Below are 243,793 nucleotides of genomic sequence, written 5' to 3' on the forward strand. Positions count from 1 at the left end.
CAGCTGGACCCTCCTGCTTTACCCTGACCATCTCCAGCCCTGGGCTCCATAGGACTGCAGTCACTGATGCCTGGTGGCAAAAATGATCTGTCACTGACGTGTGATGCAAGTTGGTCCTGCAGGGAGAATTCCTTCTGCCTTTTCCTCTAATGTGCTGCAAGAAAAGAATCACTGATTCAGCTTAAATGGTGCTTAAGTGATATAATGGAGCTCTTGGCTGGCCTGCAGACAGAGGTAACAGCACTTGGATCTAGCACTGATTAAAATTCCACTAGCCTGGTCTTTGTTTACTATTTTAAAAAAATATTTTGCAACAAAAGAAAAGATGAAAAATATAATTTGACTATAAAAGCAAATCAGGGATAAGTGGAATAAGGACAAGTGTGCTGTTCTTTGACATTAATATTTATATTCAAGGATATCCTACATGCGTGCAAGGGACATCAAATTCCTTTTTATTTGCAGGATAGAAGAGAGTTTTGAAGCTTGCATTATGGGCCAAGAAAGGAGAGAGTCTTTGGCCTCTGCAACACAATAGAAACAAACTAGTGGATCTGTAATTTAACCACTTCCATTAGCACAGCTTTTAAGGATGGTTGCTTTTCCCAGTTTTCATAGATTTGATGTTGGGAGGATTGCCATACTATTGGCAAGCTGCTAAATAGGGTTTTTTTTGGTCTTTTTATCAAAAAGTAGCTTTTTGATACTTTGTGTTGAAGGTGTAACTCATTAGTACTACTTACATAGAAGTGGATCCAGATAATACCATTGTGTATGTTCCTGCTCTGTACTCTGCAAGCCACCTCCTCATCCTACCAGTGACCAGGAATATGTACCAAGAGCATCCACTAAGTGATTTCTTCCTGTACATGCCACATGGAGGAGAAGTCAATATTTATACCTCTCACTTGATAGAATTCATTAAATATATTTTGCTAAATAACACTCTATATTACATATTCCTTGTTTAATATTCGCCCACAGAAGTATTTGTTATGTGAGTTGAATGCCTAGTTAAGACCTAAATGAGTACAATGTATTTAATATTTATTTGCTAGCACAATACAATAGATACAGGGGAGATGAGAGAGAATGCAAATAGAGGAGGAAGAAAAAGTGATTCAAGGGCACAGAGCATGAAATATTTCTACATGACTGAAGTGATTCTGAAAAAAGTAAACGGCAAGAGAAGCTCAGTTCTTTAGGTTTTAGAATTTAAAAGTCAAAAAAATTTGAGAAAAAAATAACGTTTAAGGAGATTGTAAATTACTATTAACAGCAGTCCTGCTTTATCTAAAAATATGTTGCTTCAAGATAGCTCCAGAAATGAGCCACTTCTCATCAGATCTGGACCATCTGGGTTCTCCACATTTAGGGCACCTTTTATCTTCAATGACAGGTTCTTGGTATGAGAAATCTTTATTTTTACTTTTTTTATTGTTTTAGTCTGTGATGTTATGAATAAAACTCATACCACAGCAAAATCTAGTCACAACAAGGACAACAAAATCCCCATGTGGGTGAGAGCTGTTAAAACTCTGTTAAAGACTACTTACTAGAGAAATTGTATTGGCTAATGGGATTTTGTGAGAAATTACATTGTAGAATTTTGGCAAAGAAAGTGCTTTGGACAGTAATTTGTTTTTCTGAAAATAATGTTTTGTAATAAGAGTAGCATGCCCGGCTCTATTTTCTGAAATGCATTCCTTGAGAGCAAATGGAAATCACAACTGTGCAGGCAGAGGAAGGATTTTGGCCATTTATGTGATTTGAAGAAATCACAAATATAATCCACCACCAGCAAGATACTGTGACATGTTTAACATTGAACTTTTAATTTAGTAAAAGCAAGTGAATCATGAAGTAAATATATCTTTACTTGACGTGATACAAATGTAAGAAAAGCTGTACCAGACATTATAATGCCTTATTTAGCAGATATGTGTTTGCATTTGTAGCTGTGGGCCACATTTCAAAGCTGCCCTTTGGTAAATATAACCATGGAATAATCAAACCTATTTCTTTATATTGGTTTCTACCAATGTACTTTTTTTGCTGTACAGTTGTGATTATTCGATCCAGACTGGTCTTCCTAGGAATTACTTTTCTGTATCTGTATATACTGGAATTTTGAGGATGAGAATTCAATAGATTTTTTTTTAGTCACAATTAAGTGCATTTTTAAATTTAAAGGCGAATTTGAAGAATTTTAATAGGCTTTTTCTTAGAAGGACACTTGTACACATGCATTATATTAATGGTCTTCCTATATTTAGTTAGTTCTGCTGGTTTTGCACTGTGTGATTAGAGTATGACTACTTTGTTAATGCAATCCTGAAGTGTGAAAACTATCTTAACTTGAAATTTAACTTTATTTTATGAAGAAAATATTTTGAACATCCTGAACAAATTTCAAAGTATCATCCACAATTTTGAACAGGACAGCAATCTACCACCTAAAAATCCCTATGGCAGGGAAAGAGCAGTTTTGAGTAAATAGTGTATTCTATGTTCATCCATCACAGCTTTCAGTTTCCTCTCCAAATGGACTCAATCATTTTATTGAAAAGATATCCCACAAACCAAATGCTGTCCATGATTAATTCCTACATGAGTTTGCTATAACAGGCTCTTCTGTTACACTGTTGGCATGTTGTGCTGTTGGTTGCACAGTCTCTCTATGCATGGTCATACTAGTTAATTTTATGGTGGTTTTGGTTTTGGATTTACCTGATTCTCTTTCTTTTCTCCAATATTTTATGGTGCTAGCTCCTTTCTTGGGAAGGTTCCTAACAAATGTCACTAACATACATACCACATTAATAAATGGAAAATGAGTTTTATGTACTGACAAATGGCATTGTGTGATCTTCACAGAGAATTTCCAGGTGATTTAAAATGGTTTTTCCATTTGCAAAATCAAATTATATTTTTAATTATTCCTAACATCAGCTCATCTCTGGCAAAGTAACAAATAAGAGGGACCAAGCAGAAACAAAACAGCATTGACAGAATTGAGCAGGGAATTAAAATCAGCTAAAATTGAATGATTCTATGATTCTGTGATAAGTGTTATGATACCGTGTACAATGCTGAGTTGTTTGTTACCTGGTTTAATGCCTACATGGTTGACATTTCTTTCTGCACAAGACACAGCACCATGTGTTCCTGACAGAGGCACAGAATGTGCACAGAGCAGCGCTCACATCACAGCCATCTTGTAGCACCTCTTCTGGGCTTCCAGCTTGCTCTCTCTCTCAACAATTATCTTAACCTTAGAGCACTCAAAGTTGGCAAAAATGGTAAAGATGTCCCTCTGATGTATTTTTAGGTCTGCACACTTTTTTGTTTTTAATCACTTCTGCAATTACTGTGAAGTAGAAAAGGACCTTGAAAGGGTCACGCATCTATAAAACCAATAAAAAAACGTTCCCTCCAGCGAAATAGTTCTTTGCCCCCTGGTGGTGAATTAATTTTGAAAATATTACAAAACACTTTTAGGAAAATTTACTTGAAATGAAAAATAAATGCTAATTGCTTCATTGAATACAGGTAATAATACACTGCTAAGCAACACTTAATGTGTCAAACATAATTAGAAAAAATCCTATTATGAGCAAGCTCCATCAATCTTTGATAGTCACTGCAGAATAGATTTAAAATAGTTTGAAAACTGCATGAAACCTTCAATACTTTAAAATCATGTCTTTACTTTTTTGGGGGGTGGGGGGATGGTTAACATAAACATCTTAGGAATGTAATGTAGTCTTGAAAATACCTTATTTCCACCATTCTTACTGGAAATGAACAATGGAAATTATATTCATCCAAACAGCATCTTTACATTGCCCCTCTCTGTATGTTGTCCATACATTGAGAATTCCCATTCTGTGCCACTAGAATAACGTTCCCTGAATAGAACTTTTTAAATAGTGTTACATATTTCTCAAAGTTGTCTCGAGGTTTTCAGCTTGCATATGCTGAGCATCTCCATATGTGAATAAACTACCAGCATGTCATTCTTGGAATAGTAATAACAAAATTAACACTGGTAGTCACCCATTTGCAATTTTAGCTGCAGATAATTTTGAAAGGTGTCAAGAATACATTGTTTAAAAATATGCCATTAGCCCTCTAATCACTGATTTTGTTCTGTCTTTTAATTATTGTGTCTCCAAAACTTCTCTTTGAGAGTGCTTCCCCATGTTCTTCTTCAGAAAAATATATATTAAAATTTAATGACAGACTATTGTCATGTCACACAGCAAAACATTATACATTTATGCTGGGAAAAGGCCATTTATAATGATCAGGGCTTTCATATCTTGGCTTTACACTATTAGGATATGGCTCCTACAAAGATGATCTGAGTATATTACCATATCTTGTGTGATGGTAATGTGGCTTCAGGTAATTTTTGAGTTTGGAAAATAGCATCAAAGGTATGGCATGCCCAGCAGGCACTATTGGGTTTTGGCACTAATGATGTAACATGAAGAAAAAGAAAAAAACTAAGAGTAACCTAGCTTAAAGAGACAGCTGAGCTGCCCAGACCAGGCATTATGGGCTATTTCCTAAATAATATTCTTTCATGTCTGATGGACTGCAATAGCTTTCTGTTTTTAGCTCTGTTGCTTTTGCTTCTCTTCCCATTCCCACATTTCTTTCTCATTACTTTGACTTACGTCTGACCTAAGGTATCAGCTGGTGTACACAAACAGCATACTCCTTACAAATCTTTCCGTGGGCAGGGTTGCTATAAAGTGGTCCTGTCCCCACTGTCCTTCTTTTCCCACTGCCACACTGGATGTCATCTTCTCTCCGTCTCCGTTCCATTCGCCTGATCGCGTGGCTAAACGCTAAACTGCATCTGCAAAATGCTCTGACTTCAGAAAAAAAATCCTTAAAAAGGCAATAGCCAGGCCAGTCGCCTATGGGGACGGAGCGCTGCGGCACCGCTCGGAGCAGGGCTGCTGCTGCTGCTGCCCCGCCGCTGCGACAGCACAGCCTCCTTCCCTTCCGGGGCGAGTCCTGCGGCGTTCCTGCCAGCTGGGATGTGACAATTCCTGCCAGCTGGGATGTGACAATTCCTGCCAGCTGGGATGTGACAATTCCTGCCTGCGCTCTGCCCTGCCCTGCCCTGCCCTGCTGCCGGGGGAGCTGCTCCGGCTCCGGTTGTGCTGCGGGGTTTTGGCCAGTGGAAAAGCCACTTTAAGCGGGGCTTTTGCTGCCTGCTCTGCCCTCTCGTTCTGGCTCCCTCGTCGGGGCTCGCTGTCCCCGTGATCGTGCGAGTGCAGCTGTTCGTGGGTTGGGCTGTGAATTGGATCAGTGAAACATCTGAGTCTTTCTGTGCGTGTGTACGTACGTGTGCGCGAGCAATTTTGTGTTGTGTTTTTGGGGCTTTTTGTTCGTTTGATCGTTTGTTTTTTGGGTTTTTTGGTTTTGGTTTTTTTTTTTTTTTTTAAAGCTGGATCATCTCACCCATTTGACTTCTAACGTGGCCCACACGAGCTGAATGAGCGCGGCTGAGGAGGCAGCGAGCAGAGGCGCAGAGGTGGGAAGCAGCGCCTGGGCTGGGGGGAGGGCGCAGGGAACCCTTGAGCCAGCTTTGTGAGCAGAGAGAGGCTCCCTGTGCCCTGTGACTGCCCAAAACCGTGCACAAAACCACGCCGAGCACCTACACTAACCAGCCGGAAGAGAGAACTGGAACAGACCGCAGAGCAGTCAGGCTGTCCAATTGCTGGAGATAAGGCTTTATCTTTAGGAAGAAAAGGGGTGGTCCCTTAATAAGCTCTTTCCCCTGGACGTCTGCTATTCACTTGGGACACCGGGATCGCAGGCTCTTTAGCTATCCGCAATATGATCGTGTGAATCCTACTGGGCTCATGAGGAATGTTGGTCTTTCAGTGCTGTTAAAAATGCTAATAATAACTTGTTCACGCCTTGGGCCTTGGGTGCTGCTGTCAATTAGTGTCAGAATAGAGATTTATTTAAACAAATTATTTCTGTAAATGCTTCTTTCCCTTATGCTTTGTAAAGTAGAGCTTCATGACCAAGTGGACCTGTTTCAGTGACACCTGTCTGCATGTGCAGGCAAATTTGGGGCACAGAAAGGAAATGCTATCCTTGCCTTCACAGCTCTCTCTCTGCATCCTTCAGTGAAAGGAACTGCCCAGCTGCAGGGCCTACATACAGGATTAAAAACTCTTCTCTGATCTTCTAGCAATTTAAATGTCATGGCTGAGTCACAGGAAAAAATTACTAATGCTTCCCAACAGGAGTCATTTTAGACAATGATGAAAAAGCCATGTGTAATCTTTTCCTTTCCCCTCTACCTTTGTGTCAGAGTTTGAAATAGTGAGATTTAAATCTTCTTCACCAGTCTCCCAACTCAACTGCCTGTGATGTCTCACATGTAGTTGCAGGCTCATAGAGAGGCCAAGCATTGCTGAATTTTATTTTGTTTGTTTTATATTTTAAATATTTCTCTGAAGGCAAGAGAGAGAACTGACTTGTATTTTAACTGGTTTTTTTTGGGGGGGAGGCCTAATGTGACTTTAATTGAAGTGCTGGAGAAGGGGGAAGTACTCTTCATTACTCTTATGACTTTAAAGAAGAAAACTGAAGGAGATTTCATTATTATGGAAGCACTTCTAGCATTTTAATAGTATTTTCAGCATTTTCTTCCCAAAATTTCAGTATTTATGCTTGGAGTACAGAACCATTTTAATGGAAACATTTAAACTAATCTCATAGTGTAGAGTTTCTTAAAAATCCCTTTTGGAAATGTTCTGTGCAGGATTAGGCCTTCTGTTCCAATGGTTTAAGGAGCAGAATAAAAATGAGTTTCAAATTTCTCCCATTGTTAAAACCAATTGGAATAATTTAACTGTGCTAACTTAAATTAAGAGATCTCTTAAATATGTATTTTAGATAATCATAATCCCGTTAACATTAGCACATTTTTCCCTATTATTCTTTCCAAATTCACATTCCTCTTGACTAAAAAAGCCATAATTTATCTGAAGAATTCTCAGGTATTTCTTTCAAAATATGCATTATCTGCTGTGTTCTCAGAAGCACTGGTGCCACAAGCCACCTGCAATTTGTGATCAGTGTTAGGAGAGGTTTCCCTGGTCTCAGTAGTATGGAATAAGTGACTTGTTTTTATCAGGTTTTTTGAAGGCTTTTTAAACAGTTTCAGCAAGAGCAGCCAGAGGTGGGTTTTGAAAGGAGTGATTTTTCATAACACATTCCAAATGCCAAAACATAAGATCAAAATAACAAATGCTTCTCTTCAAGGTTCATCATCGCACTACATCAACTGAAGGAGGTTTAGAAGCTAATGAGGCAAGAGCAAGTAGATATGAAAAATACAGAACAAGTCAGAAGGAAAGGAGAATTTGGAAGTATCTGTTAAGGGGAATGAAATATCACTAATCTCACATTTTAAAAAATCTTCCACCTGGTATGGAAATAATGCTACCTTATTGAACTCTTTATTTGCCCCTGGTTTCTGAGGATACTTTGTATTTTTAAACTTTGTTCTACAACCTTATGAGTAGGTAATGTTTTGAATCCAAAGGTGGTATTTTTGTGCAATTAAGCTTGAGACTTGAAAGGAAGGATAATGTAAATATACAGGGCAACAAATTTATACTGTGGATACTGACAGGCAAAACAGAACAGATTAACAAATAAGGACATGGGAAGAAATTTTTCTATACCAGGTTCAGTTGCTCCAGCCAAACAAAGCAGCTGATAAATTAACAAACCAATGACTTTACTTTGTCATTCTCTAAAAAAGAACGTTTTTTGGCTTTGTGATCAAGTGGGAGGAACCTTTTTAAAGATTATAAGAATGAACAGTTAAATGTACGTTTTCATGAAGGGTAAGTTAAAAGGGTCTGTATAAGGCACTGTTGGCTAAATTATCATTTCCTGGCAAATGGGTTTAGGACTCTTCAGAAAGCAGAGCCGGAGGCAGAATTGTGATCCTAAAAGCCCAGTGGGCATACATATGGGATATGGAAACATGAGTTTAAATATCAATCTAATTAATATTTAAATAGTTTATACAAAAGGGAACAGTTTCAATAGTAGAGAATACTTAAGACTACTCTATACTTTATGAGTTGGAAAATTGATAATGGTTGTGTTGGTTCAGCTCCTTACTCAGAACTGAGCAGAGTGTATTATAAAGCCACATCCTGGTATTCCCATGGAGCATCCAAGGAAGCACTCTACTGTACAGTGGTTCTGTAAATGGTAGCATAGGTGAATTCAGGTGCAGATAAGATTGGTACTTGGGATTTTTTTTTTCTTAAATTGCAAACCCTATTTTTTAAAATTTAGTTCATTAATATTTTTCAGATGAGTGAATCTCTCTTTTCTTAAAAAGATTCCCAGAGTGAGTTATTAACCAAGCCTGGTTTCGAGAGAGACGAAACAGATGGGGTGTGCCGAGGAGTCTGCCTGTGCCCGAGAAAAGTGATTTAATGCTGATAATTTGTATTGTTCGGCCATTAAGTTCCCATCTAATTTCTCATCTAGCGTCCCAGGTGAAACATTTCACATTCATTTAAGCTAGGAAAGAACGAAAGGTTCGGGGACAACACCTTAAAAATCGGGTTGATACTAACAGCAGGGCGGAGCGATTTTAGGGTACAATAGGTTACAATAGGAATCACACACGCCCTTAAGGAGTTAACGAAGAGAGGAAATCGAAACAAGATTTAGCGCGCGGGGGCCTCGCGGGCACCGCTGGCTCCGCGGGCACCGCTGGCTCCACGGCGGCAGCCGCGAGGGACCGGAGCCCTCCCCGTGTGTGTTCCTGCGTCCCGGTGTGTGTTCCTGCGTCCCGGTGTGTGTTCCTGCGTCCCCGCGTGTGTTCCTGCGTCCCGGTGTGTGTCCCTGTCCCCGTGTCCGTCCTCGCTGTTCCCGGCGGGACGGGGGAAGGGCGGGGTGGGGCGGGGCGTCCACGCGCAGAGAGCTCGCGCCAGGAGCCGCTCGCGCCCTTCCCCCTCCGGCCTCTCCATTGCGCGAGCGCCGGCGGTTACCGGGGCGAGTGACGTCACGAGCCGCGGAGGCGGCGATTGGCCCGCCCGGGAGCACCCCCCCCTCACCCCTCCCCCGCCGTGGGACCGCCGCTGCTGGGGCCGGGCCGGGCCTCGCGCGTCCCCTCAGAGCGGAGCGGCCGCCGCGGCGAGCGCGGCCTCCCCGGAGCCCCCCGGGCACGTCCCCGCTTCGCCCGCGCTCCGGTGCCGCCACCGCAGGCGGGGGTCATGGCCCGCCTGCGGCCCACGCCGCGCCCTCGGCTGCTGCCGCTCCTGGCGCTGCTGGCGCTGCTTGCGCCCCGCGCCCGCGCCTGGGACAGCGGCGACCTGGAGCTCTTCGACCTGGTGGAGGAGGTGCCGCAGAACTTCTACGACTTCCTGGGGGTGCAGCAGGTGAGCGAGGGACCGAGCCCGCCCGCCGCCGCCCCCTGCCCTAGCCCGTTCCCCGTTCCCGCCGGTCACCGGTGCCCCTGAGCCAAGGGCAGCTGCCCGGCTCCCCCCGCCGGCCCTCGGCCCTCGCCTGGCGCTGTCACCCTCCTCTGCCCTGCCCCCGGGCAATGCGCTTGTCCCTTCCCAGCCTCTCCCCTCCCGCTGCGGGGGCTCTGCTCTGCTTCAGGTACTGCTCTGTTGCTTCTCCTTCCTGCCCCACCAGAAATCAGCCCTCTCTCTCCCACACCTTTGTGTGTTCCTACTGCCTGTTGCTTTTCTGAACATATCCCATTTTCTCCAAATGCATCTACAGCCAGACAAAAGTAGCTTCTGGGGTTTTCACACTTCCCATTCATATCGTCGGCATGGCAGTTTCTCACCTTTCCCTCCTTCTGCATAGCTGCTATGTCCTTATCTTAAGATTGTGAATCACCATGTGTTGCGGCTCATATTTCTCTCACCCATGCCGTGTGGTAGACTGTGACCCTTTGCTGTGTTAATGGCTTGTAGATGGTTATATTTGTTTACTTTCCATGTACCTTGGTCATTGTGTGTGGTTTTCACCTCTCTCTGATCAGTAACACCTAATATTATCTTAAAGAATTTGTTATGCACCTTCAGTTAATTTTTCATGCCAGTGTGGTCAAGACAGGAACTCCTGTTAGGAACGCTTTTATCCCATGGTTTGTGTGTACATTTTGGATGTGGTTGCTGGTTTCATTGCTGCTTGGTATCTTCAGCTTGTATCACTTGTCTGGGCTCCCTTATGATGCCCTTTCTTTTCTCTAGATGATTTGCTCTATGTGTGACCCTACTCGGTGTCTCTACATGCATCTTAACCACTTTTTTTACTTTCTTCCAATCAGTGTTCTTCTCCTCAATAATGAAATACGCAATTCTTTATATGCTGCTACTTCACCCAGAATCTCTAAAAGACATTTTGCTCTTTCTCTGTCTCCTAGTGCATTCTGTACCCCTAATGCCTTCTTTTTCCAGTGCTATATTCTGGGCATTGATCCTATTTAAATGGCTTCCCTGCCAACCTTGAAGTTTATTCTGATGTAGTTCTTGTAGATTTTGAGAGTAATGACTGTATTTTCAGGTGCATTTCACTAAGGCCATGTCTAAAAAGAGAGGGAAGATGTCTGCAACGTATAAGTGTCCAGTTTTGGGAACTACTGGCTGTGATTGCGCTGACTCTGTTTCATCTCTTTCTTTCCTTCAGTCCTTCTTAAGCATGCAGTGTTAAATACTATGGAATACCATCAACTATACAACCCAGCAAGCGCTGCTATTCATGTTTCATTTTCAAGACCCTAAAAATCTAAGTGTTAATTCTCAAAGAAAACTTTAGTGTTAGATAATATAGGTATGCAAAACTTAGTTTCTGTTAGTGATGTTCAGGTCTGATATGCAACTCTTTGTTAACATCTTCCACAGTCCTTTCTTCTAGGGCCAAATCTCTACCTTAGCCTGTATGCTTAGCAAAATATTTAGCAAATATTCTTCTAGTTCACATTTCTACTCTTAGTCATAATGGCAAATTTGCATCACTTGCAGTGTGGGAGCAAGGAAAAAGTTGATGGAAGTGCAACACAAATGAAACAGAGTTTTTTTAGGGTTTTTGTTTAAAGTGTACTTTTGTTTAAAGAGGTCACTCATCTCGTCATTATAGCCAAGACTGGAAATGCAGCAGAATAAACCTGTGAGTGGAATAATGGAGTATGCAGTGTTGGGAGTTGAGCTTCAATAGGAATCTGTAAGATTGGAAAATGCTGTGTGGATTTACAGGTTCTTTCACACTGTATCCTTTGTTCCTGCTGCTTGCTTCTCCAGCTCTGTATCTGAAACTTCCAACAGGATCCTTGTGTCATCCTGAAGGGATGTGGTCCTGCAGTGCCTTGCTCGGCAGCTGCTGCTGTTTAAATTACCTTATGAGAAGGGTAATGGGTCTTGTGACAGGATCAGGGGAAGTGCACAAATTCCAGGTGTGCTGTATCCTACCCTGGATGTCTCAACACAAAGCTGCCTTTTACCATAATATCTCAATGTGATGTTTGCACATTTCTTCAGGTCTTCTGCTATTTTTTAATACTTTTAATGGAGCTTATTTGTTTTGCATGTCATTATTGTGTTAGTTGGGATGCTTTTGACTGTAGTGCTGTAATTTCACTTTTTGTAGTTCTGGTACTAGAGATTTCCTCCCCTGAGTTCAGGTGGTTTTCTTGTCAACAAGAGTTGACTGTGTGTGGGACAATAGCCTTTATGCCCACTCCTTTGAACTCTTTAATTATCTTTCATTCATTAAGGCTTGCTCTTCCTGCCACCCATTCTTATTTCATTGCCTTGTATCATGTCCTGATAATACCTTCTTCCTTCATGAACTTCTGGGAGAGGGAGTACTTCTCCATTATGCAGGATGTAACTTCAATATCTGAGATATGGATGCTCAACTGTGTTTGTTAACAGTACTGTATCGGGGCTGCCAGATTTCTTCTAAACATGTCATCTTGTGTTTTGAAAAAATATAGGGAATGGCTCTAATGCTTCCTTAAGGCATTAAAGCAGCTTAGGTTTTGATGGGAGAATTGTGGCACTGATTGTTGAACTCATACATGATGTCAGAAGCTGATGCTGACCTCAACTGACAAGATGCAGAAGGCATTGTGGGAAGTGCTGTAGCTCTCAAACATGCTTTGGTGAAGCCTCTGCTGTGTGGATTTTTTCACTGAAATTGGAGAGAAATTATTAGGGTTTTGTTGCTGTTCTGTACTTGCAGGAATATGGGGTTTGTGTTTTGTCATTTTGAGGGCCTTGTGGAAGCCTCCTGGCATTGTCAGGTAACTCATCCAGCTCTGGTAAGGTGTTAAGTTTGAGCTGCTGCAGTTTTCTGATATCAATGGCAAAGATAGAGGGTGATCTAAACAAAGTGATTGTTGTGGTTCTGAATGTGGAACGACAAAGTAAGAATAAGATTGTGACTGTCTTGGCTGTTAAATAACTGACCTTTGTTCCTGATTTCAAAGAGGGATGGCTGAGCAATCTACAAGTGCTCATGGAATGGTTGAGGTTGGAAGGTCCCTTCTTGTCCAACCCCCAAATGTTAGGGGTGAGTACCTAGATTAAGAAGTATCTGATTTTTATACAAGGACACAATCTGTCTATTTGGGTTTTTATCAGATCTAATAGTACCATAGCATGAGGAGGTCTTGCACTGTTATGTTGTTACTATTGCTGTTCTGACCAACGTTGGAATTGCTCTACCTTCCCTTTCTTTGGTGGTTCTTAAATTGATGATGTAACTAACTTAAATGATTCATATAAAACATTGCTGGTTTCAAGAAGTTGGACCTAGCAGAATGGGGATGTAATCTTGGGCTTGAGAAAAGGTTGCATTTCCCTGTCCCCCAAGTGGTTACTGAAGAAAATAGAATCATAACCTCTTGACAAATCTGATGTAATAATAATTTCATTAATCACTTCAATATAGCCAGTTTCAAACCAACAAAGGAATCAGGACCAAATAGTATTCATCTAAAAACTCAGATGAAGCAGCAGAATTAAACCAGAGGCTATGCAGACTCAGTAATATGATGACCGGTTACCCAAGAATGAGAACACAGAAATGTAATGTTAACATCTTGGAAAAATTCCAGGAAGATCTGAGGAGCTACAAGCTTGTGTGGTGGACAAATGAATGGGTCAAGTTAATGTTATCATCTCTTACAGATTTTAATAGTTGATACCTTCATGAATGTGATATGCTTTGGATAAATCAACTTTGCATCAGTTGAACCTGTGGCTCTTCTTCCCAAAATATGCTTTTGATTATAGCTTGTTAATATGGCTTCAAAGGAATTATTTGTTCCTCCACTTTTTTTGACTTGCAGCCAGGAATGCACTGCAAGCCTCTGTATGTCTTTTGAAATTTGTGATACAGTTCTTGGATACAAAGGATCTGATAAAAAAAGTTTTAGGTAACAGTTATTTGTGAAGATGTATTGGAATGCATTCCAGCTGTATTGCTGGAATTGAGCTGTGTGGAGCTGTGTGTTGTACGTCAGGACAAGGAAGGGCTGCGTGAGGCTTTGGCTTCCACTGCTGGTTACATAAGGGAAGGGGTGGGGATGGAAGTTCTGCTAGGCCTGTGCATTGCAGGGAAACAAACACTCTGAGTGCTCCTTGGGGTAGTGGAAGAGGCCCTGGGAGTTCAGGTTCTTGGGGGAGAGTTAACAAGTAGGACTTGCTGGCCAGCATGGTGGATAAATATGTAACCTGAAAAATGCTGAGAGGGATATTTTCTTCAATATTGGCTTATGCCTTTCTTATGGCACACGAGCTTCGTATTGAACCAGGCTCTAATGTGTTTGTGTGCCTTTACTGCAGAGAACTAAGAGTGTTATATCCACTGCAAGATGATGAGTGTGGTAGATGATGCTGCAGCATAAAGTCAGAACTGTGGGTACAGAGCCTGATTTTGGTCTGAAGCCTATGAGACATGTTAGCAACTCCAAGAAAATGCATGACATGAAAACCAAGGAGTTGGATATCTATGGCTGTGGGAAACCACAATCTCTCCAGATGAGCTGGATGTGTTGGGCTAATAGGCTTCTTTCAAGAATGCTGGAACAGATGAGCTGTTGTGTACTGTGTTGAGTAGCTGGATCTGACAGGGTTATGTCTGTAGAATGCAATGTTTGCAATGTTTGGTACTGTGGAACTGATGTCCGTACTGTTTGCATTTTGGGGATTTTTTTTTCCTTGTTGTTGAACTAACTCCAGGCTGGCTGCATGGACTCAATGCCTGTTTGTGTTGAAGCATGCTGTTTGCACTCTTGTTTTCACACCTTGTGGTTCAGTTCTCTCTGAAAGGAATCCTGTTCATCCACTCCAGGACTGCTTCATGATATGCGGTCAGTAGGTACAATAAAGCAGTTTGATTTACACGCACACTCCTGGGCTGCACTAAAAGTGTGAGGTAGCTGCACCTTTAAGACTGTAGTTTCTAGTAAATTGCTGACACTGAATTGCACCTCTTGGCATTGCTCTGTAAGAAAAGGAATGAACACCACAACAAACTGTGTGGCTTTTATGGTATTATCAAGTGTTACTGGAGATGGAAGAAAACTCTCAGTAAGCTTTCTATGTGGTCTGTTTTATGCAAATGCATTGACCGAGGCATGCAATGCATACATCACCACAGTTCAAAAGTTGTGAATTTGTATGTTATATAAATGAAGTTCTTGGACATAGATTTAGTAACCTATTTTTCAGAAATAATGGCGATCTGGAAGTTACCAGTGTTGTTTTGTCTGATCCTGCTGTAGTTCTGGCTTTGAATGGGTTATTGTCCAGAAAAAAAATCTACATTAAACTATTTTTCTTATAGAACTTCTGGGGAGCTTTGAGTACATAGATTGGTCCCTTCTGTGTGGGAAGAGACAGCTCTCTCTCATGTGTGTCTGTCCAAGGAATACTCTTAAGTCCTCATCAAGAGCAGCCTATCTGTACCCATGCAGTTCTGTCTTTCTTGGCAGGCAAGGTGCACATAGCTAGAGCAAGGAAGGAGGGAAATAAGGAGGGGTAGCCCAGAAAGTCAGCAGTCTGTTTGTTCTTCCCCATGACAAGCTGGATCGCTCTCCATAGATGTATTTTGGTTGCTCTTCTACCACTTCAGGCTGTTCTCCTCCCTGCTGCTTTTTGAGGTTAGAGTATGTGGGTGCAGTGTTGCTAAAATCATGGAGTGTGCATCATCTGCAAACAATTTAGCAAAAATCTAGTAGTTCAGTCTTCCAAGCTTTGGAAGTATTTGATCAAGTAAGACAAAACTTCACTTGCATGTGATTATAACATCATTTCTTCAGATAATTTTGTCAAAACTATGAGCTGTAAGCTATTCTTGCTTTGTTTTGTAAGACTTTTTTATCTTGCATGACAAATAAGATATTCACTGTGACCTTCAAAAGTGTGCTGTGAAATGACATGGAGCCATGTAGCACCTTGGTGTCTCACTCATTTCTGACGAAGAAAAGTTGTTCAGCTGGTGATTAAATATCATGTCTAATGGTCTCAGCCTGTTCTGAGATTGCTTTCTGCTTCTTGTTCAAAGTATGTGTTAAGGAGATCTAAATTGGAAGGCATCAGATTGAAATGCACTGTCAATTGCAACATCAGAATTCTCAGTTAGATGAAATGTTTCCATTTTCTTGCTCCAAGCTTTCAAAAATAATTAACTTCCATAATACACAACTGGGTGATAGTAGTAGCAGACCTTTATTTGAATATTGAGGGATTTTAGTAATTTCTGAAATTGTATTTCTTTTAAGGCCATGAATGTGCTGTCAGCATTGAGGCATAATAGTAATAGTCCATTGCACTGGTTCAAACAAAAATATCATCAGAAAGTCCAGTTTTGTTTCTGGTGGATTTAGCTGTAATGTCAGTTCATTCCATAAAAGTAATTGTGTGGTTTTTCTTAGTATGTTACTGGGACACAGCTTTGCATCCCTTTATGGTTAAAAACTTCCTTTCTGAATATGTTACTTGTAAGTTACACATAGAACTGAGATTTTCAGCAGCTCTGGAAACTCTGCTTGTCCCAGAAGATGTAAATTATTAAGGTTGTGTGAAGTCATCATTGATATTATTCACTTGGATCCTGTAGAACAAAGTTGTTTCGATTTTGAGTAGTTTAATGGCTTGTAAGAGTCACCATAGAGAAGTGCTAATGATAAACTGCAGCATTTGTAGCTGGGGATGGTGCAGGGCACAGGTTTCTGTGTGTTTTGGGATTTTTTTTAAATTGCTGAATTTAGAGGTAAACTGCTGGTAATGTATTCTATTCTGTAAATGCCCTGCCTTTATCTTTTTGTTCAGTGTTGTTGCATATAAAAATGATTGAGACATCTAGACATGTAAAGCTTGTATTTTCCATAAAAATGGGTTTTCTGCATTGTTGTCTACTAAATTTCTACTTGGATGTTGTCCAAGAATTTTTTTTCTTTCAATGTTGTCTCCTTTTTTCAAGACACAAAAGTGCTTTGGAATCTACCAATTTAAGTAGTTTTAAAGACACTTACTCTTAACTTTCCCTGACAATTCATTCATGTAGTACTTTCCTGATTTCTTTCAGGTTATCTTTTTCTTCTTTCTTGCTGTTTAGAAGAACATACAGCAGTAGGAAATTATTATGTTTGGGAACCCAAGGGAGCTGACAGTACTCAAAGTGCAGTAAAAAGGATAAAACAAGCAGTCTTGAGTTGGTTTGGTTTTGGGTTTTTTTCTGTCTGCAGCATCAATAACGCTTCAGCTCTTTATCTCTATACTTCTTGTGTCACTAATTCTTTAAAGGATGTATCCATAATAGTTTGATCTTCAAATTGCAGAAGTAAAAAATGGTTTTGGTTGGTTTTTTTTCCCAAGTAGTTCTGTGTTTGATCTGTAATTCATTGAAGGGATTGACCAATTTCTTAGTGTAGAAGAGTGGGTAACCTGTGCTGGTGGCCTTTGGTGCTTACAAAAGCTCTACATTTTATGGTGGTTCAAAATTCATCTCCTTTGCTGAAGTTCTAGGTATGTGCCCATGGTGGTATCTGACACAGCTACGTAATTGATCTAACATGGGATTTTGTAAACAACTTCCCAGTGGGCCTTTTACTACTTGACTGCTGTGGATTGATGTGGATATGATGACTGTAGTCATCATATTTGTCTGTAAAGCTGTGTAAAAAAAATCATAGAGGCAGCCCTAATTTCATTCTGTTGAATGATAAAGCTTTTATGCTCCATCTACAGTCATTTTACAATTAAGATAAACAAGGTTTTCTAATCAGATCTAGAGAAAACTGTAGCTTCAAGGGAGATATTTGGAGGTATCTGTGGTGCTATTTTAACTTTAGGTATGTGGTAAAATTTAAAAAATAAAATGAGAATTCAGCATATAAGATGTTCCTTAATTGGTTTGGTGCTTCTTGTGCTCTCAGCAGAGCCGGCAACAAAGAGTCTGTGGTGCTGTTGCGCAGCTGAGCCAGTGAGAATGAGAGTATAAGTGATAACAGAGGGGTTTATTTTGTCTCTAAGAATGGGTCTGATACACATTAATTTCCTCCTTTTATTCATTTTAATATCTGAAATGTTTTGGTTTTCCACAGAATCCTAGTGGGCTAACAAAATTCATGCAGCATATGAAAATCTGCAAGTTTGCTTTTGATTTGCTTCTTAGTCTTTGTGCTTTTCCTTAGCTAGCTGCTGTGCAGGTTAGAAGTTTGCTTCTCTTTTGGTTTTTTTTTCCCTTGCAGTGTGAAATTGTTGGGTTTTGCTAAATTATGAGGAGATTTGGGGTTTCTGGGTTTCTTTTGTTTATTGTTTGTATGTCAGTCTTGTTTGGATGTTACTAACTCTGTGTAAAAGTGATTTGTAAACAGTCTCACATACCTGATAATGTGTTGTACACATGGTATATGTTATAGCTATGCAAACAGTAACAGTTTAAAGTGGAATTGTGTATTCCTGGGCTCTCATCTGAGGATTTGCTTAAGTGCAGATTTCCTAAATGACCTGGTTGCAGGCCTTGCAAACTGTTCTTACTGATGTCAAATGAACAGTGGGGTGAGAAGTGAAGAAGGTTCATATGCAGTCTCTGATAGATCTGAAACTCATCAGTATTAATCTGGAAAATTTGTGGAAGAAACCAGACGATGCATAGGAGCTGTTGAAATAAAGTTGCTTGGCAATGCTTGTATGACTGCAGAGAGAAGGAAGAACTAGAGGGGTCTTGCCACATGGGCTGTAATTATGAAATGCTGCTGTCTCCAATACTGTAAAGTACTTTCACTTGTTGAAGGAAGCATTCAGTACTGATGAGAACATGAGAAAGCTGTGAAATAGCCTTATTGCACTGATTTGGGTCGAATAGCTTCTCCTTTAAGGGACAATGATCGTTTATACCTACCCATAAAACTATTGGAAATGATTTTTTTTAGTGTGATTGATCAATGCTTTATTACGTTTTATTTATTTATTTAGCCTAAATTGGTTTTCTCAAACTGATTTAGGCTAGCTTTTATATTCAGTAATCACCATTTCAAACTCAGTGATTTCTGTAGTGTTCTTCTGTGGGATATAAATGCTGTGATGGGAGCGTAAAAGAGTTTGTATGCCATTTAACTTTGTGACAGTCTAAGTCATATTATGAATTGCTTTACTGGGTGTCTAGCAGTGGCTGCCAAAATGTTATACTACAAAAAAGTCTGTAAAATTTAATCCTACATGGAAGCCTCTTCCCATTTCCTATTAAGATTTAATAAAAATCTTATTCAATTCATGCATTTCTTTGAATTTATTTAAAACTTGAAATAGATGTGTTTTCCAGTCTGAGTCTACGTATCTATTGAATAAAAAGTATTTCTTCTGTCATGATGTAACTCGTGTGGCTTGTAGTTTCTGTTCTACTTCAGAATTTTCTATTTCTTCTTTAGTAGCCTTGCAGTTTCTGTTCTACTTCAGAATTTTCTATTTCTTCTTTAGAAGCCTTTCCACACTCCAAGCTAAGTCAGCAACATTCAAAACAAAGCAAAAAATTCAGATGTTGGCTTGTGTCTGTTGAGAATGGAGTTTTCATAGTTGAAGTACAGATTGAGGGGATCAGCCAATCAGTTGTTTTTTGCAGCTTATGATGCAAAATTTACAATAAATTGTGTACTCTATTTGGAAATTATTTGTAGCTGATTTATATTTATTCTCACTTACATGGTACAGAGTTCCCCTGCTGGAGGGCACTATTACTCCATGTAGTCAATATTTATGGTCTTTGTGTTTTCTGGTTGAGTAATACTAGGTGCTTAATTAGAAAGCAGTTGTGTGAGTTTTTGGTTTTGTTTTAAAGGAAATAAAAATTAAACTGATTGTCTGCTGGAGAGATAGAGACTTAACTTATTACTGACTTAAGAATTTCATCAATCATGATGAGTTTGGCCTTTCATACACTTACCTCTCTTACCTACAAACAGATATGATCTGTAGACACCTTAATTTTCTGGAGGAGATGCAGACCTCTGTTTAATGACCTTAGATTAAAGGACAATAGCTGCTGTATCAGTTAAAAAAAATAATGTGATTTTTAGTGCACTTGAGAGTACTAAACACCCTTGCCTTATCTGGCAACAGTCTGGAATTGTCTTGAGCAATGCATCCTGATGGTCAGTGAGGCCTGCTTCCATTGCATAGTATGGGCGTTTGTCTCCAGTTAGGGCATCCCTCCATGTCATCCATAAGCTCCTTGGATACCTTGGAGGAATGCTGTCAATGTACTGTCTGTTTCTACTCTTCTTTCTTATTGTTTATGCACTTCTGTATTATCCTTGCACTTCTTTCTTTAATAAAAGCAATTAAACCAGTGGCAATAGATGGTGTCACTGGGGAGCACATGTGAACATAACCATGTTTTGCAATCCATTTTCCCCCCGTACCTTTCAGCTGCCACAGTTTTTGATTAACAATGTTCAGAGGTGCATTCCTGGTGGTACCTTTCAGTCTGGTGCTGTACAGTGGATTTGTAGAACTGTCAGCAATGTCTTGGGTAACTTAGTGATTTATGCTTGCTAGCTGCAAGCTCTGCTTTGTGAGGAAAGGTGTAGTTTAAGGCAACAGTCTTAGCTACACTAAATCTTACCTCTCGCTTTTTTGCTAGATCACTTGGTTTGGTATTCCCTTGCTTGTGTCTGGTACCTACCCAAAACATTTAGCATCACTGCATGCTTGGCTCTTCATGTTGTCTTTGAAAATGCTGAATGAAGCCAGTCTCAGCACCAATCCCCCAGCAGGAGATCTTTCAGCTGCCTTTTCTCTGCCCTGAAGACTGGTCACTAGACCTTGCTTTTTGTACCCTGTTCATTAATTTTCTTTTTGTAAGACTTTTTCCTCCCATCTTGTGTTAAGTTAGTCACTTTAATAGCCTTTGGTATGAACCTTGTCAAAAGCTTTTTAAAAATTGTCAGGTCCCTGGTGGCATTTTCTTTGCAGCACTGGCTTATCTTCCTCACCTGAAGGTGTGCAGTTTTTAATATACATTTATTTCAACACTCTCAGGTGATAGTTATGGTCCTCACTTATTAGCATGTAGTTTGCCTGTTTGGGGTAATATGTCTCATACATATTTCAAGTTGAATTTTCTTCTCTTGACCTGCAAGGAACACAATTGGTGTGAGAATCTCTTGAACATCTCCAACAGAGAAGATTCATTAAGTGAATTATGAAATTACTTGTCTGTCTGTAGCTTTGTTCCTAAATGAAACTTTTCATATTTTTCATCAAGCAGTCTCTAACATTTTGATTTTGATTACATCTGAAGAAATAAAAGGGTTTTGAAAATAAAATAAATTGACACTCTAGTTTGCTTGGACAAGTACAAAAGTCCTCAGTAACATGCTGGAAAGAAGTAGCAATGTATTTTTTTGGCTCTGCATTCCATGAATTCTAATGGAACTGGCACAAAAATCCACCACGCTGCTGTTGTGGTTGTTTATTGTTAGAAGGAAGAATAGCTGCTGTTATGCCATTTTTCCTGTTTGATTAACTGCTCCACATGAGTGATTGAGCACATTTTCATAGGAACCCAGGCTTTTAACTGAGATATCCATAGGGAGTTCAGGAACATATAATCTGCTTCTGGTCCCTTTGCTTGGTTACTGGTCTCAACTCTGTAACATCAGTCATGGATAGTAGTTCTCTTTTCAGACAGCAAGACAGAGGGTTTGGGCTTGTATTACTACTTGAGTTAAGACTTGAGCAGAGTTGGTGTGTGTCCTGTCATCCCTCCCCTCCCTCCTTTTTGACTCACTGTTCCTTTATACCATAGTAAATCTGTGGATTTATTATTTCTGCAGCAAAGCTCTTACTGTGATGTACTTAAGTATATTGTTTTGGAAACAATAAGAATATTTTAATCCAGTTATTGTAATTCTGATGGTACCACTTACTTGCTATGTCTTTGCTTATTCCTACTGTCTTATGCAAGATTTTGGTATTGCATAAATCACAGTGAAGACTTCAATTTTGTGTTTTCTGTCAGGTGTTGGCATTGTGAGGAGAAACATGACAGGATTTTATGAAATACCCTCACTTCCAGAAGTTTTTAAAAGGTAGAGACTTGCTGAAATAACTTTTGCAGCAGGGAACTTGTTTGAAATAGAGGGGCTTTAATTGAACATACTAAAGCTAAAAGTTGTATCAGATAAAGGGTATTGAATTTCAAGTTTTCAGTACAGTTCTTTATTGTATAATCAATTTTCTTATTCTTCTAAATAGAGTTGATATGTTCATTGTTCAGGGACATAATAAAGTCATAGTTCTAGGTCCTATTTAAAGGAATTAAACTCTGTCTCTAATCCTGTGCGTTGCTTCCATGCTGTGCATGCACCTTCACTATCATCAAGAAATGTGAATTTATGGTAGACTGTGCTGTTTGCTAGCATCTGCATGTCTGATGTGGTACATTGAGAAGTCAAATTTGAAACACAAGGAAACAGTATCTAGAAAGAAGTGTGGGGTAATGAAAGATGAAATCAGACTGTTTTCTGGGAACAGTCATTTTGTAGGTACAATGTACTGGGTGCAGAGTTTAGATGGAGATTTTGTAGCAGAGGTGTTGGTGGTAAATACTTCCTGTTTTAAGTTCCATTTGGGATTGGCTCTTTAAGGCTGCAGTTTGTCTTAGTGTGACAGCAAATTGCAATGTATAGTTAGCTTTATTTTGATTTTTAGGTAAAACTAATATTTAATTCTCTCAGTCTCTGAAGGTGTATGTTTGAGTGGACTGTTTTTACATCCAAAATGTTTAGGTAATACTATATTCTCCAATAAAAAGGGATAGAGTTGGAGAGAAATACATTTGAATTGAAAATCATGCCCTAACAATAAAGTACTTTAATCTTGATATTTCCTATTTTAAATCTTGTTGTTTTAAAGTTTTCAGTACAAAACTTTTGTTAGCATTCATTTCATAATATCTGAAGTATAAAAAGTAAATTGGGACACCTGTTTAAAAAGTGCTCTTGCATAGGTTGCCATTGTGCATTGCAGAATGTTGACTTCCCTTGTAATGTATTTGTGAAAATAAACGCTGCTTAACATTGAATATGGATATCCACGTTTTCTTTCTAAGAAACATTCTTTCATTTGCCTTCTATGTGTTTGACTTCCTCAAAGTTCAGATTTTTAACACAAAAAACCTTTGTTTTGAAAAGAAAATATGACTGGTATTTAGACAACTGTTAGCAGGGGCATATATCCTTAAATTTCTGACCGAAAGGAAGCAGAAGGCTGTAAAATGTGTCTTCACTTCTGGAATATGTAAGATGCGTTCCTGTAGCTTCTGGGGTCTTTTCTAACAGATTAACTCAAAGACACTGTCATTGAATTAATGGTATCCCATTATTATCAGGGTATTGGTTATCCTGTCTGCTGTCATGAGATATGAGAGCCTTACATGACAGCTGGTTAGACGTGATTGGATTGATACTATGGCCAGGAAAGACAGTACTGGATGAGGTTGCTTTCTGAAATTGATTTCTCCGTCAAGATAGAATTGTATCTTGATCAAGTATTCAATATTTTGCAATTCAGCTAAGACAAATATACAAACTATTTCCCGTTCCAGTTACAAGTGTAGAACTTGTCATACAACCGAGCACCCACCCCACCCCCAATTTACACCGGGGTTGCTTGTGCAGTCTCAGTGTTTGGCTGCAAGGCTGAAAGGAGTGCATATATTGTAGTCATTGCCATGCTTCGCCTCAGTATGAGATTCACAGCATAGTTTAGTAAGATTTTTTTTTCTGTTCTTAAGGGGTAGCTTGCTGAACCAGAGGTTCCTCTTGGACTCTCCATTGGCTTTGGCAAAGGGTGGATGGATAAAAAGATTCACATATATAAAAACTAGCACTGTTCCCTCTGACATGCTCCCCCCCTCCCCAGTCTATTAGTGGATTTAGGCATGAAGGTGAGAATGCCTAAAAAGATGGAGTCTCGTATGAGTTGGCAGAGCTGAAAAATAACAAACTGTCACGATAAAAATCTATTGTTTGTCCAGTTAAATAGTGAAACCTGTATTGCCAGTTAAAGATGGGATGGTATGAAGTGGTGGTAGAAAGAAAAATTAAGACTCCATGAAGGACATTGATCTCTCAGATACTCTAAAAACATGGAAAAATCCAATGAAATGCAGAAATTAACAGATCTTTCCCCCTCCTTCCCTGCTTAACTATTGGGGTTTTTTTTGGTGTGGTTTTTTTTTTGTGTGCATGACAATTAATACAAAAGGTATTAGCTTGTGTGGTAGGCTATGGTAAGTGTAATGCAGGTAATTTTTCAATCTAGAAAAGGCTGTTCTGACTCTCAGCCCAAGGTGTGTGCTCTGGGATTTTGGTAGTAACAGATTCATATATGGGCAGTAGGTACCTTGGAAACAGGATTAGTTTTCCCAAGGATTCTGTCTTGCAATGACTTGGTTAAGGAAAAACATAATTGCAAGAGGTGAAATAATGCTCTAGATGAGCTGTACTAGTGTAAAATCTGTCAGTTACCCTGATGCACAGTGTAGGGTGGCACTTTGCTGAGGCCCAACGCTCTGGCAAGAGGAAGGAGAGCAGAAGAATAGAGTGAGCCAGCATGTGCTTGGAATAGCAAGCTACTCCAGGGAAGTTTCTTATGCTCAGTCTTGTTGGCTGCTTAACAGGCTTGAGGCCTTCTGTATTCAATTTTTAAGATAATTACCTAATTGGTGATTTTAGCAAGAATTATTGCATGTGCTCTAATATTGTGTTTCTTTTCAAGCATCAGGAAAAGTGCTGCAGTTTCTAATATAGCCCAAGGAAAGGAGATAATCTTCAAGAGATTCATTGCTGATCTTTTGATGACATTTTGAAGTTGCATCTTGCTTATTATGCTGTCCTTTGTTTTCTGTTTAAGTTGGACCTCGGTGGTTTTATTTGGATAAAGTGTGGACACCTATCCCATGTTCTGCCAAAGCCTGGTGCAGATGATATTTTGGATGAGTTGATTTTAAATTTCTAGGCCACAGCCTTTCTTCTAGAGTCCCAATGATAGTAGCATCTTGACAGAGAAGAGCAAAGGCAAGTTGTCTTCTGCTATCACTAGGATAACACCTGTAGCCCCAGAAAGGAAGATGATGCTTCCTTGTCGACTTCCTGTGTTTTGTTTTAGTTCAGCTTTGTTATGTTATTAACCCAGAAGAGATGCAAACAAAACTTCAAAATTACCTACACTTATAATTTTTCATTTCATCAGTCTCTTCCTTTCTCTCTAGACATCGTAACAGATCTGCCTACAAGGACTTGATGTGCTAGATTAATATTTGGCAACAGGTTTACAGTTTTTGCTGCCATTAGCTTGCTGGACTTCCTGGTGGTTTTGTTGTTTTGATTTTATCCTCTTTTTCATCATTTTCCCCCCAAATGAAATCCCTTTCTTCAAACTGTTAGTCCTAGAATAATGATGAAGTATGAGACAGTTAAGTAAATGGTTTCTTGTTCTTTGGTATGCCTAAAGCTGTTTTTCACCCAGCCAGTACTGAGGGTTTCATTAATGAGGGCGGTGTCCGGGGTCCCTGGTGGCCGCAGCTGAGAACTGCTGTGCCGTTCTGATGCTCCAGTGCTCTTACAGCTTTGTGAGTGCATCCCAGGAACCTTCTGCAATGCAGTTCTGGAGCCAATAATTGCTCTCTATTTTTTGAGGGCATTTTCCATGGCTTCTGTTCTAGTTGTTTTTTGGTTTTCTTTCACTCTAATTTTTAGTGGCTGCAAGAATGAGCAGTCTGAGTCCTCTCTGTTCTGCTTGGGTTATACTGTACTTTGCCTTCTGAATTCTTTTCCCTTTTTATTTGTTCTCTCATTAAGAACTAGAATTATCAATCAGGGATACTTTACAGGCATATCTGTAACTTTTAAAGCACCCTTTCTCTGGTTACTTTTCTTATCAATGTGTTTGATTCTTCTGAGATGTCTGCAGTCAGTTCAAACTACATGTAATCATGTTTGGGAGGAAAAACTAAGGGTTTTAAAATTTCTTGTTAATGACCAATGTCTTCTGTTTGTCACTCCTAATCTTAAAGGTCATCTATTTTCTTTATTGTGTGTTTGGTTGGTTTGCTTTTAAATGTATTCCTGCTGCTATCAGATTTTACTGTGGCTTTCACTGCTCATCATAAATTCAGTCTGCCCTTTTAGCTTGGGAGCTAAAGTGGTTGCATGCACCCTGGTTAACTTACATTTCAATTACTTCAGGAACACCCTCTTTGTCTAATCCCTATGCTTTCTGTAACTGACTGTCTAAAATTGGGTTTGGCTTTTCAGCTGGACCTGGAGATGAATTGCCAAGCAACAGGCACTTAGTGTTGCCTTGATATTAAAGCTACATGTGGCTTTGGGCTGCACTTTACAGTTGCCCTGTATATTCCCATTTCTATTTTAATCCTTACATAGTTTGGCATTGTTGGTAGTGCTTTTTTATTTATTTGGTTTTTGTCTTTGTCAGTTCACTGATTTCTGTTCAGTTTTTAGTCTCTTCTTATTCATGTAATTCCTGAAGATCCATTTTTACTTCTGCCTGCCAGAATCAGTTCTAGCCCTCCTTTTCCAACACTGTAGAAGAAATAATTATCTTAAGTTTCCCAATATATACTTTTATTATTTGTGGCTTTTAAAAGTTATTCTCAAATAAATACTTGATGTGTTCTAAATTTCAATATGTAGGTGTTATACCAATTATTATTCTGAAGGAGGATTTTTTACAACTGTGTTTGAAAATTTCTGGTCTAGAAATGAAGTGTCTTTGGATGAGCAGGCTGGGTTCCAGGGACAAGCAAACACAGAAGTCAGGTCTTTCAGACTGACCTCTTCCAGCTGGAAAGTTTGACTGTCTGGAGGTTGCTTTTTAAATGGCACAGATTTAGCAGACTGCCTTGTGTGAGCCTTCTTTTCAGCAGAGCTCGCTCTGCTCAGTTAGAGGTAGGTAAGTGGCCACCCAGTACTTACACAGATCAGGTTGAAACTGTGGACTGCTAGACAGAGGATTTGGTAGAAGTAAATCAATAGTTCTTTCTTTACCAATGAAGTAATGATAAGGCATAGAATATCTCTGCTATCAAAACTGTTGTTGGTTTTGGGGTTTTTTTCCTGTTCATTATTCCTTTTTCTGTTTTTAAATTTCTGTGACAGAAGTTGATTTCCTAAGCTCCATTGCATGTGCTGGTCACTATTCTGTCTAACAGGACAACATCAAGAAGTCTTTGTACTTTATATTATGCTGTGGGCAAAATACCCAATTGGAATAACTGCTGAAAAGAAAATGTTGTGAAATAAGATTGTGTGCCTGCAGGAGCACATAGGAGCTCTTAGTGCAGTGACACTGGGTGTGCACTGGGAGGTTTATTGCAGTGCTATTCCTTGGTATTCCACCAAGGTCATGGTGGAGACCTTGTGGGCTTTCTGTAACTCAGAGCACTCTATGTGGGAGTGATGGGCAGCCATGGGAGTAGTTCTACCATAACTCACTGAGGGTTGAAATTGAAATAATCAGTCTTGCAGCCTGGGTTCGTTCTGCTGTTACTTTGTTAGTACTTTTTCCTATTTATTTGATCTAGACAAACCCTCCCAGTTTTTTGGTGTGTTGTGTGCTTGTCTCCCAGTAGGTCACTTGTGATTGTAGAGCATTACATAATCTTCTCCTGACATAACAAATGTCCACAGTTGATTACAGCTGTGGAGCACAAAGAGACTGACATAGCTGCATACTTGCTGCATTAGACACTGCTGGAGAGATGAGCTGCTGTTTCACTCTTCTTTTGAGATACTGCCAATAGGCAACACAAAGTCTGAGGAGATATTTGTGCTGTTCCTGCTAATTATGTTATGAAATTCTTCCTAATTGCCAAATTAAATATTATTAGTGTCAAGCATTACGTATATTATTCCTTTTAAAGAAATAAATTCTTTTATTGTGATGCCTTTCTTTTTCAAAAGCGAGTGTTGGGGAATATGGATTTAGATTTTTATTCTGTGCAATTTGAAGTAAAAATAAAGCTTACAAAAAGAGATCTGAAACCATTGCTGAATTTATTGTGTGAGGCACTATAGTGCTCTGGAGTAGATATACCAGAACTTCAATGAGAAGAACCATAAAGATTGTCAATATTCAGTAATTATAGTTATCTCTCTACCATACTGATCATTTAATCTGATGATTGAGATTTTACATTTTTAAGTTCAGTTTGGGTTTCTTACCACTTGATGGCAGTGAAGGAGCTAGTGTTGCTGGGCAAAGGTTCAGGGCAAGAGCCATTATGAATAACAAAAGAGGAGGTACAAAGGAAGCCTCTGACATTTAATATTGTTCACATTTCTAGGTGATATTACATATACCACAAATGACGGTAGATGGAGAAAAGCCTCTAGATGGAGCTTCAGTACTTTCAATGGGGGAGAGATTTTTATACTCAAGTGGCTTCCTCCTATTTATAATAATTGTTTCTAACAACAACTTTTCCATTTAGACCTGGAATGATACCAGACATTATCAATAAGTAATGTCAGTGCTTCTGCTGTTATAAGCATGCTACTTGAAGAACATGCAATTCTGAAATTTTTCTCACACCTTCTGTTCAAATCCTACAACTTCTCAAGATTGTTAATAATTCCCAGGTATTGTTAGAAATGTGTTTTGTAGATTAAGGATCAACATAATTATTCAAGATTTTTTAAAAAGAAGGTAGTTGGATTTCACTGGTAACCAAAAAGAGAAACTTGAAAAATACTGTTCACTGGAAACTGCCCTGCAATATTTACTGTTGTGCATGGTCTAGTCCATTGAAGAGGTGTTTGTTGTAACATTAAATATTATAATGCACGGATGTGTGTTTGAGGCTCTTTATTAGTGAAGGTTCTTTTGCACTTCCTACACCCATGTACACCTCTTGCCAAGCTGGTATGGGGAAATGAACCATATAATGGCCCTGCTGTAGTAATTGGCTCCACATGGGTGGACTCTAGTCCACAGACAAAACCTTATTTGAAGTAATTGGTGCTTTGTGTAGGTACAAGGGTCTGTACACGCAGATTTATTTTGGATCCTGGGTCAAACCTTGGCATTAGTAAAGGTTTCAATTTCATGCAGTGTCTTTGACGTGTAAGTGATTTTGAATGAGTATCAAAAACATCCATGCAGATGCAACTTGACTGAACTTTTTTGTTAAAATACGCATAGCTAATATTTTGCAGTTATATTTTTGATTGGATGATAAGTAAAGAACTTGGTTTGTTAAGTTTTCTATGTGAGCAGCCTGTTACTAATTTAAGAGAATGTCAAAAAGCAAACTCTAAATTTGCATAATTATCAAATATTTTAATCATTATCAGCATTATTCTAGTTCTATAATAGTATTATATAAACTCACAGTTAAAAATAAGTTAAAATTGCCAGAGCTATCAAATGTTTATTTTGGTTTCAGATGCCATTCTTATTTTTAAAAGGCTTTAAAACATGTTGTTCTTCATAATTAGTATTATTCCTCATATTAATGTTAGCAATTCAAATTGATGGACTGCTGTGCTGCTTAAGTGTAATGGCAGCCAGAGCAAACTTACTGGGGAAAATTCCAATTTATTTTATCAAATAAATACCAAATAAAAATTCTGTCAAGTGGTAGAAAGAAAAGGTTAGAAGATGGAGTCAAAGTTAGTGAGTATTTAGAATGATGGTTTTAGTCAGGAGAGACTCATTTGCTGGAAATGCCCTTGTGAGACTGTAGCATTTCATCTCTGGCATTAGTTTGTTGTGTGGCATAAAATGGTGTTGGAATGGGTCTCTTCTCAATGCTGTTTTCAGTAAGATTTGTTAGAAAACAATGTAATTTTACTCCATTACATGGTACAGCTGCATCTATTTAATGTCATTGGAAAATCTTAGCTACTGTGGTGCAATACAATTTTATGATAAGGTGGTGCAAGCTTTTCTAGCTGCTACTGTTCAATTTGGGGGAATCTGAAATTTGAAAGATACAAGAAAATTATAGCAGCATTTGAAACATCAAATCTGTTTCATGAAGTTAATGTTAACCTTACTGTGTTTTGCTTGCCAGGATGAACAGCATAATTGCCAAAAGTCAGATATGGGAAGAATACATCTATTTGTGCAAAATAAATTTTATATTTCTAGGTGATTGTTAAGAATTTTAGCAAATGTAACTTATAAAAAAAATCTGGTTGGTTGGTTTGGGGTTTTTTGGTCCTAGAGATAAACTTATCTAGCTGATGGGCAACTTATTCAGGGGTGCATGTTATATGACTGTATACAGTTGTTAAATATTGTGTGGGATAAATCACATTTTATAAAAGGGGGAAAAAAGGCTGTGAGTATAATGCAACTCTCGTGCTTCCTAGAGGGTAACTAGTTTGTGCTAAATAGTTTCTATATTAATCAGTGCAGTAGTAGCAAGTCCCCAGAAGCAATGTGTTACTTTTATTTCTCCTTATCTGGTAAAGAGTTGCCAATAATAGTAAAGGTCTCAATTTCTAGGTTTTATCTCTGTGGAAGTCAGCAAATTCATATTGATCTTTTTAAAATCCTCTGGCCTTTTTCTTTTACTGTGCTAACACTTGGGATAATTTTTGCCCTGAAACTGTCTCTTGGTTATATCTTTATATTAACTTTATCATTAAAACTTTGAGGTTTGTTGATGGCATTTTTATTTATCCTTGACTGCTGAGCAAATCCCAAATGGTCACTTCCTGTGTGGGCAGAAGGAACAAGTCAGTTCTTGGAAAAGGCATAAAATGGAACAAATTACCAGCCAGTATCTGGAGTTAATAGCCTTGAATATTCCTATGTTTACTCTGATGTGTATTTTGAACAAAGAATGCCCTTTATGTAGGTAATACTTCACTTTGTAATTTAGAAATAAAAATGCCTTACCAGAACTGAAGACTATTGTGAAGTTCATTTTCACATTTACTTGCTTTTTAATAGTGATATAGGAGATTCATTATTCAAAGCTACTGAATTACTGAAAATAATCAGAAGTTTTCCTTCAATGAAGAGACCTTCTAAACAATTCTAATTTATATTAACAATTACAGAATTCAGTAACAATTCTTTGTTATAATTGTAGAATAATAGAAAAAATTATAAAACTGGTTATAGAAAACTGTAATGATTAACATTTATGGAAGTAATTAGTGAGAACAGAATAAATATGAATAATTGAAAATTGCTCATATAATTAACTCTATGTTTTATTTTGCCATAAGAGAGCCTTTCAGAATTTGAACTTCTGTTGCAATTTATTTATGTGGTGAACAGCAAGTTTTTTGTTTGTGTGCCCTTATTCAATACTCACTTATATTTCAGACTCAGCTAAAGATTTCTGTAGGCTCATTTCATAAAGAAAGCAAAATTTTTCAGTTTACAGATATGAGTCTGACTGGAGATCTGTAAATATTATCCAATTAAAGTTTAGCATGCTTGTCAGTTTGGGATTATAATTCCATCAGTATTTAGGCAGCAGTAGCATTTAACTCCCATGTAAGTATATGCATGAGTCCTAATATTCCTGAAAACTTGTGTAGTTGGAATTTCAGTATTTAAAACAATGTTGGTTTAATTGCATACAAGTTTTGATGGCCCCATGTGGGAATAGCATGGTTCTATATTTTAAGTTATTCTTTTATATAGTGCAGGGAAACTGCATCAATTATAAAATACAGGAAATATTTTATCAAAAATATTACTACAATACTTAGAGTGCTGTGGCTTTTTTAAGGAAAGGCTTGGATTAGTCATGTTTATTCAGCTAAATGGAATTTGTCTTCCAGGGTATATAAAGCTTTTCAACTCTTAGTCAAATGTTTTATGTTTAATGTGATAAATAGAGATAGAAGTGATATAAAGTATTGCAAGTATGTCTTGTATTGATACATGCTAACAATGCCATTCACATAAGTAAAATGGTTCTGGATTATTTATAACTTCTGAAAATGTGCCTCACAAATTATATTTCAGTAAGATTCCAAATAATTTGGTTAAAAAATTGTTGCAGTTATTTGTGATCTAAAAGTAGACATCTCCATTTGTTTTTCTGAGCACCCTCTCATGTAGGGAACGTCTCTTGAATTATTAAGGAAGAACTTCGTTGTACCATAAGAGAATTAGTAATTAAAACACTTTACCACTTTCTCATGTGGCTGCCATTATTTTTAGAATCTCATTACTTTCATTATACTTGAGAGATTTTGGAAGGTGCTGGGACTTGGGCTGCTTTGTCATAGGTGATAAAAATACATAAGCCTTGCAGAAAGTGCTTGGTAAATACTTCTGAGTCTTTTGAGACAAAAAGTACATTTTCCTGTAAGAGAATCATCAGTTGCAAGGACACTGTGTTTCAGACCTGTCCGTCTGCACCCAAGCTCATCTGCTTTAAATACATGCAGTCTCCTTTCCTTTCCTAATTGATGCACTTGCTTTACCAATTTCTCCAAACCCTTTTACAATGATATTCTATGTCTGTAAAGACACCAGTACTACTGTACATCTCACAGAAATGTTACACTTATAAGGAAAAATCCATTTATGTTCTATTTGTGTTAAGATCTGTAATTTGAAATAGGCAAGTTGTTAACTAGCCAGATTGTTCTGCAGTTTAGTGGAGCCTGTTAGAATCAAAATGATGCTTCAGAGAGCTGGGGTTTATTTGAAGGGAGGAGGGAAAACACTGCTTGTGAGTTAGTATTATAAAGCAAGTCTGCATTGGATATGCAAATTTTTATTCCTTTCTGAATCTGCTTGTTTCTCTGTCTTTTTGTACTGCAGCTATGTACCTTAATATCACTTTTAAAAGAACTAGGAACAAATTTCTGGGGCTGCATGCTCTAAAATTAGGGAATGTCAGTTTTCAGAATGTTTCAAATCTTAATTTGGTTTCTTTGTGCTTGTTCATTGTGATGATTTTTAATTCACTACATTATATTCTACAGGGTCTTTACTTATTCAGGCTCAGGGAGAGATCTGGCCCCAGTGCAGCTTCAGGCTTATGTATTGAAAGAGACTGTTGTCTGTAAAAACTGTTTAACCTGTAGATGTTGAGGGTATGTAGAGAGTGGGGGAGAAGATTGCGGGGGGAAATGGTTTCATGGGTAAGCTAGTCAGACGAAAAGTGCCCTTGAGGATTGAATTCTGTTCCTCTCTCTGCCACAGAATTCCTATGTGATGCTCGGCAAGTCGTTTAAACGAAACTTTTCCCAAGTGGTGACTAATTGATTTGAGTGCTCTGCAATTCTGGTTGCATAATTTGAGGTACTAGGGCCTTATATGCAGAAATGCTGAGGGTTTGCAGCTGCAGCTGAAGTCGATTAAAGTCTGTGCCCTGAATGTATGAAATGTTGTTTGATACCAAGCACTTGGAAAAATCATATCTGAGATAAAATTAGCACCTGAGATTACTGATGATTTTACCTTAACCTGTGCCTCATTTTATTATATAATAAAAAAGGTAAGTAATGTCCACTTGTCTCTTAAGAGACTACAGTGGTGAATAGTATTGATGAACTGTGATGCCATCAAGATGGGCTTCAAAACAAATAGCCACAGCTTCCAAACATGTCTGAACAGCATGCAGCTATGAGCAGATGAGGCCACACATGAATAAATGCGTGGAGAAAAATCCTGAATAGCTGCTCGCTGGATAAGCACTCATCTTCTGCGTGTGGCATAAAGACAGAGTGGCAGGAGTAACAACAGATTGTAGTTCCTTTTCAGGGAATCACTGAGTTCTTCCCAAATCCCCTTTACTTGTTCAGAATGTTCATTATTGTTTGTAGCATGTATTATCTTTATCATATTTCTGTTATCTACTAATTTTTAAATGTTAAGTTTACATTTTAGATGGAATTAAATTCAAATTAACCTCTTATCTTTTGGCAGTCTCATCATTTTCTTAACCATACATTCTCTTGCTACTTATAAAGTTTCATCCTTTCTCTTGATTCAAAGAACAAAACCAGAATTTGACCAAATATTTTTATCTTTTAGGTCTATTTGCTCTTTGTCGACATTGCCACAGGGTACTCAGCTTCCACTGCTGGCATCTGCTTAAAGTTGGCTCAGAGTCTGTGTGGTACTGATTGGAAGAGGGGAGCTAGATGAGGAAACAGATTAATTTTAGTACTTTCTTCCTTCTTCTTGGTTTCTTCACTTTGAAGTAAATATTTCTGTTATGTTGTCGAGTGGTACTTACTGGGATAGATTTTTTCAGAGCTAGTTTTGCAGTATTTCTGCCACCACTATTTTGTGCTTGGGTTTTCTTCCTTCCTAAAAAGACAAGTTATGAGAAGAAGAAATTGCATCTGTTGGGAAAAAATGTCTCCATGTATTAGATTCCATGGCTGGTATTATGATGCGGAGGGAAATGCAGCTTGGGTGTATTATTGTTACTTGCAGGATTGTCAGTAACAGAATGCTTATTTCTGTGTAGGAGCTGTGTACTTGCAGTCCTATCCCCTCCCCTGTGTGAAAAGTTACCTACTAATTATATTTTTACTTGTATGATGATTTTTCTTTTAGTCTTGACTTCATTACTTGAAAACTTGGATGAGAACCCATATTAAGATTTATCCTTGCTTCATTTAAATCTTATCTTATGCATTTGAAATATTCTACATTTCCCAGTGTTTCTACTTGAGGCAGCAGGACCACAGTTTTATCTCCCAACTTTCACTGTTATCTTTGATGCTGATAATCCTGTAATCCCATGTTGAGAGGCAAGTAATGAATTGGTAGTAGCCACTATCTTCTGCAGTCAGTTGGCTGAAACAGATTTCTGGTAGCACAGTTAATGGGATGCAACCTCTGCCAAGTTTTTATTGCTGCTCACTCAACTGCTGATTCTTCTTTTCCACAGGCATAGAAGAAGGCATACTTTTCCTCTTTATTTTGTTCTTTTTTGCCTTTTGCACTGTTTGTCTTGCTGCCAGCTCTGCTCACCCATCTTTGTAGATCCTGCAGTTGGCTCTCTTTCCTGCTCTGTAATCCTTCCAGTTTGAGGAGGTATCCTTGAAATACAGGTGTCAGAAGAAAATTCCTCCTGTTACTTCTGTTTATGATGGCAGGGAAATGAAAATGGAAATGGAAGAAGCAAGAGATTTCTTTAGTAGGTCAGTTTCAACTCTGCTTTTGTGATTTGAGGACAGGTCTCTATGGGTGGATGACCCATGATGGGAGGCAAATACAATCCACACAGCTGCCACCTGTGAATATCAGTGGCTGAAAAACTGACCTTACATTAGCTCCTTTACTTGTTTTTCTCTCAGGAAGCAGGGAGCATTTCCCAATCTGTTTCAGTCATGACTTCAGGGCGAGTATTGAGTATGGGCTGTTAGTGTGCCTTTCTCAGTGCTCTGAGGGTGGTGATGAACTATCCAGTTTATCAGCACAAAAGGCTTGTTTTTGCTGAATTATTTTTGTGCATAAGGAGAGAAACAGGCACGTCCATGTGGTTGATACCCACTGCCTTTTGTAGTGGTGAGGCTGTTGGGTGTTGCACTCAGCTGACTGAAGAACACTTGAAGCAGATCAGAAGTGTTTCCTTCACTCATCTTCTCTGCTTCTCTTCCCTGTGCAGACCTGTGCTCTGTCTGTTGTCTTGTCTCTGTTTCAGTGTCTGGTTTGGCTCTTGCAGACCAAAAGAGGAGGCAGTTTATGAATCAGCATGAATTACCCCCCTCCTTCCCTGATGCAGAAATGCCTCCAAAGTACTGGAAGACAAGAGCAATAACTGCTTGCAGTGAGTGGCTCTATGAAAAGCAGGGAAGGGATCTTTCTGCCCCTTGCTTGGACCTGTGTGGTTCAGTTAAAACATTTTGATTTGAAAAACACAGAGGGCAATTCAGGGAACAGCGTGCCACTGTGTGTAACAGTATCTGCCCACAGCTGCCATAAATCTTGAGAGGTAATTATCTTCCTTTAGGATTATTTGGCTCATTCTTGCTAGAAATAACGTCAGATAAGCATTTTTAGAGACCATAATACCAGTTTTCCTTACAGAATTGCTACTGAATGGGAAAGGCTTTCTTCAAGTCAGTCCCGTCGTAAGTCGTTGCATTTATGTGGCTTTTCACATATGTCCGCAATTTTTAAATTTTAACATTATTTAGGCTTCAGTTGCTTATAAATTAATTTTCTGTGTGAATTTTAATTGATGATTTCTAATGCTGAACTTGATTTCTTTATCTGTGTACCTTTGGACATCAGCTGCCTAATTTATGGCTATTTATTTTGCCAATAGCCCTTTGCGATGGTCGTTTCCCCTTCCTCCTACCCTGGCCCTTGATCAGATTTGCAGTATTTTATGCCACCAAACTGTGAGCTGAAGTGTTCAGACAATGCTCATGATTTCAGCTCCTTTCATTAGGAGGGTGAAAACATTTAGCAACGTGGTGGGCTACACTTACAGTAATCTGTTAAACTTATTGGAGTTTAACTGAGATGCTTTTAAAGTTTTAGGATGGGATGTGTCTTACATGCAAAAATCTTGCTGATGCTGGCATCTGAACTAAAGACAGTGATGGAGGGCATTCCTATATTCTTTCAAGGAGGCTATGTACTAACTCAGCAGTGAATTACTATATAGGTAGTGGCATGTTACAACCTCCCTGAGGTCTTCTGAGTCCCGAGGTAGTAATAGCTCATTAAAATGGTAGTTAATGAGTATAAAGGGATCATTATACGATCTCCTACATGACGAGTAGGGCTAAATCCTAACTAGCTCAGTAGAAAGTATTCTGAATAAAGAAGGAAAGAATTTGACAAATGCTGCTGGTAGTTCTTTATAAACCTAGCTATTTAAAACATGTTTTTGAGAAAAATACACATAGAAATAAAATTTTAATAAATTAATCCCTTTTTAGAAATGTATTTTAGGGCTTTAGAGGCATTAGTATCCTGTATAATCTCTAAGTTACCTTAACACAGTGTACTGAAGCATCTTTGATTAAAAATATGCAGCATTTTGCCACTTCTGATCAGTTGGGTTTGAAGTTAAAAAAAAGAGAAAAATTATTTTACCTTATGACCGCTTACATTTGATGTTTTTTTTAAGATCACAGAATATTCTGAGTTGGAAGGGACCCTCAAGGATCAAGTCCAACTCTTAAATGAATGGCCCATAGCTCGGGATGTGTAGACATTTTCTGTTTTATATGCCAAAAATAAAGAGTGAAACAATTTTGCCTTGTGGTAGGTGAGTGGCATTCCCCAAATATGGTTTTATTCATGGACAATATAACCACCTCACACATGAAGTGGTATCTTCTATTTTTTTCATTTAACAATGGTTATTTTCTGGAAAATGTGCTAAGAATTTATTCAAACTGGACAATGTGGATTTTGCAGCCATGAGATGAAAAACTACTCGATCTCAGTAAATGCTTCATGTCTTCTTTCAGACTCTAGGAGGATAGACAAACAGATGAAAGATTGTGGAGTCAGGTACACCTGGATCTCACAGCTCAGGTTCAGTGGACACACCTATTGCTAAGTGTCCTTAACCTATTACTGAGCCCTTCAGTAATATTATAGGAAAAGTAGGATGGAAGCAAATATGAAATGTATTAAGTAAAAAAAAAAAATTGTAAACATATATAATATATATAAATATATATTATATATAATAAATATTATATACATATAATATATATAAAATATATATTATATATTATATAATATATATAATATAATATATATCACATATATATAATATATATAATATTGGAAGAGAGGTGCTCTTGCTTTCTGTCTTAAATGAATAAATTATGCCTGCTCTGCATGGATGTCGTTTACTACAGTGGCTCTACCCTATCCTAATTTATGTGTTTTTGTTGCAGCATTTAAGGATGTATTTATAATAAACCAGATACAGAGCATTTTTAAAGGAACAGTTAAATTAATTTTTTTTTTTAAGTTTTACTTGTGGAAATTTCTGCTTGTTTTTCTTGTTCAGCTTAGTCCTTATTTTCATCTGACATTGTCAAGCAATCTTGCTTATCATATCTGTTCTGTATTACCATCTTTCAAGGTTAAAGCTGGTAATGGATGGAAAAGTATTCTAAACTCAAATTATATGGATGCCTTACTTGTGATCATCTGCTACAGGATGACTTTCTTAGTTTGGAGCAGCTGCTGTGTAACAGGACAAATAAGCCTAATGCCTAGTGGTGCAAATCATGGAGTGGGGTCCCATGGGTTTTCATAGCAAAGAAGTGTTTCCTGCCACCCCTTTTTATTTGCCACTCCTTTCGAAGCCCTTTTAGGTTCTGTGAAATTTCATGGACTCTTCCGGCATGAACATCTGTCATCTTCAGTGTGACAAGAATATTGTCTTTCAGCTAGGACCTTTTAAACTACATAAACAGATGCAGTAAAGCCAGTTGGAATATTTTCAGAGTAATTATTAAATTGATCATCAAAAGGGTATTTAAATGCTAAAATAGAAGACTGTTAGTGACTTACTGTACCCTGCTGTGACAGAGCTGGTTAAATCGAAGTCCCGCCTGATAAATGTATGCAAGACTTGCTTGTGAAGGAGACTTCAGCAGTCTGTTCCAGTGATATGCTGGTGTTGCTTATGAGATGTTTGCCTGGTACCTGACTTGAATCTTCCTGTGCTGCCAGCTGACTGATAGTGCTTAGCCCCGGGTAGATCAGACAAAGCAATAATTAAAGTTTTCCTTTAAAGCTACCTTTTGCATATTTAAATATGTTATTTTCTTGTGTCAGCTGCCTTTTCTGTAAGCTTAAGTCACTCTTGTTCTTTTTGTTTCTCTGAACAAGTCACTGTTCTATTCTTCTAGACCTCTTGTTAGTAAGATTTCTTTGTTTATCATCTGAACATGTTCCTGGCTGTCTTTAATTGTATTGTTTGAACTGGGTGCAGCAATCTGCTGAGGTCTTACAATTGCTGTGTGACACGGCACGGCTGCTTGTTGCCATACTGCTCGTGTCACAGTGCTGTGCGGCACAGAAAGGCAGCATCGTGCCTCTGACTCACCCTCAGCTTGTGATTTACTGATCATTTCTGCCTAACTGCTTTTTTCTATCCTATGTTTTTGTCGTTAATGAATTCCGTCCAGATGTAGACCATTAGTCTTTCATTCAGGAAATAATGTCATATCTTTTAACAGCAATTCTCCGATTTGTCCAGATCTTTTAAAACTCTAGTTCTCTTTGACTGCATCGTGTAGGTTTTTCGGGTTAGTGTTAACTACCTGATTAATCATGATTCTGTAATTCACCTACCAGTTAAAATACTGACTGTGAGCTTGGGACACAGGCTTCATAAAATCCTTTTTGATACACCTTTTCATTTTTTACTGTTGGGGCCTTTGAATATTTAAGGTATGATTTATTTTTATTTTCTTTCCATTTTGTTCTGCACTTGCAAGAGAAGCTGTATCAAAAACATGATACCCATGTTTTTGTTTAAAATAAGGTACATTAAAAGCATTACTAAAGTCAGTGTAGAGAAATGGTCACACTATTCTTTCCAAAATTATTTAACTCTGTTTTTAAAATGCTTCATGAAGTTGAGCAGCAATTACAAATATAAATTAGAGCATTGTATAAACATTAAGGGCTGCTGGGGATGTAAGGTTTTTACAGCTTTGTTTTTAAACTACTATGTGTATATATGTGAAAATATATATGATGGATGTATCTGGGTGTATGGGCATATAAATTGGTGTCCTTCACTGCTGATAAGCTGAAGAAGTTGCCAATAAATAGTTAATGTTTATTCTATAAATTATTGCCTGTGGGGATTATTCACCTTGTAAGTGTTGTTGATGCATAAGATAATGGGTATATTTTTGAAAACTTCTGTATTAAAGGTAATTGTGATTTGTTTGCTTCTTGTATGGCTTTATGTTTTCCTTCATACCTCCTATATCCTGTCCCTCAAATGCTCTTTCTTCATTTTTTGGCCATCAGAAGGAGGGTAATAAACTCCTTTCATAAAAATATGAAAAGTTTCAGCAATTGAAGTTGTAGACACAGAAGTGACAGTAACTGTTTAGGTGACACAGGAATTCAGTAATTAGAAGCTTAAACAATTTTAGGGGGGGTTATTATTTATTTTTTTAAATAGGTATTTAGTTGTCATTAAGATCTTAGTCTGTAGTTGTTAGAAATCTCCCTGCAGAAAACTACCCTTGAACTGAAATCAGGGAAGAGTTTTCTTGGAAAGATGTCTAGGTGTGTCAGAGTGTATGGGTCAGTTCTGGTGGAAGGGTGTCATGAGAACAGGAATAGCAAAAGGAGGAAGAGGTAAAGGTGTGGTATGGATGTAGCCTTGCTGATTTTCTAATTTTCTTTAATTCCTTACCCTAAGAAAAGAAGCTGGAAACGTTCTGAAGCAGAAATGTACCAAGAGGACTATATAAACAGTCAAATAGCAGCATATTTTTGGCATTACATCATGGGAAGGGTTGGAACTTGTCAGATGCAACACCCTAAAATCTTTGCTCATGCTCCACAGTGGTGAATGTGGACTGTGTGCAGCTGTCCTTGGGTCCAGTGTCACCTCTTGTCAATCAAGGGGCTGTGCTATCTGAGAGCAAAGGCATTGAGCATGAAATGCACTGCAGGAGACACAGACACCACATTTTGCTTTCCCTGCCAACCTGGGCTGCAAAAGTCTTTCTTTGTAGCAACTTAGTTCCTCTGAAAGTGTTGCAGGATAAGGAATTTTGTAGGTAATGTTTTTATGTGAGAGCTGTAGGCTGGAAATCTCAGGTGTAATAGGCAGATTTTTAAGACAACTCACTAGAAACAACTTCATTTAGTCTATAAGGTATGTGCACACACATATATATAAATATTTACATCTATCTATATTATAAAAATATGTAACACATGTAACTGTGTAAACAATAATTTCATGTCTCAAATAGAATAAAAATAAATACGTAATAGTGTTCCTGGAAAAGCATGTGAAATAAAGATTATCTACGAATTCCTTCATTTTGAGCTATCAGAATAGAAAACTAAACGGAAATAAAATACAGCAGTAGGAAGAATTTTTTATTAGTTAATACTGGCTTGAGTTTTCCTCAGTTGTTGTTTGTAGCCTCTATCCATTGTGAATTTGAAGAATAATTCTAAAGCTGTTGAGAGTTGATGAGTGTTCTCTGCATCTCAGAGACAAAGTCTGTATTAAAATATATGCTTATGGTTGTACATGACACTGTTCTCTTGGACAGTGTAATTTTTTCTAAGTAATCAGTTTCTGAAAAAATGCAGAAGGTAAAATAGTTGAAAGGAAGAAAAGAATTATATATAAATACTGTTGTTCTAGTAGGTGAAGAAAACCTAAGCCCATACAATTGTGCACATATGCTGAGGAGAGCACTTTTTTTGGTTTCTCAAGCATGAGGCAGCAGAATTTTCATTCATTTGGCATGCTAGGCTGAAAACAGAGTCTTCTTTCATTTGACACACTCCCCTGGAAACAAACATGCCAGTGAAGGGATTGTGCCAGTTATCAGAAGCTTACAGGAATACATTGTGCTGGTTTGTATTCATTTTCATTTCATGAATTGCTTTAAAACTTAGCAGAATAAAAAAGCATTAAAACACCTTTTTAGCATTATTTTTAGTTCCTATGTATTTCCCTGCTGTGCTGTCATTCAGTTTAAATCAATGGAATGTTGTGAGACACATGGCTGAGTTTGCAGCAGAGCACATCTCTCCTCCTCCCTGTGTATGCTCCGAGTATTCATCTGTAGACAAGCAGCAAATTTGAGTTTTACTCATTTTGCATCCTTGGAAAAGATGAGTGTCTTAGAAAGAAGTTGAGTAAAAATAAAGGGTAATTGAACAAAGGTTATGCAGTGAGAAATTTAAGCCAAAACTCAGCTGGTATCTATTAACTATGAAAGTTCACAGATAATGCTTGGTCTTCTGGGAGACACTTGTTTTCCTTTCCTAGAGTTATATTCTTCAGGATTGCCAGCAGGTCCTTCCCACCTCTGGAATTTTCTACAAGATTCTATTTCCCTCATAAATGTTTTTCCACATGCAGACTTGGCAAATTCAGGTGTACTTCTTGGAACTAATCTGGTCACGGGAGCTTAAATTAAGACCAGGTTGCAGTAAGTATGTGTGAAGTAAATCTGGGAGTGGTATTGAGGGTCTGTGTCAGCCTGTGCTAAAGCAAAGAGGGGGTAAAGAATAAGGAAAAAGGGTCTTAGCTATGTGGTTTCCAGCCTAAGAGTTACCTAGCGAGGGGTTGTGGAGTCTCAGCTGTCACTGTTCTGTCTCCGTATGTTAATGAGGCACTAAGGAGGCAATCACCCACCCCGAGTTCCTTGATGCTGCTTAAGGAATGAGGACAGTGGATATTTCATCGTTGACCTGCAGTCACGTTTGTTTGTTCTCTGACACTTAGGGATACTCGTTTTCTGTGGACTTCACATGAAGACGAACAAATAGATAGTATCAGTGTTGACACAACGTTTAATAGATGGTGGTAGCTTCTGTCCAGTTATCTATGCCTGCTTGTTTGTGAGTTTTGTGGGACAGGGTGTACATCCTGCAGTTTGAAATCATAGCTGAAAAACAGGTGATTGTAAATTTACAAAGCATACTTTGTTTCCTACTATTCTGCTTCAGCTTGTATGGCTGATGCTCACCGGAAGGAAAGTAGTGACTTACGCCCTCTCTTCTACACAGAAGTACTGAATGAAATATTTTTATCAAAGAAACCCAATACATTTGAATTGCTCTAGAATTAAAAAAAAAGGAAAATTAGAAAATCCAAACACCAAAGCTTCATAGGTTTGATTTATAGTTCGGGAAGGCTGAAAAAGGCCTCATGAAAGCTTGCCTGCACTGATGTTGCTAACAAGTTCAGACTTGAAATAGTCAGCTGGTGCTCTATACAGTTGTCACTTTTTGCCATATAGCTTCAGTAACATGGCTGTGGAAAATTCTACACAGTCATCCAGCAGCAGTGCAATGAAATAGATATACTGATGTCATTTTCCTTTCACCCATTAACTAGTGATTGGACAAACTGCAAGTGAATAGAAATGTGATTTCTATCTGCATAGTTGGTTCTGGGACCATGTGCCTTCCATTGCTAATAAAGATACTGCCACCTATTTGAAGACATTGGCAGACATATTTAAAACCCAAGATGAATTGAGCACATTTACTGCGTTAGAAGCAGTTGCTAAATTGTGAGTAACTAAGTCTTGTTGTATAACTGCATTGCACTCAAGGGAACAATTTAGGTTTTGAATTGTGTATGTTGGTAAGTGAAAACTATGTAGACATTGATTATTTTTTCCCCTTGACCTAATCACTGTTTGCCTATGGCAATATCTGATATGTCATGTGTTCACCAAGAATTGTCTTGGGAACACAATGAGGCTTTTTTTTTAGCTTCATTAGTAATCATAGTTACATTAGGAATGGAAAGCAATGGAGTAATATGCTTGTACTGTGTACTACGCCAGTTGTTTGATTTATTGTAAAGGTGGCCATGAACTCTGTGGGACTCTGAACTTGTATAGGCAGAGGAGGAGACCAGATTTAAAACTTTGTGCATCTTGAACAGGAATTTAATTTTAAAAGAATGGAAGGCAAATGTGCATTTATATTTTTTTTTTTTTTTTGTTGTGAAAAATTCCTTTCTGTGTTCCTACTTATATATTTGTATATGAGAGAACTTTCCTTGGTAATACTAGTGAATTTGGACATGATGCTGAGTAAAATGAAATTTAGTAATGTGTTTTTCATTGTCAGAATTCAACAAGTTGCCAAAAGTACATCATAAACAGGGAGAAGAATGTTTCTTCTGTCCCACTCTTTGAATCTGACATGTATTGCCCTTTAGACAAAAATGTGAAAGTCCAGCAGAAACCTTAAGAAATGTATTTGACTTTTGACATTCTGTTGATTTATTTAAATGTTAATTTTGTTTCTATGCTAACATACTTGTTTGAAATATAAGGGATTATAAAAAAAAAGTACAAGATTTAACTTTTAAGTTCTGCCTAGAGGTCATGTAACTAGGCATATGGACATTTGTTTGATGAAGTGTTGGGCATTAAAAGATGAACACTTGCATATTTCCATGCATAAGATGCCAGACTATGGCCTACCTAAGTGTAGACTTGCAGTTTTGTATTTCTGAGAACCAATTCTAGCACAAAACAAAGAGATGATCAACCTTGGAACTATGATGGGACAATATTGCTTTGAAAAGATATTTATCAGGAAATAGGGTGGTACTCATGATGTTTGTATCCACCTGAGGGTGACAGTGTGACAGGCTTCTTTGCAACAATTGGTGGCAAAACTTGCAAACCTGAAGCAGTGTTGGAGAAATCAGTGAATCAGCAGCACTTGCTGTCTGTGACATTACCAGCTCCTTCTGCTATTAACTGAGGTGCCTCTACAGGTTTTACTTTTCCCTCCTTAGATGTAACTGAGATTGAGATTTTGCTAGTAAACAAAGCAACCTAACATGTTGTTTCTTTTAAACAAGCAAAACCTTAGTGTGGTCATGGCTTTCTCTAGTCTCTAGACTTGTGTTGTAATATGTAAAATAATGTCTTAGTCTGCAGAAAACACCAACTCTTAACTCTTTGTTTAAAAGCTTTAGCTTTTATGGAAATGTTACTGAAGATGGCCAGCAGAGTTAGGTCTCTCAGAGCAGCTGACATCGATGTGGGGGGTGTTTCTTTATTGGTTGGAAAGAATCATTCTTTATAGCTTATTTAGAGTCACCCACTGGTAGGAAGGAAATTCTGCAGAGATGAGAGTCTTTTCTTAGAAACCAAAGACTTCTCTTCAGGGCGGGTTCTAGAGGATCTGGAACACTGCCTGAAGGTGCCTAACAGTACCTATAGGTAGCATTAATTGGCAAAATATTTCAAATATACAATGGCCCTCTGTGTTGTGTTTGGGGGTATTGTTGAGAATGGGTTAGCAGGCAGGCTTACTGCTTTAGAAATTAATATGTGCCAGGTGTAATGAAATAATTGACAATAATATCCCATTATTTAATTTTTTGTTGATATTATAATACGCTCTTCAACCTTTTAGAGACTTAATTACAATAAGCTGATATGTTGATAAAGATCACTTTCATGGTTTAGATAAAACCATGGCCAGTAAAATATTTCCTGTTTTTTATTTGCTATAGTAGTGTTTAAATAATTATATTTTGTTTGAAGACAAGCCCATGTTGTTTATGAAGTGGCTGACTGGGTTGGTAGATGAGGGGAAACAAAACAATCTCTCTCTCAATTATTTCTGGTAACTAAGATGAACCATCTGGTTTTGCAAGTTTCTAAATTTGTAAGTTTATGCATTTATTTCAACTTCTCAAGGTGAAACAACATAAATATTTAAGCAACTTTATCATTTCAGAGTTGTCTTGGGATCTTTTGCTTTGCTTAAGCATTGAACAGATAAAATACCTTTTATCTTGATCTCTTACACAAACAATCCTACTGCTCCCAAATAAAACTAAAATTTCAATTCTTCAGATACAACTGAAAACACTGTAACTTCTTTTTTGCTTGTTTGTTGTTTGAAATAATTGGAAGAATATTGCAGAACAGCCTTTAATATGTTTTATTAGGTTTTTAACTGATAAAGCATAATCATGAGCTGTTAATCATGGGTGCTCCAAAAGCAATACCCAGCATATCTAAATGTGTGGTAGAGAAGGAATAAGTTGTAGTTTATCCAAAATACAAATCTAGAGGTACTCATTTGTCAAGGTTATCATAGACTCAATCCCTAATTTTTAAAAGATATTTTTACATCTCATTTTCACATGTATTTCATATAATTCTATTAAGTCCATATCTCAAGGATTTAATATTTCTTTGAGCTTAGAATAGATATTTAGTCACTGTCTCTTCCTTCCCTTTAGCTGAGAGTTAAAAATAAACCTGTGAAACAATGGCAATATGAAGTAACTCATTGGCAGTAATCAAGCTGGAAGCAAGTTGCTGTTTGAGCAGAGGAATTCTGCTTTGGTGTGCACATGCCTTAGAAGTAGCCTTTGAAAATGGAAAAATTTAAAAATGGATGTGTGGTATTTTCAGGAGAAATCTTCTTTCAGTAGTAAAAACATTTTCCTTTGACAGAGAAGAGACTATGGAAACTTTGGTCTTTTATTAGGGGAAAATACGAACTTCCTTAAAGATAGTTTCCATGCTGTATTTTCACAATTTCTGCATTTTCCCCTGTTTTTCTCCTTCCCCTAGTTCAGTCTTTTTCTATTATTCACTCTGGGCCCAAACTTGTACACAGCATTTTAATAGCCTTATGTTATAAAACCAAAATTAAAGTAATGATATATAATAAAAAGCCTAGTAGACTAATTACAGTATTGAATTAATTATTATCTTATTTCACTTTGTTCTATACCTAATTCAGGTCTGGGTTTTTAATCCCTGTTTATACTGTAATTTTGAGAGAAAGAATCTACTTAGGAATAAGAGAGATACTTAGGAATAGTATATATAAAATCAAGAAATAAAAATTGTCAGATAAGCAGTTGATTTCTAAAGTGTTGCCTTGAACATGTTAGCAGTAAAATGCAAGTAGTTCTGTTTAAATGTTGTGCTTTGTGTATCTTCTGGTGGGGATTACACCTATATGACAGAATACAGCTCTTGGCATCTTCATTTCTGGATATCTTTGCAGCATGTACTAAATAGCAGTCATTATTCAGAAATTTGCATTTGTGCAGCTTAGTTGGTACATAATTTTGTGTTTAATTTTATTTTTTCTTCCAAAATGCGTGCAATTCCTGTAATGGTTAAGGTATAGATTGATGTCAGTGCTACAGTATAGCTCCAAGACTGCAATTTAAAGCTACTTTAGAAAAATACAATTCTTCAGACATGGTGAAGCTGAAGTTGAATGGAAGTCCTATTAGGAGTGAATTGCATGTAAATATTAATAAGGGAAGAGTTCCTAGCAAGTCCTGAGTTTGGGAAATTGAGCATGATAATTTGCTGAAATTATGTCTGTCTTGAAGATATGCAGATGCAATAATTTTCAGTTTTCAGTTGAACTTTTAAATGGTGCAGAAGGTGCCTGGGCTAGGTTTAAAGCAAGAAAGTGTTTGCAAGTATTGGCAAATGTCATTGTAATGGATGTATGGTAATGAAAGGAGTTAAGATGAAAGATGAATTGGACTGAATGGCTGTTAAGTCATTTAGGCTGGGCTGGTTGCAGGTTTGGTTGTTAGATGTCTCAAATTACATTGCCTTAGTTCCTACACTTGGTTGGCTGCCTACAGATCTTCAAAAAGTTCAGGGAATGGTTTCTCACGATTTGCTTTGTTTTCCTCTTTTTCAGGATGCTTCATCTGCAGACATTCGGAAAGCATATCGAAAGCTTTCTCTGGTTCTACACCCAGACAAGAATAAAGATGAAAATGCAGAAATACAGTTTAGGCAAGTAAGTAAAATGTGTGGCAATAAAACTTTTAGGGGAAAACAGAATTTTTATGTCGATGTTGTTTTAGTAAGAACAGTGGTACACCTTTGAAATTAGTAAGTTAAACATTGAATTACAGTTTTGCTGATGTAGACTAAAACCAAGTACACTTTTTTGGAATTAACTTTTTCAATAACTTGTATTTCATATTTACCTGTATATTAAAAATAATTTGAACATAATGCTTATACACTTAGGAGGTAAATATGTTTTGCACTTGCAAAAGCAGTGGGGAAAATTTTGGATCAGTTCTCAACACAAGTCCTAGATAGGCATAATTTAATGAAAATAATTCATTTTAGTTATTTTTGAATATTTGTAGAGTGAAATAACATGACTTTGTAATTAGCTCTACCTTTAAAAATATAGCTCAGGCTGAACTCAGCTTACTTGATTTTAGCAAGATCTTCAGGATTTTCTACCTGAGACAAGACTTGGTTTGACAGATGTGAGAATGGGAAGAAAGTCTTGTATAAGAGTTGCTTGTTTCTGTCTGATGACATTTGTATATTAATATATTACTGTTTCTTTTGCACACTGGGTTTGCCTCTTAGTGGTGTAGGGAAAAGTAAAAACTAGCAAAGGTCATTTGTTGGCAAATGTAAAAATGATACTACTGTTCAAAATTTATAAATTCAGTCATAAAGTAAAATTTTTCTGTGGTTTTTTTTGGTGTTTTGTTTATTTGTTTTAGTTGGTGGCCATCTATGAGGTTTTAAAGGATGAAGAAAGGAGGCAGAGGTGAGTTAAATTGCACAGGTTTTTAAATAAAGCATTCATACCAGTGCTATATTCAAGCTCTATTTGACTTAATTGTAACACTTCAGATTATTCTTTTGCATAATTTCAGTTTGTAAAATCTATGTAATTGTTTAATTAAAGATTGTATATGGCTTAAATGTCAAAGTGGTGTTTTTGCATGACATACTGTTTTTTCTCCTTTAAAATTATTACTTGAAAACTTTGAAAACTAGCTGTTATTTCAAGCAATTTTAAAAAATACTTAACAGCTATATCAGCTTTTTTGCTCAGTTGTCAATTTTTAAAAACTGCGATTAAAAAATATTGGCCATTTATTCAAATGTCAGTAATACCTCCCTGTATCAGTAAAAGGCTTGTTGCATGATATTTAGGGATTATTTCCTCTGTATGCTGTCTTCAGCATTGTTTTCTGTTGCTTAGTTCATAGGGGTTTTTTTTTTCTTTCAGATGTAATAGTGGAAGCTTTTAAATATTTTTTAATAAATGCCAGTTGTCCTTGCCGGTTCAGGAGCTGTTCCAGCAGTACCTGAAGGGTAGGATAAGGAACTGGAAACCTGGGGCTAATTTACTTTCTGGAAGATTATTTTGAACTTTTTTTCCTGTTTTTAAACAAATAGGAGTTTCAACCAATGATTATCAGAAAAACTGAGACACTGAAAGACTTTTGCTTTTGGGTTGGTGTTTTAGTAGATCATCTTTCAGCTTACAAGTCTTTAAACGGGGTTTTATGAGACATTTCTTGAAGGGATTTTGGCTTTGTAGATGTCTTGGCAGGAGTCCAGGGTTTATAGTACAGATTATCTACTTTTTTGATAATCCCCTTTTCAAGTGTCATGAAAATGTACTTCATGGAAGCACTTTTGGAAATTTGTGGGGTTTTTTATTTCATCCTTCTAAAGAGAATTTAATTGTGAAGTTACACTTAACAAAAGTTTAAAAAATGTTAGCTAAATGATTTCAGGCCACTTAAAGTGAATTATCCCCCAGATCTTCCCAACTTTTTGTTAGTAGCATTGTTTGCATGCACTTCAGAGTGTTGTTTCTCTGAAACTTAGTTCCATCGTGGAACTTGTAGGAATTTCCTTGCAACTGTAATAGAAGTTTTTTGCATGAAACTGTGATACAGTAGCTTGCAAAAACTGTGGTTTAAGCCTTGCATACATTACAAAGGTGACTAACTTACTCAAATATTGTTAATTACTGCATCAGTGATTCAATGAGAAGCTAAAGCAGGAGCAGATTGTTCTATCTTAGATCAGTGATTTAATTGTCACTAACTTATTTTTTACATAGGCAATGTCATATTTTTCTTGCACATTGTGGATGTATGTTTGATACTGATTTTATAGTTGAATTAATAGAAATGTGGTGGATTAAACAGTGTTTATTTTCGGAGGATTTTCTGGAAATAATATACAGAGTTTAGAAATAACCTGTAGAGCAGAGCTGTATGGTCTCATTGCTTGCAAAGCCCTGTATTGATCAGGTTTATTGCACAGTGTAATGATAATCTCTCAGCTGAGCTCGTAAATGGAGGGTGGCCTGTAAGGCGTTGTTGTAGCACGTGTCCAATACAGGTCTTCAGTAAGTGTGATAGGAGCTGCTCTCCCTGTTCTGTTGGTTCTGTTGTTAGGTAACTCGAGCCTTACTTGCAGCTGCACAGCAAAGGAAAGGGTGGGAGTTACTGCTTTTTGGAATCTTTCTACTTTACATGTTGATATTTGGTTTGAATTGCGTGAGGCAAGGGACAGAGTGAAATAGGCTCAAAGCTGACTCAGTGCCCCCCCTGCACTGGGCAGAAACCACTGCAGCCTCCTGCTGGCAGTTGGGTGGGAATCCCTTCCCAGCACCTGAATGCTTTGGGGCAGGGTTTGTACCACTGAGAGGAGAGCGAGCTGCAGGCTCCTGCTCTGTGCAGTGAAGGCAGCTGTACCTGGCTCTTACTGTTCCTCTCAAAAGTGATGTAATCATTCCTGGTATGTGTACAGAGAGTGGAGCCAGCAAGAGCAGGAATAAGGTCCTGCACTGTATGAGAGAGTGATGAACTCATTTTGAAACAATAAAATCCCTTCTCCGTGAATGTCATTCTTGGTGAATGTCAGAGGTGTTGTTCGTTTGTGTGAGTACAGAAACAGTGTTTAAAAAGGCAGATCTGTTGGCCAGCTACATGTAATTATTTTTCTAAAGCCTTTGCATTTTCTTATTTATCAGTGAATTTTTACTTTATCTGATGGCAGAAGCCTTTGTTAAAATATTACAGTTACTCTACTGACAGTGGTACAACTGGGCTTTAAAACATGGTTTTCATTTTTGAGAAAGTCATATAGTTGCTCATGCAGTATACCAGTATCATTAGTAGTACTGCAGAATATGGTAGTTACTACCATGTTAGGACTTCTCTCCTACACACTTTGGAGTGAAACATGATCAAAGCATTCAAATATTCTGACAATAAACATACATGCAGCATCATTTAATGTAGCACTGTTTAACATTAAATTATCAAATTAAACATTATTAAATTAAACATATATGCAACAGAACACAATATTTTATGCTTTTATACACTCTCCAGTGTGAAATTCTACAGAAAATTTTCTCTTTAGCTTATGTAGAGATGGGTGCATTTCCTGCCATACACTTCACCTTTAGGGCATTTGTTGGTAAATCAATTTGACAGTGATAAATTTTATTAGCCTTTGATTATCTCAGTTTATGAAAAATAATTTTATGCACTTTGGTTAATTGTAATTAGACATAAAAGAAATCTTAGGTCTTAATTTCATTGTTTGTTACCGTTATAAGGAGCTTTTTTTGCCTACCAGGCCTATCCTCTGTAACAATGTTGGCTTGATTACAGGAAACAAAACATTTGCAAAGGGATCAAAATACACTTGTGTAGAGTAAGAAAGGTGTCTATCTTAGTTCTCATTAATAATTAAATATCTGTATTTGTAGGTATAATTGTTCTGGCTGATGTTGTGCTGGAGGTCTTTGACAGCTTGAGGAAAATAGGCCTCCCAAAATAAAAACCACCAGGGCAATCTTTCTATAGTTCAGAATAGTCCTCATTAATTCAAGGTTATAGTATATAAACTATATCAGATCTCTGAAATTATTTGAAATATGAAATGCAGTGGCTCTCTTAAAGGGAAAAGTAAATTATAATTATATTAAGATGGATGATACTGTAATTAGTTACTACAGTTAATTGATTTTTTTACTTGCAATGTAATTGATTCACAAAGAACTCTAAAAAGTATTTTATGAAATAAAATAGTAAAAAAAGAAATGTTAATAATCTTGCAATTTGTTACTTTTAATACAGGACTACAAAGTCTTTTATAGACTGCTGAGTTTTAAAACAAATAGTCAGCATGGTTTTAAATGGGGAATGGTTTTGGCTTTCTATTTCTGTACCAGTGCTTTGGGGTTTTTGTAGCTTGTTGACTGCTACATTTCAGAGACAACTGGTAGGCATACTCATATGTGAAAAATTTGCTGTATTCTGTGCGTATATGTTTGTGGAAGAAATCCTGCAAATGTATCTTTTCTTTTCAGCTTGTTTTTTTTTCCTACATAGAGTTACAATTAATATAGGTGCCAAAAGAATGCTTTGTAATTAAATTCCAAATGTAGTTCTTGATGCACACAGATTAACTGTCTTTCATAGTTAATATAAGTGTCTATACAGGAAATCTTTTATGAGAAACTTACCTTTAATTGAATCACATTTGAAATTTGAAAAATTAAGATTTAAAATTATGGGAGCTACTGATTTTCAGTAGGATCATTTTCCAGTTGAAAACCTAAAAATCATTGATATCTTTATTTTTCAAATACAGAGCTTAATTACTATTGAAAGCAGTGATTTATCTTTTAACAGTATATATTCTAAAAAGTGGGTTATAATAGAAGTGATCTTTCCTTAAAATGGCCAGTCGTGTGAGCCATAATGCTCATTGATAGTAAAATCAATAGAGCATTGATTCCGAGCCTTAATCCGTGGGGGCTGTTGTTCAGAGCAGCGACGTAGCCTGGTAAATACCCAGGGCTGTTTAAAGCACTTAATGCAAGAGGCTCTGCTGTCTTCATTTATTTTTTTCTTAACAGATAATTTATAATAGAATATGCTTGCCAATGTTAGTTTGAAGCCTTGGTTTACATATTACTGCATTGTTACCATCAGTATATATGGACTTTATTTAATCGGTAGCCACTTTTTCAGCGCATCAATTAACAACCCTTAGTATATAAGAAGGCAACTGCTTAATAAATGTATATTAAATTAGGTTGTACGTGTATTTCTCTGAAGATTTCACAGGAAGAGCATCTTATGTAAAACCTTGTTATCAACCTAATTTGTTTTAAAGATGGTTCTGTTTCTAAAATATTCTCTTCTATTATCACTAAAATCTTGTAAATGTTGTAATATTTTTAAAGGCTAAAACATCTCCTTATTTCTTAAACAAAATTAGGTAGAAATTTTAATTTTAAAATAACATCATAAGCAATTTTTCTGAACAGAGTTTGTATTAAGGTGTCAGTAGTTAATTTGTTTTGACTTACTGGGAAAGGGAAGAAGTTATTAGTTCAAATTTTACAATAATAGATCTTAACTTTAGTATTCTCATAGTTTTAATGGAAGATAGAATTTTGTAATATGAATTTTACTTCTGGTATCATTCAGAACACAGCAGAATCCTGAGGTGTTAAATCTTTTATGCAGACATAATGGTGCCAACTTGAACAAATGTTTCATCAGAAGTTAGCTTTTCAGATATGCACTATAGTAAGGTATATTTTTTTAATTGAAAACCACTGCTTCTTTTTCTGCTTAAAATGAATTTGCTTCTGGAAATAAATTTTTTAGTACATCTCCAAGGTATCAATTTAATAACTATCAAAGTAGCTAGTGCAGTTGTTGCATTTAAATTGATTTACATGTCAAGACTGGCAGTTTAGCAGCTGCGCTATTATTCCTGGATTGGTCAATTTACTTGAGAAAAACCTACTACTGAGTTCTACTGACCTGCATGACAATATAGGCCCTATTTCTATTCCTGTAATTAGGCCTGCGACTAACTCAGAATATTTTTAATTAAAATATTTTGGTCAATGTGTTGCACCAAATTAGGCCTTTCAGTGCAGATTTAATTCTGGAAATGGTGTGATTAGAATATGTAATGAGTTGTGTTCAATTTAAGATTAACAGGTTGTGCATCTTGAACATACAGATTTATGAGTTTACTGTAGAGATTTTTTGTTTGAAACTTTACTCTGAAGAGTTAATTTAAAAAAAAATTTGGTTTGCATGTTTGTGGTTTGTTTATTTTTAAATTGTTAAAATACTGTAAATAAAAGACCTCAGACATTTTAAGATCCTTCAAGACATTTGTGTGAAGGAAAAGGGATTGTCATAAAATAGTTTCTGTGCAGTTGGTAGGGTTAGTAATTAAAAAGTTTTAAAATAGATTGATTTTCAAGACAGTGTTTCAAATAGAAAATCAAAAAGTGGTGAACTTCATTTTCAAACATCAATATCAAGCCTCTAATTTAAGCTCTTATCTTACAAAGAAGGTATGATAAGTCTGGCATGTTTTTATCTAATGGATTTTGTGGTACTGAAGGACAAAAACAAAAAGCAGAGATGCTTCTCCCCTCCCCCCAGCACTTGTGCATTTAATTTGTAAAAGAAAAAAGGGTTTCTAGTGTTTGAGACATTTGTTCTTGGCTACATATTTAGTTCTTCGTGGGTTGTTACTTACTTCGATCACGGAGACCTGCCCACTGATTACGGAGCACGTAGAACACATTTCTGGAAGTCTCTTACTTCAGAAGTGAATGAACTTGGGAGGGGAGGGGGGCAAGGGTTGCAGGAACATTTGAATTTTTTTTTCCCCCTGTGCCCCAGTGATTGGAGCCTGTTTGTTTCCACATGCAAGCCTATCTGCTGACAAAACAAGGCATTACTCTCTAAAAAAAATTACTAAATGATCTTTTGTGTGTGTATTATTCAAGCACTCTGTGGATTATCTTTTGTTTTATAATTGGATGGTTTGGCTTATTTCATTTTTAGCTCTCCATGAAAGCCTGTTATGTTTGCTACTGTAGGTATGATGATATTCTGATCAATGGACTACCAGATTGGCGACAGCCTGTGTTCTACTACAGGCGGGTGAGAAAAATGAGCAATGCTGAGCTGGCATTACTCTTGTTCATTATACTCACAGTGGGTCATTATGCTGTGGTTTGGTCAATCTACCTGGAAAAACAGCTGGTAAGTATTGGTAATAAATCAAACTTGCTTCAATTATTAGTACTGAATTTCCTGTAGAAGTTTGCGTATATAGATAGATAGATACCTCTGCCCCTGGTTTGAATTTGGGCTTTTCATATTTTAAAAATATTATATTTAAAATGATGATAATTACAGAAGGAGATATTCAGCATCTCAGAAATGGTAATCTAACAATGACTTAATTTTTCTAGAATTGGTAATAAATTGCAAGAGCTGGTCCTGGGTTTTTATCTGGAAGGAAGAAGAGAAAAAGTCTATCATTTGTTGATGAAGAATCATATGCTACTGTAGTCATATCTAAGGTTTAAAAATAAACAGGTTTTATTTGTTTAAAAGTGATACTTGATTTGCCTTTGTTCTAAGCTAAATGCTTTTTTGTTTTGTTTTGTTTTTTTTAACGGGGTGGGAATTGGTAAGCAGTATAAATCACATTATTTTTTGATAATTTTATACAAATCTGTTGCACTTAGTAGACTAAGAAAAAAAACTAACCATAACTTGAAAAATATTCATACATTAGCATCTATTTACTTTTTTATTTTCCACTGCATTATTGAAGTTGATGAATGAGAAAGGAGGCAAGTTGAATGCTTTCTCCTCTTAGAAAACTTTGATTGCTATGGAGATACACATGAGTGACAGAACTGGACTTCATGTGTGTTTAAAGACTGGATACCATGGCAACAGTTATTGTTAAGATAGATCATTTTACTTAATCATGTAGGACCCCAGATACATTTGCATAAATGCTACTCTAGTGTTTACCCTTCACAGTAGAGTCCCAGTAACATTTGTGGTTTACATGCTAATGATAACCTGTAACCGTAGTTCTTTCTACATCAAGGATGAACTGCTTAGCAGAAAAAAGAGGGAAAAGAAGAAAAAAACAGGCAGCAGGAGTACAGAGGAAGCCAAACTTGCTGCTCTAGACAAAAATGAAAGGTGGGAAAGAACTCTCTTGTTTTGTGCATTTTAAAATATTCTGTCAGCTACTGATTCAGTTATCTCGTTTTCTTTTTGCATCTTTGAAATATTCTGTGAGAAGAACAACTGTATTTGTAGTAAGAGCCATTGCTGATATAAAGTGTGCCAGTGTGTGTTTTCAGGTTTGGATTTGTAAATAAACACGTGGTGTTTATTCAGCAGATCAATAATCATTGAAAGATTAAGGCTGAATTTAAGGCTTCTGTCTTATAAAAGGATATTATTTTTACAAGTTGATTTTAGGAGATTTTAGAACTTTTTCCCTCTTTAAGGGTTTTTGCCTTTGATTACAATTAACAAATTTCAATTTATTTGAGCTTCAATTTATTCCTCTTCCAAGCAAGGAGTTCTTATGGGGTTTTAATGCTTGTCTGATTAAATGCTTTTTATCTGATTAACTTAAAAATGAGTGTGTTGGTGAAGGCTTCTAACACATTGTTTGTCAAGGAATACATAAGGAAATAGTGACTTTCAGGACACTCCAAAAGATACCACTATTTCTTCTATTGATTCATAGAAAGAAATAAAGGGTTTAAATAGTTCACACAGCAGGGGCATGAACTGGATCAATGAGGGATGGAGATCAGAGACCATTCTGCCTGTCGTCTTTCTTGATGACATCAGTGAGTAATGCTCCAGTGAACTGCAAATGACATTAATTTTTATGTATTGTTTTGTTTATGCTACAGTCTTCATATCTGGTTGTCAGCACTCGTGAACACTTGGTTGAAGCTTGAGTGGTTTTTTGGTTTGGTTTTTTATTTAAGCTAAAGTGATTATGTGGCTTATGAATTTATTTTCTTGAAGAAAAGTCCTTTTAGAAGATCAAAATACAGAAATGATTCGAAGTTAGCTGTTAGATATTTTGAATTAAATGTTTAAAATGTATCTTTATTATTATGTAGTCAGACATTTTTATGGGAGTTGACAAGTGCTAATCATCTTAAAGGATAATGGGAAAGTTCTGGCTTTGAGATTGTGTGGCAATAATGAAAAACCTACCATTTTATTTGACTGCAGGGTACTGGACAAACCACAATGGCATGACTTACTTCCGTGCAAGCTGGGAATATGGTTCTGTCTCACAGTGAAAGCTTTACCTCAGTTATTCCAGGTAACAGTAATGATGTTAAATTGTGTTACTTAATTTTTCTTGACGGTGCTATTATGCATAATCAGATGTGTAATGCTTGTTCTTAATTAATTTTTTGGCTCAAACACATAGCATATATATATATATATATATATATATATATATATATATATATATATATATATATATATAAAAATTACTCTTTGGAGGTAAATTTGATATCAAAAGTTCATGGAAATATGAATGTATTTTAAATGCATATTAATCTTAACGAGCTAGGGAAGCAGTTTCTGTTAGGCAAAACTACAGAATAAATGATGGGAGAGGGTTGAGGGGGAGATGGATGTATATCCATCTAATTAGGAATACCAATGTTTAAGTGATGTTAACAAAAGTACTTTAATCTCAAATCAGCAAATGCTGTACTTTCATAGCAAATTTTAATATGCCATTTAAATTTGGGATAGCAGTGAAATTACTTTTTTAAATGGAGTTTCTTTCTTTAATTCATTGGATAATGATACAAATTGATACCTGAAATTGCTGAAGTAAAATAACAAAGGTATGGTTGTAATTTAGAAACATCAATGTGGCAGCCTTGCTCATGGTTATTGTGTTTTAATCAAATACTATCAACAGTAAAACCTAGCTGGCATTCAACCAATGGAAGTATTGTCAAATTAGTTACCAGAATAACTTTTTTAATATCCCCTGCTCTTTCTTGGCATCTTCCTTAAATACAGTATTTTGTTTTTAATACCTTTGTCACTGGTAATATAGATCTGGCAATGTGAGATGGATTTTTCTTTGATTTACAGAAATATTGAGTATTCTTTTAAAAGTATAAGTAGTACAAATGGCATCAGTATTTGTGGTTTGTCTCTGTTCAAGCTAGAAAAAGACTATAGTTATAATTCCTACTCTCTTATTTAAACACTTGTAAAAGTTATAAATACAGTAATGCCTGGTCTTGCAGCATCCATTTTTATAGCTTTTAACTTTTCCTACAAACAGAGCCAAAGTTAATCTCTCTCTCTCTCTCTCTCTCTCTTAAAATTTTCATCGGAACATTGGGGCTGTTATATTAAAAAAACCTTTATTTTTACAAGTTTGTAAAGCAAGTTGATTATGCTTAATCAACTGTTGTGGCCAAATTAAGCTTTGATGTTCATTCCTCATCAAGGGGAGTCAGATAGAAAATAATTAGGATCAGCAAACTTTTTTTGCTGCATTTTTGAAACTTAATTCGTAATTATAGTACTTTCCATTTTGCTTTCATTGCAAAATTTTTAAAATCACACAATATAGTAAGATTAGTGAATAATTGAAAATTTGGACTTCTTATGGCTTCTTATAATTTTTATGATATTAAAATAGTGTTATGTCAGTATGGGAGGTTTCAGGTTTGTTGTTCAAAAAGCGGCTCCTATGCCTGTCAGAATTGGCAGAAAGAAATTACAAAATAATGATGTTTCATGCTTTGTTGAACTTAGCCCTTGTTTGGATTCCTATTCCATTAAATTAATAGTAGTGGAAAAAGACCTGTCCAGTAACTCCTGGAATATTGGAGACCATCAACCAGGGGTTTGGTGGCAGGGGAAGCATGTTGTGGTGGAATTCAGAGCAGGAAGGCTTTGAAGCAAAGAGGAAGGAAAGAGACAGGGATTCTAGAATAAATTGGCCCATATAGAAATGACACTACTGCTTAACTGCAGGGTTTGTTTTGTTGTTGTTTATTGTGACCTGCTAGTTACATGAGTTAAAATGTACCGAACTATAAATAATCTTCAATGTTAAAACTATTCAGGACTTCAGGTGACTAAAATAAATTATTCTGGCTTATTATTTATTAATTAGTTAACAATACTTAAAGAAGTATCACCCCTTCTGAAGAGCATAAGAGCAGTTGGAGCTGTGTTCTGAAATGACAGTTGAAAAGATACCTGGTGTGTTGTAACTACCTTGACAGAGAGACCTCTGGGTTCTTTTTGATTTTGATGTATATTTAACATTTTGGCAAGATCTGCCTTAATGACCAACATGGAGCAAAAAGTTATCTGTACTTGTATGATTATACCCTGGTACAGAGGTCCTGTTTTAAATCTGAGTGCTTTTTTCTTCAGTAATGCACAGGCTTGAGATTTCAGGATACTTAATGCTTTTAATAAAAGTGAAATCACTAAGGCAGAAGATGAAGGATCCTACAGATACTGAGTAGTGTCACGTGTCATATTGCAAGTGGTTGGCATCAGGATGGATGCCACAGATTTTAGTTGTTTATTTGTTTTAATTTAAATTATTTCTCCAGTCATTTAAGGGCCAACAAATCGTTTTCAAAATCAGTTGTTCAGTTGCAACTAATCCAATTGTAGCTGAACTTCTGGAAATGCATCCATGTTTAAAGGAACCATGATTGGGACAGGAAAGGGGAAAATTTAGCAGCGCTTTTAGGTGAATGTTGCTCTGCCACTGAGTTTTTCAAAGCCCTGCCAGTAAAACAGTTGAACTGTTCCCTCAAACTAACAAAACAGAAGCACATGCTTGTAACAGACACAAGTTCTTCCTCAGAGGAGACTTTATTAAAAAAATCCCCAAACTAATCAAACATAACAGCATAACAACAATAGCAACAAATAAAACTTTTTAGCCCTTCTTGTATTGATTTTTTTTTTTACCTAGCATCCATCTCTCCCCCTATTAGTTAATGTGAATATTCTTCTTGCAACAGCTGTGTCTGAGAATTCAGGTTGCTGAGCTTCTGCTCATGCCTGGCTCTCATTTATCCAATTGAGTGTCTTTCTCCTACTTCCCTTCCTCCTTCAAAATGTCAGATTTCAGAAGGAGGCACTTAAAATAATTAAGGTGGGCCTTCACTAAAGAAAAATGCTTTGTTTGCATGCCCTTGTGATGGCCTATGCCATTTTATTGTAGCCTGCATTTTATGTCAAGAAATTGGAAGAAAAATGTGTGAAGGGAGGATGAGAGAAACTAAGAAAAGAGCAGGTTTTTTAAACTGTTGACAATTGTATTTTGAGAGAAACTACATAGATTTTTATATCCACACACTGAGTTTAGTTACATTTAGGAGTGAAAACAGCATTTTAAAGTTTGTTTGAAGAACCAAAGGGAGAAAAATGCATAAAATGTATCATAAATCAAATATGTGTGCTGTGAGGGAAACATTAAGTGGAGTGTAAATTACATTGCCTATTACCAAGTTTAATTCTTATAATGTAGGATAAGAAAAAAATAGAAAAAGAATGAAAATTGTTTCTAAGGCCATTTTAGCTAATGCTTTCATGAGAATGACCTGGAAAAAGACAATGTATTTTAAAAAAAAGGAGATCAAAAACCTCCAAAAACTCAATTAAAATGCTTGTTGAAACAGAAATTTCTTCTTAGAATGAAATAAACCAGCTACATGTGGTGTGCAAGAATTTCAGTTCAAATTGTGTATGTAATACAGTTGTGTTAAGTGTACTTATGTTTTGAGGGAGAGCTGCCATAAGTAAATTGCAGTTTATTCCAAAAGCAGCTGACTAGAGGGTGGTTTTTTTGGATTTCTGGACATATAACTTAAGAAAAGTGGTCTTTTTGAAAAATGCTTTTAATTATTCTTCACAAAATTTTTCCTTCAGAAATCAGAAGATAGGCATGTTTCTTAGTGGTCCTGTCAACTTTACCTCCACACTGATGTGGTGAAGTTTAGCAGTGAATGTCTTTATTTTTACACCGACTGAATTGTGAGCCTGCTGTTGTCCTGAGGGTAATGGAGCAGAAAGCATTTTTGTTTGTTTCAACAGAAACGGTTTCTTGTTAAGAAAATAAAGTTTCCTTCTTCTATTGTAATCCTGTAGGTGTAGAGCACACACCCTCACAGTGAGCTGTTGGGAGAACTGGTGGCTCACCAATAATGAGATGCCAGTTTGAGCTCAGTACATAGTTGCACTGGATATTATAACCTAGTGAGATTATCAACAATGCTTTCAATTACAATTGAAACTTGTGTTTATAAAGACCTTTGTGTAGCACAAAGTGAATTAAAACAAAAAAGCCAGTAATTTATTTTTATGTAGACTACCAGATGGTAATTACTGTAGCAGATTTAGTAGTCTGGAATAGATTCAAACTAGTGACCCAGAGGTGTTTAATTTCTTGGCATTTTTTCCTCAGGTTTTCTTTTAATCCATGATCACAATTCAACACCTGTTTAGAGATGGTTCAGCTTTGGCCTTAAATGGATTGGCAGTGTGTCATTAAACTCAAGAAGCTTTGCCAGCAGGGCATCTCCTTTGGCAAGTTAGCTTCCAAGCAAGATTTGATTAGGTCAGCAAATGTATTTGTGAGTTGTTTCTGTCTTCACATGTGACTTTATATGAAATTGTGTGAGATTAAAACAAAATTTATTGCATTTAATAACATATGCCTTAAAAAAAAAAAGAATTATTCAAGTCAGTAAGGTTAAATATCTCTCTATTTCCCAGCTTTACAGGGTTTTGAGGGTTTTGACATGTTCCAATTTACTGTAGAGTACCAATGTTGGTATAATTTGTGGGGAGCGAGCAATTGCCGGATGTGTGGCACGAGTGATTGCCCATTTGCTCTGTTTCTTGCTATTTCACAGCTGTTGGGAGAACCAAAGTAAGGATGAAGCTCTTGACCCTGAGGTCAATTAGAAGCTTAGAAGCAGGTCAGAGGAGAGTGGATGATGAAACAAGTATTCTGGATGTATGCAAGTGAGCAAAAATAATTTGTGTCTAACAGGGTACTGCTTGAGGCTCTGGAGGAAGAATGTGCTGCAAAAATACTAAAAGTTTTAAATAAATGTAAGAGAGTGAAGAAATTTGCTTTTAATTGCCTGCTGTGCTGTGGCAGCTTCTTTGTATCACTGTAAGTCTACATATCCTACCACATGATCGTGAGTAGCTGGTGTGTAGGAGGCAATACTGGCTCTCAATTATTGCTGCTGGTCTGCTGTGGTATGAGGCTTCATGGGGTGTGAAATGGGTCCCAGAGAGGCCTTGCAGCACTGACCTCTGTTTCCCCTTCTGGCTGCCTTTGTCTCCCCACTGGGCACATGGCATTCCCAGCAGAGCCTGCAGTGGCACAGCCAGCTGCTGGTCACACGGTGCAGGGTTGGGAACCACACCACAACTGCCCACGGCTGTACACAGCTGAAGAGCCTCCCCACACCTGGGATTGTTCTACAGGCAAAGCATGATTTTTTGATTATAAAGGAGGAAGTAATGCAATTCCTATTTGTTTATTAGATTGCCTTTGGGCAAAAAGGTAAAAATGCCAAAGAAAAGTATAAATCATAATGTTCGACTCTTTTTAAAACATTATTTCTTACCATAACACATTGATATCACTAGTACAGAATCCTATCCAAAGAGTATTTTTGCTTTGGTGTAATGGCTGGAATTTTTATTGCTTAGAAATAGCAAATTGAAGGAGGGCTGGTGGAGTAAATTTAATTTAACTCTTTTTTTCTCTCTTTTCAATACAAATTGCTTATAATAATACTGTGCTCAAAAAGACAAAAAAAATTTGGTTCAATAGCTCCATGAAAGTATTTTTATGTAATAAAAATTAGTCCAAAGAAAATTATTTCAGTATACTGACTTTAAGTATGCTTGTGAGAAATTTTTTCAATTAAGTGTGCATTTTGTTTGTATCAGTCTCATATCCAAAGAACTAAAATGTGAACTATTTCTATCACAAAACCTGAAATTAAGATTCTCATACAGCAAATTGTTTCAAGTTGTTTGCTTTCTTTTTCCTAATCTCCAGTTTCTTTTGAGGTAGACCAGAAAGCCAGGAGGACTTAATATTTACTGGAGGGGAAAATACCCAAAGAACGAAAACCCAAAAACCACAAAGCAAACAAACAGCAAAGCCTCATCACCCTCCCCAAAAATCAAGGAGAAAACAAAATGGCTGAATCTTACTCATAATGGAAGTTTTTATTTATAGAATTAGTACAGTTTGAATAAACACTGTATCTCTTGATTTAAAAACAACAAACAAAAAAACACCTAAAACCCCAACCAAGACCTCAAACCCTAAAACAAACAAATGAAAGAAACCCTTGAATGTTCAGTATCAGGGATTTCTGTATTTCTGCATAACTCAGGGTCAGCTTTAGACAATCTCAATTTAATAACATGAGATGATACTGATATAAAGAGAGAAACTGTATTTTCAAGAATTTTTCAGTATTCTTTATTCTTATTTGTGATTAAATATGACGCTATTCACAGGATTTCCCATATATAACAGTTTAAATATAAATAGCAGAATTTTGCATTTCAAATACATTCTTTTTTTCATTCTGTTCCTTTTTGGAAAGTATATATCTGAACTTATAATAAATCAGCATATATCAGCCCTTTTCTTTATTCTTCATGCTTAACTAATTACATGTTATACTGCTTTAGTGGTGAGAAGAAATAATATATTTGTTTTGGTGTTTTTTTGAAAATGTCTTAAACTCCTGCAAATGAGAACGTATTTCTGATTAGGTAAGGTGGAGTTAGTTAGAACTGTTCAAAGCTTTGTATTTGTTTCTCTTTTCTCTGTATCTTTCCACCCAGAGGTATGAAAATATTACTTTTCTTACCTGTATTATGTCTTGAAGGTGAAGTATACATTAAGTATAGAATGTTGATGTTTTGAGATATAAAATTGTTACTGAATCATGGGGAAGGAACCTTAGATTGGAAGAGACTGTATCTGTCTTGTCAGTGTCTTTAGGGCCCTAAAATACTTGTATTGAGACAAAATGACTGCTTAAATTTATCACTTTGGAAAAGTAAAAAATCTGAGCATAAATCTATTTTTAAATACTTACACTACCAAAACAGAATATTCTTGAAAATGAAAATTCCTGTTTAGACTGATTGAAAGCTAATGAAGAATGAATTGAAAGGCGCTTATTTACATTAAGGCAGAACTTTTCTTCAAAGAACTTCCTATGTTAAATGTTTTTCCAGTGGTTTTTCATTTTGACCTATAACGTCTAATTCACATAAAATTTGTGTCTGTGATTAAAGTCTTTACTCAGGTATGCCTTTTAATTTTTCTTTACAACCTGTAGAGCCATTCTTATTTGTTTATGAGATGGATTTGATTTTAAAATGTTCAAAATCCATTTGGTGTTAAGCTTTTTGTTATTTTTTTTTCTTTGCTTTTCTTTATATGTATACATTTGTGTATGCTTCAAAGTGTGTCGTTTCCCCTTTTTTTTGTTATTATGGTCACAGCCATAATAATCTTACTGATAAGATAAAAGACTGATGCTGCCTTTATTACCTGCATATTACTCCATTTCTAGTGATAATCCATTCTATATCTATAAAGCAACAATTCTACCATATTTCATTTACGTGCTTCTGACTAGTTTTCTTTGTTGTTCAGCTATTGTGTCTCATTTTCATCTGAGCCACATTTCCAATTGTTCTGTGATTGACATGCTGGAGAGATTGACAGTTACCCCCTAGTGCCTGCTGTCTGGAGATCCCACAAGCAATAATGGATTTTACACCAGAATTTAGCATCAAATATTGGCTTTCAGTGTCAAATGGGTTAAATTCAAATGCCAGTTAATTGTAGCCATTTTGAAATCATAGCCTTAAACAGAAGTGGTTTTTGGATATCCATAAGTCTGAATCCTGTGTATGCCACACACCCAAACGTCTCAAACTCAGCAGAAATGAACTATTGCATTTATGGCTGTTTCTGTTTCTTAATTTTTCAAGTAGGCCAAACCTCGAGAGTATAAGGAAAGTTCCCAGTGTGGTAGGGAATTCTTATTTCAGGTAAACCAAAAAGAGAACCAGTGCTGATTCTAATTTTGTGATTCAAATATGTCTCCTCAAAGCCTACATATCTGCTGTTAATGCTAGTCCTGCTTTAACTACACTTTTTTTTAGCCACAACTCTACTTTAAAAAAACCCTTTTTCCCAATCCTAAAAGTATTAGCATGTGAAACGGTCTCTTCTGTTATGTTCCAGAAGCAAAAAGTTATGTAAACCCTTTGAAATTACTTTTGTGTGCAGAGATTTCCTACATAAAACTGGCAAAAAACTCCCCAAAACTTGCTATTTCCTATACCCAGAAAAAAAAAAAAAAGAAAAAAAGAGTAAGTGGTGTTTTGGAAGGAGGTGGAACTTTACTGATCTTTTGTGGGAATTTGTCAGAGTTGTTCTTCAAGCATCCTGACTTTATCAATGAGATGTCTCCAAACCACTACAAAGTTCTGCTCAGAGCTTGGTCATGATTCCTGTCATGTGCTCTCCAGCCTCCTTCAAGTAGCTTTAAAGGGTAGATACAAGTGTAACATGAAGAACAACTTTGCAGGGAGAGTGGGATGATTTCTACCATAAGCTAGATTAGCTCAGATTTTTCTTTTCAAGGTTTCTTAAGGTGTCTTGTTTCATGTTGATGATACCAGGTTTTGTTTAAAAATATTTACTACCATAAAAATATTTACTACCATTCTACAATACATTCTGCATTCAAATTTAAGTTACCCTTTATCTGTAAAAAGTGGTACTGTTAGTGTAATAATACCAAAAATTATTTTTGGGTAGGAAGATCTAAGATTAGCTCTATCAAATACTATAATTAATTTTTGTGTAATACAATAGACATTCTGCGTGCTTGATAAATAACAATTTCTCTATTTCAGCGTTTGTAGTATGGATTCCTTGTTTTTGAATGAGTATAGAAATCTCTTAAACTGGTGAGAGTAAGGAAACTTTTCAGCAATCTGGTTGTTCATATTGGAAAGCTTTCAACAGAAATCTATAATAACTTGTTCATCAGATTTTGTAAGGGTCTACATTATTGTGGTGTATGTGTGACAGGACTTCTAGTTTTATGTGTACATTTGCTTTATAGATCTCAGATTAGAATCTAATCCTTGGAGAAAAAAAAAGTGTATTTTCAACACTTTAATAGCAATGTAGAAGTTGGTTAAAAAAAAAAAGGGGAGGGGGGGAACAAGCTGGCACATGCAGTTAGTGTTACCTTAATGAGTTCACATTGAGGTGATTGCTGCCTAGCACTTGCCTTTGTTTGTCCCTGCACACACTACTCTAATTAAAAACATCTTTTTCTCCCTTGAACTTCCAGATTGCTGATTTGAGCAAAGTGGGTGCATGCTCTCTGCAAAGCTGAGGTAGTTTCTCCAACCATTTTGCTTTTCAGGTTGTCAATGAGCATCAGAGTCTATAATATCAACACTATTACATTTGAGTCTTTATTACACAAATTCTATGTTTTAGACTGAAAATTGCTGTAACTCAAGGAAACAAATATATCTTAATTATTTTTTTTGTGAGGTTAAGTGAGAACTTAAAACAGAGCCATTGCAATTACTTGTTTGTATAAGGATGCTAATGCCATTGCAACGTTTTCTTAAAGGATGCCAGACAATTATATGTAGAATATAAAGAAACAAAAATGAAGGAGAAAGAAGATGCCCTGGCTAAGGCTGAACTTGAAACACTTCAGAGTGAGTTTTTACCACTGTCTTAATAAACAAAGATGTAATACAATATACCTTCTACATTGGATGTATATGAACACTTTTCTAACCTTCTAAAATACATGCTTTATATATTTCTCTACTGCTGTTAAATTTAAATAAGCTTTTAATTTTGTGGCTAATTTTGTAGTAGGCTGCTGGTTTGCTCCTATAGAAACATACAACTCAGGTGATCAGTTAGATTATAGCAAGAAGAATATATCTTGCTAGAAATGTTGCTTTATGGGAGGGGAAGATCTCAAATGTACTGTAAATTTTCAGAAGTGGCCTCTTGGGTTTTTGAGCATTTTTGTATTCTCATTGTTTGTAATTTTTTTTAATAATATGTTTAATAATTCTTTTGTTCATTTTGAGTTGATTTTTGTGATAGAAAGTGACAATTATTTGAATTTCCAAAAGGATGGATGCAGACTTCAGAGGTGGATTTGTGCTGTTGTTCAAATAAATATTTAAAGTTTTTTTTATACTCTTATAAAATAAAAGACCAGAGAAGGCAATTAACATTTTCTTTAATAAAGCATTCAGAATAATTATAGGTGGCTTTTCCTTTCCTTCTTTCAGTTATTTGCTTTTGACAATTATTAAACTTACCCTCTTCTGAAGACAGTTTTAACAGTTTTTTGTCCATGTTTGTATGTGCATGCTTGCTTTATTTACTGTACTTAAGTATTTGTTTTAAGTATTATGTGCATGCTTTTAAGTTCCTTTATTCTGACAAGTGCATTGAGTGCTTTGTGATAATTTAGTAGCTTGGAGTAACCATCAGCCTTTAGGTACTTAAAATACAGCTGCATTATTTATATTTACAAAGTAGCTAAATTTTGTAAAATCAGCGAAGAGATCCAGTTCCAGCAATAATTCCCGACTTATCACTAGCTGAATCTATTTTGGGAAAATGGATAACATTCAGCATCTCAGTGAGCATCATGGACCCAGGCCAAATCTAGCAAAATAGTGCATATAATGCTTGTTAGGAAGGCCTGCCATTATGTTTGAGATACCAACCACAAAATGGGTCCTTGAAAAGGGTCTTGACTCGGGTTATTAAAAACTTGTTAAATTGTCAGATAGTAATGTATTACCATTGTTCAAAATAGCTGGCATGCATTCCTCATTGAAACCTGTGAACTGCTGTGAGTTTAAAAAGGACTAGTTTTTGAAAAAAGAAGGGCAAATGAAAGTGTAAAGTTATTAACATCATATTGTGCACGTTCCTGTGTGTCACTGAAAGGCCACATGTGAAGTTTTAAGTATTTCCCTGCTGCCAGGTGTATTGTGAGAGTCACTTTTTTATTGTTACCTCCATTAGCAGTGCCCATCCCTGAGAGGTGCAAGTTTGGCCTTCCAAGTCACCCCTGACCTCTCCTAGAAGCACCACCCTGTCCCCTGTCATGCTGCTGGGTGCCCCACGGTGTAACTGCCCTGTCTGCCAGGTGACCCAGTGTCACTCGTGTGACTGCCATGTCCAGGTGACCCAGTGTCACTCGTGTGAGCAGGGGCCAGGCCTTACCAGGCTCACTGGCATCCTGCCCTTCCCTCGTAGGCTTGCTGGCAGGGAGCAGGCAGGATTGAGAATCACCGCCTGTAATTAGCAGAGTTTGAGATTTGGCATGGAATTATTTGGTCAGCCATAGCAGTGCTATAGCCGGGCAGCAGAATGAGCTGTCAGTTACCTTTTTTTCTAATAAGTAAGACTCCCAAGAGAGAAACAAGAGATGCATCCATGTTACTGTAGGCAGAAAAAAATTATATCATTTTTAACTGAAGCTTGCATGCAAAGCATCTGCTAAATTTGCTTATTTCATTATGTTGCTCTGCATTGTCATATCACAATTAGCATAGAAAGGTTATAAATCACCAAATGTGCATTTTGTTTGTTTGTCCCCATTCTTCTTAATTTTAGACACTATCTCTGGGATGCAAGGTCATAATAAAGGTTCTGTCTATTTAATTGAGTAAACATATCTCTCATGCTGATTAGCAATAGCTGTTTTACAGTGCTTGTTTTTTTTCATGCCCTGACTGCTGGTTTGCCCCCTTGTCTGTCTGCTTTCCTGCTGAAACTGTGCAGTATTCTGTAGGCAGCTTGAACTAAAACCAGAGTAAGGTACTGAAGGAGGAAAATGTAGTTTGCTGAACAGGAAAGAGAGGACAATATTGAGATGTCAATAAAGTTCTATTTTTGGGAAGGAATGTGAAGAAATAATTTCTTGGTAAGTTAATATTATGCACTTTTGATTTATTTTTCTGGCACTTTTGCAGTGTTTCTTATCACTTCTCAATCCATCCAAAATTGTCATTACTACCTTAATAAAATATAGCAACTTTACCTTACAAAAATAGAGCAATTTATAATACAATCTTAGTTTTCTAGGAAATAGGGTTTTGTAGGAATTAAAGGGAGTTGTGTATTTTAGGCACAAAAGTAGAAATGGTTTGCATTACATTTTCTGATGCATTTTTCACATTTAGATGCAAGAACACAAAGTTTTATTTTTAAATGGAAGTGCTTTAATTAATAAACTTTCTTCCAACTTCTCCGTCTTCTGTCATGTCACATCTGTGATCCCCACATCATGGAGTGGTTCTTTCCCAATGAATAGCCCTGTTCCTCATAGTCATGGGATGCAAAGTACAGTAGGTGTTAGCTGCACTGAATAGGCATTATTAAACTGAGATGATATAGGCATACAATCTGGATAGATCACTCAGTTTTTAAATTTAAATTGCAAGGTTTGAGTAGTTATCAAGACAAATTCTAGCAGCTCTCAAGCTATTTTTGCATGGAGTACTTCTTTCAATGATGTCCATTTTGGGGGAAACACATCTATTTTTCTTGCTTTATACTAAGCCTTGGCAGTTACTTTCCATTCTTCTGAGTTTGTTTTCCCTGACATTCAGCAGGAAAACTTAAATTTGTTTTTAAAATATGTCTTTTTTAAAAAAAAGGTGCCTGCTAAGTATTGCAGGTGAACTATTCACTGGCATCCCAGTTAGGAAATATATTTGCATTGTAAATCCAGAATTCTTGCCATGATGTACAAGGCATCTGGAACAATCTATGGCAGGAAACCGGGTTTTTTTCTAGTTATAAACAATGTTGAATAGTATGTGGGGTTTTCTGCTTTTTCCTTACCCCCATCTGTCAAGCTTTAACTCAAGTACGAAATTACAAGCCCCATGGCTGCTTGATGAGCTGCCTATGTCAGGCTTTTATGATGTGGTAGTCTCTTCACAAGGTCTTACAGCACTCTTACCCAAGTGCCTGCCACCAAACATCCAGAGCTGTAATGAAACCTTTAATGCATTTGATCAGGTTTGGTTAGGCTTGGTTGGTCACCCTTTCCTCACAGCTTGGAATACAGCATGCTGCTTGCATAGCTTTTTGTATTGTTTCATGAAACCTAGGGATAGGAAACATCATTAGGTCATTTAGTACAGTGGGTCTATTTCAGACTCTTACAGGTGAAAATCAGTGGAAAATACTGATTCTCCTGACTTGTCTTACTTGACTTGTACCAGTGGTGCACTTCAGCATTGCACTTCCTTGTTACTCAAGATACAACACTGATCAATAAACCTTGAGATGCCTTCTGTTCTTCATGGTTTGTTCAGATAATTAATTTTGCTACTGTATAGTTATATCCTAATTTCAGTATGAATTTCTCCAGATTTGGCTTTCAGTTGTTCATTATTAACATGTCTGTGCCTAAAAAAAAATCTATTTATCTGCAGGTTTTCTTAACATAGAGCCTTTCTTGATCCCTTAATTTCTGTGGATCTTCTGTACTTGATTTAGTTTTGCAATGTATCTAGAAGTATTGGGCCTTGGGTTTGTATATAATGTTCTAAAGTTTGTTATCTTCTGATTATAAAATCATGTTTCTTCTGTGGTTCTGTGGTTACAGAATCACAAGTTATATTAGTTCCCGTTGCTCTGATAGCTCATTTTGGATTGCTTGTCCATCATAACTGCAAGCCCTGATATCAAAGGTTCCTTGACCCCTAAGTCCCTTCTAAGTGCAGATGTGGCATAAGGCCCTCAACTGTGTAATTTTCAAAAACACTTTTGATTTGATTGGTCCCAGACTACCAGCCAGTCCATGTTCCTACTTCTTCTTGTGCTTTCCTCTTCACTGTGAACCATTTGGAATAAATTTGTAGAATCTAGCACTTTGCTGAAGGTTACTCTCCGTCCAAATAATTGATAAATATATTGGATAATTGTGTTTAGTATTAATCTCTGCCAAAATGCAGTGTTGACATGGCTGCTGAGTAATGATTTGCTGACACGCAGGTTCAGAGAAAATTAATTTATGCAATGCACGCTTTTTTGGTTGGTGTGGGTGTGAATGTTTTCTGATCACTTAATTGTTACCTCTGAAGCCTAATTATGGCAAACTATGTCTCATCCATTTCACTGATTGTTTTGGCAGGCCTGCTGAAAGAATTTTGAACTTTCAAGCTTGTGTATTTCTCCCAGTTGTTTCAACTAGGCTTGTGTGATATACCTCTCCCCACAAAACTTGCTTTAGACTTTATTTTTGCGGAATATTTTCCATACAGTGCATGAGGCTCATTTGAGAGAGGCATGCATGCTTCATTATATGCATTTGTTGGACGGCAAACTAATGCTCAAATATTGGAGCCTTGTTTCTAATCCTTTTATATTTTGGGGGAATTGGAAGTTTTGGGAAGGGTAGATCTTCAGAAAAAAAGATGAAAGTTATCAAAAGCTGTAGCTTGGGAGTTTTTTGTAGCTGAGGATGCATTCATCCCTGAGCATGTCTTCAGTCAGTTTGCTCAAAAATAAACTAGCTTGTATGTCCCAGTACAGAAGATGTGTGTATCTGTCTCTAATTCTTGATATGTTCATGTAATCCCATTGACTTTGAGTATAGAAATGTGTACCTTTTTTTAAGCATATGTGTGTTTGCCCTGTATTTGCATTGATATTGAACATAATTTGCTCCATTTTCTCAGTAGACTGTCAAAACCTTAGTACAATTTTTTTCCAGACTTCTGGGTTCTTTGTGTTCTGTCTGACTGTGTTACTGTATGTGTAAGTGAATTTTTCTCTTGTCATGTTTTCAACAAATTTTAGTGCTACAAATGCTTTGGTTGTCTTTCATAGTTGCATAGGTAAGTGAACTGTGTTGAAAAAAGAGATCTCAGTGCAGTATCTTACTGATTTGCCCAAAAGATGTTTGCTGTCTACCTTTTTGTGTGGTCATATTTCTTGCTTACTAATGCATGAGATATCAGGCAGTTTGTCCCTTTAATTTTCAAGATATCACTGTCTTTTTTTGACTGTATTTTCTGTGAATTCTTTCTCATGCTTAAAGCTTAGAAGCTTTGCAGAGAGAGAGAGCTACAACTTGATGTGTCAAAATTTCTTTGCAGAAGTTCAGTGCTTAGTTTTGGTTTTATTTCTTCCTCTGTGAAGCAGTTGCTTTTTTTTTTTTGTGGAAAAATTCTCTGAGTTCTTTATTTTAAGATCAGCTAACATGTAAAATCAATATAATTTTTTCTGAAAACTTCAAAGTGCAGGACCTCTGATACTCGTTATGGAAAAAGCATCACTGTTTTACTACATGGCACTTGATCCATAAAGTCTAGCAGATTCCTTATCTGACAGTATCTTAATGCATGATGTATCTTAAAGCAAATAACCATTAGCTAGATACTATTAATTCTGCCAGTGATAAAATTGATGTAGTAACATGGTGGAAGAATTAATGAGGAAGTGTCTGATTATGTGCAAGTGATTCATTAGACTTCAAAACTCTGATCATGGCACCATAAACTAGTAAAATGTAGAGCCATTAGAAGAATAGTATTGGAGGCCTTTAGAAACATATAATTTTGTACTTTAGGGGAGTTAACTAATTGTTATCTGCAATGTCTGGGCATCCCAGTGATAGGTCTGTTTATATGCTGTTCAAACACAGGGGATGTAACTGCAGCTCTTTTTTTAACTCTTAGTTAACAACTACACATTCAATTTTATTCTTCTGATAAAGAATTTGATAGTTCTAAAGGTGAAAAATACTTGTAGAAAATTAGACTTTTTGCAGTATGAATTCAGGAAATTATAAAACAAAATCCCTTCAGCTAAAAAAGACGAGAACTCTGTAAAAGTTATGAGTTGTGTAAAATACTGATCAATTGACATTGGACTGGTAGATATCAAACAGTTTCCAGTGTGTTTATGATCTTGGATTCCATATGCACAAAAACGAAATTCCATTTGTTTTTAAAATTCTATTTAATAGACTAAAAAAGTTACTACACTGTAATTTGGCAATTAAAGTACATTATCTTCCCAAAAATAGTAATGAGAGTAAGTTTTTAATTTACCCTATTGAAGTCAGACTCTGTTTTACCAAGATTGTTTTCTCTCCCCTTTGTTTACTTGTATGAGTGCCAGTAACTCTGGTTATAGTGAAGATTTGCTGGATATTGGTGCCCGCTGTGGTCTGACTGTGTCTCCAGCAGATACTGAGCTCGCTGTCACAGAATTGAGAGGAATCTCCATTCTAGGAAATCTTTACTGTATGTTTCTCCTGCATTTTGGTTAGGTTTGTGTGCAACAATATTAAAACAATATTTGAGACCGGAGGAGAAAAATGTCTTTTTAAAGCCTGTTCTGTTATAGTAGATGGCCTAAAACCAGCAGCATTAGAAAATGACACTAAATATTAAGGGAACACTTGTGTTTCAAAACTCTGAATCACAGCTGCAGTTGTCACTGCTGTCAGCACAATCAAACACATCCTTACTTTAGGTCCTGGTGGTGGGCAGCTGCACCAACTTCCTGGCTGTCTGTCAAGCATCAGCAGATACAGGATTCAGCCGTCTAGGCATCATCCAGTATTTCGAAAACCTGATCCATATTCTCTTCAGGGCAAAGTGCCTGGTCAGGTCAGAAGTGTCTTTTAGGCTGCCAACTGAATTGCTGATAGTGAAGAGATAACATGAAGGAAGGAGGTTTTCTTCCTGAGTATCTCTTGTGGACTTCTGTTGTTTGGCTGAAATAGTTCCAGTGGTCTGTTTTGCTTTCTCAATATTCACCTGAAGGAGCGCCAGGGCTTGGCTGCCTTAATTTGAGGCTTCATACCACTAAACATAACTTCTGAAATTCCTCTGTCTAAAATACTTTAAGATATTACCATTAAACTGCTTTTATGTGCTTTCATGTTCTAAAAAGGGGCTTTGAAAATTCTGAGGTGAAACTGTTCTTGGTAGGTTATTGGAAGCCCTATGTCAAAGGTGCTGTGACTTCATTTTTATTTATTTATTTTTTTAATTTAATATGACAGCCATTGTGGTATCAAGAGATATGCTGAACTCCTTCATCTTTTTGTATATGCATGGGAGACAGTAGAGATAAGATTTTTTTTAATTCTGGTTGAGTGCTTGTTTGAGGTTGTACAGCCATCTTCTCTAGGTGGGATTTCTCGTTCTTTTGATAGTCAGCAAACAGCAGGGTGTCTTATCTGTGTTAGGTCTTCCTCTGTCACTTAACAGCCTGAAGAAAGCCTAGATACTGTCTTTGATACCTCATTTTAAAGTGGAGCACAGTGTTCTCTGGAAATAGTTACAGAATGACTTCCAAAACTACAGCAAGAGCGTAGATGACCTATTCCAGGCTATGCTCTTCATTTTTAAATGTTGGTCAGAAGATTTCAGGCTTTAACTATTTGCATATTTTGATGGGGAAAATTAATAAGCAATAGCTGATGGGGTGCAAGATTCAGGAAAAGCCAACTGTCATGGGGTGTCTCCACTGTTAAGTAATTCCAAGTGAACACACAGAGTGTGCTTGATTATTTTGAGGGATTGAAATAAAGTGGTGAAAATTGTCATTGAAGTTAACTTCCTAGAGTACTTTTGCTGGTATCAGTGTTTGCAATAAAGAGATGGTAAAGCTATTGTTACTTATCCATACAAATCTTAACAGATTCTAGAATCTGTTAAGTAAAATGAGAGTATATTGGATTAAAATTAATATATGTGATTTGATTATAAAATTTACCTTTTGAAATAAACAAAAAATTGTACCTGTGTTGTCTTTACTAATATCTGCATAGTGAGACAAATGCTGCTATTACACTTTTGGATTTTCACTTAATTTTGAGGAGTATCTGTCATTTCATTATATTTTCTACACATCCCTACAGAAGGATGCTAAAAAAATCCAAATCCAAATTTTAACTTAATATTTCATTTACTGAAATTTGACAGGCAAAGTTAAAGATTCTTTAGAAAAACAGGTCTCTGAAGAATGTACAGGGAAACTCTGAACAGTGAAAAGTTGAAAAGCTCATTCGTCATCCTGTTAACTTGCAAGATCTGTATGACTTTTCAGTTCATTTTGGGCTTGGAACAGTTCTCTATCCCTTTGTTATTTTCTTAAATACTCAGTTCCTAGGGTTTGTCAAATCTGTGGAGTCTTTTCACTGTACTGTTTCTGCACATATATACTATTAGGAAAAGAAATTCTGCTTCAGAGTCTGCAGGGTCCTCTGTCCTCTTTAGGAATTTTTTAAAGGTTTCCATGAAAAACAGATTTTTCTCCTCTGAAGAATTAGGGCATGGTTACAAAGGCAGATAAGCTGATCAGACAAGTGTGGTTCTTCTTTTCCTTACTCACCACCTTTAAATGACTTGGACCTTTTTCTATTTGTTTGAGTATTAAGAGCAGTTTTCTACTTGCTTAGTAAATTGAAGTAGCTTGCTGAGTGATTGGGTGATTGTAGAAACACAGTAGGAGGGAGAGGAGCACGAAGTTATGCAGTGGAGAGTGAAAAGGTGGAATCAAGTGTAGAACTTCCTTCTTGGTTGCAGTGGAGTATTAGATCAGCTCTTTCAGTTTAGGAACATTTAGTCATTGTGAATTCAGCATATTTTGAAAACAAGAGGAAAAAACAGAAGAGTCCCACTGGGTACACCTAAGGTTTCTGGACACTTTCTGAGTGTACAAGCATCTTTCTGCTCCTCATCTTGTTTTTCCTAAAGTTCTGCCAATTGTCCATTTTAAATCTTACTTTTGAGATCATCTTACATAGTGGAGGCATTTTTAGGTGCTGGGTTTAGGTTATTGTGGTCCTTCCTTTCTTTCCCATGAGTTTGCTGCTCCCATTTAATACCATTTGAAGGGCAGAGAGAGCAGAAAACAGTAATAATCAGTGTTAGAAATGAGGTCCAACATTTAAATCTTCTTAAATGTGTAAGTGCTAGAACAGAGCTATTTGTGGTTTGAGAAATCTGAGAATAGAGAAGCCATCTGTTGACTCAGAAGCTTCTACTTAGCATAGCTGACCATAAAGTAGTACAGAATTGTCTAAAATTCACCTTTCTAACTCTGCCAATTTCTCTGAAGCTGGCTGGACTTCAGAATCTTTTAACAGCTCCTGTGCTTTTGCTTGTACTAATCTTCTTTGCCAAGTGGTATAGCAGTAACGAGAGCTAACTCATCTGGCCCTTTCCAGCATAGTTCAGATGGAAGAGCAACTAAGTGGGTGCATTGCCATTTACTTCTAATAAAAATAAAATTATTATGCAAAACTCTGATTCTCTTTTTAACAAAGAAATTGAAGGCACTTCCTCAGTGGAAATTTTAAGATAGGATTAAGAAATGGGGAGCTAAACCTGCTTCTGAATTATGCATGCCTGCAGTACTAGTAGCATTACTTTTTCTTATTTTTTACTTTTGTATAGAAGAGAAGAAACCTAAAGTCAAGAAACCAAAATTGGAATTCCCTGTATACACAGCCCTGGAATCAAGTGGGTATATACCATCTTATGATCATGGAGCTTCAATCGAAGAGATTGAGGAGCAGATGGATGATTGGTTGGGAGGCAGAAACAGAACCCAAAAAAAGAAGGTAGGTTCAAAATCTTTCATGTTGTTATATATCTTAAAAGTTGATTTATTTGCTTTCCTCTCAGGAAAACAGAATATTGTGTGCATACCACCACAATATTCATATACCATTACAGTGTAGAGAGGTATTAATTGTCTGACAGAGAAATAACAGAAAAAATTATATTAATGTTCAGTGCAATTTGTGTAATGATACTGGAAATGTTGTTATAATAAGATGTCGTTGATTAAGCCATATGAAAGCTCTCTATGGTTTCTAATATAAATACTATTCTTGTTCACTAGAAATTAGTAGAACATAATGCTGTCAAGTTGCATGAGTCTTGGTTCTTTCTCTTAATTGCAGTTAATAACATTTTGCTTGCAAGAATAGATTTTTCTCTGTTAAAAGAAAAGCAAAGGAAAAAGAGGAAACCTCTTTGTAATATGCAGATGTATTGTCTTTTGATTGTAGAACTGATTGTGTACTTTGTGCATTTTATCTGATGCATGGAACAGTTCTAACAATTCAATTTAGGCCTATTGTTAAGGGTCTTTCTACTCAGAGATAAGGGTTCTTAGTGGCAGTTAGTATAATTGTGTTCTGGTAAATTTTATTGAATCATACTAGCTTGAAAATGTATAATCTTCACGTTGGAACTGAGAATAAACGTTGTAAATTAGTCTGCTGTCTTGAAAGTCTGCCTTCCTTGGAAAACAGGTGAGAAGGGTGTGTTTGAAGCAAAGTTGGGTTGGTTACATGCTTGATCATCTAGATCCCCAGACTCATCCCCCAGTTTCTCCTCTGACAGAAATTGAATCTGTCTTTGAATTTCCATGAAAATGCAGAAATTGAATAAGACTGGGCCTATTCCATCTATAAATTTGTACTTCCTCACAAAATATATAGAAGTTGTGTCTTCAGAGATGCTGCTAGGAGAACTGGTTGTAGGTCCTTCCAGGTGTCTTCCACAAAACTTGGTTTTCTACACTATAATCTGGATGTGCAGTATTGCATCTCATTGCTTTGATAAATTAGTGTCTTTTTTAAAGCATTCTGTTACAAAAGGGGGGTTAACCTTTTAGGGACAAGCAGGCAGTTTGTAGGTATGCTGTCTGGGTAAAGTGTTTGACCTGAACAAACTGTGATGAGTTCTGCTTCCTTTGCTTGACAGCTAATATGTTATCACAATGCAACATCAACATTTAATACAGTTGTGGAGGAAAACAGATTTATAAACTGCAAAAAGAAATGGAGAATATAAGTCACTGGCTCCAGAAACCTATAGGAGCCATTTGTATCTAACAGGAGAAGGGCTGTGTCATATGATTTGTAATAAGCTCACTGGGAAAATGATTGTACCACAAGTGAATTGTTCCTAACTGTCATTTGACACATTTTCCATTTCAGAAATACATATTGTTCATCACATCATGGATGTGAACTGGGTCAGCATCCCTTTTCTGCCTCTAGCATGGATGTGAAACCAAGTGGTCTGTAATGTCCCCCTCTCAGTTCTGCTTGCTTTAAGAAAGTTACTCTGTCATAAATCATTTTGCTATCAGACCTTTTCTTGTGTCATTCTTCACTCATAAGGAAGCCTGTTAGCTTCTTTTTTCCCTTGTCTTCTGTGGTAGCTCAGGGATGCGGACTGTGTACCAGACAACATCAAAGTAGCTTGATAAAGTAGTACATTACTTTGTCATCCTTCCAGGAGTAAGGAGTGGAATTGCTTTCCCTGCTTTTGGCATCCCAAATGTAGACAATTGCAGTAATTTAATATTGCTCATCAACTGCTCTGCACTGTTGATATTTGTACTTTAGAGGTGCCTATAATCCATGAACTAGTGTTTTGGAAATGCTGTACTAGGCAAAGTGCCTAATTTGATAGAAAGATTAGATTATGTTCAGTTTTTAGATTGATTTATTCTTTTTGAATACTTTGAGTTCTTTTTTTCTTTGTGATTTATTCATTTTGGTTACTGCTTCCATAGAATTTTAAGTATTGAAGTAAATAAAGAAAAGGCTATAGAGAAGAACAGCTTCCTTCTTAGCCATTGTAAAATGATCTACCAAGGGAAGGAGAAAGAGAAATGTTTTCCTGTTTTTTCCATAAAGTTACATAGCTGGATGAAGACATGCTTATAGCATTGTAAAGTTATTCTTCTGCCCAAATTTCAGAATGCGCTGAGCTTATGTCCATAAGGAGGTAATCTTGCCATGTTGTTACTCTTTAGTTAGAAACGAAAATTAAATGAAATAATAAAAGAAAGCAAGCTATTGAGAGATAGATAATATCAGTATTGCAGAACATAGAGGTAGTTTTTCTGTATTTCTGTGTAGCAGTGATCCATCCACCTTTAGTAACTTTTTTGTATGGTTTTAATTATACTTTTCAAAGAAAAAAAGAATACTTAACAGAAAGACTAGGTTAACAGTAAAAATAAATTTAGAAAATAATAAATATGAGGGAAGGTTAAATAGTTGGAATTTTAGATCACAGAAAAGGGGGGCTGTGTGGGAATAATGGGATACAATGCTTTTCCAGTCCATTCTAGTTTTGTTTTAGGTAAAATTATAATAATTTACTGTAACCTACTACCTTTCATAAATTCAGAGAGAAAGAAATACTCAATTTGCTTTGCAGCCAGGATGCTTAAATTCTGGCTGATTTGGGAACACATGTAGGTGGAGGCATATGCCAAGAGCATGTTACCTATATCATTTATGAAACCTTTCCATCTATCCTTTTCTTGAACTCAATCTGTTGGAAATAGTGGGAGCTGACTCAGTTGTATTTGAGAGCATGGAAATGAAGTAATGGGGCTCTAGAGAGGATTTTTTTTTTGCTATATAGGAAATCATATACTTGTCTAGGACTAAATTGCATATTCATATAATGCTGGCTATACTATTCATGCAAACTGCATATGACTAAGAACCTGGGAGGAATTGCTAAAAGCTCTTCTCATGCTTATCAACAAAAGTCTTCAAAGCAAAACAAGCGAAGTTTATTTCTAAGATTCTTTTTATTTTGTGACTGAATGTTGGTGCTCTGTTTCTGAGAAGGAGATCTGCAAGATCTGACAGGTTGTTGAGATCTTAGTTCACTTAGCAAAAGTTTCTGACTTTTTTTTCCTGTATCTCATTAAAAGGTGACTGGAAAACTTGTTCTATATATTATCTATATATATATTCTTATTAGTAATTAAGGGAAATTTAGAGGGAATGGATTTCCTTTGAGATGTACTATTTTGTAGCCTGAATAAGTTGTTAAGCCACTAGTTAGTAACCATTTAACCCTTTACTTCCCTGTTGAGCAACCTATTATGTGGAGCTGGAAGAAAGAAAAGGAACTTCTTAGAAGACAATATTTCATTACATCTGATCTTATTCAGTCATTTCTGCAAATATTCCTGCAAGAATATATGTCCTCACTGTTTTTGGAATCATGCTATTGATGAATCATTTCTCTCAGTGGGATTTCCCTCATACTTTGTTCTGATTTGATTTTATGTGATTCATAACACATGTTGTTTTCACGAGAGTTCATTGCTTATGTGAAGAATATTGTTGTTGCATGAAAATCTTGGCCCTTAAGAAATCATTGGGAGATTTATCATTGTCTTCAGTGGGACCAGGATTATAATTCCTTTTAGTTTACAGATTCCTCATAGTCTCCACTGGAATCTCCATTTCATATCATTATTTCACTCATTCATCTGTGAAGATAGAGTTCCAAGTTCTGTCTCAATGACTGGTGAATACTTTTGACCTTTTGATATTTGCTTGCTCTGTAAAGAGGAGATAAAGGTGGAGAAAGACAGTGCCTGATCCCTTCCAGCTGGACCAGATGTATGGATAGAAAATGATGTTTCTCATTATTTTTGTTTTTCATGTTATCTGCAGCACTTCTTGGCATTTGGGTGTTTTTGATACTGCAGGAGCACTTGGCTTGATTTTACTAAAGCAGGAGTAGTAAAAACTTTTTGTGCACAGAGCATACAACACTTTCATTTGATATACTGTTAACCTTTAAATTAAGATTATTAAAAATACTGTGAAATAAAGGTATACATAAGTATACTTTTATTAAGTATGCTTTTGTATAACTATACTTTTATACATAACCATTGTTTTTACACAGGTTATTGTAGATGCTGGAAACATGGTAGCTACCATTTTTTCTTAATTATTGAACTGTATACTCTGATCATTCTGGTGCTGAGCTCCTTTCTGGTTAAAATGCATTTTGTGCTTTTGTTTTTCTCAGCCTGGGCAATCAAAGCACTGTGTTTCAGATATAGGGTATTGATAACTGAGTGAGCTTTTTAATCATGAAGGTTTTATTTGAAAGCTGGCTGTGGAACAGTGATATAACTTTAAATGCACAGAAGAGATCTCTCTGCTTTCTAACATTAAAAGGCAAAATTCTATACAAATACTAAATTAATATTAATTAATATCTAAAATGTATAGATTTGACAATTAAGTCTTAGTCATTTTATAACCTTGTACATTTTGTAATTGCCAGCTAGCCTGCCACCTGCTCTCTTCTGCCTTGGATCTTCCCACATCTGTGCTGCTTTGAAATTTGAGTATGCTTTTTCATTAGTAGCAAATAATGTGGTTCTTGTTCTAATCAGATGTCATATGACAGATTACCTGAATACAGTTTCCAGGCTTTTAAAAAATGTTAATTTCTTAAGCAAGCGGTTTGTATCTTAGCAGGATTAAGGTGCTGTGTAAACCAGATGTTTTAATAAATTGGTCTTTGAGGGGAAGGGTTATTCTGTTCTGGTGTGCAGCCTGAGGTCATCTAGTTTTGAAATAATTTATTTTCTCTTTCTAAGCAGTGAAGCAAATATGCTACTTGAAAAGCGTGTCTGGGTTCCAATGTTCTTTTATTCTTGAGACAGGTACAAATAAGCAGCTAACAGTCTGAAATTCTTCAGAGTGCGAGCTACTGGGCCTTAATCCTGCCTCAGAAGGATTGCTGTAGGTCCAGAAAGTAAATCTCTCTGTGTTCCCAGTGAATTTAAGGCTCTGTGTTGAGACTGCCAGCAACCATACATGTTAGTGTCAGTTATGAAGCTATTCACTGGAGTAGTCTGAGTTCATAATACATTTTAACCTGAGCTCCAAATTCTCATCAAATGGTGATGACTTTGAGTTGCTATTGATCTGGGCCATATTGAATTTAGTCACCTTGAGGTGAAAATCTCAGTATTCTATCACCAAACTCTTAAAAATGTAGTGTTACTGAAAAAGTGCTTCATTAAAAAAAAAATAAAATCTGCATTAGAGTGTTACTGAAAGTGTTAAGAGTTCAGACTTTCCTGAGGTTTTTTATGCTTAGTGTCACTGCAAATATTGCAGACTCAGCCTGAGCAGAATATTGGGGTTTGCACGTTAAAAAAACTCTACAGTTTGTTACATGGGATACTCCTGCAGCTGGCGTATTTACATTAGCATTATTACTATTAATGAAAAATTATATACATGCTTTTAAAAATACTTGTTTAAATCTACCTATTTTCTTTTGGCTCTTTGACCTATCCAGGTCAGTGGACAGGTATGGATCAATGTATTTTTCTTCTGTGCAACAGAAAACTAGTGATGAAATATTGATAAGTTAGAATGATAGAATCATTTAAGTTTGAAAAGACCTCTCAAGATCATCAAGTCCATGTCAGCACCACCATGTTCACCACTAAGCCACATCTAAGTGCCACATCTGTGAGTCTTTAGAAAACTTTCAAGAACAGTGATTACACTGCTTTCCTGGGTAGCCTAATGCAATATTTGACCACTCTTTTAGTGAAGAAAGTTTTCCTAGTATCCAATCTAAAACTGTCCTGGTGCAATTTGAAGCCATTTTCTCTTGTCCTAGTGCTTGTTATCTCATCTACCCTGAGCCTCCTTTCTGCCAAGCTAAACATCCCCAGCTCCCTCAACTGTTTCTCATCAGACTTGTGCTTCAGACCCTTCTCCAGCTCCATTGCCCTTCTCTGGACTCTCTTCAGCACCTCAATGTCATTTTGGAATTAAGGGGCACAGAACTGAACCCAGAATTCAAGGTGTGGCCTCACCAGTGCTGAGTGAGGATGATCGGGGGATGATCACTGCCCTGGTCCTGCTGCCACTCCATTGCTGAGCCAGGCCAGGATGCCATTGGCCTCTTGGCCACCTGGGCACTCTGTGGCTCATGTTCAGCTGCTGTTGAGCAGCACCCCCAGCACCTTTCCCTCCAGGCATCTTTGCAGCCACTCTGCTCCAGGCTGTAGCTGCAGGGGTTGTTGTGAGCAAGGGCAGGAGCAGGCCCAGGCACTCGGCCTTGTTGGACCTCAGAGCTCTGGGCTCTCCCCATCAGTGCAGCCTGTGCAGATGCCCCTGCAGAGCCTTCCTGCCCTCCAGCAGCTCAACACTGCCACCCAGCTCGCTGTGTCTGCAGGCTGCCTGAGGGTGCCCTGGATCCCCTGATGTGGGTCATTGATAAAGACATTGAACAGAGCTGTGCCAGCACTGAGCCCTGGGCAGCACTGCTGGCTGCAATTCCATTCACCAGCAGCCTCTGGGCCCGGCCGTGCCAACAGCTTCACACCCATCCCACGGAGCCCCAGCCAAGCCATGAGCAGCCAGTTCCTGCAGGAGATGCTGTGGGCAGTGGTGGCCAAGGCTTTCCTGAAGTCCAGGTAGGCACATCCACAGCCTTTCACCCATCCACTAAGTGGTCATCTTATCACAGAAAAGGAGACCAGGTCAGGCAAGCAGGACCTGCCTTTCACAAACCTGTGCTGCCTGGGCCTGATCCCCTGGTTGTCCTTCACATATGATTGCACTCAAGAGGATCTGCTCCATGACCTTCCCTGGCACCCAGGGAGAGTGTGGAGAAGGCATCCTTTTGTTACACTTTATGTTGGTGATATAGAGAACAGGATATACCAATAAAATAGCTTGACACCTTGGTTATTCTAAAATGTTTATGTAATTACATATTAGTGATTCTATTCATCTTTCTTTTCCTCTTTGCTAGCCTCCAACTCAGTCAGCCTAATGAACAGAAGAAAACAACCAGAAAGATTTTTTCAATTTTTCAGGCATTATAAATGCCAGCCAAGTTGTTGTTGGTTTTCTGGGTAATTTGTTTGTTCCTTTATGTGACTGTTGAACCAGAGCAGTCTATTTCTAGGAAATTAGTGTATTTAGCATATTTCTATGCAGTTGGTGTAGTTTTTTTTTGTTTAGAAACAATAAATTTGTGTACTTTTATGTATTCCTTGAGTCATCTTTCCTTAAATGGGACACTAACCTTCTTTTCAGGCTTCTATCTTGAGTATTTAAGCCTCTAAGTACTTTACTTTGGACATGAAGAGCTTTAAGGAGAGAATAAGTGTGATTCTAAAAAAAATATAATTTTTAATTATTGAGCTTTCCTTGGAGAGGATGACCCATATATTTAAATCTAGAATAAGGCTTGTCTGCTTTTGAGCTGTGAATATCAAATCATTAGGGTCAGGAATCTAATTTAATCTGCAATATTAAATATTCAAGGCTTTTTAGTCTTCAGGTTTTCTTAAGGAAGAATAACATGATAGGATGATATATTCTTTAACTAGCATCTCAAGTTGTGATGTCAATGTTATGGCAAATATACATCAAAGAACAAATTATATTTGTAAAGAAATAATGAAGTAATTAATTTCTCCTAGCGTTGGATTCAGAGAAAATATTTTTTATGACTGAGACAAATGCGACAAGTAGTAAGCATTATACCAAGCGTTACAGAGTTTTGCCTGAAATAGGTCATTAATATGTAAAGACTATGAATAAACACAAACTGAATAGCTGCTGTGTAAGTATGTGTAATTTATGTATTGTCTTTTTTGCCTTTCTCTCTTTGACCTTTAGTTAGGTTAGGTTAACAAAGCACAGGAATCTTTATTTCTTTATTTATTCTTGTATGTATAGAAAGTAATGGTGTGTTGTTAGGCTGTACATAATTCTATAATATCCTGCTTTCAAATATACCATGCTCAGGCTAGCTGGAACTGCAAGCAAGAAAGTCATACTATGAACATTTAAAGATAATATTAAAATTTATCTAAATTATATAGAGAAATTCTTTTATATGACAGCCAGAAAAAGAAGGAGGTTTGGAAATTATATGTTTCACAGCACAACCAAAATTCAGTCTAGATTGCAAAGGAAACAGCCAAAATATATATTTCCCTAAGGACATTTCCTAAAGATAGTAACAATGTGTTATATAAACACTTATGCACTAGTTAAAACATAAATCAGCCATGCATATGTGTTGAATTAAGGCCATACAGTTGACATTTGCCTGATATTTCCTGATTTTGACTGAGTTTTTAAACTTTCCTTCTAATTAAATATAGTAGCATGGGTTCTTGTCTTGTACAGACAAGAAGAGTAATACACTGATTTCAACACCGTGCTATAGATGTTGTGGTGTCAAATTTTAGCTTTCAGTAGTTTTCCAACTGAATCTCTGTTCCAGAAGAAGTGATTGATGTGACTTGCTGCCATAATTCAATCTGACTAGTTTCACACATGTACTTTCCGTATGTAGTCCTCAGTTTTTTGAGTCTGTCAGTTGAAAACTACCAAAGAGCTCCAGTTAATTGTGCAAAGTATTAACCTGTGGGGGAAAAACACACAGTGTTTTTAAAATGCAACTCTGTTTCTGCACTGGGCAGTACTATAACCTCAGTTCAGGCACCTGCCTGGGTGAGGTTAGGGCTGTATAGCTTTTTACATTAACTTTTTTAGCTCTGGTTGAACTTATTAATCTGCCTCAGGTCTTGAATCCTGTTGCACTTCTGAAATTGATACGGTAGTTTTCTATCACAGAAAAACATGGTAATTGACACAAGAGAAGCCTCATTCCTGTGAAGAGAAACTGGAAATTGATCTTGCCCAGTCAATTCTTGAAGATCTGACTTTAGTCACTGTCAGTGTCTCTTCTGTCCTGAAGGTCATATCCATTTTACATACATTTGCAAGAAATTGTGTGGTGGTTTTGTAATGAATCCTTTTTTGTTTTGCTCTCAGCCTGGGAGAGATGTAGAAAAACATGTGATGGGATTGCTCTGATTTAGCCCAGTTGGAGTCAGGGGGTGCTGGGCATCCTAGTTTCCTAGGTAGCGTTCCCTCACTACTTCCCAAAACAAAGCCACTCCTATCTCAACTGCAAAAGGAAGAGTAAAGAAGCAGAAAGGAGTAACTGCACATATCAGGGGTAGGAGCTGGAAAAAGATGCGAAAGCTGGTTAATCACTGTAACCTTGCCCCATTTGCCTGCCCATCCAAGAGAAAGGAGAGAACAATTCAACAATCCCAGTATCCTCACAATTTTGGCAACAAATGAGAAGCAAGGATGTTAAATATCCCTGAAACGGGATTTCACAGGAACCACAACTTAGAGATCAGAAAGAATTTGCAGTTTTTATAGCACTGACTTCTGTAGTTCAATTCACTGCTACTCTTTTTGGCTTTTTAACATGAATTTGAAAAGTGCAAACTGTTGCAAAATGCTTACTTACTTTTCTTCATATGATTTTAGCTATCTTTAAGTTGGAGAAGGAAGTTAGCTTCAAATAAATCCGTAGTGATGTTTCTATATAATATTTTCCAGACAAACCAATTAAAATTTGGTTTGATTCAGCATCTTACCTTCTTTCACAGTGTATAGGCTGCTGCTTTCCTTTCCTTTTCTTCCTGGGGCCATGACTATAATGAGGTTTGGTCAAATTTATTTATAGAAATTACCTAGAAACTATAATCTATGGTAAACTCCAATTACTAAAAATAAACTGAACAGTGGGAGAGATTTGGCTTTTGTTGTTGTTGTAAAGATAAATATGTAATCCTGCCTTGCTAAGGAGCAATTTAATGCTTCTGACATAAGCTTTTTGTCATTTCAGAATTTTCAGAGAATCTCAATCCAGTTAATTAGCCATTTTCTGTATGGGTTTTGTCAGACAGGATGCAGTCTTGAAAAGATCACCTTTAGTCTTCAGACTCTCAGTTCAGCACACTTGAGCATGCAATTGCATTCCATTTAAAGGAATGGGAGTTGTGTTCATAACCATTCTTCTAAAATGCTACTGCATAATATATTACTTCCCCAAACCTGCAGAAGAGGAGAGCACTTTTAAACTTGGCACAGTATGAGAAATGGTACACTGTAGTGAGGTTATTATATTGATGGCATTTTCTGTCATTTCCAAAATGCAGATTTTTTTTCATTCAGTGACTTGAGATGCAAATTGTGAAGGAGTGATGTTCTTGCATCATTTGCAGTTGATTACTATGGAAAGCTTGTGGTTTTTTGCAGTCCTCAGACTTTCCCAAAGTAAGCATGCATTTACAATGTGCATTTACCTGATGTGTTGTATAGCATCAGATTTTTTTTACACAAACCTCTTTAGGGAACATCAGCAGTCTGACCATCCAAAGTTCTCTTAGTGGTCTTCTTTCTAAGCATAAAGTTAACTGTGTGCCTGGGTTTGGTTTTTTTTTTTTAAGAAACATACAAACAAGAACATTTAAAACATAATACTTCCATTTTTACTATTTACTCTGTGATATTTGTAATTCACATTGGAAATGTGGTTTGGAATAGGTTTAGAAAGAAAACATATCAGTAGAGGATCTAAGTTTGTAACTTCTAGTGTATGAGTGTGGTATGTATGAGGTTTTTTTAATGATGCTAGTCTCAATGACTGGATATATACCAGTACCTGCAATGTATCACTGCCTTGGACCTTTTTTTATTGTCCTTGGGTGGAAACCTTGCCTGGTCATGGGAAGGTGAGTGCAGGAAGAATGAGACTGACGTTAATGGTACGTTTTCAAGTGGCCACAAATTATGGGAAGGAAAATCTATCCATATGAAAAAAAGGCTACCTTTGATTTTTAATTAGCCCAAACATTGTGGTTATATTTGGGAATTTGACAGGCAGGTTCACTGTGTACATGTTTTAACTAGTTTTACTAGTGTTTCCCTTATTCTCAATTACATGTATTTCATGACAATTAACAATTTGGAATTTTGGGAGGTTTTTGGAAGTGCTCTGCTTGAGGTTGTTATCAAAGATCTTTGGATATCTTGTCCGTTTGTAGAAGGGTGCTGAATTTTTCCTTTGGGTTTTAGGATACCAATAGACTTGAGTCATATTTATATAGTACTGGATTCCACAGTATGTCTGTGGGGATGCAAGTACCTCCTTTATTTAAGTTAAAGATTAAGAGATCAGAATATTCAGGCTGCTTAGGGAATTAGAGCAAGATAGCACTGCTAGTAAAAGAATTTAGTTGCATTTTATGTGAAAGGAAGAACATTATTTAGACATTATGTGTGGTAGTGAAATACTTCAGAGGGAGACAGTTAAAACTATATTTGAAGGAAGTCAAGGGACACAAAACCCCCCTGATTTTGGATAAGCTATTTAAGATGAATGAAGGTAGGAGAAATATGTTGCCAGCAACAGACCAATGTAAAAAAACCCAGAAAACAAACAAATCCAAATGTTATTGAAGTAAGATCTTTATCTTTTGGTAAATTGTGCCAGGAAGCCTGACAGAAAAGCTGGACAAAGGATAGAAGAAGGAGAAGAGGACAGCACTGCAGAGCAGTCAGCAGGATTAGCTGTGTAATAGTATCTTGTTCATTATGACACCATCCCAGGACAGTTTAGTGTATTGAATGGTATTTCAATACCATATGGTAATGTTTTCAGAATACCCATAACATGCCATGTTGTACTGAAGTTGATAAAATAAGAGTATACAGCCTGATGCTGTAAAATATTTGACACTTTTGTGAGTCAGATAATAACCTTGCAAGGAAAAACAGTCTTTATTAGTAAGTACTAATCATATGCTTTAATGTATGTGCATCCCCTTGGGCTTGTCTTCTCCAGTGAATTTAGCATGGCTAAAGACTTTTAATGTGTCAAGTAACTATGAAATAAGTTGCCACATGTGATCTGTTGAGACTTATTACCCTATGAACTTATTGAAGTTTATGAAATTTGCAAAATTCTCCTGAAGAATTCATTGACCTATGTACTATAGAAGATTTTCAATTTCATGTTTTCTATCAAATGGAAATACTTTTCAAACTGCATTTAAGAATCCAAATAGAGTGGTGTTTGAGAGAGAATGAAATGAAAACATTCATTCCCTTTCTTTTGGAATTTGTCTCCACATTAATGTATCACAGGCCAAACCTAATTACCTATTCAACCTATATTTTATTTGATCTACATGCCTGAGTGTCCTACAATCAAATTTACTGAAGAGCTTCTCACTTTTTTCTGCATTAAAACAATTGCCTTGAAGCAGCTAACAATTAAAAAATAAATGAGTTAACACTTTCTGCGAAGTGCTACCATTTAAGTTGTAATATGCAATTAAAAACTACATTTTAATTTCTGTTCAATTACATTGACTTAAATAGTAATTTTAGTGTTATACTTATGAACCATTTAATTGTGACATTTTTCCTCTGGCATGCATGATGCAAAAGTAGATCTGATTTTGAGAATGTGGAAAGAAGTAACCTTTTCCCCCTCATGGTTGCTGTAATGACAAAAAGAAGACGACAGAATTACCCGGGCATTGTGTAAATATGATGGAACAATTTAATTTCAAAAGCCATAAAAATATGTTGGAATTCAAAATTATTTTTCATGTTTTTAAAAACTATCTATATAATAGAAGGAATACTCAGATTGCTTTATGGTAATATAGATGGGTATTTGAAACATCCATGCACGTACTTGGTCATGTTAACAGCTATGTTAGAGGAAGCTTTGTGTTAAGTCTAAACCCAAAGCCTGCAAAAATTAACCCTGTTCTAGCCAGAACCAGAACAGTCTTTGAGTTCCAGTCCCAACCTCATAACTTAGTGTCTTTAAACAGCAGTGTCATCATGACTGGTGGATCTGCTTTAGAAAGGAGAAAGAGTACAATGTAAGAAAACTGTGTTGAATTTTAAGTATAACTTTGAAAAATATTTTTCTTAACAATTTCCTAATTGATAAATAACTTGCACCTTCACCCAAATTCAACTGTTCTAAGGGCTTTGTGGCTCAGGATACAAGAGTGGTTGCAAATGTGAGTGTCTTTCTGAACATCAGGAATGCTCTCTTATTGTGAGAGTGGCGGACCACTGGCATAGGTGGCCCAGAGAGGTTGTGGAGTCTGCCTCCTTGGAGACAGATATTAAAAACTGTCTGGTCATGATCCATTGCAGCTGGCTCTAGTGGACCTGCTTGAGGCAAGTGTTGGACCAGATGATCCAGAGGTGCCTTCCAACCTCAGCTGCTTTGCAGTTCTGTACTGTATTAAGTGGTGTGTATTTACTCATGGACTTTAATCCTAGTCTCACACACTTCCAGGGTGATGCCAGTTTTAATTGACTGTAAGAAAGTATTTAGAGAGAAACATCTTATTCATCAGATATAAGTGATGTCTTGTATCTCCCTGATCAAGTAGAACTGAAATAGAAGTGATTCTTCCAAACACCTCTAGTAAAAGAAAACCAGGGGTAGAAAGTTCATTAGTTCGTTTAGGCTTCTGATACTATTTGAGGACTGTGTAGGGAGTAATTGTTCTCTAAATTAAGACATTTATAGTCTAGCAACTTCTTTTTTGGTTGTGTGTCCTTGTCATATGTGCTCATTTTATCTGCGTTTTATAGAATTGTAATTTTTATCTGTAATTTCTTTGAACCTTTGTGATCATGAAAGGGCTTCAGCATTGAAGTCAATTAGTATGTTCTACCACTTAAAAGGGGTGACAATAACATTTTTAGGATATAGACATCCATGGAAGATTTTCCTTTTTTATAAGGTAGTAAAAAAAAAAAAAGAGAAAAATATAGATAATTTTTTTTCAGAAGCACCTAAATCACTGAGGAATTAACTTTTTATTAAAAATATCATTAGTTGGTATAGGAAATTCAACCAGTTTGTTAGGCTATATCAATAAGTAATAATTTTTTTAATATTTATTTCTTGCAGAGGTAGTTTTATTGCTAGGAGAGATTTACTTTAAAATCTGGTGTTTGTTCTGTTGCTACTAACAGCAGCAATTGTAGATGCTAGTAATCTTCTGTAGTTTTCAGGGGATATCACCAAAACCTTCTTCCCCAGAACTTCTCCTAGATATAAACCATTTATTTTGGTACTTCATAATTCTTTAGTGGGTGTTCTGAGGCTGCTGCCAGGTCCTTACCCAGCCACTCTTTTACTCCTTATTCTCAACACAACTGGCTGAGAAAATAAGATGAAAAAGTTCATGGGTTGAGGTAAAGGTATGGAGATCAAGTAATCCATTGGTGCCACGGACAAAATAGACTTGGGAAAAATTCAACTTATCGCCAGAGTTGGATTGTGAGAAATCAAGACAAAACCTAGAACACCTTTCTCCCACTTCCCTTGAAGTCAGTGTCTCAACTTCACTCCTTTCCCAATTTTTCTCCCTCCTCCCTGCTCCCAGTGGCCCAGAGGGTTGGGGTAGGGAGCATTTGGTCAGTCTGTAGCAGTTCCTCTCTGTCACTCCTTCCTTCTCCCACTTTTTCCTGCTCAAGTGTGGGTCCTCCACAGTCAGCAGCATGGTGTATTCCACAGGCTGCCAGGGACTCTCTGCTCTCCTCTGACCTTGGTGCCTGGAGGGCTGTTCCTCACCCTTCCCCTCACTCTGCTGGGCAGCACTTTGCCCATTCCTGAATGTGGTGCCACCAGATGTTCCCAGAGGTGCCACCAGCTTGGCTCATGGGCTCAGCTCTGTCCTGCAGTGGGTCTGCAGTGCCCCAACACAGACCCACTGCTCACCTCCATTCAGAAATGCTGCCTCAACTATCAAAATTCTGCCCACAGTCAGCTGATAAAAAGGTCTCAATTTTTCTGTCATATTTCTAAAGATTTTTGCAATGAAATACAAAGTATTTTCATTCTTTTACTTCCTGTTTTTCGAAGGTGATGTAGCTTTAACCAGATTACTTCATATCAATAATTAGGCATTAACAAGTCGTTGTTTTTGAGCACTTTCAGCTCTATTGACAAGAAAATATTTTTATTAAAGTAATATAAAGTAGTTTTTGAGGTATTCTTGTTCTGCAAAACCTAAGAATTACTGCTTAGCTGTGCCTTCCTCTACAGATTATTGATGAAGAACTGGAGCATTTTTAAAGTCAGTATTAAAAACTCCTCTTGGCTCTGAATTCTTGAAGTAGGAATAAATAATGAGTAGGAAAGGGGAAGGAAAATCAGCTCTGAATGGTTTTTTGTCATTTAGAGATTTACATTAAAAAAAGGTGTAAAATAGATATAAAGAAAATCTAGGAATTACTGAAAGGTTGGAAATGGTGTCTACTGATACTTGGAGAGAGACCTTTATGGGAGAAAATACTTGTTATTAAAGGTTTGCTTGGTCTGGGCGGAAGACAGAGAAAGGCCAGTGACTAGAAGGGAAAGCCAAAGATGTTGGAATGAATGTAGAATAATAGCACTCATCTTCTGAGTGTGCAGCACATCTTGTGCTTCTTTTTCAAGTCTGTTCGCCACCTTTTTGTAAGATGTTGGATTAATACTGGTTTTCAAGTATCTGCAACTTTCTGCAATATGTCATAAATTTTAAAAAATTAATTCTCCTCCTCCTCCCCAGATTTTTGTCTCTCTTTTTGAAAACAAATTCTTCAGTCTTAAGGTATGGCTTATTCCAAATCTAGGAATATCCTGGCAGCACCAAATAATACTGCTGAAGGTGGTGGTGGGAGAATCTCTTATTCATTACAGCTTCCTGCTGAGGTTAAGTAAGATACATGTATCCACATATATATAGAGAGAGAGAGACAAATCTCAGGAATGAGAGCTGAATAGTAATTACTTTTTGACCTGCATTAGCTGTGAAGTGTACTTGAGAATAAATACTTTAGTTGTTGTTTCTGAATAGATGGCAACTGGTTTTGTTTTCCCAAAAATATATGGGATCTGTTGTATTGGCATTATGTGTTTATGGACATACTTGGTTTGTAGTATGCTTAAACTCTCAGAGTTGAATTTTGGTTTTGCTTTATTTTGGATGAGGGGGATTGGTTTTTTTGTTTTGCTTGTTTCAGTGCTTACAGATCATCTGTTGACGTGCAGTTAGGATGGGTTAACATATAGCTTGAAGGTAAAACAAAATTGTCAGAATTGTGAATAATTAATATAGTAGCCAGAGGAGGAATCACAAATACATTTTACTGGAATTAAGTTATTCTTGTCTCAGACAAAAAAGTGAAGATAGCTGCTTTGGGGGTCAGCGTGGTGAGGAACTTCAAAAAGGGAAAGGCTTATGTGAATCCAGAATAAGTTAAACCCAAGAACAAAAAATTACAGCTTTTTGTTTTCCCGAGAAACAGAGAAAGGAACACTATCAAGGACTTAGATGAAATATTGGATGATCAAAGTATAAAGCAGTTTCTAGAAGATGCTAGGGCCAGAAGTCCTTTTACCCCATGTTTACTCCAAGGGAGTTTTAGAGACTTTTGACATCATGTATTGAAGACAAGTGAGAAGGGAATGTTTTAGATTGAGGTGTTCATCTGAGGATGATAAATAACAAATTGCTTGGAACAATGGTCTTCACCATTTGTTGACCTGAAAATAACTCTAATATCAAATCCATTTAATACTGCTGTTAATATTTTAGCAATTACTTAAATGAGCCTTGAAATGAAAGATAGAAATAGGATACCAATTTTTGAGCTTGCTTGAGGATTCTGGGAAGTACAGACTGGTTAGCATGAATTCCATACTAGGTAATTTTTTGAAGTTACGAAATGAATTGTACTATTAGGAGTGCCAATATAAAAATAATAGTAAGAAGTCAGTGTGATTTTAAAGAAAATATATGCCTTACTGTTAGAGCTTTACAATGCACTTGGATTTTATAAAGGTTTTGACAGGTTCTGTCAGCAAGACTTCTTATAGTTACAAAGTAATGTTAAGATGGAAAGGAAAATCTTTAGAGTAATGCTTGTCAAGAACAGGAAACAGATACATTTTTGTTATTGCAAAGTGTCACTAGAGGAGTTTCATATAAATCTGCAAGATCTGTTCAGTGCTGGAAATTATCTATAGTGCAATGAATTGCAAGGGGTAACAGAGTTATTCAGGGCACCACTGATCGATATGTCTGTGAAATCCTCATTCTCAAACAGGCAAGGTCTAAAAAATCTCTCCTAGGAGTACTGTCTTTTCCTATGCACTCCCTTCAGCTGTGGGTTTAGAAAGTAAATGGCTTCCTCGTAGTGGGGGTTTTGGTGGGTTTTATTTTTTAATGTGAGGGGTTTTTTCCTTCTCCCTCCTATATTATATCTGAAGCAGAAATATATGGGACAGAGAAATGAAAAGGCAGCAGGGTATGGTAAGAAGTGAGAAACTGAATATATAGAAAGCCAGCTTATGATGTTGGTTTAGAGCAAATATGGGATGACAAAAGTGAACAACTTCATCATTGGCTTTGTTAGCAAAATGGATTCAACTTCATGCTTAGGAAATCGCTAATCCATGTTGGGGACAGCTGTGAGGAGGGAAAGAATCTCTGTCCTAAAACATTTGTTTCTGCATGTGGTAGAAGACCTGAGACTGAGGCAGATGAAACTTTGTGCTTCTGTTCTTAGATTCTTGCTCTTCTCTAAGAGATGTTGTCTACTTATGTATATTGTTTAATATTTTAATGCTTTTAATGCCAAAGGCAGTCTTGTTTGAGGAATAGTATAAACAAAAAAATGGTTATGATTAGGTTATTATTTTGACAACTTTATAAGAGAAGACAGTTACTTATATCTTCATGTTTACATGTAGTTGCTTTGAAAAATCCTAAAATTAATGTTCTTTTAAACGTCTGTAATATATTGTTTAAGATTAAATTATTTAAGTTACTGGGACCAGAGGATGTGCAACACGGACTTCAAAGAAAACTTAAGGATTAAATAATTCAAGTAACTGTTTATATTCGTGGATGCCCAGGGACTGAAATGGCAAATGTGTCATTCTGCGTATTTATTAAGTTGTCAGTGGAATTCAGGGACTTTTACAGGCCTGTACTTTCAACAACTCTTTAGAGAAAACTAACAAAAAACTGATAGAAAGAGAAGAATTCGTGAGCATCAAGTAAATATGACCTGCAGGGAGTCCTGAACATTGCTTCTGTCATGGGAAGTCCTGCCTTAAACCCTTTGTGCTTCATAGAAAGATTAACAAATATGCAGGGAGAAGGTGATCTGATTGATAGTCTCTGCTTGATTTTCCAGAAAGGTCTAACAAGGCTCGTAGGTTTCTAAGGAAAGAAAACAGTCATGGAATAAGAGAAAGGCTATTTCCCAAACAAATCATTAATTAAAAGATGGGAAGTGGAGGGTAGAAATAAATACCTCTTTCAATAGAGCAAGTTTAGCACTGTAGTTTGGCTGAATTTCTGCTAGGAGTTTTGCTGTTCAGTGTATTCATATGATGAAGATGGTAATATGGTAAAAAGATGATTCTTGAGGTGAGAAAATTTGTCAGTGGTAGTATTGTGTGGAACAGTGAACATGAGAGCAAACACTGAAGAACTGCAGAGTGATCTTAGGAGTTTGACTGCTTGGGCAATAAAGGAGCAGCAAAGTTTCCCAGTGTATAAATACAAAGTGATGCAAAGATTGATACAGTGGATGACTTCCAAACTTCATGTGCAAGATAATGAGCTCTGAGCTGACCTTGATCCTTAAGGAGTTATCAGTGCTGGCTTCATTGAGAATATCAGCTCAGGATCATGCCAAAAACCCATACAAATTGTTAGAAATTATTAAGAAAAGAATAGAGAGCAAAACAGACGAATCCTTATTTCAGTGTTAACTTATGATTAATCCTGCTCTGTGCAGTTTGATACCTCTTTTAAAGAGGTTGGTTACAATGGAATTCCAGGTGGTTTAGAAAAAGGCATCATGGGAACTATTATGTGTAACATGGCTTTACAGCTGAGTAGATCAGAGCTCTTGAGCCAGAAAGAGAAAACTTACAGAGAAATACTCTTGGGGGGTGTTTTGAACAAATTTGTAAGTGACATGGAAGTCAGTAGATGCAGACTATTTGGAGGTGACTCTCTGAAAGCCAAGAGCCAGATGTCATCAAAGCTGATGGGAGCCAGGTTCAAACACAAAATAAGCTGAATTCTTGTATAGTGAGTAGCAGATATGTGCAGCTCCTCATGAACATGATGTTGCAAGTCCAGAAAGTTTACATAGGTTCATGGGTAACTGGAAAAAATGGAAAAACAGATTAATTGAGATAAATAAATCTAAATAGATAAAATAAATCAGGCTAGAGAAGTTGCTTGAGATGAAAATAACTGGAGGTGGGAGAGAATATTAGGGGGATGGAAGGTAACCTATATGCTTGCCTTCATCTAACTCCTGTATGTGCATATGGTCCATGTTTTTTCAGAGCAGGGTGGACTGAAAAGAATGAATGATAAACATAATCTTTCTTGTTATCACAAAGTTTTTTGCTGCTGCACTCCCTGAGCACAAATGATGTGCTTACTGACCTGCTCTGACCATTGCTCTGAAACAGCATAGCTGTCTTTGTTTTTGTTGGCTCACCTAATAAAAACAGTACTAGTGAAAGTTGGATGTGAGTAAGAGCCTTGAAGGACCAAAGGGTTATATATGAACATGTGGCTTTGAATATGATGAGTTCAGATGATTAATACCCTTTAGCTGATCTTGAGAGTTTCACAAGAGATCTTTAGAACTGGAGCAAGACCCTTTGTGTTCAGCAACAGCAGGATCACAATGCCAAATGTGTATTAGACTAGATAAAACAAGACTGACTTCAGACTTCTTGTAGGTAAAGCAAGAGATTGTGACAATGTAGAAGATTATTGTAATAAAAATAAGACATTATGAGCAAAAAATTAAATCTGAAAACTTTCACGTTCTGTTCCTTAGTTACTGAACCTAAACACCACTGTCTTGTAGGTTAAATGTTTTCTGATTTGCAGAATTGTCCACAGTTTTACTAGGACCCTTGGTCTAAAAATATTTGTACAGGTATTTTTAAACAGATGCTGCCACACACTTTATTTGCAAGATCTGGGACTAGATGTGCTCAAAATCAGTGAATCACCAAAATTAAATGAATTGTAGCGCAAGGTTCTAAGTAGATTGAAACTTTAGCCAAACTTCCATACAACAGTGATTTTAATTATACAGTGTATATATTTTTTTAATTATACAGAATATACAGTATATTGATGACAGGAAGAAATTATTTAAAGCTAAAATTTCATGTAGAAAAATCAAATTATTTCAATGTCAAGGTACTGTAAATGACTCTGAAAGTTTCCTTTAAAACTCTCAAATACCAGCCACTTTCCCATTTTATCAATAAAAGCATATGTAGTTTTATACTTATTAAGAGGATTAAATGAGTCAGACTTATCTTGACAAGAAATGCTTTGTTGTCTAAAAACTTGCTTTTAATGTAATTGAAAATAGTGTTGCTCATATTTTAAAAAATCCTAATAGTGTTAAAGCTGTCATACTGAAAGAGGTGGGATGGAATTGCCAAGTGCAGATGCCCATGTAAGAGTGATGCTGAACAATAAACCACATTCATATTTCTTTTCTATAGAAAGTGCATGGCGGTTTGGGTGAACTAATCCCTCAATATTGCCAGCTATGAGCAATAAATCATGCTAAAGGATTATTATTTATGGGAATGCTATGAATTTTTTTGTATCTACACTTGTAGCTTATTTTCATTTTAAAGACTTTAGACCATAAGTCTGTACTTTTAATTTTGTATTCAGTATGGGGAATTAATCCCAGAATGGGGCTTTTTGGATGCAAAATCTGAATGCTTGTGTAGTAACAACAGCTGTCCCCTCACCATGTGGTGTCTTCCATTGCTTTACTGTAGAGATGAATTTTGGCCCAGTGTTTCAGTAATATTGGACACACATGGTTTTAGGTGACAAAGCAGTATGTTTATGCATTCATTTGACTCTTGCAGTTACAGTTGGCTACAGATTAGAACAGGGAGAATACATTCACACCATGACCACCCTCGTAGCTGCTTGTAGTACTTGGATCACAGTAGGCGCTGTTGCATCTAAAGACACAATTAACTGTTGCTGAGGAATTGCAAATTCACAAAAGCTCCTTTACAGCTTTTGCTGTTGAGAGTGGATTTTCTAAAAAAAAACAACAAACTTTTTCAGAGGTTTTCCAAATTTATAAATGTTTTAGATCTTCACATTCTAAAATTATTGTCAGCTTGAAATAAGATTAAGAAGTTGATATTTTAATGTAGCTAATGAATTCATGTGCCCTGAATTAGCTATGTAATTAACTACAGATCTGCCAAATGATTGTAGTTTTGTCCATTATTTAGGAAGATAACCTCAAGAGTTCTGTCATATTTACAAGTGGTTAGTAAAACTGTGAGCACAAATCAAAGCTTACAGAAAAGTCTGAAAATAAAACTTAGCAGAAAGCTTCCGACATCTGTATATCACTGAAAAGATCATCTTGATTTCCATGTGTAATTGTTTAGATATGCTTTGGATATGGTAAAAGAGACTAGCTGTGAATGTAGCTGTGAATCTATTATAAATACCCCACAAACAAACGAACCACCAAGTTTTAGTACAAATTAAATAGAAAATTACAGTAAAACCACATATTAACCCTAATTTTGAAGTATGAAATTTGATTTTTAAACAAAAGGCTTTTAACCAGAAATCTTTAGGAGAATTCATTATTTAGATTACAGTGATAAAATTTTTTATAAGTAGAACATTCAGCACTAGATATCTTTCTTTACAAAAATCCCTGAGAAATATTTTAATTTAAAATATCTATATGGAATATAATGTAATAAAGGTATATAGTATATTGACATGTTTAAACCAGTAAAAATAATAAGGCTATTTTGTAATGTGGAGATTTTTCCATGTATGTCATTTCTTCTGTAGGCTAGGGTGTAGTTGTATAGTGCAAGCAATGTATGTGTGAGATCTCTCACACACACACACGCACACACACACACACGTTACTTAAGCGTCTTGTGTTTGAATCATCAGAGATAATTCATTTTATTCTTGTATTAAAAACTATGAATGTTTGAGGCTTTCAGCATTGAATAAAGGACTACATGGATCCAAACCAGGACGATTGATAAAATCCTTGCTACTATTGGCTATTATTTACTGTCTTTTAAGTGGCAGGTTGTATTTATGCCAATTTATCTGCTTCAGGGAACACTCTTGATAGCAGAACAAAGTGAATAAAAGTAGTTTGCTTTGCAAATGAATGCAAATGGTGAAGCCTTTCGGGAAGCCCTTTAACGGGAGCAATGCACTTTGATTATGAGTGAAGCTGCCATTTGGACATGGTGAAAAGAGCACGCTTGAACCATTGATTGGGGGAGACAGTAAAAAGTCAGGAAGGGCCCCGTTAAGCTTGCAGTGCAGCGGGCGGATGTCAGTGTGGTTAGAGCACAGTGGGAGAATGACAGGCAGGATTAGTGTCAGGGAGAAGCTTTGCTGTAGTTGTGGAGATGGTCCCTGGGGTCACTCACCTCTGACTGTTGTTCTGTGCTGATGGCTCTGTAATGCAAACCACTTGATATGTGCCTGTTCATTATCAGAAATGGTGATTAGAAGAGGTATGTCATAAAGAATTCCTTAAAAATAAATAAAATAGCAAGCCACTGATGATAACAAAGATTTGGCTCTTGCAGTCGTTGCCAAAGATGCTGCAAACGTCAAAGACAGTTACTGCGTTTTGCCTTCTGAGGCAAACGCGATTTCATGCCTTAAACTGCTCTAATTGTGTGTTCCTTGCTTTGTTCACTTTTATTTGGCCGTTATGAAGACAGTCATTGTTAACAGCTTGGCATGTAGTTAGAGTAAAACATTTTTATATCTTTTGGTTATTGAGTAGGGGAAGCATCCGGTCTGGTTTTGTGGCATAACTGCATTTTAGGGAGGGGGGAGGGATGTTGTTTAATCGTCTTGATGGAACATTAGAGTCAACAGATTTCATTCCTGGTTCATGCTAGAGTGCAAAAAGACAGGATGGTAACAATGACAAGCTAAGATGACTGTTTCATTTAGAGGCATTTTTAATATGTCAAAATGGAGATACTCTTTGTGTCTGTACTGAAAAAATATTAGATAGGCAATTAAGTAAATGTTTAAAATCTTGTGTCTTAAACTGTGATTTAATCATGGAATCATTTAGGTTGGGAAAGGCTGTTCAGATCATTGACTCTAACCATTAATCCAGCCCTATGAAGCCCACCAAGTGTCGCATCCACACACGGTCTTTTAAATACCTGCAGGGATGGCAATTCCACCACTTCCCTGGGCAGCCTGTTGCAATGCTCAAAAACACTTTTGCTGAAGAAACTTTTCCTGATATGTAATCTAAAACTCCCCTGGCACTACTTGAGGCCATTTCCTCTTGTCCTAGATCTTATTAGCTGGGAAAGAGATCAGTCCCCCCCTCGCCACAGCTTCCTATCTCAGGGAGCTGTAGAGAGCAATAAGATCTCCTCTGAGCCTCCCTTTCTCCAGGCTAAACATCCCCAGCTCCCTCAACTGCTCCTCATCAGAGTTGTGCTGCAGACCCTTCCCCAGCTCCATTGCCCTTCCCTGGACTCTCTTCAGCACCTCAATGCCCTTCTTGTAGCGAGGGGCACAGAACTGAACCCAGAATTCAAGATGTGGCCTCACCAGTGCTGAGTGAGGATGATCAGGGGGATGATCTCTGCCCTGGTCCTGCTGACCACTCCATTGCTGAGCCAGGCCAGGATGCCATTGGCCTCTTGGCCACCTGGGCACTCTGTGGCTCATGTTCAGCTGCTGTTGAGCAGCACCCCCAGCACCTTTCCCTCCAGGCATCTTTGCAGCCACTCTGCCCCAGGCTGTAGCTGCAGGGGTTGTTGTGAGCAAGGGCAGGAGCAGGCCCAGGCACTCGGCCTTGTTGGACCTCAGAGCTCTGGGCTCTCCCCATCAGTGCAGTCTGTGCAGATGCCCCTGCAGAGCCTTCCTGCCCTCCAGCAGCTCAACACTGCCACCCAGCTCGCTGTGTCTGCAGGCTGCCTGAGGGTGCCCTGGATCCCCTGATGTGGGTCATTGATAAAGACATTGAACAGAGCTGTGCCAGCACTGAGCCCTGGGCAGCACTGCTGGCTGCAATTCCATTCACCAGCAGCCTCTGGGCCCGGCCGTGCCAACAGCTTCACACCCATCCCACGGAGCCCCAGCCAAGCCATGAGCAGCCAGTTCCTGCAGGAGATGCTGTGGGCAGTGGTGGCCAAGGCTTTCCTGAAGTCCAGGTAGGCACATCCACAGCCTTTCACCCATCCACTAAGTGGTCATCTTATCACAGAAAAGGAGATTAGGTCAGGCAAGCAGAACCTGCCTTTCACAAACCTGTGCTGCCTGGGCCTGATCCCCTGGTTGTCCTTCACGTATGATGGCACTCAAGAGGATCTGCTCCATGACCTTCCCTGGCACCAAGGTCAGACTGACAGACCTGTACTTCCCTGGATCTTCTTTCTAACTCCTCTTCTCAATGGGTATTGCATTTGGAAAGCTGTTGTGAACTGAGACCTCTCCAGTCAGCTGGGTTTGCTGGTAAATATTTGAAAGGGACTCAGTGAGCACTTTGTTCAGCTCCCTCAGTTCCTGTGGTTGAATCCCATCCAGCCCCATGGACTTGTGTGTGTCAGGTCACTGGCCATTTTTCCTTGGATTATGGGGGCTTCACTGTGCTCTGTCTTCCAGGGACTGGGTACATGGAGACCAGTGGATCTTTTCCTTAAAGGCTGAGGCAAAGGGGAAGTATCAAGTACCTCAACCTTTTCCTCATCCTGTGTCATTGTTTCTGCCTATGTCTAGTAAAAGATGGTGATTCTCCTTAGCTCTCCTTTTGTTGCTCATGGATTTGCAGAAACAGTTTTTTTCTTTTATGGCAGTAATGAGATTAAGTTCTTATTGGACTTGGGCTCATCTAATTTTTGCATAACCCCATAATCTAATAAAAGTATTGTTGAGTATTATCTTTACTACATTTTGTAGTGTTATGTTATGTATGTTGTATTAGATAATAGAAATTAAATGTGTTAGTCTACATAATAGACAAAGTGAAATTTTTGAGTGTTCAGAATTTTTAGTGTCTTACTGTTGATCAGTACTTACTTTTGTTTTTATCCATTTTCAGCAACAAGACACAGAGAAGATACCCAGATTTATTTTTTCTTTACCTTATTAGATTAATTTGTTTAAAGATTTTTTTTGTCCATATATTACCTTGCAAATAAATGTCCAATATTCCAGTGTAATGAATGTTTTACAAATGTTTTACAGGCACCTGAATGGACAGAGGAGGACCTGAGCCAGCTGACAAGAAGTATGGTTAAGTTCCCAGGGGGGACCCCCGGTCGATGGGAAAAGATTGCTCACGAATTGGGTCGATCAGTGGCAGATGTGAGTGCACTCCGATTTGCATTGTGTAGAGGATGACAAACCAGAACAAGACAGGCAGTGTAGAAGGCAGATATGGGGGCTGACATTGTCTTTTGAGAGAAGCTACAATCCTTTTAGGACCTGGAAGTGAACCATTAACTAACTATGCAAGAAGCAGATGTCAGCCAGTATCGCCCTCCACAATTAACAGCTGTAACTGATCAGCTGGATGGGGGATTCTGGTGCTTACAAACTTCAGCTACTGTAACCCAATAACAGAAAAACAATGAACTGCAGGTTTTGTAGTAACCTTCTTTCACTGCAAGTGAATGTTTGTGTGACTTGGTTAAAGATTACATCTCTGTTTCAAGCCAGTCCTTAAAAAATGCATATTAGCTAATGGTGTTTTGACAAGTGGTTTCCATTAATTAAGCAGAAATATCTTTACAAATTTTAAAACTATGTAATATGCCTGATACAATTTCAGTGCCTTTTTCAGTATTATAGCATGCTTTAAAATTATATTATGTAAAAGAATGTCTTTGTTAATCCATATTTTGTAGTATATACCAGATACCAAAGCTTGTACTTACGTTTTTTAAGCGTTATGATCTTAAAACCCTTAGGGGCTAGGCTGTAAAAGACTTTGCCTTTTCAAGCAATAGATCACTAGAACATGTTGTAGTGTCTACTTAGGACCATTTGAAAGCCCTTTCAGCTGACCCTGTTTTATAGATGAGAATAATATGTTCCTAAAATATTATCTACGAGGGAAGATTGTGAAGAAATTCATGTTGTTGAACTTAAAAAAAAAAAATTAACTGAGAATGTAAGTATTCAACTGCATAAAAAGAAAACCATAATGAGGAAGGGTCTTGTCCACTGTAGTAGTCTTACAGGGCAAGTTTTTGCCTCAAATTTAATCAGAGGCTGCAGTTAGACACTGAAGGACAAAGAATTACAATGGAGGTGATAAAACAGTGGAATAAGCTGCTCCATATTTGTAGAGTCTCCATATTTGTGCGCCTTTAAGAGCAGGTTACAGAAACCATCTGCAAGAAACAACATCAATGCAGTGGTTCTGCCTGAGGTTAGGTCCTTCTCTTCCTATGGTCTGTGATTACACTAGCAAGTGCAAGCTATCTGGGAGGAAAAGGGAGTAAAAAAAAAAACCTTCCCTACAATTGGAAGCATGTGTGAATTTGCTTTTAAAAATGTAGAATTAAAGCCAGATAGTCACCATAGTTGGCCAGTAATCACTGCATATACCTTAGCTTGACTTACTTAATTCAGTAATTCCTAATAGTGTTCCTTCAATGTTTTTCTTGTCTACTGCTATTCAGGTTAGTGTTTTGTAGACATTTAGTTTGTTAATTGTTATTTCCCAAAGCACAGCCCAAATAAGGATTACTGTAAGGCCCATTATAGGGCTATGTCTAACAGATTCCCTGTGCAAACAAGTACATCCACCCTACAAGTGATGCAGGCTGCTGGGAAAGTGCCAGCCAAACTCCAGCAATAAACAGCTACAGCCATGCTGTAGTGCCCCTGAGCTCATTCAGCTCTCCTGTTTCTGTTTATGCTGCCTCATGTGATACCAGAATAAATATCTTTGCAGCATATTCCTGTGCTTTTCACCTCAGAGCAAGGGCAGGCTTGAGGCTGTGGTACTGACATACTGGAGGAAGGGTTTCTACTTCACTTCTGGCATGGTAAATGTTTATCTTGTCTCTCTTTGGGAAGACATCTTTTAACAGCCAGTGAATGATCATCCCAAAATAGATGAGGTTAAGTTGTGCTCACTTTATCAGTATGTTTAATGATTTAAATTGCTAATTGTCACTTCAGTATGTGCATATAGGGAATTTAGCAATCTTTTCCTATAAAGATGGTTTTCAGCTGGCTTAGTATAATGAAATCTTATTGCTTTCACAACTGAAAGCTTCTGCAGCTTTTAAAGTCATTTTTATTGCAATTGACTGTTATTGTAAATTAGGTTTTCAAGTATTTTGATTATGAAAGGGAAATGGAGTTCAGTTAACTCTAATCAGGATTCCTGCCTGCTGACCTGGTTACCTGTACCACTGCTCTCTGTCATCCTCCAAACATCTGTTCTTTGACCCATTTTCCTTGCTGAATTTGTTGCCCCAGGGTTAGTTCTCATTCCTGTCTGCCAATACTTAAGGAAATAATTGACCTTTTAAAACAAAATAAAAAAGTTATGTTTGAATTTCCTAAGCACTGTGAACACTCTACAACATAGTATAAATAATGAATGGAGTGGAGTTGCAATACTATTATTTCTGCAAAAATGATATTGTTTAATTTGACAAATGCTAAGCCTTATGAAGATTTGTAGTAATGATTGTCAGCTTTTGCTGAATTTAAAAATTGAGGAAAAGCACTTAGATGTGAAATTATAGAAGTATATTGTACTTGACAATACCAACCTTTATAGATAAAAAGTTTAAAAAAAATATTTGCTGAAAGGCATAAATTAATTTCAGTAACTACAAAGGACGTTCAAATTGTAAAAATAATAGAGGAAGTAAAAGCTGTCTGGCATGCCAAACAGACTTTAATGTGATTATTAGGTACAGGTTTTTTGAATTAAAGGCAAAGAGATCTCAGATTTCATACTTGTGAAGTAATATCATTCAGTTGTCTTACAGGATTTAAACTGATTCTGTTTGCTCCTGCAGTCACTAATCTCATGCATTTGTGTTGCAAAAACAGACTGATTGGGATTTGCTGCTTGTATAGAAGAACACTGAGGTAGACAGCAAAACAATAGCCAGGTGGCAGACATTCTGAATTACCATGAAACCTGAAAGCATAAGATTTGGGGGGGTGGGTGCATATTTTGTGATATCTCTTGTATGCCCAAGCAACAGTTTCAGCCTGTAAGTCTGACTGTGTGAGTTCATACTCATTACACTTCATATGCCATTGTAAAGTAGATTTCTTATTTTTGACAAATGCAAGCTCATTACTTTGCTAACAAGAAAACATCTATATGAGAAGTGGTCCATATGTAAAAGCTCATGAATTTATTAGGTCTTTTGCTTCTGGAGATTAACTGTTTTCCTAAGACTGTTTTATATTTCATTTTGTGTACTGTGTCTGTGTTAACTCAGTTACAGTGCAATCCAGTTGTGGATATTTTGAAACACTCACCCTTAGCAGTTTGCATATATTTATGTAATCAGTAGTTCTCCCAGTTGCTTATTGAAGTATAAAGACCTAGATCGAGGTCCAAGAGAGGTTATGAATATCTGAGATGGGGTTTAGATAATACATAGGCCATGTAGACCCCTCAGTCTGAGAGTGAAGTCTTCAAACACCTGGCTAATCCCACAGACACACCAGAGTGATTCTCTTGATACTTGGAGGCAGGAAAAGGTGGTTGCTGTTCACAGAACTCTCACTGTACAGTTTTATTCTGTGCACGCCTACAGTTGTCCCTGCCATTTTTACAAGATTGGGCAGAGCAATGCCCCTTATAAACAAAATGGATTTTCATCTCATAAAACATGACCCGAGCATTCTTTCACTTAAAGGAAAAATTTTTTTTACAGAAGGCAGTGGGACAGCAATTTTGGTCCAAATAGATGGTTTGGGAAGGGGTTAAGCCAGTGATGCTGCAGGTTTTATAGAGTGGCGTAAATTAATGTAATGTCTCACAAAGCTCACAGCGAGCTGGGTTTGAATTTCTTTGCAGAATTCAAATTTCTGACAGTCAAGAAAGGTAATGCATTTTGCATCATCAGTAACAAAATAAGATGTCCAAGTACTTGTTGCAGTGGGAATTAGAGTCAAACTCCTCTCCTGCATGAGTGCCCATAGGGTTGAGCTAAAGACTCTCTCATGGATTTTAACTGACAAAAAACAAGCACAGTATAAAGTCTCCAGCATTATCACAAGTCTAATTGCAAAGTTCTTCCTCTTGTGTTCTGAAAAAAGGAACAATTCTTTTGCTGCTTTAAATTAACTGGGGACTTAAACTGGAGAAAGTTCTACATCTGCTGATTTAGATCAAATATGCCTTTTTCGCGGGCCACATTTTAAACTGCCTCATAATAAAACTTGTGGTTGTTTTGGGTATTTCTGTTGCTGTGGCAAAGTTCAGAATCACACATGGCTTCAAAGTCCATAAGCATAATAAAATTGCATTGTTGCTGGCAGCAACTCTTGGTTCTAAGCAAATTCATTTAAGTTCATAACATGTTTGTAGTTCTTTCAAGAATGTTATCCTTAAAATACTCATTTGCTGTGCTAGTATGAAATTTAACCTACACAGTGGCTAGAGATTAGTTGCATTACCAACTTTTGGGAAAGTTTGGAACACTCTACTAAGCTGTCTCAAGCGGTGCCAAAAAAAAAGGTACATCTGATTTGAAATACTTATTTCAAGTGGTCTTATAAGTAGCAAATGAGGATACTTGAAAAATAGAGAATGATTTGGCTCTATGTCTCAGGATTTGAAGTTTCCACAATCTGGTAAAACTGAAAGAGCATTTTAGAAGCTCTTTTAGTGTCTAAAAGGGAAGTCAGTGTATAAAGCAACAAATTTTGAGTCACATGGAAATAAAAGAATGAGTCATTATTGTTGTCTGACTTGTGTCAAACAGTACTTGATACAGTTGTGACTAATACGAGAAAAGCTGTTTAGATCTAGGCCGGAAGAAAATTCACACAGCAGGTAGTATTTTGATTTTAAGAGGAGAACTTTAAATTTGGCAAGTTACTCTGTGTGGTTCTGGAAGAACTGTAAAAACCTACTACTTTGACAAAGCCACAAAGGCATTAAAACCCTTCTGTATCTGGCTTTCCTTTGTTAAGAAAAAATGTGATTACAACTCAAATTAGCCTTAAAGATTCAAGAAATTTCTTATTGCTTTATAGTAACCTCAAGTACTCACAGGCTGTCTCCACAATAATTTTTTCCATAATTACACAGATCTTGGCATTTTTTTCATGACATAACTAGATGGGGAGCATGCAGGAAGATAACTGGGTGCAGAAGACTGCTACTGGGAGTGCAAATTTGTTAGTTAATGCTAAGAAACCATTGCATCTTTAGTAAATACTTAGAGAACTTCTGCTCAGGAAGATGCTGGGAGTAACAAAAAATGTTACCAGCCTCTCTGGTGTTCAGTAGCACCATAACACCATCCTTCTTTGCAAGAAGTTTATATACATTTGGAAAGCCAAGAGATGTAGATTTTCTTCCTCTACAAATCCCACATTACTTTCTTAAAATCTCATTAGAACACAAGAGGTTTGTACTTCTGTGAGTCTCTGCTGCAATCCTAATCAAAATACTCTCCTAGAGGACGATAGAAGGTGGGTTGTTGCCCAGGAGATTCCCAGGAGACAGAGAATGGTGAAGGTTCGGTGGCACATTGGTGTGTGCCCTGCAGAGCCGGGCTGGGGGCGGTGCTGGAGGGCTCAGCTGAGCTGGTGGGCCAGTGGCTGCTGCTGTGGGAATGGGGAATTGCTCTTCATCTTCTGCCAAAGGGTTCTGTGTGTCTGTTTAGCACCAGTAGGATCACTGTACCTGACTTTACATGGTTTTCCCTCTAAGTGTGTCATAGTTCTGTGCTTTTTTTATGTCTGCCTTCCCTGCAGGGCGAAAAGTACCCTCTCATTCATGTGATAGCAAAATTTGATTTTGCCTATGCATCTGAGAGTTTTTTAAGCTGATTCTGATTTTTTTCCCTATATATCTCTGAAGTATCAATTGTCCCATCTGAAAGAGGTGGCAGGTGTCCAGGGTAATAAGAGAGTTAACATCTGGATGGTCATGATGAGGAATGCTTTTACTGCTAGGTGTCTTGTTAAGTAGCAACTAGTCTTTGTGATCTGGACTAATTGTTAGCAGTACAGGAGGAAACCAGCTCTGTCTGGCTTTCATCACGTAAAATCATCCCACTAATCCCACTTGCTTTTGATAGAATCTTTTTATAGCTGAAGAGCTATTGAAACTGAGTTCAGAAGGGAGTTCTCAGAAGCAAATTGTTCCTGTGGTTTCTTTCTGTACATCCCATAGTAAGATAGTTTGATTTCTACTCCAGCAATTTGATTGCTTGCATCCAGTTTTTTTTTGTCATCTTTATCTGTCTAAGGAAATCTGTTTCACTGTGCATGATATTACCTGACTTTATTTGTGACTTCTGTTATCCCTGGTGGACTACAACATTTAAAGTTGATTCCTATAAAATAATGCAGTGTGTCTGTTCAGCAGTACAAATACTTACAGGAATATGAGATCTTCTGTCTTCTGTTTTAAATCAATTTCACAGTCTTGATCCTTATTATTTAAGGTGTCCCCAGATCCAGGATTTCTTAAGGGGGTTGGCTAATACTCTGGTGAAAGCTGTTGTCAGTAACAGCAGGCTAAAAGCACACCTTCTCACAGTCAGGATAAAACTCATAATTTATTATACACGAAAACTGTAATTTTAAAGCATTATGCAGGAACAAATAGCAGTAATAACTACAAGAGTATTCTGTAACTGCTTCATACTTTGAATAAGTTTTTCCAAGTGTGTTATCTGTTAACTAATGAAAGAGCAATAATATCATATAAGCAAGCTATGATAAGTAATTAAACAGAGAAAGAATGGAGCAACTTATGTTGCATAACTTAGTGAGTTTTTATGAATCAGCTAGGAACTAGCTAGTAAATAACACTAAATTCATCCCTGGAGAGGAAATTTAAATTGATATTAAGGATGTCAAAAAGCATGGAGGAATGAGCAACAGAAGAGTCTGCAGGTTTGAGTGGCAAGAACAATGATTAAACTCCAACAGATCAAATTGCAATACAATTTCAGATGTTCCATAGGCTGGATTCCTAATAATCCTCAGCAGTTTAATACTGACATGTTAACGATTCTTGCCCTGTGTCAGCATCTGGAATGCCAATGACAGCTTTGGCTGATGGACACAAATCTGAAGGCTAAATAAGTGATACCTGAACTCTCAGTGAAAAGAGATGGAGTAAACCTGAACTGTACATAGCACCTGGAAAAGGACTGCTGTGTGAAGAAGAAAGCTGACAAAAATAATAATAGACAAATAATCTTCCCCTGTAACCTGTAAATGATGATAGTAAAGCTGTGGGAAGCTTGATGAGTTGTCAAACTTACATCAACTCAAAGTGCTTGTTCAATGTTTGAAATGGTAGATTTTCAGTATCTAAAGCATGCACACAGTTGTTATTTCCAGCTTACCTGGTGAATGTTCAAATTGAAAGTCCATCAAAACATGAACAAATATTCTAAAGCCTTCAAAAGATAAAGTCTTGGAAATATTAGATGTGATGAATGGAGTAACTTAATGCTTGGTTGCACCAAGCTGTAATGAGTGAAGTTGGCCAACATAAGATAACCTGTGGGAAGACTCTTACTCCAGAATTTTCTGCATGTAAGGGGAAATATTAAATGCAATTGGGATCTGGGAATAAGCCAAAATCCTTCACTGGTCAAATGGAGAGGTATGGTTTAGATTTCAGTCCAAATAGATGTAATATGCAGCAAAATTTATATCTGTGATGGGATACATATACTAACTGAATCTGGGGACATCTGTCTTGTAAAGGAAACTGAAATTCAGTTGATTTGCACCTCTTCCAAAGCAAAGTTTGTGTTGCTTGTGTAGTCTCAGCTTGAAAGATAAAATGATAATTGCTGACCTCTGAAAACATCAGAGGTTCAGCAGAGAGAAAACTGAGCTCAGTTGGCACTGAGGCAGCAGCTCATGGTACTTGTCTTTGCTGGCAATTCATTCTGCTCTGTTTTATTCAGGGAATCTTTTCTGCTCTCTTTTCCCTGCTTTAAAGATAGCAAAATGGTTTAGAGACAGTTTTCTGCAATCCACAGAGATAGATAGGGCCTTGTCATATTTACAATGAATCTACTGCATCATTGCAGGAAGCTCTAAAAGCTACTTGTTTGCATGGCAAATTCTTCTCCCTCTTTTGAAAATAATCTGTTATAATCCAGTTTATATAACATGGTTTCTATTTAAGAGATGCATAGCAGGACACCACTAGGGATCCATTCTGTTCAGCAGTCAAGAATGGTTTCTGCTCCTCTCAGCCTTTTAAATTATTAGTACTGTAGAGACACTGCTAAAGATGGAACACAAACATTTTAATTTTATTATTTTAGATATTTTTTAGAATACAAATTTTTTTAAGGAAGGCAATTTCTGTTAATGGATCATATTTTTCAAGCAAGATCCCTTCTATTCTTTCAAAATTGGGATCACAGAGGTCCCAGAACTGTTAGTGCCACTTAAAATTATCTGTTCATATTACAGTATTCTGACATTTTTCTTTGAACAATTAAAACTTTATCGTACTGCAAGAGTAGAAACTGGAGTTTTCTGTGCCAGATGTCTGCCTCTGGATAAAGGTTTTGGTTAATTAGAGTTGGGATTTCATTGTTCAGAGTTTTCATTTGAACTTAATCATCCCAGAAAATGAGGCTTAATTTGTAGGGAAAATAGACCACTTTGCCTTGTTAAGTCTTGCTGTCATTTCCTTAAGGAGATCCAGCACCAGCCTATTTTTACAGCAAACTGCTGCAATTTCGTGGGCAGAAAGATGGGTGGGAGGAACCAAACAGACCAGACTAGAAGCAGATGGTACCAAGGTATTTTAACTATTGGGGTGCTCACTTATAAATCTTGTCATAGAACAAAAATCCTGAATCTTAATGTTTAATTCTTCTCACAGGAAATGGCTTTACAACCCTCTGGCAGGTTTGCTCTCTAGTGCTGCTCTGAGTAGGGAATAATTGTTATTGTTAACATTAGGTAGCTAAAACAGCAGAAGTCTGTGCTGTGGCTAAATGATTCCTATTGTGGCCAAATCCCACACAGAGGAATTCCTGACTTTGTAAGTTATGTATTTTTTATTTTTGGTCTGAGAAGCACACTGCCACACACCTTATACTAAAGGGATGTTAACATCTGAGGTCCCAGGTTCAGAGAGCAGGGAGCACAGGGAACCCATCCCATGTAGTAGCAAGTTTGATTCACTGCCTTGCCTGTTCTCATTTTAAGTTTCATTTGAGTGGCTCAGACTACTGGATTTCAATTTCTGGCTTTTTAATAAAGTCCTCACGATGAAAAAGAAAAATAAGGAATTTATATATAGTATTTATAAATCATTTTCAGCAATTGAAAAGATTGTATAATTCTTTGAGTACTACATTTTAAGATTTTTTTTTGTGATACCTGAATTTGAGGCTGTAGGTGCTACCTAAGAGGAGCTACAAGAGGGCTGGAGAGGGACTTTTTGCAAGTGCCTGTAGTGATAGGACAAGGGGCAATGGCTTTAAACTGACAGGAAGTAAGTTTAGATGAGATATTAGGAAGAGATTTTTTTCTGTGAGGGTGGTGGGGCACTGGAAAAGGTTCCCCAGAGAAAGTCATGGATGCCTGGAAGCTTTCAAGGTTTGGTTGGTCCAGTGGAAGGTGTCTTCATTGCAGGAGAGTTGGAACCACATGATCCTTAAGGTCCCTTTCAACCCAAGCCATTCTATAATTCTGTGGTCATTTTATAACAAAGATAATAATTAAAGAATCTTTCTTAATCTTAAGTGAAGCCTGGCTTGTTACCTGAAGTCTAGAAATTTGGGATGAGGAAGCTCCTTGTTCTGGATTGGGAGAAAGGCTGTTTGTTTGCTTACAAACAGAACAGAATTTGAAACAATCACTTTTTTACTCTAAAAAATCCAAAAATGCTAAAATGAGTGTTATTTTTCTCCCAGGACAGAGATTTCATTATACACGGAGAAGTTGAATCAAGCAGCTCTCTATCCTCTGGACTATCAGTAATAACTTTTGCTGCAGTACCAGGACTTAGGAGGTGTCTTTGCTGATCTTTGGCAGTCAAACTGTTTCCTTTCATTTGGGGACTGAATGCCTGTCCACTTGTGTGCTCCACCGTCTGGACCTGTGTGGGTCATTCTGTTCTTTTGTTGAGTATTGCAAAACTAACGTATAGAAGATAACTCATTTGGTTCTTTTCCTCCTATCCTTGTGGTATTTTTAGGCCAGAAAATTAGGGTTTAACAAGGAAAGAAAATAAAATTTAAGTATCAACTGTGGTGTTTTATGGTGATAGTAATAGAAATGTATAGCATTATTTATTTTATTTTAATGAGCCAGGAATGATTTAGAACAAAATCTGGAAGGTTACTTTAAGCCAGTTTGAACTCCACATATGAGCAAAGGCAGCTAAAGAGCAACAGCTTCACCATATTTATTGTGTCTTCAATGTAGGTGTTTTGTGGTAAGCTAAAAATGAATTCTTCAATAGCCCAAATATTAAATTTTTAATAGTCTTTCATTTTTGTTGTTTTCATGCAGGTTACCCTGAAAGCCAAACAGGTGAAGGATTCTGTTACATATACACCAGGTGTGTGCTTCTGAAAATGGCTGGGTTTGGGTGATAGCTGTGCCTTTCAGAGTCTGCTCTGCAGAGAGATTTTTGCAACCTTGCCTTGCTTTGAGAAAAATGAACTGCTGGGATTCTGAGGGAACATTTCCCTTTAGCTGCATCCTCCTGGATGTATTCCTTTCTTACTCCATTTATTGTGGGGTTTGGTCATTTGTTCAGCTTGCTCTCTTTGTTTCTATCAGTGTGGGAATTTAGTAGCACTTCCTGTAGATCAGATAAGCCCTAATTGGCAAAGTTCATCACCTTGATGATCAAGTGAATGCCTTGATTTCTCAGTTTTTCCTTAAGCTGTCAGTCCAGAAGAGCTTTTTGTCCATTCTGCACTATTCTGAGAACCTTTAATTTGTGGGCAGCTCCTTCTGGTTTGTGGGTTGTTTTGCTTTTTCAGAGTTGTAACAGCAGTGCTTCTAACAGGTATCATTCGGCTCTCGGAGCTTAAAACGCTGGCACACAATTCCAAAAATTACAAAGTCAACATGAATCTGCCAGATCACATAATCACCCAGAGAGAGAGGGAGGAGGAGGTGGAGGAGGGGAACTACAATCTTACATCAGAGCAAATGGATACCCAGGCAGATCCAAAGGAGACCCTAGCAAGTGAAACTAGACACCGAAGACGGAAAATTGTCAAAGCACCTGAAACGGCTCTGCTGGCAACAAAAGAGGTACAGGAAGAGAAGGGCAGAGGGAGACGCCAGAAAGATTTTGATAACACTGAGCAAGAGGGAGAGAGTGATGATGAAAGCAGAAGAAGGGAGAAAAGCCGTGCACCAGAAGAACCGTGGACTCAAAATCAACAGAAACTTCTTGAAATGGCCTTGCAGCAGTATTCAAAGGGAACATCAGATCGCTGGGATAAAATAGCAAAATGCGTTCCTGGAAAAAGCAAGGTATGACTTGTTTTGACAGAACTATAGTATAAACTAAGGGGAAGCACATTTGCTACCAATTTATAATTATCTTAAGAATGAGGGTCCATATAGAAAGGTGAGGCCTTTACGTGGTCTCAGTCCAGACTCAGGTGACCTAAAGAGTGTCACTGTCATGTTTGTTGCTTTATTTAAAATGTTTTTTTCATTTATGTCAGCTTGTTTGGTCTAACACAGAAAATGTTGAAATAACTCCTGTTTCATTTAAAATACCTACCTCTCCTCTGCCTTTCAGATCTTGAATTGCAGGACAAAATTAGATTTTAAAACTAATTTTGATTCAAAGTTAGTAACCAAACATTGATAAGCTGCTTTGCTTACATGTTCACAATGCCTTTCTCAACCCATCTTAATGAACAAACAAAATAAGTAATCCATCTGCAAGTGTTAAATGCTCAATAATCTATCTAATATTCTTTTTTTAAGTATAATTTTTAAAAATAGCATTAATTGTCATTGATATAGGTGGTGTGTACTAGATTTCCTAATAGTTGTGATAGCTTAGTTTGCTTGCTTCAGCCATTGTAGCTGCAGAAAAGCCCTGTAATATTTGTGGCAAGCACAGTGAGGGAGCTTCCCCAGTGCCTGGGGAAGGATTTGGGTGTCTCTGGCTTGGGAGCTGTTCTGCAGTTTCTGCTGTCAGCAGGTGCTGAGTTAGTGACCTTGGAGGCTCAGCTTAACCTGCCTGCAGTGTGGCTCACACCAGAGTAACTGTTCAAAGCAGACACTGCAGTACGGCTGATCCATAACTGCTCTTGCAGTCACTGTCAAGAAGTACTGGTAACTGTTTCTTGGGTTTGTGTGCTCTTCAAACAGATAAATGAGCCACTAAGAAATGTAAATTGCAAGTTCATTTTTCTAATCCCCACTTCGCTAGATGTTGAATCTCCTTCTCAAATTCAGTATGCAACTTTAAAACAACAAGAAAACAACCAACCAACCAAGAAAAAACCCAACAAAAACCCCACAACAAAAAAAAAAAAAAAACCACAAACAAAACCAGACCCAAACAAAAAAAACCTCTAGCCAACCCCCAGAACACAGCTCTTCTTCTAGAATGAAGTAGCATGTATAGAGTTAAAAGAGTACTAAAATACCAACCTTTGAATAACACTTTTGTGTTTCCTTTCAGGAGGAGTGTATAGCAAGATACAAGTTGCTTGTTGAACTGGTTCAAAAGAAAAAAATGGCTAAAAGCTGAATGTTGAGAGCAAGAAGAGATGTAGTTCATCTTTGTCAAAATGGGGTTTTAAATCTCATATGCAGGAAACCGCATTTTTGTACCTCAGTATTTCTATATGTCATGTGCCTTAGTAAAAGAAAATATTAATAAATCTTATACCATCTTACCTGGTTTGTGTGTTGAAGAATGAAGGTGCATTTGTATTGAAGAGCTGCTTATGCAGATGTGTGATCACAGTGTCTAAAAGTGAGCAGAGCTGCAGGAAAACCCCCTCTGATAATCACATACTGAATCTGGTAGGTTTGCATCCAGTGGATGTACAAATAACTTGCATTTGTTTTGAAAGATAGAATTGACCTGAAACTGTTAAGCAAGCACAAGAGTAATGAAACACTGTACTCAAAATATATATCTTTCTTTTCTTTCTTGCACCTCTAAATCCAAGACCATATGCTTATAAATACCTTATTCTTAGAAATATCTAGTAATATTTTGAAATAAGTAGTCTTTCTAATATTAACTTCCATATATATTTATATGTGTCTGCAATATAATACCTTATTTTGCCAACCCTGCAGTGGTATTTGATAGCATGGTTGATTCAGTAAAGTTGAAATGGGTGAAAACGCTAAAGGCCTTCAGTTTTAATTAGAAATTAAGAGATAAGGTACTTCAGGACTGCTTTTTAAGTACAGAATGGCTAACAGTCTTGGGCTAAGAGTTCTCATTTTGGGGTTGGCTGGTATACCCCGGATTCAATTTGAAGAATAGGTAATAAGGGTTATATTATTCCATACTTGTAATTTTGTTTTGTATAACTTTTCCAAAATTGTGAAAAGCCTAAAATGCTGGAACAAAGGGTACTTAATGGGCTGTAAATGACAGCAATAAATCAAAGCAGTGATCAGAGTCTGGTGCAAGAAACATTAAAGACTTGCATTTTTTAAAGCACAATTTACGATTCAAATTGTGATTTAATACCAGGATTCTAAAAATTGTTTTAGCTTTAATACAAAATCAAAATGAAAACTCAGAAAATCACGTATCTGAACTCAGAATTGAAACTTGGTAGCTGAAAGTCTCTGTTAAGTTCCTGCTATTCCCACTGCTGATTTCCCCAGAAACTGGCAATTGTGCTCCTTCTGTCAGATCAGCACTTCACAACATTTCATCCCATTCCCATAAAGCTTTAAAGGCTAAGTATTTAAGGAATATAACAGTGTTCCATATATGTTCCCCTTCCAGTTGAAGCTTTTTTTTTTTTTTTTGTCTCATATTAAAAAATCTTAGTTGGTAGAAATAATGATATTATGGAAACATAGCCAGATACAAAATAATGCATTGAATTATTATTTTTTTTCACAGAGAACTTCACAGCTTAACTGTACCGGAAGTTAAAGATACTCACAAGCTGTGATCTGGGTGCTAATCAGTGGAACAGGAATTCTGTGCTACTTTGAAGGAAGAATCTTAGTGAGATCAAGTGAGGTATTTTCAAGAGGTATCAGGAAAACTAAACTTTTAAAAGCTTTTAGTCATCCAGAACACTCAATGAGAGATGACTAGATGTGTAAAGCAAGGTAGTTGAAATGGCTGCAAAGAAAAGCTCCTAAAATGGTGAAATGAATTGGTGAAAATTAATGGGTGGAGCTGGGATAGAATAAGAGCAAATGGAGATGTACTGTTCATGAAAAAAATAGACTGGTAATGGGAATATTTCTGCAGTTTCTAAAAGAGAAAGCAAGTAATGGAAGAGTTTAGCCTGTGAGGAGGAGAGAATCGTCTTTTCTTTTCCACTCTGGATTTACAGGACTTTACCTGGGATGGTATGCCTGGTTCAGTGTGTCACACTTTTGAGATGCAGAGCATCCAGAAGAGAGCAGAGAGGATGATCCAGTGTTTGCACTGCCTGATTTTCTAGGAAGGTATTGTTGGTATTTGCTCTAGACTAGAGGGAAAGAAAAATCTTCCAGGTATGTAAAAGAGAGCTTTGCAGTTATGTGATCTGCTTCCCTGATGTGATCCATATGGAACTGTTACAAATCTGCTGTGGCTGTGAAGAATAACAATGGGCTCAGTTTGGAGTGAGAAATAGCTTAGGTGTCAGGGCAAAAAAATCCAGTAGCAAGTGTAACAAGGACTTAGGAGGACTCTTGACACCTTTATTGCTGGGGGTGAGCTCCGCTGGAGCCTGCCCACATCCCCAGAGGGTGAGGGGCAATAGTCACACCTCCCAACCCCTTCTGCTTCCCTCCACACAGCCTTTCTGCACAGGGTCAAAGGAAGAAGGACAAGCACTGCTCACTGGTAAGATTGTCTGTTTGTTTGTTTGTAAGACCATTCCCAGCCAGAAACATAAAACAATGCTCTTACAAATCCAGTTTACCTGAAGGAAGATGTTTAAGGATGAGCAAAGGTTGAACATGCCACACTGTCAGGTTGAGTACCTGAAGTGGTGCATGTCTGTCTAATCACAGGTGCTGCTTGTGCCTGGATGGAAGGGAATTGATGGGTTGCATCCTTACTGCTTGAAGGCTGAACCTTCCTGAAAGCAGGGGCAGGCTGGCTGTGTAGGAGAAATGCATTGGCCTCTTGCACAGGGGCACTGCACCAGGGATTGGTGACAGGGCCAGCTGTCTCAGTAGGAAGAACTGGAAGAACAGTGTAGCACTGGTGGGTCCTTTGGAACTGAAGGTCTGGGATGGGGAATGTGATTCAGTGCCCTACACCAGTGGATCCCATCCCAGATCCCAGCTGGGAGCCATTCCTCACAGAGCAGGGTAGTGAAGGCTTTGTCCAGGCTGCATCCAGTGAATGTTCATATTCAATTCAAGGGCCAGGGGAGCTGCCCACCCTTAGCTTTAGCTCTAGTGTTTGGCCATAGGGAGGAAGGAGGCCTCGGTAAGAGTCCAACACCTTCAGAGCCTCTCAGGGTCCTCTCTGGGTTGCCAAGTGTTTTGTGGATGATGACACAGCCCGTTTATCAGTTTATCAGTGCCTTTAGTCTGTGGTGACTGAGGTCAGACATGATGCTCATCAGAGAAGTGGAAGACTGTAGCCAGGCTTTGTTTTCTCATGGGTCTGTTACCCCCCACCAGAGCTTGTTTTTCTAAAACTTTGTCCATGAAACCCAAGGTCACCCAAGACTTGGGATTTAACCAACTTCTTCCAACTTTTGTTCTAGCACAGAATCTAGCAGATTTAAGTAAACATTTGCCTGCTAGCAAATTACATTTTCTTTCCTGGGCAGTTTTGAGCTGTAGCTCAGCAGTGCTTTTGCACTGTGTTCAGTCCTAGAAACAGTCTGTGCTGTACGTTCTACATCCTGACTTGCACCTAAATTTGCCCAATGTGAGCCCACTTTTAAGGTCTTTGCTCATCTCTGCTGATGGCATGGGCAGAACACTATGGAAAGGAGTTGTTTGGTGCAGATGAGACAAGAAGGGCAATATTCTCTTACCATGCTGAGGATAAAGTCCAATGCCAAGCTAGAGGATCCTGACATCCATACACAAGTAGAATATGCCTGAGTTGGTGGGAAGTGCTCTCATTTAGGCTGTTTAGTTCTAGAGGAAAGACCAGCAGATGCTCTTCTGCAGTGTCCTTTTGTAAATGTACATGTTTGGACTATATTACTCTCAACTTTATAGTTCTCAGTGTTTGAACTAATTAAAAAAAAGTTTCAGGAAAGATTTTGCAATGTGACTTTTTTGTGAGATGATGGGGCCTGAAAACAACAGGAATGGTGAAGAGTTCTCCTTTAGGCAGAGCCAACAGTAAGATTTCAGTGCAGCTTATGAAAAACAGGCATCAGAAAACTGATCAGTTTAAATGTCACAACAGTGCTACTGCTGAAGGAGTTGCTCCTGCTAACACAGCTTGAATGGATAAAATTGATAAAAGCAAGATTTCAGATGTAGGCTGTCCAGAATTTTAGCTGCCTTCTGTAAGCCATAAGGTTTGTTGTCATTGTTGTGAGTAAAGTGGGGTTTTGGTAAAAAATCATCTGAATACAGCAGGTTTAGTCTGTGCTTGCTTTCATACCACTGAGCCCAGGACAGTTCCCAACACTTGGAGAGCTCAGCAGCTTGGCTCCAGGGACCTGTGCAGGGGCCTGGGCTGCTTTGTCATCCAAGGCATTCCACAGGGACAGCACTGTGGGCTTTACTGAACTGGTGCCAAATCAGCCACAGACCATCATCTTTCATGTCAGGTCCTGAAAAGTCATTGAAACAAGGTTGGTTTTGACTGCATCTGGCCCTCATGTGAACTTGGCTTTGATGTGGTCTCGTTCTTTGAAGGGCTGGTGAATTCAATTTTTTGTTTGGATGTCAGAACTGTCCTTTTCATTATTTCCTTGCTGTTGCTGTTGGCACACCAAGACTGTGGTACTGTAAACCACCCACTGCTATTCTGGGTTTCTGGCACCAATCTCTTTTGAAAATTTTAAAAGTATTTCACACTTCTCTTAGCAGGAGATGGGTACCAGAGTTTATGCCATCTCTCCAATAGGAGAAATACACAAGGAAAGGCAGGACTTAGCAATTTTACTGATTCCTATGGTATGCTCCAATTGGAACAAGGTGACTTATATTGCCTAAGGGTTTTTGGCTTTGGTTTAGGTCCATGAATAAATCAGCAGGCCATGGCTCCAGGAGAGGTGGCACTCAGGATTCCCTGGAGCCTTTGTGCTGGAGCAGGGGCAGATTGGGCTTTTCTTCCCCCTCCTCTCCAGGTCTGGCAGTACCAAGTGTAACTTTGGGGCCCGGCCTTCCATGCTCTATAATCTCCTTCTCAGCACTGACCAACAGCCAGAGCTCAACAGGGCCAGAACACTGCCAGCTCCTGGCCCTTGTACAGGTTTCAGCAGTGAAAGTCTCCTGAACCTCTTCACTTTAAAGCATAAAACCCCCAAAATGTCAGGAGGTTTTTCTAGTTCTGGGGAGGGTGGGAGCAAGTGCTGCCCCTTTGCTGTGCCAGGTGATGTTTCACATTTCCCTACTGTAAGTTCTGAGCTTCTTCATTTACCAGTCTTCTTTCAGGACTTCAGTTGTCCCCATTGGAAAATAAAACAAATCTATTCAATACAGGAGGTTTGAGCAGATGGAACATTCAAATGGCACAGGCAATAGCAACCCCATCTTACTGCTGCTTTGTCCCAGAAGCTGCCCTGAGCCTCAGGCTGCCTCTGACTAGAGAGGGGCTAAAAACTGAGGAAGCCACAATGCAGCTCTTGTCTGTCACCCCCTGATGAGCACAACCCCTCACATTTTATCTTCAAGTGACTGTGCAGGAGGGGTCACGGTCTCTGCTTCCTGGGAAATAAAAACCAGGAGTTCAGCTCAGCTATTTACCAGCCTTCCTATGGACAGTGAACTAAATTCATGGAAAAAAGCACTGAGCTGGTTTTACAGAAAGTGCAGTTCAAAGTTTACAGCAACAACCTCAGGCTCCTCCCCTCACCCCAGGCACAGGGCAGGGAAGGAACCGTCCCCTCCCCACTGAGGGACAACAGCCGCTGCTCCTGTGGGGCCAGTCATTGCTCTTGGAGGGGTGAAAGCAAAATCTGACATCAGTCCCAGGGCTGCAACAGGCAGAAATACCCCTCAACAGTTTTTCAGCTATGTCACTGTCACTTGAAAGCAAAAACGTACATGAAAAATACTTTTTGAACCTTTATGTAATTAAATTTAGTAGCCATGTGCAAATCAAACCCTTCCTGTCATATGATGTTAACAGAAATATTCCTTTCTTCTACAAGATTCACATTCACACAAGTCATATACAATGATAAACATTATTAAAGTTTATTAACAAAAGCTTTGTACATATCTTTTCATACACTTGGAATTTTACATCTAGTCAAAATAACAGCACATTTCCATCTTACCTTTTGTACAAATTGTTACAGAATATCCACCAGTGGGGCGAGTAAGTAAAATAAACCACTGGTTTACTTTTGTAAAGTATCTACAAAAGTGATTTGTGACATTTTTAAAAATTCCCCAGAACATATAAAAATAAATTATTTTTTACTTTTTCAATTAAATCTACTAATTAGAAATATTACAAATCAAAATATCAATGTTTTCTTATGAATTCTTCACAATACAAAACAGATTCACAAAACTTTATTTACAGAAATGAGGTAAGAACTGTGCAATGTTTAACTAAGAAACATATTGCAGAATTAACATGTTCTTCCAAATAAGTACACAGTGGAGGTCTAATTACAGCTGGGTCTTTTCTGCTAATAATTCCCACCTCACTCTTGATTAGTGGTCATTACCCCCATTTAAACTGTCCTTCACCACCCTGCATAGACTCACCACGAGATCAGCAACTGCCCAAAGTGTTGGAACACAAGTTCACCCGTTTCACCCACTGGGAAATTTTAGTGGGAAATGGTAATTCACTTTTTTGGTAATTTATTAGTGAAAAGTGACCCAGGTAACAATCTGCCTGAGCTCTCTACAGTGGTATAAACACCTCTAGGAAAGGCAGAACAAGGCTGCTGGTGCAAGACAGAGAATTCCCGCTGCTAACAAGGACACGTCTAGTGCATGATCAGCTGTTTGCAGCCATTTCAACAAAATGGAGGTAGCAACAGGCACTTGGTTTAGGCCAAACACTACACAAACTTCTACCAGTGTGGCCTTCTCATCTGGTAAGAAAACTTTGTCACTAGAACCAATCTGGTTCCTTTAAAAACCTCAAAACTCTAAAACCTACACCAAAATTAATAAACTTTGGATTCCATATCATAATTCTTATTCAAGAAAAACTCCGACTGTACAACAATAGGAATTTAAAGGAATAAAAAGTTCAGAAGTCAATTCCCTTATGAGTCAGGTTCCAAAACAGGTGTGTAAAAAAAGAAACTACAAACAGCAAGTCCCAGCTGCCATTACAAGCTCAGTCTAAAAGGATCTATTCCAACTGCAGCAGCAGTTCAGATGGGCTGGGGTTGGACTGTTAAAACTACTGCTCTGAAACCAAAGCAATGCATCACTGCAAACAGTTTATAGCCTTTAAATCTGTGAGATCAGGACTGAAGAGTAAAGTCTATGTTCTTCCATTGTTGAATCTGTACTTAGTACCATCATATTGACAAAATAATTATGATTTGCAGAGTTTTATCTACGTCACAGTCTGAGACATTAAAAAGTATATCCATTTTAGTGCAACAAGAAAGCAAATGAAAGCCTACCAAAAATATCCTTATGAAAATTATTAACCTCTTGCTGTGCAGTAAGAGTTCCTTGTTGCTCTTTTTCAATCTGCAGAAAGGGAACCCAGGGTTTGCAGCCACATGAAGTGCTAGAACAGCAGGATGTGCAGGGCTCAAGTGTCATTCAAATGTCAACTCTTCTCTGACGCAACTGGTCCAGTTTTATCATTGAGCCTCTGTGTAAGAGAAAATACTTCTAAAAATCAGATTATAACATACAAAGCTAAGTAAAATTCAATTCATAAAGATGACAAAGTACATCTAAATAGTAACTAGCAGTTACATCTAAATAGTAACTGCTGCATTGTAAAAAATAACCATGTACTGCAGAATGGGAAGTGGGAAAGGAAAAAATAATTAAAGGAGCAGTCCTGTACTCAAGCAACTAATGCTAAGGTCATGAGAGGCAGCATTAGAAAACACCGACTCTCCTTCTACTTTCCTTCCAACAAGAGTGGCTGTTCCTGGCTGTGGGTCTCTCTGAAACTGCAAGATGGCCAAGAGAAACACCGGGTGACCTCTGGTACATGTGCCCACTGGAGAGGGCTGAAATCTACACTTCTCCATCAGAAGAAATACAATTTCCAATTTGCCCCATCACAATTCTTTCTTTCATATATATTGCTACAAAGACATTTCCTGCAAGTATTGAACAGGACTGAGCAAAAATCTCATCTCATTCACTGAGCATTCAGAAATTTCTGAAAACCTGTTTCAACTGCAAATGAGATTAAAACAGTTGAACTCTGGCAAATAGAGAAATTGTTAAGAACAGTTCAGCAATCTATGCAACTTGTCTCATTTCCAGCCTTAAAAAATACAAAATCAATTTCAAGAGAAGTTTTTGGTAAGGGCTTTTGTTCAAAAGATGTTCTGAGATTTCTTGGATTTATTTACATCTGTTAACATAAAAACTGTAATGGCATGTTTGTAAAAATACACCGCACTGTACAGACCTAGTAATGGCCATTTTAAAAAATCTAAGTAAGATCACACAGAATATTTTGCTTGGATGTACACCAAATATAGGGTCTCAATTCCATTCACTACTAATTTTTGGAAAATGAGGGGAGATCAGTTTTAAACATGAGAACAAACTGTGAACATTTCTGAATGGAGGCAAGGCCTGGAGGCAAGCCCTGTGTGACCATTCACAGCTCTGATGTCACAACTGCCCAAACCCCAAAGGACAAAGCTGAACAAAAGGAAGTGCTCACAATTTTGAATGGAAGGGAGCTGTTTCAGGAAAAATCATCTTGAAAACTCATCATTTATGTGGTTTGTGTCTGGAAGTGAGTACTGCCTGGAAGTAGCCCAAGCTACGCAGAAGCCCAGCCCGAGTCCTCCACCACAGTGCTCCTAAAGTAGCCAGAGGATTTGGGAGTGGGGACTCTTATTTAGCCCAAACTCTCCCTACCTGCTCTTGCAGACAAGCTGCTCTTTCTTCTCTACCACTATCACTTGCTGTCGTCTCCAAGGAATGCTGAAACTTTGTCTTCCTGCTCTATTCATCCTTTGTTTTTCCAAGTTTCATATGCTCCTTCCTTTATCCTTTTATCTTAATTGTAGGACCCTTAAAGAATGAAGCCTGTTCTCTGAATTCTTGAAATAAAGAATTCTTGTCTTGGGGATGGAGATTATGGGCAACTACTGAAGATAATGGAACATCTTTGCCAGAAAAATGTGTCTTGTTTCTTTATCTGTCCAGGAAAGGTTTTATTACTCGATAAAGCAGAAGAGCCTCTCAGCCCCCCAATGCACAGCCTCATTCTCCCAGGCCAGCAGCAGGATGTACAGAGCACATTCTCCTAGCACAGGATCCACCTTCCCAGCAATGGGCTCCTCAACGAATCCCCACAGCTCCACAGGGCCTGAGGCCTGGCCAAGGCAGTAAGGTGGTAAAAGGAATGATCCACAAACCAGTGGGCACAATACTGGGGAAGAAGTAGGGTGAGGAGGACTAGGGCTGCAGTTGTAATTACAAGAGGAAAGCAAGGGTCACTGGATTGGTGTTCTGATCCAGAGAAGCAACAATGTGCTGCAGACATGTTTGGTGTGACTACAAGTTCACACATTTCTGAGCCTCATTTAAGTGCAGTCCAAGGCTCAAGAAGAATAAAATAAAGAAAGACAAAAAAATCCACCACCTTTGATTTGTGAATACAGGCACAGAACCTATTTCTTATCTTTTAGTTACCTCCTGGAGGTACTGCATGGAAAGTGAGGTGAGAAGGATACTTACTGTCACCTTCTGAGCTGCATTATCTCCATGAATTGAAAGGAATGGGTTGGTACCAGCTGCATTCAGTGGTGAAGCCTGTGTGCCTGAAAGTAAGTTGTTTATGGGTATCTGTGCTCCTCCAGTAATCTGCAATTGCTGTACTTCAGACTGATGGTGTTGGTGATGGTGATGTTGTTGCTGTACTAATTGATACAAAAGGGCCTGATGCTGTTCCTTGAGTAATATGGGGAGAGGGAGGAGGAAGAAAAAAAAATCAGTAATTAGTTGCTGAAAAATAGCTCCTCCCTGGGTTCCTGCTTATCCAGATCTTCAGTTAGAGCAACCCTTAAACTAATCCCAGCTAATTTAGGTTACACTAATGAAGTTCCATGAGACTGTGGGAAAGAAAGTTCCTGTCAGACTTCCTGAAACCAGTAGCTCAGTAGAAGTTCAGCTAAGCCTGCTGGCTTCATCAGGCCTCTGTCAGAACAAACATACCTGGGAAGACTGTACTAAAACTATACAATTAACAATACAAATAGTTAAACCAGTTACCTACTGCCCTATATGAATACTGCAAGCAGAGCAAAGACAGCTCATGAGATGATATCCAAAATTCTTTTGCTGGTGTTCCAGTGGAATCAAAGACAGGTCACAGTCCTGTTAGAATCCACACATGCTCCCAAGCTCTGCTGCCCACAGCTGATGCTGAGAGAGACAAGCCTCCATGTCCACACAGGACAAAATGGAACTCAAGGCACAAGGGAATTATTATTCTAGCCATACACACAGCCCAATAATATCCTAACATTTTACATGACTATCATCCAAAAAGGCTGAAGCAACTGAAAGACTAAAATATTATCAAAGCCTTTAATATCAAATTTAATGCATTACTACTATTTATATTAAGCTGAGGAGTTTATCCATGTCTTAGAATACAATACAGTAATAAATCATAATTAACTGAAAAACTTACTGATGTGAGTTGCTGGGTGCTTAGTAACTGCTGAAATTGCTGGTGCTGTTGATGAAGTAATAGTTGTCTCTGTTGGTCAGAAAGCAATCCTAGTCCAGAGGCACTGTAGGGTTGACAGGGTAATACTGTGGTTTATATGGAAGTATGGGAACTTCTTATTTCAGCTTTCCATTAAAGAAAAGATGTATATAAACAGGCAGACCCTATTTAGCATTTGATTTCATACTGCAAATATTGTCCAACTGTCCAGTTGCAATTTCTGACACCATCCTCAAGTCTCATTTATGCTGAGCAACAGCAACGTCTTGCCTGTAACATGTCTACACCATGGACGTTATTTGAAACTCAGATAATAATTATCAATCCTAAAGTACTTTTCAAATTCTTTATACCAACAGGCCAGATCTTCTATTACAAGACAGCTCTTACCAAACTTTAACACCTAATTACCAAGCATTTACTTCATCCTGGTTTCCTTCTAATTCCCATCTTTTGTGCCATTCAAACCACTCATATTGCCCACACCTTTCTGTAATTCAGCAAACACCTTCAGCCTTGCAAGGGGCCAAGGGATGCTGCCGTGGAATGAAGCTGCCTCTGCTTTTGCCAACTACTTCACTCCCAGTCTCTATTTTCATACCTACATAAAACTGTCTGCAATATTTAGGAAACTGGGCAGGAACAGATCCAGCTGACAAGTAGGCTGTAAATAAAGGGTTTCTTCAGCTATACCAGTTTACTGCAAGACCAACAAACAGCACGAACAAGGGTGTGTTGGGAATAGCAGACCAGGAAGACAGCTGGATTTACTCTTTCAGTACAGTCTTAGCTTTTACTAGTTTTAAACACCCATTAAAATATTAAGGTGTTGTTTCATGATAGGTTTATCCTGCTGTTGAAAAATTAAGTATTTCCCTTTCAGCTGTACAACTTCTGTCCCCTCCCCTCATACTGGGTCTTGCACAATGGGCTGCAACCTGTGGGAACTGAGCTGAAACTTCAACCGATACAGAACACACGGACAGATTCTCTGTTAATGTAGATGAGGTCGCTGTGTGATGCAGAAGTTCTAGTAAGAAGGTGTGCACAGGATGAAAGGATTGCTTGTTGGGATTGGTAGTAAGGAATTATTCACCTACATCAGTCACAAATCCATACCATTAGGCTACAATCATGTAGCTCCTCAGGGCATAATATTTATCTTGTGTTTTTACAGCAGCCAGCAATCTGTAGCCCAACTCTGCTGTAATTTGACTTTGTCCTAACTAGCCAGTATGCAAATACCCAAAGCACCACCATTCTCTCCTTGGGACAGGGCAAGCCATGTATGAACTTTGTCTCATACTTTGTTGCATGGTCTCAGCACTACAGGACACACCTCCTGGGCTGCAGTTAGGATTTCCTATGGGGAAAGGGAAGCCTGTGTCAATTGAAGTTTATGGGGCTGGATGGAATCCACCCAAGAATACTGAGGGAGCTGATGGAAGTGCACACTATCAACCAAATTCCAGCAGCCCTGGCTGACTGGGATCTCAAGATCCCAGCTGACTCCAAGATAGCAAATGTAATGCCTGTCTAGAAGAAGGGCTGGAAGGAGGATCTCAGCATCAGGCCTTGTCAGTCTGACCTTGGTGCCAGGGAAGGTCATGGAGCAGATCCTCTTGAGCGCCATCACACAGCACACACAGGACAGCCAGGGGATCAGGCCCAGGCAGCACAGGTTTGTGAAAGGCAGGTCCTGCTTGCCTGACCTGATGTCCTGTGACAAGATGACCTGTTTGGTGGGTGAGGGAAAGGCTGAGAATGCTTCTACCTGGACTTAGGTAAAGCCTTTCACACTATTTCCCACAGTATTCTGACTAACATTACCATTATTTCCTTCTTCTCTTTTTACCTCACTTTTTCTGTATTCTTCTATACTGGAATGAATCTTCTCCGCTGTTTTTGTTCATTCTTTTATCCCATTCTTTCTTTTTCCCAGATCATGTTTTACCTTTGCACTTCTTTTTTCTGCTGTGTTCTCCCTTCTCTTTAATCGCTCTGCCTGCCTCTCTTGCTCTGCATTGGCACTTGAAAGAAAATACCCTCAGTCAGCAGCTGAGATCTCAGTGTCTAGAAACAAAACCGAACTGCAGAGGACAAAATGCTGTGGCTCCCAAGCTTCCCAGAAGAGACAGTTCACTAAATTTCACCACAGAGCTTTCTTTACACCAGATCAGCCTGGAATGTAAATTTAATCCTTTCTAGCTTCTCATTAAAAGGTACATGATCAGTCTGAAACTCTCCATCCTACACTCCTCTCTGGTTGTGAGAATGTAAAGAAACAATCCTATCTCTTTCCTCCAATCACTTAATCTCCCACTTGCTGGCAATCTGTACTAAGCCATCTTTTTTCCCAGAAAAGGATCAAGTATTTTTTCTCCGTCGAATGAATGTGGGTTCTTTTACCTACAACTTGAAACTCTCTCCAACAACAGTGTGCAAATCAGTGTTTTCTCACCTCCTTGTGTGCCACAGTTAGAGAGTTCATATAAGGACAATATGCATACAGAAGTCTTCATGTACTGGTGAATACTTTGCCTATTTTTCACATTAAACTGTTGGAACAGATTCTGAAGTCTGTGAAGTTACTGTAACAAGCAACTTCCAGCAACATCTGGCAAGTCTTTTAAAATTACAGAACAATACCCTGAAGTTAGAAAGCAGGGCTGAATTCTCATGTAGCTTTCCAACACCTTGCCAATACTGATTTAAACTACCTCCAACCTTGACCCCAGCCCACAATCTAACCAGGGTCAGAGAGCTCACATCACCACAGCACCAAACCTTTGAGCTTGCCTGTGCTTGGTACCATTCAACCTTCCCACCAGGGCCCTTCAAAGCAGAGGGGTACCCTGGGAAATTTAACATTAAAGAAACAGTCAACCAATTGTCACTGAAGCAGCATCAAACTCCAGCCTGGCAGGTGCCCCATTCTAGAGTTCCAGAACCAAAAATTTCAATCAGTAGAAAGTATTTTTTGTCTATTTTTTTTCCTTCCTTCAAAATCATCCCAGAGCCTCTTTTTGCAACTTAGTTCCCATAACAAAACTTAGTTCCCATATATTTTTTCATATATTTCACTAAAGCATTTCTGATGGGACAAAGAGGAACGAGGAATGCACATGTCATTACCAGAATCATATTAGCACTTACTGAACTTTTCCCTTCTAAACATACAGCCAGAAATACTGAAAAGTCACAGAAAATGAGGTTAATTGTGAAATACCTCAAAAGGAAGAGGGCCTGGGAAATAGTATGGACATGCCCAAATAAACCAGAGAATTGTGTGAAAAGTGCACTTTTAAATTGAATATAAACATTAATTTTAAATTAGTATTATTGAGGGAGCAGTGCAGAAAGAGATCATGCCATAATAAAAGCAGAGAAGTGGAAGTGCTGACAGACTTGTACAGCAAAGGCTTGTTGTAGCAGAAAATAGGGAGTCATGGGAGTATTCCAGACTCTGCTAACAGTTAGAATGAAGGCTTAAAAACAGGATACTGGCTGCAGTATTTTGCATGAATTGGAACATTCTGCTACTGGGCTACACAATGAAGAGTTTCAGCACTTAAAATGGATATTAAAAAAGAAACAAAAGAACTTCTGCAATACAAAGAGAAAGAAATCATCCGTGTATAAACAAAATCATTTGAGAAAACAGTGGCATGACTGGTGTTTAGCATAACTGATGTATTATGGCAGTACCTAAAGTGGAAAGCAGCATGAAACTGGTTAATATGATTGATCGATCTTCTCTAGTATTTCTCACTCTTTCTCACACTTTTGGGGAGAGAATGCAAAATTTTTGTGGTTTTCACAAACCTCTGATGCTCAAGAAAGACAAAAACTTTTCACTAACAGAACGCCTTTGGTTATCCTATGAAACCTCAAGTTTACAAAGGATATAAACTACAAAAAATACAGGCTCCTCAGGAAAAACCTAATGACACATCCAAACAACAGGATACACTTGAAAGTATCAGATTTTATGAGCAGTACCTACTGAAGCAGTACCAGACAATGATACAGTACACAAATATTCAGGAGCTGCCAAACCAACAGGAAGTGAAGAAACTGGAAATTAGGGATCCCTTGCATCATTACAATCTCAGATGTCTTTTTTTGATGGATAATCCACCAAAATCTCCAAAAATAAACTCTATTTAAAGACAAGTAATTTGCTCCCTATTTACAGGCACTTCTACACAGAACTGTTGTTCTCCTTCCTAAGGGAAGGACAGGACAAGGGGTGTGGGGAAGGGGAGCAGTGAGAAAGAGTTGGCCCTGCCTCTGCTCTATCTAAAAACACTTCCAGACCAAGAAGTCCATTCCTCCTCCTGGAAAGCAGCTGTCTCCTTTTGTTACCCATTTGCCTTGCAGCTCAAGCAGCAGCAGTTTATGCTACTGAGAGTACCTGGCTTTGGTGAAAGGCTGCTAGGAATACTCACAAATGAATCTTTTTATGCATTTAGAAATCCGTAAGAACACTGCTTGAAGAGCTAATTTTGTTGGAGTCAGTGCAGGCAACTGAAAACCATGCGACTGTATTACAGCTCTGGTTAGTTATGCCTATTACATCTTGAATTACACGACCATACACCCTTCTCCCCCTCCCCCCTCCTTACTGCAACAAATGGTAGTTTTTCCAGTGCTCCTTTAATCCTGGAAGAAAAACTGGCAGGACAAGGAATATTGTTTTCTGAACTGAAAAAAGGAGCTGAAGCACATTTACATAATTATATTTGTTTGGGAATGTGACTTGATTAAAAAACAGGAATTCACTAGGATTCCCAAAAGCTCCAGAGAAAACTTCTTTAACTTGACTATTTGTGCTTCCATTAAATGCCTCCTAACTTTCATTCACAGAGCAGGAGCAGAAGTTGTTTTGACAATTATAGGTGAAGGAATAAACAGTATATTTGGAGTAAGACAAAAAAAACCCAGCTAAGCTGAAGAACAGCAGGCACTATGAGGAAAAACATAAAATCAACAAATTCTTACCTGTTATTTAGCGTGGTTGGCAGAGGATGTGTTGCATTGGGTGGCACGGTTGCATGAGTGAGAGAAGGGTTCTGTGATATTGTTGCTGGGGTCTGAATTACCCCATTTAAAGCCCCTACAATTCCATTGATTGCCAGCTGGCTGGCTGGCAGTGCTCCAATTATTCCACCCACAGCCGGCACTGCAGGAATGGTGGAGGTTACAGTCTGCATACCACTGGCCAGTGCCCCCACTGTCACACCATTGACCTGCTGAACTCCGGGCACTCCCGAGCCTGGCTGGGCCGGACTCTGCCCGGCAGGGGGTGGAGTGGAAAGCGCTGATGAACTGCTGGTGCTTTGTCCGCTGGAGGTTATCTCCTGGTGTCAAAACAAACAACAAAGCCCCCTCAGCTGCATAAAATTTCACCTAACACCACAATGCAAGGACTGGGATGAGTTAACTTGTAACAAGTTTAGGTTTAGAAGAATGAAATAAAAATTACCTGATTTAATACAGGAAGAGAATTGTCCGGTAAAAAACTGTTTCCCAGATGAGGGCTTTTACTGCTGTTCAAGGAATCAGTGCTAGGTGCTAAAGTAATTATTTCAAAAAACACACAGTGGTTAAATTTCTGGAACATGTAAAAAGATTCAGAATAATTATTTCAAAACTATGACAAAGCTAAACATAGAAAATGTAAAGTCAACTTTAAAATCATTGCTGAATAGTAAAATATTAACTAAGTAATTGGTGAATCAATAGATTCCAACAGATGTGCTCCAAACTGAAGTAAAAGAGAAACTGCACTGAAACAAGTAGTAACAGTTCAGAAAAATAAACCTATTGATGTTTAAACATTTAACACATCAGCAAATACTTGGTCTATATTCATCCTACATTTATATTCATCTCCCATCAACAGCATGCGGGGATGAAATAGATATTTCATATAAATACATGTTCAAATTACTCTGACACTTTAATAATCCCCTCTACTTACGTGCTTGTACTGGAAAGGCATGTACTTGATGAGAAGGGCTGGGGTTTGAAGTTATTGTTGGAAAGGGCACTGAAAGCTGTGCATTGAGAAGCTGCAGTCGCTCCTTCTTGGCAGTCAGATTCTTTATCTGTTCTTCCAACCGCCTATTTTCAACTTGAAGCTGGTGTAATGATTTCAGCATTCCTAAAACTAAGGCAAAAATGCACACATTCTATTCCACAGCCACATTCAATGAACAAATAACACCTTCATTCAGTTTTAAATTCTGCACTGCATTAAGACCAGCATATATGTGAAAATATAAAATTATTAGATGTCTGAATTTTAGTGGAAAGATTTAAGATTAATTTTGAGTCATTTAAATTGCAGAAAAAAGTTCACAGTGTTTTGTGGTAGTAATTTTGGAATACCTCTACACCCTGGCTTCAGTACTGACAGAGTAGCATCATTAGGGCCAGCATACATTTTAAGCAAACAGTAGTATGTGATAACTTAGCCCCAAATCAGAATATGAAAGTAGTAGTATTTTAGTAGCACAGGTTAACTGCACAGCTGGGATAAATCCAGTTCAGCTGCAGTATTAGGAATTGCAAACCTTATAAAACAGAGAAGTTTGACAAGAATATGCTCATATTCAACTAATAGCACAGGCAACCAACAAGGTTTATATAAAAAAAGTTTATGAAAAGGGAGTTTTTCTGATTTACCGACTTGTGCAGAGAATCATGAATGTATGGGAGCAAGGAACAACCCAGCAGTGCCCGGAGCCAGGGAAGCTGTCCCGGCGGGAGCTGCGGGCGGCGATGTCGGCATCCCCCAGCAGGGAGCACTCTGCGAGCACCGCACTCACCCCCCGCGCTGCCCGAACCAGGCAGCACCTTCCCCACCGACCTGCCTTTGACCAAGCACAGCTTTCTCAAACTCCCACTTGGCTTCAGAACTTGCATTTCCCAGCCAGTACTACAGTGTGACTGTAAAGCCATAGGGATAGCCTCCTTTTTTTTTTTTTTTTCTTTCTTTTCTTTTTTTGGTTTTTTTTTAAATTCTAAATTGTATTTGTTTAACATGACCTCTGGAGCTACTACAGACATAAGTCTACTGGTATAGGCACATCTGGTCATTTCCCAAGGATTTAGCTTTTATCCCTCCTCTTCAAGAACATACAAAGGAACCCTCAGTGAGCTCAAATGAGATGCAATAAGACTTAGCTAAACCTGTCCTCCAGCTATCATGTTTAAAGGATTATCCCTGCATGAATTTCCTCACAATTAGCATTTTTGTCAGGATACCATTCATAAAAATACTAACTAGATACCTCTTTACACTACCAATGAGAAGAATAATGCGTTTCAATAAAATATAACACAAACCATAACCTGGAATAAAATAAAATTTTTAACATATTCAGTGATTGTCTTTGATACTGATACATTACTGAATATGGAGATCCATGTGATCTACTAATCACTTATGCATTTAACATATTCATTCTTGGACTATTCCACTCTATTAAACATAACTTGAGAAAATAATAATTTGCTTGCTTTAGGAACTCAAAAGAAAGGCAGAACATAATAAAGACATGAAAACCCAGTAGGACACCTGCCTAACATTTGTAAATATTTTCTTTTCAAACGGCAACAGAAGTAGAAAAGTCAGGTTTAACAATAAAAACTTATTATGCCAATTTAGATCACAGAGGACAAAGAAAAATGGGGAACTGTACTACAATATTTACAGTAGTGGATCTAAGAGTTCAGAATTCTTTTCCAAACTCTGCAACTGGACCTGCAAGTAACTTCCTCTTGCAGGACACAACTTCGCCATCTATAAAAAGATAGTTATAGAGAAGTCTTTTGTAATCTACTGATGCCATGCACTAAGAACTATGCTAGAACTGTACACCACAGTTATATTTCAACTCACAACAGAAAGTAAATTTTTTTAAAATTCTTGGACAAGCAGAGAATAGCAGTTCTGAGTAACAGTTGGCAAAAGTCATAATAAACAGATTGTGAGTACTTACTGTCACTGGGGGTGCCTTGCTCTAATAAAAACTGTTGTCCTTCACTCCACTGCCTCTCGAGAAGCTGTTCTATGCTGGCTGCTACTGGGGGCAAATTTTCCCCACAACCATTCCCTGATTGATCATAGCGAATCTGCAAGCTGCTCACAGGGGATCTGTTGAAAATATTGCAATTTATTGTTTAAAGAAAAGGATGAAAGGAAATGTATTAGAAAAAGGCTGTTGAAATTTCTTATCTTATATCAGCTCTTAGCACCTACATATCTTATGCTTCCAAGACTAAGTTAATTCATCAAAATCACTAAGAACTCCTGGTTCTCACTGCCAGGGCTTTAATAAAAGAAAGACATATTATTACAGTGTGAGAATTTATACTGAGAAAGCACATAACCTCTTCTTGCATACACACTAACAAGTCAGTAACTGACAAACAGCACTGAATTAAATTATACAACACACACTCCTACAGCAGGAAACCATGATATTATGGATACAACGGGGCACCAACTTTAGGGGCAAAAAAACCAACCCACACCAAACTTCAAATCTTTCCCTGAGAAAACTGGGAAAAATAAAACCAATTTGTTAAAATTATCATATAGAAAGGCCATATATAATTCCACTAACTTGTTCTAAAAACAGTCATGTAAATCTGGATTTTTGAAGGACTACATGAAAGTATTATTTCACAGGGATTAGAAGTTATCCTCTGCCTGTACTGTGAACACTTAATATACCTCCTTTTTTACTCATGATCACACACAGTTCCAAGAATAATCCCCTTGCCACATGTCTTTTCTCATTCAGGAGAAAATTAAATATTCAGCACAAAGAAAGCTGGCTACCTCTCTCAGGCCCTAGGAGAAGGCTTCTTTTGCAGTGGATGGGGCACAATGTAACTGGTGAGCAAAGCCAGATGTTCAGTGTATTTCTGACTCGGGTTTCTGCTCTCGTGTATGCAAGGTCCCATTCTTCCTATAGGACCAACACCAAAGCCACTAAAAGCTGGTTCTTGGTTTTGTTGTTGGTTGTGGGGGGGAAGGGAGAGGGGTGGTTTTATTCAATTCCAGGGAGCTCAGATTCCCAGATAGTAGTTATCACTGCAAGCAACTGGTCCATCATGGGATCACAGCTGTACTGTTCCACCCCTAGTGCAAACCTACCAACAAGACCACCACAGTCCCAGCACAGGAGAACACAGAGAGCTCAGGAAATCAGTGTGTTAATTATGATTACCGTAATAAGCAGTGGTCACAGCACATTAGCTACCTAATGACTGTCGAGCATTTTGTAGGCACCAGAGCAAAGCGATTTTTTACGAGAAAAGGTTTTAAGTAGGTGACTTAAGAGCTCTGTTAAGTATTTATAAATAGTTGGTCTTTTGCATACAGGAAGAAAGGAAAGCACTTGTTAAAACAAAAAGCCCTGACGAATGGGTAACCAAGGTAGTGTTTTTTGACAAGAGATGACGAATCAACACCATGCAACAGTTCAGCACAGAGACAGCAAAAGCAGTTTCAAAACATACTGTTTACACGATGTGCTGAAGCAGCAAGAAGAAGTTTATGCAGAAACATTCTACACAGAGGTACTACACTTACACTTCACACAAACAACCCACTTTAAAAAAACAAAACAAAACAATAAAAAACCAGAAGACAAATACATAAAACCACTGAACAACTCCCCCAGAAACTTCTCTCTCTTTCTGCATGTTCCTGAGCAGGACATAATGCTGCCCTAACAGATTGTGCCTTTTGAATTATAAATCACCAACAAAATTCTTGTTGGGCTTTGGACTGCTTCCTATCAATTTTGAAAAGGCAGAAACAAAGCAGTACATGATGGTATAACCTCTGCAATCCTTCACTGGAAGCTCGTACAAGAGAAGGAAAAAAAAAATAAATCTAGATTTTTGTGTATTGCAACATTACTCAATCTCTCCTCTTCCAACTGCTCATCCTTTAGACAGGATATGGTTCCTGCATGCTAGGGTTGAATCCTTATTCCAAATAGTATTTGATCAGAGTTTCCAAGGATTATAAATGTGCTGTGTGGACTGGTCCAATCCTGCCACGGAGATGAGAACCCTGTTTCACAGCTTGCCTGCTTTCACAACTGTTTTTTGATTAAGTTTGGGACAGTTACCTATACTATAGAGCATTAATTAGAAGCAATACTGCATTTAGATATAAGCATACATAGAGATTTCGCTCCAGGTATTACATAACACATTTTTAAATCTAAGGTTAAGTATGGGGTAAAAAAAGTTTAAGTGCTACCTTGGGAAAAGCAGCAATTCCTTTGCAAAATGGAAACAGCTCACATATCCCAGGTATATTTATATTTCTCATATATGTATTAAAAGTTAAAATACGACAGCTTAAACATCAAACGCTGTGGTTATAGTGGGGTACAAAGATATAACAATATGAATTGGAAATGACCATACAACCTCATGAGTCACATATGTCCTCCCCAAGAGCTGCAATCAGCTGCGTCATCAACAGCAAACAAATGTTCTGCAAGTGTTTTTATTTTAAGCAACTCGCTGAAAATCACATGGTTCTCTCGGAGAACTGTGTTATTTATGTATCTCATAAGCTTCAAAGGGACCAGAGTCAGAACTAGCAGCTAAATAATTTTAATAGATAAACCAGGTAACATTTGGAGTTGCAAAGTTTCCAGATAGCAGATTTTTTTAAGTTAGCTTTTTATTCACTATAAACTGTACTTTAAGTAACCAGAGTTACTTATTTACTGAAGTGAGGAAAGTGGGGAGTTACCTACGCATTTCAGAACCCCTGACATACGTGTAATCTTTTTTGTTGTGCAAACCAGAGGTGAAATTCGCTGACTACTAAACTTAACTGAATGAGTTGGTTTTCTACATTTTTTCCGTGCTAGGTATTTCAAACTAAAGTTTTTCATCTTTCAATTCTGTTACTACAGCACCGATTTCTCCCCCTTGCTTTCTCTCACCCCACCCCCACCCCCCTTTCTGGCTTGTTTTTGAACAACCCTGCCAAGCAAAATCTCTCTCCTCTTTGCAAAGTGCTGCAGCTTCCGTACAACACTGCAGGAAGCTTTTCAGCTGAGCACTGAGGTGGCCTTTGTATCATCCAGATCTCCTTCAAGATCCCCATCAAAACCAGTTGGTATTTTACCATGCTGCAAGTACTGGACTGTATATGCCCTGAACATACACACTCTGTAGAAGCATCACATTTAAGAAGTTTACCTTCCCAAGTATTTGACCAGAAGACAGACTGAACACAGCTATGACCAATGCACATAGTGCAAAGATCAGGTCTCTGCATATTAACTAAAAAGGCATTAAAACTTGTAATTACCACAATATGTATGCATAAGAGGACTGCTTAATATAAAAGAAAAAGTTCTGTAATTTCCTAATTGTTGAGCATTTCCCTTTGCAAAATTCTCTGAAATTCCTTGTCTGTATAGATCAATTTATATGCTAATGTAAGTATACATATTTATGCTAAGAATACCATCTAATTTGTAAATTCTCTATTTATTATTTTAGAAGCAACACTGGAAAACTTAAAAACAAGTTCATGACTAGGTAATAACACCTAAGTATTATAACAGATAATCTCATCCCATCCAGCAAGACATCTTTTGATTAATTAAGAAATATAATACAAGATCAACAACACCAGGCATGTACATTAAATTACCCAATTTGGAGATATTTGTAAAAAATTACCATAATAAACACATGCTATAGCAATAAAATTCATTATTGTAATGCTATTTCTGTGTAACTAGCATTTTTTACTGATTGTAAAATTTTTTTCATGATAAATCTTTTTTTCAGATAAATCTTTCTCATGGTTAGTCCCTAAGTAAAAAACACAGTAATAACACAATAAAATCTACCTCATATTGGATCCAGTAAGGAAAATAAAGCTCTCTAAACAAGGATTTGCTTAAAATACACAGAAAATATTACTCAAATATTTAAAACACAATATTGAAATTTTAACAGTAAATATTTTAAAACAAAATAACATGATACAGTTTCAGCAGAATTCTTATCTCAAAGTTCTCTAGCAAATGTGAATTGCAGCAGAACAAAAAAATACTTTTTTCTAGAGGGAATCGTTATAAATTTTGAAGTTTTGAGGGAAAAGGAAGAAAATATTTGCTTGAAATTTTTACTGATATTTAATGTTTCTTATTCTTGTGATCATTGTTAAGTATATGGGATTCTGGAATTTTTGTAATTACTAAACTAGGATTGTGGTGACAAATCTGAGGAGATAAGCAATACATATGGATTAAATCACAGATAAATCCCTCTAAAGCAAGACTCCATTTCTTAAGAAAGGGAGTAAACTAATTTACCTACAAACCTTAATTTGTAAACCTAATTTCAGTTGATAGAAAAGTAAACTTCAGTACAATTTTAGCTCTCTGGATGTATTAGGGATTTTTTAGAAGGATATATAGATACAAAAATACATATATTTATACACGTGTGTTTATATTTATATATATAGATGGGCTTTTAAAACACTTTGGTATTGCTGGTAAAAAGACAGTGAAGTTTGCAAATCTTAAAACATTTCCTCTGCCTGCACTCTCCAATGTAAATAACACTTACCGTGGTGAGAGACTTCCTCTGGGTGATCCTCCTCTCCCAGCAAGGCTTCGGCTGTTATCTCCGAGATCTTGATCTGCAGTGTAAATATTTCACAGCTGATAAATCGCCTTTTCTTAGATAAGAGTTTTAATATCTGATGTAGAGATTTTTAAAATACCTTCAATCTCAACTTCTATCTGTAGTTACTGCTGAAGAGTGAATAAGTAACTAGTTTAAGATTGCTGAACTGTAGCATGTAAGGTGTTGTCCTTACACATTTCTGAGGCTGTACCAGGCCATGGATTATGTTCACTTCTTTCATTCCTTTCAGTTTTACAGCACAGAAGCGTGGTTTGCATTTGCAGTACCCTCCCCTCAGCCACTTTTAATTTGTACGGTGAAAGTAATGAATCACAGCTGTGGACAGCTAATCTGTATGCTTATCACAGCAAATCCTGATGCTCTGTATTTTTTTAACACTTTGCATCCCAAAACAACTCATAAAATATATAACGTATTAAACTTACCGCTGCCATCTAACAAGCACGCATTATTCTGCAAATTTACTGAAAACTTTATGAAAGCGTATAATTCACTAATTCCTATTTATAAGCAAAGCATAGGAAAGCCCCTTGCTAAAAAGGTAGTAAAACAAACAAAAAAGGCCTCATTAAATATACGAAAACGTTTTGCTTGGAAGGACTCAAAAGGGTTATTTTCCCTATGGCCTCTCAATAAAATAACCCTATCTGCCCCCTTCAAGGTTGCCCTCCCCCTATTCTGAGTCAAGCGACCTCCGACCCCTTGGAGGGCAAAGACATGACTGATCCATTCTTGGTAAACTGCTAAACTCATTCCCTTCCCCCAAACAGGCATGACTACTACGACATGTCAACAAATCCTTACGGAGGGAATGAAACAAAGCAAAGCCAGCGGCTCATTAAAACCGCAGCGGAGAGCCCGCGGTACCAAATGCCAATCGGTAAATATTCACAAGATTATTAAATGCTGCACAAGTTCTCTAACGGGATCTCTTTCACACGAACTTGTATGTAATGCAATTTCATGAATTATGCAAATAAAGGTTTCAACTATTCACGACAAAACCCAGAGCTGTGTCACTCTGGCTGCAAAGAGCTGGGAACTGAGCGCATCAATCACAGGAGTCACAAGAGACACTGGTGCATTCCTGCCTGCTGATGGCTCTGCTTAAACATTTACATTTCACACACCGAGGGAAAAAAGGGGAAAGAAAACCCGCGCTGTTCCACAGAACCGAGAATTTACTTCCAACACAGAACAACTTTGTACAGACATTTAATAACCAAAAGTTGAGCAGAAATCAAAAACACAATTTAACAACGTTTTTAAAAACAAGGAGTTCTGTGAAGCTGCACATTTGCACCGGCAGAGGAAGCTTACCTGCTTGGCTGTTTTCTGACTGAGCTATAAGTGCTGCCATGGCTGAATTTGGATTCAGCCTATTGCCGTACATGTGGGATGGAGGCAGACTGAGAGAAGATCCAGGTAGGGTGTTTGCCTGCAAGAAACCAAATAAAACTTGAATTGTTTTTTATAATGGGAAGAAATGCTAAATGTATTTTAAAGAAGTCTTCTTAATGCACTTTAATTATTTTTGCACGTTGAATGCTTTTTAAAACAATGTATTTCAAACAAAAAATGTTTTCCATTTGTGAGTATAGAAACAGAATTGCAGTACTTCGAAAAACAGATCACGTTTTAAACTGTGTTGTATTTGTGGCTGGCAAGATCTTCTAATTAAAGAAAACCCTTCTAATAAAAAAGTACTGTAGCAAATACTAAAAATACCTAGAGTGCATTTTAAAACAACCACAGTTTGCAGGACAGGCAGACTTCCTTGCAATCCTGAAGTATGCGCTCAATGCTAGGACTTAGTAGCACGGCGACCATGTGGTTATCCTACTAATTATTTAATCTTATTAAACCATTTACAAAATAAGGGCAGGTAGACAACAGATGTCTCACAAATGCTTGGGTTCCTTACATCACAAGCCGGCTGTGGAGGTCAAAAGGTCCAACTTTCAGCTCTATAGTTTAACTACACAGAGCCATATTTCCTTTGCTCGACTCCGTCATTAGTAAAACGTGCACAGTATTTTGTTACTTCCTATTTTGAGAGACTTGGAAGCCTGGTGTTTTTTTGTTTTGTTTTGTTTTTATTTTAAAGAACGCAAACAGCCATTACAAGTATGTTTTCTATACAATAGGGGGCTCCGGGAACCACAGCTTTGCCCTGACCCCATATAAGGAACTGTATTTTTGGCAGTTGGCCAGCTCTACTTATTGAAGAGCTCCCAAAGTTTGTGTTCATTCATGTTGCTAACCACAATTCTGAAGGTCTCTGCTGGGACTTGTGCCAAACAAGCGAAAATGAACCCTTAAACAGATGAAGCTAAGGAGGCTGGCCAAAATCTTGCATAATCCAATGCAATAAAAATACCTTCTTCCTTGGATGCTTATGCTTTTTCCCTTTCGAAGAAAAAAAGATTTGTGTCAAATGCTAAGTTGCAGAGACAAGCAATCAAAGAAATAAAAGCATGGCTGCTTATTTTAAAGGCATTTTCCTACCTGATAAAAATTATTTCAGAACAAAGTAAAGACTGGGGTGGGGGGGGGAGCAGAGGGTAGCATCACAGTTACACAAACCTGTGTGATCACTGATTTTAAAATCAATCTTCTAAGAAAATGTAAACAACCTTTACAAATGAAACTTCTTTTGAAAAACAAAAAAAGAAGGTGAACAGTAAGGAACTCAATTTGTGGGACACTTTGACATGCATAACTGCACACAAGAGACAGGGGAAACATACTGGTTATTACAGCAAAATATTACAGAGTATAAACTATGTCTCTGGAAAGAATCACACACTACCATTAACTTTTGGCTTTCTGCCAACATATTAAACTTGATGAATGGACTTTTATGAATTCACACAACTGTTTTCAATGATGCTTTATTTACTATATACTGGTGAGAAATTGTGCCTGATATTTACATTCTTCTATTGTCACAAAGTTAGAAAAAGCCACAAGTAATTGCTTACAATGATCAGGGGTTCATTCACTTTTCAGTTTATAGGTACATGCAAGATTGCTAGACATGGAACCACAGGGTCACTTCAAATCTGGCTGTTTTTTCTTCTGGTTGTTTGTTGGGATTTTTTTTTAAGAATTGCATATCTTTAGTAGAATTAATCTGAATTATTTCTAAGTCTTAAAAATAATGCAGGCATTTCCATCTACCCAGGTACAACAGCTTCCAAAATACAATCCAAATTATACTGTGACACTGACGAAGGCACCAACACTGCACAGCTCCTGCTATTTTTCTCTAAAAAATGCCCATAGGGCAGTTTCAACTTAACTACTGCTGTTCCTAGCAACCTTCAGCTGTTTTCCCCTCAAAACCGAACAAACCTCAGTCAAATCCTTTCACTGATAAAACCTTGCAGAATGGACTATTAAGAGATTCAACCAGTATTATCACTCAACCATACCTAAAAGGTCAGACTAGGAAAACAGAAGTTTATATGATGGTATGAGGTTTACTCATGGTTTTGGGGGTTGGGTGGGGACAGGTTTTAAATTCCAAACACCAGGTTTTAGTTCTGTTTTGTTTTAGCATTTTTCCTTAAAATATTTCGTTTTATTCCAGTAAGTGTATGTACTGCTCACATTTTTACATAGAAGCTTCTCTACTTAGCTCTCAGTCCATGTAATTCACTGCAAGGCTGCTTAAAACTGTGCAATGGCAGCTATATATTGATTTATGATGGCATGGTAGCTATAATAAGCAAGGGGAATACACATCTATTTAACTGAAACTTGCACAAATAGCTTTAAGAATGTTCTGAAAGTACCTAAGTATCTTGAAGGGAGTTGCTAAAGTTTGTTGAGTTAACTATCACACCACAAAACAGAAGACATCAAAGGAATTAAACGTTTGCTAAGTGGGTTGATATAACAGATCAAAAGACTTAGCAGGATTTAAACAATATCTAAGAACTTTAGTTTTCTCACAAGTAGTGGTTTCAGCCTAAACATTACCCTTGTTTGCATTTTAAAATAATAGTAAAGGTATCCTACAAGTTGGAACTACACAATTTCCAATGCCATCCTGCATATGCAACTTTTAAAGCAAAAAGACACAATTAAATTTTTCAAGTAAGTTGAAGGCACATAAAAAACCTCTGAAAATACTTTTTTAAAACAGCAATGTAAAATGACAAGAATAACGATTTGTGAAGCTTTCTTATATATGTGATGACTTCATCTGACAAGGAAGTAGAGAAGGTGGAGGAGTGCTACATTATTTAAAGGTGAAACAGGAGCTTCATGTTTCACTCACAGTCGAAACAAGCTGTAGCAAGCATTTATTAAAAATGTGCAATCATCCTGTCAATACATATTAAGGTCACAGGACTGACACATGTTCTAAAATGCTGAACTTTCAGGGCTGTATTATTCTTTATTTCAACTGTTTCTATTTAAACACTCAACACAATACATGATCAAAATGTATGAACTAATAAAAACCCAAGACTACTAAGTATTTCTTTTGAAAAGGCAGCAAATTTTCCTGAAAATATTTTAGCAGAAGGATTTAAGCCCATCTATAGCTATACAACACACTGCTTTCCTTTATGGTATGTTCAATACATCAGTAAAGTCATAAGCAGCAGAGCAGCACAGAAGGACAATGCACTGTAATTCAGAGAATGCCCACGTGCAGTAAGAAATTATTGATATTTGACTGATGTTTAAAAACACTTCCTCTACAGCAAGAGAGAAAGTACAAGCATATTCTTCTTAATAAAAAACAAGATTTGCACGTTAACAACATTTAACTCATATATATATATATATAAATGTCCTCCGAAATATTTGTAATAGTTTTATATTTGTTTGCACGACTCCAGGACAGTATTTAACAACATGACTATAAAGTTTCCAGAGCATTTATATCTGAACATTTACTCCTATCTGAAATTTCCAGGGAAAGCAGTCCCTTCAATCAAAAGTTACATGTTCTTTCAGCAGAAAAAAAACAAAGGGGAGAAAAATGAGACAATACTTAACTGTATGCAATCAGATTGAGTCTCAACATTTTGAGACTCTTTGAACATGCCTTTTCCCCCATTCCTTTCAAGTTTTATGCTATGAAATATTTTCTGATAACAGGCCTCATTTCTGTCTCAGCTCCACACCAGTAAGGTTTTAATACTCAGCGTGTGATGAGAGATGAAACCAAGTGTGAACAACTTTTGGGTCCCATGAGTAGGCTGACTGTTGAAGCTGTCAGGTTCAATTGCATCATTCCACATTATTCAATGCCCCAAACTGCTCCCTAATTGTTAGAGGCTTAACATATTCAAAACCATTGTTTAGGCTAATGCTGAAATGCCTACAGTTGAGTTTCCACAAAGAAAGGGGAGGGATTTAATTGTAGTTAAACCATTACTGAACTCTCTTCCTTTCGTGATAGGACAACAAGGATGGCCAGAACAACCAATTCCAAGACAGTTTCTTAATCAGTTTATATCCAATCAACAGCCCTTTTCCCCTCTGCTGTAAAAACTGTCAGTGCTATATTGTAGCTTTGTGTTATATCATATAATACTTTACAATTAGTGACACATTACCTAATTACCTATTTCCGCCAGTATTTTTTTTTGTCAAAAATAATTTGGAAAGTTAATTTTACTTTTTGTTTAACATTAAAACATATCATTGTTCCTGTGGTTGGGGTCACACCATTTACCAATCATACCAGGTTATTCATCACAGCACAATGCTGTGATATGAAGGGCAGAACTACCCTTGTTCCTACTAATACAAAATCAAGAAATAAAGAGATACCACTAACTACTATGGCCAACTACTACTGAAATCATATAAAAAATTTCTGTGCAAATAATATTTAAAGTTCAATTTTCTGCAAATGTTCTGCTACCCTTCTGAGATGTTACAAGCACTTTCCATACATGTCTAGTTTCATGAAATATGGAAGGAAATTCAAGCACAGGACCAAGTGTTAGCATCAGTTTACTTCATCTAGAAGACATCTTAAGCTGATGCATTTTGGTCTATGGCAAGCAACATTTATCTGAACAATTAATTAATTCAAGCCTGCACTGAAATTAAATGAGATTAAATATGAACACATACTAATTCTAGGTACATAATTATAATAAAACATTTATAGTGTGCATATATAAAAATTATTTTATTTTCTTGAGAGGTGAAAAGAGCTGCCCATCAAGTGACAGCAGCAGAAGCAACCTTGCCTTGTGTTTCCTACCTTAACCTGGGCAAGTGAAGAAATACTATTTTTATCCCTAGAATTTTTAAGGCTTTTGTTTGGGTGTTGAAGGCAATGGGAAGAACATGCTATAGCTTCCTTTTGTTCTTTCAGTCCTCATGGTGCAAGATCTAACTGCATTTAGGAGAGGTGAGGGACCCACCAATGCCCCCCATCAGTCCCTCCTGTGAATTGCCAGCTGCCCCTGGCGCTGGCAAAGCACCCCCAGCCAAGGGTGGTCCCAGCACAGCAGCACAGAGGAGTCCTCTCACATGGACACTTTCTCATGCAACCCTTCCTGCAACACAACCCTTGAAGACTTTCACCACAAATACAGAATTGGCTTAGAAATCTTAGAATGCTTATCCATCACCTTGTTTCCAATGGAAAATCAAAAATCTAAATTCCTGTTTATTTTCCTATATGCAAAGAAACACAGATGGAAGACAACACAGAAAATCCTTAATAAAATACAGTTCCCACATTCCTTCTGAAAATTATCATCAGACTTTTCAAATCAACTAGCACAACACAAAACAATATAAATCTGTAGTATGATAATTACTATTCATATATTTTAATTAACCTGATACTGTGATTTACATATTTTAATACATGTTTTGGCTGTCTTAAATTGAACATAACTAAATTTAAAATAAACAATATTGACCACTTGTAAATAATATAAACAATATTGACTAAACCTACAGCACTACTGATGACTGGAATCAAAGTGAATTTTTACAGCAAACTTCACCTCACCTGCTTTCACAATCACCAATGCAAGTCAAACCCAAACATCCACTGTAGTTTTTTTACACATTCATTCTATGAAAGCACCACTGAGATTGAAAAGATAGCCCTCACATACTGCCACCATTAGCATCCAAGCACTCTGAAGCCTTTAAAGTTTGGGGATTTTTAAAAACAGATAATCAAGGTCCAATTGCACAAAAAAGGTTTTCACCACCTGGCTGAAATAAAATAATTAACTGGAGAGTATAATTAGGAGGTTGGAAATGTTAAAATAAAATCAGGAAAACGGTTTGTGATGTCTCAGAAGAAAAGATCAACTTTTTATTCAAAAAGAACATTAATTACAAGTGTACAGATTGTCATAATTTAAATCTGTCAGGAAAACTGTATTTGTGACATCATTCTGTGCATACATTATTCACATCACTAGTAGTTTTTCTGTCTGCAGCAAAAAAAAATCCTTTGAACTTCTAGCTGTAATGAAGACTCTAGCTTATGAAGAAGCTAATAATCAAATACTGTCTTTGAGAATCAATTGTTTTGATTAAACATACAAATAAATCCCTCAATTAAATGAAACCATCTAACCTTCAAACACCAGCAGTCAAGTATTTTCCAAGAAAGGCATGAATGAATACAACTGGGAAACACAGTGGGATTTGAAAGGCAAAATGAAAAATTAATGGCACACCTACAGAAACTAATTTATACCTCTGCCCAGTGTACAACAAGGGCACATAAAGTCATTAAAAAACCACATAGATAGAAGGCCTATCTTCCAGTAATGTGAAAACATTATAACCTCAACTGTACTACCACTTTGCTCCTCTCTTTCATGTTGACTAACTAGATATTATATAAATTTTAAAGCAAATAAGATCTATTTATTTATATACCAGACATTAAAAAGAGACTTACAAAAACTTACTAGAATGCTACCTCATTAAGAGGTCTTTTTTGTTTTGTTAGGTTTTTTTTGTTTGGGGGTTTTGTTTTGTTTCAGGTTTTAGTTTGTTTTTTAAAGGAGGCTTTGTAGAGATAAGACTTAGGGATTCCTCCAGAAGCCTAACTGAAAACAGAGCCATCATTTCAACACAAAGCCCTTTCACCTTGTTGGTTGCTCTATCGTTTCCATCTCCCTCTGTCTTCACAGCACTTAAACTCTATGTGCTCTACAGGGACATGGAAGCAGTATCTTGCCCACGAATCTGTTTTACCTAAAAACTTTAATCTATGTACGGGGAATCTCAACTTCACTCTCATGTTGACTAGTAGAGAAATTACTTTCTTAGGAGACAAACTCAGTATATCCATAGAGGAATCTATTTTCTTCATACCAGTATTCCAAAGAAAGTAAGACACTTGCAATATGGCAAATAATTCTGAAATCTGAGACAAAAGTAACTACTTTCAATATAATCTATAATTTCAAAAAGAGCAATAATAAAGAATCAGGTACTTATTCACAAGCATGGACATTTTAACTATCTAAATATCAACAGTCTTTGCTATTTAAGCGATGAAACAAACACCTTCAGTAGCAGAATTGCTGCTGTGCAAAAATGCTTGGAAGATTCTCAACATTTACACAAGGCCTATAAGCCACCGCCTCATCAACCAACTCTACAGCTTGCAACAAACACACACCATGCACAATTGAAATCTTTCTCAAGTAAGGCCTAAACATTGTTTCATCTAAATTGTTTTATTATCTCCATTGCATACAAACTAGAAAATTTCACACTTTTTACATTCACCACCATTATTATTGTCTCAGGCAGCTAAATTGAAGTAGTGCTACACTCAGTTCAACGAAGAGGTCAATGTGCCTCAGTTGCCTGGAGACTGATGGTTGCTACAGCAGCCCCAGATAAGCCAAGCTAAATAAGCTTCAGCTTGAAGGCAGAAAACATTTATTGCTAGAGCGAAACATTGATGCAGTTGTCTCAGCATGTGGCACTGTGCAAAACCCTGCACTGCCTTTCAGACTACCTCCACACTGCACAAGTCCACATGAAGACAAGCTTTCTGAAGCAAGAGGAAAACAAGATTTTCATTGGGCTAAACACTAGATTACTTGCAACTATGATTCCTTTGTTCTTCTGGTTGAGTCACATGTTAGAAGGAATTTTCCCTCTGGCTGTAAATTCTTCCTCCTTGCTATTCTCCTCCTCCCCCACCCCAAAAATCCTCAGACTGCATGAAAAGAAAATTAGCTTTTTACCCATTTTGCCCAGAAGTAGATAAAAATTAAAACAGCTTTTAAGTGAGAAACAAGAGAATTTTGATGGAAAAACTTTTACTACTACAGTTCTTCCCCATTTTCATTTTGCAAGATTGAAATTTAAGTGGCTGTGACACAAATATGATTGAGTAGGTTTGGAAGGAAAGCCTCTGTTTTGCACTGACATCCTACACCACAATATCAAACCCCTCTGTCTACAACGTACTGAAGGATGCATTTAGCACACTTTCCAAATCACGAAGCACTGGCAATTTCCTGTGGCAATGAGTCCCAAAGACAAGCAACATACTGTTAAAAATTATTTCTTTTTGTTCTGGATGTGCTGAGACTTCCTTTTTTATCTTTTGGGTAAGTTATAAAGAAAACCAAATAATTTCAGAATCCAAAGAGCCTGTGATCCATGTTGATATTTTACCTTTGAAGTAGGTAGGAGCCTCTTTCAAGAGACTTTAACATCAAGAAGTGTTTTGATAGGAACATAAAATATGTTAATTGGTTTTCATGCATCCAGCATTTCTATTGATTAGAGAATTCTAGTACCACAGTAAGGATCTAATTTCCTTTTTCTGGAAGCATGCTGCTTAAACCATGCAACATCATTATCTCCAGATGTTTTATTAGTCTCTTTTTAATTATCACTCATATTAAACGTAATACAAACAAAACAAAAAAACCCTAAAACACCCAAAAAATCACCAAACCCCCAACAAACAACATCCCTTCCCCAAATCAACAACATACATTGTATGACAATGTATAAACTCAACTTAAGAAATGAACTAACTTACTTGGAGACACCTGGGAATATATTAACATATTGTCATAATTGCTGTCTATGCTTTACCTTAATGACTAACTACTAAGAGGTGAGAGGTTTCCCAACAAGGGACCCACCAAATAAGCAACAGAAATCTATACTATCTGCACTCTGGACTTCCTAAGAGCTCTTATGGCATTCAGTATCTCAATGATTTCTATGTTAAGGAACATACTTCAGAAAGAGTTCTGAAAAATATGTAAAGAGAGTAAAGTTCTTCTTAAGTTCTAAAAATCATCTGATTACATGTGTAATGCAGTTTAATATAATTACACTAAGTTACTTTGCACTGCAAAAAAAAGGATTATTGCTTAAATTAGTTTGTTGATGTCATGACAAAAGTCTCCAGTTTTAAGATGTTCTGATCCTGACTCCAGGAGTATTACACCAACTCTTAGCTTACATATGGTTGAGATGTGCATCTTTGGGAGCAGAGCAGGAAACTCAAGCAGCCAACCACCTAATGCAGGTCACATCTGTCACACATTGAAGTCCTAGAACTCAGGGCAGCTTGTCTTTCTTCTCCATGTATTCATTCTACTCCCCAAAGAAAATTTGATTAAACACTGATAGCTGATAGACCAGCCATTTTCTAGAGTATCCACAGGCAGGATGGCCCAGAACCATCCCTTAAAACACTGCAGATCTGCCCAGTTCTAGCAAACTCCAGATGCTTAACCTGAAACTTTCCTTCTTTCCTTCCTCACATTTACTTTGTGCTGTATATTGAATTTTTAAAGAACCACAAATCCAAACCAGCAGGAAACAGGGTGTTTCTCTGAACAAGAATAGCAAACAAAAGTGGACAAAGGAGTATCTTCCTTGGCCATCCTGAATTTAAGAATGCAGCATCCCTAATTTGAGCTTACAACTGTAAACTTGGAAGCAATATCAATCAGGTAGGTGCATTTTACTGTCCCATGAAAATGCCCAAACTCCCCTCCTGCAGACTTGCAAAAACCCCTCTCAACTTGAGTTTTCAGCAAAGGAACATCTACTACTATTAAGTTCCTTCATAATTCCACTCCTATTGTGGAAGGTATAAAAGAGATTGCTCCCAAAACTGTTCCTAACCTCTCTGTTGAAAGGAACAAAAACTAAGAATAGAGCTCCTATTTCCTGTCTTTTCATTTATTTTCCCACGAGTGCTAGAATATAAAACAAAAAGGACAAGAAAGTTCCCTTGACAGCATGCAAAATGATGAGCAGACTTAAACTATGACAAGGAAAAAAACCACTAAAAAAGGAAGCCAAAAATAGTATAGACTAGTAATTTGGAGAATGAGCAGGGGAATACAGAGATCCAAAATTAGGGACTAGATTAATTCAGAAAATGAGAAAATAAAAACCACAGGGCAGATGCATCTGAAACATCACATGCCCTACATTCAGAAAAGATCTCAGGATTCCTTAGCTTTCACATTCCTCTGTTGTTAACAAGTAACTCCAAATCTACCTAAAAAAATAAGCCTTATCTCCCCCTAGAAGCTGGATCAGACAAAGGAGGACAACCACCTCCATTCCTTCATTTATATGAATGCTAAAGAAAATCCTGGGGGCTTTTGTACTGCTCCTAATGAAAGTAAAGCCAAAGGAACTTCAGAAGAGATAATGGACGTGATAAAAATGTTCTATGGGAACATATTTTTTCCAAAGACTTTCTCTTCAGAATTTCTTAACATCCTTTAAAACAAGAGACATGCAAAAATTTCCTACCAAAACGGACAAATTTATGATGTCCCAAAAATAATAATTACAAATGCCCAACAGAGATCTAAAAAGCAGCTGAAGTCTTAGAGGATGCACCTTAGTAGCACATCTTTGAGGCTATTCCAAGTTTTAGCACTATTCCAAGAAGCCATCTGTTAACATGACTGAATAAGTGAGCAGACAAGATTTGGTCATACTTGCTCTCTTAACTAATAGTTTAAGTAAAACCTAACTTTTAGTCTATTATTTTTTACCTGCTACAGAGGTACAAGCTTACCTTAGCTTATAACCTTGGATGATGGTTTTCTTTTAATCAGAACACTACACAAGAAACATACCAGCACACTCTTATTTGAAGACTTCCATGGTCAAGAGCTGGGCAAACAGAGACTACATCCACAAGAGCCCAGCAAGCAGACAGCACTCTGATGGAACTTTGCAGAACTAAGTGGGTAAACCCTAACCCTTGACATTTAATCAGTCATTTACGCTAAATGGGAAGGGGATGAGGGGTAGGGGAATATTTAAAAAACAACAAAAAAAAAAAAGGTAGGATCTCCTGACTGAATCTCTCCAAGGCAGAGAGATTATGCACTGAAAGTAGACTCACTGAATATCTCAAACCCAAGACTCTTTAAATAGTAACACCTGTGAATAAGATCTTGACAAGTAAATCTATGACCACTTGAAAACAAGTTTGGTAGTGAGGCAAGTTACACAACTCCTTTGCTTCTTTGGGGATGAAAAAGAAAAAAGCCCCCAAGGCAACTCACAAGAAACAAAGGCGAAGGAAGGACAGGAATTTTAAGCAGTTAACCTATGGAGGGCTCTCTAGTTCAGCTAAACAGTAAGAGAAGGTCCATCTTCTAGGGTATACTTCTCTTTTTTTGTGACAACATGAGGGGAAAAAAACACTATGATCTTTCTCTTCCTAACTCATAAAATACAGGTTTTGTCCAATTGCTTTTTCAATGTGTTTTTCTTCTGACAGAGGTTAACAAACAGAAGTGGTGGTGCACAACTCTTGCTTATTTAACTTCTCCATGTCAGTTGATTTTACAGACCTTTGTCGTATCCCATCTCAGTGTCTCTTTTTGAGGCCACGAGTCCCTCACTATTTACTCACTCCTTATAAAGCTGTTCTTTGCCATTGTTCACTGCCATGGCTCTTCTTGTACCTCTTTTGGCATGTACCATATCTGCTTTGAATAGAAACTGTCCTTTCCCTTTAACATTGATTTTATTTGCTCTCTTACCACCTTGTCAACACAGGCTGGTGAGGTCTTTCAGCAATTTGTGACAGCCGATCTTCATAATGGCCCACTGCATAACCCAGCATAATCAGCAAACTTGGTGTGTGTTCCTCCTCCTCCTTTTTTCCCCAGACCATTTCTGAATATGTTGAGCTCTACAAAAGGCCAAGTCTTCCTAAGACTCTGATGGCAAACCTCTCCTCTGTGAAAACTGACCATTGACTTATTTGGGTTTTTTTAAAACTTTTAACCTGCTACTAAACTATGACACAACCCCTCCCCCAAACTCCAAACTGTTCAAATTAAATGTTGTCAGTGAGTCAGAGTGTGAAACGATCTTTGGAAATGAAAAATAAAAATGAGAACGTCCTAAAGTACCAAATTATTAATTAATTTATTTAAAGTAGTTTCTATCAATTTGTGCAGAAGAGATACCACTCAATTTTGGGTGAAACCACCCTATTTCTTTAGAAAACCAGTCCAGAAGAATTCTGTAAAAATATGAACTGCCACCTATAAGAACAAATTGCTATTTGATATTGCAATGTAATCTCTGTTGGTCTTCACATAGCATTTCTGCTATCCGTGCACTATAAACACCTGCTTGTGCACACATACACACATTAAGCTTGATTTTTTTCATGTTTATATCCACTATCTTAGACCACTGTAGATAAGTTACAAGTTCATTGTTTATAAGTACACAAAAAAATATATATTTGATACATTCATTCTAAGAGAGATCCCCATCAGGAAATGAAAAATGCAAGAAACAAGGAGTATAAAATCACCATGTATATTGTAGTATTCCCTCGTACTTCAACAGTAATCATGGTGATTTTCAGCAACTATAACTTCGTATTCTCGTAGCTTGATAAATGTAATCTTGTCCAACTTAAATTCATACAAAAAACTATCATAAAGGTGTTTTTTCTGGTTCATTACTTCAACTATGCCACCCTTCTGCACTTCTCCCATGCCTCCCTTATTCCTTCACCGTCAAACATGAACTACTGATCTTCATTTGCATGACTTTTCAAATAAAAATTATAACATATATGTCAACATTCATTTGTTACCAAGATGTCAGCCTTGGCCATCTCTTTGCCAGGGCTAGCCTAGCTGTTAAATTTGTTAAATCTTCCAAACAAAGCACTCTTTAACTGATACCACCATTTTTGCATAAAAAACTGAAAACTTTACATATTTTACTTATCAAAATCCTTTCTTATGTTCTGATTAAACATTGGTTAGAACACTGATGAACTGCAACCAGCATTTATGCTACTAGTCATAATATAGTTATTATTAATAAGCACTTCCTCAGACTACATTTAAAAAAATCTCTGTGCTCTACAAATTAAGACTATGTGATACTACGGGGAACTTCCAGCCACTACAACATTTCATAACACATATAATGTTTATTAACCTATTTTCCAAATATATTACTGTTTCTTTTGACATTGAAATTAAGCAGGTCAGTAAAATGGTTTTCTATCTTAAACTCTTGTGATGGTTTACCTGAGTTGCAGCAACAACAGTAGTTATAGAAGGCGCAGTTGAAGGTGATAGAGCTCCCACTTGCTGCAAGTGGCCTGAAGCCTGCTGAGGTAAATGAGAACTGGAAACGGGAGTGCTAGATCCTGAGCCAGATACTGCATTTGGAAATGATACTGCTACATCATTGCTGCTAAAAATACCTGAAAAAAATTACAAAAATGATTACATGCATCTCTCTCTCTCCCCCTCCCTCTGTTTACTAGTAACCATGTAAATATGCAGTAGAAAATTAATCAAGACAAACAAGATCACTTAATACGTAATGCAGAAATCTCCTGTGTAGAAATTCTAACCATGCTGATTAATAAAAGTGCTCTCATCATTTAACATTCTACAGTTCAGGGAACAAAGATTGATTCACTTTTAAGTTTTTTGTAAAACATATGTGATAAATCAAATATTTATGTGCGTTACAAACTGCTCAAATATTAACAGTGGCAAAATTTTTTGCTAAAATGCCTGTCTTCAACTGAGTCTGCTATCAGAGTTTGTTCTTTCAATGTATTACTGTTAACTAAATAATGAAGTATTGGGCTATATGACTGAACACACACCGTACAAATAGAAAAAATACTTTTTAACTTTAAAGTAATTGTTACTAAACAACATACATTTGTTCAAAACTGTAATTTTGGCAACTAAGGATTGCTTGTGCTTTTTCAGAAAAATATTGACAGCAAGTCTGAGGACAAGGTACTCAGATTTGCCAATAGAACTGGTGGTATTTCATTTATTCACGAACTGTAATTCCATCCATGATCTATACGAATGCTTGAGTAACATTTCTGCTAGAACAGCCAACAAATAAATGACTAAACACGTTAACATTAGTCAGAGTTGTAAGTTAGCAATTTAAATAGGAAGAGTTCACACCCCTCTGTGAAGCCATTACTTCTGTTCATCTACATGCAGGGTAAAGTTCATTATAGAGGTTGGGAAAAAAAACCCTACTGACCAGAAGCCCAGGACAAGAAGTAGTACCTGTCTATGAAACCGTTAGGCTCCACGTGCATTAGATAAGTGAGCTGTCAGCTGGCCAAGGAATATCAAGCATGGTAGCACTGAACTGCAGTTAGAGGAAGAGTGCCACAGGGAGTAAACAGAAGTAGAATGAACATGGTTAGATCAAAAAAAGCAACAGAACTGAAATGCCAGTTAGAAGGCAAAGGGTGGAGCTAGTTTGTCACTCATACAAATAATGATTTGAAGAAGGCAGTGACAATAAGAAGATACGCAATGTTAAAACACCACTCGCCACCCAGATATCCCTCTGAGCACAGGCAGTCAAGGAAGACTAACATCATCCAAACCCACACATAATATGCATCTTAAATTCCCTGACTCTATTATAAACTGTCAAGAAAAATGGAAGAGAAAATCAGCCAGACCCACTAGAGAAAGAAGATATGAAAAAGCACCTGAAGACACATCGCGACAACACTTCTTTCCTGCCTAACCAAGGCAGGACTTCTCTTCTCCCCAGTCTCTTCATCACAGAGAAACTCCATACCTGCTCTGCATTCCTACTGACCTTCCTATCTGTTTCCATTTAGCACACCTCCCCTCTCCTTGGCTTTTTTTGCTCACCATCCCAAAGCCTACAGTTCCAGCCTTATTAGCAGTTAAGATCCTTGAAGTGTTCCCTTTGCTACAATCCTTTTCCAGTTCTAGCTGGATCATCTAACTACACAGCACATTTTATGGATCCTGCTCTAATTCATCCCTACACACCACCAAAATGACCACGATTAACAAACAGCCTTGCTACTGAGTCTACTCTTAAATGTGACATAACTACAACCACAAAAACTGAAATATAACCCAGGTCCTCAAAAGATTTTTCAATTTGCTTTTAATCAGTAATTTCAAACTAATAAAAAGGATGAGATTTAACCCTTTGTTTCTTGAATGCAGTAAAACAATTAAATACACAAACCTTCTTGAAAATACAAGATTCTCATGAATTACCAGGCTTAAGGAACCATAAAATTTAAAAATAATGAAATATCACAGCACCTTTGACTAAACCTTAAGAGCTCATCACCACAAACACTATCACTCTCATAAAACATCAACAGCAATGAGAGGAGAAAACAAAATTTTTGGTGCGAGACAAGTACTAAAAATTAAGGATATTTTGCCAGAAAGGGAAAACAACTCCAAAATTTTAAAGCTATTATAATTTTTTTTAATTCTTAATTTTTAAAAATCTTACATATTGAATAACTGCAGTGCTTCTGCTGCTTCTATTTTAATAAAAAGGTTTATTCTTCCTCTTAAAAATAAAATTCAGGAATATAAGCAGATAGTTATGAAATCACAGGCAAAAGAATATTTCAAAAGAAAGAAAAGCAGCAAACTAGTTTGCCAGTGGAATGAGATAAGCTACTATTTGTTGCCAGTTGTTGTAGTAATATTAAAAACACTATTTGTTGCTGTTGCAACATACAAGACAAATATGACCTATCAGTACACTCTTTTTGGGGTAAATATTTCCATTTAGCAATCCCTTACTAAACACATAAAAGTACATGCACCTTCTGAAACTAGTCATGCAACCAAGATACTACTCCATGCAGCATTCAAATAAGACCTGTATGATGAACATTGAAATAAATTACTGATTTTCACACCGTTTCAAAAATACCTGTATAAAAACTATGTGTATATTATATTAGAAAGCCAAGACAATACACATTTGAAATGTCTCTAACATATTAAGTTGTCCTTTGGGGTTTGGGGAGAGATAAATCACTTTCTGGATCACGAAGGAATGATAACGAAAACCTGAGCAAATCTCTGTAAACTACATTCATTTTTAAAACAAACAAACCACCCTGAAGTCCTTCCCATACTACTGAAAAGCCAAAGAGCCGTAACTTGTGATGAATGGCATTGTGTAATTTGCCAGCAGCATAAACAGCACGGTCAAATACCATCTTCAGCATTAACCAGAACACAGTTCTTCAGCTCCAGGTGGAAATGGACAACTTACAGTGTTCAGGTAAAGTCTGACTGTGTGTCACACCACTAACACAGCTGCAGAACATGGACTGCAGGTTCTAACAGATAAAATGCACATGTAGCCTGCACTGCTGGCTCCAAAGGCTTAACAGAAAGGCAACTGTGAAAAATAAAGTATTTCTGGCCAACAAATAACTGCCTGCTTAGCACAGAAACGTAGTACTATAAAGGAGGGAACATATCAGATAATGCAGACTGAAAAATATGCATTTTTTATGCACCATCAGTAAAAAACTCAGTAACAGAGGATACAAAACCACTTCAAGAATACTGAAAAACAAAATAGCCTCAGATGAAAACTAGCAATATATACCAGGTAGCACACAGAACAATTTTAGTGAACTTCTTCAAAATCTCAAAAGTAAATAGTTCCATGAACAGAGGAGTTAACAAAACTGAGTAAATCCTGGATTTCCACAATGTTGCATCTCACAGATGACATCAATACACTAAATCTTCCCACCACAATATCAGCATCTAGCTATGAAATCCTCACTTCTTATTTTCTAGTACTACAGCCCCCCCTCCATTATCCAGCTCTCTTACATTCCCTTCTTATGCTGGTGACTGCCTAGTTCAGCAAGAGAGAAAACACAGGCAGTATTTGGTTACTTTTGTCCCATACACCATCCATTCCTATTACAGGAACATACATGTTTTAGACTTTTTTTCTGTAAACTGGACAAGAGACTTGAAGCTTACTGGGAGCTGAAACCAAGAGCGACAACATCTAGACTGCTTCCTTAGGAAGCTCATAAAATGGCCTCCCTAAAGCTGTATTTTCTTTTGTAGGTCAGAAATTTGAAACTATTACAACAATTCTGAAAATAGGAATTTATCTGAGATATCTGTCATAGGTGGCTCATCTTAGCTTTTCTGTCAAAACTTCAGGAATAAGAAGAATATGGCCAAAGAGGCCATTATTTTTCAAATGTAAACTTGCAGGCCCACAGAAGTTGCAAAGAACTACAAAACCTTCATACTTGGGGGAGGACAGGTGGGCACAGGGTTGGGACAACAGCCTCAAGGGAACTCACAGTTGAAATTGCAGAAATAAAAGGAAATTTTGAGTTATAAGAACAAGAACTTTATTACACAAACTGAAGCTACAAATACCTTCACTTTGTGTGGTAATCCCAGAAAGTCTCTCCTAAACCCATGGCAACTTCCAATACAGTGCAAAATGAAAAAGTGTCTTTGCATGAAGCAGTCCATTCATTAGTAAGCATGTACAAAAAACTGATTAAGTTCCATTACACAAGAAAGAACATGTTCTGTTCCAGTACAATGTTAACAGTGGATGAAGTACCTCACTATGTTATTTTGTAATATGATCATAAACTGAAGTGAATTTAATGGAAAACAGAAGCAAATAAAAATGGGTAATTTTTTAGAGTTGTCAAAGGAGAAGAAAGTTGCACTTCAACTGCCAAGGCAGCAACAATATTCACTTAAATTTATGAGATAATGAGCTTGGAGGCTAGGCCAATCTGTTTCCTTCATGAAGAAATCTGAAATCTAAGTATCAAATAATCACACTACTTCCCTGCTGGTGATGAGGGAAGTGGCACAGCTCACTTTCAGATAGGTTGCTACAAGACTCTGCAGTAACAGTTCTAGAGGTGCACGGAAATGAAAGTTACTGATCTGCAGCTGGATAACAAGATACACTTCCCTCCCTTTCAGTGACTGGGCATCCTTTGTTGATGGAGGCACAGCAGCCTGTCCCAGATCAACAGCCAATGGCTTCTTTTCACAAAGGGCCTTCTGAGTACTCTCCAGAACTGAGACAGAAGTTAAAAAACCCCTCAGACTCAAAACACCCAAAGAATGCACACTGCTGGGGGTGGAGGGGAGAGGGAAGATACAAAGTACAAGTGTATGTGTTTTCAAAAACTGATTTTCTAACTGTTTTGAAACAGTTGGTCCAGTTTCATACCTATTGACAGCAGGCAGACTGCCACAATTATTCCCTTCGAGAATACTCTGTAGAGTGGATTTATAGTCAAAGGCCAAAATACTTGACAAGAACCTTGACATAACTGAGGAACACAATCCAGCACAGCAATATGACACATATATGGTGAATCTGTGATCATATAACCTACATATACAGCAAAAACCTGAAGTTCACTATCAAACTCCATTACAATTAACGCCAAATCCTTGGCAGCTCAGCCAGCAAAAGATACTCAGGTAATCTCTTCTGTCTACTCCCATCCCTATGGTCAAGCCCCTGATTGTACAATTATCTATAATCAATCAGAAATGTGTTCAACAACAGGGTGGGGTGAAGGATCAGAACCAATCCATGTGCTACTGGAATGGTCTGCTGTGTTAGGCTAGTCCCACCTGCTAGAGTGTACAATGGTATTTTACACTTGATTCCATGTCCATTGATGGCCACTCTTGTCAGCTGTCATGTTCCCACTTGGAATTAATCCAAGCTGATACAGGTCTTACACTGCAGCCCTCCACTGCAGAAGGGCTCAAACCCACATTTTTCATAGCCCACCCAAGATAAACTGAGAGAAAAGGTCTGAATGTGACACAAGGAGACAGATGATGTGCTAGACTAGGAAGACAGGGAGAACTGAACTGTTTTTCTAGCTCACTATATCAATTTCTAACAGTGAACAGCCACACAAGGAAAAGTACAAAAAAAGGGCAAGATGTAGTAATACTTTTCTCAAATGCTCTCCCAGCCTCTAGAAATCTATAATATATGAATTTTGAGTGTGAGGAATGGTCTTTGTAATTATTAGCCTTAAATATGCTTCCAGCCTTGCCCTAATGAGTATCTTCCAACCCCTTCTGAACAGCTGAAGCTTTTCAAAACGTATCTCATGGCAAAGTTACACCTTAGTCAAACTGTGCAGTTTTTTGGGGTGGAAGACGGCCAACACAGGGACAAAACACCTTTCACTCGTTTCCTCCATATGTTCTGACTTCTCACAATAATCTTTGAAATGCTTTATAACTGCCTGTTTACGTTTCACAATTAACTCAGCTTTATGAAATAGGACATGCAAAGAATTTCATGCTTGCTTCACCACGAGTCAAAAAGTTTTCAAGTACTCTTCTAGAATACAATACTAAGATAAAGAGCACCATGATCATATCTCAGACACATATGCTCATAACCACAAAAAAGACCTGTACTTCAAATGTGCCACAGCACAGAAAGATCTTTGTAAAAGAAAAAGTTAAACAGGTAAGAACAATTGATAAAGACCTTAACTTTTTAAGGTTTAAAAGTTTTAAATGCTCACTTTTGTAACAGTGAGCCAATACAAGCCTCAGTTACTTAAATACAGCAAACTAAAAGCAAAGCAGTTTTAGGCTCACTTAATGAGTATTCATGAATAGGAGCATGACTTGTGATGTACATTTCTTAATGATTTCAGAAACATTTACTGTGTTTGCTTAAGATCTCTGAAAACAGATCTCTCAAACCATTCTGACAGCAATCTACCTCGGTGCTGGAAGGTGAGTCACTGGAAGTACGAGATTCCTCTTCACTGTGAACATAATCCAGTCTTTTATGGGAGTTTCTCCCTTTTGGATTCCAGTGATCTGAGGCTGGTGTCTTTGAAGGGACGGGGCAGGGGGGAAGATGGGACAGCTTTTTCCCAGATTTCTGAAGACCTACAAATAGCTGTCATGAGCAACAGTTACAGCTTTCTAGTGGTATTCCAGAACCTCATGGTCAGATAGTTACACTTACAACTGCAATATCTGACAACCAAACAGTAATGACTCAGTACTTTGAAATATGCATAACAGAACTACTTCAGGCTTTTTAATTCACCCTTCTCTTGTTCTTCTTTTTTATCAATTTAGATGGTTTAGCTGAGCACTAATATCTCCATTCTTCAATACAGGCAGATGACTTTTCATCAATACTGAAAAACTCTGCCCAAGTTGGGCTACGTTCAAAAAATTTCATTCACACTCAGTACAGATTCTGTTTAGTTTAGGTTATCTTGTTAAAAAAATCATACTATAAATACTGAATTATGCCTGCATTGATGGAAAGGCCAAGGCTACAGAACTGAAGTTTCTTTGGAAACATGTTGTCTTCTAAAAACAATCACAGGACTGAGACTGTCACAATGGATGTCTGTTCTGTATTATGACTATCCTCACAGCAACTCAAAAATCAGCATAAGACAGAACAATCAATAACAAAGACCTAAAAACAGCAACACGAGTATGAAATAACACAGAAGACAGAACAAGCAAGAACTGAAGTTACCACAGAAAGGCAACAAGCAAATATTACAATTTACAGCTATTTCTAATGTAAAATAATCATGTCATTGCTTCTCCTAGTCTTTTTTTAATGTATGCACTAAAACTGCCAAGAGATATGTATGCTCTGTATGTGTGTATATATATATGCATGTATAGATATGTGCATCCCTCTTGCTCCTTTTCAGTGGTAGACTCATAGAGGAAGAGATGAGACTGCAAGGTCAAGTCAAAAAAGTTTGACTGTAAGATCCAGAGTGACTTGGGAGGACAAAGCACATTGTTATCACACAGTGAATAGCAGTGACAACTTTACATCTCTCAGCTGCAAATTTTGTGGTTTTTAGAAAAAGGTTTGAAAAAAGCAAAGATATAAGAAGATGACTATACAACTGCAAAACACAGCACTGAGTATACCACGTCTCTTACTGGCAAACTGCAGTGTGCCACTGTCTGCCTTCAAGTGTCTTGACTCCTTTCTATTAAGGCAGGCACCTTAATGGAGCAGCTTTCATGGCTCCATTTTCTAGTCCTCTTCTTTAGGACTAGATTCTCTGAAACCAGTTCAACATTTTAGCTATTATCTTTCCTCCTTCAGAGTTTGTCAGCACCAAATTTCAACTGACAGGGTTTGGCCACCTTTATAACTAAACTATTCATAATAAACCTCTCTGCTCCAAACTTGTATTTGTTTCCACTCAAAATAAAACTTGCAGGTTTTCTTTTTGATACTTTGTTGCTGATGTGCAGCCAGCTTAAACTCAGTGCAATGAAAAAACAAGCTCCTCACACAGACTCCATCAAAACTCTTACCGACAGTGACATTTACAATCCTCAGCATTACCTGACACATAATCTGAATATGCTGTTGGAGTAAATGATCTTCCTTTATTTAAATATTTATCTCAGGTTTTAATAATTACTTTTCATCCTATATAAACATACACGACAACATCTCTTCTTGCTGTTCATATGATCAAAATTTCTACCTACTCTCGCTGATTTCACCCAGATACATGCTTCTGCAAAACAAGAGCCCTACAATACCAGGATGGCGGGAGGGAGGGAAGGAAAGGCAATACTGGGGGGGAAAAAGTAACAACTTAACCTCAGAAGGTATCATGAAACATCACCACCACCCCACAATAAGGTAATTAGATGATAAATCCTGTCCAAACACCATTCTAAAACAAACATGTAGCCACCATTATGCTGTTCCACAACAGTAAGTTATATAAAGCATTACTATTGTCTGGCAATATATGCCCTTCCAACTATCTGTGCCACTCGTTTAAAAAACAAAAAGTGCAATGTGGAAAGAAGTCACAAATGGCATTCCATCGATTTCTGTTCTGCACCCTCTTGCCAATCTATATCTCTTCAACATTAAACAGCAAAAAGGCTCTGCTTATAAAACAGCAGAAACTCACCAAGTCCAAATTCAGCACACTTTGTCAGATACCCTTCAGGTGTTTTATTTTTGTTCAGAAAAATGGTGAGCTTGCTTTCCTTCATCTCAAAGCTGGTTCAGAGCATTGTATACCTGGGAGAGTGAGAGGGAAACCCTATATCAAAAGGAAAAAAAGCTAAACCTATTTTACTAAAGCAAAGCAAATCTAGAGAAATTTCAGTATTTCTCACCACACATAGACTATGAAACATAAAGTTAATGTAATATTAAAATGTTTATTATTTAAGAGATCCACCACTCTAGACATCTGCCTGACAGGTTTAATTCATGGTTCTAACAGTGCAAAAAAGCAAAAGTTCTATAAAACCATAATGACTGCTACCTTAAAATGGAAAAAACTTGACCATGCAAAGTTTCAAACATGTAAATTCTTTTGCATTCACTGAATTTCAAGTCAATACAATTAGTAATGCACACAGCACTGCTCTCCTAACATATGTGCACAGCAGTAAGAAAATTTCTAATTTAGGCTGAGACAAATGGATAAAAATTTCCAATTTTTATTAACAGATCATCTGACATCAATTAAATGCCAAACTGAGAAATAAATTTGATAGTCTTCAAAATTAGCCTCATGAGAGAGTTTTAAATCTTCCAGTAACTTGTGAATACAGCTATGATTGTTTCGTACAAACTAACAACAGCCTTGAAAAAGTAAACCAAGTTCTAATTTAATAAGATATTTCATTTCCACTGGCTATGAGTGAATACAGAAACAGGGGTAAAAAGCCAGTGCTGAATACTAAAAGGAAACAGCCATTAGATGCATTAAAGATTCAATATTGCTCCCTCTGAAATTGATAGTTCTGTTATCAGTGACACAAATGAGCAGCATCAGGCTGTCAGAACAAAGAATGGACAAAACAAGGCTACCTTCACATGCATTACTTGTAGTAATTTAAGTAGTCAGGAAGGGAAGTGGGAGAATGCCTGAGGTAGACATCACTATAACACACCTATGAATGGAGCACAGAAGAAGGACTAGAAAACACTATTCACAAAATTAAAGAAAAGAATCTCAGAACTGGAATAAAACTGTTATCATTTTACTTCACACATACAAAAAGATCATAAAGAGAGAACTGAGGAACTATTGACCTATCAGGCTCCTGCAGACAATCTACAAAGTTTTCACTCAAGTACTGAACAATTGACGCACTGCAGACCTGTATTTCACCCAATCCATAGAATATGCAGACCTTCAATCAGGCTTCTCCACAAAAGGCTACCCTTTGTGATAAATGAACCTCTGAAAAAGATTCTAATATAACTTACCATTATGTATGGCATTCATCAACTTCACGAAAGCTTTTGAGTTAGGAGAAAAAGGGCTTCATGTTAAGATCATGTTTAACAGACGCACAAAAGAATGTATGTATAGACAGGAATTTCAGTGAACAATAATATACCTGAATACATCTTTCTTGTATTAGAGCTCTGATCATTTACAGTAGCACAAATTGTAAAATGGATTTATTTCTATCCACTATAATGTTTTACTTATATTTCTTTTATCAGTGTTGGTTAGATATTAAATGTCAATTATAAGAACATTCCAGCACATGCCAATTAGCTGTATTCTAAGGCTAGTATTACAAATAAAAATTCAAATTCTTTCCAGTGGCAATCAGTCCCCCCAAGAAAAGACTGATTTTAATTTCATTGTCTGCAACAAATTTAGAAGCTGAAAGGGAAGTTGCCTTGCTAATTTTAATCACAAGGCATCTGTTTTGCTTCACTGATAGATTGAGATGAACTCAAGTAATCAAGTGTAACAGGAAACGGTTGTGTCTCCTGGACTTCAGAGAGCTCAGTTCAAGAAGAACTCAGATACACAGAAAGAACATCCAACCAATGGTACACCAAAGGAGATGCTCACATGAACTTCCTTTCCTTCATGGGCTGGGGTGTTTAGAGAGTATTGATCTCTGATCCTGAAGTGCCAGAACACACTCACATCCTCTGCTGTACAGCTGAAATCTCCAGTGCAGCCACCACAGCACTGTAATGCCCAGCTGCAGAGTGGTGGCAGCCATGCAGATGCCAGCCCTCTTGCACTTAACCCACCAGCTTATTCCTCCTTAGGACAATGACCTCATGGCTACAGAATTATTTTAGTTTCAGTCTGTTTGTTCACTCTGTCACACTACTAAGGAACAAAGCCCTCAGTTTACACATCTGGTTTGACTTGGTAATCAAATGATTTTATAGACCACAGTGAAGTGAACACCTCTGTCACACTCCCATGGGGGAATTTTATACCTGCATCAGCCTCTGAGATCTGACTGCAGTAACTATTTGGGGTCCAACAGGGCAACTACCTTTAATGCTTTATTTTTCTCTTTTTACTCTTGCCACAACTGGAAGCTACCAAACATTGCTGCCATAAGCCAGTCTTTAACTCTTCTGAAGGGCCCTTTGAACATCATAATTTCAAAAAAATGAATGAACAAAGACATCTTAAACTTCTGTCATTTATACTCAAAGATTACAAAACTAACTAAGAAGCAATTTTAAAAAATTTTAAAGCTTTTACTTTTATCTACTGACTAAAACTGAATAACTAGCCAGAGGTACATCAATGGAAATACTTGTAAAATTTGGAATATTTTAATTAAAGCATTAATTTACAAAGTCCGTTCTTTAAAAAACATAAATACTAATGTTCGGGGATTTAAATTTTGTGGTACAGAAAAAACACACAATGTACAAAATTCTGTATGATATTTGACAGAAGTGCATTAATCTGAAATAAATGAAACTGATAATTTTAATTAACCTTCTTAACAGTTTTCAGAGAACTAACAAAATACAAAAATACATTCATAGCTTACAAGGAAAAAAATTACTAAAATGCACTGAGATGATATGACTGGAATCACATTATACTATACAGACAGATTCTTTCTCAGGTGCAGAGGACACAATGCAACTGCAGTCTGCCACTCTTAAGTGCAGAATCATTTCACCCACACCTACTCTCCACAGCCTTTATTTGATTATAATTGTATCCATTCTCTCCAGTTATGCTCAATTTTTTGTGCACAAGAAACGGCAGCCATTTTGATCCATCATTGCTTTCAACACTAAAGAAAGTCCCTTTCAAATTTAAGGAACCATTGGGTAGGTTTGGAAGGAAACTTAGGGTGGTGGTGGGTTTTTTTCTTTCCTCTTCTTTATTTTTTATTTTATTCCAACAAGCTCTGCCCTAGACTGCCAAAGCTATACTTTTTCATTTTCTTTCTTTAAAACTGTGCCAAACAGGAGCCACCACTAATCCACGCAATCACATACAATGCATTCCCAAACATCACTCAAGAGGTATGAGAAAGTTTCCAAGCAGAATAGACTAGATATGTCCCAATGCAAAATTTACTACTCTGAGATAACACTTCATAGATAAACGAGGAAGAGATGCAGTTAAAGGGCTAACAAAACCCTAGCTGTTCTACCACAGACCTCATCCAATTACACAAGGAAGGGCCAACACTAGATCAGCCCTGCTTGTGACTGATGGAGCTAATTCTAGACTCCCCCCAAGCCTCTCCACAGAACAGAAGGAGAACTGTTCCCCTACCAGCACTCCCTTCCACACTCCATAAATTAGTAGAAGGCAGATGAAAAAAGGTGTTTTATTCTGGAAGGAAAAAAGAGCTACTGTCTTGGTTCCTGTGTAACTGCCTTTATTGGCAGCTAGGTCTTTCCCCTCCCAGCCACCCAGTTTTCTGCTACAATGTACAGCCAAATTGAAATTCAACATGCTAAGGTGTGGAGAAAGGAAGGTTAGGGACAGTGAATGGTAACTATATATATATGTGTGTGTGTGTATGTATGTGTGTGTGTGTATATATATATGCTGTAATATCTGGACTTCACTTCTCATTGTTTTCATTAATTTGCCATCTCTAGTGCCTCCCACACTTTCAGTCCTGGCTAAATCTTTCTCTTCTCTTCATCCAATCCTTACAGCAGCTGTTGCTGTTTGCTTTACTTAGAATCTTACAATTATTCCTCCTTAAAATCAATTCTGCTCAGAAAAAACTTTAATGCTTCCAGCTCATTCATTTCAATTTCTGAAATGACTCAGTATTAATACCTACATCCAAGTCACCACCCTCTGGCTGTTCACTACTTGTTTTTAAGGGAATTGGTTATTCATAAAAACCTTAAGTTCCATTCTAAGCTTACCACTACTCCACAACAGAAAAAAAGGCTAGTGACTTTGTCCCTAGGAAGGATGTTATTTGCTGTAACCAAGCCCTAAATCCATCAGATTAGGCATTTGCCCATGACAGTTATCATGCTTTAAGGAAAAAAAAAGTGAAAAAACCCAACAAAACAAATTCCAACAATTTGCATTTGACATTCTTATGTGAAAGCTAACTATACTGACAGCTTATGAGCCACTTTTTCATTTGGAGGAATGAGGGGTGTGTTTGGGGTTTGGTTTTTTATTTGTTTGCTGGGGGAGGCTCTGTTAAGACTTTTTTTAAATTTACTTGGAATGTCTACTCATTCTTATTTCACAGATGTTCAAAACAAATAAACAATGGGAAACAGAAATAAAACCAAGTCAAGTATGTAGGATCTAACAGGATTACTCATGCAGAAGTCCCAGTTGCATGTTCATATTCTTCACTTCCATTACCAGCTTCCACAAATCCTTCTCAACTCAGATTTCTAGAGCTATACTGGTCCAAAGAACATAGATGCTCACTCACTTTTTTAATGACCAAAATTTTCCCTTTTTTCCTGTTAGTGAGGACCCTTTTCTGAACCTTCTACCACTATAGGAAATTCTCTCTCACAAAAACACATGCAGCAAGCTAGATCACTGTCAAAATGAACAGTTTTATTCCTGTTATACTTATGGCCTTCTCACATATCTACCAAATCTGACACTGAAAGATGAAGACTTCTATTTAAAAGCTGAATAAAAAGTATATAAAGAGCAATATGAAGCAATGAGTTTGCATCTAAACTAGGTGTTAAATCCCAGTTTGGTTCAAATGGACAAAAAATGGCTTTACATTCAGGATCAGATAAGAAGTAGCTTTTCTAACAATAGAAAATAGTTTATTTCACTTACTATTTCCTGCATTACCAGCACAAAAGCTCTTGCAAGAACTGTCCTGCTAAGAATTTTAACAGCACACTTTGTGTATATGGCATACCTGTATATCACTTTCCTACAACAGCTTTTCAGGTATGCCTAATATTCTTGAAAGAGAGTTTTATTTGAGTAACCTTCTTGAAATCCATCATTGGCTTACTACTGCTGCCAATTTTCTGTTTTAATCATGCTGGGGAGATTTATCAGAAACGAGCTCCCATTCAGATGTACATGCGGATCACGCAGGTACTGTAATGTTTGTACATTTGTTTGTACAGTATCAGAACACCATACAGTGCAAAGGCACTGGCACACACTGTCACTTACTGTCCCCAAGGACACTTCTTGATGCACATGGAGCCACCAGGGGCCCACCTGGCTGCACAGGCTCCACTACAGAGCCAGAACTGCAGGGGTGCATGTGCTGCAGCACTGAGCCAAGTGACGTGCTGCAGCACCACAGGCAACCTGGAGCTTCAGAAAGCTGCTGTGCTTGGTCCTATCACAGCCATATAACCTGCTTGAGGAAAAAAATAAATTACTCACATAGGAAGGCAGCATAGGGACTTGATAATCAGACACTTAGCCCTATTATATTTGTTTTTAAAAGCAGTATAGCTCCTATATGAATGTGAGTGTCATCGTATCTGAGTGTCACATGAATCTCTCCATTCTCATCTTAATGGATTTGTCCCTGAGCAACATCTTTCACTGGAAAGCTCAATTATTTTAAGGTAACTAGCCTTTTTTATGCCACTGTATTATGTTAGCGTTTCTAGTTTTTTTTTCTTTTCTTTTGAAACTTTGCAAGGGAATTGCAGAAATTATTATGATAATCAACAACATCTCTAGACATCACAGCCTCTCCCCCAGATATAATCCTGAGACAACCTTCAGTCAGTTAACTTCTGGTACTGCAGCTCTTCACATCAAATAAATGGAAAATTTAAATGCTAAGTACACTTCCTTCTGATTTTAAAAACCTGACTGCAGTGTTGTCACCTCTGACTGACAACAACAACAAAAAAAATTTACCATATGAATTGGACAATCTTCAGAAGGACAAAAAAGTTTCAAGAACTATCAACACATACACATCACTCAATTTTTAGATATATTTGATTTCTGAAAGACTTGAAAGTCTGTAAGATCTGAAAAGTACAATTTTCAAGGAAGGGTAAAAAACCCTACTGCTCCTTTTATAGTCAAGCCTCTTCTCCACCCTCCCCCACACACACTTTTTTATGTTCCCATGTCACCTTTAACAGATTTTATGGAGTTAAAAGACTGATTGCTATCTCACATTTGACTTACAAAGAATGCCATACTCTAGTAATTGACTGCAGATGCTGAAAAATGTTCACACTCAAGAAGATGAATATTTTCATTTTAAAATACATATACATGTATACACACAAACAACCTCTTAATTTGATACCATTTTGAAAGTCCTTTTTTTAAGTTAAGCCATTTTAAAGGAGGTTCTGGGAACTAAACAGTTACAAGTAAGCTAACTCTTGTATCTCACTTTATTTTCCAAGCAGCAATACAATTAAGGAATATATCCTTGATCTTCAGAAAAGGGATACACTTCTAAAGCAAATATCAAGCTTTTCAACAAAGACATCTGATAGGATAGAAATCCTAACTGCTTCACAGTGTCTCCTTACTCCCCTGCTCGATTTAAAATTATAATTCTTAGTTTTATAATAATAGAGTTAAAGAACTAACATAATCTAAGCACACACCTGGAAATTTCAGTACCTTTTCTCTTTCTGCCCTTATTTTTTTAAATGTAATAATGATAATACCACATACTTTTACTCCATGTATCTGCAAAGACCATCAGGCACTGGAAAAGCAGGCAATTTATTTTCTTCCCTATGCAGACAACAACAGTAGCAAAGCTGTCAGCCAGATCTCGTTCATGCAGCACAGTTTATGCAGATTACCCAGGCCTAAAGTAAGTTAGTTTTTATCAGGAGTTCAAACCTAACACCAAATATATACAAGGCACTTTGTAGGCTTATGAGTCAAATATAATATAAAAGCAAGCCGTTTACAAAAAGGTCATGAACTTCTCTGAAAACCTCCCCTTACCACAAAAAACAGATTTATAGCTAAATTTGGAAAGTAGTAAGCACAGAAACTTAAGTAGCCTTTAAGCCATTCCCAGTCCATTTTCTTCTCTGCCAGTACAGATACAACTAATAAACAGTCAGTGTAATCATAAAGATACTTATTATGTTTCCAAGAGTTTGTATTTAGATGTTAGTTCCACAAATAATTCTGTATGGGCAAAAATCTAGACCTGCAGAATTTCTTGTATTTTTCATTTAATTAATATTTGGGTAGAAGACTCACAAAGCTTGAATAAAACCAGTATTTCAAACAGTTTAGAAATATTTACATCTTTTTGCTAAGCTGTTTAGAACTATGTCTTTCTCCCATAGTTAGTAACTACCAAAATTTTCTTTATTTTGTTATTAAATGAAAGACCTAAAAGGGAAGTCAAGAAAATACATTTTACAATTCCCTTTCCCATATTGATTTTTTCACTTTGTTGTAGGTTTTTTAGCATCTGAAATGTATTACAAGTTTGTAATTTAAATATACTATTTCCTGTTGACTGTCAGAGTGTAATAAATAAATAAATAATGACATATTTCGAAATTTAAATAGAAGCTAATGCCCAGACTCACCAAAATTTGGGAATCTGGTTTAAAGATAAAATCTTAAAAGTTTCTATTTTAACCTGACAAACACATTCTCATACAACAATTAACTAGTTATGTAATTTCCACAGCTGCCAAGATCTTCTCTGAAATTAGCATGCCTTAGCAGCTTGACATGGAAGCTCTATCCCAGTTATTAGAGCTTCCCTTCCCTGGGCCATTATTTTTTCCCTTCAGAAAGTACTCCCATCTGTTTTCACTCAAAACCAAAAACTTTACAATTTTATGAGAAAGGAAAACTTTGCCTTGTTTTAAATCAAGTTTTGTTTCAAAGTGATTTTCCAAGAGTTTCTGGTCTTGCAACACTCACAGGGCAGTTTATTTGCAGCTCATGCACAAAACACTGCTTCCATGGCAAGTCAGGCAGCTTGGAGACTTCAAGAGTGAACAGGCTGAACACTTCTTGTTTTCAGCAGCCCATCCAATTAAGCACTATACTGTACTTTTCTATTAACTTAAAAAAAATCCCCCCCTCCCCCCCAAAACAAACAAAACTAAAAACCAAGAAACCAGAAAATGGCAATTACCATGACACAATTACCAAAAAAATCTTGACCAGGAAGAGTACTTATTTTTGCATAATAATTACAATTCTGCTTCTACACATTTTTGTAAGTTTAAATATTTTAAAATTAAAGATATTTCAGTCTATCAAAGAGCTTCAGACTCTTTGAAAAGCATGTTTTAAATATATCAATCATTATATGCCTCTTCTCAACTTTCATATTCATAGTCATATTTTAGGAGGAAATTAGCACCATAAATATAGTACTTTGCTACCTGCAACATGTATGGAGTAATTTCAATTAATTGTGATGTAATTTTTCTATCCCTTCTTGAAATGAGTGTCACAGTGATGATAATAGCCTTTTTTTCCCCCTAAAGTATCATAACGTTCAGTTCTCCATCATTATTCAGAAGTTTTTCAGAACTGTTTTTAAAACACATCTCTGTTAGAAGTTTCATTGTTCAGTATTTTTTCCCACAGCCTTCTTAATGAAGGAGTTCTTATTTATTACATCCAGGCACATTTTTTACAACATACATTTTTAGAAGCCACCCTGAACCCGCAGAGAGAGCGGCAAAGATGACTTAACTTCTCAATCTCTGATAAAAGCATAGAACATACTATGCTGGGAACTAATTCTAGCAGACCCATGCTGCCTGAAAATTTACTACTAACTACTGTATTTTGAAATGCATTATTTGCCCAGTTACAAACTATTTCATATGCTAAACTGATGCACCATGCTACATTTTCATTTAAAAATCAAAGAGAAAATACAGCACAGAATTAGGTTCATAGATAAGGACCAAACAAGAATCTTTGCAAGCACATTAACTTCTTAGTTCTAAAACTCCTGCACCTGCAAATCAAATAAATATGTTTGACTGAACTGTATCTTCTAGAAAATACATTTTCAAAACTGTGATTAGTTCAACTATTACTTTCTCTCACTTGATGATGTTCTACTTCTTTGTTAGGTTAAGGATCATTGTGCCAGTTTTCAGTTCCTCATATGATATCCATGTCTGATAAACTCACTCCTTAGCTATTCTCCAATAATGTGCTTTTTCCAGTCACTGATATCCTTCTCGTAGCTCTTTTCTTTACACAGAGCAAATTGCAGAACCATACACAGTATTCAAAGACCAGACACACTCTGAATGCAGAGCTGCCTTTCTCATTAGCTTGCTGTTTATGCATTAAAACATTTTTTAAACACAGCTCAGCACTGCAAACTCAGACACAACTGATTAATCACCTTTATCCTTTTTCTCTACAGTCCTTCTTTCCCCAGAAGGCCATCCTTATCCTGCAAGTATACATCCATCTTTCTAAGATAATCTTCTACTTTAGCTCTACCAACATAACTCTTAGTTTGTACTGCTGACCAAGAGATTCATTTTACCCTGCCCTCATAACCAGACTTTTTAAAAAATTTCAGCATTTTCCAATAGATTTTACAGACTATTCTGAATTGGAAGAGACTCACAAAGACTGCTAAGTCCAACCCTTTGGTGGCTTGAGGATCATAGCTGTGACCCTGGTGTTAAGAGCACCATGCTCTGACCAACTGAGCATAAGGAGAAATAACAAAATGAAGTAAAATTATTGGTTTAATAATTCTATGAACAAAATAAAATTGAAACTTACCTATTAATTACAGTTAATGGAAGGATTTGCTGACTTCCTAGCATTACAAGTCTTTATTTAAAATGTCATGCTATATCAATTGAAATGTAGACACTTAGTATGCCACTTCTATTAAAAAATTAGGAAATAATATAAAATCAGTCCAGTAAGTTATTTTCCATAACTCTCAATTTCCACCATTAGTCATTACACCTCTGTAAGTCTTAAAATCTTCCTTTCTGCCAGATACATCCAAATTGCATAACATTAACTACTTGTCAGTCTCTCTTATAACTTCGTGAGTTTTAAAGACTCACTGAAATTTAACACTGAAATTTAACACTGACAGTCTAAAAGCATGGAAGTACGAGGTATTCATCATCAGGAAATGTCAATACTTCTGGCTGTAGCTGCTGATAACAACTGTTTTACTTAAGAACTTTGATGCATTTCATGACAATCCCCATTTTCATAAATACTTCCTCATGTAGTTTCCTCCCTGTTACCAGATGAACATCTCCGTGTTTCCTACACCAACAATCATCAATTTTAACATTTTAATCTTGTACACATTCACCAATCTCAACACCACTTCTGTTCAGCCTCAAATATGAAGAATGAAATTCTCCATGCATTGATTTTGCTTTGTATGCTTTCTATACCATTTGCTTAGTCCTCAAATACCATTAGTATCAATTAGTATCAATTTCTTCTTTATATTCTATCTCCTCTGAATACAAACTGGCTTTTTTAACACAGCAAGACTTCTGCTTTATGTGCTATTATGTTTATCTGCACTTTGCAGATAAAAACATAATAGCACAAACTGTTTTAGAATAATTTTTCCTAAAATCTTTCTCCCAAGAGAAGCTACTAAGTCAAACTTTAAACACAGCATCCTGAAGATTCAACAAAAGAACAAAAGTATTGAGGGATGTGTATCCAAATGAGAGTAATTTCAAGTTACTCTTCTACTTTGAAACTCAGAGTTCCCTTATGTCATCAGTGCAACAATGAGCTTAACAGTACCATGATCTTGCACAGCATAACCTGTGTAACATTGACAAAGGTTTCAGCACAGCTTGAATCAGATTGGAAAGGAGAAAAAATATACATGCAACTAATCTGAAGCATTTGAAACTTGACTGCACAGGATAGGATCAACTCAGAATTTGAAATACTGCTTTAATAAAATACAATACTGGGTTTGGATGAGTCTTTTATTCCAAGAAGTGTCTAGTGTTACCAACCAGACCATACTGAAGATTGGCTAAGGGCAGAATATATATGGTGCAGAGATAAAAATGTAGAAAGACAAATTCTAATTTCACCTGAATCAGGACAAGGGAATTCCAGAAGATGGACACATAAGGGTGCTGAAACAATAGGCTAGCCATTTCGAGGCCCACTTGGTAATTTAATCTTTTCCAATCTTCTTAAAGAAAAAAAATTATAAGATTTTTTTAGGGTTTACAGTACACATAACGGCATAAAATCAATTTTACAAAAATTAAAATATTGAAGCAAATAATCCCCTGAAGTCCTTAGCTACTGAAGTTGATACTATACAATTTGTTGTACATTTGAAATCAAGAGCAGAACCGAGAAAGACAGAGAAGTGCCTGAAGCACTGTAAGAATTCCAGCAGCAAGTATCCATGCTGAATTTGGAAGACAACTGCACAAGAACTTTATCTACCATGAAACAAAAATTTCAGATAACTTCTGATACTTGATTCTTTCCATTTTACATTGCTACATTATTCCAAAAAAGTCAGAAGGTACTGTACATCACACAAAATGTTCTTTTTCCTGTTGCTGAGAGACACAAGCTCTCGATGCTTTACAATACTAGACTAGAAATTTTTAAACATTATTCCCTAAAAGGATGGTGAGAATAAACTTAATCCTGAGAATACAGCTTGGGCAGCTTTGACTTGGAAAGTTAGATAGCTCTGTAAAATAGTTGAGTTTAGATTAAATCAATACACACTTTCCCCTATTAAAAGATTCAGATCCTGAAATCACTCAAAGACCAACCATATTTGGGGTGAACCATTATCAGCTTTATACAACTCCTCCAATAAGTTAGGCCTTTTTAGACAATAAACTTAAAATGCTAGTGAATTCTCAAAAAAAGACAAGTATGGTTTGTAAATGAGCTGGTATCTAAAGAACTTTGGTGGGTTTTTTTAAAGAGTGTACTAGTAAAATGTTAATTTACTGCAAAAATTCCCTATCACCCTACCAATTTAAATTTTATTTCATTTTTTAACAGTTAATTTTTTTTCCTTTGAATACAGTGTTAAAGTAATGCATAAAATGCTTCCTGTCAGGTTATAAATATATTTCAGAAAAAATAACAGAGAGCATAAAGATTGAACATTCAAGTTTAACCTTGAACACATCAGACCTGTTGCATGGCAAACACAACCTGAGTGTATGTGTTGTAACAGCTTCTAATAACATGACCTTATACTATACCAACATTCATGGTACATTTCTGTTATTAAGCAGGAAAAGAGAAGCCCTTTGGACTAGATAACTTTGGAAATGAAAACTATTTCTACAAAATTAGCTGAATATATTCACTCTGAATAAAACTTTTTGGGAAGACACCTAATTACATATAAATAGCACATGATGAATCTGTGTTACCTTTTAAAATAAGCTTCCCTTCACACTTCATCTCATTTGAACATTAATTATGAACACAATTATCATACATCTGTGAAGTCGTATTTTTCATAATTTTTATGGATCTCTACAAGTACTCTTCAGAAAACTGAAAGAGAATGATAGCTTTACATAGCTGCTGTTAGGAAGACTATTAAAAAAAGGAGGAGGAGATTCCTGCAGAAGTGCCTCAGCAGCTTTGTGTAGTATGGTCTAGCTCATTCCTGATTTGGCTTCTTTGAGGTATCAAGGTATTTCCAAGTAAGAGGCAATAAAAAGTTTTTGATTTGAGTACTCTGTGTTTTCACTCACTACATTTAGATGCACAAAATCTTATCTGGGAGCTTGGATCAAATAATTGAGATTCCCTTGTCAGATCTTGTTACTCAACTAAGTAGTGGGCACACTGAAAAGAGAAACATTAGAATATTACTCCTGAGAAAATACATGTTTCTGATCATACTGGTAATACTCATATGTCCTTTTTCCCTGCAACATAAAAAATTGTTGTAAATTGGGTTATTTTGGGTCGCTAAACCAAAAAATGCTTATGATGAAGCAAGGAGAGCAGCACTACAACTGTAAGAAAAACAGGAGATGAGGGAGAAGGTTACATTACAAAAATAAGCTGTGATTCAAGCAGAAGTTTCTGGACAAATTTAGAGCTCGTGCTCAAAGATATCCCATTTGTTTTTGTATCTCTGAGTTTTCTTGGTTTTGTTAGGGTGATTTTGTTTATGAATTTTGTTTGTTCATTTATTCATATCCATGTTCTTTGGCATCCTCAGAAAATATCACTGTTTTAGAGGTCTAATGCTGGCCACCAAGAATCTAAGTATACTTAATAGATGTAAAACTATAAGCTGAGTATCATGATAAACGTAATAAACCAGACACGGTATTTCCATCCATGTATTTATTTACCAAGAGTTTAACATTATCACTGGCATCTTCTAAATAGAAGAGTGAGAAGTCATGAAGAGGACAAAGGAAGCAAGAATGGACCTGGACAGGGAAAGGCCTGTTCAAGGAGCTGATGAGAGCAGAATATTCTATGATAAATATAAGAGGGAAACTATAAATATAAGTGGGTCATTCACTTCAAACCAAGACCTTGTACTTCTATGTCCTACCCCAACTACAGCAATACATAATCCCCCTCAAAGAGATCATACAGGAATAAGAAAGTTCATACTATAATAATCAGAACACTGATATGAATCTGTTAGATGCTCACTGTTCTTAACAGGTAAGAGGTAAACACGTTCTTAAAACTGTATTTTAAACAGAAAGATAAGTAGTGAACTATGAAGTTTGGTCATATGCCATTTCTCTCCACTGATTTTAATATAGGAAAAGTATTTTTTAATATAGCTGCTACTGCTATTGCCTTTATTACACATCATAAAAATGATCATTTGTATGAAACTACTTTAAAACAATGTGGCTTTGACATCAAGTTTTTAAGTACCTGACTTGTTCTGAAAGAAATACAGGGTTTTTTTTCCTTGAACTATGTATATTTTAAAAATATCTCTTGCTTATAGAGTGAAAGTGTACAATACAAATAGCATAAAACCCTCCCCAGAAGCAAGGATTCAAGCTCCATTTCTCTCTTCCCCCAAATCAGAAAAATGAAGAAAAAGAAAATTTAAGAAAAATAAAATTTAAAAAAAAAAAGGACAAAATTTTGAAGTTTCAGAAGTGAGGTAATTTGTTATTTTTACATCACAAAAGCTTTGAAAGAAACTTCAGAGCAACAAAGACTTTGGTAGATAAGAGTATCCTGCCAGGCCATTCCACACACAGGTTTACTGGAAACAGAAAGCCTCTCACAGCCCCAGATGTGCAGAACATTTAGAACAGAGGAAGAACAAACCAGCCAATTTCAATTGCTAAATAGCACACGAGAATATGAAAATGTCATCCAGCTGCACAGGAGTCCAGACTCAGAATATAATTTTACATGTTTAAACTGGTCATTCTCCATGTAGACATTTTGATTTTCAGTTAAGCTGAATTGAGAAAATGGAACTGAGGGACACATTCAGCAAAGCTGACATACCTGAGTACCAATTTTGTTTTCTCTGTGTAACTGAACACACAGACAATCAAGTCAATACTATCACTTTTTTTTTTTTTTTTTTTAGCTAAACCTGTCATACATAATTTTCAAAGAACCTCTTTACATGCAACTTTTCCCCCTACAGCTTCAAAACCTGCATTTATATAGCCTCTAGGTCAATACAAGGTCCACCTACTACAGCCACCTACAGCACAGTGGCACCTATACATGGAACAAAAATTACTTTTCCAACAGTCCTGTTTCCCCCAGTGTGATTTTCATGATACTTTAAATGATACTATGTTCCTGAAAAGCATACTCAGAATTATAGCTAAAATAATAAAAACATATTTTAAAGGTAAAAAAACAAATCTAATAGATGCCTACCTGAACCCACTGGAGATGAACCAACACTAAGACTTTGTAAACTTCCATTCCTGAGCAAAGTTGGAGATTTTTGAAGACCAGAGCTTGTCACACTTCCTGCAGCAGATGCCACAGATGAAGTTGGGGAAGCAGAAGAAACTGAAAGATGGGAAAGACTTTCTTGACTTTTATTTCCTTTAGGTCTACCAGGCCCATGTTTACTTTGCTTATTTCCTTTCCGTTTCTTCTCTGTTACAGTTTCTTCTTCTAGTCCAGAAGTTTGAGCTCGTTTGTATGCTGTAGGAGTAAGGCTTGAATTACTTATGTCTCCAGGTGAGCTGTCAAAGTTTTTAGATTGGGGAACAGCTGCTGACGATGTAGGGAGACCAATTAAGGAAGTGAAACAATTGACTCCACCCTCTTGGCTCCCAGCCTCTCCTTTATGTACATCTTTGGTTGACGAAGCCTGTTGAGAATGTGTGAAACTGTCACTTCGTAGATCTGTGTCTGTAAAACTCAAAAAGTCTTGGGGAGACTGAACTGAACTTCCAGAAGATGACTTTATGCTCCCAGGAGTGCCCAAAAAGCTTCCTAAAAAGAGAAAGAAGTACAATTATGTTTTTCCCTGTAGTTGATGAAAACTGATGGGAAGTATTATGGTCTTAGAATAAAAAAAAATTTAATGTGAAAGACTGTGAAAAGCTTTACCAAGAGCTAAAGAATTCTTTAAATAACTCAATGGATTGGTTCTCCTGCTGATCTTCACTTTGCTGGATATGAGTCTCAGATTCCTGTCTGAGATACAAATTTGCATCTAGGGCACAAACAGGTGAAAAGGAATAAAAGAAGAATAACAATTTTGTTGCTTAGGCACCTTTAACATCCATCATGTTTTGAAGCCATATCAAACACTTGGTGCAAATTGGAGCAGTTTTTTTTGAACATACAGCTATATAAAAAAAAAAGCAAGCTAATAGAAATGTGCTATGTTCACACATACACTATGCCCGCAATCTTCCTTACCACTCTACCTAAAATCAAGAGTCTGACAGAGGTCAAGGGAACAACAACAATTGGGCTTAATTCTCCCCAGCTGAGGAGGAGTTCCACAGAAGACATTTTTCAAAAGTGCAAGAGAGAAAGTGAAAAACAGTGTATGAAATTGGCATTTTAAGACTTCTTTAGCACTGTCACAGAACCATAAAGATCTTTTGTGTAATAGAATTACATTCCTTCTTCAGTACTTGGAATGCAGTCATTTCATCACCATATTACTGTATTCAAGGCAGAAAATGAAGCACTCTTGGGAAATACAAACATCTACATGCACTAAAATTCACTGTTTTATACAGGTGAGTGTCTGTGGGTACTGTTTCACAGAATTCAGACTGATGACAAACATCAAGAAAATATTCCTAACTATGACACTAGGTATAAAAAACCCATGTCCTTTAAAAACGAGTGTTTTATCTTTAGTACTCCACTCAACATTGTTAAGAATTCCACTTATAATAAAATTTATTTAAAATAAAATTACATATACAGTTAACTAAAAGAATTTAAATATCATTGTTTTGTATTTTAAATAAGTTATATCAACTTCCCTTAATGCAGCCCAGAAGAAAATGCATGCACATAATTAAGATCTATTTTGCAATCTGCAGTAAGATTTTTCTTTAAATGAGGAATTATAGATGGCAATTTTCAAAGTTTTGAGAATTTAAACAAAAAAAAAACCTTCCTCTTCTTTCAAGTAAAAAAACCCGACATATTGAAAAAAACTTGTAAATTTACAAGTGTTCACTGCATAAATAAACTCAAAAGGAAAATCACCATCACAAAGCATAAACAACAGTCAACTACTAGACACCACAATGAAAATTACTAAAAATTACTTTACAGAAGACCTAGTGTGTTGTGTTTACAAATAACATGTTTTACTAAGTAAGGAATTTGAAAAAAAACTTTTAATTTTTTTGATCATTTTTCAACTCTGATAAAGATGCCATAATAAAATTTGCTTTTAAGAAGTGTTCATAGTGCATGTAGTGGGTTTTAGCAAGCTCAAAAAGTAACAGATTTTGTACTACCTAAGTAGTACAAAATAAAGCATACTTTTTTTGCATACTTTTAACATCCTCGACTTCTGTTCATATATTTCAATGACAAAACAATTAAGTAGAAAGGTCTTTCACTCTGAAGGAAATTGTATACTTTCAATATCTGCATCTTGAAAAATTACTGAGGGGCCAATGCATCCTATGCATCAGGTAGTCCCGTTCTGTTCTTTAGCCAGTGCACTGACTAAAAACCATCAGTATTACTCTCTCAAAGAGCTAAGACCTCTAGACTCAAATTCTTATTAAAGTTTACCCCAGACTAACTTTCTGGCACATAAAGACACTTCTGTTTGCAGCTAAAGAGAAAACCTTAACAGTCTGAACAAAAGCATCACTTCTGCCTTTTTAAAATGTACAACCTTCTTTTTCATGTTACAGCAACAAACATTTTTACCCTGAAAATGTTAGGTTTTAAGTGAAATAATCTCAGTATTGAGGATAAAACATTAACTACTTTTCAAGTTCTGCATACAAAAAATTTCTAATTCATGTCAAAGCAGAAGTTGTATTACAGCTTAACAATCAGTACCTTGCTGAAAAGGGCTAGCTGCAGTCACAGTTGTTCCTGGATTTCTTCCAGCACCAGGCTTTCTTCCCCTCTGACCTGAGCTGTGACCTGCAGATTTCTTCCCTTTGCTCTCTGACCCTCTAGCCTCTGAAGAATCTTTTCCACTTGAAACATGTGTAGGAACTTCCTGGAAATTTGCATTTGTAAATCGAGCTGAGGTATCTTCCAACCGCTTCAAGGAGCCTGACATGGAGTTGTTGCTAGTGCTTGTGTATGTCTGGCATTTTAAAAGAGAGAAGAAATTAAAGAAACAAGTCACACAAAAAACTCTCACAACTGTTTACAAGGACCTCATTCTTTCAAACAAACACAGAACTGTTCAAATACTACTGTAACTAGAAACAACAGGAATTACAGCAGCTGAACTCTGAAGATTCTCAGCAAACAACTGAAGTACATAAAACATCATTTTGTGCAAAAAAATGCATAATGGCTTTGATTGAAATTTTTACTTCCCTGAGGTAAATGGAAAAATCTCATGGGTACGGTCTTTATAGTCTATTTAAATAGGATATTGTTATTTTATGCTTAAAATTAAAAAGTAGAAAATAAACTTTTAATGCTTTTCTGAACATACAATTTTATGCCTTTTTTTGTTAAACTGGAAATGTTCTTCCATCAGCAATGAAACTGTTCAAGGTGTCAAAACCTAAGAACTTGGATTTTTAAGACTTTATAGCCTCAACGCCAAACCAAAATCAGCTCCCTGGCATGTGAACCATCCCCCATTCATCCAATTCCTTAAGAATCACCAAGTAAAGAAGACACATGAGACAGCTGACCAAGACACACTTCAAACTCACTCTCTGACAGGTAAAAAAACACTCTTGAGCTCCCAATGCAAATTGCTGCCTCAACCCCCATCCACCCCCAAGATTTCCAGCCCCTTTCCTACACTCATACACTCTCCATAGGGCTTTCAAAAATTTCATCTTTAGGTCCATTATTTTTCTGTTAAATTTTACCGGAATTGTTCCTATTGGTGAACAATAATCAAATGAGGTTTCACAGAAAGTAATTAGGTGGGAAGGGAAACTGCATGCACAATATCAGGAAACCATACAAGGGAATATTATTGTTCTCATGATTGAAAAAAATGTGGAATTGTGGTAACAGAATTTTAATAATGTAAGAAAGAAAATGAAAGCAAAATCAGGAAAAAGAAAAAAAAATCTACTCTTATTTATACTCAAGACACCTAGTAAAACAGCTTCTTTTAAAAATATATAGATCAAACCTAGAAATTACTTATCTGTTCAAAAAGAGCTTGTCTGTTTTTCAGTTCTTTACAGAATAGAATTTAAAATAGTGTCTACAGTTATCTCTCCATTAAAGACCACACAAACACATGCCTCTTAAAATTGAGCATACACACACGTTTTCCCTGCCCCAAGTGAGATGCTTGCTGAATTTAGGCCTACAACAGAATGTTTCTTCATCTTTACAGAAAGCTTTGTATAGCAGCTGTACAAAGTTTTCCATATTTTACTAAAATAGATAAGACATTTACATAAACCTTACTTTTCAGTTGCAAATGACAGAAGACAACTAAATATACAAGCTTTGAGGAAAGCAAATATTTCAATCTATTTGCATACCAGGCCAGGCAATGATGAGTAGGCATCAATTTGCAAACACTGTGCTGTGATTTGGTTTGACTGCAAGTCTGAATCCCACTCCTGGCAGATTTTGAAGAATATGCACGCACAACACAGTTCTGCTTTGGAAAATTCTGCTCCCACAGCTATTTGCGTTTCAGAAGGTGCTGTAAGGTGTACTGAAATCTACAAGCTTACTCAGAGAATCATAACACAAACATGATGAAATATACCCTAAGCACAGAGAGCTACTGTCATTTTTACATTCTCCATCTATCACTGTGCACCCTGAAGAGCAACACCATCCATCTGCAGCAAGTCTTAAAACTTCTGGGGATTTATGGCAAACATGCAATAATCAGTCTTGGTACACATAGTACGTGCCAAGGTTTGAGTGGCCTTTAGCCCTGTACAGATCAGTACAGAGCTGTACCCTTGCACAGAGAGGGGAATTACACAGCAGGTAATTCTCCACAAAAATGCCAGGTGGTAAGAGCAGAGTCTGAGCAAAAACCAACCAACCCAAAAAAACCCCCAAAACTAACACTGGGTTTGCATGGCCAGGTTTTGGTGGGGGGGGCTATAGGGGAGGCTTCTGTGAGAAGCTGCCAGAGGCATCCTCCCTGTCCAGGAGAGCCAATTCCAGCTGGCCTCAGGACTGACCCAACACTGGCCAGGGCTGAGCCCATCAGAAATTGTGGTAACACCTCTGTGACAAAATACTGAAGAAAGAAAAACCAGAAAGGGTAATTGGGAAGATATAACTGCAGCCAGAGAAGGACCAAGAACATGTGAGAGAATCAACTCTGCAGACATCAAGGGCAGTGAAGAAAGAGAAGGAGGAGGTGCTCCAGGCACCAGAGCTGAGATTCCCCTGAATCCCATGAAGACCATGGTGAAGCAGCTGTGCCCCTGTAGCCTATGGGGATGCAGAGATCGACCTGCAGCCCTGGAATAAACCCACACCAGAACAAGTGGATGCCTGAGAGGAGGCTGTGACCCCATGGATCAGGCTCCTGGCAGGACCTGGAAACCCATGGAGAAAGGAGCCCATGATGGAGCAGGTTTCCTCACAGGACTTGTAACCCTGTGGGGGATCCACACTGGACTGCATCCTGTGGAGAAGTGATCCATGTTGCAGCAGTCAATGGAGAAGTGCAGCCCATGAGATGGACTCAGGATGGAGGAGTTTGTGAAGGACTGTCTCCCATGGGAGGGATGCTGGAGCTGGGGGAGGACTCTTCTCCTTAAGCAGCTACAGGAGCAACCAGTGACAAACTGACCACAACCCTCACTCCCCATCTCCCCACACTGCTGGAGGGAGCCAAAGCTCAAAACATGAGATAGAAATTTTTTACCAGGAGTAAATATGGGGCTGATGGCTCCTCCCAACTAAGAAGGCAGGCAGAAGAAGAGGCAGTAAAGAATTCAAATTCCTAAGTCATTGTAGCTCCTCTTCACACATTCTATATCTGTGTCCCAAGAGTGAAAAAATGTAGTGCTAACACATTAATCAAAGAGTAGTCAGGCACTTCTTATTTCAAACTTTTTCAAACTTAACTGATTCAGACTGAACAACATTTGCTATGACATTACAGGGATACACAAAAGTGCCTCTCAAAATAGCAGGGTCTGGAATCTCAGTAAAATTTCTTGGAATTAAATTCTGCAGAACCAACAGGCAATTCAACCTCACTAACAGAAGGTAAATTCAGTTTATCGTGCAGTTTTTCATGATTCTATCTAAAGAAACCACTCATCCAGATAAAAACATGCTTTAAGACATCACCCGAATAAATGGTCATTACCACTGGATTTAAAAGGTTTAACGTCTTTAAAAAGGAAAAACAAATTTCATTTCAAATTTCAGTTTCCTCCACAGGAATATTATGGTAGCAGAAGTGATTATATACCACAATAAAGTCATGCATTCAATACAAAGAAAGACTGCTGTGAAATAGAGATCAGGTTCAAAACAATTCTAGCAACTCCAGATAGAAGGACACATAAAAGGAACACATTAATGCAATATTCTGAACCAAATATTCATCTTAGAAAAAAATAAAGCTTGTTTCATTACTAAAATTTCAAAGTTTTGAGGAACACATTACAAGTTTATAATCAAGAAAAGCAAATTCCTGTAAATGGTGTTAAAAGGACTTGAAAAAATCAACTGAAGGAACTAGCCACAGCAAAAAAAAAAAAAATCACTTCTATATATCCAGTAGATACTTTTTAAAAATACATGATCGCACTTAGGAACTTCTGAACACCAATTTTCCAATAAAAACACCAATAAAAAGCTGAACACCAATTTTCCTGATGATTTGAACCACTATAAAAAATGTCAATAAACAAAGCAAACAGGTTAGGTAAAGAAAATCCACATGCAAAAGATTAAATTAAAAAACGAAAAGGGCATGACTATATTCAAATTCCAGAATTAATATTCTGTTTTAGTTTAATGAAGTTATAATTAAAGTTCTAGAATTAGAGATTTTCTGTTCACTTTAGTGTTTGCCCTAGCTCATCCCTGTGACTATCCATAGCAGTAAACCTTGTAATTAGGGAAAAGATAGGGCAAACAAAGCAATTAGAAATAAGCTTAGCAGGAAAACAGGAACCAACTGTGTCTTTGGCATTAAAAGCAAATTCCCATAGGCAGGATGCAAAAGATAATCAATATTTCTATATATTTTTTTAACTTTTACAGAAATACACAATAATATCACTTCTTGTAAAAACTTATGATGATTAGATAATCAAAGTACAAGAGGGATATAATTCAAGAAAGGTAGGATCATACACAGTATAAAAACTAAACAAAGGTTGTAAATTTTAAAGAAGTTTCCATACAAGTTCCCACATAGCCTCTCTTACAGGCTATGAATTTTCGAAGTTGTCTCAGACTCAAAAGGAATATGTTTAGGGCAAATTAATAAAATGAAATAACCAATCATGTGGACCAGTCAATACTAAAACCTAGTTTCAACATAAACTGTCACACTCACTGATTGCAATCTCTAATTGCTCTTAAATCAAACCAGCAAAGTGGTAAATTGATTCTACCTTTTCTTCTATTTTTTTTAACAGAGAGTTATTGAGAGTTTCAGAAAACCACTGACTACTAAGTCTCACTTGACACAAGAGCATCAAAGAAAATACAGCAGAACAAAAAACAAGACTCTCAACAGAAGTGTGAGCTCCTAATGATGGGATGTTAGCAGTTATGAATTCTCAAGTTAATAATCTTACTATGGAGAATAAAGAAATATGCAAAGCATAGTAAAAATCTAACTTTCTTGGAGATTATTCTTGAAATTGATACCACTAGTTGAGAGAATAATTCCAGAGACCAGAGAAAGTTGGTATTTCGATTGTTTCAGCCTGTCCTGATGAGGTCTTGGTGTACCATATGCAAACAGACATTTGTTGAATGCAACACCTCAGCAACCAAACCACACACGGTTTACACAAGCCTCAACACCTTACAGGATGATCTCTGCATATTAAGCACAATCCAACTCAAACCATCGTTCCCTGACTCGGATGTCAAACATCTCCACATAAATGGGACACATTCTTTCCAACTCTGAAATCAGAAAACCCATTTCTCAATAGCACTGCCCACTCTGTAACACCAACATTAGTGTCATTTTTTTGGTGGATAGCAGAAGTGATTCTTGCTGAGTACAGTGAGAACTGTCATTCTTTAACCCTGTGTGTTGCTGCTCAGATTAGGTATTTTCTAACACATAACAGAAAGGGAAGGTTAGAGAACATAACAGAACAACCTGCTAATAAGGCAAATTATAAGTGTATGAAGCAGGAGCTGTAATTTCATAACTACCAGTTTTAAATGCTTACAGGTTCAGTGTCAGCTCAGCATACACAAGTGAATTTTGAAGGAAAGACTTTCTAAAACTTCTCAAGTTGTTAAATATACCTCAATTAAGGAAAATTTACTGGAGCATCACTGGCACCTGAATCAAAATTTAAGTACAAAACTCTAAGCCTTTCTCCATATGAAAACCTTCAAGTATTTTAGGATTTTACATTACAGGAAAAAATACAAGAGTGCTTGATAATTATAGAATTTATACCATTATAAAGCTCCTGTATATATAGTAGAATGATTACATCATGAAATTTTGACATAAGTAACTGAAGTGGAAGAGAAAAAACACATTGACTTACTTTTTCTGTAGTTACAGTAAGAGATGGAACCAAAGATGGGGAGGACTCCGACTGCTTCTTGTATTTTTGCTTGTGTTTATCTTTCTCTTTATATTTCTGTAAGTTGTAAAGACAATAAAAACTAAGTTCAGCTTGACCTTTAACATAACCCAATCTATATTGCATCAAGTGTTATCAAAACTGAAGAGATACGGCAAAAATGTCCTGTGCTATTTGGAAAACACATTAATGCTCTGAATGTTTTATAATGTAATTTTATAAAGTGCATCAACCAAAATTGTTCAATAATAACCAGCATTTATGAATGCACTGTTGTTAGTATAACCCATCTTTACAATAATCACTTAATCAACAAAAGAAACTGAACTAAAAACAGAGACATGGCTTCTGTTTCAAAGATTTTCGTTCATTTTCCATCAAAGATTTCTATCTATCTGCATCTCTGCACCTGCACAGTATTTTTTGTTGGGATACTAATGTAAATTAATGCAAGGTTTTAGCTTTGGCTCCCCTACTGACATCTCCATGCATAAGAATGGGAAATCTGATTTAGATTTCATTTCCAAAAAAGGAACATACATTTTACAGACTAAATAAGTATTTTCCATGGTAAACTGAATAAAATATCAAAGCTATACAAATCAAATGTGCTTTCTAAAAGAGCTGAGAATGTAATCAGTTTTTTAATTTTTATTTCTTAAACATGAATGAAGCACTGGCAGTGTGAATAAAATTGTGCCAACGGAGAGAAAATAACTTCTTATACCAGAGCCTTAATAGTATAACAGAAGTCTTTCATACTGGCAGAAATCAATTTTTGGAGGATTACAGAATCAGACATAAATTGTATTTGTTTGAATAGTTTAGACAAATACTTTACAAAAACAGTGAGTCTGACAAAACTAACAATTAAACTTAGAACACAGACGTTCAGTATTTTTTCCAGTCTAATCATAAACAAGTCATTTTTTCTTAGCAATGTAATATGGTTTCCTTAGACAGTCAGTGTTAGAAATGCAAAGAAACTGCAGCTGGGAAAGAAAGTTACTTAAAGCTAGCTAGTGGCACTCAAGTATTTAATTTCTTTAATTATATATTTGTGGAATTTTTGTGAACTAACACAAAACTCTGCAGAACAGCACAATGCACAGCTATTAGTTCAGACTGCTTCTACAGAGAGCTAGTAAAAAACGTGCAACCATATGGATTGACACAAGGAGTTCAAAAATCCCATTGAGCAGCTTGGGAAGATGTGTAAGTCTAAACAGCCATATGAAAACTCAGTAACTGTTCTGAATCTTAAAAACTACCCATGCTGATCTTTCTCTATCAAAATGATTGTCCAAACTTTCAAAAGAACATCATTTGTTCAACAGCGACTGCCCAACCACTCTCACCAAGCACCAGGACAAGATGCAATATGTGGATGCTCTAGTAAGGTATGACCAAGTATCACCTTTCTATTTCTGTAACAATGGAAGAAATATCAGAAACTTATTTCATGGAATCAGCCTGAGAGAGTAAAAGAATGAATTTTTAAGTTCTCCAGTAAAGTAAAATTGGTTAACTGACAACCTAGATGCAAAGCTGAAAGCAAAACACTTTTATCTCTACCTTTATGAAGTGTAAATACCAGGTGACTGACTTAGCGATCACCTTGTTTCTAACCAGCCCAAATCCTTTTAACTAAACTAATTTTGCCAGGAATGAAATACAGTTTAACCAAGAAAGTTAATAAATCAAGTAAAAAAACTATCAGCACCAAGATATTATGTAGAACTATACTTGCTAGATACAATACATTAAGTCCTTTTAATCCTTGTACACTTCTTAAAACACAAAGACAAGTACACTTTAAAAAGCTAATAGGCATTTCTAGGTCTGGGGTTTTTACACACTCAAGTGAACTTGGTTTTTTTTTCCACTCTGCCATATGCATAGAAATATGGAGTTTTCCCCTTCATAATAAAGTGAGCAGGTGTCATAATTACAATGGCATACACCACAAGGTAGGTTTTAAATTTTTTCAATCTAATATAGGCTTGTTGAAGGAGCTTTAGATCAGGGAGGCTGTGTTTGTGTTCTTTTGTGTTTTTCTCAAGGAGAGATTGTTTGTCTCTTTTTGCACCTGGAAAACATATTAGAAAGGAAAGAAAACTACTATGGAGAGGAAGGATTCAAATGCACTGCACAGTCTTTTCATCTTAAATGTAACTATCCCCAAAGTGCTGCACACACTAGCAGAAAAGCAAGCAGGAATCAAGGAAAAACAGAAACATCTACACCAAGACTGCCATGTTATCCACTGGTTCTGTTGATACAAAGACTTTCAACAGTGCTAAGCTACCAAACTTACTACATCATCAGTGGATATGTTTAGAAAAACTTGAGTAACAATTTCATTGAATCCCAGACAAGCTTCAAGAAGGAAGCTATGGAATGGCTAACGAATGTCCGAGTTTCTTTTATCATTCTACTGGGAAATTCGAATCATCCTAAAGAATTTTTTTATTTATAATTTTGGAGCCAAGGGGCAATGACTTTAATACACTTTAGGATGAAACTTCACAACAATAACAGCAAACAATAAGAAAACTTGTAAATGAACATGTTTTACAATCTTTTCTGTTGAATTTTCTAGTGTTCTTTTACTTCCCATGTTAATTTCATCTAAAAGGCAAAGAACAATAAAATTCTGACCAAAGGAACACTTAAGAGGACTTCAAATTACATTTTGTAACACACTGAAATCAACATCAGTCCCTACACATAAGGAGGTGTCAGGAAGGACAAGGGACACAAGAACAGCAAGAAGGAAGAGGACATAACTCAATGTCTGGAAAGAATATACTTGATTTCTGTAAGGTGAAGCATCAGCAACCACACCAAATTCCTCCCCCAGATCCAAACCACCAAGACAAAGTTTGCCAGGACAGCTTACCAAGGTTACAGCTTTCCACTGAAAGCCACTGCAGGGATAACCCATTCAAAGGCCTTCTGCATCCAAGTATCTCAAACACAAGACATGTGCTGTCCTTAACTCTACATTTCCTCCTTCTTTTATGTTATACCTCCTCTCACAATTTTTTCCTTTTTTCCTTTTCTTTTATTATCTTTTTTCTTCCCAAGGAAAGTTGAGAAGCATTACTTCTGAATGTGAATTGACTTCAAATGCATACCACATCAAAGAACTGGAGAACAGTGCAGGAAAATCTCTGAAAGAAATGTTCAGCTTTTACACTGATAAGAATAAAAATTTCAACAAGCTGCTGAGACTGCTGAAGAGACATAGCTCCTACAAAATGACTTGCGGTTGCACCCTCTTCTACCACAAAGATGCATAAAAAGTGTAAGAAGAGTTCTGAAATATCCACTTTGGAATTCAGAAAAGGATTAACAGAGGGACATGAATTCCCACAATATTTAACAAATATGACAACTTTCAATCAAGTCTGTCTCAAAGACCACACAAACTAGCCATCTTCCCTACTGCCACAAAACCAACAAACTGTTAGCTCCCAATAGACAACTCTGCATGCTTCACTTTTTTAAGATCTCTATTCAGTCACAGCTCTAAAAAACCTCCAAAAAAAGGTAGCAACAACTCACCAAGATAAACATTCATACATAAAACCACATAAGAGTTCTCCATTCTAAGGAAGGTAATGATATCAAATGTCTAATCTTTTACAAGCTTTACTGTAAGGAAAATAAAGGACAGAAATTACTCTTAACAAGGACTGAAAATAATATTGCCAGTGAGTGAAAGCTAAGGGAGCATTAAAGGCAGGCAGAACACACATATCCCATTTATATACTTAGGAATGAGTTCAGATGTTCCAAACTCCTGTGCAAAGCTGATAAATGCAATCTGTACATTCTGTAAAACCAAGATTTAGCAGAAGACACAATTCCAAGGAAGAACATATGAAAAAATAAAGGGCCAACAACAAAATTGACAAAAGAAACTTTAATCTTGGTTCACAAGACCAGATTCAGGCAGCTCCTGAAATCTTTCTTACTGTAACAAAAATAAGGCATGATTGTCATGCAGCCCTTGGGTAAGCACCTGTAACAACGCTGGTCCTGAACAACTTGAAGAGCCTGGATTTATGGTGCAGCTAAATACCAATACAGAATGCCTCAAGTTCATGCATCATGATTGATCAGAAAGCTTTATTTCTCACCAGGGATCCCATTTTTGGCTTTTGCTTCTTACCTAAAAAATTATGTAATCCCATCTTAACTCCAACAATTACATGTTTCTAGATAACAAAACAAATATGGTGCAAAATTTCTGGAATTCTACAGCATCTGCTGTGCATTGCTTTCTTGTAGGGCAGGGGGTAGGTGAATGAAGAAGGGGATGGAAATGCATTCTGATTGTTTCTGTTTCTCCCACAAAGATTCAATCTACAAAATTATTACATAATATGACTTCACAAATATACTTTGGTTCCAATTCTTCATTTTTTTAGCTCATTTACTTGTTTTATCACTCTAAATATCAACACTTGCTCACTCATTTTCTTTAACTTACTTTCAGAGAAACATTTGTCAGACCAGTGAAAAAGACCAGCATCTCATCAAAATATCAAATTAAGGATGCATGTGTAACTACATTTTAGCTGGGATCTGTTACCAGCAAAAGAGATATAATAAAATGTATCTTTTCAAACTTTGGACTTCAATGTTTGGAAAAAATGAATAACACAAGTGAACAATAAATAGTTCACTTCTAATGAACGAGAATTTCTTCTAATATAGAAGAAATGAGTGAGTTCAGCTTTTCCTTTAAATGGCATTAATAATTCATAACATTTCCACATGGAAGTATCATTTAACTTGTTAAAGGTATTTACACCTATTTGCAATTCATTTTTGTCTCAGGAATGCATAGCCCTCTTGAAAGGGGTTTCTACAGGAGTTTATTTGATTAAAATACATTCCAAAGTTGGGCATTGAACAGTTCACTGTTACAAAAGAACAAAAAGGTTTTCTGACCCCACTCTCACCTTTCTCAGAGTGCTTAGTGTCAGACCTCCTGTCTGCCCACTCAAACTGCTGAACAGCAGCAACAAAAAAATAAGTGGAGAGTCTTCTGTTGTTTTAGTGAGCTACATTATTTTTGTGAAGAACATGAAAGATGGACTGTAACAGGAATAGACAGATGCAGAACAGAGAAGCAAGAGCTCATGAGTTCAGGGAACAGGAGACTAACTTCTCCTTTGCAAGAATTAAAACACATGCACACTATCAGCAACCACCAGTGTTTACTCCTTCCAAACCAAACTGCTTGCATTGACCTTGAATTACTGCATTTTTATGCCTTCTCTATTACAGAAATCCTTATCCTCCACTACCTTTGGCTGTTTCAAGTTTTTAAACCTCAACAACATTTTAAAATCTACTTTTCTTACTGATTATTAAGCAAAATCATCTGAATGCCTAAATCCCTCATTTTTCAGCTGCTTTTGACGTCCTCAAATAATGTTAATGTATCAGAATGCTCTATTAGCACAAAGTACTCATATCAGTTCTTTGTAATTTATAGATTTTCTGCACTTTGTGTCACCAAACACTGCAAATCCTGAGCTGTCACATCACAACTAGCATCCTCAATGGAAAGCTGTGCTTAGTTATTGCTCGTCCCAAATAAGAGGCCAGATCTGCTTGGCCTCTTATGTAGGACTAGTAGCTATTAGCAATATAACCATAATGACCACAATCCCCAAGTTTCAAACTCAAATCCTAATATATCTTATTTTTATAAGAACAGCCCTTTCTCAGGCATCCATCTACCTAGCATTTTTAACAGCAGAATCCACAGCAGAAAAATTGAGTGCAGCAGCAGTGCTGCTGCAGTCACAGTAACAAAAGGATACAGGTAAGAGATAGTTTATAGAGAGAAGTAGGACACTATTGCCAGCATTATTCATATACATATAACTCCAAGCATAACTTATTTTTACGAACAATTCTTGATTCAATTACTTAAATACTCAAAAGCCTCACTTAAATGAATAATGGTCATAATTTTAACCATCAATGGTAAAAAGACTCAAGAATCAATAATAAAAATGCCATCCAAAGCTTCTGTGAGGTGCAAGACTACCAACACTTATCCAGAATGAGCTGTCCTTAGATATTTCACAATAAAATACACTGCTTTTGTTATTTGCAGTTTAATATTAATTGTTAGTAATAGATATGCAGTGCCAAACACGAGTAGCACTTTCTAACTTCTAAAATGGTGCAATATTACCTAAACCAATGTAACTATGCATTGTCAGTGCTCACCTTCGTTCATTCCTATAAAAATTACAAGTTTGAATTACGTATTATATTACATACTGTGAAATGCTCCACTGTCTGCAAGATAACCTAAAGATACCTGTCACATACATATCATGAAATAGGCAAACAGAAGGAATCCATTCAATTTTCCTGTCTCTGTCAGCTTAACATCATAGATCATCTTTAACTGCATATAGTCTACCAGAACCCAAGACACGGTATGGGTGAAATATACAACTTCATAAAAAAGTATCAACATCACCTTCTAGAAACTGTTACAAAGCACTAGTAATCTTGTATTAATCCAGAATCCAAAGCCAAGAAAAAGAACTTTCAAAGCACCTTCTACTTCTGCATCTCTCACAGTAATAGCTATAGAATTGAAATCATGCTGATTGTGAATGGTATAGAGTTAATTTACTTCACCTAGTTGGTGTGGGGCTGTGTTTTGGACTTGTGCTGAAAACAGTGTTGATAATGCAGGAATGTTTTCATTTTTGCTGAGCAGCCCTTATACAGGGCCAAGGCCCTTTCTGCTTCTCACCCCACCAGCATGTGGGCTGGAGGTACACCAAAACCTGGGAAGGGACACAGCTAATGACCAAAGATATCCCTCCCACACCGCAGGACATCACACTCAGCAGATAAAAGTCAGGGAAGAAGAAGAAAGGTGGGATGTTCAGAGTGATAGCATTTATCTTCCCAAGTAACAGTTACAACTAATGGAGCCCTGCATTCCTGGGGATGCCTGAACACCTGCCTGCCCATGGGAAGTGGTGAATGAATTCCTTCTTCTGTTTTGCTTGCATGCACATTTCTGCTTTATCTATTAAACTGTCTTTATGTCAACCCACAAGTTTTTTCACTTTTACCCTTCTGATTCTCTCCCCCATCCCATAAGGGAGGAGAATGAGCAAGTGGCTGTGTGAGGGTGAGCTGCTGGCTAGGGGTTTTATTTTCTTTCACAGTAAAAAACTAAAATGTGTACTTTGAGATGGAAAAAGACAGCTGTAACCTAAGCAGCCTTACAAAATTCTACGTCTTGCAGACCACTTTTTAGGTATACCTGAGGTGGTATGCTTGTCATTTTGATCTTATAATAATTAACTAATCCCAGCTGACAAGCTTAATGCTACTGAGGTGTTTGCTCTGCTAATGTATACTAAAAGCATTACTCTTTTTTCAGTAATATATAATGTGTTACTTTAAGGTTAAAAAAATATGAGGGAGTCAAATCAGTAATTCCATTACAATCTTGAGAATTGAGACGGGAAGTTCCTACTTTTTCTCTTACTAAAATAAAAGAAAATATAAATTAAAATGAGCTTATATTCTTAAGTATTTTTTCTTGACCTCAACAAGAGATCATTGTGCTGGTGCCAGCTCCAGTAAATGTCATGCAGTTGATTATCAGGATGACAGTTGTATACACAGAACACTGCACAAGTTGACAGAGAATTTTAGTGAGCAACAAGTCAAACCAGACTGTCACTTTTCCTCTTAATCCTGCAGATAAAAATATCTATTACTAAATACACTCAGATAGAGTAGCTTTCTAATGAAATTTTGTTTACACAGCCACATGCTGTCAGTATTCCCAAACAGTTAGACTTCCAACAGAATTTGACATGAAGAGATGTATTAAAAAAGAAAAGACTACACTCCTATGAAAGTCAATACAGAACAGGTGTCCAGAAAGAGAAACCCTCTTCACTGGCAACAACAGTAAAGACGGAAGGATGAAAGTATCTCTCTTTTCAAACCCATGGAACCCAAAAATTCAGTTTTAGGAAACAGGAACTGGGTTCTGCATCTTAGATAGATATTAGTGTGTCTATACACTGAAATACACGTGGTTTATATTTACTGATCAGCTTTTAGAGGTGTTTCAGAGGCATGCTTCTTTCCCTCTGACTGAACAGAATTTAGAGTAAGTTAACACGGACACACATCACCATTTGCATCTATACCACACAGTTCTTATTCAAATAATATTTATCTAGTATTACTTCAATTACTAAAATTGAAATAATTTCAAAGTGGTTGCAAAACACTTTTCTTCTAGTTATCTTTAGCATTCTTACAATTTTGCTTCAGACATCAAAAGCAGTTGAAAGGATTAAACAGTCAAATATATTAAACTGATTAACAAAACTTACAAATTTAATAAAAATGCAATGGGATACTACATTACTGAGATGAGTTTGGAGCTCTTTTCCCCCTAAAAAGTTACATAAAACCCCCAATCTTCAAGTAGCATCATTCAGTTTATGAAATGAGGCAATTCTGAGGAATGACACAATTAGAATCATCTTTAAAACAGTCTATACAGCACTATAAAGTGACTCCTTGGGACTAAAACAAGATTTTTTTGTTGTTGTTTTTTAAGAGAAAAAAGAAACCACTGCTTATGCACTGAATGATAACCCAAAAACCTGCAATCTGATCCAATTTTTACCACAGAATCTTCTGTGATGCATAGCAGGTCCATTTTACCTTTTCTCAGTCACTTGTGCAGACAGTGAAGAAATGCCCCAGGAACACTTGATCTGAGCATTTACAACTCACCTTGTAACAGCTCACACAGCTCATTAAACTCATTAAAAAGCATCCAGCACCTTTCTCCCAAATGAAATTCACTACCCTGACACATGAGCACAGGCTCCTGCACAGCACACAGGCGAAGTCTGGGCAGTTCCAAGCCCAGTTCCAAACCAGCACACAGCCTATGGGAACTCTCAATGCAGAGACATGGTTTAAATCTCCCCCTCCCATGGGCCTAACAACCAAACTCCCAGCTATGGTGGAACACAGCGAGTGTGACACACAGCCACAACCTGTTCTGAGGTGTTCCAGTTTCTACCCACAGAATCAGAAAAGCTGTCATGTTTCTTTAAGAACAAAAGCAGCAAAAAGATGCCCACCATGCATTAGTAGCTCAGTGTTTAGGACACTTATCCTGGTTCCTGCATTTTAGGTTCTCCTCTAAAGCTCTCCAACTTCTGTGATAGTGACAAGAGGCCCTTTGTTACTATTTTATGCTTTTTGCCTCTTCAATCATTTCTTAGACATCTGCAGTCTTGAGTCACAAGCCCATTTTTGTTTAATTTACACTATATGAGCCACTACAGCAGAGTTTTAAATTTTCTCTTCCTGCTCAGTTCAGACCAAAGCACTTCTAGTAGAAAAGGCACCTGTGTCATCCAGCTGCTATATAGTAGTTAATTACTACATAATATATTCACATTTTTCCGAAGTCATAAACATACAAAGCTAGTAATGTTGCCTAATTTTTTCATGTTAGTGGCAAAAAAAGACTTTAATTATACAAAGGTTAATTCCAGATATGTTTAGTTCCTTCTTTAGTCCTTCCAAACATAAGACTGCCAGTAACATTAAAGCAAGGCATTCTTCCACAGCCTCATGGTGGCCTAAGTTTTCCCAAGAAAGCCTGAGTGAGTACCTGGGCCCTGAAGAAAAGGGATATTTTAATGGAATGTCAAGTGACATACTACTAATTCTCTTTAGAAGGGACACAGCCTCATCACTAAATCATTTCAAGGTAGCATCTCTGCCACAGAAATTAACAATGCTTAGGCAGTAGTAATCAGAATATAATGAAGCTATTTGTTCTGTAGCTTCAACATCATCATGAAAATTAAATCATACCTAAGGTTTGGTTAGAATTGTTCAGGGTTTTTTTATTATTATACCCTTACATATTAGTTACCAATTTTGTTGGCAGCATGCCCAGAAGAGACTAAATACACTATGGAACGGAAACACAGGCTTTCAGCTGAGCCTGTTTGTAAAAATGACAGTTACCTATATTAACATTTCAGACCAACTGCTTCTTACTGCAGTGTAATACTTCACATGCACAAATGGACAGGTTTTGAGGTCTTAGGAAGAAAAGTGGTTCCAAACCACAACTCATACAGCTACTGCTTGGCAAAACAGAAAGCTTTAATGATGCCTACAGATCAGATCATCCAAATTTCCAAAGAATGAAGATGAAAGATACAGCAGAAACTACAGTGGTCTTGAGGGGGATTTGGGTGCCACACACACACACAAACACTACTGTATCAGTGAAGAAAGATATAAATATTTACTATAATATGACAAAAATCTAGATTCTCACGTGATTTACAAAAGAGGAAATAAGGAAAGCCACCCTAAAAAACTGCCCTACTCCTCCAAGATATTTAATACAGTTTATCAAATACACAGCATAAGATGAAAAAATAGCTGACACCATTGACTGAATACACTCCCTTTGAAAGTCCCTCCAAGTGTACCCTCTAGATCACACAGGTATGACCTGGGGAGCATAGTATCTTTAGTCAAATTCATTTAAAGAAAGACAGAAAGTAACACCCAAAATAAAACAAAAGCCACAAACCAACCAACTTACAAGTTTTATCAGTGTGAGTAAAAATCCATGCATGCACTTTGATAAAACATGACCTAAAATATGACAGTAGTGAAAACTAAGAAGAAAACATGGCAAATATTAGTAAGGGTTTATCGTGCAACTAATTCTGTAGTGTGTAATTCAAAATTGGTTTTTCTACCGACATGTTACTAAGAAAAAAGAAGTCTGCCAAAACCCCATACTTTTATTATTTTAGCCCTAAATTTAGATTTAGAGGTACAAGCAGATAAAGACACAACCAGATATCTGCATTACCAGATAAAGACAGAATGATTCACGTACACCATTAAACAAGTCTAAAGATTAGATTTTTTCAACGATTATCCAAGAAAAACTGGCAATCAATATCCATCCAAAATGGAAGGGATCTTAAAATCCAAATCAAATATTAAGGAGACTAAGAGTCTAAAGAATGACATTTGCTATTCAGTTTCCCGTTTCTATATAGTTCCTTTGTATAATACACATTTGGTCAAAAGATTCTTTGATTCCAATTTTTATGTAATGATTTTTAATAATGGAAAACTAAGTTTACCCACATCCACACAAAATCCTATTAAGCTACTTGTATAGGACATGTGCTAGTGAGCAGCTTTGTATGTATTCTTAGAGGCCTAAAAAAAGTGCCAAAGCATATCTGAATTATTGTGTCTGTTATCACCCTCTGTTTAGACGACAAACTTCCTACAGACAACTGTTAATGCATCAGTAATAAAGACCTAAAAATAGTAATCGTGATAGATTTCAAATTAGTTTTTAATAATATGCAAAGTCAGATCATTAAAAGAGTATGGCAACATTAGAAATCAGCAGTTATGTTCTTTGTACACTCACAGCAAGATTTCCCAGGTGAGTAAGAAGGTATTTTGCCAGTACAGTGGGCTCGACCACTGGTACCAGTAAAATGTGTCAAGATGTCACATTTTGAAGAAGAGCTGTCAGTTCTTTGATGAGAGGAAGATATAACAGGTTGAAACATAAGGAATTAGATGCACGTGTTTATCCACACAGTTGCTAAAATCTGTACTGCTGGTTTTCTTCTTGGTGTAGTCACAAAGGGTATACAAGAAAAGCTCTAACAGAAAATTAAAGCAAAGTAAGTTGCATGGAACAGCCTTCCCAATGGATATGTTTCAGTATCACAAAACTGAATGCAAACAGAAATAGAGAAGTGCATGTACAAATGCACCTGAAGAGGTTTCCTAATTGGATGCCAGTACCTATGGTTTATCACGTGTTATTTACTATTCAGTGGTTCAGAACAAGATTTTCTTCACGCTTTTCAGCCAAAATTAAATTTACCAGAAAGGGCTACTTTTAAGCAGATGTGCCACATAATTAGCAACGACAAATCCACTTACTTTTTTCTCCTTCTCATGATGTTTATCCTGAGAGTGAGAGGAAGAATCACTTAAACTTTGATCATATGACCTATTAGATCCCCGTTTGCTCTTTTTCTAAAAAGAGAAAATATATTTATGGACAGAGAAAAGGAATCATTTGAATAAATAAAAAGTATAAAGCATTTCCACTGACAAGATGCTTTATTGCTTGAGGAAACAAACTTCAGTGCTTCAGTTACTGGAAAGCTGACTAATTACTGACACTAAAATTCACAAGACTACTGAATACATACCAGGAAAAAAGCCTGTCCCTGTATCAACTTTTACACCTCTCACAAATTTGCAAGATATGCTTTCCACAGAGAAATGAAATATGCCACTTTTTAAAGGTTAAAAGATGCTAGACACATTTTCAAGTTTTCATAACATAAAACAAAAAGATGCTGCTCAAATGAGTATCACAGGAAACCACAGTAATGCCCTGACACATGCTTGAAATGCATTGTAAGGTGACTTCATGATTTATTTATTATTCAAGCGATCTGTCTGGTATATTTTCATTAAAATGGATTAAAAACCAGGATAAAGAATGCTACAGTCATGTCTGTGATTATAAGTGGCAGATGTAATTGCCTGTATTTCTGTAATGTCTGAGAACCTAGTTCAGGACTGCAAATACTTTATGCTAGGCCAGTGTTCTAAATGTTGGTTTTCTTGTAACTGAGGAAGCATTTAAAGACACTTCAGGGCACTCTTCTGTCAGTGGAATAGTAGATGTAGAACAGTAGTTTTCAGTGGAATAGTAGATGTAGAACACCCACCATCTTCAGCAGTAAATACTAAGCACCTGTATTTACCAGGCATTAACAGTCATAACAATCCTAAAGAAAAATTGAAACACTTAAAACAATCTTGCCAGTCTTTACTGTTCTTACCACTACAGCTTTGTAATGGAAAGCTAACTAACTGTATGTCAAATATAGAGTTATGTCTTTATCATAAAACTTGGGTTTTAAATAAACATACCTGTTCTCAATCATAGCAGCACTGCTACATTCAAATCAAAGGCATAACAGTGTAAAGGTTTGCCTTTGCCACTAAATAAGAGACCGTTTTCACTTTTTTTGTAAATACTTAGCTCAAAATAGCAAAAAAAAAAAATTAGCTTAGTAAGGGCCTAGAAAGCCCTGACTTGTCTTCCTTATGAAGCAAATTCATCAGTATTCACAAAGGCACAAAACTAACCTCACCAAGCTAATCTTCTAGAAACTAAATTGTTGACTGGTCCTGTGTTTTTACCCCACTGCAACCTAAAAGTCACACCAAGTATTCAACTTTTTTAACAGTGAAAAATAATCTGCACGTTAAACTATATTTACAAGCGTATCTGAACATAAGTCTGCATATTTTATTATTAATAAATAACATTTTTTCAACATCGGTAAGCCCCTCAAGTCCACACACTCGCACATGTACACAGAAACAGATATCTGGAACTGTCAAACTATTAAAAAGTGAAAGACTCCAGAGGTCTGATCCAAAACCTTCTGCATTAACTGAGAAATTTCAATGTTTTTCTTTTCTTGTTTGTTTTTTAAAAATTAAACCTCAGGTCACTTCCTTAAGGTTGTGTTTCAGAGAACCTACAAGAAGGGAATACTCACTGGCTACACAGTGAGAGACAGAACAAAAGAGGTTGGGCAGAAGAGTAATAGAAGCAGAAAAATATGGAGTGCTTCTTTTTTCTCTAGAAGTAGTATTTTCTAGTTTACTCCAAAATGGACTGAATTCCTAGAAGGCACCTAAACAAATAGCAAAAGAAAACATTCCAGGAACTCAATGAAAAAAACCCACTAAATGTGCATGCTATTTCTGGCAGAGGGGGAAAACCCACACATCTATAAAGTAACCACTTATAAAAACATTTCCAGCTAGCACTTCTGGAACTGTGATTAAAACATTGTTTTAATGAAATACAACCTACTTTTTGAACTACATGAAAATATTATTTCTAATGCTAATGGCAACTCAGAATAAAAAATAAGTCAGTAACATTTATTTATAGAATTTAATAAATACATACCAGTTTATTAAAATGGTATTTACAGTAGCCGCAGTATTGGACGTTATCTGCACCATTGCCTTCCTCTTCACAAAGAAGTCCTGCAAACTGTGCACTAAAAATAAACCAGACAACATTCAAGGAAAGCCATTTTACACCAGTTTGTACCACAATATCACAGCTGATAACATATGGTTCCTTATATCTGCAATTAGTAAGAGATTTCCACACAAATAACTTCCAGTGGCATGTGAACACACAACCAACCTTTGTAGCCCAGGGAAAAACATATATAATTCATATTTTGGCCTGTTGCCTTTTGTCAGAATCTTTAAGCCACTCACACAAGCTTACAGCTAGCACATCTACATTTACTATGCAGCTACTTGCACAAAGAAATAAACAAAGCAATCTACAATGACTCTTAGCTCAAATTCAAGCAAAAAAATTATCTAAGGAAAGAACAGCTTTTAACAAAACCATACTGTAGTTCCAAAGAAGAGTTTTTCAGAACTTGCATACATGCATCTGTGATTCGCAGTGAAAATTACTGGGTTTTTTTTAATCTAACTTGAATTACATAGTAAATCAAACTGTATTTACTAGTTTAAAATACTGTGGCAGAGTAATCTCTTTTAAAAAGATCAACAATTACAAATTGCATTGACTAGACCAATTATTACCTTATTCTAGTATAATTTTTACAAAACAATTTTGTTTTTCAGCATTTGTAATGTTGACATATCTTCTTTATCAAAACCAACTTAGATATTGACAAACCAAATATTGTTAAATTTTCCATATAATTTTCATTCCCACACGTCAGAGTTTAGGATTTTTCCTTTTGTTTCTTTCCCTTAGGGAATCTTCTCCCATATGTTGCTAGGAGACAACAACGACTGGTTACTTAAGAGAGAAAAAAGAAGTTGCCAAACTCGGGGGAGGAGGGCACCTGGCTGCGTTTCTCTTATCTGAGGGTTTCTCTGGGAAGGGCAGAGATAGCAGAGAATGGGGCTGGGGAAAGGGGGCTGGGGAAAGGGGGCTGGGGAAAAGGGGGCTGGGGAAAAGGGGGCTGGGGAAAAGGGGGCTGGGGAAAAGGGGGCTGGGGAAAAGGGAGCTGGGGAAAAGGGAGCTGGGGAAAGGGGGCTGGGGAAAAGGGGGCTGGGGAAAGAGGGCTGGGGAAAGGGGGCTGGGGAAAAGGGGGCTGGGGAAAAGGGGGCTGGGGAAAGGGGGCTGGGGAAAAGGGGGCTGGGGAAAGAGGGCTGGGGAAAGGGGGCTGGGGAAAGAGGGCTGGGGAAAGGGGGCTGGGGAAAAGGGGGCTGGGGAAAAGGGGGCTGGGGAAAAGGGGGCTGGGGAAAGAGGGCTGGGGAAAGGGGGCTGGGGAAAAGGGGGCTGGGGCAGCTGCCAGCTCTAGAGAGCTCTCGCACAGGGAGGGGAGAGAGGCTGCAGTCGCTGTGGGGAGAACTGGTCACCACTGCGGGGTTCAGCCTCCTGCTGCCTTTCTTCTGCCGTGAGCCGCCCGCAGGAGCGGCTGCTGCTCTGGGCCCTTACTGGCACCATACCTCACCAAACAGGGGACCCTCCTTCACATCTGGTACTGCTGAGGGGAAGCCCCGCGAGTCTCCCCCATCCCTCCCCCCAGGGAATCACTCCCTGCCCTGTTCGAGAGGCCGATGCCACTGCCCTGCCGCCCGCCCATCTTCTGTGCCACTTCTCGGTTTTTGCTGCACTGCAGCCCCACAGCCTCTGCAAGCGCAGGTTCCAGCTACAGCTGCGGAGTTTCTGATACATATTGAGAAGAATAGTGGATTTGTCTTTACAAACAAGCTATGGGTCTGCTGGTAGATAAAACTAGCACTGGGAGATAAAAGAAACAATGGGAAGGACTCCACTGATTGATGAATGGAAAAAAAATATTTGCTTTTACAAAAAATCTTTAGGTTTGCTGGTAAATAAAATTAGACATTGAAAGGTGAAAGAAACAATGGAGAAGAAAAACCCCCTAAATTCCATAAGAATTAAAAATTAAAAGGGAGAGTATACATTAGAGGGGAATCTCTTGGTATATCAGGCATTCCAGGAAGTCTGTACTTTTCAAGTACCTCAGCCAATGGGGAATGAGAGAAGGGAAACGCGGCCGGGAAATTGGGATAAAAAGGAGGCTGCATCCTCCAAAAAATTGAGAGATCCCAGGGGAATGTCCCATGGCCTCTCCCTTTATTCGAATGAAGTAAAAAGACTCCTCTGTCTCCTTTTTGGACATAAACCTCTGGTGTTTGTGGATAAATTTTCCTAATAATCTCATCTACCACTCCAGGACTGTGTCCGTCCCTGCCGTTCCAGCTCGCTGCTTCCGAGGGTCCCGCTGGAGCACCAGGATCGGTTGCCCCAAGGGGTTTGCAAGGCAAAGCCTCTCTTGCATCCCTTCCCGTCTGGGCCAAGCCGCCATTACCGCGCCATGCTCCCCGAGCTGAGCACAGCGCCCCCGGGCAGGAGCCAGCAGCGCCCCTGCCGGCCGGGCCCGGAACTGCACCCACGGGGAAATGGTCCGAGGAGCGAGGCGGGACTGACCGAGCGCTCACTGGGGCTGCCGGCTGGCTTGTCCTTTGGTTTGTGCTTTGGTTTGTTGTTGCTGCCACTGTTTTTGTTTGTTATACACACACAGACTAGTAAAGAACTGTTACTCCTTTTCACGCATCCTTGCCTGAAAGATCCTTAATTCCAAAGTTATAATAATTCGGAGGGAGGGGGTCAATACTCTCTGTTCTAAGCGAGGCTCCTGCCTTCCTTGGCAGACACCTGTCTTTCAAACCAAGACATCATAATAATGCAATGGTACAGTCAAAATATACACGGGAGTATTTAAATTAAAGATTATATTATGTGGTTCATTTTCACAGATTTTTAAAAATATGTTCTTGAAAAACCCAGAAATACTAAATACATGCAAATTTGCAGCTGATACCAACTAGAAAAAAATAATTAAGAGGATGTCTTTAAGCAAAGATGTATTGTTTCTAAGCTTCACTTGCAAAAAACATGCACTGAAGCTCATGTTTCATTAGACAATCATTCTGATAATCCCAATTTGATACACCTTGCCCTGGATTTCTGGTAGTCTTCACATTTTTCTTCCATTTTCTTTAAATATTACAGAAACCTCTAATTATCTCCAGCCATACTACTACTCTCCAGCTAGATATAATTTTGTAGTATAGACCATGTTTCTGAACCAAAACATTCTAAAAAGTGGCAAGATAGCTATTTTAATTTTCAACTTAAGGTCTCATGCTCTTCACAGCATTCAGGGTCTTAGAATAAAGTAAGAAGATGAAAAGGACTCTTGTATGTACCCAAGTGTTTGAAAGGAAAGAGACCTTTTCATACAAGCACTTGGATGTACACATTTTTTCACATCTCTAAGTAATACCTTTACATGGTATGCATGCTTTGAGGAACACAATCCATTTTCACCATAAAAAGAAACTTGACATTGATCACATCCAATGAAAAATCAGATGCTTATGAAAGAATAAAACCTGCAAAGTAGTCAAACAATTTTAAAAAAATGAAGAGTTGCCAAGATTATCAGCACCAAAACAATGGAATTAAACCTTTCAAGATCTCCAAGACATACAAATTATCACTTGGGTACACTGAAGAAAATACATTTAACTGGTCATGAAGCAGCATACTGGGGCAGTCATAAAACAGGTAAATCCACAGATTATGTAGCTAGACAGCCTAGATAAATCTGCCTGCTACTGTAAAATAACTCCTGCTGAAATTGAAGAAACAAATAATGCCTGCAAATTTTGGAGTGGAACTCTTTTTGCTTCCTTTTACCTGTTGACATGTCGTTTCATCTAATTATCCAGCCTCTTTTAGAAGTTCATAAAGTGAAACAAATATCTCCTGAACGCACGGAAAACTAAGTATCTTAAAGTGGAATGAATCAGATGGTGGAGGACACAGCTTTTTTTCCTCCAGCAGTAACACATGAAATCTGAATAGTTCAGGATGATCTGTACCATTTAGATAAAACCAGTGAAGTGAGTTACTCCCAAATGTCTGGAAATCTATACTGGAAAGGGTGAGTCTAGTGCTGTTTTACATACAGCTCAGGAATTTTCCCACTGATTTACCAAAAGTAAACATCAAAATCAGTTAGCAGGCAATGCTAAAAAACAATGTCCTCATACTCCCATATCCTATTACACATCCTCTAAGAAAAATAAGCTAAGACCAAGAAAAAACTCCAAACTCCCCTATACTTATTCACAGGAGCACACACCATTTAATACCACCCAAGGGAGTATTATCAGACTGTTTCTGCAGCTCACAGCAAAATCTATGCTGCCACTGCCATATTGTTAGTAAACACTATTATAAAACCAAACCATTTTGCTGTATTTCTTTACTCAAAAGATGTACTAAATAAGGAGCTTATTCATTACACCGTGTGAATAGATTCTTTCTGGAACATCAGAGATATTAAATAATAAAATATACTTACCATGTTACATGAAAAGCTTGTCGACATCCATGTTTATTACATGTCATACAAGCACCAGTGGCTGCTTTACTTTCTCTGCCTTGTTCATCACAAATATAGCATGTCTATCAAAGAGAAAATACTTAATTTCATAAGAAGTATACAAAACAAATTCTGTTACAGGAGATCCTAGGCTGAGAACTACTGGATTTTGCAGCTAAGGTGGTTTAAGAACTTCTTTATGAAAGTCTAATCATGCTTGTTAGCAAAAGGAGATCACCTGGTAGACTCTTGGGATTTGTGTAACACTTCACCAACATTAAGGCAGTACAATTACTAATTTGCTTACATTTCATACCATTGTCAACAAGCCAAAGGGTTAAACAGACAAGGGTTAGTAGCATTAGGCTTCCCAACTGTCCTTGCTTTCAAGTTTGCATTGATGTCCTTTTAAGTCTCAATCATTTTCATATTCATTTAATATAACCTGTATTTGTGGAATTCAGAAACATCAGACTGAGTGCCTAATGGTGTAATATGCCATATGGTGTCTGTGTGTGTGTGTATATATATATCTACACAATTACAAAAAGCCTGCAAACTTGAAATTTTATTTGTACATTTGGTGCAAAGAATTTTGCAAGTGTCATAGCATGTTTCAATATTCATATGATGCTCAGCTACTTTTAATTAAATTGGTGTTTAACCAAACTCTGCTTTGTTTGGATGACTATTTCAGTATGACTTGGACACCCCTATAAACATCTTGTAAATTAATCAATCAAGAACCTTCTGTAAAAAAGCTTGAATGAGTATACCAAACACATTCCAACCTCCAAAACAAGCTATTTAGTACCTGGAAATCTCTTCATAGCATTTCTATCAATTTATTTCTTTTACTGGGATGCCATGGCAATTTTTAATCTTTTCAAAAACATTCTTAGTAAAACAGAAGAAAGAAATTTTTAAAATCCAAATTCTTCCTCACTATTCAATACTTTTTCTTTTTTTAACAAGTGGCTGATAAATATGGATACATACTGTATGGAAGCTCACTACTGTAATAGGTGTCACTACAATCTCTCACCAGCATTCCATGGAAAAAAATCAGGCAAAACTAAATCTCTTTTCACTTTTTCCTGTCCTAATTACTGAAAGAGCATTTAGAGAGATTCTATATAATATCACATTCATGTGTAAAATTTAACAATTTTAGAAGAGATTCTTAATGAAACTATCACCCAGTACTGAGGTGGATTAAATGTTTGTTTTCATATGAGAGAACTTTACTGAGTATTAAACATTAAGGGCACTCCTACCTCTGTAGAAACCTCATTATAAGATACTTAATGAGAAAAGAGAAACTTCTTTATGCCAAAAAATAAAATTGCCTCTATTTTATCTGACTAACAATTTTATCACAACCTCCTTTTAGTGAGACAGAGAATGAGTAGAATAATAAATGCAAACAACAACAATCATGGGTAGCAGAAAACATAGTGGAAAAAATGGACCAGGAGACCGCTGAAATTTTTTGTAAAAAATTATATAATGCAAAACTAGTCTTAGACAGGAAAATGAGTGAAATTCTGAGATCAGAACAGCCTGTTACAGAGGTTTTAAGAACAACATTTAACAGGAGGTGTCAGCTAACTAAAGCATTTTTTGTTAATATGCAAGACTTGAAGGTAGGAGAGTAATTCTTGTACAGTTTCCACACTACTTTAAAAGCTAATATATCCTAAAATCATACCCTATAACCTAACATTTAAAAGATCAGAAAGGGGATAATCCTACTTAATTCTTTGCCTTGCTTCTTTTGTACCTCAAGGTGGTGAACACTGATAATTCAGTTGTTTGACAGGGTCTGAGACTGGCTGCTTTTTAGCTTTCCATACCATGACCTGACACATTTAGATTTTAGGAATGAACAAGGTCATGATCTATCAACCTCATCTGAGTCACTATATTAAGTGTAAGCAACTTCAAAGTAAGATACCTCTATAAACAGAGAGTTCAATAAACCCCATAAAACTCAATCTCCAATTACTTTCTGTTTTTTTCAAAGTTTTGTTTCAAGTTCTTACAGTTTTTTTCATCACTGAAGAAAAGCAATACAAGCATTCCACTTAGCAGAGATGTTGACTCCCATTTTTCAGTATTTACCCTACATGTAGGATCTCTGTTTTGGGACCTCTTGGAGCAATTTACAGTAAAATGACTGAAAAATGACTACAAGCTACATTATTAACAAGTTTAAATGCAACATGGTGGACTGACTACTCATTTTAAGAAGCTCAAAGAACTTTCCTAGAAAAGTCATTAGAAGCATTAAACCTGTTTCCTGGTATTCCATATGAAACAGGGACAAAGAAGGTTCCAACAGACAGTAAGTTCTCTACAGATGAGCTTCTCATATTTGTACCTTCTCTTAGACACATAACAATTCCAGAAGCCTGAAAACCTTTGCCTTTCTTTCACAAAGGAAGATTTGCATGTATTTGCAAATCCATACAAATGCTACACCTCTGAAGCCTCTGAAATGTGGAAGTTTAAAACTGTGTCCTACCACCTACAGCTGCACTCTTCTTCAAAGCTCTTAAGAAAAGAGAGCACACTCCCAAATTCACTGGAAAAGAAGCAAAAGCTTTTGATTCAGCAAGGAAATTTTACTCAGAAACCAAACAAATATCTTACTTCCTTTAAAGGCAAAATATATATTTTGCACAGCTGTCTTTATGTTACTGTCAGTATTTTCCCTTCAAAGATTCAAAGTGTAAACCTTCTTTGCAAAAGCAAAGACAGAAGGGAAGATGACACAAAAAAATTATAAGGCAAAAAGTAATTTCAGAAATAGTTTACGCATAACAGCTACCCAATGGCATTCTCTGATCACAAAATCAAACCTAGGAACTGTACAGAAATTTCTCATTGTTGCAGCAAGTCCTGAAAGAAAAGTTTGCCAGCTGCATTCACTACAAGGCGAATGAAGAAACTCCAAATGCACTTATCTTTAAATCAGTTCTTAAAAGACATTCCTAAAAGCAGTAATTATATAAAATTATCACATAGTTTCAAATGAACCTGAAAGAGACAAAAGAAGCTGACATAAAATAAATATATATTGTCCATGCATAACCACCCAAGGAATAAGAAAAACCAATTTCTGGAAAGAAGAGCAACTAATAGCTCATTTCTTTTTTGGAAGCAACAGTGTAAGAAGAGCTTTCCTGATAGCTAACTCATTAATCAAATCATTCAGTGGATTCATTCTGTAATTTGATGGGTTTTATCCCTGAAACAGGCAAACTTCAGGGAAAGAGCAGCCAAATATCTCTACATGGACAAGTCCCATGCTTTGGTATCTACAGCATTTCTTCTTGCATTTAAGATTACTGTACTTGGTAATACTGCATATTATAATATAAATATATTTGCACAGTATTATAGTAATATTATAATATTATTATAATACTGTGCAAACAAGTGCACAGGGAAAATTCCAAACATTAAATTAAGTACTAAGTCCTAGCAAAACTTAAAAAATATTCACTTTAAAGTCTACAGTATAATACAGTATAATTTCTTCCTCATGGTAATTTTATTTGGCCTCTATTTTCCCCCAATTCTATATGCTAGTGTTCTTTACATATCCAGCCATGCACAGAGAATTATTCAGAACTTCACAGGAAATAATATCATACTTAAAATCTCCTATTCCAACCTGAGCTGACAAACAGAATTAAATTATCACCAAGCCTCTCTAAGAAAAGAAACAACTCCAGTCATTTTTTCCTAATTACATGTTTACATTTGTTCTCAATGTGCAACAAATGTTTCAAGAACTGTTTGGCATACCTATTTCTCAAAAAACCAGCTTTTCTTTCCATTTTTATGCAAATTAATAAAGTCAGAGTGAAATGCTGTACAAAATTTCTGATCTAAAAAAGTATCATTTAAATAAACAAAATTTATCTTGAATAGCAATAGGAGTAGAAGGTGAAATTACTGCAAGCTACATGAAAAGGGAACTAATAGTTTTACTGGGTTTGGGGGGTATTGCTCAAGAATAGCCTACTTGGGAACCCATGGCAGTTTAACCACAGCAGTGCTAAACTCAGCAGCAGCTACAGACTTAGCCAGAGTTGGGAGTTCCCTGCCAGCCAATACTTCTCTAAATTCAGTACTGACACAACCAGACTGCTGCTGGCACTGCAGTTTGATTGCTTTCAGAAGGTTTGCTGGAGCAACTGCAGTATAGCCATTTCTTGGATTCCCCTGACAGCCACAGCTACTATCTCCCTGACCCAAAAAGACCAAATAATGACAGTGAAATCTGAGTTCTGTAAAAACAGAGAACAAAAATAATATAATTTGCAGGCTAGGGGTGTGACCCCAAACTTTGGCATTTCTGACACTGATCTCATTGTACTTCACAATAAACTGTATTACTGATGAAAAGTAGTTTTAGGCTGATTGCTAACATGGAAAATAGACCTCAATCAGAACACCTGCCCAGAGCACAGAGAACGAAGAGCTGGACAGCACCAGGAACTCTCTCTATATTAACTGTGTGGTGCTAGTAACTATCTTGTGAGAAAGAAAAACACACTAAGTATAGACAACAAAAATGGAAACTAGAATTTTAGTAGCAAAACACAACTGTATTGTCATACATTTAGAACAAGAACTGCTTGAGAAAGAAGAAACTTTCGTTATGATGAAAAGGAATTAATAAAGACTAAAGAGAGAGACAAACGATGGACTTTGTCAACAAGTAATAATAAAAGATGCAGAGTACATTTTTTGAAGTTACAAGGATTTACTCATCCAATATCCAATTACCATCAATGGAAATAGTGCAAGATAAAACAAAATTCAAAGTGTTCCATGAAATTTCTGAAGGACATTAAGGGAGAAACACTACCAATTAAAAAAAAATTATGACTGACTGCTATTCAAGGAAAAAGAAAACAGATGTTCTGCTTCCTCAGAATTGAGGAGAGAGAGGAAATAAACTCATCTGTTATAGGAAATCTTTACTGCTTTGTGCCCAAACAGAAACATTTTATTAGCTCTGTACTGAATCTCGTTGTTGCATGTTCTTGCAAATGCAGAGGGAAGCAAAGAGTGAGATGCCAATAGAGATGCTCAGACAGTAATAAGAAAGCTTAAGAAAAACTTAGACTTTGACTCCTGGGTTTTCAGCTACACTGGTAAATAAGATGGACAAAACGCATTGACAGCAACTGGAGAAAGTGAACTGAAAAGGAAAAGACCAAAGAAAGAAAAAAGGAAAAAGGCTAGAAACATTGAGGGGGAGCCCATAAATCAAAGATGGAAACTTGGAAAGGGGATGTTGGAGGTGTGAGAAGTCACAGAGGCAACGTGAACAGGGACTGGTCTCCCTGTAGGAAGAACACAAGAGGAGATGTATGCCTTTTTCTTCTTTCTCTTTTTTATAACACAGTCTATTCCTACTTTATTCCATTGTCCACAAACTACCATAAAATAAAGTTAAAAAAAGAAACTAGAGGTTAAAAGAACAACACAAGAAAAATATGCAACACAACTAATCAGAAATTCAGACAGTTTGCATCTGCAGAAGGGAACATAGAAAAGCCAATGTAGTTAAGTGAGGAGAAAGTAACACAAGTGAAATAAGAAAAATGTAACTATCAATAAAGAACACTAACAACATACTGGTTTATTGCTCTGCCTTTTTGGGCTTTTTTTTTATTTGAAGTCTCACACTTTATAAAACATTCCATCTCACTGACAATTACTTACAAGCATTCTCCTATAAGCAAATAATGCTACTAAAGTGAATGTTGTTTGCAAAGGCAAAAGTCTGCAAGTATTTGCCTTACTATATTAGCATACCTCTCTGTCCTAAAAGAAATGTTTATAAACATATTTATGTTAATATCAACACTTAAAACACTAGGACTTTGTGGTAATCAATAATAAAATCTCATATAAGCTGCAATAGTATTGTAACTTATAGAAAATATTTCAGATTCCTTTCAAAATAAACTGTTATTCAAAGATCATGGCATTTTCAATTACCGAAACAGTCCCTAATCTAAAGACTAATAAGACATGGCAGATAACCTTACAGCTAAATTTAATAATACAGCTTTCTTAATTCTTCAATTTATCATAAAGACATTGCAGAAAACTTACAGCATTACTGCAGACATTTAGGAATTTTATATAAAGTGCATTCTAAGAAGCGTAGTTTAATACCAAAAAATTTCAGAAGTTTTAAAATAAATACATTAAATATAAAAAGACATAGAATTATACCTTATTGTAACGATCATGAGGAACAGACTGCAACACGATAGGCTCCATTGTAGAAACATTTGCAAACTGCACCTCGGGAATGTACAGAGCACAAACCACATGAGCCCAACCTACAAAAAGTTATAATTGTATTTAATGTTTTCTAGAAGCTTAAAGGAAATTTCAATGTAGTACAATTACAGTACAAAGAACCTTTTACAACACTTTTTTTCCACAGACTACTTTAACTGTTTAGAATATTAAGGACATAAATTACACTTAAGTCATGTTTACATTTCATTTCTGTTATCCAAAGTTTAGATGATCAGTAATATATTTTTTAATGTAGTCAGAGAGAATTTATATGTGTAATACTCCATGAAATTCAAATACTAATGATTTATACAAACAATGACACACAAACAGAAAAATGATTATTTTGTTTAATTTCTTGGATTAATACAGTCATCGCATAAAAGCTACTCCAAGTCCTGCAAAAAGGAAGCAGCATCTGACCAAACTGGTATTCTTACAAGAATAGCATCATAGAAGACTCCTGTGTATAATTTTTATTTTAAAAACATCATTCTGATTTGAATAGACTCCTGTTTCTTTCTGTAGATAGAAATTGCAACACATATGCACACCCTCACATCCCCTCTATGAAATTTCTTGCTTTTCCATTTATAAAGTTGTGGCCAACTCATTTTTTCATAGGAATACAAATACCTATAACCAGTCCTATTCTAATTCATTAAATTGGGATCAATAAATGATTAGTTATTTACCATACTGTGCTTTAACAACATTTTAAGAAAGCCAGTATTCTTAATTGTCTGACATTTGGTTGGATGGAGGTGGGGGAAAATTCCAAGTCAGAAACAAACCTACGAATTGGAAGCCTTTTTTTGACAGAGATCCTGAGAGCTATTGGTTTGTTTCAGAGGAGGACCATATGCCATAACTGTAGATTTGCTGCTACATAGCTAATCCAACATATATACTGACATTAACAATAGAATTATTACAAGTATCATCATCTCATCCAGAAGTGAATTTGGTGCAGCTAATCGCCTGGTACAAATTCTGTTCTTCCCCAAGAAGAAAACTAAAGTCTCTTGTCACAAGACCCTCAGTAAACTTTAAAAATAATTCTTCTTTCCTCCTACCCAGGCTTCCTTGTATGCAAACATTAAGGACATAAAATGACAGACTTAAATAATTAGATAATCTAGCAGGTTATTAGATTAGGCAAGCAAAGTAAATTATCATTGTGCAAATGCATGCTATAATAAAAATAAAAACCACAACAATAATAAACCCCCCCCAAAAAAAAAAAAAAAAAAACCAGAAAGAAAATTAAACACAAACCCCACCATATACTGTCTCACTGCAGATCTTTCTGAGCTTTCATCTTGGATTTTCTCTTTTCAACTACTCTACAGAATCTAAAAGGTCTTCATTTCTTCACCAAACTGTACTGACTCTTAAATGGAGCTAAACACAAAGCTGTGCTTGCTCACAGTAGTATTGTTGAGACTCTGGAATGGTATTTAGAAGAAAAAGCAATTAAGCAATTCCTGATACTTTTCTTAAAGCACCAGTCTTCTCCAGCTTCTGCCAAGGGACCTGGTGTTTCCCCTCTCCATTTACTAAACTGGTAGTTACAATTTCTATGAAAAATGGAAAGTGCACACACACACAACAGTTACAGAAACACCACACATATCCTTCTAGTGTTTCAACTGCTACTAAATACAGTATCTGTGCTGCTCCCTGACTTTATTCACAGTCTTTAGAATTATTCTGTACAGAAAAGACATGAGACAAATAAAAGTGCAGGGTAAAAAAATGTATAAACAGACAACTTGAGCTGCTTTTAAAACCTGTTCCAAGAGACCATTTTAAAATTATCATTAACAGACAGACTGAGGGAAAAAAAACCGATAAAAACCACAACCTTTTTTGTTCACTTGTCTACTTGAAATATCTTCAGGGAAAGAGTATTTATAAGGGCTTTTCTAAGAATTGCAAACTGCCTTAAGCCAGAATCATCTTACTAAAGACAAATAAATGTTAATATGGTGTTAATGATGAATATTTATCTTTAAATGTTCTCTCAAAAAATTAACTCAAATAGAAACACCATTTATCTAATAAAGCCATTAAACCAATAAAAAAGTGACACTGAAATTTTGAAAAAAAATAAACCTTCTTCAGTTGGCTACACATAATCAGATGGCAAAAGCTTTTACCTCATATGTAATTAAGTCTGTACTCTAGTTACAGTTACATATAATGGAAAATTATTATGTAAACATACAAAATATACCAGAGACATTAGGGGGAAAAAAATCACTTACTAAGTGAACTGAAATTTAGGTAGGTAAAGAATTTTTACTATAAGGAACCAGTTTCAGGAACAACTTTAACTGAATAGTGCTCCACCACTATCCAAAAAAAAAAAAAAACCAACCCAACCACAATATTCCTATTTACAAATAGGAAGTACACATCCAAGACAGCTGTGGCCAGTAACAGGCTTTTAACTTTCATGAGACCAAAGCCAGGATCTATATAATGAAACAAATGAAGCACCACAGCACTAAAACACTTTTTGAGCATATGTTAATAAGTGCCCACGGAATTGAGGACAAGGGACATTTTCCACTGGTTTCCATCTGGCACCTTCAGATGCCAGATAATCTGGCCTTGTTGGAAAATCACAATAATATAATAAATCACAATGATGTCCAACAATAATTTAACCAGAGGGGTGGTTGCAGCACCCTTATGTTACCAGCCTCAAATGCCTACACCAAAAAAAAAGCCTAGATCCAGCACCAGGATCCACTTGGATTCAAGACACCCTGTACACAAGTTCTTAAATATTCTTTTGTCGAAAGTTTAACTGGTGAAGAAATACAGAATTGTAAGAGAGCAACACTCAGCTGACCTGGAAGTGTCAAGGAGAATTCCCTTTAGGAAGAGTAAGGAAGATACTTTTCCATAACAAATGTGGTTAAGGACTGGTTGTCTAAAGGTCCTGCACAATCTCCACAGTTAACTCAAGGTCTGTAGACTCCTCCACAAAACTTTTATACTTAAGGGAGGTCAAGAAGATTCCATTTTGCCATGTAAGAACCAGAGAGTAGGAGAAAAACAGAAAAAAAGCAAACAAGAACCATTTTCCCAAGCATCAAGAGAGTAGCCACCATAGCCACAAAGCATAAGCACAGAAGTAAGGACGCCTATAGCCCAAGTGTGAGAGATGTCCTTGGTCCCACTGATGAGAGAATCAGCTACTAACCTATAAACAGTTTTACTTGTCATGTTTTGTTCAACTGAGAGCGTTCCTGACTATATAACACAGTGCAAAAACACCTTCCTGAGCCTCTGCTGACATTTCCTTCTCTTTCAGACAACTACTCAGGCTGAGCACAGGGATCAGAGTTCCAGCAGAATAAAGGACCTATTGCCACGTTCAAAGTTGAATGCTTTTGTCTTCTGTTTTCTACTGGATGATAACTGCTTTCTTTGTCTGCAGGGACAAAGAAACATTCTAAAGACACCCATCCAAACTGTACATAGAAGCCTGTATGAGAAGTAAGCATTTAAAAGGATGTGTGGTATTTAAGACTACCTTAAAATACATATTTTTCCATTTACTCCATCTAAGCCGTAAAGTTTGCACTATAAACTTCCTATTCAAATCACTTACTACATTATTCTAGGGCAATTAAAATTTCATCAGCAACTATACACCTTTCCCCTCCTTCTCATCCAGGAATAAAAAAAACATCACTAAATCCAGTCCTTTTAAGCTTTACCAATGTTTAAGTGTGAAAAATACCATTGTATACCCATGTTTTAAATTATAAAATAAAAACTCCAACAGCACTGTTATACACATTCAAAAACATTCAAAACATTCTCCCTAGTTTCTGTTGCAACTGAAACTATTTTATCAGCTTTCCTCTTCACCCAAACATTCCACAGAAATAACAGCAAGAAATTCCTATTTTTTTCTTAACTGTTTTCCAAATTTAGCCAGGAACCCATGAGATTTTTGAGATCACTTTTGTTCCAAATGTGTTTATTAAATCCATCTCCATAAACGATATAATTTACTCTTTAAATCAATGATAAGCTTCCATTCACTTCAGTTGTGTATGATCTGAATCTAGACAAATGGCCACAGACTAGTACTTGCTTTTAAAATTTTACTTATGAAACTTGCAGTAATTGCTAACAAACTCGTACTATCCCCACTGAACTCCTTATATCCAATTTACTTTTGGTTTCATCTCACTTTCAGGGCAACTTTAACTGGAAGAGAGGGCAGGACACGTTTTTGCAAATAGAGATACTGTCAGCTTGCAAAATGTTGTTAAAATTTTCCCTTATATTCAGATTTTTTAGATTTTATTTATTTTTCAATCTTCGAAACTGTGGCCTTTTGACATATGTGCCTTCTCAATAATAGTATTTTTACCAGATGATATTGCTTGCCTTGCTTGCTTTAAAATGAACTTAATTTCTTGTTTTTCAACTAGAAAGCCAAAGAAACATATCATAAGGATTCAAATTAGCCATCGAGTTTGCCTATTTCTGTGCACTCTTACTAGAATTGTTTTCTCTGAAACTGCGGAAGAAAACCCCTCAGGCTACGATGGAGCTGACACATTCACTGCCTCTTTTGCTTCCAAAAAACCCAAGATTCTACAACAATCAGTGTCTCCATCCAGAAAGTGTAAAACATAGTTTTTAATTTTTATTTACTGGTGATAGACTAAGTTAAAAATACTTACTTCAAGTGCATTTTCAAGACCAGTAACTTTGGGAAATGCTGCTTACCTTTTACAAAAAAATCCAGTGTGCTTTCTAAGAAAACATCACAGAAATATAACTAAGGCATTTTCCTTTGGAAATATCTTAGAAAAAAAAATTCTACCAACTTTCAAACAACATGAAAAACCACATATAAAGCAACTCTGAGATCTGCTTTGATAACACTAATGAAACTAATTTTTTCCAATATCAAAAGCTGGAAATTTATGCTGAAAAGTCTTCAAAGTTTAAATTCACCATATCGGACTTGCAGCATTTCACTTAAATGTATTTTTACCACCACAGAATCTATCCAAATGTTACCAATCATCACTCAGATTTTTATTTATTGTGCCTTACTGATTTTTAACTCAGTGCAAGCCTAGCAGTACATACTTAGCAGGCAGAATTTTATTCACTAATGTTCAGAGTAACAAAGCTCAGACTTCAGACCCCTAGCTGAAAATAAATAGTTGATCTGTTATCCCAATGTGACAGAGAAAAGTAATTCCTAGCAATTCTACCATCAGCAAACACAAGACTGTTGCCAACAAAGAGCTCTACAAGTAGAAGTAAACTCTACCAAAGTAAATTAACAAAGAAAACCCAAGAAGATAAATAATACACAGTATGTTACCCATCTAACTGAATTTTTGCCTTTACAACTACTGCTTAATTGCCCAAAATTTGATTCACAAGCACCTTCCTCATAAATAAACTCATAGTACTTTTAAACTGCCTTCCAGTGCAAGTTTTCAAGCCTTGTTTTCATCGTCTTTGACTTCACAATAAAATAACAGCAACAAACATATAACCCATCCTACCATCCACAAGAGGGGAAGCTCATGTCTTGCTGATGAACTAAGAGGCACAGAGCAGGGACTCCACTACGAGCCACAGACATTGCTGAAGCTGTGCAGCAGAGCAGTAAGGCACTGTAGAGACCAGCACTGTGAAGCCACACTGAACTCCAGCCACAGAACCAGCCTGGTAGCACAAGAGCTCTGGGATACTATCACTGTCCCCAAACCATGCAGCAATGTCAGAGCAAAATTTGTTTATGCATTCTAAGTTCCTAAAGAGTCCATCACACTTCATTAAAGAAATCTTACTTTGTTTGTAACTACAGCTCACTCCCAAACCAAGAGAATGTATGTATTATTCTAGCATGGAAAAAATCTTTATTGCAATGTTAGTTTCTTATGGGGGTTGCTTTAAGTTGTCCATTAGGATAATTAGGATATACCTCAATCCATTTCAGCTGTAGATTGTCACTGAAAAGCAGGATCTCACCTTACTGTTCACTTTCAACTGTACATCCTTGTCCTCTCCTTGCAGTATGAGTTTGCTGTGTAGCAGGGCAAATAATTTTTTTCATTAATCTCATTACTGAATTTGTGGGAAACTTAATGGTTTACCTTTGAGCAAGATGAGTCAATGGTTTGAAGCAATCCACACTGAGGTCACATGATTATCATATACAAAACCATCAGTGCAGAAACACCCAGTCAGGGGAAAACCACAGTCCCCTCCTTTCAGCAGAGGTCAACAGCTATCCTAGATTACATGAAATTGCACCCTCCATTTCCACAACTATCAGATCTGCCGACTGACCCAAAGGCTGAGCTCTATCCAACTCTGCTGGATTCACCTTTCAAACGTGTACTTAAGACCATTACTGTTACTCTTTGCCAAAGGGAAAGATTAAGCACTATTTTAAACCTTTAGTTAAGTGTCTCCTCATTAAGACATTCCATGTATTTTTAACCCTGCTCTTCCTTTCCTGTTAAAACAAGAAAACGTGCAGATAAGAAATCTGTCAGCTGAAGTTACAGTCTTTTCCTTATTCTACTGAATAAAGATTTAGAGTTTGCTATAGTTAATACGGCATTATTCATATTATATTGTTTGATCCACTCTTTGAAGACAGGTACAAAGAAGGTGCCACACTAACCACTACAGCTCTCACTGTTGTGGTTGGTAGCCAACCTCCTCATTGGTATAGAATGGACAATTTGTTTAAAAGGTAAAATAAATACTATTTGTCTATGAAGAAAAAGGCTGCATCCTACAAAGTCCTACTACTGAATTTCACAAGATACTCCATTTAGAAAAATCTGGACCTCAAGTAAAGAATTGATTTGTTTTGAATAATCACTCTGCACAAGAAATAGTTTGTTTTCAAAACAGCTACAGATGAAATTCCATAGGTCCACTGAGTAAGCTAATAGCTTTAATAATTTTATCTGGCATGCTATGGAATTACTGAGTTTCTTCCACCTCTCTCAAGAAATCCTTTCATACAACAAAAGCAAGAAATATGTAAATAAGCACCTAAAACTCTATTTAAATTTTTTCTACATATACACTGTGATTATCAGTAATATAAATGATAAATACACAATACTTTATATGGTAATACATTAATTTCTATTAATGCAGTATTTTAAATTTATTATCTTTTTTCCTCTTTCCCAGTAAAAAAAAAATACACACACTGCTGTAAATCTGCTCAAAAAGGCCAGAACATTTGTAGGTAAGCACTTGCAAAATGCATACATCTCAGTGTGTACATATAACGTTATACCATCCACATTCTTAGACATTAACACCAAGAAAACTCATCAGAACAGTAAACCAGACAGTGAGATTCTAATAATAACAACAGCAACAGGAAAGCCTAGCATATAATGTTTTTATAGACTTGGGAGATCCTGCCACTAAGCCAGGGGGTGGGAAGAGGGTCTGGACCATGACATAAAACCACCACATTGTTCGCTGGCCTTTCCCCAAGCAGCTGCATGAAAGAAGTCTTGGTGAAAAGTCATACAAAGAATGCTGTTACACAGCATTCCTGATCATCATCCACTGGAATCAGATTTCAAAGTAACAACTTGTATAGCAAAATCAAACCTTTTAAGCTTGCAGAAAATTGTGGAAAAAGATTACTGCAAGAAAACTATTTAAATGCGAGATGCACTATATTAGATACAAGTGAACAATTTGCTTAAAAAACAGAATGCATACTCAGTACTATGAGAAGATAAAAGAACTGGGATTCAAAAAGCTGTAATCAGTCCAAATGGTCATGATTTTATTTCTTCCTCACTGAGTGTCAAAAATCCAAAGGAAATTACTGCAACAGTTTAGGAAATATTACTGAACTGAAAGGCCCAAAACTGTCAAATGCCAACAGTTCTCAAGTGTTTTCAAACAAATGCTCACTTGTTACATCTCTGTTTTTCAAAAAATGTGTTTATATTTTATCCAACTACTAATCCACTTACCAATCCACCAAGCTAAAGGAAAATTAATCTTTCAATAGCCTTCTTACATGTAAGACAGCAAATCAATAAGCAACTCATATACACATCAGGTTTTCTCATTTTAAAAAACTTTTATATTTAGTCATGTTTAAAACCACAACATGAACATGAAAACCAAATTCATCAAGGAATTCTGTCAACAAAAATATTCAGAAAGAAAAGTTGCTTTTTCAAGTCAATCTTCCTTTTCTACTTTTAATATCAATAAGGAAAGAATAAATAAAAATTTAAAAAAAAAAACAGGTAAGAGCCTAACGGAGTTTATATAATTCCAGTCTCTGAACACAGGAAAAGTCCTCATGTTTATGTAAAAACAAAGTCCATATGCCGGAAGGATTATTTTTTGCTCACAAAACTTAACCATAGCCCTAAGACAGTCATAGGTATTAGGCAAACAAAGTATTAAAACTTATTCAAAGCTAATTCCTAAAATTTCTGACAAACATCCTGCTCATAACTATGCAATGTCCTATTACTCTTAAAACTTAATTAAATCAAATGTATAGCTAAATACAGTCAACTCTTAACAATCCTTAGGACAGATAAACCCATTGACAGATAAGCCACACCACAGATAGTAGTCAGACTCCACTCAGCTAAATCTAAGAGTATTGTTTCTATGATCTGTGTTAAGTGCAGGAGCAGAATAGCCATTTTCACACAGTGCAGAGACTGAACAAGCACCTGCAAACAGACCTTAGCTGTTCCTGCCCAAGGTCACTTTAAGGCTCTGACAATGGAAAGCACAGGAGGGACACTGAAGCAGACTAGGACATATCCCACACAAATCCAGACTCCATTATCTCTATGGGATCACTTCAGGTTCTGATAACATCACCAGTAGCCACCATCACCAAGCCAAGAACAGGCAGTCATCTGTGTACTCTCCAGCATACCCAAAAAGGTTATGGGAAGAGCTATTGGAAAGGTGAGCACAGAATAACTGACCCTTGCCATCCCAGTTTGCAAATACCAAGTATCAAATTTGATCAAATAAAACCATGAGGTACCAGGTTCAAAAGAAACTCGTGGACACATCGTACTGATCAGCCTTGCCACGCATGGACACTAAACTTATACTTTATACAGAAGGGAACACTTCAATAGTGTGAGGGACTCATCTTCCATCAAATACAAAAATACCATGTCTGGAGCAAGAAGTCCCAAAGCATAAATGCTTGTAGGTTAGGAAACTATTCTGAGAGGGCAAAGAAGAGCCTTCTCAAGAATCTAGTTCATAGTGTCAAAGAGAGCAGGACAAATGTTGTTTGGCCTCCATGATATGTTCCTCTCCTATTACTATCTCAAGCTGTCACTTTTAAGTTCTCTGTAAAATCCATGACAGCACTCTCCAATAATGCTGTATTTCAGAAATCACTGAAAACTGTAACTCTGTATTTGCCATAGATGATACTAGAGGACCCACATTAACCTGATAAGCACAACTAAGGCAGAGCCAAACTCCAAACAGAAATATAAAATCTAAAAAAACAATGATCTCTAAAAGTCAGATAAGCAGCAACAGGCCAATAAAAGGAGGGGCAGCAGGAGGAAGAATGCATACAAAGGAACCTCGCACTATGTGGGGAGGTGGGAGAGAGGGACAAAAAACTCACAAAATACCAACACAACCGCACCATATGCTACCATAATATATAGTCAATTAATTATAGTTATAGTCAGTTAATAATACTTCTAAACAACACAAGTTTGATTCCCAGACTACTGCCATACATGTAGTGCCCCAGAGTTCTTAAAGGCAAGACAACACCATTACAGAAGAGCCCTAAGATTAGGCTGCCTTCAGTTACAGTTGTGCAACTGACTTAAGACAGATCATATACAGGTTGCTGTTAAAAGAACCCTCCTGGCCATTCCTCCTATCAGCATTAGCATGGGCAGCTAGGTCAGGGAAGTTTTCATGCGGCTGAAAAGGAATGTAGGGCAGAAAAAAAAAGGAAAAGTTTTAAAAACAAGTACCATCACAAAGGAGGAGGAAACAATGTATAGCAAGGACCCCCACTGCAGTAACAGCATCTTACTGCAGGTTATGAAAATCACAGAACACTACAGTAAAAGCTCAGTAGCCCATTAATCTTCCAAACATAAAAGAAAATATGGTACCTTCAATGCCCAAAACACAGTCCTTCACCTTATTATAAAGCAAATATCTAGAAGACTTAAAAAAAAAAAACCTACAGGAGCAGCAGGCCATGTGTGGGCTAAGCTATCTGCATATTCAAAATAAAAAGCACACTGGTTTTTTTTTGGCTACAAAATGAAGTTATTTGTTGCCAGAAGGCAGAAAGAAGAAAAATCTTCTATCACTGACTTAAAATCAGCAATTTCTTCTCTTGTTCTGAAAAGTTAAAACCATTTAATTATCTCTATACTTTGGGAAAGACTGCATAATTACAAGTTTATAAAGCTAGATCCTTACAAGATTTTACCAAAAATGTTTGTTTCCAAGTTTCTTCTCAAATACCTGCATCTTTTTATGATTCACTTGGCAACAAAAGGTGTTAACAGCATTAAAAAAAAAAAAGTATTAACCTACTGAAAACGCCATTTCAACTGGCAAGCCCATTATCTGATCTTCAACAGTATTTCTTTAAGTCTAAAAATCTTCTAGTACAATCTTGTTAGGCAACTCTATGAAAGGAAAATTTCAGGTAAGAATTCAGATTTCTGAAATGCAACACCAGTCAAAGTATTTTCCAAGGTGCACATCCTCCTGTAAAGCTATTATTTAAAAAACATTTGGTCTATAAAGTAGAATTTGCTGTTTCAACACCATGGACAAGAGGCTGGGTGTTTTCAGAAGAAAATATAAATTCCTATGGATCTCAACTATGAAATATTCAGTATGAAATTTTCACTGATGAAAACACTTGGGTATTAAAATTATAGTACAGTGTTATATCTTTGCTATTGAAACTTAAAGCATTTCAATCTTATAGAGTAATTCACTTTCAGACAAGAACTTATAATTACAATTAATAGAGCCATAAGAGAGATAACTAATAGGATGCTCACATCATTGATGCACACTATCAAAGTAAGTTCTCAAGACTTCATGCTAAGAAAGTTTCAAGACCACCACAGCATAATAGCAAAGCATTCCCAAATACTACTTGAAGTATAAAACCAGAACACACTTCAGCTACTTCATACTTCACAAATTTTCCTGTATATTTCAAGACTTTTGAGGCTTTCTTATTACTATTTCCTAAAAATAAAGTGTCCAGCTGCCATTTCTAAAGAAATTAATTCAACATTGCATGTATTGACATGAGAGGAATAATAAAGAAGAGGAATAAGACTTAAGTACTGGTTATTAAGTTGAGTGATGTGTTTGAGTCAGTTGACACTAAAATGGTAAACCCAGAGCATAGATAGATAGTTAGATATGAACAGAGCAGTCAAAAGTACACAAGGGAAAGGATAGATCAGCACAAACATGAGCAGGCCCTGTGTTCCTGCAATTCAACTGCAACAGAAATAGCAAAGCTGCATCAACACTATGTTAAGATACAAATTAGCTAGAATATAATGTACACAGCATAGAATCTGCAGAATACAATTTCCATAGACTGTCCAAGTGAATTCCAGAATACAGATCATACTTTCTCCTCTCACAAGAGAAAAGGCTCAGTATCAAAGTGACCAGGCTATTTACAGATACATGATGGATGGGAATTTAGAAGTATCTACCAGAGAGAGAAGGCAGCATTCCAAAAGTGATTCAAAAGTTAATTGAAATTTTACACTCATATCACCCAGCTATTAGTATAAATATAATCAAGCCAGGATATTCAGTGGAGACTTTGTCTAGCAGTTCTACTCAGCAGGAGCAGAACTGATGATAACCTGAACAGTGAAATTAGGAAGATGCAAGGGAGAGGTAATCACTACTGCAACTTTCCAGCTCTAACTTCTTTGTTACAGAACCTATTAGTAAATCAGGCATGAAAGAGTCAACCTTTGAAAATGCACTGGTGCATTCAGTCTGGGCTATAGACATAAAAATTCCACTTTCCTCCATGAATGGTGCACTTTCAACAGCTTTCTGTAAGGCTCAGGCTCCAACTAAATACACATAAAATTCATCCATTTTACCCATTAAATCTTATGTTAAAATGCAGTTTTTCTATTGTAACTTTTTTCGTAAAAACGAAACCAAGAATAATGATAGATGTCCTCAAAGTAAATTGAACCTGAAGTGGACAAATAAGGGTTACTCTAAAACAGTTATCTCTTTCCCAAGCAGTCAGTGTTTTCTTTTATGTTTAGGATCCCTATAATTTTTTTCCACAGATTTACTTCCCTCATACAAAATAAGAGAGTTCACAAAAAGCAAGAATAAAACTTACCCCCATTATCTGTTCTCTTTAAAGCACCATCCTTATGAGGGCATAATTCACATCTCTAGGAAAAAAAGCAAAAGTAAAATAAAAAAATGGAATGATCACAGAGGCATTGAAAAAGAAACCACACACATTAAAACTGTTATCTGATATTAAGGAAGCAACCATTCTTTACAAGTGAATGGGTGTGTTTTCCCTTAACCTTTACTTGAATATTAATGTTATTTTGTAAAAAATAAAGCTTTCTCCTCCAGATCTTGAAACTATGACACACATTAAAGCTACTTGCAGTTCTACCTCCAATTTTCTTCCTGGGTTTCACACCCTGGAATTCTGGAGACAAGCCTCCAAAAACTACAGCACAGGGTGGACTTAAATGCCAATTCGCTTGGACATAGTCCAAAAGTCTTTACTGTATTTCCTTGTCCTAGGCTCTCTGTATTGACCAAGATGGTCAATCATGAAGAAGTGCTGTGGATATGACCAGCACAGGTGCACATAGCTTTGGCTGGCTACAGTCTCTGCTGGCTGCCACTTATCCTGAGAGACAAAAACCAACCACACTTTCTGTCTCAGAAAAAGGAGGTCAGAAGTTGACAACTGTAGCAAAAACACGTCTAGAAATAAGCAGTTTGATCACAAAATGACAGAATAAGCTGAGTTGTAAGGGACCCACAAGGTTTATCGAGGCCCAACTCTTAACCCTGCACATCACCACCCCAAGAGTTGCCCCAATGTGCCTGAGAGTATTGTACAAATGCTTCTGGAACTCTGTCAGCACTCCTGGAGCTGTGACCACTTCCCTGGGGAGCCTATTAAGTGTGCAACGACACTCAAGGTGAAGAACATTTATCTAATATCCAACCTAAACCTCCCCTGACACAACCTCAGGCCATTCCTTCAGGTCCTGTCACTGGTCACCACAAAGAAGAGATCAGTGCCTGACCCTCCTCTTCCCCTCCTGAGGAAGTTGTAGACTCCAATCATGTTCTCCCTTAGTCTCCTCCAAGGTGAACAACCCAAGAGACCTCTGCTGCTCCTCACACAGCTTCCCCTCAATGCCCTTCACCATCCTCATGGCCCTCCTTTGGGCACTCTAACAGTTAAATGTCTTTTTATATTGTGACACCAAGAACTGCCCCCAGCACTTGAGGTGAGGCCGCCCCAGTGCAGAGCAGAGCAGGACAATGCCCTCCCTCCCTTGCCCTGCTGGCCATGCTGTGCCTGATGCCCCCCAGGACAGGGTTGGCCCTCCTGGCTGCCAGGGCACTGCTGGCTCAGGTTTAACTTGCCACGGACCAGGACCCCCAGGTCCCTCTCCACAGGGCTGGCTCTCCAGACTCTCATTGCCCAGTCTGGCTGTACACCCAGGGTTGCCCCATCCCAGGTGCAGAGTTTGGCATTTGCCCTTCTTAAACTTCATACTGTTATTGACTGCCCAGTCCTCTAATTTATTAAGTTCTCTCTGCAGGGTCTCCCTGCCTCCAAGGGATTCAACAGCTCCTGCGAGTTTTTTATCACTTGTAAACTTGGATAGTGTCCCTTCTAGTCCTGGGTCAAAGTCACCTATGATGTAATATTCTTCCAACATACACCAGGATCACAACAGAACAGTTTTTCTGCTATCACTGCCTCCTATCAAGCTCCTAATATCATGTTTACCTTTGTGTCCTAGAGCATGCAAAGAGGTGACAGAAATTACTAGATTTGACCCACACTCCAAGTGCTCCACATTACAAGCACAGGAACACCACTATAGGGGATCCTAAACCTAGGAATGACCATATTATAACCTTTATATTTTTCCAGATTAGGGACAACTCAGAGCATAGAAACCTAATAATCTAAGCAAATCAAGATCATCAGATGCAAACTTAACACCATATTCTTCAAACAGAATGGGACACCTGCTCTCACTGTTCCCTGAACAGAGCTATTTTCCATTACCAGCTGACAGCAGATAAAGGAGCCTATGATGCTAGTAGTACCTCAGAAACAGATTGTGCAAACTTATTTGAGGAACTAGAAATTCCATTCCTGAAATTCATATGGCTAAAGTATATCTTGAGGACTGTCTTAACCTGTAAGAAATTTGCAATACTATCTTTCTTAACCTGTAAAAAAATTGTATTAGAGCAAAGAGGCTTTCATAGAGGATAAAATAGAAAAAAACTTATTTTTTCTCAGTGCACTGGTACGAGAGCTGCACATGGAAAGAAGAATCTTTAGGATTGTAGCCTTTTGTCTTTTGCTTCACTCATCTCTCACACTCTCACAAAAATGATCAGCAATTTATTGAAAGTCAGCATTAGTCTATGTGAAATTTAGATACAAAAGTGGCTGAAAACATCTTAATCATTCTGCAAGTTGCCTGCAGACTTGGATCATTACTTCTTCTTGTTTTTTTTTTTTTAGTCAAGACACTGAAATGAACTGCTCAGTTCATTTTAAACAAAATCCTACATATTCAGTATATTTGTGAGCTGTATCTTAACACTTCAGCTCTCCAAATATTAAATACTGAAGTGCTGAGAGACACACAGTAACAACAGTTTCATTTCAGTGAATTTCTCATACACTGAACTAGATTCCTAAAGAAAGAAGCCTGGTATGCATTGATGGTCACAGTGCAATAAAGTTGGTTCCCAATCCAAAGCTGCAAGCTGGTAGCTTAAAGCCAATGAGAGGAGATGATATAACTGAGAGAAGAGAAGCTGTTAACAGATTCTGCCTTGCCCCACCTCTGCAAGCCTATGGAAGTCTGACATATATTTTCAGTAGTGGCAAAACCAGTTTAGGAGGTTCTCTTCTCCCTTTCACCTCGCCCTCATTAATTTCTCCCTCCACCACTCCCTCAGCTACTGACACAACTATCTGCTGGGCTGCCACTTAGAACAGATCAGTGAAATAGAATGAAATAAACTTTTTAACCTTTTAAATTCATTTCATATCAGTGATGCAATTTAAGTACAATTCCACAAACAGTTGCATGAGGAAAACTGAAGGCAGGGAGCCACAGCACTGCAGCACCAGGAATTAAAGAATTAGTAAACTTTACCACAAAATAAATCAAAATGATCACAGGACACTAAGATGCAATGACTTGAGCCAGTCCTTTATGCCGAAGAGTTAAGCGTGCTCCATTCAGTCTCATCAGCTTCATCTGATTTATTTGTCTTTGTCTGCAAGGACTCAGGTCCCTCATTAATCCTCTGCAGTCCTGGCTGCAACCAGTCAGAGAAGATGCAAGACAGAAAACTGAAGTGGAGGTGGAAGTTTTGACAGTGGAAGAAAACTTGAGCGCAAAACTTGAGTGCAGAATCACACTCATCTCTCATGGTGCTGAGAGCTGGTAACTCTGCAGAGATATTTGCAGTTCGACGACACAGAGCACATCTGGTGCCATGAAATCTGGCTACAATCTGCAATAAAGTAGCACCCTAGTAAGCTAACAGGGCACATAGCTACCCCAAGCCCTTCTATTGCCTTTCTCTGCATCAGGAACCTAACTCCTTCCCAGCCTCCACACTCTCAGATTCTGTCACCCATTTCCACTCTGCCAAGTTTCAATACACACCATGTAGTAAAACCAGGAGCTTTGCCAGGTGGGAAACAGTGAATCTCTTGCCTTGAGACAAGTAACTAGCAGAGAATTTTTTTTTTCTTTAAACTAACACTTTATTACTAGCTCTAAAATGGATGGAATAATATTTTGATCCTTTTATCATGCATGTTGATGACGCAACACAATATATAGAATAATCTGATGATCCATACAGACGGTCTCTAATATTTGAGCACACGACCATGACACAGCTCTTTTCTCCAGTTGTGTGTTATAAGTCTTATCTCTGGCAAAGATTTATGACACAGACTTATTGTCTGAGCATTCAGAAACACTGTGGGGAACTTCTAAACCAGCTGTGCAGGGCAGAGGGAGTAGGTAGCAGGGGCAGATACAACATCTACAAGACACCACAGCACAAATAAGGCAAGCTGCAAGACTGATCAACAATTCAGATAAACATCAGGTTAAGCAGCACAAATGTGAACACTACAGAGGCTGATTGTGACCCTAGAGAATAACCATGTCCTTTGGTGCGCTAAAGGGCACCAGTCTAACACAGGGAGATGCAGCAGCACACGTGGTGCTGTAGGTACAGGCAGCTGAATTAGATCTGAAGAGACTGAAGAGACAAATACTGGCTGAAGGAACACAATGAAGTTGTAGAAAATGACATCATCCTTTTCCTTCCTGTCCTTAGAGAGTGTAAGGACATCTCATTTTTGCAGCTCTTCAGTGGAAGAGACTAAGTTCTGTCCATGCAGAATTGGGGTGAACTCTCAGCAGGAATGGCTTTAGACTATGAGGTCTCCTGTAGAGGACTAAAGTGAAACCAATCTCAGAGCTGTGAAGCTGGAAGAGTCTGACAGCATGACTGTCACAACTCACTTCTGAGCTACATAAACAGCAACTTAATTAAGTAAACAAAGACTGATCCTATACTTTAGCATTCAGGCAAACTGAGATTGCCTGGGTCTGATGAAAAAACCACTGCCTCCTGAGGAGTCCAGTCTTTAAAACATCACCCAGCAGAGAACTAAAATCAGAAGCGTGCAAGATCCATGCAGAAAAAGAAACTTTTTATCCCCTCAACGTTATTAAAAAGGAAAAATAATCAAGAAGAAATAAAAAACTGAAATAATTAAAAAAAAAAAAAAAAAAAAAAAAAAAAAAACAAAACACAGAGGTGTCCACTAAAGATATCCATCAGAAAAAAGTTGCAAGAATGGAAGACCAAAGTAAAACAAGGAGCTAAATAATTCCAGCTTCCCATACTGAATCAGTTACAGTCCAACTTGGCTCCACCGCATTGTGGTATAAAGTGCTCTTCCTCTATTCTAGATAAATATGCTTTTCCATTTTAACCAGGACTAAGAGCTACCTTAACCAGCATTAGGTAACATTATACAAATATCATTTTTCAAGTCTTTTTGGTAACCTAGCTCTACCAATTTTTCAACTGGAAAGGCACAGAGAAACTGGTTCAATCCAAGAGACTACCTTATTCATGTTGAAATTAAGGGAAAGAGAAAAAGGCAACAGTAAATAGGGAAGATAAAAGAGAGATGGGGACAAGACTATACATGCAGGAGAGAAGAAAAATAGTAATAGGAATATAACATTGTTCTTCCCTCAGGGTTCTGAAAATTTGGAGCACATTCATAAAGCATCATCTGCAGACACCCATTATATGCTGTCTCTTGTTATAAGAAAATAAAGGTCAAAGAATTCTTGTGCACATAATTTACTGAATTGTGGCCCAAGCTAGGCCATTGGAACCATTCACCTGAATAATGACTGTCAACCAAGTAAAATCCTGCAGGACTGAATTCCCAGCATTGCAATGAGGCAATAAAACGTTTCTTTCAATGTGACCTGTTAACCTAAATAACACAAGATCTACAGCAGATTAAACAGACCACAGTTCCTTAAAGCCAGCCAAGACACCAAGCTGCAGTTCCAGCTGACTTTACTACAGGCTCACTTTAAGGTAGCATAATTGCACTGTGCTGCCAGAAGAAGATCACTGACCATCCCCTGCTGTGTCCTTGCTACTGTCTTCCTTGCTCTGGGAAAAGCATTCAATGGACTATATGGAAATCCTAGCCAGCAACATAATTTTTTTTTTTTTCAGTCAGATAATTTCTTTGAGCCACCTTTCCAGAAGACTACACAACCAGTAACAGGAAGACTACACAACAGGAAGACTACACAACAAATGTAACAGGAACACGGACAGGTGGTCAGGAAAGGATATAAAGGGTATAAATACCTTATCTGGGAGGTGGCATTATCTACACTGGCTACAAATCAGAGTGGAAGTCCAACTGAAGGCCTTACTTTAAAAAGGACGGAAGGAAGGACAGAAGGAAAGAAAGCATACACTTGAAACAGACTAATTTTATGTTGGTAGTAATGCAGGAAGATTTCTTGCTCAAGTTTGTTTTGATATTTCCCTGACATTCATGTATTTCAAGATTTTCAACAGGCATCAGCCACATATGCAAAATGTTGTGTTTGGAAGCTTGAATTCCCTGTCAAGGTGCATATACCCAGCATGACACACTACCAGAACCATTTTTATTCTCCAAAGTACATTTTGATCACAGAATTACTGTTTCATACTGCTTGACAACAGGAGGAAAAAAAAAAAACCAAAACCCCAAACCCCAACAGTATTTAACTGAAAGAAACAACTCCATGAGATTACAATGCATGATCCATGAAGTTACAAATTACAAAAATAGCGAGTTACATACAATCAACATAACAGTTCTAAAAATCCGACACTCAACCTCTTTCAATTTTTTTCATCAACAGGAGTTAAAAGTTATCAGACAAAACATTTTATTTTGCTGCTCCTGTTAACCATTAAACAAACAGAAGAATAGTTAAATCCACTTGTTGCAATTTTAGTTCATATTTTAGTGAAAACATGAGCTGGAAGACAGAAGCAGAGAACAGAATGGAGTCCCCAGAATCTAGGAGGAAAAGTGTCAGTGACCTGCCATGCCACTGAGACAGCCACAAGTCTATGGGGCTGGATGGGATCCACCCAAGGCTACTGAGGGAGCTGGCAGAAGAGCTTGACAACTCACTTTCAAACATTTACCAGCAGCCCTGGCTAACCAGGGAGGTCTCAGTTGACTGGAGATTAGCAACTGAAACACCTATGTACAAGGAAGGCTGAAAGGAAGATCCAGGGAATTGCAGGACTATCATCCTGACCTCACTGCTGGGGAGGTCATGAAGCAGATCACCTTGAGTTTCATCACAGGGCATATGCTGAACAACCAGGGAAATCAGTCCCAGCCAGCGTGGGCAGGTCCTGACTGACCAACCTGATCTCCTTTTTTGACAAAGTGACTCACTTAGTGGATGGGTGAAAGGCTGTGGATGTGCCTACCTGGACTTCAGGAAAGCCTTGGCCACCACTGCCCACAGCATCTCCTGCAGGAACTGGCTGCTCATGGCTTGGCTGGGGCTCCGTGGGATGGGTGTGAAGCTGTTGGCACGGCCGGGCCCAGAGGCTGCTGGTGAATGGAATTGCAGCCAGCAGTGCTGCCCAGGGCTCAGTGCTGGCACAGCTCTGTTCAATGTCTTCATCAATGACCCACATCAGGGGATCCAGGGCACCCTCAGGCAGCCTGCAGACCCAGCGAGCTGGGTGGCAGTGTTGAGCTGCTGGAGGGCAGGAAGGCTCTGCAGGGGCATCTGCACAGGCTGCACTGATGGGGAGAGCCCAGAGCTCTGAGGTCCAACAAGGCCGAGTGCCTGGGCCTGCTCCTGCCCTTGCTCACAACAACCCCTGCAGCTACAGCCTGGAGCAGAGTGGCTGCAAAGATGCCTGGAGGGAAAGGTGCTGGGGGTGCTGCTCAACAGCAGCTGAACATGAGCCACAGAGTGCCCAGGTGGCCAAGAGGCCAATGGCATCCTGGCCTGGCTCAGCAATGGAGTGGCAGCAGGACCAGGGCAGAGATCATCCATCCCCTGTACTTGGCACTGGTGAGGCCACACCTCAAATCCGGGTTCAGTTCTGTGCCCCTCACTACAAGAAGGGCATTGAGGTGCTGGAGAGAGTCCAGAGAAGGGCAATGGAACTGGGGAAGGGTCTGGAGCAAAAGTCTGATGAGGAGCAGCTGAGTGAGATGGGGTTGTTTAGCCTGGAGAAGGCTCAGGGAATAGCTTATCTACAACTCCACATCTCTGTGCTCTCTTGAAAAAGGGTGTAGCAAGGTGAATGCCAGTCTCTTCTCCCAGCTAACAAATGACAGGACAAGAGGAAATTCCCTCAAGTTGCACCAGAGGGGGTTTAGATTGGAATTAGGAAAAATCCTGAAAAGGTGATCAGGCTGATTGGAACAGGCTGCCCAGGAAGTGGCAAAATCACCATCCCTGAGGTATTCAAAAGGCATGTGGATGTGGCACTTAGAGACACAGTTTAGTGGTGAATACAGTGGTGCTGAGTTAACAGCTGGATTCAATCATCACAGAATTTTTTTCCAACCTTAACCATTAGATGATTCTAATTTGAATCCTTCAAATTCTTATGACTTTTTTAAATTAACCTAGGAGGAAAGAGTCAATTGCCAAGCCTTTTATTGCTTTACTTCTGAATTTGTTTCAAATACATCTATTTTATAGCATTCCATGCTACTAGGTATTTCTGTGCATAACAAAATGCACTAACTCAACACACTTTCCCAAGGCACATGGACAGATTTACAAGAAAGCAAAGCAGCTGATCAGAAGATCAGTTTCTAATTGATGCATTTCCAACTGGCAGCCCATGATGCTCTCAGCAGCCCTGATTCCCACCTATCAGTAGTTGCAGAAGCTTGCAGCACAACTGACTGTGTCCAGATACTCATAACCCAAGTTCTGTGGTACAGCTTCACCTGCCTTCACCAGTATTCTGTAACAGTTTGTCTCACTCTTGGGTGTTACCAGAAAAAGACACCTGTAGAAGTCAGCCATAATATTGTTTATTATATGTAAGATGATCTTTCCCAATCCTTCAGACTTCAAATATGCTAGGTAGTCTTAAATACTACTACTTCAAATAATACCATCATATTAGTAGTAGTAGTAATAATAATGATAACAATAATAATCATAATATCTTAATATTGATTTTAAAACTGGTTTAGAAGGGTAAAGATCTTGATATGGGTAGTTATTTTAGTTAAAGCAAAACAATTTAATGCTGGCAGACACATACCTATTACTGTCAAAAACGTAAATATTCTGAGAAAAAGACTACTTAGAAAACCACTCTGAGCAATAAGTTTATTAAAAATCACATCCAGAGTTTCAGTTATGCCAATGCTGTACATACTTCATCTAACCTATACATAACTATTTGAAGTTCATTCAAGTCTTTCAATGAAAAATTATCTTCTAAGCTCAAAATGTTCTTGTTATTTATTTTCCTTCTCCCCTATAGGATCTGAAATTAGTATTTCATTTCCTCCAGGGGAAAGAATCCTATATTTTCTAATTTCCTTTTATACTTTCTATGTTCCTCTTACCCTAGTGTGTTTTCTTCAATAGGAAAAAAAAATTCAAGTAGAAATACAACAACACGTACATTGGAATGAAAACATTGAAGACAGAAAAAATTCTCTTTTCCCCCAAATAAGCCTGGGAAATTTTGGGGTAATTTGTGTCAGATTCAGAAAAATATGGTACTGAACAACCAATATAAACACAGCTCTGTCTATAACGAGATACCATATTCTAAAGACACTTCAGTGAAAGTGTGCTATTTGAAATCGAGAACCACAGACAAGTAGACTATAATTATTAGAAAACCTAACTCAAATTCAGCTAATCAGAGACTATCTACAGAAAAACAAGTATCTTAAAGCCTACAAAGGAAGAGCTTTTTGCAAGACTAGACAACAAAAGAAAAACCCATGGACAACTTGCCGAGTAGCGCAAACCAGTACAGTGCTGCCAAGACACTTCATCTGGAAATTTAGATCTTCACATAAATTCTATCAATAGATGTGAATTTACAGGCAGCCAGCACAGAACAGACCCAGCAACAGGATATGCACCAGACTGACCACATCTACATCTGCAGGCAACAGCTTACCCCCACCCTCAGCAGTGACATCTCATGTTTCTATTCCCTGCTTCAAGCCATCTTCAATGAAGCAAGATCACTACTGCCAACATACAAAGAATAACCAGGAAAGATCAACATCTCAGCCCTTGAAGTCTCCAGAAAGTCCAGTAAAACTCACAAGCATTTCCAGCAGCTGTTGAAAATTACTGAACCTCTACTCACACCAAACTTAGGCTATCTATTCATACCAAATGTTTTTATTCTGATATTTTACTGATCATTGCTTTTGTGCTTTTCCTTTAAAACCAATTAAGTACTATGAAAATTCCCATTAGAGTTTCTTTCTATTTCAATATCTATGCTTTGTAATACTTGCCAGAGTCAGAAGTTCCTTTTTCCCCTGCTCAGTACAGCAAAAAGGATGAGCTGCTTTAGGAACACATGGCCCAGCCAAAGAGACTTCTATCTACAAAACCAAACCCACACTTCTTTATCAGTTTCTAAACTACAGTGGGATAGCAATACACTTTATCAATATTCTCAACCTACAGTATCTTCAGACCTTATAAACCCTACAGAAACCTTATAAACTCACAATATACCCACCTTCACTATTTTGATCTAAATTACTCTATAAATGATAGCTTACAACCATGGCAGGATTTGAAGCAGAAGTCAGCAAGGAGCTAACTACATAATTTTTCAAATATCCAAAAAGAGACAAATTAAAGTTGCGATGTTTCACTGTGATTCACACCAGACTCCAGTGTTCATAAACCACAATGGAGAACCAACAGGAATCGAAGCATCTTCTGCCACATCCAAGAATCCCCAACTGGCTGACATCACTAATAGAGCAAACGAATGCCTGCTGTCAGCACTTCTCTTCCAAAGTGCTATGTTCTACAACTTGACAACTTAAGAAATTAAGTCATCTTCATCTTCAAATAACCATTTCTCGATGCTGACAAATTTGCCAAATCTCTGCCCCATCTCTATTCAGTCATCTGTCCCAGGAGAAAGAAAGAACTTTTTCTTAAAGCAGACAGTTGACAGGTAAAAGAAAAACAGACTGACTACCTGAAGCATTTTGGGGTTTATACCTGGATAAATTAAAGAGACTCAAGTTAGATCTTTTTATCAAGGCATCATATTAAAATATATGCAGATTCGGTTAGCTCTGTCAAAAACATCTACTACTGATAATAAATTTGTAGAATATGACAAGAAGATTAGAAGCACTCAACATGCAAATCAGCATTCTTAAAGACCATCCACTCAGTAAGTACTACAGGTCATACTTAGTCATATTTTCACTCACTGTATGGAAGAGAGATAATGTACAGTACAATGTAACATAGTGATGACACACAAGGTGTAGCATGGTCTGGCTACTCCAACTTTGGAAGTCCAAAACCATAAATCTCCTACCATTTATTCAAGATTAGTAAGTCCTGCTAGATGTTGCAAAAATCCAAATTATAAACATATATAAAGTTTTAGTTTCACACACTGATCTTCAAGATAAAGCATCAGAAGGCTATGAGAAACACCTCTCACATTTGGCTGCACATCCAACTAAATATTCAATTTTTTTAATCAGCCTGAAAGTATGCAACTAACCCAATTCAATCTACATTAAGAAAATACAACATGCAATGGTTCATTTCAGTGTTCTTCTGCAACATCACAGCTTTATCCTAAAAATTCCCAGCTATAAAATGTTAGCATCAATTCTAAGCAAGGCTTCTCACAAGCTGAGGAACTCCTTGCTTACTTTAGAGACTTCTTCTGCCAGTGAATACAATGAAACAAACATTCATAAAACATTTTTGCATAAGGATTATGCAATTCCTGTAAGGGAAAATGTTTTGTTCTAGCCTCACTTTGGTTAGTAATTTTGCCAAAGAACCTTTAGACTATTTACTGAAGTACCTGTTATATTGACATCTATGCTAAAAAATTTTCGATCAAGTAGTACTTGAGTGATGCAACACTGTTTTAAAGCCTGAATACTCTATGTAACCATGATTTGCATAATGTAATTATAAACTACTGCACAAATTACATGTACATTTCAGTAAACTAGCTAATCAAAAGTAGCAGACCTTTTCTCTGCTGTAGGAAAGTGTTTCAGATAAGTTTATGAAGTCATCTGTGTATTTACAAACCAAGTAACAAGTACACATACAAGCAGGGAAAAATACAGCACACACACAAAAAAAGGAAGAAAACAAAAAAGCATGAAGGAAGTACAATCAGAAGTGGCACTTATACTCCCACTTTGATACGTTGGTGAAGTACACAGAAAGTACACTGCACTTCTGCAGCACCTTCTGCACTTCTTGTACTCCTAACCTTGAAGACCAGCCACTGTAATGCTAAACAATTCTGTCATCTTTTAAGTTGCAACAAGGTTTTAGGTCTGTATTCATTACATACACCAACAAAACAGGAAAGAGTATTTTCTTGGACTCATGAAATGCAAAGCAAACAACACTCACCTATATATGTAATGGACAAGAAACACACATCACTCAATCAATAGTACTACAAAATAAAAATTTTCCCCTTCACCACAATCAGAACAACACAAAGTTTCCACAATCATTCCACTTTTGTCCCTAATTCTGTTCAGTCCAAGTTTTGCCTGGTACCTCCCCAGTTATTCTCCTTATCCATACTTCCTTATGCTCCATCTGTGGCACTAAGACACACCATAGTGAGTTGAACCTGGCTGGATAACAGGTGCTCACCAACACTCTCTGTCACTCCCCTCCTCAGCAGGACAGGGGACAGAAATTGAAAAAAAGGCACCTAGGTCAACATAAAGACAGAGAGAAATCACAGGTAAAGCAAATTCAAGTTGGGGGAAAAATTAACCTATTACCAAGCAAGTCAGAGTAGGGTAATGAGAAAATAAAAACTGAATCTTAAAATACCTTCTCCCCACCCTTCCATTCTTCCTAGGCTCAACTTCACTCCCCATTTCCACTACCTCCTCTCACCCAACAGCACAGAGGAATGGGGGCTGTGGTAAGCTCATCACATGCTGTTTCCTCTTCCTTCTCAGGGGCAGAAATCCTCACTCTTCCCCAGTTCTAGCATGGGGTCCCTCCCACAGGAGACAGTCCTCCACCAACTTCTCCAACCTCTTTCTCACAGGCTCCATTTCTTCATAAGCTGCTCCAGCATGTCCCCCCTTCCCTGGGGAGCAGTCCCATGGGAAGACTGCTCCAGTACAGAACCCCAACAGGTCCCAAGTCCTGCCAGCAAACCTGCTCCAGCCTGGGCCTCTCTCTACTGAAGTCCTGCCAGGACCCTGCTCTAGCATGGGCTTCCCATGGGGTCACAACCCTCTTCAGGTGCATCTACCTGCTCCAGCATGGGGTCCTCCACAGGCTGCAGGTGGGTTTCTGCTCCCTGGCTGGCTTCCATGAACTTCAGGGGTTCAGCCTGCCTTCCCACAGTCTTCACCACCAGCTGCAAGGGAATCACTGTTCCAGCACCTGGAGCACCTCCTCCCCCTCCTTCTTCACCGACCTTGGTGTCTGCAGATTCGTCTCTCTCACACATTCTCACTCCTCTCTCCAGCTGCAGTTTCTATTCAGCAGGGTTTTTTATCTGTTCTTAAATATGTTATCTCAGGGGCACTGCCACAGCTGCTGATTGGCTCAGCCTTGGCCAGCAGCAGGTCTGTCTTCGAGCTGGGCAGGCACTGGCTTCATCAGACACGGGATGTTTCTGGCAGCTTCTCAAAGAAATCCCTCCTGTAGCCCCCTTAGTAACAAAACCTTGTCCCACAAACCCAATACAATATGTTCTCCCTAAGTATCCTTAGGCAGGCTTTTGATTCAAGATAGCCAGCTACAAACTAATATTCAATGCCTTCTAGACCGCACAGTCATTCATAAAAGCCAGACAAATAACAAAAGCACACAGATCAATTTTTCTGTAGTGTGCTCAAAACTAAAGCAGTTCTTCTAGTAATATTTGTTACAATATTCTTAAAGTAGCTGTAGTAATATTCTTACCTAAAGTACCCTTTAAGGAAAAATATGGATACACATTAAAGAAACATTCATTTCAACATTTCTTTAAGAATTATTTCAAGGGATATCTTCAAAGAAACTACACAGTATATTAGTCCTTATTAGGGGGCTGTGGTAAGTTTTCAAATTGAAAAAGTAATTCAAATTGAAAAAAAAAAAAAAAGTCTTCTTCTTCTAAAATAAGGTTAATAAAGTTTCATTCACCTGTACTGTGACCATATTTATCAACATTCATTCTAGTTTACAGATACAGGCATTAATAAATACAGATCCCACTCCCCTGCAGGCAGCCTGTTCAGCCAGAGGTATTGGAGCTCTGATCACAAACATATCTGCATACTGAAAGGCTGCACTCCTAGTTCCTCCTTCTTTGCCTTTTTCTGTTTAGGTCAAAGGCAAGTAATACTGCACCTATGCTTATTTTTACACTACATAAATGCTGGGGGTGAGGAGTGAAAATATGGATACATCAAACAATTCTTATGAGCAGCTCTACAAAAAAAACTTGTAGATGAATGTGATGAAACATTTTTTTTAAATATAATTTGGAGAGAGCTCCAACTCTTATTATATTAACAATTTTTTAAAAAAATTAAAATTCAAAGACAGAGAAAGTCTCTTTCTGTCTCCACACCAAGTTCCAAGAAACACATGTGCAAGCACAGAGACTCCAGCCAGACTGAGCTGTGATCCAGATGGATGCTATCTCAAGTCTTTATGTGGCTAGCTCCACAGGGAGTCAGAGCCCCCTCAGCACATTTCCCAGGACTAAAACCCAGGTGGCTTACTAGACAAGCTGTAGTGTCACACAAATGTGCTGACTCAGTTCTGGACCACGACTGCATTTAACTTCATAAACCACCCCACCAAAAACAACCAAAAAACACAGAAATGCCAAGCAAAGAAAACACCACTGTTATGACATTAATTTGTACCAAGTCCAAACTGATTCTTCCAGATGCAAGGACAGCCCTAAAATATTCAAATTCCCATGAAACAGATCAACAGCAGAGTGATTCTCCTGCAGCGCAAGCAATCCAACCTCACATTTAGCACCTGAGCTACACTTTGAGGTAGTAAAGCTTCCTGGAATTCTTAAGAAAAACTTAAATTCAGTACAGAGACCTCCTGGTCTCTCTGAATCAAGCTGGATTCAGAAGAACAGGACCTACACATAACTAAAAAGCCTGACCAAGCTATCTGCACAAATGGTGAACTCCTGCCTCTATCACACAGATTACTACAGCTTTGTGATGAGTATGAAGAGTAATTAATAGCTGGTAGTAAACCATAAATACATTATCTATTTTTACCTCACTATATACTGTATTTAAATTACTCTTCACATAAGATCATCAAGGAAGATGTTTGACACATAACAGGATTATGGGCTAAAAAGTCTTTTGAAACAACAGTTGTGCTACAAATCCTAAGCTTAGCTCTTTCTTTGGGTACCCGAATTATCAGCCCTTGGACAACACACATGCACCATCCAATTTCTTAAGCCAGGACCCAAAGTCCCTTATGTAGCAGTCCATATATATATACAACCTCACACAGACCTCAAAATTATTTTTTTCTACATCAATATGTACTTGCCCTGCTTTTTGACTCAGAAGTTCAGGTACATCTGAAGACACCAAAAGGGCCCACTATGCAGGGTAGTAGCAGCTGGTGCTGACACAGGCAAAGCTGGGAGCAGTCGGCACCCATTTTGAAGAGACTTGAATTTCAAGCTCACCATAGGTCAGCTAAGATAAATGAGCTGACTTAAAGAAAACTTAAGATTTTTCAAGCAATAGTTAAAAACTTACACAGTGATGTAAAAAGTGTGTACTGGGATTACAACCTTCAATTATGTACTACACAAGCATGATTAAAAAGTAAGCCAAAGAAATTCCAGCCACCTCAATATATCCATTACCCAAACAGTTCAGGTTTATGAAAAGGCACACTTTCTCTCACACACAAAGAAAAACATGACCCTGCTGGAACCAAAACTCAGTATGACTTGTCTGGCATGGAGCAGTGCTTTCCAGCTAGTAACTGACCATTCAGCAGCCAGGACACTGGCTCCCAGCTGACCAACAAAAACATAGAAGTCAACCAGCCACTACTTTGGCTCCTACCCAGCACATATCAGCCTAGAAGCAGCACACAAAAGAAAAGGAACCAGTACACATTGGTGCATAACACTTCATAGTACATGGGAAGCCACCTGTCCCAGTCTGCGGTTAAGTGAACTTCTCTGGTGACCCACCAACTTGCATTATCCTGACTTAGTCCACTTCTCTTCATTGTTAAAGCAAGACTAATTTTAGTGTGAGCAATTAAATACAGCTGCTTATCAGAATGAATATATTTGCCCAGCAACTGAAGCTTAAAAAAGAAAAACAACCAAGAAACACACCCTGAAAACACACAACACAGACAGCATCAGCATGGAAAAATATGCCTTAAGCACAATACTGAGGTCTCTTTAAAGATTAAAAGTAAGCAAGCAGAAGCATAGTCAATGTAATATGGTTAATTTAATTCTGGTTTTGTTTATAGGCAAGAAGGCCACGAGAAAAACTAAAATTCAGTCTCATACGGTGATGGTAAGGATGTTTGCTTTTCTAAGCAAGTGTGTTAAAACTTTTGGGTCTGGTAAACTGCTTACTGTAAAGCTCCAGTTTCCATAGTGAGGTCAGGGCTTGAGTTTAGTTTCTGAATGTAAAGAGCTGCTCCAAGACACCTCAGAAAGAGCCACCATGTTTCTTACTCACTAACATATAAATAGCTGTTAAAACTTCAGCTAACTCACATGCATTCGGTTTCACCTGAGAACCATTTAAACCTACACTACATTACAAATGGAATTTCTTTTTTCAAAACAAAATCAGTAATCAACCTGTTGAACTAAACAGACACTGGTTGGTGGAAACAAGAACAGAATACACCAGGCAGAAAATTCAGCTAGCACTGCTCCTTCTCCACTTCAAACAGCAAGTAAAGTAGTCCATCAAAGCTATTCTCTTGGTAAACTCAAGAAATTATCATAATGCAGAGAGACACTGTTTATTATAGAACTCTGGACAGCTCTCTTACACTCCTCATGTCACAAGAAGCCAGGTTTAACTACATACCAAATCACAAGGATTCCCTATGGTACTCTTGGAAAATCCTCTTGCAGTCACCAGCTCTCTCCTCTGTATTTTTAACTTTGCTATCAACCTGTACACATCAAACTCAGCAACACTAAAAAATGCTACCCTTTAAACTTCACACAGCTGATGGTCTCCCCATGAAAAGAAATAGCCTTTCTTTAGAAAGGGTTTTGATTTTCTATTGACAAATACTTGAAGGGCATACAAAAAGCAATCCCTTCTTGCTCCCACCAACAGGTCTGCTTTGGAAGAACTAAGTCAGTCTCAATTACCCTTGGCATCATAAACACATTAGTGGCAAAAAGTGGGAAAAAACAGATGAATGAGATTCTTTAGACCCGTGCCAAAAATTCATTCAACAGTAAGTCTCACCACCACTGCTATAGCACTTTATATTAGAAAAGGAAATAGGTACAGCAAACAGGTCATGTAAACACACTGATAGTCACTGACAGTAACTGAAAATTTGGTCTCTGACTCCTCATTTGTTTTTAGATATGAACATTAGAAACAGTTTACACACTGCTCTAAGATGCTGCACCACCTTCTCTTCCAATGAATTTTTTTTTCAGAGGCAAAGGAAAGCTTAGTCTTTCTAAATACTCACCTCTTTCAGTTTATCTTTTGTTGGAAGACAAACTAAGAAGTGCCAAGTAGGGAGAAATGGGATTCTCTTTTTCTAAAATTGCCTGACATCACCCTGTTTCATCTAACAAACATACAAGTCTGACCAAAACAAAACCTCATGTAACCATGGTAAAAAAAAAGAAAAGCATTATCTGAATCCCCAATATCTACCATAAAAGAACCAGAAAAAGCAGAAAGAAAATACTTCTTTAATTCTAAGTATCACAATCCAAGTAAGCATTAGTTTTTGAAATTAACAACACTTCTTCCTGGGAGTGTTCCTAGACTGAAGCTTTTAACTGGCAATTAAGGTTGCTGTAAAAGAAAACTGGATATAGATTTTATTTACTTCCTGTACCTAGCTATGTAAGTGTTAAACTGACAAAATTAACCAAAACCTACACCATGAACCAAAAAAAAGGATTAACACCAACCAACCAAATTAACTAAAAAACCCCCAACACCTAAAAAATAAAAACCCCACAACCTGACACTGTCAGAATATTTCAGAGACAGTTACATATTTCCACTTTAAAAAAATAAGAAGAATAGTAGTCTTTCTGAAAAGCATTTAGAGGAATTACAACAGAAAGCAAAGTTCTCTTCTGCTATTACTGTAACACTTGGGTAAATACTATCCACACAAGGATTGTAACTAGCATTACTTAATAAACAAAACACATACCACTCTGGCTGCTCTTTCCTGAGATTCACACTTTCTGCAAAACCATGGTCCAGTGGGTACTTGAACAATTCCATAGCAAGCTGTTTTGAACAAGACAAAACATTTCAGCAAACATAAACAGCACAACAATATTATTAATATGTTCTAAAAGAAGCTTACTATTAGCTGATCTCACATAATTTTAATTATCAAGAAAGCCAAATTGACAGCTATACATTGCACATTAAATCCTATCACAAAATTACAAGAAACTAAGTACAACAAGCTTAGATTTTAAAAATTATGCAGGATTTGTTCAATGAAAAAAGAACACATTCACTTGAAAAGTAACACAACCATTCAAAAGCAGCAACATTTCATGCGACCTGTTTTGCTATTTATTTACTGCAAAACAGGTGAGACACTTCACTGTAAATGTTGGATGCTTGTTATGAGGGATTTTTTTATGAGAACACTAAAAGTACCTAACAAACCTGAGCTCTTCCTAAGGCACTTATTCATACACTTACTATACAGTTTTCTTACTCTTGTAAGAACATGAACTGGTCTTAAGCAGACAATCCACAGTGAACTGAACAAAGTTTGCTTTTTTACCCCAAAAAATTAACAGGGATGTAAATACAAACTGAACTCAGCATCAGGACTTGGATCAGTTGCAACTTGAGCCAGGCTACAACATAAATCCTTAGGAGAGAGATTTTCAGACAAGAAGATTTATCTGCAAGACAGTCATCTATATTTTTACAGTATGTAAGAGCAACCCCAAGAGTTTGCTACAAAATTCCACAGAAAAAAAGAGTTTAGCAATTTGGTAATACTGCTCATGCTTGAAATGCACACATCAAGCAACCTTAAGAACTATAGAGGGAATGAAAACAAAAGAATACAAGTGCTGTGAGTATACTCTTATTTGTATGGGTGTAGCAAATAACAAAGAACCAAAAAGCCAAACATTTTGCTCAAAGATAATCCCAAAGTATTAAAGGTAAGTCAGACTCAATTCTCAACAATCGTATGTTACTTAAATACAAGAATCAGGTTTAACTGTGTAAGTAGAAAAAAATATGATTAATTTAAAGTTATGAAGAAAGCTGAGATTAAATTAGTAACTTGTAGTTACGCTATACAAATATATTGATTTTGTGATAGCTCAGAGATGAAAAATAGTAATGCAATAGTAATATAAAAACATCTGGCTAATATACCTTCATTTTCATGAAGGAAAGTCAATGAAATCATTTCCTATTATATACATAAATGTAATCATATTAAGACCCATTGTCGGATTTTCAAATACTTTATTCAAGTATCTACAGGCCAAACTATTCTGGTAAGCCCTTTCTACTGTACAACAAAATTCTTTAACATGAGAAAAAAAAAATTGTTCTCGTTGTATCTATAATAACCACGGATGGGGGGACTCTGAATTTCTCTTTAGATATTGAGAGGGAGATTTTAAATGTGCAATCATACATTCAGGTTAGCAAGTGACAGTGCAGAATAGGAAACAAGTATAAAATGCAACTCAGAAACAAGGCTGGCAAGTAGATCCAAAGGCAACATGGGCTGCGCAACGACCAAAGTTGAAGGGAAGTATTTCTGTATCTGCCAGGGTAACAGAGCACACCTGGAGCCTAGAAGAGTCCATCACCCAATCATGCTCTGATATACAGTGATACCATTTTCAGAGTTTTGTTTATACTTCCACTACTATGGAAAGCTTCTTTAAACACATGAAGAGATCTTGTCCTTCATAACTTGCCAATGACTTCACAATTGAAGCTTCCTCAGAACTAAGAATAATTATAATTATTATAGCAGTTAATAAAGCTTTATGGATAATACTGCTGTTTGTACTTCAAATACAGACCACCAGCTTTGACCACGAGGACTACTACATTTACTGCAGAGAGGAGTGGACATGCCTCCTCTACCACCTTTGTTCACATGATGTATCAAATCCAAAATGTAAAGCATCAATGGTACAGTAAATCAAAACACAGAGTTCTTCTTTTCTTAAGATCTCTGTAACAGCTTCTGGATTTAGACTAAGCAGTATTTTGCATACTTCCTGACAGATTCCAACTTAGGGTTGGATATGACTTTAACAAAAAAAATTCATTTTCCTGTACCTGCTGAAGTGTGTTTCTCTATATTAGGAATACTTTCTATAACTGACTTTTGTTCCTGCTATTTCAGGTCCGACTGCTGCTATCATCCAATTCTTTCACTGAAAATATCAGCAAGGTTCTAGATACAAAGGAAGATGTCCAAGATAATGCAAAAGGAATAGCTGTTTCAGCTATGACTTCTAGAAGTAGTCATGTTTTAGTGTTCTTCTTCATGATCCTAAGATCCCACAAGTGCAGTCAACCTACTGGTTAACATTACTCAGCTCTTAAGATGACAGGAAAGCAATTCAAAACCAGATTAACTTCAGAGATCCTGTCAGGTCCCTTCTGTGTTCAATCTAATGTTAACAAAAATAACTTAATTATTTTGTATATCTCCTTAAATTACAACTATTTCTCACTATTTGTCAAATCACAAGGGGACACATACTTGGAACAACCAACTACTATATTACATCATCTTCAGCACAATTTAAGACTAAGCATGAGACACACATTAGTAGCATTTTCACATGCACTAGGCATTCAGATTAATGAATTGGATTTAGGATTTTCTGTCTCCTCCAATTTGTCCACCACCTGTAAGTAGCCAAAAAGGCAGTCACTGAGTTCTCATGACTGCTCAGGAGTTGGTACAGAAAAACTACCATCTTATTCCTTACTTCTGCTACCATAAAGGAAAAGTTATGATGGCTTCCTTTCTTACAATGTAAGCAGCAGAATTGTCTCTTCCTCTGCTCTCACACGAAGGGTCAACTCACTGACAGAAAAAAAACAATCACACATGCCAGCTCCTGAACTGAGCTGGAAACCAACCAACCAGCCTCCACTAAGCCAAACAAATCCAGCATCAGCCATTCCAAACAGCACCCTCCCCTTGCAGAACCACAACAGGAAGTCTCTTCATCTACCAGGAAACATCAGCCAAATAACATTCAAGGAAAGGCAGAGATGAAATCACATGACAGCTAAGTCTTTCCTATGCATCCTTCTCTTCCAATCCTAAACCCTCCCTGTCTCCTGGCTGCCGCTCAAATAAATTTTTCAAACTTGGGAAAAGCAGGGACAACAGGGATCGCATAGGGGAAAAAAGAAATACAGCAAAATAGCAGAATATAGTACAGTAACAAGTTCTGCAAAGACCAAAAGCAATTTTAGAGAGTCTCTGAAACGTTGCAGCTGAGGTTGTTACAGGGTGCAGAGGCACGCTGGGGAGCACAGACACAAAAAACATGCAGGAGAAGAGGAAAGGGTAAAAAAATGGACAGGGGAGTTCTTCCTTTCTCACAGGCTTAATGCAGGAGAACACACTATACTAAGTTTCACGTGAAGGAAAAGACAGACGGGAAGGAGAGAAGATGACAGAGCAAGTCAAACCAGAAAGCACGTGGCCTTAGAAACAGGCAAACAGGCTTCATGGGTAAAAAGAAGGAGCTGGGAGGGGGAGGGAAAAAAGGGGGGAAAAACGGCCGGGGGGTGGGGAGGAGAAGGAAGCAGGCCCAAGGGAAGAAGCCGGGGAGCACCGAGAAGGAAGTGGCGAGGCCGAAGGCCGGAGCGGGTGCGCTGCCCTCGCCTGCCCGCTCACCTTGATGCACTGCGACATTGCAGCCGTGCCCGTCGCAGTAGACGAGCGGGTTCTCGGCCCAGCCCCGCTCGTCGGAGCACACGCAGCAGCCGCCGATCATCTCCTTCATGCTACTGGAGAACTCACCCTCCAGTGACACCGGCAGCAGCAGCGGCTCGCTGGAGACCATCTAAGGGTTAAAAACACCGTCGTCAACACCGCGCACGCCACACGCGCCTCGCCCTCCGCCTGCCCCCTCCCCCGGCGGGGTCTCCCCTCAGTCACTCAGCCGCAGCCGCCGCCACCGCCGCCGCGGCAGCGCTTCGGGACCCATGACCGCCGGCTGAGCGCCTCGTCTCGCCCCCGCCCGACCAACCGGCCAGGCTGTGTCGGTCGGGCCGCAGCGGCTCCCGAGGCGGACGCGGCTCCGCGGGCGGGCACGGCGGCGGCGCCGGCGCGCAGGCGCACTACGCGCGCGCCCGCGGGGCGGGCAGGCCTCGGCCCGGGGCCTCCTCGCGAGGGTTCGCGCGCCGCCCGCGGAACGTGAGCGCCGCCGCGGCGCCCCGAGCGCGCGCCCCCGCCGTCCCCTCCGAGAGAGCGTGCGCGGGAGCGCGCCCGCCCTTCGCCGCGCCCG

At 37.4% G+C, this 243,793-nt stretch overlaps 2 protein-coding genes across 6 annotated transcripts; one reads left to right on the forward strand and one right to left on the reverse strand.

Moving 5' to 3' along the window:
* Window positions 1-5,500: 5,500 nt before the first annotated feature.
* Window positions 5,501-113,931, forward strand: DNAJC1 (DnaJ heat shock protein family (Hsp40) member C1). Of its 2 annotated transcripts, none has more exons than XM_066561607.1 (12): window positions 5,501-5,554; window positions 46,929-47,030; window positions 47,764-47,810; window positions 53,946-54,111; window positions 54,977-55,074; window positions 56,137-56,230; window positions 65,640-65,730; window positions 75,487-75,653; window positions 101,078-101,197; window positions 111,563-111,611; window positions 112,068-112,543; window positions 113,715-113,931. In XM_066561607.1, exons 1-12 carry the CDS (start codon window positions 5,516-5,518, stop codon window positions 113,781-113,783), a joined length of 1,518 nt encoding a protein of 505 aa, XP_066417704.1. In that variant the 5' UTR covers window positions 5,501-5,515; the 3' UTR covers window positions 113,784-113,931. The 2 variants fall into 2 exon arrangements, with proteins under 2 accessions (XP_066417704.1, XP_066417624.1); XM_066561527.1 differs by lacking the exon at window positions 5,501-5,554 and adding an exon at window positions 9,260-9,449.
* A 5,617-nt stretch (window positions 113,932-119,548) lies between these two features.
* On the reverse strand, window positions 119,549-243,420 carry MLLT10 (MLLT10 histone lysine methyltransferase DOT1L cofactor). 4 transcript variants are annotated; one of them, XM_066552360.1, is made up of 20 exons: window positions 243,181-243,420; window positions 239,464-239,543; window positions 221,319-221,373; window positions 208,811-208,920; window positions 202,523-202,626; window positions 198,028-198,121; window positions 195,963-196,058; window positions 183,867-183,962; window positions 178,033-178,288; window positions 175,405-175,974; window positions 151,505-151,683; window positions 138,279-138,396; window positions 136,878-136,950; window positions 132,248-132,402; window positions 130,222-130,410; window positions 129,724-129,812; window positions 129,240-129,598; window positions 124,197-124,299; window positions 123,239-123,451; window positions 119,549-121,189 (listed from the first exon to the last, which is right to left on the reverse strand). In XM_066552360.1, the coding sequence occupies exons 1-20, from the start codon at window positions 243,347-243,349 to the stop codon at window positions 121,121-121,123; spliced, it is 3,177 nt and encodes a 1,058-aa protein (XP_066408457.1). In that variant the 5' UTR covers window positions 243,350-243,420; the 3' UTR covers window positions 119,549-121,120. The 4 variants fall into 4 exon arrangements, with proteins under 4 accessions (XP_066408457.1, XP_066408432.1, XP_066408440.1 ...); XM_066552335.1 differs by having other exon boundaries at window positions 119,549-121,172; window positions 243,181-243,419; XM_066552343.1 differs by lacking the exon at window positions 195,963-196,058 and having other exon boundaries at window positions 119,549-121,172; window positions 243,181-243,419.
* Window positions 243,421-243,793: the final 373 nt, after the last annotated feature.

The sequence above is a fragment of the Molothrus aeneus genome, chromosome 1, assembly GCF_037042795.1.
Source record: "Molothrus aeneus isolate 106 chromosome 1, BPBGC_Maene_1.0, whole genome shotgun sequence".
Classification (NCBI taxonomy): Eukaryota; Metazoa; Chordata; class Aves; order Passeriformes; family Icteridae; genus Molothrus; species Molothrus aeneus.

Excerpts from the sequence above, each read along its gene's own strand:
- DNAJC1 (XM_066561527.1), top strand. The coding sequence starts at position 9,285 with ATGGCCCGCCTGCGGCCCACGCCGCGCCCTCGGCTGCTGCCGCTCCTG. Across the intron at positions 56,231-65,639 it reads CTTTACCTCAGTTATTCCAG|GATGCCAGACAATTATATGT; the intron begins GTAACAGTAATG and ends GTTTTCTTAAAG. Across the intron at positions 75,654-101,077 it reads ACAGAACCCAAAAAAAGAAG|GCACCTGAATGGACAGAGGA; the intron begins GTAGGTTCAAAA and ends AATGTTTTACAG.
- MLLT10 (XM_066552360.1), bottom strand. The coding sequence starts at position 243,349 with ATGGTCTCCAGCGAGCCGCTGCTGCTGCCGGTGTCACTGGAGGGTGAG. Across the intron at positions 202,627-208,810 it reads CTCATGATCGTTACAATAAG|ACATGCTATATTTGTGATGA; the intron begins GTATAATTCTAT and ends TCTCTTTGATAG. Across the intron at positions 124,300-129,239 it reads CCAACCACGCTAAATAACAG|TGCCTCTGGACTAGGATTGC; the intron begins GTAAGAATTTGT and ends TCAACCCTACAG.